The following is a 250,922-nucleotide window of genomic DNA, read 5'->3' as shown; positions in this document are numbered from 1 at the left end:
GAAACCGTGGGGAAGGGGCCCGGCAATGTGTGTTGCAAGCCCTTCGGGTGATTGATGGACACGGAAGGTTGAGAACCACAGGCCTGCAATCCCTGAGGTCGAAATGCCAGGTCTTCCCCAGCATAAGGTCATCAGGAAAAGAATTCCTAAGGCTCCAGGTAATGAGTATGTTGGAACCGGATCCAACTTGCTCAGCCTCCCCTACGTGGAGTCCCTGGGAGAGCTGAAAGACTCACGCTTTGTTAAGGTGTCAATTGGTGAGGCGAGGGCCAGCCCCCTCGAAGCACCCTGTGATGGCCACTGGAGGGGACAGCAGGTGCTGGGATCGGTTCCCTAATTTCAGCGGGAATAATGGAGACTCATTGGCAAAGGCCAGGTGCTTAACCATCAGAGACAAGGTAAGCCTCGTTACCACAGTGAGCCCCGGAGGAGCCGAGGTGGTGTGAGAGAGTCTCAGGCTGACCCAGAAGTGGAGGAGGGCTCTGTTCCAGGGCAAGATGGCGGCGACGCAGGAAGGCCCTGAACGCACCTCCTCCACGGACACACCAACTCTACACTTACTTGACAGCAGGTCCTCCCGAGGAAGAACTGAGGGCTGACGGAACACCTTCTGCTTAAAAAATGGTAGTGAGACCACACCGAGAAGGGCGAGAGAGCAGGAGGCAAGGAGGGAAGGGAAGCCCACTCCAAGCTGTGAACTGCAGCTGGGGGGGATAGGACTGAGGGACCTACCCCGGGGCACAGAAGAAAAGCTGCAGTTTAAAAGGGCAACAACCGGGGCGCCTGGGTGGCTCAGTCTGCTAAGTGTCTGACCTCAGCTCAGGTCATGATCTCACAGTTTGTGGGTTCGAGCCCCGCTTCGGGTTCTGTGCTGACAGCTCAGATCCCGGAGCCTGCTTCTGATTCTGTGTGTGTGTCTCTCTCTCTCTGTCCCTCCCTCGCTCGTGCTTGCTCGCTCTCTCTCTCCTTGCAAAAAATTAAAAAAAATAATGATAAAATAAAATGTCAAAAATGCTGATTCCTCACCGAGAACTATGAAATTAAAAGCTCCGGGGCGGCACCTGGTTGGTTCCCCCCAGTGGAGCGTGCGACTCTTGATCTCAGGGTCGTGAGTTCAAGCCCCACACTGGGGGTAGAGGTTACGGAAAAGAATAAAATCTTTAAAATAAATGAAACAAAAGCTCTGAGAGTAGGCATGAAAATCTGCCTTAAGTAACAAATTCTGTGTAACCTTATGCTTGCTAAAGTTTTTAAAGAGCGACCTGATATTAGACCAGCAGATTTTAAATTCCTTAAGGTTGCTCTGTGCATGTACCAATTTGTAATGAAGTGTGTGTGGTGGGGGTGGGGAGGGAGGGTTGGGGCAGCAGGAGTGCCGAAGGTTGATAGATCCCATAGTCTGGGCATTGGTTACGAAAACGAATTTTCTTTTTATTTTTTTATTTTTTTATTTTATTTTTTAGTGTTTATTTATTATTGACAGAGAGAGACAGAGCATGAGCGGGAGAGGAGCAGAGAGAGAGGGAGACACAGAATCCAAAGCAGGCTCCAGGCTCTGAACTGTCAGCACAGAGCCTGATGCAGGGCTCGAACTCATGGACAGCAAGATCGTGACCTGAGCCGAAGTTGGACACTCAACCGACTGAGCCACCCAGGCGCCCCCGAAAATGAATTTTCTTAACGGTGGAGAGTGTGGCGATCAGATGGGGCGATAGAGAGACCATAGACCACATAAAAATGAGTACGAGTGACCGAGGTGCTTGATGGCTGTGGTTTCACTGTCTAAGTCCCTCTGGGAAATGAACCCTGTTACGGTGGTAGTTTTCAGAAACTATTATGAGAAATAAACTAGGTAGACTGACACATATAATGTAAAACATGTATTTAAATTTGATCAACTTCTAAAAGATAAAAATTGGTATTTTTAGGAGTGCCGTATCTTTTTCAAGCTCAGGTATCTCAGGACTCGTGATTTTGGGTAATTTTTACCACCACCCGTCACTCTCAAACCAATATGTACCTTGAACTGAAGCCTGTAACCACGAGGTTAAACAATTTGAATAAACTAGCCATTTGTCTTTAAAACTAAAGAAAAATAAAATAAAATAGAACCGGAGGACATAATATAGACAATCCGATGTGCCGTCAGGAAGACAAAGCTTCGGGACTAAAAGGACTGGTTTCCAGTAAATGTCTGATTTGAAGAAAATAGATAGCGTTGGAATTTTCTTGGGTGATGACGGGCTGATGAGAGGATGTCTCCTATCGATCTCAGGAGCTTTTGCTAGAGGCGGGAAGAGGAGATGACCCAGGTTGGGCTGGTCTCACCAAGTGGGCTGAATTGAGGTTTGCTTGGGTGACTGATCTGATCTGCTTAGGAAAATGTCGAAGGCTCCTCTCCATTTGTTGTTTTATTTTAAGGGGCTCTAACTGAGTTCCCCCTCTCTGTAGTCCCTGCCCATGAGTACAGCCAAACCCTCAACAGACTCACCAGCAGCTTGCTGTTTGCTTGCCCTCAACTGCAATCCCTCTGCTATTCCCGAATACACTGTTGTCCTGGCTTACCTCAGATTACCTCTTTATTTAGGTCAACAATGATCATCGAGTGTTTCGAACCGTGTGGATCTGTGGTCGTGGGTAGATGACCACAGCGTCTCTACTAACACTACAACCTTCTCGAGTGCTGCCGAACGACACCTAATGCCTCGGGGTGTTCCTCCATGACCGGGTAACGGACGGAGGAGGACCGTGCCGTGAAGGTCAATTCCAGCAAGCCTGGAATTGGCCTCAGTTGTTGGTTTAGCTAAAGTATTTGCATGGCACCGATCCTTGGAAAGGCATGAAACATAACGATTAATGGCATTGCTTTACAACTATGGCTCTCGTGACTTTCAGGGAGGTTGGTACTGGTTGTTAGCACTGTTGACTGATTACAGGGAGATTAGCTTTTTGCGCCCAGTCTCACTGAGACCCCTGGGAGATTCTGGTTTCATGGGGTGGTGGAATTATTCCGCAAGGTTGGGGTGCTGTCGTACAAGACCCACTATATGCTTGAAACCAGTGGCCAATATATGTATGGTGCCATATGTGGCTCCAAGAACCAAGGAGTAGAGGTGAGAATGTCCTCTTTCACTACGATTCCTAATAACCCACTAGAAAAATGCTTGCTTCCTATCTCCCCGCCCCCCAACCTTCGGATTGGTGAGCTAGAGATTCTGGCGCCCAAAGAAGAAACGCTATTTCCAGGGTACACAGCCATGATTCTGATGAGTCAGAAGCTGAAATGGTCCTGGGGCTCCACTGGCCACTAAACCAACAGACAAAGAAAGGGGTTAACAGCCCCGGGTGGCATGATTGATCCTGGCTACCAGGGCAAAACGGGCTTGCTGCTACTGAATGGGGACAAGGAGGACAGTGTCTGAAGTGAGGGGCATCACTGGAGCACCCCTGTGCCTAACCGTCCAAGTCAGCGGAAAACTATGGGAACCCAAAAATTAAGGCAACCAAGGACTCAGATCCCGCCAACGTGAAGACTTGGGTCACCCTGCTTGGTCAAGAACCCTGTCCCAAAAAGTGCCAGCAGAGGTGAAAGGGAATCGAAGTGAGAAGAAGGCATCTAGGGTTACCTTGGCCTTGGGGCCAGCCATAGGAGTGGAGACTGTCGCGTCCCGATTTCGTGAGCTGTTCTTGTTTCTTTTTCTCCCTTTGGCCCGTTACTCTATTTGAGGAACACCGGTGATTTCAGCTGAGAGTATGACCAGCCCACATTACCCCACGGTGGTATGATAGCTGGTGAGAAATGGCGGGTCCGCTATGTAGGAGAGACAAGATGTTCACCTGGGAAAAGGCCTAGGGTGGATGCTGAGGGGCCAAAGAGGTAGCCTGTGCCGTTTGCATTTCTTTGTCCTTTAGAACCACGTCCGCCCCTGCCACCTTCTCCACTCAGCCCTCTGCCCCAGGAGGCCGCCCTTGTGGTCCACGTCCAGTATCTTCTGTGTCCTGGTGGAGCCCCACAGGAGGTCGGAGACAGAGGCAGAGGTCAGGTGGCTTACTTCCTCTTGTGATCAACCACGATCATGTCTTCTCTCACGGGCCTTGTGGTGCCTTTCTCTCCCTGCGGAGGCCAGTGGCCATTCCCTCCCTCGTCCCTTCCCGCATCATGGGGGCAATGCTTGGCTGCTACCGAACTTGGATTGCTGCCCTATCCTTTGTGGTTCCCTGACACCCACATCGTTTTTGTAAATAAACCCTCCTCAAATTATCCTATTTTGAATGTGCCATCTGTTTCCTGTTGGGAGACTGGCTGATGCAGTGGGTTTTATGCCAAAATTACCCTGCTAACGGTTTCGTTATTTGAACTTCCACTCGTGGTGTCCTGACATTTCCCCCCACGCCCTTATAGGGGAGCTGTTTTGAGCCCCCTGGGAGGGTCTGCTGCCCCATAGCAGGCAAAAGGGTGAAATAATACAATGCAAGCACCCAGCACGATGTCTGTACAGGCAGACTCAATAAATGCTAGAAGAATCCCCCCACCTCCCACCGCCCTACCCGGCTCCACACTGCAGACGAGGTTCGTGGGGTTTGGCCTCTTTCGTTCCGTCATGCACTGTTAGCAATTTGAGTAGGGGAGGGTTAAACGAGCCATTTTGCCAAAAATGACTATTTTATTGAATGACGATTTTATTGTTCAATTCGTAAATTTTAATGCAAATTTGCAAAAGGCAAGAAGGGAAAACATGTAATTTAAGTCATTTGGAAGCAAAACTGGGCTGTAGGCAGGGCAAACCCAGGCTCACCAGGCAAGCAGACTTCCTACCAAGTTAATGACACTTAAGCTCCAGGGCCCCTCGTGCACATGAGGCCCCTTGATGGTCCGAGCCCTCCAAATTGTTTCGGCTTCAGGCCCTACAAAACCTGGAGATCCCCCCCTGCAGGGAAGATACTACATTCTGTGTCCTCTCTGGGGCACACTGAAATTCTGTTTGGGGCACTGTCAGCTCACAGGAAGCCACATGCGTCCTGGATGAATCCAACCAGAATAGGGGCCTCTGGCAGATGTGTGCCATGCCGTGCGACAGGCACTCTTCCCCAGCTTCTACGGGGGCAGGGCCTGGGGCCGCAGGCACACAACTTCCAGAACACTGGCAGTTATCCGACTTCCCAGTGAGAACTCATACATCTCAACAACCATTCCCCACGACCTCTGACCACCGCTGCTTTACTTTATGGCACGAGAGTTGTCCTCAGCTACGCGACCCCCCCACCTCCCCCACCCCCTCCACCCCCCCACCCCCCACCCCCCCCCACCCCACCCCCCCCCCCCCCCCGGGGCCAAAGGCCTCAACTCTTTGTTATTCAAAAAGAATGTCACCGAGGGGCGCCTGGGTGGATCAGTGGATTAAGCGTCCTACTCTTGGTCTTGGCTCGCTCAGGTCATGATCTCACGCTTTGTGAGATCAAGCCCTGGGTCAGGCTCTGTGCTGACAGTGTGGAACCTGCTTGGGATTCTCTCTCTCCCTCAGTCTCTGCCCCTCCCCCACTCACTCTGTCTCTCTCAAAATAAATTTAAAAAAAATTTTAACTCTCTGTTTAAAAAAAGTTAGAGTATAATTATGGGAAACCGACGTATGCCTACCAACTAGCTGTGTCCTATTTCCTTCATATTTTGTTTTTAGAATGGAAACATCCCAGAGGCAACTGAAGCGTTCTTTCTACTCATGCCTGCTGGGATCCCTGCCCCCCTCAGTGTAACTGCTCTCCTCCTTTCGCAATTTACCATTCTCACGCATGTCTTTATGCTTTTGCTGTATACACCTACAAGCTATGTATAGTATTGCTTTGCATGTTATTTTTATTGTGGGAAAATATACATAACATACAGTTTACCGTTTCCACCCTTTTCAAGTGTATGTTTCAGTAGTATTAAGTTGCATTCGCAGTGTCGTGCAACCTATCACCATTCTCCGTCCGTAGACCTGTTTCATCTTTCCAAACGGAAAACCTGTGCCCATCGATCAAGAACTCCGATCCCCTTCCCCACAGCCCCTGGCAACCATCATTCGATTCTACTGTCTGTCCCTGGGAATTTATGGTTCTTTATGTAAGTGGGATTACACAACGTTTGCCTTTCTGTGTCTGGCTTATTTCACTTAGCATAATGCCCTCACTGTCCATCCAGGTTGTCGCAAGATTTCATTCTTTCTTACGGCTGAGTGAGATTCCCAGGCATTCTCAAGGTCAAAGGATTCACAGATGTTAGGCTTTTGATACAGATTAGATTACAGTCTTTTTTTTTTAATGTTTATTTATTATTTTGAGAGAGAGACGGGTCGGGGAGAGTGCACGCAGGAGAGGCGCAGCGAGAAGGGGAGAGAGAGAATCCCGAGCAGGCACCACCACACTGTCAACACAGAGCCTGACGTGGGACTTGAATTCACAAACGGTGAGATCATGACCTGAGCCGAAGTTGGACGCTTAACCGACTGAGCCACCCAGGCGCCCTCAGTCTGAGTCAGTCTTGAGGCTGGCCTTCCAGTCTGGACTCTCCATGTTTACGGATCACTAATGACCTGGAAGAAGTCCAGAGGATGATAGAGGTGGATACAGGCTCTGGAGTCTGTGGTAGGTTCAAATCCCAGCTCTGCCACTTGCTAAAGGTGCTACCTCTGCACAAGTTACTTAAACTCTCTGAACCTCAGTTTCCCCATGAACCGACCTGGGGCTCGAACCCATGAACCGTGAGATCGTGACCTGTGCTGAAACCAAGAGTCGGACACTTGACCGATGGAGCCACCCAGGGGCCCTATACTCTAAATCTTGTAATATGCTTTGAGTTTTTCATAATCTGAAGGAACAAGATATTATGTATGCCTGGTAAGTAGGAGTCATTCAGAGACCCGACCTTAAGAATAAGCTCCTACAGGGAGCTCAGCTCCAACTGGGTGGCTCAGTTGGTTGAGCGTCCAACTTTGGCTCAGGTCATGATCTCACAGTTCGTGGGTTCGAGCCCCACGTCGGGCTCTGTGCGGACAGCTCGGAGCCTGGAGCCTGCTTCGGATTCTGTGTCTCCCTCTCTCTCTTCCCCTCCCATGCTCATGCTCTGTCTCTCAATAATAAATAATAATAAAAATAAAAAAAGTTAAGAATAAGCGCCTACCCTCCTCACATGGCCTGAGCAGCCTCCACTTATTTGCCAAGTCTGGAGCAGAGCCTGGACGTTGTGACGTCAGAACATCCTTCCAGGCCCACCCTCTCCAGGCTGGCCAAAGCACATCCTTCTTGCAAGAACCCCGGGGAATTGGAGGGCAGAGAAACCACTGGAGGAATCCAAGCTACCGACAAGCTGTGAGCTAAAAGACGCCTTCTGTGGGGACATGCAGAAACGTTACTTCCCAGTGGGTGGCCTCACAGCATGCAAGCCTCACCTCACGAGAGCTTGTAGGGACTGGGTCAGGGGGTCTGGAGTCCATTTCCACACTGATGAGGCTGTGAGGAAGGTGGTCGATGTCAGGGCTCAGCCTTCCCCATGAGGAATGATGAGAACCTTCCCACATGAGCCTGAGCCTGAGACAGAGGTGTTGACTACGATGAATCCCCATGTTTCCGACAAGGGTTTCCACCTCGTGTGTCGAGCTGAAGGCCTCTGCAGGTGGGCTGGCTCTGAGGAGCCCCTCTTGTCCCTCCTCACTGCCATGCAGATGACTGTGCCAAGAGGCTCAGCTGGACTCCGGCCCAAGGACAGTCTGGCTTTGTTGCCGTGAGGCCTGCCTTGACGCTGGTCTTTGCCTCTCTGAGCACCAGTGGTCCTCGTCTGTGAGGCTCAGGTGGTTGCTGGCGCCCTACCTCAGGCCACAGATTTGTGTCCTACGAGGCTCAGAGCATGAAGGGTCCCGAAGGAGCATCCCTGCGGTGACTGGCTGACAAGGAGGTCCTCCAGTGGAGGCCTGGCCTTAAATGCACCTTCTCGGACGCCTGGGAAATGCTTGTGCAATGTCAGACCTGCCTGGTGGAGTGGAGAGCACGGTCTCTCCCCCGGCCTTGGGCTGCTGGGATGGAGTTAACTGGGGCGTCTCACCCATTACCAAATAGGCACTACCCTTGGCTGGCTCCCTGCGTGCCTGAAACACGTCCTCTCTAATTCTTACAACGACCTCTAGAAGAGATACCATCCGCACTTCACAAACAAAGATGCTGAGGCTCAAAGAGAGACCATCGGCTCGCCTGCACTCGTGCCACAAATGTGGCAGAACCAAGGTCAGTATCTCCGAGACCCCCACTCAGAGGCAGCCTCTGTCAGCGGTCAAAGGCGGCTGGTGGGGGGGCGAGGGCGGGGCTCAGGCGCAGGTGCCGGGAGCCCCCCCACCTCTCCCCAGGCCCAGCTCATGGCTAGCACAAAGCTTGCAGGGGGAGTGGGCGGGCCACCAAGGCGGCGGCAGTCACGCACAGCTGTCGCTTTAAAGGCGAACTTGTTCCTCGCCTGCCCTTTTGTTTTTTTAACGCCTCACCACAATAGAAACTGCTTACCTGCAGGTGTGCCGCTATTCTAAGAGCTCCAACCCGGTGGCTTCTTCGCGTTGGGGTGGATCAGTCAACCCAGCTGCCGTCTGCTCAGCCCGGAGCCTGCTACGCTCCCTGCTCCGGCCGCCACAGGCCCTTTGCCCTCCTGCCCAAGTGGGCCAGACCAAGCAGGCCGATGGACTCTCGCGTAAACGGCCAGCTGATTTTATTACGAACTAAAGCACCATACAGGAAAGTGCGTAAAACACGTTGGCCAGGGTACAGATGGTCGTAAAGCAAACAGCTGGCAATCGGGTCATGAAATGGAACTCACAGCACCCCGGAAGCTGGGCCTGTTACTTTCCAGCTGGCAGTCACTCCCCAGGTTGGCCTTCCTGCTCCTGGAGACTCCAGGAATTGTTTGCACGCGTGCTAGCGAGAAGTCCAGGGGCCTGGAGCTGATTGCCGTGAGACGGGGCTGTGAGGAAGGTGGTCCGTGCACCTGCTCGGCCTCACCTGATACATATGGATCCAGGTGGGTAGGTAGACAGACAGACTGACACACAGATGGATCGGTCTGCCCCTCACACCTGAGATTAGGCCAGGCAGGCAGGAGCCCCACGATATTGCTGGGACGTTAGAACATGGTTGGACGCGTGATGGGAATGAAGGAAACTATAGTGACCAAAAGGCCTCAGCAGAAGGACCTGTTAGAGACTTTATTCGGCCACAAGCGACCAAAAACTGAAAGCCGGTGGCTTAAACAACTGAGGGGTTGTTTTCCTCATATAATGGGGCCCAGGGCTCTCATGACTCAAAGGCGCCACGGACAACAGTCTCCAACTTTCTGCCCTGCCGTCTTCAGTGTGTGGTTTTCAGCCTCACGAAGGCTTTCAGCTTTCATCGTCTCGTGGTCGCAGGGTGGCCTCTGCCATTCCTAGGACTTCATCCGTGCTGAAGGCGGGCAGGAAGGGGAAGGGCAAAGGGCCAAGGCAGCTGAGTCTTTCCCCTTTCAAGAAGCCTCTTCCAGTGACCCCCACTTCTCATTTGTCAGAACTGCGTTCTTGGCCACCCCTAACTGCAGGGGAGCCTGGGAAATGAACTTTGAAAAGGGACTGGTCACGTTGCTACCCTGAGGATAGACATTGAGAAGGAAGCTGGGAGTTCTTCCTCAAAGAAATACTTTGGAGCCATGAGGCAGTAAGAACAAGCCCCCACCCCCACCCCCGCCAGCTGCTTCCCAGGTTCGGTGGGTCCAGGAAGTAGCAGAGGGACTTCTGATCGGTGAGGGTGCAAGTTTGGGCCCAGAGCTGAATTAGTGAGGATTTAGAAAAGGCTAAGCTGCCTCTCGGGTCCCTTTCTCGGTCCTTTTCCTACACAGCCTGCAGCCTCACTACAAAATCAAAGCTGAATAAATACTTTAAAGTGTTGTCTCCCCACCGATGAGGCTGCTTGTAAATGCGTTAAGCCGAACTAAGTGGTAAAGCTTGAGTGAGGGCATCCCAGAAGGTCAAAGCCAAGACACCCCGAGGGCAACCAGAGGCTGCATCCTTGTGGGCTGAGGCCCGATCCAGACCCAGAGAAGAACAATCAGAGCATTATGTTTATCGACTATCCATAGTTATTCTATAGATGTTTTCTTTTTTTTTATTATTTTTTTAATGCTTACTTATTTTTGAGAGAGAGAGAGCGAGCATGTGGGGGGGAGGGGCAGAGAGAGAGGCACAGAATCCGAAGCAGACTCCAGGCTCTGAGCTGTCAGCACAGAGCCCCACGTGCGGATGGAACTCGTGACCACAAGATCATGACCTGAGCCGAAGTCGAACGCTCAACCGACTGAGCCACCCAGGCGCCCATCTATAGATGTTTTCTAAGCGTGACAGTATTGGGGGTTTTTTTTGAAATTTTTATTTATTTATTTAATTTGAGAGAGAGAGAGAGAGAGGGAGGGAGGGAGGGAGGGAGAGAGAGAGAACGAGTGGGGAAGGGGCAGAGAGAGGGAAAGAGAATCCCAAGCAGGCTGTGTACTATCAGGGGCTCAATCTCACAAACTGTGAGATCATGGCCTGAGCCAAAATCAAGAGCCGGATGGTTAAATGACTGAGTCACCCAGGTGCCCCGTGATAGTATTATTCTTTTACTTTTTGATTTGTAAGAGATCTCTACATATTAAGGATCTCAATACATACAGAGTATCTCAATATAAAGGGGCACTGACAGTCAAGAGTCAACAATGCAGGCTGAGGTTTAACTGGACCAAAGGACCCTGAATGCTTCGGGGAGAAGGGGGTGCCGTAGTCGGGTCAAATCTCCTCCTTACCATTCCTGACACCCACAAGGAACCATCCCCAGTCAGAATTTGGGACATTGAGACATTTAAAAATTGGGATATTTTGCATCAAAATATCGGGTCCCACCCTACTTCAAAAAATCAGAAGTTCTAGGGGCGCCTGGGTGGCTCAGCCGGTTGAGTGTCCGGCTTCAGCTCAGGTCATGATCTCACAGTTCGTGAGTTCGAGCTCCGCATCGGGCTCTGTGCTGACGGCTGGGAGCCTGGAGCCTGCTTTGGATTCTGTGTCTCCCTCTCTCTCTGCTCCTCCCCTGCTCATGCTCTGTCTCTCTCTCTCTCCCCTTCAAAAATAAATAAAAACATCAAAAAAAAATTTTTTTTAAATCAGAATATCTAGCAAATAAGGAGCCCACATTCCCTTGTGTCAACCACCTTCTGAGGCGGAAACTTCTTTATAAAGGGCATTTTCTCACCCTAGTTCTCCTAACTCCCCAAGATGATGCTCTTGTACTGTTAGTTCCCTTGCCCTCACATATTTCTGCACATTTGTGTTACTAGAATTGGAGTTTGCAACCCCTAATGGAGAACAAAGCCTTCAATTTATGTAGCAATGGCCTAGGATGATGGAGTGAGGGGCCCAGGGCACAGGGCCTGTAATGGCATAGTCAGGTCTTCAGTCAGGGTCTCCTGGGACCCGGTTCTGACTTAAAGCATCTCTCATGGACACTTACAAACACTGCTGATCACATTGCTTACAGGGCCGTGAGTTGGGGTCACCTGGGAGCATCTGAATTTTGTGGACACTGAGCTGTGGTTGTGAGACTCCTGGCCGGGCAGGGAGATGCCCAGGAGTCTGGGTGCGGCAGGAGCCCCTGACCCTGTTCCCACGGGGAGAGGAAGTCACAGTGGTTGAGGTGAGAACAAGAGGTTGCCCTGGGTGGGCAGAGGCAGCCACAGGCAGCTGCAGCAGGCTGGTGCCTGGGCCCAGATGCGCCCTTTTCACTCTTTCTGCAAAAATTGCTGCCATGTGCAGAAATACAGAAACGTGCAATGTCTGAGAGCCAGTGCCCAGGAGTCGTCCCCCGCCCTCCCGTGTATGCAGGCGGCCCTTGTGACACAGGCCCAGCCCGACCACGCACATGTTTCAGGCAACTCGGGGTTAAAAAGAAAGAGAGAGAGGTGTTTTTGGTCCGCAGATGGCTGTGGTTTGAGCAGGAGTGCAGAGGGAGGGGCCGTGAGGCTCCTTGTCTTGCTCCAGGCCTTGGCGAGCAGATCGGTCTTGCCTTGGGAGGAGGGCAGGGGGACCCTGCAATGCAGGCTGGTGGCCATGCTACAGAGGAGAAAAGCCCCCACCGTGGTCTTCCTAGTCTGTCGTCCTGTCCTCCTTATCCTCACTCTGCCAGCTCTCCTTCTCCTCTGGCCTGGACAGAGCTCACCCACAGCCGTCCTCTCTTCGTGCCACTGCCCGCGATCCTGGTGATGCCCTGTCTGCTGTCTCTGTCCTCTGGGGCCTCTCCTTCCCCAGGGACGGCCCAGCAGAGGGGGACGCAGCCACTGCATGGCCAGTACCTTGGGGCAAGTTTCTTCTGCAGCCTTCATGTGGTCGCTACGCAGCCTGGCCAGGTAGGAAGGAGCTGGGAGAGAACTGCGCCAGTGGGGGGGGGGGGGGCACGCTGCTCCCCTGGCTCCCATTGGCACTACTTTTCTGACAACACAGGCACCCACCCGCTCAGCATCACCATCCGAGACGTGGGGCGAAGTCACTGGCCCTCACACCAGAGTGAACGATGAGAGACTGAGAGGCTAGCGGGGCAGCTCCTTACCTGGGTCCCCCATAAGGGACAGAATAGTGATTCAGGACGTAGCTCTTCCCCCCCCGAGCTCACAGAGACGTTCCTGTGCTCAGTCCAGAAGTCCAATTCCAAAGCTAGGGTCCCGAGGTTGTCCCTGGGGCGGAGCCAGATACCGCCTTAGCCCAGGCACGCCCCCTCAGTCCCGCCCTGGGAGGTCTCAGGGACGGGGGCCTGCAGGGCAGCAGGGGGCCGGGGTGCCCACCTCAGGAAGGCGGTATCGTTGGTGTGAGCCACCTAGGAGTGCATCATGAGAGTCAGCGGGGGGGCTGGCTCCGCTGCAGGGAGTACACGCGGGCCCCGTTGGGGACATGTCCATAGCTGCCGAGAAGGAGGCCTGCTGAGGGGCATCTGCCCAGCGGCCAAGGCCAAGGCCAATCCAGCGCCAAGCCCGTCCCCTCTTACAGTCGCACCAGGTCCAGGAAGTTCTGCAGCATGCCCTTCACGGTCTCGGGCATCTCAGAGAGGAGCAGCCCCCCCCATCACCCAGTAGGAGTCTCTGGGAAAGGGGCAGCTCAGGCACCCACCCTCCCGCCCCCCCCCCCGCCACCCCCTGCCCTGCACACCCAGGCCAGTCAGGGTGCCCTACCCTGCTCAGGACAGCCTGCCGGCCCCGGGCTCCCCCACTCCCGCCCTAAAGCCCCAGCTGCTCACCAGTAGTAGAATTCACCAAAGCGCCCACCAGGCACAACGAAGGGGTGTTCTGAGTAGAGCAGAGAGAACTGCTCGGGGTGGCTGAGGACCTCTGGCTTCACCTGCAGTCAGGAGAGAGGGCACAGGGAGCCCAGGACCCCCACGGTGTGGAGTCCAGAAGAGGCCGGGCGGGGGGGGGGGGGGCCCTGGCAGCTGCGGCTTTGGAGCCAGGGAGCCAGAGCACGAGTTCTGGCTCTGCTGCTGGTCAGCCGGGTACGGCTGAGGTCAAGGCCTGAGCTGCGGGAGCCTGGTCTGCTCGGCCCCACGTGGGGGCCTCTGGAGTCCTGGCTAACCCAGCCCGGCCCTGGCAGGTGCTCGCCAAACAACGGCCATTATCAGGACCGGCCAGGGGGACCACGTCCTCCACTCCCCTGGCCTCGTCTCTGGGGCCACCACCAAGCCAGGCCCAGAGACTCGGGGCCCGCATCCTCTGACCCAGGCGTGGAGTGTGAAAATGAATGAAAGGAAACCTCATTCACAACCTCCGGGAAGCTGGCAGGTGAAGCCCTCCTGCCCTAAGACTCTTTGTCAAGTGCAGATCCCAACTTGCAAGTGGATGCTGCCTTCCTTCCTCTCCCAGCTGAAGGGGTAGGTTTCTTCCTCCCCAGCAACAGCCCAGCCAATGAGAGGCCGTCACAACTCAGCCAATGAAAAGCCACCGTACTCAGAACGCCCCAGTTTACCGCAAAGGGCTTGTTGTTCGCAGCAGCCTTCCCAATGCCCCCCCTTCCTCCACAAAGCAGCGTTCCTGTTCTGCGTGCTGCTGACTTGCCCACGGTTTTCCTGTGGTTTACTCAGCCCAGATGGCCGTTCTCTGCTATTCCTAAACGAACCCCTTTTTGCTGGTGAAGTAACTGGCAGTTTTATTTGTAAGGAGAAAGGAAACCCCAAACTGCTTTCCCAATGAGACAGGCGTACATGAACGTGGCCTCGGGAGAGCAACTGTAGGACCAGAGTAGAGATGGCTGCCTCCTTCGGGTACTTTCTCTGTTCGTGGCCTCCCGGTTCTGTCCCAGTGAGTGTGGTTTCAGTGGGAGAGCGGTGGGCTGTCAGTTATTTTGAGGGGCGTCGTGGAACAGAGCTGGGTCTGCTCCTGTGGGGCTGGGTGGGGAAGGGCCCTGGAGCACCACTCTGTGCCAGCGGGTGCCAGGGCCCCGGGGGCCGGCTGGGAGGACAGATGCTGTGCAGCCTCGGGCAAACCTCTGCCCACTCTGAGCCTCAGACAAAGGAGAGAAAGTACATAACAGACAGTGCTGACCACAGGCCACAATCAGCAGTGGCAAATAGTCCTGAGCTGAGGACTAGCTGATTAGCTCAGGGAAGGTAGAGCCCAGCTGGGGAGTGAGCAATTATAGGTATAAGAAGCAGGTCTGCGTGAGTTTACCTGGGAGGAGGCTGGTAAGGGCTTCAGGGAGGCGATGAGGAGTTAGAAGTAAACTTTCCCCTTCTACCGCCTCCCCCCGTCAATTTCTTTCTAGAAAACTGCAGTAGAATACAAGGGTATGCACCTTCTATCTAAACTAGTTCCACCCAAGAATATGCCTCCAAAGCTATGAATTACTGAAATTTGCAGAAATAGCACTGGGCTGTTTTGAAGGCCATCCTATGAGATGAGGAAAAAGATACCTGGTTTGACTATGCCCTTGAACATGGAAAGACTTTGGACTTTTATCCATTCAGCCACACTTCTTTTTGAGACAGCTGCTTTTCTGTCCCAGGAGTCGTGGGCAAGGCTCTGAAATATCTAGAGGTGAGGAGGGGGCAGGGGCAGCAGGGCGGGCTGGTATACTGGGGGCAGAACCACCTGCTCTCTCCCTGCCTCTGAGCTAGTGACCTCCACTCCCTCCTGCTCCACCCCTGTGCCTGAGCCTGCAGGTCCCGCTGGAGCCACCAGGGGGCGGCAGTGAGCCAAGAAGAGAAAGTCCAGGAAGGGGACCATCTGGCTTTAGGAGGGCCCGGCCCCTTGGCTCCTCATCCAGTCCCCACCCACGGTCCGAGAAATGTCTGGAACCTTCTAGGACAGCCAGATCTTGACCTACCAGTACGGGATCCCGACCTCTCTCCAGAAGACAGGCCAGCAGTGGGACTTCCCCAATGCCTGGGCCCCCTTGCAGGACCTGGTCATCAGAGGTAGGGAGGCAGCAGTGGGGCACATCCCAGGGCCTGCCCTCCTTGCATCTAGAGGGTCAGCCCCCTGGTACTGGGGAGGTGTGAACAGAGGATGTGAGGGCTTTCTCTGGCTCTTCTGTTCTCATGGCTTCCCCCTCAGCAGACATTTGTGTCTGCCCCCACGTGTCCAGGGAACCAGCCTTCCTTTCTCTCTCCAAACCCAGGCCCTGGGGAAAGAGCACGTTGGCTTTTCACGTGGTTTCAAGATGGAGGTCTTGAGGCTCGGGCCTCTTTCCCTCCTTGAGGAGAGTAAGGCTCAGGCCCATGCTCCCTCTGGGTTGGGGACTCAGGTGGCTCAGGGTCCCGCCTGGGGCGGGGTGGGGTCTAGGTCTGGCCAAGTGTCCTTCACCTCGGGCCCAGGAAGTGGCTTTGCAGCTGGCTCAGAATTGGATCCTAACCAACTTTGAGGTCTACTCCAGAAAGTCAGCCATGTATGAGAAGGTGAGCTGCTCCTGAGCCCTGACCCTCCTGGGCCTCCTCCCCACGAGGAGATGGGGGAATTGCCAGGCTTTGCAAAGCCCGGGGACAGTGGTGACACCCAGTGGCCATTCTTGGGCACTGCAGGCCAGGGCAGCTTCTCCCACAGGGGCTCCCGTTTCTGGCTTTCCCTAGAGGGCTGAGGTGGGGGGCGCGGGGGTGGGGTGGGTAGTGCCTGACCTTAGAGCCTGTCCTTTTGTTCCCAGTAGGACATCAGCAACGGTGTGGTCAGCCAGGTGGTGGAGGGGAGTATGAAGTTCAGGTGAGTGGGCCCACATCCCATAGGAACTACAGGGCTCTGCTGTCCCCGCGACTGGCCATGACCTCCGCTGTCTGGGCCTGTTTCCTCCTGTGGATGTGGGTCCACAGGGAGGAGCCTGCCTGGAGCTCCTTTGTCCTCTTGGGGTTAGGCAGTTCTAGAGCCCCTGGGTGGAGATCTCACACCCCCTAAAATAGGGCTTGAGGGCCTTCCCCAGAGATCCTGCCCCACTAGCCATTCCTCTCTCCAGGAGGGCTTTGGCTGGACCAGTGGAGTGGTCCCGATGCTCCTGGACCACTACGGCAACCGACTGGCTACGGCAATGAACCAGAGAGACCAGGGCCCCATCTTCCTGGACCTCACGTAATTAGCAGGGAGAGTGCCGATCGAAGCACAACTAAAAGTAAAATGAGGTGAGGGGGCTGCTCGGGGCCAGCGGAGGGCACAGCAGTGCAGAGGGATGCAGAGGGAAGGCGTCTGTGAGGAGGAGAGGTTTGAACAGAATCGTAGATGGAACCGTCTCTGTGCAGATCTGGAAGACCGTCCAGGCACAGAAACGGCAGTGTGAAGGCTCTGAGGTCACGTTCAAGGGTCAGGAAGAAGGCTGGGTCAGGGGTGGGAACAGAGGAGGACCAGGGCTTGGGCGCCAGTGGTAGGACCAGAAAGGTGAGAAGTGGTTCAGTCTGGGATGTATTTTGAGGGTGGAGCCAATGATCGTGGAATATAAAGGGAAGGGGGTTACCTGGGATGATGCAGAGATTTTTGTTCTGAGCAATTATAATTGCTGTACCCTCCCAGCCAATCCTTGGCCACAGTGCAGTGGGGTCAAGGTAGCGACCTAGAAGTCATGGGATGGGTCCTTATCCCCCTGGAACATCAATGAGGAGGAAATCTTGTTTTGTGGCGACACCTAGCTCTCCTACCCTCATCCCCCCTCCCATAACCCACACAACCTGGCTTCACAAACACATATTCCAAATGCTGTATTGTTCCGTGGAGATGCTTACGAATACTGAAAATCACCCAGCCCCAGGGTCCCAGCTGCCATGGGCCCCAAGTGCTGTGAAGGAGGGCCCGGAGGTGGGATCCGAACAAACATCAAACACTGTTTTCCTGAACTGTCCTTTTCAAAGGAGTCCGAATTTGAATGTGTTAGTCTAGATCATTTTATGCCCCTGGGAACTTTGGAAAACAATACAGGCATAGTGACATTTCTTTTATCAGCTTTGTGTGCTCAGGGAAAGAGAGGAAGAGAGGCCTGCTAAGACCACTGTCATCCCAGGGTGAGAGTGTATGTAAAAGTTGAATTGAAGGGAGTAATAGTTCTGTTAATAGCCGGAGCCTTCAGTGCCCCTTTAATGGATAGAACACTAGACAGAAATCAATATGGAAATAGGAGACCAAAACTGTAAAATAGCTAGACCTAAGATATATAGAACTCTGTACCTAGCAATAGTAGAAAACATATTCTTCTCAAATGTACACAGAACATTCTCCAGGATAAGATCATATGTTAGGCCACAAAACAAGTCTCAGAAATTTTTATTTTATTAAAAAAATTTTTTTAATGTTTATGGGGCGCCTGGGTGGCTCAGTCGGTTGAGTGTCCAACTTCAGCTCAGGTCATGATCTCACAGTTCGTGAGTTTCAAGCCCTGCATCGGGCTCTGTGTTGACAGCTTGGAGCCTGGAGCCTGCTTCGGATTCTGTGTCTCCCTGTCTCTCTGCCCCTCCCATGCTCATGCTCTGTCTCTCAATAATAAATAAACGTTTATTTTTGAGAGAGAGAGACAGAGCGTGAGCTGAGAAGGGGCAGAGAGAGGGGGAGACACAGAATCCAAAGTAGACTCCTGGCTCTGAGCTGTCAGCACAGAGCCTGATGCAGTGATCAAACTCAGGAACTGTGAGATCATGACCTGAGCTGAAATCAAGAGGGGGATACTTAACCAGCTGAGCCGCCCAAGCGCCCCCTGACTATATTTGACATGAGAGTTTCCTTTATTCATTTCATACCCTCACCATTGTGAGTCGATGCCATCTCTTCAGTTGAAGGCCTTAATAGAAAAACACTGACCTCCCCAAAAGAAGAGGGAATTCTGCCTAGAGACTGCCTTTAGACTTCTCTGGGCCTCCAGCCTGAGGATCTAACTTGCAGCCTTTGGACTTGCCAGCCTCCATAGTCACGTAAGCAAATTTTTTATTTTATTTTATTTTTTTTATATAAGCATATTTAAAAAAAAATTTTAACATTCATTTTTGAGAGTGAGAGAGACAGAGCATGAGTCGGGGGGGGGGGGCGGTGCAGAGAGAGAGGGAGACACAGAATCCGAAGGAGGCTCCAGGCTCCAAGCTGTCAGCACAGAGCTCTCAGCACAGAGCCCGACGTGGGGCTCGAACTCATGGACTGCAAGATCATGACCTGAGCTGAAGTTGGACACTTAACCGACTGAGCCACCCAGGTGCCCCATAAGCAAATTTTTAAAGATAAGTCTCTCTCTCTCTCTCTCTCTCTCTCTCTCTCACACACATACACACACACACACACACACACACACACACACATTCTATTGTTTGTTTCTCTGGAGAACCCTAATACAGTCCAAGACCAATGTCTTCCTTGGCTGACTCTACCACATATCGAAAGAATTAACGCCAACCCTTCTCAAGATCTTCCAAAATGCAAGAGGAGGAAACATTCCTAACTCCTCCTAGAGACCAGCAATGCCTAACGCGTATACCGTGTAAGGATATCACATGAAAAGAAAATTACAGTCCAATATCTTTTATGCATGTGATGGAAAATCCTCAACAATCACCTCTGCTATTCAACGTTGTACCAGAAGTTCTAGCAGAACAACAGAACAAGAACAAGAAAAAAAAAAAAAGCATGCAAATTGGAAAGGAAGAGCATATCTATTCCCAGATGACATGATTCTGTATATAGAAAATCCCAAGGATCCACAGGAAGGCTGCTGGGTCTAATAAAACAGATTCAGCAGAGCTGCAGACGCAAATCACCAGTCAAAAAAATCAGTTGTGTCTCCACACATCTGCCAAGAACAACCTGAAAAGGAAATTTGAGAAGCAATCCCATGTGCAAAAACAGCTAAAAAATAAAATACCTAGGAATAAATTCCATTTACATTAAGTGTCTGGAATAGGTAAATTTATAGACACAGAAAGTTGAATAGTGGCTTCCAGGGGCCATGGGAAGAGAGGACTGAGGGCTTACTGCCTGATGGTTATAGAATGTATCTTTGGGATGATAATTTTTTTAATGTTTTATTTATTTTTGAGAGAGAGACAGAGACAGAGACAGAGTGCAAGCAGGGGAGGAGCAGAGAGAGAGGGAGACACAGAATCCAAAGCAGGCTCCAGGCTCCAAGCTGTCAGCACAGAGCGTGACGTGGGGCTTGAACCCACGAACCCCGAGATCATGACCTGGGCTGAAGTCGGACGCTTAACCAACCAAGCCACCCAGGCACCCCTCTTTGGGATGATAAAAAAAAATAGTTTTGAAAATAAAGAGTGGCAATAGTTTCAAAATATTGTGAATGTAATATAAATTGAATTATACACTTTAAAATGGCTGAAATGGCAGATTTTATGTGATATCTGTTTTAACCACAAGAAAAACACTTATAAAAAGGAAGGAAGGAAGCATGTAGCATCTGGAGGCAGGATGGAAGGGGGCACGCTACCAGGGCAGCGGAGAGGGACAGGGCCATTTTGTCGTGTGACGGATACTGTTCTCAGGCACCACAACTGACGACCTGGACAGTGAGGCTGAGTCCTAAAGGGAGGGTCACGCAGTCACTAATCTCAAATGGTGACAGGTTTCCAGAGTATATCTTCCCATGCGCCCTTCCCACCCCACCCTCACCCCAACGTCATTTCAGGCCCAAGCCATCGATCCACACGTGGGACGGAACCTTGAGCCATTCTGTTTGAGATGTTAAAGGAAAAGGTAACTCTCTGCCGTGGTGATCTTGGAGCCACCAGAGCGATTGGCATCTGGGTCACAGATGTGGGACCAACTTGTGCCCCAGACACCGGGGCACCCCAGTCACCCACCACCACCCCACCACATGAGGGAAGGGCTTGAGCAGGTGGCACCCGATGAGACTAAGAAACGAAGAGAAAAAGTGCACAGTGGGGAGCAGGGGTCGGCTTCTGCAAGCTGAGCCGGGACAGCAAGGCCGCGCAGACCTGACATACAGTGCCCAGGGTGGCCACGCCTCAGTTGTGGACTTTGGCAGCCCGCGTAGGCAGGTGATCAGCCTGCGCCCCTGCAAGCAAGAGGTACCTGGGCTTACTCCTTGGCTGAGGCCACAGCCACCATGCCTGGGAGGGCCTTCACGCTGTGCCAGCTGCTTCTGCTGGGGCTGGGGTCCCAGGGTGCCCTGCCCCCGCCCTGTGACAGGTAGGAGTGGGGAAGCAGCTGGGGAAGGAGGTTGGGGTGGGATCTCAGGCGCTGAGGGTCAGTCCTTCTGAGGGAAGGGGAGGGAAGGATGTCAGCTTTCCTTGTGTAGCAGGCTGGGGGAAGAGGGTGCTGCCTCCTGACCCAGGCACCTGCTGGCCAGTGTCCTCCCTCCCCTCAACCAAACCATGCTCTTCTCAGGGTTGTTCTGGGAAACTCTCTGCCCAGCTTCCCTAGCCTGGAGGTGAGCAGCAGTGTAAGGACCTGAAAAGTGCTCCTAAGTTTGGCCTCTGTGACCTAGAGCAGGTCAGAGCTCTTTGTAGAGCCATAGCTCCCATTTCCCAAATAAGAGACCTAAGTGGCCCTGTCCTGCCTCCTAGACTCACAGGGCATCATCCTTTTCTCGTTTCAATGGCTCTCTTGCGCTCTCATGATGTCTCAGGCTGTGGCAGCAAACGAGAGAATCGAGATCCCCATCTTCCTGGACCTTACGTAATTAGCAGGGAGAGTGCCGATCGAAGCACAACTAAAAGTAAAATGAAGTGAGGGGGCTGCTCGGGGCCAGCGGAGGGCACAGCGGTGCAGAGGGATGCAGGGAGAAGGCATCTGTGAGGAGGAGAGGTTTGAACAGAATCGTAGATGGAACCGTCTCTGTGCAGATCTGGAAGACCGTCCAGGCCCAGAAACGGCAGTGCGAAGGCTCTGAGGTCGTTGTTCAAGGGTCAGGAAGAAGGCTGGGTCAGGGGTGGGAACAGAGGAGGACCAGGGCTTGGGCACCAGTGGTAGGACCAGAAAGGTGAGAAGTGGTTCACTCTGGGATGTATTTTGAAGGTGGAGCCGGATGATCGCGGAGTATAAAGGGAAGGGGGTTACCTGGGATGATGCAGAGATTTTTGTCCTGAGCAATTGTAATAAGGATTTCAGAGAGGCTGTGTGATCAAGAGTTTTGTCAAGTGCGAGGCTGGTTGCCAAAAGTATGGAAAGAAGACTGTGTCAGGGGTCAGTAAGACCACCCACAGCTTCGGCGATTTGCTAGTACTCACCACACAGTTACATCTGTGGTTACAGTCTATTCCAGTGAAAGGATGCGGATTAAAATTGGGAAAGGCAACAGGCACATAGGGCAGAGTCCCGGAGAGAAGAGACATGAGATCCAGTTGTCCTCTGCCGGTGGACTTGTATGAACAGCATTTACTTTTTCCAGCAGCACGTGTGACAACCTGCGTGAAGTATGGCCAACCAGGAAGCTCCCCTGGGTCTTGTGTTCAGGGCTTTCACTGGGGTTCAGTTATAGAGGCTTGGAGTGTCTGTATGCCTGACCTTAATTACTCAGTCTCCAGGCCTCTAAGTCAGAGGGATACTGGGTGGCTCTCAGTCCCCACCATAAATCACATTATTAGTATAAAATATCTGGTGTGGCCCAAGGTCCCACGTAAAGATTTATCAGACAGAAATCCAGTAGGTTATGGCTTATTTCTCAGGAGCTGGGCACACGCTGTGCTGTCTTTGAAATGTGTAGGGTGGGAACACAGCAAACCCATTAAGTCAACTTTTTGCTGCACAAGCTACTTGTTCTACAATGAATAATGTATTTAGTCTTTGTCTTGGGGTCCTGGGATATAACCTCTAAGCTCTTGGGATTTCCCAAGGGATAGGAGAGTCTTTGGTATTCGTGGTGGGTGCTGATAGTTTACATTAATGGGGTAACTCGTGGTGAGCCCCTGGGTGGTCATGCTGATGAGATGTCTCAGGCCATGCCAGAGAGATGGGCCATGTGATTGGAGGATTGGGGCTGTGGGTCACAGGATATCAACTTGACCTCCTGACCTCTGAGGGCAGAGGGGGCTGAAGATTGAGTTCAGTCACATGACCAGTGATTGAACCAATGGTGTGTATGAGACACGCCAATAAAAACTCTAGACACCAAAGCTCGGGGGAGTGTCCTGTTGGGTGAACACTTTGATGTGCCAGGAGGGTGGTATGTCTGGATTCTTTGAGGTGAAGACAGGGAAGGTCTGCATTCAGGACAATCCCGGACCTCTTTCTCTGTGTGTCTTTATTTGGCTGATCCTGATTTGTATCTTTAGAATAAAACTGTAATAATAAGGATAGTGCTTTCCTGGGCTCTGTGAGTCATTCTAGCACATTATTGAACCTGATGGGTTTGGGGAACCTCCAAATTTGTAGCCAGTTGGTCAGAAGTAGTGGAAGCCTGGGAAGCCCTGAACTTGGAGCCCCAGCTGAGGGCAGTCTTGTTGGGGACTGTGCCCATGGCCTGAGCTAGTTGGTTAGTACTGAGATTAGATTGCAATACTGTCGTCAATGTGACAAAACGTGTCATTTACTAGAATGACCTCAGTTCACTGGAACAGGTGGCTCGGGAAAAGCAAGACGAAAGGACAGGGGATGAGGACCCTTTGATTCCTGGGTGGCTGCCAGGTCACCCGTGGTTTGGAACAGCAGCTGTATTGGGATCAGTTCCTGGAGGTGAAAGTTGTCAGTGGAATTTAGAAATGATGGGTCCAGGGCCCAGGGTGTTGTCTCACTGGATGCCTAAGGAAATGCAGAAAAATAGGGGGGAAAAATGCGATCCTTTTGTTATTATTATCCTCTAATGGCAAACATGAGAGTGAGAGATGGGCCAGGCTTTGCTTCTGGCCAGTCCAAACCATAGCCTCTCTCGTCTCAGGGCCCCCGCCTAAGGAATGTGTTGGGGAAGATCCTGATTCTGGCTGGCCTAGGGGTGGCCCTGGACTCAGAGTCATTTCCAAAGGGGAAAAAAATAATTCTAAAATGACAAAGAATGAAGAAGGTTAGACTGATTCCCAAGAGAGTAGGATAGATAGAGGGGAGAGAGCCAGTGGACCCATCCCAGCAGGGCAGAGTCTTTAAACAGTTATTAAGAAGTGGGGCGTGGGACACCTGGGCTGCTCAGTCAGTTAAGCATCTAACTCTTGGTTTTGGCTCAGGTTTTTATCACGTGGTTCGTGGGATCGAGCCCCGCATCGGGCTCTGTGCTGACAGTGTGGAGCCTGCCTGGGATTCTCTCTCTCCCTTTGCCCCTCTTCCTTCCTCCCTTCCTCCCTCTCTCTCTCTCTCTCTCCCTCTCCCTCCCTCTCTCCCTCTCTCTCAAATAAATAAACTTTAAAAAAGATGGGGTGAATAAAGCAGCTGTGGCTACAGTCCAAAGAAAGTTGTTAATGCAGCACTTAGAAATTGAGTGGACCGATTGGACCCGCTGCACCCCCCCCCTCCCACCCAAGATGCGAGGGACCTAAACCCATCTCCATTTACCCTACTCTGGAGGAATTCAGAAAACTGCAAGGCAAAGCAGGTAATGAGAAAGCTGACCTCCAATCCACTGAGGCAGTGGCCACACAAGTTAAGATAAAGATTGGTGATGGGGTCAGGGTCCCTTAGCTCTGTCCCCTGCCTGGGAGTGGGCAAAATGTCAGAGGGTATGGAAGGTCCTGGAGTCTGTGACGTGGGGTCCCATGCGCCGCGGTAGCAGGAACACTGGTGAGTGCTATTCAGAGGACGTGAAAATGCAAGCCTTGGCGATCAAGGTGAATGCTTGGATGGAAAGTGCAATGTTCAGACAGACTTTACGTTGAGGGGTTGTTTCTCCTTCCCCTGAATGTTGTCTCGCAATGGCTTCCACATCTGGCCGGGGAACACTTACCCCGAGCAGTATCGTAAAATGAAAACCTGTTGGCAAAGCCACGGTTAGGAACACAAGGGTGGAAGGGACTATGGGGAAAGTGCCGTTGGTGTGTTTGAATAGTTTTCATGCGAAGTGGTTGCATCTGTTTTGCCTGAATGTGTTACAGGGGTGGATGTTGTGTCTGAGTGGGGAGTGTTTCCACTCTCTAGGATTATAAAGCAAAAGGCATATACATCTGCCATCGTGCTCCCGCTTGCTGTCTTCATTGGACATTCTCAATGGGCGCCGGGATGACTGCCTGAGGTCACACAGATCACATCCTTCTATGGAGCATAGGCTGCCGTTATAGTGGAAGTCTTGGGGCCCCTCCCAGCCGGCCAGACTTTGGGCTAGAGAATGTCCATTTGAGAGGCAATCACCAACTTGCTATCAGACGTTAATTCAGACCTCCTCTCTTAAAGGACGGAAGATAATCTTAAAACCTGACCTGCCCGTAACATCTTGGGTGGTGTTGGAAACATGACGTAAGAGGGAGGGCGGTGCCCAGCAGGGTTCCGTAACGCAATGGAAGTGGTTCATGCAGGAGCGTGCTGCTAGGGGAATGTGAGGTTAACTCCATGTGCTCGAGAGCAGATCGATCCCCTTCTCCCAGAACTGACTCTGGAACCACCTGAGGAGCTCTGGATTTTTTTTTTAAGTTTATTTATTTATTTTGAGAGAAAGCATGTGTGCATGCGAGTGGGGGAGGGGCAGAGAGAGAGAGAGAGAGAGAGAGAGAGAGAGAGAATCCCAAGCAGGCTCCACGCTGTCAATGCAGAGCCTGATGCGAGGCTCTCGATCTTACAGACCATGAGATCATGACGTGAGCCGAAATCAAGAGTTGGATGCTTAACCGCCTGCCACCCAGGTGCCCCGAGGGGCTCTGGATACTATTGCCACTGGGAAAGTGCCCTATAAACAGCTCTTGATTGACCAACAGAGAGCTGCTTGGTTCATGGACGGTCGTTCCGAGGTGAACAAACCGCAGTGAAAGGCTGCCGTTCTGACCAGAGACGACAAAACCAGATCAGCTTGGTGGGCTGAACTGCATGCTGTTTGCCACTGTGTTTGGGCCTTTACCTGTGCTTAGTCAGTGACCCCCGTCCTGGCCGCACGGTCAGGCAGAAGGGCAATGGGAACGTGGTCTGTAGAAACAGTGCCCTGTGTGGCACGGTCCTACGGAAGTCACTATGGGAATTTGCGGGGTTCCCGGAGGTAGAACCGCCGATGCCCATCAGAAAACCCCCTTCCTATGGGGCTCCTGGGTGGCTCAGTCGGTTAAGGGTTCGACTTCAGCTCAGGCCATGATCTCACGGCTTGCGAGTTTGAGCCCCTCATCGGGCTCTGTGCTGACAGCTCGGAGCCTGGAGCCTGCTTCGGATTCCGTGCCTCCCTCTCTCTCTGCCCCTCTCCTGCTCGTGCTCTGTCTCTCTCTGTCTTTCAAAAATGAATAAAAACGTCAAGGAAAAAAAAAAAAAAACCTCCCTTCCTAGACTGGAAAGTGACTAGAGCCAGCAAGCAGGTGTCCCAGTGCGTTCCCATGAGGTGGCCATTTGGGTTCACGAACCGATGGGACGTCGGGCGTTTGCAGCAATGCAGAGGTGGCCCAAATCTAGACACCTTGCACTCGCACCCCCTGAGGCACAAGATGCCGATAAGAGCTGTTCTGTCAACCAGAGAGACGGGCTCCACGTGGCTGCGGGGCAGATTCCCCGGAGGGAAGGACACACATGGAGCCGGCCAGTGAGACTGATGCTGGCAGACCCGGCACGATCAGACAGTGACCCTGAACTGGGTGTAGCTGTAAATGCTCAAAATACTGTAAAAGGACCAGAACAGAAGAGAATGCAGCAGTTTGGACCACGGAGTTACATTTTTTCGGACAGGGAACACACTTTCATCCTCCGAGTGAGGGTCTGATAGAGAGCTGGGATGGACGGTTACAACGTTGGTTGTCGGAAACGGGGAGACACAGACAGGAAGGGCCGGCCGACGCGGCTTCACCAGTGTGTGCTCAACACTCACCGTGAGGGGGTCCCGGGAGGGTGGCTACCAGCCGGACTGCTCTGCTTTTCGGGGGACTCTAGGGAAGAGGGGTGCAGAGGAGGCTGGTATGCCCATGCGATTCTTCCACAGGAGGGAGACGATGGTATGACGACGCTTTTTTCTTTCTTCCCCACATTTCTTCATCCTTCTTTTCTCCACCCGATGCAGAGATCCCAGGACCAAGGCAGCAGCTCCACACGTCCGAAGTAGGGATGATTCCTAAGCAAGAAAATGTAACTATACCCTTCGACTGTTATGTCCTAATTTCTAAGGGCCTGATGGGGGGGGGGGTGTTGTGCCTTCCCATCTGGCTAAATGGGGGTCGTCTCTGACTGTATTCGGGAACAGGGTAGGAATGGTCCAGCCAAAGCGCACCTGTGTGGCACCTGTGCGTGGGAGAGGACTGCGGGGAGGCACTTGCTGCACTAACGTTGCTCTGCAACCTGGCCCAGCACCGCAGCTGAACGTAGTGTCCTTTCCAAAGGTTGAAAAGTTTGGATAGAAATGGAGAGAAGGAGAAACAGTAGCCGCAGGTAAAGAAATGAGTGAGTGGATTGATAATAATGCAATGAAGGAAATCCACTATTACATGAACACTTTAATTTTTTTAAGTGTATTTATTTTGAGAGAGAGAAAGCCCTTTTCGGCGGGGTGGGGGGTGGGGGTGGTGGGAGAGAGAGGGAGAGACAGAATCCCAAGCAGGCTCTGCGCTGCCGGCACAGAACGCGGTGCAGGACTCGAACTCACGAACCGCGGGATCATGACCTGAGCCAAAGCCAAAATCAAGTTGGGCACTGAACTGACTGAGCCACCCAGGCGCCCCTACGTTAACACTTTAAAAGAGGCTCAGAGCAAGAAGCGATGCTGTTCTCAGTTCAAAAGGGTGAACGTGGGGCACCTGGGTGGCTCAGTCGGTCGGGCATCTGACTTTGGCTCAGGTCATGATCTCGCAGTTCGTGGTGGGTTTGAGCCCCACACCGGGCTCTGTGCTGACAGCTCGGAGCCTGGAGCCTGCTTCGGATTCTGTCTCCCTCTCTCTCTGCCCCTCCCCTGCTCACGCTCTGTCTCTGTCTCTGTCTCTCAAAAATAAACATTTTAAAAATTAAAAAATTTTTTTTAAAAAGGGTGAATGTACATATTGCTGAAATCACTCCTGCCCTGGAACCTGACAAGATCAAACGGAAGCCTGCAAACCTGAGTGGCCTCGCCAGGAAACATTTTGGCCATAAGATATGATGATGGAGTAGACTAATTATTCATGACTATATGAGACTATAATAGTATGCCAACATCTTCGACCTTCTTTTCAGCTTATATCTACCATAGTACGATATGGTGAAACACTAACGTTGTTGGTTAGATTATAATATTAATCTTGATGGTCGAATGTATTGGGAAGTTGAGTTAAAAGCCTCCTATCCCTACCCTCGCTCTAAATGTTAGGTATATTCGTGCTGATACTATTGCTTTATTACATAAATGCTACACCAAATGTAGATGCTCAAACAGGTAGGAATATTTTGCTAAAACGGACCCTTTGCCAAAGATCAGAGGGTAGTCTGCTGTATAAGAAAGAACGTGGCAGTCCTTCGACCCATTTTCCTGCAATGTAACCTCTGAGCTCTTGGAATTTCCCAAGTGATGGGAGAGTCTTGGGCATTCGGGTGGGCTCTGATAGTTTACATTAATGAGGTGACTCATGGTGAGCCCTTAGATGGTCACACTAATGAGATGTCTCAGGATGGGGGCAGACTGTGCCAGAAAGACTGACCGTATGATTAGAGGGTTGGAACTTTGGGTCATGTGATATCAGCCCAACCTCTGGGGAGGAGAGGGTGGCCGGGGATTGAGTTCAATCGCGTGGCCAGTGATTCAATCAATCATGCCCATGTGATGGAAACCTAATAAAAACTCTGGACACCAAGGCTCAATGGAGTTTCCTATTTGGTGAACACACTGAAGCGCCAGGAGGGTGATCAATCCTGATTCCACGGAGAGAGGACACAGAAGCTCCATGTTGAGGACCCTCCCTATATGTCTTGTGAAAGTGAACTGAGCGAGGACAGTTTTATTAGAGACTCTGCTCTTAAGCATCCAGAGTCTGCACTAACTCGAGATGGTCAGCATCAGAAGTTAAATCTGTCCACCACCCCTCTGCCCCTCGGCCTGGGCTTTCTTATAGCATAATTGTCATATTTGAGCATCTGCATTTATTTTTTTATATTTTTTAATGTTTATTATTTTTGAGACAGCATGAGTGAGGAGGGGCAGGAGGAGAGGGAGACAGAATCCAAAGCAGGCTCCAGGCTCTGAGCTGTCAGCACAGAGCCCAATGTGGGGCTTGACCCGTGAGCCACAAGGTCATGACCTAAGCCAAAGTTGGACACTGAACCGACTGAGCCACCCAGGCATCCTCAAGCATCTGCATTTAGTATAGCAATTATGTAACAGGTATAGCAGTATATTGGCATGAGTGTGCCTAACCTTTGGAGGAGTCAGTGCAGACTAGGGACAGACTGAAAGAAACAACTATTTTAACAACCAGCCTATAACGCCTTTACGTACGTTTTCGTATATTTGTACTGATTTGATTGCTCATTTCCTTCCTTGATCTGCCACTATTTGTATCTTAGGTAAACTTGTGCAGAACTACTTAGCATAGAAATTAGCTCAATCCAGTTCTTCCTCAGGCCAGGCATTTCCCACTGGTCTCCCATTCTGAGAAGGTTTTAACTCAATGTCCCAACATACTCAGTCATCAGTATCAGTGTGATTATGTGGCTAATTTACATAAGGTGGTTGAATCCTACCGATAATACCAGTATTATACCATATCCTGGTATGGTCACAGTACAATTTGGTTTCATTACAGAACAAATCTGGAAGAATTACAGAGGTATTCTCTGTTCCTTCTCGTTGGACTCAAACCTTGCCCTTATAGCAGATATTATTATGGACAGGCATCATTACAAATAGCCATGATTTTATTATTTATTATAACAAATTATTATGTGTTATTTCTGGGTTCCAAGTCCATTGGAGGCAAAGCCAGTCACCCTGTCTCTGTTCATAGGCATCTCAGGACAGGACCCGTCTCCTTCCTATGGGAGGACCTGGGTGGTATTCAGAATAGTTCCTATCCCTGATGATTGTACTACAGGGTATGTCTTCTTCTGATCTATTCTTGGAGCAAGGGCAGTCATAGTGCATCGAGTGTCCAGAGAACGAGGTTGTCAGGCCTCTAAATTCCCAGAGACGTGGCCCTTGAGCCTCAGTAGATACAATGGAAGGCCACTGATGCATGTGTACATTGGGTCCCATCAGCATTAAAATAGTCCAGAGGCCCTGTTGGGTGAGGGTACAGGCCCTTTCCCAGTGCTGGATCCTGGCATCATCCAGCATTATGTGTTGCCTTGCCCTGACCCATTTCACTAAAGCCTCATCATCTACCTGGTCTGACTCCCATCCTTCGCTTCCCTCCTGGAAGAGAGAACTCCTTCTCATCTGCTTATTCTAGTTAATAAGTATTTTTCCTCTGCCTCTCCTCATTAAAAGCAAATTCAGTTTGTTCAACAGTGGGGGACCTATATCCCCCAACGCTCTTTTATGCCTCATGGTCCAAAGTTGTTTAATCTACCGTGCATGTTGTTGCCATTAGATACTAAAAGCCTGAGTGCAGCTCAGATAAGGTGGGTTAGATAAGTGGTAGTCACGCCTAGATGCAATTTATTTTGAGTATGCCATAAGGCCTCCCATAGCCTTTCTCATCCCTGATGGGGCTATTCCCCAGGGGAATTTAGACACACTGTATGATGCCTACTGCTTTAATCCCACAAGAAACCCATTTATTCTCTCCTGTTTAATAGCTTTCTGTTCACAAAAACAAGGGTGATCTGCATTTGTGCTTATAGCACACTGCACGTGCTACTCTGTTTTGTCCGTTGACATCAGGGGCCTTTCCAAGTATTTGATTATCAAGGTTTATGTTACACAGCAATTAATCTGCCAAGAGTTGTAAACCACACAGTCCAAAGGCCCAGTGGGGAGCTGTTCTGGGAAATTCCTCCCCAACTGATATCCTTCGTAGTAAGTGTAATCTAAAAACTTGAAGTCAGAAGATGTTAGCACGTCACTAGAGTTCCCTTCAGTCATCAGCAGCCCAGCTCATTATCGTGTCCTAAAACCAGAATGCCTCCCAGAGAGATTCCAGTCATGTCTGCAGGCTTCCATTCAACTTCGTCGGGTTCCAAAGGCAGAGTGGTCATGGCAGACTCATGGCCTCACCCTCCCAGGCATCTGATACAACTGTGCTAAGGACAGTGTTAACCTCTTGCTCTCTCCAGGCACTAATGTCATGCTAGATTTCCCATTTTCATTGAATATCCATTTACTCGCCTCTCTGCCCTCATCTGCCATGTCTCCTTCTTTCCAGTTGTCTTCTTATCCATTCTGTTACCCTTTTGATTGAAGTGTTTAGTCCATTGACATTTAGAATGAGTACTGAAATATATGAATTTATTGCCATCATGTTGCCTGTAGAGTTGGAGATTCTGGTGGATCTTCTCTGGTCCTTTCTAGTCTTTGTTGCTTTTGGTCTTTTTTTTTTTTTTTTTGTCTTTGCTCCCCTCAGAGAGTCCCCCTTAAAGTTTCGTGCAGGGCTGGTTTAGTGGTCATGAACTCCTTTAGTTTTTGTCTGGGGAAACTTTTTATCTCTCCTTCTATGTTGAATGACACCCTTGCTGGATAAAGAATTCTTGGTTGCATGTTTTTCTGATTCAGCACGTTGAATATATCCTGCCTCTCCTTTCTGGCCTGCCAAGTTTCTGTGCATAGGTCTGCTGCAAACGTGATCTGTCTTCCCTTGTAGGTTAAGGACTCTTCTTCCCTTGCTGCTTTCATGATTCTTTTCTTGCCTGCGTATTTTGTGAATTTGACTATGATATGCCTTGTTGATGCGTTGATTTTTGTTGAATCTAATGGGAGTTCTCTGTGCTTCCTGGATGTTGATGTCTGTGTCTTTCCCCAGGTTAGGAAAGTTCTCCACTATGATTTGCTCACATAAACTTTCTGCCCCTTTTTCTCTCTCATCATCTGGGACTCCTGTGATTCGGATGTTATCCCTTTTTAATGAGTCACTGAGTTCTCTAAGTCTTATATCGTACTCTTTTGCCTTAGTTTCCCTCTTTCTTTTTCTGCTTCATTGTTCTCCAGAAGTTTGTCCTCTATGTCACTGATTTGCTGCCCTGCTTCATCCATCCTTGCCACCCTGGCATCCATTTGAGATTACATCTCAGTTATAGCATTTTTCATTTCATCCTGACTAGATTTTACTTATTTTATCTCTACAGAAAGGGAGTCTATGCTTTTTTTCAACCCCAGCTAGTACTCTTATTATTGTGATTCTAAATTCTGGTTCAGACATCTTGTTTGTATCTGTGTTAAGTCCCTGGCTGTCATTTACCTTCTTTCCATTTGTCATTGATTTTCACTAAACTTTTCAACCTTTGAAGAGACATTAGGTTTGGCCAGTGTACTTATCCAGATTGCCAACAGCAATACCAGTCTTGCTAGTGCCTTCCCTAGTTTCCTCTCATCTGTTCAGGATAGAGTTACAAGGCCCAGAATGCGTGGCTATTCCCACCACTAGAGAGTATAGCTGCATTCATTGTTAGCCCCCAGTTAGCCAGATGAGCTATGGCACAAGTCGCCCCACCAGGCCCTTGGGAATTCTGACATAAATATTTGAAAAGATGGACACCTGGGTGGCTCAGTTGGTTAAGCGTCCAACTCTTGATTTCAGCTCAGGTCGTGATATCACGAATCGTGAGTTCAAGCCCTGCGTCAGGCTCTGTGCTGACAACTCGGGCTTGGGATTCTCTGTCTCCCTCACTCTCTGTCCCTCTCCCCCCTGCTCAAAATAAAGAAATAAACATTTTTTAAAAAAGATTTGAAAAGATAGCTACAGTTTCTTGCTCAGGGATCATTCATGCTTCTGGCACCACATGGCAGTCTGGTCCACTGTGTAGGCAAAAGGTAAGTGGAGATGGTGTGGGAAAGAATTGTATAGTCCCACCAGCAACCTATCCACCCATCCCCCAGAAAACCAGAGGAATATATCCAGTGGGGACCCTCCTCTGGCCCTCATCCCATGCTGAGTGTGAGCACACACTTGTGAAGCTATGTAAGCCAGCCCCTCATGCTTTTATTTCTCTCCATTTTAATTTTTAATGTTTTATTTATTTTTGAGAGAGACAGTATGAGAGGGAAAGGGAGACACAGAAACCGAAGAAGGCTCCAGGCTCTGAGCTGTCAGCACAGAGCCCGATGCGGGGCTCAAACTCATAAACTGTGAGTCATGACCTGAGCTAAAGTCAGATGCTTATCCAACTGAGCCACCCAGGTGCCCCGATTTCTCCCTGTTTTATTATTATTTTTTTAATTTTTTAATGTTTATTTTTGAAGGAGAGAGACAACGTGAGTGGGAGAGGGGCAGAGAGAGAGGGAGACACAGAATCCGAAGCAGGCTCCAGGATCTGAGCTATCAGCACAGAGCCCGACATGGGGCTTGAACTCAAAATCTGTGAGATCATGACCTGAGTGAAGTCAGTCGCCCAACCGACTGAGCAACCCAGGAACCCCTTCCCATTTTAAACAAGAAAAGTTTCATTTGCCTGTTCCGATTCTGTATGGAGCCAGCACTCCGAAGGTGATAAGCCACGTTATGTGTCCGTTTGACGTGATCTCTCGGTCCATTGTTGGGACTGTGGGCCGACCAAATTGGCACAGTATCTTCTGTTCCAATGTAGTATTTTAAGCATATTCCTCTATAATCAGGTATGTAAAGCCTACTTTATCATGCCCCTTGAATTTCCAGAGTGATTTCCCGAGGGTTATGCCCCATACGGGCATCCCCTTGACGAGTCCAGTTTTTCCCTGCCTGTGAGTCAGTAAAAACCCCAACCTAGGGACTTTTTGCACTCACCTCTTCCATCACTGCAAGGGAAACAGCATGCAGTTCAGCCCACTGAGCTGATTCGTTCTTTCATGCTTTAAAGATTTCCATCATTTGGTCGGAGTGCATTGGCCTTCCAAACAAGATACTGTCTGTCTGCCTTGGAGCTGCCATCGGTAACCAAGCAGCTCTTTGTTGGTCACAGAGAGCTGTCCACAGGGCACCTCCCCATGGCTCCTCAGTGCTTCCCATGGTCCTGCGGGAAAGGAGGTGACTTGCCCACGAAGCCCCACGTAGCACATCCCTGCATAAAACGTTTCCACTGTATTGAGGAGCCCTTTGGGGGCACTGCCACTTTTTTTTTAATACTTATTTATTTAGAGAGAGAGTAAGCCAGGAAGGGGCAGAGAGAGAGAGCCAGAGATTGAATCCCAAGCAGACTCTATGCTATCAACACAGAGCCCATGTGGGGCTCGAACTCACAAATCGTGAAGTCACAGGGTGCCTGGGTGGCTCATCGGTTAAGCGTCCGACTCCTCATGTTGGGTCAGGTCGTGATCTCACTCTGTCTCTCAAAATAAACTTCAAAAAAAATCATGAGCCACCAGGGCACCCACGGGCACTGCCTTCTTTCTCAGAGTGTTTCTCTGACAGGACATTAGGGCTAGTTCAGGCCTTAGGAATGACTTCCATCCTTCATTCAGAGAGCTGGTTTCCACAAACACCCAACAGCAGGCCCGTAGTTGTCTTCCAAGGGGCATACATCCTGCCCCACACCTGCAGGTTTTCTGGTCCAAGGTCTCAGCAATTGCCACTGGGTGTAACTTACGGGATTTGGCCTTAAGCCCTTTTGATCCCTTTCACACAGGCCCCGCTGTACAGAGAATCCATCCAGCCCATTCTGTCGAGTCACTGATGACAGTGGTAGTCTCCTTGTTCCCGCTGGGTATTCCGCACTGTTCCAAATGACCACCCGGTGTGGGCTTGGGTACCTGTTTACATCCTGTACTGCAGAGTGTCCTCATTGTCTCAGCCTGGTTTGTCACCACCACCCGCACACGCCTACCACACATGCACACACACGTGCATAGGTGCCTACACACACAGCCCTGGTCCGGTCCAGGGAACATGCCCACATTCCAGCCTTTTCTCTCCCCTCCCGGGGGTGGCCTGACCTGCTCCCCTCCCCAACACTCTCGGCAGCCGGATTTACTGCTACGGGGAGCTCCTGCACCAGGTTCAGATGGCGAAGCTCTTCCAGGACGACAAGCAGTTTGTGGACATGCCACTGTCCTCGACTCCAGGTAAGGCAACTGGGGGCCCCACCTTCTGAACCTTCTGTACGAACGATAGTGGGACGCAGGGCCGGGCAGGGAGGGGCTCCTGGGCGCCAGCTGATCCCTCCTGGCCACCCGCACCCCAGACCGAGTTCTGCAGCACTTCCGGGAGCTGGCCGCCCGCCACAACCACAGCATTCCCACGCCACTGCTTCGCGCCTTCATCCAGGAACACTTCCAGGCCGCGGGGCAGGAGCTGCAGCCCTGGACCCCCGAGGACTGGAAGGACAGGTACAGCCTGGACAGAAAACGAGAGAGGGCCCTTCGGGGAGGGCTGTCTCCCTGAGCCCTGGGGTTCGGTTGGTGTTCTTCCAGCCCCCGGTTCCTGGGGAAGATCTCGGACCCCAAGCCACGGATCTGGGGGGAGCAGCTGCACCAGCTCTGGAAGAAACTGGGAAAGAAGGTGTGACTGCCCTGGGTGTTGGCAGGGGGGCCGAGCTGGGGGACAGTTTCGCCGGCTTGGGGCCCACCTTGCCTGTAGAGCACAGAGAGGGAGACGTTTCCTAAAAGTCTGTACCCTATCCACTGGGTCCTTGAAAAGAGTTCTCTAGAAGGAATTTCTGGAGGGGTAGAAGGGAACATCTACTTCAAACTTCTCACCTCCTCACCATCCTCCCCCCAGGCAAATTCAGCCTGTCCTGTCACCTCCAGGCTGCCCAACTGGGCTCTCCCTTCCCTGATCTCCTCGGGCCAGGTCTCGGCTCAGGACTATTTGCCACTGCTGATTGTGGCCTGTGGTCAGCACTGTCTGTTATGTACTTTCTCTCCTTTGAGGCTCAGAGAGGGCAGAGGTTTGCCCGAGGCTGCACAGCATCTGTCCTCGCAGCCGGCCCCCGGGGCCCTGGCACCCGCTGGCACAGAGTGGTGCTCCAGGGCCCTTCCCCACCCAGCCCCACAGGAGCAGACCCAGCTCTGTTCCACGACGCCCCTCAAAATAACTGACAGCCCACCGCTCTCCCACTGAAACCACACTCACTGGGACAGAACCAGGAGGCCACGAACAGAGAAAGTACCCGAAGGAGGCAGCCATCTCTACTCTGGTCCTACAGTTGCTCTCCCGAGGCCACGTTCATGTACGTCTGTCTCATTGGGAAAGCAGTTTGGGGTTTCCTTTCTCCTTACAAATAAAACTGCCAGTTACTTCACCAGCAAAAAGGGGTTCGTTTAGGAATAGCAGAGAACGGCCATCTAGGCTGAGTAAACCACAGGAAAACCGTGGGCAAGTCAGCAGCATGCAGAACAGGAACGCTGCTTTGTGGAGGAAGGGGGGCATTGGGAAGGCTGCTGCGAACAAGCCCTTTGCGGTAAACTGGGGCGTTCTGAGTACGGTGGCTTTTCATTGGCTGAGTTGTGACGGCCTCTCATTGGCTGGGCTGTTGCTGGGGAGGAAGAAACCTACCCCTTCAGCTGGGAGAGGAAGGAAGGCAGCATCCACTTGCAAGTTGGGATCTGCACTTGACAAAGAGTCTTAGGGCAGGAGGGCTTCACCTGCCAGCCTCCCGGAGGTTGTGAATGAGGTTTCCTTTCATTCAGTTTCACACTCCACGCCTGGGTCAGAGGATGCGGGCCCCGAGTCTCTGGGCCTGGCTTGGTGGTGGCCCCAGAGACGAGGCCAGGGGAGTGGAGGACGTGGTCCCCCTGGCCGGTCCTGATAATGGCCGTTGTTTGGCAAGCACCTGCCAGGGCCGGGCTGGGTTAGCCAGGACTCCAGAGGCCCCCACGTGGGGCCGAGCAGACCAGGCTCCCGCAGCTCAGGCCTTGACCTCAGCCGTACCCGGCTGACCAGCAGCAGAGCCAGAACTCGTGCTCTGGCTCCCTGGCTCCAAAGCCGCAGCTGCCAGGGCCCCCCCCCCCCCCGCCCGGCCTCTTCTGGACTCCACACCGTGGGGGTCCTGGGCTCCCTGTGCCCTCTCTCCTGACTGCAGGTGAAGCCAGAGGTCCTCAGCCACCCCGAGCAGTTCTCTCTGCTCTACTCAGAACACCCCTTCGTTGTGCCTGGTGGGTGCTTTGTCGAATTCTACTACTGGTGAGCGGCTGGGGCTTTAGGGCGGGAGTGGGGGAGCCCGGGGCCGGCAGGCTGTCCTGAGCAGGGTAGGGCATCCTGACTGGCCTGGGTGTGCAGGGCAGGGGGTGGCGGGGGGGGGGGCGGGAGGGTGGGTGCCTGAGCTGCCCCTTTCCCCAGGGACTCCTACTGGGTGATGGGGGGGGGCTGCTCCTCTCTGAGATGCCCGAGACCGTGAAGGGCATGCTGCAGAACTTCCTGGACCTGGTGCGACTGTAAGAGGGGACGGGCTTGGCGCTGGATTGGCCTTGGCCTTGGCCGCTGGGCAGATGCCCCTCAGCAGGCCTCCTTCTCGGCAGCTGTGGACATGTCCCCAACGGGGCCCGCGTGTACTCCCTGCAGCGGAGCCAGCCCCCCCTGCTGACTCTCATGTTGCACTCCTACGTGGCTCACACCAACGATACCGCCTTCCTGAGGTGGGCACCCCGGCCCCCTGCTGCCCTGCAGGCCCCCGTCCCTGAGACCTCCCAGGGCGGGACTGAGGGGGCGTGCCTGGGCTAAGGCGGTATCTGGCTCCGCCCCAGGGACAACCTCGGGACCCTAGCTTTGGAATTGGACTTCTGGACTGAGCACAGGAACGTCTCTGTGAGCTCGGGGGGGAAGAACTACGTCCTGAATCACTATTCTGTCCCTTATGGGGGACCCAGGTAAGGAGCTGCCCCGCTAGCCTCTCAGTCTCTCATCGTTCACTCTGGTGTGAGGGCCAGTGACTTCGCCCCACGCCTCCGATGGGTGATGCTAAAAGTCCAGGACAATGCAGGGCTGTTGAAAGACAAGCCAAGGGCAGGTGAGGCAACATGGCGCAGCCTCCGGCTTGGGCTTAGAGCTTCCTGGTGCCAGGACGCTCGCTTTCCTCCTCCAGGCCCGAGTCTTACAGCAGAGACGGGGAGGTCAGGCATCTGGGTGGGGCTGGGACCCTGATGTGTGTCAGGCCCCGGTCCCCGGTCTGCTGCTGCCTCATCATCACAGGGGACCGGGAAGCTCTGTGGGCCGAGCTCAAGGCTGGGGCCGAGTCTGGCTGGGACTTCTCCTCACGTTGGCTCGTCAAAGGCGGGAGCCCCAACTTGCTGAGCAGCATCCGGACCAGCAAACTCGTGCCTGTTGATCTCAATGCCTTCCTGTGCCAAGCAGAGGAGCTGATGAGCGACTTCTACTCCAGACCGGGTGAGCTCGCCAGCAGGAGGAGAGGGAGAACGGTGCTCGGCCGGCTTTGGTCCTGCCTCAGCCTTGGCCATGGAGCTGGAAGTAGGACCCTGGGTGAAGGGTCTGTACCCCACCCCTGGTACTGCTAGAGCAAGAGTACAAATGGAGCCCACTCTCCACTCACGGTCCCTTTCTCACCAGGAGGGAGTTATAGGTTCTGTGGGAGGGCACCTCAGTCCACACATTCAAACTCCCTCCATTCCCTTTGTCCTGCCAGAACTAGGGGAATACACACGGCCAGTGCCCTCCTAGGAGAGACCTGGTAACAGGCCAGTGCAGGTCCTGAGAGCTATACAGGGCCGTCTGCTCAGGAAATTCCAGGTCCTAGAGGCCTGAAATGTGGCCCCCAGGTATGCATGTCCCCTTGGTGCTCAGGATTTCTAGCCCTTGGGAAGGACAACAGGAGGAGGCCAAAGTAGATCTCTTGAAGGTATGGGACCCAGGTTGCTCAGTCTAAAGACAGTGTCACCCCAGGGAACGACCTCCAAGACACAAAATACAGAAATACGCGGGAACAGCGCTTGGCTGCCATGAAAGCCATCCTGTGGAATGAGGAGAACGGTGCCTGGTTTGACTATGACCTTGAGAACAGAAGGAAGAACCTCGAGTTTTACCCATCCAACCTTAGTCCTCTCTAGTCTGGCTGTTTCTCTGACCCGGGAGTCATGGACAAGGCTCTGAAATATCTGGAGGTGAGGAAGGGGCAGGGGCAGCAGGGCGGGCTGGTATACTGGGGGCGGAACCACCTGCTCTCTCCCTGCCCCTGAGCTAGTGACCTCCACTCCCTCCTGCTCCACCCCTGTGCCTGAGCCTGCAGGTCCCGCTGGAGCCACCAGGGGGCGGCAGTGAGCCAAGAAGAGAAAGTCCAGGAAGGGGACCATCTGGCTTTAGGAGGGCCCGGCCCCTTGGCTCCTCATCCAGTCCCCACCCACGGTCCGAGAAATGTCTGGAACCTTCTAGGACAGCCAGATCTTGACCTACCAGTACGGGATCCCGACCTCTCTCCAGAAGACAGGCCAGCAGTGGGACTTCCCCAATGCCTGGGCCCCCTTGCAGGACCTGGTCATCAGAGGTAGGGAGGCAGCAGTGGGGCACATCCCAGGGCCTGCCCTCCTTGCATCTAGAGGGTCAGCCCCTGGTACTGGGGAGGTGTGAACAGAGGATGTGAGGGCTTTCTCTGGCTCTTCTGTTCTCATGGCTTCCCCCTCAGCAGACATTTGTGTCTGCCCCCACGTGTCCAGGGAACCAGCCTTCCTTTCTCTCTCCAAACCCAGGCCCTGGGGAAAGAGCACGTTGGCTTTTCACGTGGTTTCAAGATGGAGGTCTTGAGGCTCGGGCCTCTTTCCCTCCTTGAGGAGAGTAAGGCTCAGGCCCATGCTCCCTCTGGGTTGGGGACTCAGGTGGCTCAGGGTCCCGCCTGGGGCGGGGTGGGGTCTAGGTCTGGCCAAGTGTCCTTCCCCTCGGGCCCAGGAAGTGGCTTTCCAGCTGGCTCAGAATTGGATCCGAACCAACTTTGAGGTCTACTCCAGAAAGTCAGCCATGTATGAGAAGGTGAGCTGCTCCTGAGCCCTGACCCTCCTGGGCCTCCTCCCCACGAGGAGATGGGGGAATTGCCAGGCTTTGCAAAGCCCGGGGACAGTGGTGACACCCAGTGGCCATTCTTGGGCACTGCAGGCCAGGGCAGCTTCTCCCACAGGGGCTCCCGTTTCTGGCTTTCCCTAGAGGGCTGAGGTGAGGGGGCGCAGGGGTGGGGTGGGTAGTGCCTGACCTTAGAGCCTGTCCTTTTGTTCCCAGTAGGACATCAGCAACGGTGTGGTCAGCCAGGTGGTGGAGGGGAGTATGAAGTTCAGGTGAGTGGGCCCACATCCCATAGGAACTACAGGGCTCTGCTGTCCCCGCGACTGGCCATGACCTCCGCTGTCTGGGCCTGTTTCCTCCTGTGGATGTGGGTCCACAGGGAGGAGCCTGCCTGGAGCTCCTTTGTCCTCCTGGGGTTAGGCAGTTCTAGAGCCCCTGGGTGGAGATCTCACACCCCCTAAAATAGGGCTTGAGGGCCTTCCCCAGAGATCCTGCCCCACTAGCCATTCCTCTCTCCAGGAGGGCTTTGGCTGGACCAGTGGAGTGGTCCCGATGCTCCTGGACTGCTACGGCGACCGACTGAGCTCGGGGACCCAGACCGCTTTCCTGGTGCCCCAGTGCCTCACAACTGCCCTTCTGCTCAGCCTCCTGCCACAGTGATGGGCCTCCCTGCCCCATCTGCCTCATTAAACCTCTGCGTGAGTCCTCATGTTTTCTTACTTCTAGAGACCCCATACCCCACCCAGAGCCAGTCCTTGGAGTGGTCAGGATAGGGACGTGGAAGTCATGGGCTGTGTGCCCTTATCCCTCCTAGAACCCCAGTAAGGAGGAAATCCTATTTTGCGGGGAACACCTGGCCCCATATCCCATACAACCTGGCTTCCCAAACACATACTCCAAATGCTTTATTGTTCTGTTGAGATGCTTACAAATACTGAAAATCGCCCAGCCCAGGCCGGGCAACCATGGCCCAGTGTTGGGCAGAGGAGCAGGGTTGTGGGCTTAGTGTTAAGGCGTGAAGGGCTGAGGCCAGACAGCTGGGGGCCTGGTCCTCTGCTCTCCATTTCTGTCATCCTTCTGAGGCAGAAGGGAGGGCAGCCAGCCCCCAGGGTCCTCCCCCTCTGCTCAGGTTTCCCCCGGCGGGCATCTGAGCGGCCCTCCATCCCTGTTAGAAACCCAGCCAGTTCTGTAGAACCCAGTCTAGCTGCCTCTCCCATCTGCTTCCTTCCTCCAGTCTCTGGATGTCCAAGCTTCGTCCCTTCTGGCTCTAAGCAAGGCACGAGTGCAAGGGAGAGGTCTGGACTAGGGGGCGGCCGGCTGTGCACCAGGGCCTGGAGACCTAGGGGGCAGGGAGCAGGTGCTTGGTCCCTTCCCCCGGCATGAGATGCACAAGGTCCTGGGCTGGAGAGGTCGCAGTACGTACCCTCGGATGGGCCCACGGCTGCAGCATGGGCGGAGCCACGGCAACGAGTGTATGACCATGGCGACGAAGCAGTCACTGTGGAGATCGTGGTTGGGGGTCTGCAAAAAGGGGATGGGGTTAGGACCTCAAGGATGGCACTGGAGGTCTCTGGCCCTTGAACAAAGGGGAGAACAGGGTAGAGCGGGGTTGGAGAAGTACACCGCCTGAGCTGTTACCCCACTCTTGATGTGGTTCTCCTCAGCCCCCAAGGCCCCCGCAAAGGGGGCTGAGGCAAGAAGGGATCTTTGGCAGATTCTGGTACCATAATTTGTCCTTTTGCAAAAGAGAACACAGGCTGGGGAGTGCAGGTGCCAGGTCAGAGCTTGAGGCCCCCTCTTGTGACAGCTCCTCAGGCCTGGGGCAGGGCCCTCCAAGGTTACTGCAGATTCTGGGCTCCCGGCAGCCTCCCCACTTTTCATCTGCTGGCTGGTTCTTCAGGGGGCCTGAGCCCAGAAATTCACAGGATGAGCTCCTTACACCGTAGAACAGTACAAAGTCACCTACAACAGCCCCAGGCACGCTCCGCCCTTCCAGGCCTCTGGGGGCACGCCTGTGTGGCCCGGTGTGCACCTCTGTCTCCAGGGCGGAGCAGCTGGTGGGCTGGCCCGAGGGTCCAGGAGGTCCACACCGGTCAGTTCATGAATTGAGTGTAGCCCTCAGCTCCGGTCACGATGACATCCATCCAGATGCGCATGGCCTCGGCAGATGGGGCCACCATGTAGTAGAGCCGGTCATGGGTCTTCACACAGAAGGTGAGGGCTGGGTTCGGGCTCTGCTCAGGGAGAGAGGAAGGTCTAAGCCAGGGCTCACCTCTGACCCCCCATCTGCCCTTTCCCCTCCCCGTCTCCAGGACACCCTAGAGCTCAGGACGGAGTCTGAAACAGGCCCCAAACCTAGTGCCCATCAGTCCAGCGGGCCCCCGCTGGAGACGGTCCCCTCCTCACACCCGGACCATCCTTGGGCCCTGGCAGGGCCGTACCCTGCCTCGTGGGGGCACTGTTCCTCAGCGAGCCCGGGGGCACAAAAGTATCACAGGAATCGGACACAAAGGGCCCTTCCCGTGAGGTCCAGAGTCTCCTCTCAGCCCAAGAGGGGCCGATGGAAAAAGCTGCAGGTGGGATGCTGGGCCGCAGAGGAGGGGAGGTCAGGGCTGAGGTGGGCACCCGAGGCTTGGGGGGAGGGAGGCTGATTACATGAGGGCAGACAGCCCAGGCCTCGGACACACCCCCTCTATCAGTCCCCCCGGCCAGAACCCTCCCGGAGAACCCCTTCCTCCCTTTAGCCATCCTTTCTGTGGTGCCCACCCCTCTCCCCACAGGGACACAGCCTGCTGTCACCTCAAGAGAGGGGGCCGCAAGCCGCCCCCCACTGCTCCTCCCTCAGGCCTGGGGAAGGGGGGCGGAGGGGAGAGTAAAGGGTCAGGGACAAGTAGGGGACAGGAGGCATTAATGCGCAGTTTTGGTTACACGTAGGTGGGGGAGGGGTACCTCGGTCACCACAGTGAAGCTGAAAAACCTCTTCTGGGAAGGGGAGAGGGAGAGAGGAAGAGAAAGTTTACAAAGAGACCAAGCCATGGGTCCAAGTCTCTGGAGGACGCAGGCTGGAGGCTGTCGTCCCACAACGCCACGGGGCCCGCCCTCACCTTGGCCGCACTGCGCAGGTGGTCATAGTAGACCTCCTCGATGGCCTGGAAGTAGATGACCCCCTTCAGCTTCGTCTCATGCTTGTCTGCAAAGGAAATAAGGCCGGGCTGAGGAGGCCTGTCGTCCCTCAGGTGACGTGCTGCTGAAGGAGCACCCCTGCCCCCAGTCTGAGAAATGGGGTGAGTCCCAGGACTCCAGAACAGAGCCCAACATGGAGCCCCGAAGATCTGGTCAGTGCTCAGCCTTGCTCAGAATTAGAGAACGCAAATTAGAACTCCACTGAGATACCACTTCTCACCTACCAGAATGGCAAAAATATGCCAACAATAAACAGCACCCCTTAGGTGGGGCTCTGGAGAAACAGGGGAGGTGGTCTGGTAAGTGACAGGTAAGTCCTACCAGGATTAGGTGTTTGCCCTTCGAGCCAATGACTGCACTTACGGACATTTATTTTACAAGTAACAAATTTACACGCGTATTCACCCCAACAGTATTGGTAGTCATGAAATACTGCAAACAACGCACGTGTCCCCGAGTAGAGATTGGTTAATAAATTATAGTTTAGCACATGAGGGGACACTACACCGCTCTTAAATGATTCAGAAATCTCTGACACATAGTTTCAGAAATACAGCTTAACTTAAAATGTATCAGATGTAGATCTATCTCACACAGATCTGATACGTTAGCAGTAAAACAAGGAATGCATTGTATGCCACCTTTTGTGTAAGAAAACGAGTAACAGTCTATGTTTGCATTTGCTTACATTCTAAAACTCTACAAGGATACACAAGAGATTTATAATAAAAACAGTCATCTGGAGTGAGCAGAGGCATAAGTCCCAATCTAAAGCTTTTTGGGCGTTTTGATATCAGAACTCTATGAATGCACTGGCCTATTCGCCTCTAATATTAAAAGACAGACGCGTAGCACCTAGAGGCAGGGGTGACAGGAAGAAGGTGGGCAAGCTAACAGCAGAGGGGACCGTTCCAGTGGGGAGGGAGGGGAACTGCCAAGGGAAAGCCCAGGGCCTGGGCCATCTTGTCTTGTGGCAAACTGCTTGGGCGCCACAACCGAAAGGTCACACACAGTCACTAAACTCAGACAGTGACAGCCGATGGCCTGCACCTTGCTCTGCACCCTTCCCCCACCCCTGTGTCCTATCCGGCCTGAGTCCTCCATCCGGGAGCACTGCTGTAGCCTCCTCGATGTGCCCCGGCCCCACCCTCTGCCCCTTCAACTCCTCTCCCCCAAGGACAAGGGAGCGATCTTCCTAAAGCAAACCTAATCCTGCTGCCTCAACCCGAGAGCCTCCCGGCCAGTTCCCTCCCCGGGAACCTGCCGCCATCTTGGCTTGCCAAAGGGTACTTACAGGCCGGTGCCAACACACCCCTCTGGTCTTATCTCACATCCTTGCCCTGCACCAACGCGTTCTATCTGGCCAGGTGGAGCTGCTGACCAGTCCCTTAAGAGTATGCTCTGCATACACTGGAGCGGTCTCCAGCCCATTCCCTTGGCAAATTCCTAAATGGTCGTCCAGACCTATTGCGAGTGTCACCGCTGTGGTGCCTGGCTGCACTCCCCTGTGTTCCCACAGCATGGATGTTCCTCTACAGAACTTACCATGCTAAATCTGAGCCCTTCTTTACCCGTCTGTAGGTCTACCTCCTCCAACACCAACAGCTATGTGCCTAGCACACAGCAGGTGCTCAGTGCTGAAGGAGCCCTAGGCGCTGGGATCACCAGCAATCACAGATCCTTCTCTTAGGAACCTACAATCCAGTGGGGAGGAAAGCACAGGCATACAGGCGTTCATTAGCTATGTGACCTCGACAGCACGGCTGGGAACCCCGAGAGAGCATCTACGCGTTGTAAGCGGTCGTGAGCACTAAGTGAGAGAACACGTTCGGAGGGTTCAGCACAGTGTCTGGGACACAACATGTGGCAGCTGCGATCGTTACGCCCCTGGGCCGATGGGCCCAGCTCCACCCGACGCTTCCTCTTGGGACGGGGACGCAGCCCCACCCTGGCCCCCAGGCCCGGCCACCCCTCCAGTAGCACCTCTCCCTTCACTGGAAATACTAACAGCTCCTGCCTCTGCTTCCTAACCAGCCACGTTTCCTCCTCGTGTGCAATGGCTCCCACCCCTGTACACAGCTCCGGTCTCTGAGTCCACATTATTCTCGGCCTTTCTGCAGCATCCCTCGTCCCCGGCGACACGACGCTCCCTGCCTGCAAACGTCTGCTCCTTGGGCTGGCTTCCCACCCTGTTTCCGCCTCTCATCTGAAAGTCGTCTTCCTTCGTTCCACAGACATTAAGGAAGGTCACAGAGGCCAAGGGCCAGCCCAGCACCTGGCATGTGGCTTCCTGCCCCTCATCCCTTTGCCCGTCCCTCTGCTTCCTCCTTCCCCAGGGCATGGACTTTCATCTCCCTCTGAGGTCCAGCTGCCCACGCTCAGCCTTAGCTCTGCTTCTTAGCAGCTGTGAGACCCTGGGGAGTTTACTTACTTAACCTCTTGGAGCCTATGTTCCTCATCTGTAAGATGGGCATGAAACAGTGCTTCCCTCCCAGGATGATGACGAAAAGTAGACGAGACGAGGCACGCAGAATGCTTAGCACGGCAGCCCGCTCAGGCGAGTGCTCGGTGAGGATGACCTGCTATCCCCATTACTCCAACCGATTCAACTCCAACCCTGACCTTTCTCCTCAACCTAGATGTCCCAGGGGCACTTCAACCTCGACAGGCCTAAAATGGAGCTCTTCTCCCCGGGCCTGTTTCTCTCAAATCCCCACGAAGTCCCTTCCCAGACGCATATGCCTCTGCCCGCACACCCAGGGCCCCAGGCAATCAGGGAAGGCTTCTTGGAGGGGGTGGAACTCAGGGAGCAGGTTAGAGGGGACGCAGGCACTCCAGGCCTGGATGTCCCTGGCACCAGACATTTAAGCCCTGACCTTTCAGGCTCCGAGCAGGATTGCTCTTCCTGGCTGGGGGCGGGGTGGCTGGACTGGCCGAGCAGCCCCGCTAATGACTTGCGGACAGACCCCAGCTGGGGCATTTCATGCCAGTGCAAGGCGCAGTTAAGCTTCTCTTTACCTTCCGCCACGGTGGCCAGCAGTGCTCTAAAAATGCATGCTCTCCAGCAAAGGGGGCGGTGACGCAGAGGGCCGCAGAGCCCCCAGCGACACGCCACGTACACGGATGCGTATCGGGTAAGAACGACCTTTGTGGTTCTGAGCCACTGGGGTCTCAGGACTGGCTGCCCCCGCGGCATGCCCTGGCCTCTGCTGACCAGCGTGTGACACGGCATCCTGCGCTCGAAGTGGGAACTGTCCAGAGAGAGGGAGGGGATTCTAGGGACCGGCAACCGAGCCGGAGGCCGGGCGGAGGAAGCTGTGGGAGGAGGCGCCTGTGGGCCCCCTCCAGGAATCCACAGGACTGCACACGCGCACAGCGTCCGGGGTCCCCTGCAGCATTCCCATCGTGTACCGCTTTCACTCCATTCAGTATCTGCCTCCCCGACAGCAAGCTCCGAGGGGCAGAGCTGTGGCCACCTGCCTGTCAGCAAGGACCAGGACAGTGCCCGGAACTTAGGATGCGCTCGGTTATGTTGCCAAATACACGAAGGTGGACCGTGCTCTGGATGCTGTCAGGGAGGGGACAAGTGCTCAGCTCAAGCCCCTGGCCCCTGGCTTGTAAGCCTGGCTTCCTTCCAGAAGCGTCCAGGCTCTGAGACAGTCTCACGGGAACTTACCCACATAATAGGAAAGGGTGCGCTTGAGCCGGTCGAAGACAAACCAGCGCTTCTTCCACGACTTAATCTTGCCCCCCATCTTGACCAAGTAGCCGCGGCAGACCTGGTGAGAAGCGGGAGTGAGGAGGGACCCGAATGCGCAGTCCCTAAACCTTCCTTCCCCGAGCAGCAACAGAAAGGCCATCCCCTCTGCCTGTATTTTGGGGGGCTGTCCCCAACATCTCTTTAAGCCAGCACACCAGATCCCGGGACAGAGACCTCTGGTGTTAGGGCAGGAACTAGGGCCACTATCCCAAGGGCCCGGGAAATGCCCAGAGCGGGGGGTCCTCCCCCCAGCACCCCGGGGGCCACGCACGCCTCGTACCTTGCTGCTGAGCACCACGTGCAGGCAGGTATCGACACCGTGGCCCGACGACTCAATGTGGGTCTTCAGATCAAAGTCCTCCTTCCGGATTGGCAGGTAGCGGGTCAGGGGTCGTGCCTGGGAGCAGAAGGCAGGCTCAGCAGAGTCTCTCTCTTCCCCCACTGTTCCCTTGTCAAGGTCTCTTGGCTTCAGCCCTGAACCCCCACCAATGCCAACCCTCCCTCCCACCCCCAGGGAAGTCACTCTGGTTTCACAGGGCTTGTGGCAAAAGCAGAGACCTAGCAGGCCCGCACTGCCGCAACCTAGGCCTGGGCAACTGTTGAGTGGCTCCGTGCCTCAGTTTCCCCACCTAGGACCAAGATACAACCTTTCCTGTCTTGTCCCTGCCCCTCATCTCCTTCCTGGGCTGAACGAAATAAGGCAAGAGGCCAGATGTGAACGTGCTCTGGAAAGCAAAGCCCAGTAGGAAATCCGGCCTCTGACTTCCTATTGGACCTTGTTTGGATCGCATGCCCTCTCTGGACCTCAGTTTCCTTATCAGTATTTTTTTTTTTAATTTTTAAATGTTTATTTATTTTTGAGAAACAGAGAGTGTGGGTGGGGGAGGAGCAGAGAGAGAGGGAGACACAGAATCCGAAACAGGCTCCAGGCTCTGAGCTGTCAGCACAGAGCCCAACACGGGGCTCGAACTCATGAACCATGAGATCATGACCTGAGCTGAAGTCAGACACTTAACCGACTGAGCCCCCCAGGCGCCCCAGTGTTTATTTTTGAGAGAGAACGAGAGAGCATGTGTGAGCAGGAGAGGGGAAGAGAGAGGGGGGACAGAGGATCCCTAGCAGGCTCTGTGCTGACAGCGGTGAGCCCCATGAAGGACTTGAACTCACAAACCGTGAGATCATGACCTGAGCCAAAGTCAGACGCTTAATTGACTGAGCCACCCAGGCACCCCCCTGATCGTTTCTTAATTCCCAAGCCCAATCCAGGTGGCCTGCCCCCTAGAGTTTATGCTGTTGCTTCCCAGGACCAGGGAGCTGTGGTCACTGGTCCCTGTCGGGGTAAATCCCACAGGACCAGACACGCAGGGGTGTTGGGGGACTAGAAGACCCAATGGGAAGGAACAGCCTGTGTGAGTCCCATGGGCTCTCACAGGGGGGCCAGGATTTGGGACCAGAGACACAGGCAGACCTCCCCACACAACCTAATTTCTTCTGCTCAAATCTTCTGCATAAGGCAAAAGCACAGGACTCCGGTGCCACGGAGAAACGAGTCCAAGTCTCTCTTGGAGATGTAAACCAAGAGTCAGAGTGACATCATCCGCCCACGGGGCTGGGGGTGGGGAGGGGGCCGGGGGGGCGGAGCTTCGAGTCTGGTGGAGTGAGGACCAGGACAGCCACAAGACACACGCACACCCAGGTGTCTGGTCCTTGGGGCCGAATGAGTCCCACGTAGAATTCTGCCTGGTGCTGAGCCAACAGCAACCTTTTCTGGAGGAGGGTAGCTTTCACACCCCAGGGTACCCCCACCCCTCCACAGCCCCGCCCAGCACACCCCAGCACCCACTCACCTGGGAGAACTGTTTCTCCCGCATCTTGACCTCCTTCTCCACCAGCTGCTGCCTCCTGGCGCTCTCGCTCTGCAGCCTCCGTTCCACCTGCTCCCGCCGCCTCCGCTCCTCCTCCAGGGCCTGCCTGCGGAGCTCCAACTCCCGCTCCTGCCCCCAAAGCCAGCAGTCAGGGCCCACGGCTGCCTTCTCCCTCCCCTTCCCCGGGTGCCCCTCCTCAGGCTGGGGCAGAGCTGCAGGAGGCGCCCACCTCCGAGAGCAGGCTGGCACGAGGAGGCATCAGCCCCAAAACCCACCTTCCCCAAGCACCTTGCTCGTAAGGGGCAAACGCTTTAAACCGAGACCAGGCTGGCTTCCAATCCTGGCTCTGTCACCGGTCTGAGCTCTGTGACCCTGACAAAATCGTGTAAACGCCCTAAGCCTCAGCTGCCTCGCCTGTAAAATGGGGCCAAGAGTGCCCACCTCCGGGGATTATAGTGAAAAGTAATGAGGTCGTGTATGTAAATGCCCATCACTGATTCCAGCATGAAGGAAGCACTGAATAAATAAGTAAACAGGGCTCTCACAATGTTTACTTCAATCCCTAAGACACCGATAATCTAAGCAACTGGGTTTTTGTGATACTGAATATATTCAGTAATCCTTCCCTAGTCCCTGAGGCCCTTTGAAGTCAAATTACAAACATTTGTAGTTGAACTTCAAATTTTACAGAGAAAAAAAGTGCACGTACAGAAGCCATTATTAGAAGATTTTAAAAGCCATTAAAACAAATCATCAGGGGTGCCTGGGTGGCTCGGTCGGTTAAGTGTCTGACTTCGGCTCAGGTCATTATCTCGCGGTCCATGGGTTTGAGCCCCCCTCATCGGGGTCTGTGCTGACATCTTAGAGCCAGGAGCCTGCTTTGGATTCTGTGTCTCCCTCTCTCTCTGACCCTCCCCCATTCATGCTATGTCTCTCTCTGTCTCAAAAATAAATAAACATTAAAAAAAAAATTAAAAAAAAAAATCATCAAACACAAAGCGTGTCAGAGATGCCCAATGTCCTCATCAACACAAACAACTTCCGTGCCATTGGCTCCTGCTTGCCGTTTCTTCCCGGCTCAAAATTTAGCAGGGTCTCCTTCCTCTCCGTTTGCCAAGAGCTGCTTGTAAATCTGGCCCCCGCGGATGTAAGGCTGAGAGGCCTTCCTTTCTGGCTGGTCTAGCTGCTGACCCCTGCCCCCTGCACCCCACTCTCATCTTGAGAGACGAAGAGCACCCCAAGAGTGGAGACAGAACAGACCCTTCACTCGCCCTCCTCCCCAGGCACCGACTCCTCAGCCTGGCTGTGCCCTGGGGACAAACCAGGGTCCCGACCTCGGGCCCACTTCCCTCTGCCAACCTCTGCTCTGGCCTGGACACCTGCCTTCTCTTCCGGCCCCACCCCCCCCCCATGCTGGGCCCCCATTCCCGCCTTTCTTCACCGTCCCCAAGGGGAAGGACCCGCCACTCGCGCAGACGCAAATCAGAACTCTCGTGGCGGCCAAAACACCCACAGAAGCAAACACTCAAAGGCTGCACGTTGCCGAAAGGGAAATTCCTGGCTGGACGAGGGTTCCTGTGCTGCCTCCTCTCATCCTAAGAGCCATGTCACCAGGCCTCCCCCATCTGACGAACACGACTTCTAAAACACTCTTCCTCAAGGGAAGGTCTCGGGGCGCCTGGGTGGCTCGGTCAGTTGAGCGGCTGACCTCGGCTCAGGTCATGATGTCGCGGCCCGTGAGTTCGAGACCCGCGTCGGGCGCTGTGCTGACCGCTCAGAGCCCGGAGCCTGTTTCGGATTGTGTCTCCCTCTCTCTCTGCCCCTCCCCCACTTGCGCTCTGTCTCTGTCTCTCGAAAATAAAAACTTTAAAAAAAAAAGGGGGGGGGGGGAGCGCTTGGGGGTGGGACACAGGCCCCGGGCAGCCGCGGGCCCGCCAGCGCAGGCCTGCCTCACCCTCGACTCCATGAGGCGGCTCTTCTCCGCGTGCGCTTCTTTCAGCATCTTCTCCATCTCCTCGATCTTCCCCACGTCCAGGCCGCTCACGCTGGGGGAGGGCGAGAGTGGGGGCATCAAGGGGCCGGGAGGCGGCTGGCGGGGGCGGGGGCAGGGGCGGGGCCGGCCCCCTCGGGCGGGTACCTGGACACGGTGTCCGGGGAGCAGGCCGAGGTGCCGCCCGTGGAGATGCTGGTCTCCATGCTGTCGGAGCTCTCCAGGCTCAGGGTGTCGTAGGCGTGCTCGCCGTCCTCCCCGCGCTCTCGGCCGGCCGGCAGGTGGTGCAGGATGGAGTGGTGCATGAGCGGGGGGAAGCCCGAGGGGCCGGGCGGGAAGGGGGCCGCCCCGTGCAGGGCATCCCACTGGCACTGCGCCTCGGCCGCAGCCTTCTGCTTCAGCTCGGCCAGGCGCCGCCGCTGCTCCTCGATCACCTGCTGCCCTGCGGGAGGGACGGGGCAGTCACGGTGGGCCCTGCGGGGGCCGCCGGCAGAACCACAGACAGAGGGAAGGGGCGAGCGGGGACAGGTCAGCACCGGGCCCACCCCTCGGCCCCCGCAGCTCCACGTCCGGCTGCCCTGCCAGGGTCTCTGTCGCCTGCACAGCTGGCCGCGGCCGTGCGGTCCGGCTTCAGCGCTCCTCCTGTTTCCTGAGCACCCGCCACCCCCCCCCCCCTCCGCCCCGGCCCAGAGCGGGGCAGGACTCATGCACTGCCCTGCCCGCTGGGGAAGGGGGAGAGGGAAGGGCGTGAGCAGGGCGTCCATGCAAAGCCAGCCGTGATGCAGAAGCAAGAGCCACGAGAGCGGGACAGAGGGGGAGACGACAAGGCAGGAGACAGCTCAGCGGGAGGCGTGAGGCCAGCCAGACACCCGGCCCCAGGTCGGCCCCGGGTCAGCCGGGGAGCCTGCCTGGGGGCAGCGAGGACCCGCGCAGAATACATCATGCGGACGCCCAGGCGGGGCTGCCTGACCAAAGCAATGCCCTCAGTGACCAACGCTCTACCTGCTGGGTCGTCGGTTGGGGGGGGCTCGGCAGGAAGCGACTCGCCTGGTGTGGGGGGCCCCGGGCAGAGAGACACAGAGGGGAGGAGACGAGAGAGAGGCACAGACATGGGCTTTCAAAACAACCAAAATGCACACAGGCAGCAAGGACTCCAGGGTCCCCAGAGCCAGTATCTTAGGGAACCATTTCCGGAGGTCATCACGTCCACCCTCTGCCTCCAGACAGGGCAACGTCCATCCCGACTCAGATCAACAAACATCTTCCTTGTTTGCTGTGCTCTCTGGGAAGACCGCACAGCCCCCAACCCCGAGTCTCTGGACAAATATCCAGGAAGCTCTCCTTTCAGTATCGAACCTAAATGCTTTCTGCCCTCACCTGGAACTCAAGTAAAGCAAAAACATCCCGCAAAACGTGAGGCACGGAGGGAGGGGGGCGGTGGCAGATATCCAGGCCCCCCGGGAGAGCGGGCGGGTGGGCACTGCGGCCACTCACCCTTCTGCTGCAGGGCCAGCTGGCGCTTGGTCTCAATGTCCTGCAGCGTGGCCGCCAGGTTGCGAGGAAGGCTGCTCGTGCCATTCTGGGCAAGGAGGACACTCTGCGGCGAGTGGGGGGGAGGGAAGTGGAGCATGGGGACCCGAGGCTCAGAAGACCCCCCCACCCCGAGGCTCCCCTGGGGCGGCCTCGCCCCCTCCCCGGTGTGGCAGTCTCCATCCCCCTACCACCACCTTGCCATACACTCAGCCCACCCGCTGTCCTCAGACCTTTGGGGAGGGGCTACGGCCCAGGGTAGCCACGCTGAGCTGGGAGGAGGAGGAAGAAGAGCCAGAGGAAGAGGGGAGAGGGCCGCTGCGGGTCCGGGGCAGGGGGCTGGTGGCCTCACCATCCATCTTGGAGCGGTAAACCTGGAGGGAAGAGATAGCACGGGGTCAACTCCGGCTCCCCACCGGCCACCACCCCCACCCCCCCACCCCACCCCCGTCACCTAGGCTGGCTGCGATCCAAGACACCGCCCTGGCACCGGGCCTCTGAGGCCGCTTCTAACTGACAACAGCATTGAGCTTCTCGGGCCAGACCAACGGACAGGTGTTACTGGCGGCTGCCAAGCCTCCTTTCCGGGCAGTTCCTCCCTCGGCCAATCCCCGGTCCCACCCCAGGTCTCAGAAAAGATCTCGTAAATCGACCCATGCGAGGCGCTAACATGGGCCGGGCAGAGCCGTACAGGAGACCGACTAGAAGCCAGGGTTCCCTCTGGTCCCAGCTCTGCCACTAACGGGCTGTGTGACCTTGGGCCCTGCGCCTCCCAGCTCTGGGCCCGGGCTTCCTTATCTGCAAGAGCAGGGAGCAGGGCTAGACCAAATAACCGCCAAGCTCCCTCACGGCCCTCGTGTTTGCGGGAACACCGGTGCCTGAAGTCAAGATCCCTGACTCTTGGCATCGGCTCTGCTACGTCCTAGTTGTGTGGCCTTGGCGGGACTGCTTATCCTCTCCGGGCCCCAGTGACTGAGCTGTAAAATCAGAGTTAACTGTGCTCACGATGAAAGGAATCAAAACATGGGAAAGTCTCTGACCAGCTGGACACAAAGTAGAGAGAGGGTGGCTCACAGGCTCCTCCCAAAGGGAGCACAGAATCTGAGCTGAGATCGGGGTCTTAGAGGTCCTGTGCCTTCACTCCAGGAGTGAATCTCGAAGGCAGGGGTCTCGGGCACAGCAGCAGGTCGGCGGCGTGCACCCTGGGGGAGGACGCTACCTGTGCCCCCCCCCCCCCGCCCCCACCACAGTCAGCAGCTTGCTCCAGGCTCAGCTCGGACTGCACCCTCCACGGAAACCGTGAGGAGGCCGGGCACGTCTCTGTCCCATCAGGACCGCCTCCAAGTGTCACCCCCGGGGAGACCAGGAGAGCAAAGTGCTGGCAGTTCTCCCAGGACACGAGTTCCAGCTGCCACGGGCCCAAGAGCGCGTCAGGCCCCCAGACCCAGGGAGAAACGCCGGGGTTGAAGGCTGCCAGGGACAGAGCAGGGCCACAGCCTACCGTAGCTCAAGGCACCAAGCCGATCTCAACCCGACCACTGCTCCTGGACCCCCCTCCACGGGACAGTCAATCCTGTACGTCATCCTTGGGACTCAGGGGCTGGCCCCAGCTGCCCGAAGTGCCAGGATGGCGCTAGGAGACCTACTGCCCTGACTCAACGGACCCCCACCCTCTAGGGAGGCACCGTGTGGCTGCTGCATTGGCAGGAGGTACCCGGCACAGAGAGCAGCAGGGCTTGGGGAGGAACGGGCAGGGAGAGAGGGGGTTACCTGCAGCTGCCGGGAAGCTTTGGCGGGCAGAGGCGGGGGAGAGGAGCGCGGGGAGGCTGTAGCGGGGCCGGGCCCCAGCCCGGCCATCAGCTCCTGGTACCACTGCTCTAAGTCTACAGCAGGGAGCAGCAGCTCCTCCATCTGGAGCGGGGCGTGGGGAGAGGGGCGTGGGGAAGGGGTGAGGAGAAGAGTCCGGAGAGCGGGGGAAGGAAGGGTAGGAGGACGGGAGAGAAGGCAGAAGAAAGGGGAAGGGTGCAGGAAGAGTAAAGGAAGACCGAGCAGGGAAACACGGAGGTGAGGGAGAAGGGAGGGAAGGAGGGGAGAGAGGACAGCATAAAGAGAAGGAGGAGAAAAACAGTGAGAAAACAGTTGCTGTGAACGCGCTAAGGGCAGAGAGGAACAGTCAGGACACAACTCCCAGACCAGAGACACGTGCCGTGCCCACCATGATGCCAGACAGCCAGCGTCCGCAGGCACCGAGCGCTCCCAGGGGGCCAGCCTGGAGCTCAGAAGCCAGGAAGCAGGGGCGGAACACACACACGCACGCACGCACGCACGCACGCACGCACACAGGCGCACACACACATACACAGAGCCACGCCAGCAGCGGGCTGGGGGTGGCAGGGACACACAGACCACCAACCTTGGGTGAAGGCGTGATGGAAGCGAAGGAGGAGGAAGAGGGCAGCACGGGAGGAAGGCAGGTGGTGGGAACCAGGTCCCGGGAGGCAGGGGCCCAGAGAGGCGGGCCTGGCACAGGGGCTGCGGGCATGGGCGAGGTGCCCCACATCGCCTTTAGCTGCTCAAGCGTCACGTACTTGGGGGAAAGGCCAGGACGCAGGAGGGAATACAAGAGGTTAATGGAACTGCAACCCAGGAGCTGGCCCTGCCCACAGGCGAGGGAAGGGTGAGCACAGGAAGCGCAGAGCAGCAGAGGCCTGCAGAGCCCAGGAAACAAGTCCTCTCTAGGCAGGACGACGCCCTCACGCCCAAGCAGAAGGCTGCCCGGCCTTGAGCCATCAGGAGCTGAAGCTCCCGAGGCCCCAGGCCATACAGGGAACCACTCCTCCCAACCCCCCTATGCCGGCTGCCCTTCTCCCTCACCGCTGGACACAGACCCATTGTCCCCCAAGCCCCACCCAGGACTGAGGGACAACCTGGGCATCCACAGGAGGCCCTTGGGCACAGGTGGGCTCACTCAGTGGCCGGTACCTCACTGTCAGGCAGGGGCTGGGCGAGCACGCTGGGGGAGGTGGCAGAAGCATGGGGGTCCAAGCGGAAGCACAGCTGGAGAACCTCTGCCAGGCTCACATACTCCTAGGGTGCCCGGTGGGAGGGGGAGGGATGGGCAGAGAAGAGGTCAACAGGGTACAACCAGGCACCTGACACCCACACTCCATGCCTTAGGGCCATCACTCCATTCAGTACAAGATCCAGAGCAAGGAGCGTGGCAGGGGGTGCAGGAGGGGGACTCAGCTGTCTACTGTGACCGGAGACAGCTGGGGGGAGGGAGGGGCCAGAAAAGGGCAGGCAGAACTGTCTGAAGGCACTTCTTGACCTGTACTTTTGAGGCTGCCTTGGCAGCCCGGCCCTGCCCAGGGCAGACTCTGAAGGCCTATCCCTGGGTTTGCTCTGGGCTAGGGACAGGAGAAGCCTAGGGAAGGCCTTCCGAGAGTCCACCGAGAATCAGGACCCAACTCCCAGAGAGTCCTTCCGTCTCCCCCATCTTGGGCCCCAGTGGGGCACACACACACTGCATCGAGCACCAGCCACCGTTCCCGAGGGTCTCCTCGCACCCATGTGCCGGGGCGGGAGCTGGGAGGGGTAGGCTCACTAAGTGGGTGAGCTAGATGGGCTTTGAGAAAGAGGCCTCAGCAGGGAGCAGCTAAGAGCCCAGGTGGAAAAACGGGCCCACCCCCCAAGGGTTAGTACGTAGGAAGAGACTAGCGCATCAGACTGCGGTGTGGGAGGACAGGGACTGTCACCCTCCCCGAGCATATCCTTAGTCCCCTGAGCTGATCGAGGCGGTGGGGGCACGGCAGGCCTCCAAAATGCACACTGAATGCGCAGGGTCCCAAGCCTGACCCATCCAGGGGGAGCCCCGGCCTGGCGGAGCCCCAGAGGGCAACTGTCCTCCGGGGGTCAGGGCAAGGGAAAAGGAGCGGGAGGATCCAGTGTGTTGTGAGCACTGATGAATGGCATGCAGATCACGTGCAAATTAACACGCAAGCCGGTGCTGATTTTGCATAGCCTGCCCGGGCCCTCTATGGAGCAGCAGGATGGCACGCTCGCTCACACTCTCACAAACTCTGGCCAGAGGATTATTGCCGCACGCCCCTGAGCCGGGCCCTTGGCAGGAGCTGGAGGCAGGAGCTCGGCAAGCAGGCAGACGGGCAGTGGGCAGAGCAGAGCAGGCAGTCAGCTGGGATTACCTCTTGTGCTTTGGGGCAGAGCTGAGTGGAAGCAGGTGGGATTAGGGGGACAGAGGAGGCCCCAGCCTGAGAAGACCCCGGGAAAGGGACCAGACTCGCAGTCCCTGAGGACTCGGAGATGAGCAGTTCGGCCTACAGAGAGGGGACATGGTGAGGGGCCGCCCACGCCAGGCCTCAGTGGCAGGGAGGTGGGGAGAAAAGGAAAGAGCTCGGGAACCTGGGCATGTCCTAGTTGGACCTCACGCCCCAAGCAGGCAAAGACTCAGGAAAGGACCGCCTAAGGGATGTCAGTGCCCACTACGCTGCCAAGAGCCTCGTTCTAGACTGAAGCCCGAGGAGCTCCGAGACCAGGGCCCCTGGATTCCTGTGCGAACCCTCGAAGTGAGGCTGCCCGGCCCCGGCCCTTCCCAAACCTCTGAGCTTCCCACCTTCCCCGCTCATGCCTCCTGAATCCCCCAGATGGATTTGATCGCCCAAAATGGTAACATCGGTAAGCTCCTAGGAGCCAGAAAGGTATCTGCAAAGCAGCAGCTGGTAGCCACAGAAGGTCACACCCCAGACTTCAGGGCCACTCGCACTCCAATCTCTCCAGGTCAGGAGAACGTCCCCAGTATTCAGCCTCAGCTACTGGGGAGAAGGTGCCACACGTCGCTCCAGGGCCTCCCAGGAAGCCCCTTGGGCCTGAAGCTAGGGCTGACCCAACCACGTTACCTCTTTGAGGGTCGACGTGGTCTTCGGGAAAGGCCTGCCTCCCGTGAGTGAGTGGTACCTTCTTTCCAGCATCGTGAGCTTCTCCTTCTCCTGCGAGCCCAGAGCGGCCGAGTCAGAACGGGGTGGGGGTGGCAGCACGGGGGGAGCCAAGTGAGGGGGGCCCTCCTGCAGCCGGCAGAGCTCCACCCCAGCCCCCCTGCACTCACCTCCCACTCCCCATCCTGCACCGACCCCGATCCCCCAGCCCAACCTGACCGAGGCTACCTTCTGCAGCAGCTGCAGGGAGGCGTTCTTGTCCCGCGCCAGGCGCTCGGACTCTTGCACGGCCTGGGCCCGGATCTGCCCGGCCTGACCGTCCAGGACTGCCAGGCGCTCCTGAAGGAGGGGGTGGGAGGTCGGTCAGGCCTGGGAGACAGGGCTGAGCCCACGGCGAGGCTTCCCTGTCTCTCCAGTCCAGAGACCCTTGGCTTGGGTGAAGGGAATCGACCGGCTCTTCTGCTTGGCCTTAACCCACCCCCCGGAATACCGGGGCAACTGTGGTCAGCTCCTCCCTTCACCCGTCCCTCCACCAGTGACTCCCGTGCCCCCCGGCACACCGGCTAGAACCCGAGTCCCCAGGTGTAACCTCCCCACCATCAACGAGTCCAGAATCCTGGAGCTACTGAAGAGTTCTCCACCTGCCCCACTCCCACGGCCACCCCCCAAGTCCAGGCCCGCTGCCTTCCCTGCCTGGACTTTGGCACCAGCCCTCTGCCTCCACTCCTGACCTTCCAAGTGTGCCCCACACTGCCACGAACACCTTCTCAAAATGGCCCTGGAGGTCTGTTTTTGTCTGCTTATCCGAATTTTCTAAGCCTTCCAAAAAGAATATGTACTACTTGAATAATGTTTTAAAACTCCACGAGTCAAGTTAGATCACTCCTCTCCTCAAAATCTTTTGACTCGCTACTCACAGGACAGAGCACAAACTGAAAATGGCGTCCGAGGGCTCCCGGGACTGGGCCTACGCTCTTCGACCCCCCGCCCCCGGCCTTCTGTGTCCCCCCCCCCCCCAGCCGTGGGGCACACTAAGCCACAGAGTTGCACACCCTCAGGCCTCACACTGCCCCCTTGCCCCAGGAGAGCTGTCCCTGTCTTTCTACCACCAAGAGCTCACTTTTCCTCCTAGACCAGTCCGAGTGAAACTTTTCTCCTACATCTTCCTCAATTACCACTCAATTCCTCGGCTCCCTCCTCTGTGCTCAGATTACTCTGTGTCACCATTTGCCTCGTATTACTGGTACTTGTGAACATGTGCCTCCATCACCACCCCACCCAGACTGTCAGATCCAAGGGCAAGGTCGGGGTCTTTTCTGTCTCCATATCCCCAGTAGGGCTGAGCACAGGGCCTGGCTCAACAGCCATGTGCTAAAAGGAAAAGAAAATCACGTGAGAGAGAAGAATGGGGTTAGGGGAAAACGGGCTGGGTTAATCCCAGGAGGGCTTCCTGAAAGAGGCAGCCTTAAAACCACCACCTTTAAGAGCAAGACATGAGCAAGGAGGGAGGGAAGAAGGGAGCTATCATAATCTGGGGTCAGCCCAAGCAGGAATTCCCACAGCAAGATCAGCTGTTTAACCAGAACCTGTGAACCTGTTAGAACGCAGTAACTGCTAAACGCTTTGCATTTGTGACCTCATTTAAACCTCTTTTGGGGCGCCTGGGTGGCGCAGTCGGTTAAGCGTCCGACTTCAGCCAGGTCACGATCTCGCGGTCCGTGAGTTCGAGCCCCGCGTCAGGCTCTGGGCTGATGGCTCGGAGCCTGGAGCCTGTTTCCGATTCTGTGTCTCCCTCTCTCTCTGCCCCTCCCCCGTTCATGCTCTGTCTCTCTCTGTCCCAAAAATAAATAAAAAACGTTGAAAAAAAAATTAAAAAAAAAAATAAATAAATAAATAAACCTCTTTTGACGCAGGTGCCTTTACACCCATTTTACTGATGAGAACACTGACATATTCAGGAGCTAGTAAGTGGTACAGCTGGGAATGGAACTAAATCTGTAGGACTCCAAAGCCAGGATTCTGAACCGTCCTGAATCACAGTGGAGAGGATAGGGGAACATTGGGCAGGAGGGCAGACAGAGCCTGGGATTGGGTGGGACACGGGGAGGGGAGGGGCGGGTGTGAGGGACAGAAGCTGAGCAGGGCTCACGAGAAGGCAAGGAGAAGGGGCACCTGGCTGGCTCGGTCAGTGAAGCATGCAACTCTTAATCTTGGGGCTGTAAGTTCAAGCCCCACGTTGTGTGTAGAGATTACTAAAAATAAAATCTTAAGAAGAAGAAGAAGAAAGCAACAGCAAGGGGAAGAATGTGACCCCTGGGGTCCTAGTGGCTGACCTCCTAGGAGCCAGGGTGGGTATGGGGAGGTGAGAACAGGAGTCTAATACTGTCGACCCCTCCCAAACTTCCTGGAGTTTACACCCACCAAGACCCCAGAGGAATGGGATTGGCTCATCTAGGGCTCCCTGCTGCTTTCTCTGCAGAGGAATGGGGAAGGTTCTTTGGGCCAGGCAGGCCTAGGGTCTCACGCTGACTCAAACTCATAAACTGAGAGGTCTGGAACAAATACGTAGCTTCCCTGAGCCCTCATTTCCTTGTCTGTGAAACGAGGATGAGAGCACCGGCCTTGTGAGACCATCCTAAGGTTGGCACAAGATAACCCAGGAAAGCCTCCTGGCTCACACCCACGCGCTTGGGAAATGCTAGCTTTCTTCCTTCCATCTGTCTCACAGCCAGAAGCAGACGCACTTGTAAGGCAGAGAAACTCAGGGAGAGAGGCAAGGGATCCGGACTCCGGGGGAGGTCCAGGAGCTTGCCACAAGCCACCAAACTCAGGCTAACCGTCGAGACGCCAGTCGCCACTTTTCGACACCCCTCCCCCTGATCTCGTGGCCGTCACCCCCCACCTACTCACTCCAAACTGCACACGCATGCGTGAGTGTGCACGGACACGGTAGTCTCAGCCAGAGTCACGTGAACTGCCCGGACCATCCTCCCCATTCTCTTTCCTGACCTCTTCCTAACACGTGCTCCACACAAACCTCCTCCCAAATTTACTACACACACGCACGCACCTCTGCCCCATCATCCTGTCCTGGTCTGGCTGAGATCAGGAGCAGGGGATCAGAGCATCTGGAGCTCCCGGACCGGTGAGGATATGACACGCAATGCCCTTATTTCGTGGCTCAGCTGAGCCACAGCTGGAAGCCAGGTGGTGCCCTTTCTAGGACCCCTGGTTGGCTCAAACGTCCGCACCTCAGGACCTTGCCCGCTTCCCAGCACGTCCACCAGACAGAACGCTCTGCAAGGGCGGCAGCGAGCCTCCTCTTCGGCCTCCTCCTCCTCCTCCTGTACCTCCACCCTTCGTTTCTTTGCCCGGCCGGAGCCCGGCTCTGGGTGTGAGCCCGGTCCACTCCCCACTGGGAGCCCACGCCTACTAACAACAGCTGTTGTCCGCTCCGCGCTTACTAGGATCGGAGCCCATGCTGTCCTCACGTACACCATCTTGCTTAGTTCTCTTGACAGCCTGTTCCTGTTTTGCGGTTAAGGAGACTGAGGCTCAGAGAGGTAAAGTTAACTTCTATGGGGTCATCAGCGGGGATCCAATTCACTGGCCTCCGCCCCGCCCCGCCCCGCCCGGCACCGAGGCCCCACAGGGGATGGGAGCAGGGCACACCTTCCTCTTGGTGATGCTCCGGAGCAGCTCGGCCTTGCTCCGGAGCAGCCCCTGGCCCGCCAGCTCACGCTCCTCCTCCACGCGGCTCTCCCGCTCCAGCTGCTGGAACTCCAAGTCCTCAAACAGCTTTGTCTCCGTCTCCAGGGCCTCGGCCTCCTTGAACGACAGTGACAAAGGGGGTTGAATGGTGCTCGCAGTACCGCTCCGGGCCTGGGAGGCCAGGCCGCAGAGGTGGGAGTTCTGAGGGCTGGCCCCAGGGAAATCGGGGAAGGGACCTGCCCCCAACCCATCCCCCTTTGCTCTGCTTGGCTTTTTGCCCCTTTCACGGGCATCGCTGCCTGGAGTAGCAGAAAGGTGGAAATCGATCCCCCCAATCCTTCCCTGTCCCTTCCAAGCCACAGCACCGACCCTGGTGTGTCCGGCAGGAAGTGCAGGGCCCAGGTGGTCCCGTCCCACCGCTCTCCTGTCTTCCGGGTGGGTGGCCCTCGGGGGCCAGGGAAGGGGGGCTGGTGAAACTGACCCTTCTCAGCTGCTCCTGTAACTGTTCCCGCACTGACTCGGGGCAGTTATCGAGCTGCGTCTGGAGCTCGGCGTAGAGCGCCTGGCGGGCCTCCAGGTGCCTCCGTCCCGCGGCCAGCTCCGCCCTCTCCTGGTCGGCGGGAGGGGTGGGGAGGGCGGGCACAAGGGAGAAACAGAACACACACTCCTCAACTCTGGCCCGTGGGCAGCAGCGGCCATGGGGGGGTGCAGGGCGGGAGAGAGAGAGCTGGGGAGCCGGCAGGGGGTGGGGTGAGGACTAACAGAGGAGAGTAAGCGGGAGAGGAGAAGGAAGAGAAAGGGAAAACACGGAAGAGAAGAGTGGAAAAGGCTAGGAGGCGAGGCTGAAGACAGGACGCTCGCAGGTGCAAGGGAAGCTGTCACACAGGCGCAGGTGTGGGTCTTGGGCAGAAATTTTGGTCTCCTGGAGTCCCCTGGGCTGGAAACACTGGGGTGGGTCCTAAGAAAAGCCTTCTGTTTTCTCTCCAAACCAGTCAAGGCCAAAGCTGGTCCCACATCACAAACACAGAGACTCTGGCTCCTATTTCCCCCTGACTCTGCCACTGCCTAGAGACCAAAATTTAACCCTGGGGGGTGGGGAGGGGTATAGACAGTGAGGGTTAAATCCAGGGGTCCGGCATGAATCGGAAGCTGAGGATGTTAAAGCTACGGCACTGTCGCAGAGGGGACCCCGGCCCGACTCCCTGGGCCTCCCTCCCTCCCGCCCTGGGTGGAGGTGGGTGCTGGCACTCCAGGCTGAACTCCAGCGGGATGAGGGCTGCAATTAGTTCGGCCGTTGCCATGGCAGTAGGAGCCCCAGGAGTGGGTACAGGGAGGAGGTGGATAGTTCTGTCTGGGGCGAGATGACACCTCCCAGGGCGGGAAGGGGGACGAGGGGAGGAGCTGGTGAGTCACCCCTCCGAAGGACAGGCAGAGGAGAAACTAGGATTACTGATTCCAAAACCAGAGCGGAGCCATGGGCTGGGGAGGAAAGCTGAGTGAGCCTGCCCCGCGGCCACTGCCTCCCCACCCCCCACCCTACCACCCCCTCAAATAACTAGGCCCAGAGAGAAGGCAAAGTCCAGGCCTCCAGGCCACGCCAGGTCAATGAGAAAGGAGGTTAGGCAGGTTCCTTCGGAAATGCTGAGCTTACTTCAAGTTCTTCTGCCGAATCCTGCCCCATCCCTCCGGCCCACTCTCGCATCAGGGAGAGGAGTCCTGGGTTCCAAGCACTTTGCCCTCTTAGGACTCAGGCTCTAGGATACCCCCTACATTCTGGATGGCTCAGGGGCGGGAGAAGAGGAGAGGCCTACTCATTCCCACCCTCCGGTTGGGGTATCTGGATTTTGGAAGCCCCAGAGGAAAGCTAGAAGGGCGGCCACTGTGTGGCAGAGGGAACTGGTCTAAACCCCCCAGGGCCATGCCGCCGCGGCCGGACCTCCTGACCCCTCCGCTCCGGAAGGAAGAGAGGGGCGGGAGGTGGACGGCTGGAGGGCAGCCTGCTTCTCCCAGCTGCACAGGAAAACCACCAACAATCTGTGGAGGCTGCACCTGGGCTCTTCCAAAGGGGGGACACTCCTCAGGCTGAGCAGCTCCTCAGCTACGCATTTCCCCCAACCTTTACCCTTCCTGCCAAGGCACCATTGAGTCAAGTTGAGCTGTGCCCCCTGCCCATTCCTTTCTGATCAAAACCCTGGAGTCCCGCACCAAGAAAGGAAGGAGGCAGAATTAGAGGGGAGAGGTCAAGGGCACAGTGGTGCCCCTGCAGTTAGTGCAAAAGCAGGCATGGCTCAGCCCTGCCTGGGTGGCACTGGCAGTTAGGGGCATGCGGAGAGCCCAGGACAGTGATTAGAGGGGGCGTTAGTGCAGGCCTGGTTGGTAAGCGTGGAGTTAATTTGGCACAGAATTTGGGAGTGTGGTTTTGGGGGCCAGAGCCAAAGCTCCAAAAACAAAAAAAGGAGTTGGGGGGTGGGGGGAGTTTGTTGAAGAATCTTTAAGAGTTTCAAAACTGGGACAGGAGGAAGACACTCTCAAAAAATTCAGAAAGAAAATTAAGTCTTGGAAAAATACTGTCAAGTCCAGAAATAGATGGCCCCTCTCCACACTTCAGAGCTTTTGGCACGTTGGTAGGCATCTTGGGCCTAGCTGGCACGGCCCCTGTGGGACGGAGTGACCCCTGCGGGCTGGCACGAAATCTGAAAGGGTCGGGGGCACGAGCTGGGACCACCTGGGACGGGAAGCTGCAGATCCTGAAAGGCTCAGGGGAAGCAGAGACCTGAAGGCCATCCCCCAAAGATCACATCCTGAGCACCCGAGGCATGCTGGGAGGGGCACGTTCTCTAGACAGAGGGACCCACACCCGAGTCACTCCCCAGCACCTGTCCCTCAGGCTGCGCTCACTGCCCAAGCAGCAGCTTCGGCACTTCCTAGGAGGGCCAGGAACGGGCAGGCACCCAGAGGCAGCACAGAGACCCAGACAGAGGAGATCCCAGAACCCAGTCCGGCCCCTGCCCGTGCCCTTCAAGCTGACACCTTCCGCAGAGGACAAGGTCCCCCCTCCCCCGAAGGGCACAGAGACCACCAGGCCTGTAGGAAGACTGAGGAGATGAGAAGTAAGGGGCCCAGAGAAGACGTTTGTCCTTCCCCGGGGGCCACTGGCAGCCAACACGGGGCCAGGCCAGCTGTGGGTTACCTTGTCCCTCTCCTTCTGGATGCCGGTTTCCAAGGTCACCAACTTTTCCTGCAGCTGGTCCACGGCCTTCTGCTCCTTCTGCAGCAACGCCCGCTCTGCCTCCCTCTCCCCCTGCAGCAATGCTCGTTCCATTTCAGCCTGGGGCCAACACCAAGGTCCACGTCAAGGCCAGTCAAGGCAGACGGACGCAGGCCCCTCCGGGGGCCTTGGCTCTGCCCGGGGAGGAACGTGGCCACAGCTGGCCTGGCTACGGGCCCTCCCAGCTCACCTCGCGGGCGGACTCCTGCAGCTGCTGCTCGAGCTCCTTCACACGGACCTTGAGCTGCTCCACTCGCCCCAACACCTGAGCCCGCTCCTCTTCCAGGGCCAGCACCTCCCCCTGGAGCTTGGCGCTGGGCGCATCTTCATGCTGGAGGGGAGGGAAGCCATCAGCTGGGGAAGCCTGGAGCCTTCCGTGACCAGACTAAAAGAGGGGATCCCCATTCCTCAGGGCGCTCGGAAGGGGTAGCCAGCCAGAGAGGAGGCGAACTCCCCTCCCTGCAAGGGGAGCAGTACAGCTCAGCTAAAGGGAATGAAGGTTTCCCACTCTGTGCCAGGCCCGGAGGCGGCCCTAAGGACAGGCAGGTCACAGAGTATAGGGAGAACCTGGGAAGCGCATCGACACCTCCCTCTTCCTTGCCTCCTCACATCTCAGCCTCTAATCCCCGATGTCTTCCCAAACACGATCCTTCAATTACCTCCCCCTCACTGAGCCATCCCTCCACCACCCCTGCCTCCTCTGCCCCCCAGCCCCTCACCAGGTGCTGCCCCCCACCACCACCACCCCACCTCCTGCTGGGTGCTCTCAGTGCTGCTGCACTCCTCCTTGAGATTCTCCTCATCTGAGCGGTCCACGCACTCCCACAGGCGCTGGGTGGCACCTCCGGGCTCCTCGGGGCCCCGCCCAGAGGCTCCGGTGGCCGCTGAAAGGCCTCGTGAGGGCCTCCGGCCCGCCAGCGCCAATGCTGCGGCGGCTTCCCCGATGCTGGGCAGCTCCCCAGCCTCGGGTGCCCCGTCGGCCCGGCTGTACTCAGCACACAGGTTCAGGATGGTCTCCAGGCGCTGGCGTTCCTGGGGAGGGCGGACAGAGCTGGGCGTGAGAGGGAAGGATGCTGGGTCCTGATGGAGGCACCGTGTGCAGTCAGGAGACAGAACTATGACACTAGGTGCCAGGGGCCCAGAACCAAGCCAGGAGAGCCCCAAACCCGGAGTCAGGAGAGGCAAAGGGCAGAAGGGCGCCCCAGAAGTAGGCAGGAGGAACCAGGCCATTGTGCTACCTGCCCACATGGCTAGCCCCTCCCAGCTTCCTGTTTCCTTTCCCTTTTCACTCTGCCCGGAATGGGCTTCCTCGGGGACACACAGCGACACAGACTGCTAAGCAGGCTGAAGACCACAATGGCACACAGATGAACACTCGGGTACTCGCGCTGACTCTCGTCCACCTAGATCTACAGACACGAGGGTACGGAGACACCCCAGCCACCAACACGGACACACAAGGACACAACATGTGCTCTGCACTCACACGGACAGGCAGGCACGCACACAGGTACCAGCCCTGGCACGCACGGATGCACCCTGGCGCACACTCACACAGATAAACACAGTCTAGCACACAGACAGGTGGGCACGGACACAGACGGCTGGAAAACAGACCCGTGGGCCGACAGGGATGTGACACAGGTTCGTACAAAGTTGTGCCCAGCGTGTATACGCCAGGCCAGACAGACGTGGGACACGGTCCTCCTCATCCCCTACCCCAGCTCCAGGTCACTCTCAGGCTGCCCTCCACTCCCTTCCAGCAAGGTGAGCTGCTGCCTCCGCTCTCCAATGCCCAGGCCCAGCTGGGAGCGCTCCAAGGCCCTGCCCCTGGCCCACCCCCTCCCCACAAAACCCCAGCCACACAGCTCTCAGGGGCCCAGGAGGAGGGACGGTACAATCACGCTCCCCAATCTGGGTCCCCCGCTCTCGTGTCCCAGCCTTGAAACCCCACCCCCAGCCCAGGCTCTCCAGGGTACCTCAACCTCAGGGGTCCCTCACTGCAGAGTTTGGCCACGACCCCCCTGGACACGTACCCCAGCTTCCCTCCTGCTGCTTGCCCAGTTCCACGTCAAAAAAAAAAAAAAAAAACAAAAACAAAAAAAAAACCAGGAACAGAGGAGCCTAGGCACCCAGGAGGCTGGGCCAGTGCCCCCGCCCCTGCCCCAGGACCCAGATAAGCAGCCTGCTGGAGATGGGAGGGGCAGGGCGGGCAGTCTCCAAGATTTAAAGTGGCAGGTGGGGCAGGTCAGGGCTGGCGGTGAGGTGTGCCCGTGTGCCCTCATGCCTGGGGGGTGGGGAGGCTGAATGGAGGAGCTGAGGGAGGCTGGGCCCGTCACTCTGCCTTTGCCAGACTCGGTGCTCCCTCTCCAGATTAAGACCCCAGGGTGGTCCGAGCACGCTCTAGGTCAAGGCAAAGACAGTGAAGGGAAGCTGTGGCAAAGGAGAAGACTGGTGATCCTTCCTCCTCTCTCCCCAACCCAGCCTGCACCTCACCTTGCCCAAAGCTGTCCCAACCTCTTCTGAAAAGCCCTCCAGACAAACCTCCCCATTTCTGGTTCTCCTCCTCAAACCAATCCCAGGGGCCCTGGGCCCCCCAGCAACCCCATTCTGCTCACAAGGGACAGAGGGCAGAATCCATTCTCCTGTACGTGTGCCCGACTGTCCACATTAGCCAGAGCCCCCTGAGCTCCCTGCGCTATCTGGGGAATCCTGGCCCCCACCCAGCTCAGAGGCCATCTCCAGGACAGCTGCCCGGAGCCACACCCGGCCCCCGAATGCACACATACGCACGCATGCTGATGCATACAATCACGATCACACAGTCGGCCCAGGATAAAGCCAGGGGCGACCTGTCCTGTTCTCTTTCTCTTCCCTGCCACCCACATTCCCAGATGATCCTCACTGGGCCAGGGTGAGCAGCTCCCACCCATTTGTAAAAGACCAAAAAGAGGGGTGCCTGGGTGGCTCAGTCAGTTGAGCATCCAACTTCGGCTCAGGTCATGAGCTCAAGGTTCGTGAGTTCAAGCCCCACATCAGGCTCACTGCTGTTAGCATGGAGCCCACTTTGGATCCTCTGTCCCGCCCCCCGCCCCCCCACCACCACTACTGTCCCTCCCCTGCTCGCACTCTCTCTCTCTTAAAATAAAAAAAAGTTTAAAAAAAAGAAGCAACTTTTCTAAAGAACAAGGTGCTTTTCTAAAAAACAAGCCTTAAGAAGACAGGCGTCTTGAATTCCAACACGGGCTCTGCCAGAACTTGCTGTGTGACCTTGCACAAACCCATTCCCCTCTCTGGGCCTCAGCTTCTCATCATTAAGACTTGCTCCTCAAACTGAGAGGTGCAAGACCTCACCGTAAAGGTGGTGTGTTTTCCTACAGCTTTGTTATCATCAGGTAAATAACGCAAAACTTAACTTACACGTTAAAACAAACGCTGTGTTACAGAATAAAAGCAAAGTTTACGTGCATCTGAAATAAAGCCTTAGAGACTTCAAAGAAAGTTCTTCCAGGCACCAGACCCCTGAGATATAGGTCACTAAGGTGCATCCCGGAAGGAGAAAAGCTTGAGAAGCCCAGGCCCTGTCCAAGGGCCCCTCCCGCTCTGCCAGCTGGCCTGCCTGCGCCCTGGCAGGGACCCCACCGTGGACGGCGGCACCCTCCGGGGCATCTGCTCACCAGCCTCTCCATCTCCTGCTCCCAGAGCCGTTCTTGGTGCTGCCGCCGGTGGTACTCCAGGAGGTCGTCCTCGTTGTCACTGATCTCCGTGATGCTATTTTTCCGCTCCCGAGTGACAGGCACCCGCAAGTCCCCACTGGACAGCTTCCTCTGGGCACGGGGGCTCTGGCGGGGCGAAGCCCCGGTCAGAGAGCCCAGACTATAGGCTGGGCTCAGCCTGCCACTGAAGCTGCCCTTGCGGGGTGCCAGTGACTCCCCGAGCGTGGGTGAGGGGCTCCGTGTCCTACGGCCCCGTGCCCCCAGCGTCAGGGAGAAGTCCTCCGGTGACGCCCCGTGGGCTGCCCAGCGCCGGGCCCGGGGACTCTCCACCACTTCCCTGCTTAGCTTGGGATCTGGCGTAGTCCTGGTGGGCATGGGGGAGAGAGCCCGTCGCGACAGAGACGGGCTCAACGGAGGGAGTTCCCGCATGCTGTCCAGGCCCCGCCGGCCCAGGCGGGGACTCTCAGGAGGCTGCAGGGTGCGGGTGGCTGACCCATCTGAAAATGTTCGGCCCACCAGCTGGCGGGAGGGGCTGGTTGTCAGCACCCGCTCGGTGCCTGGCAGCTCACGGAAAGGGCTGGGAGGGCGGTCCTGGAGGGTGCCGATCTTGTTTCGGGGAGCAGGGACCGGAGGCTGCAACTTGGGGCTTCCAGGAATGCTCGTGGGCTGGCTTCGGGCACCGGAAGCTGGGTATTCACTCAGGTTGATGGCCACCACGGGCAGCTGCCCACCCAGCCGGGGGCTCTCGGTGGCTCTGCGGGCCTCCGCCAAGACAGTGGCCGCGGGGCTGTCCGTCAGCAGACCTCGGAGACCGGGGCTGGGAGGCCTCTCGTGACCCCCTTTCCGGCCCAGCCGGGGGCTCTCGGAGGAGCGGGCGCCGCCCGGTCGGGACTGTGGGGGCTGCAGGGCCAGGTGGTAGCTCGAGGAACGGGCAGGCACCAGCGGCGGCACGGAAGGTGCTGGCTCCTGCCCGCTGGGTGAGTGGCTGGCACAGCTCCCACTGCTGGCTGGTGAGGAGAGCGGAGAGAAGGCTGGAGAGGTGTTCTCATAGCTGGAGCCCACAGACATGGCACCAGGGCTGGTTGGCGGGGACAGCAAGTAGCGCCCACCGTTAGCCATTGGCGACAGTGGGGAAGTCGCGGCAGGCTTCTTGCCGGCCGCTCCGGGCTCCTCTAGCACCAGCGAGTCCATGATCTCCTGCAGGTCCTTCTCAATAGAGCTCACCAGGGAACTGTGGCTGGCGCAGGCAGAGGGGCCCCGGGTCGCGGGCTGTGGCGCGTGGTTCCCATTCACCAGGCTTTCCGATTCTGCGGATGGGAAACACAAAGGTGCCTCAGGCCCTGGCCTCCAACCACCGGGGAGCTGTACGTGCCCAAGAACGAGGGAGGCGATCTGCCAGCTCTACCACTGACCTGCTGCACGACCGTCAATCAGCCGCCCTTGGTTTCCCTGTCCGGAAAGGAAGGGCACGGCTCTAACACCTCATGACTTAGGACAGAGCTGGTAACGACGCCAGGCACTTCTAGGCCCAGTTATCGCGGGCTCACCCCAAGACCGGGTTCCTCCCTGCCTTGGTTTCCCTCCCAGATCTCTCCTTCAGGAAGGGCAGATGGACATTCTATGGAGGGGATGCTGTGGAGCTGGCCAGAAGTTCGGGGTGGGGGGTCCAGTCTAATAGGACATTAGGACCTCCCAGCACAGCAGCTGAGACCCAGGAAAAACCACAGGCCAAACCTCCAGCGCTGGGCAAGAGGTGTGTGCCGTACTGCTCTGCCCAATCAGAGGCAGGGAGGGGCCTGGCACTGCTGGGTGGCTTCTGGAAGCCAGGCTGGCCAGCCACTAGGGGCGGCTCGGCGCCTCCGATCATGAGCCCATCAAGCCACGCCAGCAAGAGCCTGCCTTGGCCCTGCCCCAGGCCTCATCAACCAACCAGGAGTCCCAGGAACGAGTGCCCGGAACAGCTGAGGGAAGGAGTGGCATGACAAGGCTAAGGGAGAGCGGGTAAAGCTAGCCAGGGAGTGGGCTGGGAACCCGGGCTTCTGAGGGGCTCACCAGACACCCATGTCCACCTGTCCCAGTACCACACTGACACCTGTCATCCCACGGCCATCTGAACCCTCGTTGCAAAGCCTCGGACGGGAGGCTCACTGGCAGCCTCCTGGTCTACACCCCACCCCACCCCGCCCCCTAGGCAGCTGGGTTGAGGGGGGTGCTGTGCTGGTTCCCTGGAACAATCACCGACTCTCCTCTGGGGATCAATAATTCACACACAAACTGCAGCTGTTCCGCTGAGTAATCAGCTGGCATGGCCTGGGGGGAGGGGCAGGGCCCAAGGACCTAAGCGCCGGCAGGTGGGACCCGCCAGCAGGGGTTCGACCTAATGCTTCCTTCTGCCCCCTCGGGCCCCTCTCAAGGGTGAGGTTCCCCAGCGGCTGGCACATGAGGTTTAGGGTCCCAGACACCGAAGTGGCACCTTCCAGGGCAGTGGGGCTGGCAGAGCCCTCCGTCCCTTGGGCACATGATTCCCCAGTTCCAGCCAAGCGGCACTTCTTGGATCCCTCCCAGTAGCCAGACCGCCTGGCATTCTCCACCAATGGCCCATGGCAGGTGGCAGCAAGCCCAGATCATGGCCATTGTCCTGCCCTGACACTACGAGCATGGCCGGGATGGGCAAGGAGGAGGACTGTCCAGGAGAGCCACCAACCCGACCCCCCACCCCAAGTGGGCATCTACCTGAGCCAGGACTGTAGGGGGGCCCGGGGGCCCGGCCCCCTGCCGGAATCATACTCTTCATCCACTTGGCTTCAGCCGGGTGGTTAAAGCGGAGGAAGGTCGACTGACCCAGGCACAACATACAGCCTGCAGAGAAAACAAATGCTGAGAAGGGCAGAAAGGGCTGGGGTACGCCTCACCCCGCAGCACGAGCGGGCTCACCCCGGGCTCCAGACAGCCATCCCCACCTGCACTCACAGTGTCTACACGCACCACGCCTGACCTGACAAGCACCAGCAGGGCTCCACAGCACAGGGCAGAGCGGAAAGAGCTCTGGTTTGTGGGTCCCAAGATCTGAATATCCTGGTCCTAACTCTTGTTACTGGTTGTGAGACCTTCAGGTGAAGATCCTTCACCGCCGAGTCCCGTTCTGTCATTAGAAAAGTGAGGACAACACCACTGACCTTGCAGGGTTTAACGGGACAATGTCTGTGAAAGTGTTCTGTGAAGGGAGAAGGTTCTTCGGAGAACATGGACGCTCATGTCCCCCTTCCCCAAACTGTACCAATGATCCATCTATCTGCCCCTTGGGTGGAAAAGTCAGTTTCAGGGGCATCAATTTCCAGGATCAAAAAAAAAAGCTCTGAGAGAGGGGACAGGGAAAAACCGTGCGTCGGTCAGATGCCCCTCCGCAGGAACCAGAATTTGCTTCCTGGCTCCAAATCCTTACCATGACGTGGCCAGGGGAGAGCCACCACCTTCCTTCTCTCCGACAAAGCACCCTCTGGCCTGATATCTTCCTGCTCCTTGGTCTTCCGCGGAATCTAGCCAAGCCTAGGGCCAGTGGGCCCTGCCTCAGCCAAGCACATTCCCAGGCAGGAGACACAAGCCCAGTCCTGCCCAGTAAGGGTGACTACACGGAGAGGGGAGGCTATGTGGAAGCCAGAAATGTAGCCAGGGGCACCAAGAGCGTGCACGGCGGCAGGTGTGTGCAGAGGCTCCTGAGCCTGGCTAACGGGACTCCTCCTCCTCCTGGCCACACTGCAGGACTCCTGCGAAAGATGCTACGTTGGGAGAGCCCTGGTGCTCTCTCCAATCACCCTCCCGATCTGCCCACACCGCTGCGCCCAGCCTATCTACCCAATCTGGTGCCACTTGGCACCCCAAGCTTCATGCCAGTCTGCGCTGAGACTGGCAGGGAAGTCTACATTCCTGGACGCTGAGACAGTTCAGTTCAGGCAAGCCACAAGGGCAAGGGGCATCCAGGCCACGTGGATACCATGGCAGACCTCCCACTGAGCAGCTCGGGAGCCTGTTGCTGGGACCCTAGGCATTGCCGAGGCAGGCGGCGAAGGGGCCAGTAGGCTGAGAAGCCCACCACAGGTAACCATAGTGGACAAAGCCACCCACTTCTCTGGCACGCCCAGAGGCCCTCCCAAACAGGCAGGCACCAATAATTCCAAAGACTGACGGGTGGTTAGGAGAGAGGGGAGCCTTCCCAGACAAGCCGCCAATCAGGGATGCTGATCCCGGAGTAATCATAACCGGAATAAATAATAGCCAACCACACTTCCACCTAATTACAACCACAGCTGTTTCAGAAAGAGCCCTGCTGGCCCCTCCCGCTCCTCTCAGCCCTTTAACAAGCTAATTAATGATGAGTTCGCAGGGTCTAGACAGACCCACTCAATCCTAGATTGATGGGGGTGGGGTGGGGTGGGGGAGGATCTGGAGGCCGATTGCACAGCCCAGTCTGGGACGGAGGTGGGGAGTCTGAGTGGATTCCGGCCCATCAGAGCCAGGCCCACCCAAGAAGGCTATGGGCACCCAGGGACCCTCAGCCCTGGCTCCTGTGGCTGAGTTCCCTGCCCCCTCCTCTGCCCCTCACCCTCCTCCGCGCAGGGGGTGTGGCCTTGCTGCCTCTGGGCTATAAATAGGTGATGCCAGGCAGGAGAGCTGGATCTGTATTAATAGAGCAGGCAGGAGGGCAACAAGGACTGAGAGCAGCCCAGCTCCTGCCCAAATTAACTTTCTATTTGCACTCAGGGGCCCCAGGCATTGCCCCAACTGGGGTCCCTACTGCCCCCAGGAGCCTGGAGAGCCTATTTCTGGGAAGAAACCTCCTCTCTGTCCGCTCCTGCCCCGTCAGCCCACTCAGGAAACCCTAGAACCTCTTCTCATCCAGGCAAAGTTGTGGTCCGGCCAGGACCCAGTGGGGCCCAGGCCCAGCTGTGTGTGTGCAGGTGGGTGGGGAAGCTGCACATCTGGAGGGAAAACAAGGCAAAGAAGAGGGCGGATCCTACCTCTGAGAGACACCGAGGGGATGCACCACACACACTCTCTCCTACAAGCTCACACACAGACACACTCCCAGAAACACACACACAGGCATACGTGCTCACACACTCCCAGGGCCACAGTCACTGCTCAGCTGGCCACACCAATAGAACGGACCGGCCAAAGGGAGGCTGGGGTGAGGGGAAGACGGGAGGAAGGGCCCCCAGCCCCCCCCTCCCCCCCCCCTTCCTCTCAGCCCCCAGCACAGGCTTCCCCCATCCTCCTCGGGACCCCTCAGCCCCTTCCGGAGGCGGGTCCGTGGAGGGGGCTTCCAAGCGAGCGCCGAGGAAGATGAAGTCTGGCCGGCGGAGGAGTGGCCCCGAGCCCAGACCTCCCACTCGGAAACGTGCAGGGCACACACACAATCGTCTCACACCCCCGAGCTCGTAAAGGGGAGCCGAGGGCCCCGCTCCCCTAGTCGAGCCCCCCATCCCCCAGACGCCCCTCCCAGCCCGAGCCCCCGGGCTGCCCGCGGCCGGCCGGGCGGAGCACTCACCGCCGAACCCGGACCTCAGGAGCGCTGGCCCCCCGCTAGCTCGGGCCCTCGGGGCTCCCGGCCCGCCCCGGGCCTGCGAGGGGGCGGGCCGACCTCCCGCGCCGCGGGGCTCGGGGCTCGGAGCAGCTAGCCGCCAGGCAGCCAGCCGCCGCCAGGGCCCGGGGAGGGGCGGGCCGGCCACCGGCGGGGGAAGGGAGCCAGGGAGGGAGGGACAAAGGAGAGGAGGAGGGGAAGAGGAAGTGATGGAGGAGAGGAGAGGGGAGCGGGATGGAGAGGGCGGGGCGGGAGGATGCCGGCGACCGGCGCGGTGGGAGCTCCGCGGGGCGGGTGGGGGGTGAGGCAGGAGCAGAAGTGGGGACGGGGAGGAAAGGTAAGAGGTAAGTAGAGGTCAGAGGGTGAAGAGTCCGGAGGCAGGAGTGAGGCGAAGCAGGGTCGCCCTGAGAGCCCCCTGTGGTCGGCCTCCCGAGAGGCCCGGGAAGGGGCCGGCCCTGGACCCGGCCGGCAGGTCACACCCTCTGGCCTCAGATCCCTTATCTACAGAATGAGGTCGTCCTCAACGACAGCAAAGGTTAAGCTCTGACATTCCATGGCTCCCAGAGATCCAGCTAGGTCAGGAGGTCCAGCTCTGCCCCTCCACCTGCCACGGTGACAAGGTCACTCTTGGGCCGGGAGTTCAGGCCAAGGCAACCCTCTGTGCAGTGTGAGCAGCACTGAGCCCAGCTCCGGTCTGCAGCCGAAACACCTGCTCTTCTGCCCCTGCTCCCCACACTCCCAGCCCAGCCCAGCCCAGCCCAGCCCAGCTCACCCAGAGACCCAGGTTGGACCAAGGCACTGCCCCTTCCAAGCCAGCCCGCTCCCCTGGGGCTCCAGAAGCCAACCCCACCTCGTCCCCACCACCACCACCAGCTGTGCTAGTCTCAGCAAAGAGCTCTTCCACCCCAGCGAGGTACCTTCCCATCTGGAAAACACAGTGCCACCTGCCTCTGGAGTCCCAAGGGCAGGCTGAGCTTCTGCGCCAGGCAAGTACCCACCACCCAGCCTGGGCCCCAGCCAATTCCTCCTGTTCCAGGGACCTGCCCTCTGGACACCAGAACCCTAAGGGACACACTGTGTCTCTTAGCCACACGCCATGTGCTCAGAGCTCACACGGCCTCACACACATTCCCAGGACACTTGCTCAGTCTCGCAGACCCCACCTTGGCTGTGCACACTGAGTCGCACAAAGTCCCCAGGTAAACACACCCTGTCTCTCACACGCGCTTATTCTCACCCACTCAACACCCATCTTAGTTACACACTCATTCAGGCACAGATATCCTTCCACTCAGTCCCTGGAGAGACTCTGAAATCAAAGTCGGCCTCCGTAGAGAAATAATTGAATGATTTTTCCTCCCTCGCTAAACACCTACCCACACGGCCATACTGCACATACGCACACGTGTGTATCTTACTCCCCTTCTGAAGGGAAATGGAAGAACCGTATAGGGTCAAATGCAAAATAGGGGGAGGCTTAAAAAAAAAAAAATCTCAGGAAGAATGATTCATCGGTCTGGAAACTGTGACGGCCAGCTGGACAGACCCAGACAGACACGGAGGATGCCCGCCAGTGAGAAATAGGGCAGGAGGCAGGCACAAAGAAGTGAGGAGCTAGGAGCCTTTGCTTTTTCTCTCCCTCCTTTGAGCTTTATTAGGCAAGACCTTTATCTTACAACAGAGGACAGTTGGAAGCTTCAACTCCCATTTTACAGAAGGAATAACTGATAACTGGATGGGAGAGGAAGAGGCTCCGTGTCCCGGATCCCAGAGGGAGATAGCTGGATAGCCCAGGAATCCCAGACCCCAGTCACGTGGCAGGGAGCGCCCCCTGCTGGCCATCACGCAAGCCTCTACCCATCAATGAGGGGCTTAGGGAGGGAAAGGGACGTGGAGACAGGGCTGGCAGCGGAGGCTGGGAGCGGATGGGGACCTACTGTCTAGACAGCCTGGGCCCTGAGCTGTGTGGCTTTCTGGGTCCTCCCCTAGTTAGTCCCCTCCCGGATCTTTCATGTGGTCTGGCACTGTGGTCCCAGGGTGGGGCAGCCTAGACCCAGATTGAGATTCCTCCTTATTTCCTTGGTCGCATTCCCAGCCCCGCCTCTTGCTCTGTAGAGAAGCGGGCAACGTGAGATGGGCCAGAACACCGGGTATGGAGGTGGAATCAGGCTCTTGCCCGGCTCCCTCGCTTCATGCTCCCGTGTCCACAGCTTTAGCAAAAGGCCAGCATCTGCTCTCTGTGGGCCCCCCCACCCCGCCCCGTCCTCCCCTGGCCCAGGCATCGTCCTGCTGGAAGAGCCTGTCACTGCCATCTCTACTCATCATGACGTGTGCCTCTCCAAGTTGCCTATGGCTGGGCACAGTGCCCAGAATGATGCATCTAAGTAAAGCCTGGCCCAGCCAGAACAGGCTCCTTGTTTGTTACTTGCAGGGTAGCCCTCTGTTTTTCAAAGAGGAGGGTCCCCTCTACAAGGCTCTATCAGGGGAACAAGACAGGGAAAATGGTCCTCTTGCACATATGCCCACAGACAGGCACGGGGCCAACGAGTTCTCAAATACACCGAGGAGTGCGCACACGGACACTTCGGGACCATCAGTCCTGAGTTCACCCCTGTCCCCCACTTGAACACTCTGATCCATAAACACAAGGAAAGACACAAACAGAGATACACAAGCCCGGAGTCACAAACACATCCGGAGATATATAAACACACTCCAGTCACACAGACACACAGAGATAGCACATGCACCCCCCGAGCCACCCAGTTTCCAGGGAAACGCACTCCCAAGAATGTCCGGAGTGGGGCCAGGCAGGGCTGGGCTTGGTGCCTTGCTCCAGAGATGAGACAAGGAAACCCTCAGCTCCCGGAGCCCAGGGGAGGGGGAGTGCTAGGGAGAAGAACACCCGTTCCTTTGTGCCTCTGCCTACCCCTCCCCAGGCTGCCAAGCTCCTGAGACAGGCGAGCCCAGACAAGAAGCCTATGGGTGTGGGAGGGAGCGAGAGGGAAGGGGTTTAGGGTCAGAAGCGAGTGGGAGGGTGCATACTTGGCAGAGTGGGCTTTGGGCTGGGGAAGACTTAGGGGTCACCGGGGCCACAGGAAATGCCTAAGAATTCCATCTTGACCCAGGCCCTCCCTCTTCTCAGGGAGCGAAGTGATGCTCTGGGAAGACAGAGCAAGAGGGGCCTACAGGGCACCCGTTCCTCGACCCTGCTCACAACACGCGGGGATGGCTTTTCTTGCCCATGGATACGGGGGCTCTGGGGCTGAGGGAGTGAGGGCTGGGCTCTCTCTCTAGCTTTCTTTGAACCCTGCCCCTCCCTCTCCTTCCTGCTCTACTGTCTCACTTCCACACACCCACATCTTGGGGAAGATGTCCTCTTTGAGATTTAACGGGACTGTCGGGAGCCAGACGGCATCATAGCCAAAGCCCCAATTTATGCGGGTTCCTCCTCTCATCTGGAGTGAGACAACTTGAAGGCCTCGGAGGAGGCAAGGGCCTGCCGCTGGGGGACCTGCTTCCCTGAAGTCAGGTGTGCCCCTCAGACTCGCAAGGGCGGGAAGAGAGGAGTCGGGCAAGGTCAGGTCTCCTGGGTCAGCTGTGAAGGGAAGAGCATCTAAAGAGACCCTAAGGGATGTGAACACAAGGAGAGAGGGAAACAAAGGAACGAGTGGGATTCCCACTTCGAGGGAGCTGCCAGCCGGTAAGAGGCGAGAGTCCCCAGAAAACAATGCCAGGACCTAAGTGCTGCTCGGAGCGAGGCTGGGCCCAAAGCTCCCATCCTCACGGCCTCTACCCCCTACCCCAAATCTGCTTTCCTCATTCCCCTAAGGTGATGATTCATTGTATAAATTGATGCCCAGGGCAAACACACCTGGTCTGTCAAAGTGCCACCTGGGCCAACCCCTCAACCGCCCGGTCACCATGGTGACTGGGGGCCCGGTTTTCAGAGCTACCTAACAACAGAGTGGCCTGCTGCTTTGGGAAGCAGGGTGGTAACCATATTCATGACCCAAAAGCTACCGTCAACAGCATTTTAACAGGAGTGAGCACGTCCTCCGATTTTTGCCTTCACGTTCCACCTTTGCTCCATCCCCATCGGGGGGACTGTCCTCCTCTGCCCCCCCTCCCATCTTCTCAGAACACCTCCCTCTCGGCATCAGGAAACAATGCCATCGTTCAGCCCACTGCTGCACCCGCCGCAGTCCTCTAACAATCCCTACTGACCTCTGTATCGGGGAGTCCCCCTGCCCTTTGGAGGCAGTGATCAGAACCTCTGCTCCCCTCCCCCGACCGGGTGTGGAGAGGCAAGCTGGGGACGACCAGAGAAGAAAAGCAGGTTGAAGACGGATCTGGATGCTACAAGGGTTTGGGATGTTGTTTAGGCACATCCAGAGGCACCTAAGCACCCCACCCTCTGTGTGGCCACTCAGGCAGTTACCATGGCAACCACCACAGCAGGCTTCCCCGGGGCACCTCTCCTGCACCGGCTCTTAAACAGAGACCACCTCTGGTTGGGGGCGTCAAAGCTTACCCTGGGTGAGCCGGGTGGGCTGCCGGACAGGGAGCCCGTCGATACTGCAGGCATTGCCACACGGGTAGAGGGTGAGGGTGCCCCGCAGGTTCTCAATGTAGCAGTGCTCTGGAGCCAAGCCCGGACCCTGCAGGGAGATGTCCCTGGCCGCAGAGCCAATCACGGTCTTCCCTGAAGACAGAAGGCAAACTGAGTCAGAGGGCTTGTCCAGGTCGAGGAGGCAGGGATGGGGCAAGGAGGGTGACAAAGGAAATACAGTTGGACCTCCTACTTCACAAAGGATCGCCGCCTACCACTGGCCACCCCTCTTGGGCCCCTGAGCCCGGTGGACACAGCCAGTGGCAGGAGCTCTTGGTCAGGCAGAGGAAACTCTGGCTCAGAGACGGGAGGGCACAGAGGATCCAGGCTCCACAGAGAAGGGGAACTTCTTTTCTGCAGACGTTCCTTTAGTCCCTCCAAATCCTTCTCCCCAAGTCCTTTTCCTCCTTCACCAAGCTTCCCCTTCTTTTCCTCCAAATGTGCCATCTCTCCGTCTTCTCTCCCTCCTTTCTGCACCTGCAACCCTTGCCCCCACCCCCTACACTCCCCTCTCCCCTCCCTGCTGCAGCCTGAACAGCTCCCCCTGGCAGAGCCCCTGGGACCGGTATTTGGAGAATGTGGGGAATGTAGTATCACCCAGGCAACAAGTGCAGAGAGGACCGGCAGAAGCTGCAGCGAGGCGGTGAAGGGGGCTGTGCCAGGGCCTTATCTTGGGAGGTCTGCCCCCACTCCCATCCCTCCATTCTCCACAGGTAGCTTCTCCCATGCCAGGCACTGCCCTGGAACGGGGAGGGCGGGGGGGGGGGGGGCTCTCTTCCTGGCCACGCTGGTTGCTAAGAGCAACGTTCTCTCCTGTTTCAGTGCTCTCCTCCTTGTTTCTAAACTGATCTTTAAGCCCAATCATGGAGCCAGATTATCCACCAAAGGAGGCAGGCAGTCCGAGAAGGCCAAGACAAGGGACACACGCTGGTGGGGTTCGGTAGCATGGCCTCACATTTGGGAGAGGCAAACACTGAGGACACCCGGTGGAATGTCTGTAAGGATGTGGGGGGTGGCAGGTGGACCACCCCTCCAGACTCACCTTCCTCCAGCGGCAGAAGGGTGATAGCTGTGCTGAGCCGCCCACTGCCCAGGCTCACCAGATGGGGTTTGTCCGTTTGCACCTTCAGCCCTTTGCCTGTCTCGATCAGGTCCAAGGGCCCTTTCTGCAGGTAGTAGGGGTGGGGGATGAGCATCATTAGAGACTTCAGGCCTCAGACCCTGGTCCCAGTCACACTGACACTCTCTCCAGGACTGGCCCTCTCCAAAGGGCTCTGAGGGTGTCGAAAGGCTTAGCGCAAGATCTTGCACGGAGCATTATTACACTAAATTGCAATTAGATCTGAATCTAGGCCACTCACTCGTCCCACTGGATTTATCTCAAGTCTTGGCTTAACTGTCCCCTTTGTCTATTAAGACAGAAACAAGGAGAAAGTAAGGAGAGCAGGGTAGGAGAAGGGGGTGCTGCAGAGGAGGGCCAATGAAGACTTGTCCCTGTACGCTTGTCCGTGGCGATCTACTTGGCTAACGCTTGCCTCTTGAAACTAAGTCACAGTAGAGGGCAGGGGCATGGATCCAGGAGGGACACAGCCCAGGGTCAATCTGTAAAATGCTTCCTGACTTCCAAAGGGTATTTTCTGGGTGAACCAATTAACCTGATTCAGATAAAGACTTAGCTGTTAATAGGCTTGGCACCTGGGGAAGGGCAGAGAGGAGCTGCTGTCCTCATCCCTGGGCTGGGGCCGCGGGTGGGTAGAGAAGCGGAACCCATTCCCTCCAACAGCCCTCTTGCCCCTTGGCCCCGACCCCACTCACCTTGACCATTGCTTGGGTCCTGCATCCAGGGCCCACCTGGTTCCTATTAAGAGCGTCCATGGTCCTGGGGCTCCAGAGCTCCTGGGGACACAGTGGAGAACAGGTGTAGGTGGGGAGGCCAGGGGAAGAGAGGGAAAGGAGCAGGCTCTGTTGACCAGGTTCTTAGGGCGGGGCAGCACCTGCTACCATCGTTCGATGCAAGTTAGTGCCGAAGAAAAAGTGGAGGCAGCTCAGGAGCTTCCTGAGGGAAAGACAGTGCCACATCTTCAACCTCACCATGCCAGTCCTGACCCTTGACCATGAGCACAAGAACCCTAAGAGGGCCCAGCCTGTATTTCTATGCTTTCTAGCCTCTGACACCCAGAAGCCAGGCCTTGGCAGTAGAGGACCCTTAGATGTCTGGAGCCAGAGTGGGGAAAATCTACCTCAATGAGGGAAGCCAGGCCCAAGGAACTCACTCTCCCAGGGACACTGGTAGCCAGAGGACCCCCAGCAGGGCTGAGTAGGAGCACCGTCCCCCCCCCCACCACCTTCCCCACTTCTCCTCTCCCTTTGTCTCCTTCCCCCACCAGGAGTCCCCGCAGAGTATTTATTCTTTTCTTCCTTCCTTCCTTCCTTCCTTCCTTCCTTCCTTCCTTCCTTCCATGTTTATTTATTTCTGAGGGGGAGGGGACAGGCAGAGACAGAGGATCCAAAGCATGCTCCACAGTGCTTGAGAGCAGAGAGCCAGATGCGAGGCTTGAACTCGCGAACCATGAGATCATGACCTGAGCCAGAACCAAGAGTCCAAAGCTTCACCAACTGAGTCATCCAGGCACCCCTCAGCAGGGTGTTTTCTTAAAGGAGACACAACAGGAAAAACTCAACATTTCCTGTCACCTATATATTTCAACTCCTCTTCCCCAGAAAGCAATCTCACCCCCAGACATTCAGAAAAAACAAACAAACAAACAAAAACCCTCAGTGGTGACTAATGCCCAGAACACAGTTTTCTAAGGTTCTTAACTTGATCTGGTGTTGCAGGAGGCTTAGATCCTTAGAACCAAGGGTAAAGTAGATTCCAGGGCCAGAATGAGAACTCTTCCCACCCACCCACCCCTTTCTCCCTGGCTCACAATTTTGGTGCCAGAGAAATGTGTGGGACCTTTGGTTTCTAATGTGTGCCCCATGCCCACCCCCTGATCATCTGGCTAAGGTGCGAAAAAGGTCCCATTTGCTGCTGAAATGTTACTGGGGAAAACTGAGGCTGTGGCTGAAGGTAGGAGGGAGACCCAGGAAGGCAGGGTTTCCCTCCACTTTCTCTTCCGGCCCTTGACCAGGACCAGGTGACTTGGAGAGGAAGTGGGGGCAGAAGCCCAGCATTCCAAGGAGTGTCCGACCCTGCCCTGGCAGTGGGAACCAAGGGCCTCAGCCATAGGGTTACTAATTTTACCCTCCCAGCTTCCACCCTTCCGGACCTGGACGGCATCATGTCCGTCACCATTTCCACCCAAGCTGGCGGAAGAGAGACCGGAATAGTGCCTGGGGCCCACCCCAACTCTGCCTGGGAAGAGAGAAGGCAAAGGCCATTAACCTACACCAAGCACCGAGCTGGCCTGGCATCTCCTCAGGAGATCTGGCCACGGGGAAGAATTTCCAGGGTCAGGGTCAGTGGATTTCCTTCCACTTAGGGAAATCCCTCTGTGTTCTCTGCGGAAGAGAGGTGAGAGTGGGTTGGGAATGGAGAGTTTACATAAAAGCGTGGGGGGGGGGGCAGGGAGGGATGTAAGAAATAAAAAATAAATAATGGTGAAGGAAAGGCATCATCCTTTAGTGAAAAGAGGTTCAGACTGGGATGCAAGAGCCTTAAATTCTAACCCTGACTTTATTAGTTATTAGCTGTGAGATCTTGGACAAGTTACTTAAATTCTCTAAGTGTCAAGTCATTCTCTATAAAAAGTAGAATACTGATTTAAAAAAAAGATTGCCTGGATTAGTGCTTGCCTGTGGCTAAGGGTAGAATGGGGAGTGACTATAAATGGGCACAAGATTTCTTTTTGGGGTGATGGAACTGTTCTTAAACTAAATTGTGATGATGGCTGCCCAGCTCTGTAAATATACTCTGAAAGTCAATGAAAGGTACACTTACATTAAGGGATGTTATGAAATATACATTACACCTCGATAAAACTGCCTCAGTTTTTTCATCTTTCAAATTCGCCACTATCACCCCAGTTAGGCGGCTGGGGATGTGTTCATTTATTTACACCAAAGAATTTCAAGTAGAGATAAAGACTGTAAAGGAATAGGGTTGATGGCGAACAAGAGTGATTAGAGGAGAGAGCGGAATAATAAAGCGAAAGGAGAGGGAGAGATAAGGGGAGAAGTGTAGGGAGGGACCGAGAAGATAAGAAAAGATGTAGAGATCAGCAGGTTCGAGGCTGTGGCCCCAGCTCGGAAACCTAATCCAGGTGAAGTGGAAAGACACCAGACCAACGCGTCCCAGCGGCACCCAGGCGGCGCTTTGACAAAGGGGCTGGGCTGCGCCGCGGCGCGGGGAGCCGCCACCTGGGGGCGCCCTCTCCTCGGACCCCACCCCGGGCCGGGAAGGCGAAGCGGCGCTGCGTCCGGGGCGCCCCCACCGCTCAACCCGCTTCCGTGGACAGAGCTGCCCACTACCCCGGGCAGTAATTACCCACTCGGAGCGCCCCGCCCGGTCCCACTGCCAAAAAAAGGCCCCTGCGGCTCGAGGCCGGCTTCTGGGAAGGAGGGACTCGAAGAAGGCGCCGCGGTCAGCCCGGGCTCTCTACAGCTCTCCCGCACCTCCCGGGACGCAGGGTGGGGGGTAGAGGTCTGGGAGCCGGAAGCTGCCGTGCAACAAGGAGGACCCCGTGGCGGGCGAGGCCCGGGCTCCCGCAGGTGACCCTGCTCAGGCCCGGCCCCTCCGGCCTCCTTGCCCAGCGCGGACGCGCGGGCTCACGGGCCCTGAGGGATCAGCCAGTCCCCAGCCCTCTCCTCCGAGTGGGTGTCCAGAGTCACGGCTCGGGGGTCTCGGCACCCGAACTAGAGCGAAAGGAAGCCCGAGGAAGGGCCGAAAAGATCTGCAACCAACAGGCACTAGAGGAAGCCCAAGCTCCAAATCAGGCCCGCGGGCAAAAGGTCCCGGGCTACTCCCTGAGCGCTAGCCGGGCCCTCCGCGGCGCCCCTGCTCGGGAGCTCCCCGGGGTCCCGGGGGGCCGCTCCAGCCCTCACCTGTGGCCCGGGGGGCCAGCCGAGGCCTCGCCCCGGGCGTCGCATGGCCGCGTCCCGAGGCCTTCGGGGCCGAGCTGGGACCCTCTCCGCCCGCCGCCGCCTTCGCTTTCCCGACGCACATCCGCCTTCGAGAAAGGGCCGCCGGCAGGGGAAGGAGTCGGGACGGGAAGGAAACTGAGGCTGGGAGCCCGGTGGGTGGGGGCAGGGGTGGAGTGTGAAAAGACCGGGGCGGAGAGAACTTGAGGAGGGGGAAATGAGGGGTCTGAGGCGGGACTGGGTGGGGAAGGGGAGACGCAAGGATGGGGGGGGGGGGGAATGAAAGACGGAGACTGAGCGAGGAACAAAAATGAGAGCTGGGGAGATGGACAGGAAGGCAAGAAGTTGGGGGAACAACCCGGGGGACGCAGAGCTGGAGGGAGACGGAAGGACAGCGAGGTGGGGGGACTGGGGGACAAAGGAGATGAGACTGAGGACAGGGAGGTCGTCGAGTAAAGGGAACGACGGCCAGGGACAGCCCTAGAAGGTACAGAGGGCAGTGGAGGGGGAAACCGAGGGGGCGGGGAGACGGGGGAGGGGAAGGTAAAGGGGAGACTGAGGGCAGGCCGGGGCCCAAAAGTGGGGGCGGGATTGCAGGCGGTCACAGACGAGAGGCGGGAGTGTGGAGTGGGGCTCTGGTTCTCATGGAGGATGGGGGGTATGGGGGTGCTGGAAAGCGCCGCTCTGCGAGGTTGCGGGCGGGTGGGACGGCCGCCAGGGCGCGGCTCCTCGCTGGCCCTCGGCCTGCCCTGCCCGGGGCCGCCAGGTGGGACAAGGCCACAGTGTTGGGCCGCCCCGCCCGCCGCGGACGCCGGACAAGCGGCCTTTCTTTGGCCGGGCAGGGAGAAGGAGCCGCTTGTTTGCGCGGCCGGGGAAAGGGGCGGCCCCTCCGACACCGCCCGCTCCCCGCGGGGCAGCTGCGGGAAGTGGCGGGGGCGGGGGGGCGGTGCTGCGTGTGCACGGGAGGAGAGAGTGTGAGCGGCGGAATGTGCGTGCGCGAGGAGGTACTTGTGCAGGCGGGAACTGCGTGAGAGCGACGGGTTGCCGGAGTGAACGGCGGGCTCAGGAGTGCTGCGTGTGCAGCGCGTGTGGACTGCGGGCTGACGGCCAGGCGTGCGCCGGGCTGCCACACGTGCAACGGTGGCCGAGACCCGGGCTGCGCGCGCGGCGGGTGGGCGCGTGGGTGACGCGGGGTGGGGCGCGGTGCGGGTCTGCCGCGTGGGACGCCTGACGTGGTGGGCAGCGCGTGTTTGTGTGTGAGCGGTCCGATGAGTCAGCCCGGGAGCCTCCGGGACCGCTGAGCTAACGGGCCCAGAATGCAGCCCCGCCCCGGCGCCCTGGGTCCCCCGCCGGGCCGCGCGGTCCCCCGGCCGAGCCCCCCCCACTCGCGCCAGCCCCGGCGGAAGCGTCTGCGGGCGCCTCGGCAACCCCGCGCCGGGCGGCCCCTCCCAGGCCCCGCCGCCCCCGCCCGCCCGCACTTCCCCATCCCGGAGGAACCCGGATGACTGGCTCAGCCCCCCGCCTCGGGGAACTCCGTTAGGGATTCGAATCCGGACCGCGCGGGCGTGGCAAGAACCTGGAACTCACTGCCCTAGGGAGCCCCATCTGGCCTCTTGGACTCCTAAAGATGCGGGGCCTCGGAGGAGGGCTCGGGAGGCCCCGGACGTGCCTCCCGTCTGCTGAACACATCCCAGAGTCCCTCCCCGATACCCACCGCCTCCGGGTCGGACCCCGCACACACTCCTCATCCATCAGGGCGGGCCGGCCCGGGACAGGAGCGGAGGTGGCCCAGGGGAGCCCGCTCCCCGGTGCGGTGCTCTCAGTCCTGCCGTCGGCCGGAGAGTGGGCGGTGTGCGGCGCGGGCGGACGAGACCCCGCGAGTGTCCGCCCGGCCGTCTGGGAGCCCACGAGAGAGTTCGGAGGGGGCAGCGACCAGCGTCCCTACCGGGGAAGGGAGCGAGAGCCCCCTCTGGCGGCTGTGCGGACGGCGGCTGGCGAGGGCAAAAGCAAGCAGCTCGCAGAAAAACAGCGGAGCCGGCTCCCCACAAAGCCCCTTTAGGCCTCCCGCACTCACCTGGGGCGCCCCCACCTCCCCCACGGTTTCTTCTGAACTTCCCGGCCCGGAGCTGATCTGGGGGCTCCCGCCAGGCCCTGGGACTTCCCCTTATCCAGTCCCAGCCGCGCAGCCGGCGAGACCCACGGGCCTAGTGGGAGAGCGAGTCCTTACCTCGCGGGGGGAGAGTGGGACACCGGTTCCTTCGCCTGGCTGAGCCCGCCGCGGCCTCAGGCTCTGGAGGACACTGTTGCTTTTCCTTGGGAGCCCGCTGAGTGGGAGGAGAGCGAGCGGGTCCCGCCCCCCCAGTCCCCGCCCCCGTCCCCCGTCCCGTCCGCCTGGCCAGCCAGAGAAGACGCCCTTGTGGAGCTGGAGCCCAAGGTCCCCCCACCCACCCTTTCCCATAGCAGCACCTCCCCCCCTACTCCCCACCCCGCCTGCACAGCACCCGCTTTGTTCCTCTCTGCAGCTGGGCTCTCCACTACCATCAAACACACACACACACACACACACACACACACACACACACACACACACACACACACCTCCGCCTTCCTCCCCTCCCCTCCGGACTCCCCCAGACCCTCCACCCGTGGGCCTTAAGGCTCTTCTGAAAGGGTGTTTTTAACAATCTCTCACTCTCTGCCCCCGCCCGCTTTTATTTATTTTTTTAACCTTAGATGCCTGAGTCCTCCATGGCTCCCGTGAACCTCCTGGTCGCAGCCCCCCAGCCTAGTCAATATCTCCAGAAAACGTCTGCTGAGGGGACCCAGGTTTACCTCCGGTCACCCCTCCTCTTCACCCTATCCCCGGCCCTACCATGAAGAGTTGTAAATGGGGTTGATAACCCTGCACATCCGGCTTCACAGATTTTTCTAAGGCTAGGTATAAGACATGTTAAAGTGCCACGCAAACCATAAAGTACAAACCTGAACTGAATTATCATCCTGCCCCCATCCAGGTAGCTCCACCCTACCGCAACCTGCTGCTTTACGATGGCGAGGCAAGCTACAGGCAGACAATTGAGCCCACCGTCCTATAGCAGTTTGGGTCTCTCTAGGAGTAGGGGCTTAAGAAGGAGGAAAAGGAGGCACTAAAAACCTGAGTCTAGAAACTGAGCCTGGTTGAAGTCATTCGTCATCTCAACCCCCGCCCCGAAATTCAACGCTGACAGTGGATCCTTACCTTGCAAAGCCAGCTCTTGCCCCGGGGGACTGACTTGGGAGGCCCTAGGGAGCTGAACTCGGCTAGGCTGAGCGTCTTCTACCTTGCCCTAGAGGGATCCCTGAGACTCTTCCTCTCCCAACAAGGGAGTGAAAAGCCCCCAAGTCTTCCAGCGGGGGGCAGATAGCAGAAAATAATTCACCCTCTTTGGGATGAACATACCTTGTTCTGACTCAGTGGCTTTAGTTGGTGCCCTTTTTCGCTAACCGGGGAGCAGCAGGAGGCTGAAGTGCAGGAATCTTTGGTCACTCATTGACAGGACCAGCGTTAGCAGCCCCCCCCCCCTCCCCGCTGGAGGCTGGGGCTGACTGGAGCCAGGCAATGGATGAGAGGGGGGAGGGGAAAGACACTTTGCTGTTACCAGCTGTGGCTAACAGAGGTCAAACAAGCAAGGCTCCAGCATGCATCATGGTACCAGGAAGCCTCAGGATTTGGAGGGTAGAGGGTTGCTCCTTTTTTTTCCCCCCCTCTCTTCATACTGCTTGAAGCCGGGGAAAGTATTTTGACTCTGGCCACCTTTCAGGAAGCAGATCACAACAGTAATTTTCCGACTATCCTGGTAAAAGAAAAAGAAACAAACTGAAACTGTTGTATCGTATGTGCCAAATCCCAGCATTAGAGGGAAGGGGTTCTGACTGGGGTCTTTTCACATAGCTCCACAAGTCCTAGATCGTCTTCACCGCCTTGGCCAGGAGGAATTTCAGGGGATGACTGAGCCTGCCACGAGGCAGCTGATGCTGAGGCAGGGGGTTAAAACAGCACCCCACTCCGCTCTGCCCTCCCAGCCCGAGGACCAGCTGACCCCAGGACGAAGGCTCAGTGCAGTGTGTCCTCAGTCCTGCTGTGTTGAGGCCCTGTGTTCCCACAGTTAGAGCACTCAGGGGACTACAGACCTACCGCCCCCACCCTCCACCCCCACCCGCTGCACATCTGGAGCCCATCAAAAAACTCCGTGCTCGCTCACAATTACGCAAGAGGTCGAGCAGCTGGGAGCTCGGGAAAGGGGGAGGAAGAGAGGAGAAGAAAGCAGAAAACAGCTTTCCAAGCTTGCTTCAGACTTTCCGAAGTGGAAGCAGGGGGAGAGGGCAAAGGCTGGGTGTGGAAGGAAGAGCGGATTTGTGAAGGCCCTCTGCACTTGGCTTGGAGCGTCGGGGGTGGATTTCCACACCCCTCCCGCCTTTGCCTAGACGCATTTCCCACCTCTGTCACTTCAAATGTGCTCCCTCCAGCTCCAGAAGGAGGGGATTTTTGCTCATTATGGCAGGCAAACCCTGTAGATTCACACTTGCTCAAGCCATCCTTTCTGGTTGCCGTGGATCCTGAACTCAGGCATCGTTAGTGTAGGTGTGGCAGCAGTGATACCTCAAGCTAAGATGCATCAAAGCAGAGTGGGCAATGGGGCGGGGTGGGGGTGGGGTACTGGTCTTGTCCACATCCACAGCTCGGGACCTTCCCCTGAACTGAAAAGAACAAGCATTCATTTGGGCAGAAGAAGAAGAAACAAAACCTGTTTCCATTTCCCTCATCGCCTTGAAATTGGAATGCCTTTTTCAACTAGCCTGTTTGGCTATCAACCCGATCGCAGCGTACACACGCTTGTGGCAGCTTTCTAGAATTGGACTAAGCCCTAAATAACCACTTAGCCCCTGCCCTATGAACAGCAAGGCAAACAAACAAACAAACAAAAAAACCTGTTGGGGTGGGGGGAGCGCCAGGAGTGGGAAATGACCCAAACTTCTAACAATTGCCTGGTTGCTTGACCTTTTGTGTGGGAGAGTAGGCAGGAGCTCGGTTTGGAAAGGTAATATAATCTTCCTAAAGGTTTGCCTCCGTGTAAACCACTCAACTCCCAGGGGTTAAGATGGGAGACTGACACTTGTAGAAATGCTGTCAAAGTTCACGTAAGAGCGATGTACAGCAACCAATTACTGGTGGATCTTCTTGGAGTTTCAAAGCTCGATAGGTGCAATAGTCACCAAAGGGGCAAGGAGAGGAAACGGAGGGAGAGAGGGGTTGCAGTGAGATGTGCATGGTAAAGGAGAGTTAATTCTCAGTTTTTGCTTTGAGAGATTATTCTGAAGCCTACGCCAGGACCCTGTTCCCAACCCTCACTGAGACCCATGCTGAGTATCACTAGCTGTAGTTAGCACTTGTCTACCTGAGGACAAAAAGGCTTTGCAAGTAGGTACAGCCATTGCTTCTAGTTAGACTTTAATCTTGAGGTTGGGGGGAACTTTTTCCGTTCTTCTATTTTCCTCCGACGACGAGCCAGACCAGATGTGAACTTTTCTAAAAAGCCCAGTCTGTACCAACCCTGGAAATCTCTCAGATCCTACACAGTGTGAACAACTTCACATTAATTGGAGGGTAAAACTTCCTGTGTCTGAGATGCATGGGTTGATAGACTTGGAGGTTTGAAACGACTGAGTAGATGAATTACAGATCCTTCTTAAAAGGAATTCCTGACCACAGAGGTGTGTTCCCTACCTCCTCTATGTGGAATTAATTAATTCAAAGCAGGAACCACAAACCTCCTACATTAAACAGAATGCTCAGTCAGGTCTAATTAGTTTGTTAGTCTCCTTCACAAGAGGCCAACAAAAGAGTCCACTTGATGCCGCGGAGGGATTAGCTGCCAGTCAGGGGGTGTGACAGGGGTTTGGTGTGCTTCACCGGATTAAGGTTACAGGCTGAGAGCCAAGCCACACTTCAGCAACACAGACCAGATACTTGGGATTTCTCTTAAGGGGAAAAAAAAATCCAGAATCTTGCCTTTGACCGTGAAGATAAAAACTCTATCATTCCCAGACACTAATTACTCATTAGAGAATAATTTGTCTTCCAAAGAATCCGCTGACATTCGATAGTTTTCTAAGTTAAATAAAAAGAAAGGATGAAGACTTTTCTGAAGGAATTATCAAAACTCCCAAAGCATTCATCACTCACCCCTGGATCACTTACGTCTTACCACTATTTTTCTGATGGGGAAGAGATTACTCACCGATGATTGTTCTTTTTTTGTTTTAATTAGGAATGTTTAATATTTAAATTTTTTTAAATGTGAATTTACTTTTGAGAGGCACAGCACATGAGCGGGGGAGGGGCAGAGAGAGCCCGAGACAGAGAATCTAAAGCAGGCTCCACGCTGTCAGCACAAGGCCGCCGTGAACCCACGAACCATGAGATCACGACCTGAGCCAAAGTCTGACGCTCAACTGACTGAGCCACGCAGGTGCCCCCAACCATTGTTCTTCTTTAAAGATGGAGCCTCCCGTTTCTGACTCTACAACTGCCCCTGACAAAATTAAGACCGAAAGTCCGTAAGTAACATCAAATTCAAAAGCTCCACCATCAGGAGTGCACGCTCAAATGTAGAAAAATACACGAGGTGGCACGATACCTGTTAATATGCGGGAAGGCAATGAATACCCTCAGATAGAGATTATTTTCTCTTAAAAAAAACATATCATTAATTTTTAAACTTAGATCCTGTTACATCATCTCAAATCAGCAAGCAGACACCAAAGTACGAGAGAGTCGAGAGTCTAAGAAACATTCATTTTATAATACTCTTTATTTGATTAAAGAATCTTCCTTCTTTGTGTACACTGGAATGTTATATTCCCGATGTATTTTACAGGGTTACAAAACGTCTTTCATTTTAAATATTACCCCAAAAGTAATTTCAGAAAAAAAAAAAAAAGTTGTGAAACTAAACAGCTTTAAAAAAATCGTATGGACAAGCAACTTTTTCAAACAAAACTGGATTAATAAGATTTCTTGCCTATTTAACTACATGACAGATTTCTTGTCCCAGTCCCCTTCCTCAGAAAAACCTCGTGTGGAAACCAAGCCAGAGATAAGGATTCTTCCCTGATGCAGTTAAGGGAAAGGGAAAGGCCGGAAATTTCTTTGGCAATCAATTCCATCCATGGCCATCTGTGTGTGGCTGCTCTGCTTCGAGGACGGTACACTCTTTGCAGGGGAGGCCAGATGTTGTCCCCAGCGGGACTGGTACTCTCCAGCCAGCTGGAAGCGCAGCAGGTCACCTAGTCACCCACCTCGCCCCCTTCCTGGGGCTACAGCCCAGCAGCTCAGCCAGCACATTAAGTGCAATACTGGGTTAAAAAGCCACAGTGGGGCTGGCCGATGGGAGTCTTCTTCACTGCAAGAGTAATGGGTGAGATGGGGCATGAGGACACGCAAGAGAAAAGGCTCAAGGGAGGAAAAGGAAGGATTTCACAGACAGGGAGAGTCGGAAAGGACCGGGTAACGCACAGAACAGCCAAGAGGAAGGAGGTGGTGAAATCGAGGCAATGTGAGTAGATCACAAAGACCACGAGCTCTCACGTTTTAGCTGAAGTACTCAAAATGTAGAGAACTAGAAGCTTGGGTAGCACCAGCAGCAGACATGATTACCTGTGGATGTGAAATCCCTAACTGGACATAACCATTCTCCTCTCAGGCATCTTGAAGCGGGGCTATGCCATTTGAAAGGTGCTTCTCAGCTATCTTTAACAGTGACACAGGTAGGCTTCACAGTACTGTTCTAAACTGGAGGGACAGGACTGGAAGGAAAACAACTTGGCAGAGGAATGGAGGGATGAGTGGATATAGGAAAATGACAAAGGACGTCCTTATCTTTTAACTTCTAGACCTCATACCCCTTAAGCAGTTCGCCCGAATAGCCTGAAGATCGAGAATTGGTTAGCTCAACTGTTTCCAAGAGTGCCGAATATAATGCCTATATACAGATGATCCCAGCACTTGATTGAATGTACAGAAAGGAAAAAAATGAGGGTTAAAGAGTCTGAAAGATCAAAATGTGAAGAGAAAAAGAGGGAAAAAAATAAAAATAAAATGTGAAAGAAAACTTTTTAAACAAAGTACGAAATGTAACTATATTCAGGGATTAAAACAAAGGAGCAACCACTGAGGTGAAGGCAGAGAAGCTGTTTAACTGGGGGTATTCTCTGGAGAGCGTGCTTTCCTGCTGGCCAGTGAAATCTGCCAAAGAAATCAGCAGCCTTTCCCTTTATGTTTGTGTCTTTCTTTGCCAAAGAACGTCTCTGTGACACTTAAACACTGAGGGTGAGTTGAGGGTCCTTGCGCGCAGAGAATCGTGCATTGTACCAGGAAAAAAGGGTCTCCAATGGCTTGTAGATTTGGAAAAAACTCTTCAGCCACTGTTGGCTTCTTCTTTATTAATTTGAAATTTTTCCTTTCTGGTTCCCTCTCCTTGGTATTACAGGATTTCATACTTATCCACTAGGAAAGTGGTCTCTGTGGAAAACCTTACAGGGCTGTTTCCATCTACCTGGGTCACTTTGGTAACCTAGGGAAACAAACAAAGAATAAGGTAAAGCAGGAGGGCAAGTCTCCAAGGTGCCGACTAAATTCTCAGGACAGAATGGATCAAATTCCCTTAAAGCAGCGTTAAAAATAACTCAAAAATACTAACAAAGTTCAATTCACAATTGGATCTCACAGCGGCACCCTTCCCCACTGACATGATTAACCGGCTTCCCACACAGAAAAGACAACTGATGGGATGAGATTAGAGTGAGTGGTTATCAAGTAAAAGATCTGAATGAGTGGCCATTACCCAGGTCCTGCCCCGTAAAACCTATGAAGTTCACAGACATTTTATCAGGTTGATCAATTAATATTTTGACCCCAAATGCAAAATTCTAACTCTTCAACTTTATTTGCTTGACTTGCTCTCAAAGTCTAAGTGGCTCTATCACACGTATTTTCTAGACATGGCTGTGTCCTTCTGTGACATCTCGTCTTTTCCTTTTAATTATAAATGTCTAGTTTAACGAATTACCTGTAACAATAGTGCCTGTAATGGCATCAACATGATGCCTGAACCACTGATTCATATTTTCTAATGAAGTTTTTCAAAAGTTCCCAAACAGGAAAATGTATCCTTTTTTTTTTTTTTTTTTTTAAGTTGTTTTGTTGTTGTTGTTTTGTTTTAATTTAAGTATAATCTCTATACCCAGCGTGGAGCTCAAACTCACGACCCCAAAATCGAGAGTCGCATGCTCCTCCTCCGACTGAGCCAGTCAGGAGGCCTGAAAATGTACCATTTCTATTTAATGTCTTGGGTTCAACCACATGCTCCCAATATTGATAGCCTTATGCCTATAATTAAGAGTGGAGAGAGAAGAACTGCTTTTTAAAATGATCCAACACAGGAAGGAAACTTTAATCTCCCAAATACTTAGAGGACAGCCAGAGACCATCTGGGAAGATAAGATAGTGCCACAATAACAAGCAAATCACCAAGTCAGAAGGAACAATGACAATATGAACCGGGCCCTTGTAATGCAACTTCAAAAACTGGAGTAACAAGGAGTTAAAAATAACGATCTAAAGAAACAGCTCGCAAATTTCCTTTGCTTTGCCTATCTAAAGGGCAAACAAAGTTGGTAACAGAATTGGTTGATGATTATCTGTACTAATGAAGGGATGCAGTAACACAAAAAATCCAAATATTGTATCCATTTGTATTAGAATCACTTTTGAGAGGAAGTAATTTTGCCTTCCAAATAAACTTTCCTTCCTTGTGTTCAAACTGAGTGGCATATAAAAGGGATAAGAAAACCTTGGGTTGCATGTTTTGGTAAAAGGTTTTAAAAATATATGAGATTATTTAGAAAAGCAGAAAACTAAGAGATCTAAATCGTGCACAATCCATAAATACTTTTATTTATATTCATATTCAATTCCTTGACCTTGTCCAATCTAGAGAGGAAAGCTGAGTTAAAACAGGAGAAGAATTTGACCAAGACCATTCAATGAGAGTCAATAATGTAATCTGCAGTAATACCAGCTCTTCTGATTTTTTTTTTTTAACATAAGTTCTAGGTCCAATGTGAGACTTGAACTCACAACTCCAAGATCAACAGTCGCATGCTCTACTGACTAAGCCAGCCAGGCAGACGCCCAACTTTTCTGATTTTTGATCCCATGCTGCCTATCTGGCATCTGTCCCACCACTTTCCCCGTTACGTGCTATTAAAAGGTGGTACCTGTATGTTACAGTAGTTTCTTTTGGAGATGAAAGAGACTTGAACAGGGAAGAAATCATTGGGCTGCCCAGCAATGCTGAATTCGAGGCTGCCACTCTTATTTTTGGCATCAATCACTGGCAGGCACCACTCCAAGGTATTTCGTCGACTGTCATGTCGATACTCGCCATCAATCTCGCCAATCACCGGTGCGCCGACACCGGATCTGTCATGAGAAACACCTGTGTCACATTAGCTGTCCAGAGCTGGAAGAATTCTGCCAAGGAAAACCAGCCCCGAATTTGATTATGCTCCTCAAATTCTGCCCACTTTATATGATCCTTGAAAAAAAAAACGAGGTTCCCTAATAACCGTAAGGATCAAACAGTCTTAGCACCTTGGCCAAAGGGTCCCACTCACTGCCTCTTATAGATATGGATACATGCAACCATGGGTAACTGGCAGATATATGCGTGGGCTGCTCCAACTTGTGGATCAGATCTGAAGCTAGCAGGGGACTGAGACTGATGAACATGTGAAGGGGGATGTATTTCCAAAAGTCCTGCACCAAGGGTCTGTTGCCCTGTCAAGAAAGACTTTTAACATAATGCAGCTCTCTTTATAGGTGACAATGGGGGGAAAACAGGGTGATTGTAGTGGTGGGAAACCTTACACACCATTACGTGGTTATTTAGAATAAATTGTCTTTGAGAAGAGTTTTCAAAAGACCTTAGAACAAAAAAAAAAAAAAAAAAAAAAAAAAAAGACCTTAGAACATTTCAAAACTTGTAGTTGACGCCAACAGGTCTGATTTACAATCCAGTAAGCGGACTTTTATTTGATAAGTGAAAACACAATTTCCTCTGCCCAGAATGTGAACATGACGGGAGAAAAGACACACAGCTGTTCTTTAGTCTGCAAGAGAACCAGGGCTAGTTAGGATGTACTCTGTACCCCCAAATGTGGCTGATCGGCAGTGTCACCCCTCCTACACATTCTAAATTTACCATCTTTTAATTCGCCAATGACATTAAATGCTTGTATTAGGGACACAGTAGGAAGACAAACATTTTAAGGGCGATACAACATGATCAGCTCTTCCCTATCCATTTTATGGTCCCAGTTGTATATATGTTTCTTCCTCTGCTCTTGTTCCGATTCCGATTCTGATCTCTAAAATCGAAATCAGTTCTAGACAACAGAGTGAAATGTTGTGTAAGGGTCTTTTCTGGAGACTACTGCAAAACTGAACTAAGACACAGGAAACCACCATAACCACAATTATAGGGTAGATGGAGAGGCCTAAAAATTGTGGCATCCTAAAAATAGCGTAGTAAAACAAATCTTGACAAAACAAAACCCACACCTGTCACCAACGCCCAACCCCTACAATGGTTCAAGGTAGCCATCTATTGCTCTAAAAGAATAACCATGCTGTGAAGAATAAGATAGTTACTCCAATAAAGAAGAGACTGGTAATAAAGCATACTTTTTATTTTTTAAATTTTTAAAAAAATGTTTGAGAGAGAGAGGATGAGAAGGAGTGGGGGAAGGGCAGAGAGACAGGGAGACAGAGAATCCCAAGCAGTTTCCACATTGCTAGCAAAGAGCCCCATTCAGGGCTCGATCCCATGAACTGAGAGGTCATGACCTGAGCCAAAGTCAAGAGTTGGACACTTAACCTACTGAGCCACTCAGGTGCCCCAAGCATATTTTTTTTAATGGAAAAATAAGAATGACTAAAAACCAGGGGCGCCTGGATAGCTGAGTCAGTTGAGTGTCCAACTTTGGCTCAGGTCATGATCTCACAGTTCTTAGGTTTGAGCCCTGCATCAGGTTTGTGCTGACAGCTCAGAGCCTGGAGACTGCTTCAGATTCTGTGTCTCCCTCTCTCTCTGTCCCTCTACCACTTGTGCTCTGCCTCTCTCTCAAAAATAAATATTAAAAAAAAAATTTTTTTTAAATCCTTCCATTTAAAAAGAATGATTAAAAACCTGACCTGGCCACATAAATGTCTGAAGGACATCAAAAAGGAAACAAAACTACAAATTAAATTAGTACCATTTTCTCTGCAATAACAATATAACAATAAAAATACATTAAGAATATGCTTATTAGGTATAATGACACCCAATACTTAATCACGGGAGGTAGGTACTGAGAGGAAGAGGAGAGGGGCTAGGAATTCATCGGTGATATAATAGCGCACACTCAATGGAAGTGAGTGCTAGTGAGATTAACTTGAGGGAGAGAATATTTCCAGATGATCCTGGAAAGTAGGCCATTTAAGCACAGAACAAAAACTTATTGGAACTGATTTTCTAGGGGTGATGGATATTATCATTATCTTTATTGTGGTGATGGTTTCACAGGTGTCTATGTGTCAAAACTTATCAAATTGTACAATTTAAATATGTGTAGTTTGTGGTAGGTCAACTAAACCACAATAAAACTGTTAGAAAATTCACTAAAACTAATGTAGATGTGTATTCCAGCAAGAATAGTTCCCTGGAAAATGTACTCTCAGGGCACCTGAGTGGCTCAGTCGGTTAAGCGTCCGACTTCAGCTCAGGTCATGATCTCACAGCTCGTTGAGTTCAAGTCCCATGTCGGGCTCTGTGCTGACAGCTCAGAGCCTGAAGCCTCCTTCAGATTCTGTGTCTCCATCTCTCTCTGCCCTCCCCGCCCCCCCGGCCCATGCTCTGTCTCTCTCTCTCTCTCAAAAGTAAATAAACGTTAAAAAAAAAAAAGAAAGAAAGGAAGGAAGAAAGAAAGAAAGAAAAAATGTACTCTCATCTTTAGCTGAAAGTTTAGAGAGCAAAGTGAAAGATTCAGTCAGATTCAATTTCTTTGAGTAGCAAACAAAACTGAGAATGGTTTTTGACAGAGAACTGGCTCCTCCTTCTGGAAGTCTTCATTACTACAGGAACAAACAGGCCCAACATCTGAAAACACAGCTCTAGAACTACAACTGGCTGTTTGAGTTGGTTTTAAAACCGTACATCCACTCCTTTTAAAGTGTACAGCTCCGTGCACTTTGACTATGTAATCTCGTAAGCACTGTCACGATCAAGTCAGAGAACATTTCCATCATCCTCAGAAGTTCTCTTGTGCCCTGTTAGCCAACTGCCTTCCTCTCTATCTCCTGACTTCTGTTCTAGGAGTATGACACATTTTCACAATGTCCGATAAGTGGAACCGTATAGTATCGAAGCCTTTTGTATCTGGTTTCTTTTACAAGTGATCTTTTTAGGAAGCAGATTTTTATGATGGAGAGCCAACTGAGTGCTGCCTCCAAAACAAGTTCCGAAAGATTAGTTCTAGAAGCCCAGCACAGAAAAAACAGAGTATGTCGGGGACACCACTTACGGGAGTGGGATGGTGATAATCACATCATTCAGTTCTAAATGATCTTCTTGCAGCTCATATTCTATGTTGACATCACAGCCATTTCCACTCTCTGAGGGCCAGCAATTAACTGAGAAGAAAAGCAAAGCAGGAATACTCAAATACTAAAAGGAGAGTGGAGAAAAGTTAAGACGGCAAATCAAAACTGACAGCTGCAGGCCTTAAATATCCTAACATAAACTATTATAAATAACAGTTTCACAAGTAAAGCTATTAAAAATGAAAGCTCATATTAACATACACAAAACCCAGCACTAAGTCCATTTTGAAAGAAGGTCATTTTGTCAAAAAAGCATTCTGCTGTGGCAATGAATGTAGAGTGTACAAGCCGGGGCTATTTCTGGTTCTCAGTGTGGACTAGTTTAGTGGGACTGACCAGAAGCACTTACTTGTCAGTGGAATAAAAGATTCTTCTGTGGTTTGTAGCCTCCACTTTAGTACCCCTACGTCACTGTTGACTGGGAACGACTTCTCTGGATTCTTCAAGCCAATTAGAGATTCTGCAGTGAAAAGTTTTTTATCCACATTTGGATGGGTCTAAAATAAGAAGGAAAAGAAAACTTCTGAGTTTCAGGCATTATGAGACAGGAAATAGGGGTGCCTGGTGGTTTAGTCAGTTAAGCGTCCAACTCTCGATTTCAACTCAGGTCATGATCTCACAGTTCTTGAGATTGAGCTTTCAGCCAGAGCCTGTGTCTCTGCTTCCAGCCAGAGCCTGCTTGGGATCCTCTCTCTCCCTCTCTTTCTGCCTCTCCCCCACTCATGCTCATTCTTTCAAAATAATAAACATGAAAAAAAAAAACAACCAGAAATTTATGTTAAAAAAAAAAAAAAAGAAAAGAAATTCCTTCTGGTCTTACATGGCCCATAATCTAAATATCTAAGATAGAATACCATGGGGCACCTGGCCAGGCCAGTTGGTGGAGCATGCAACTCTTGATCTCAGGGTTGTGAGTTCAAGCCCATGTTGGGTATAGAAATTACTTAAAAATAAAATCTTATAAATAAATAAATAGAAGAGAAGAGAATAGGAGTGCCTAAAAAATGCCAATTCCTTTTGCTTTGAAGAAAAATTTCCCTTCTTTGAAGAATTTTAAAAAGATTTAAGACATTTTAAAAGTAATAATTAAAATAATTTCAAGTCTAAACTATTTTGTTTGTAATTGAACAAGTTAATAACTTTGTAATTGAAAAAAGTTAAATACATTCAACCAAGTCCTTTCTAAAAATACTTCACAGGAAGCAACATCATGGTAGAGCCAGGCAAGCCAAGTAGAAGACTAAGGTTAGATACTGATCAGTTGCCAGGGTCAGATATGAGTCCTGGCCTTAGAGTCAGCAGGCAGGAGAGGGAAAAGTTCTGTTGAAAGGTTAGCTGCAATCTTGCCAAGAGCACTCAGGTTGTTAAAATTCAGGCCATGTAAGATGGACTACAGAAATCATATTAATGGGGCGCCTGAATAGCGCAGTCAGTTAAACATCCAACTCTTGATTCTGGCTTAGGTCATGATCTCAGAGTTTGCAGAGTTTGATGCCCCGCATGGGCTCTGTGCTGACAGTGCCAGAGCCTGCTTGAGATTCTCCCTCTTTCTCTGCCCCTCCCCGGCTCACACTCTCAGTCTCTCTCTCAAAAAATAAATAAATAAACTTTAAAAAGAAATCAGGGGCACCTGGGTGGCTCAGTCGGTTAAGTGTCCGACATCAGCTCAGGTCACCATCTCAATTTGTGGGTTCGAGCCCCACGTCGGGCTCTGTGCTGACAGCTCAGAGCCTGGAGCCTGCTTCGGATTCTGTGTCTCCCTCTCTCTCTGCCCCTCCCCCCAAAATAAATAAATATATAATATAAAAAAAAGAAAAAAGAAATGTTTTCTGTGTTCTATGGTTCAAAGGAGAAACTCCAGTTGACTCCCTTATCCAAAACCTCTCCACACCTGTAGCTGCACCCCCTTCTTATCTTCATTCTCTACATGAAGACGAATTCGGCCAAACTTATCGTCTGAGATCCTAAGCATGATCATGCCATGCAATTCCATATTCTGCAATCCTCCATCTCGGCCACAGGTGAGTGTGATCTTTTCCTCAATCTTCATGTGCACACTGTAGGGAAAAAGTAACAAAATCTGTTCATAAAAGCAGGAACCAGAATTCCCTTTCTCCAGGGTTTAATGGTAATGAGCCATCAACAACTTATTTTAAGGTGCTACTGCTGTATGTACAAAATTTAAAGCACTAGGTTCAGCCCACAAAGTCTCAGCTGTGCAAACAATGTCATTCACTAAAGAAAGGGTTATAATAGCAGAAGTATGGAAATAACTCAAGTGTCTATCAGGAGGGAACTGCTTAAACACATAAAGGTACGTCCACAAAAATGAACACTGCTGTGAAGAAAGGGGGCAACAACTGAAAATGCTTTTCATTTGAAAATGATTTCAACAATGAAAAAAATTAAAATTATACCAGAAATACATTTATACACTTTTTAAATGCTGTTAACGTTTTGCCCCACCGTCTGTTTTATCATTTGCATACTCTCTAGAACTATTATTTGATTTCTTTTCCTGAACCATTTAGAGGCAGATTATACATACCATGGCCCTTTAGCCCTAAACACTTCAGAGTACTGCAAGAATAGGATATTCTCTCACATAACCAAAGTACATATTAACTTCGTAAAGGAACATTGGTACTTTGTTTCATCTACCAACCATATGCCAATTTTGTCAGCTGACCTAATAATGTCCTTTAAAGTTGTACAAGATCCAGTTTAGGATAAAGTCTTCCATTTAGATGTCACGTCTTTATAGCTTCAAATAAGGATATTCTCATCTCCAAAATAAGTAAGTGAAAAAAGCAACTGGAAAATGTACCTAGTATGTTATTACCACTTACATATAAAAAGAAAAAAAAAACACATATATTTGTATTCATCTACATATAGACTATACTCCTCAGAAGAATACAAGAAGAAACTAATTAATACTAGTTGCCTCCGAAAAGACAAACTTGCCTGGCTGGGTGGGAGACAGACTTTTAATTGTAACACTCTTTGAACCTTCTGAATTTTGAACTATATGAATGTATAACCTGACACAAAAAAATAAGTGAAACAAAAAGTGCTGCCTCTCTGGGCAATTACAAAGTACAAACTATCCATATCCTTTACTAAAACTATTTTTAACTGGGTGAACTGCAGAAGCTAAGAAGAATATTCTGGCATCCTATTTTGTTCTCTGTTCCACCACGGAAGTCTTCCCAGAAACAGAGGAATGAGACTCAAGACCACAAAGGAGCGCATCTTCAAACAGCGCGGGGGCCCGTGCGTCTTCACAAGAGTTTGCTCCGGGCTCAGCAAGTATTTCATCATTTAGCAAAGAACCTCGAGCCCTCTCTAATACATGACAGTTTCCAGCATCTTTTTAAAATAGTGCCACACACTAAGCAACCACCAGGAATAGCAAAGGAGCTTTAGTGATTTAAGACATTTATCCCAATGTATCCCTGTTCATTTCGTACAGAAAGGGATATACAAAACACCCCTCTTTCATGCACACCTCATGAAAGTATCCTCCCAGACTCATCTTTCACTTGACCCCAAAACCATCAGCAACAGTAGAAGGTCTGGGCTTCAAGACAAGAAATCTGAGTCATGAATATGTGAACTTGGTAACTAAAAATGTTACCAACCAATCCTTAGATCAGAAACAAATCAAAATATTCTATACTGAGTTTAAGTACTGAAAAGGCAAACGAAGTTAATTTGCCATTAAAGATATTTATACATTTCGTATTAAAGATTGGTTCTCCTGAAAGTTTAATTAGAAGAAGACACGCCAAAATACAGCGTAGGGCTGCTACACCTCTAGCTCTCTAATTCAAGTCCACTGTTTTTTTTAAATATGGAAGCTTCTCAAATTTGCGTGTCATCCTTGCACAGAGGCCATGCTCATCTTCTCTGTACCGTTCCTATTTTAGTTTATGTGCTGCCCAAGAGAGCACTAATTCAACTCCACTTTGAGAGACAAGGCACACACTAGGCATGAAGACAAGTTACTTATAAATTTAGCCAGCAGAGTTGATAAAAGGTAAGTTCTAAACTTCATAGGAAATAAATAGCTGAGAGCCACAGTTAAAATCACGGTTAAGAAAGAAGAAAAAAAAAAAAAAAAGACCCCGTGCTAAAATCTGGAATATATTCTAAGTCTTTTTTTTTTTTTAACACTTTGATTTTATCATTATTTTTTTAATGTTTACTTATCTTGAGAGAGAAGGAGAGAGAGAGCAAGTGAGCGTGAGCAAGGGAGGGGCAGAGAGAGAGGGAGAGAGAAAGAATCCCAAGCAGGGTCCACGCTGTCGTCACAGAACCCAACCCGGAGCTCAATCTCACGAACCATGAGATCAGGACCTGAGCCAAAATCAAGAGTCAGAAGTTTAACCAACTGAGCCAACCAGGTGTCCCTAAAATATATCCTAAGTCTTTTAAATTCTAGAAAAACTAAAAGTCACATAAAGAATTTGTAATGCGCTAAAATAAACATTTTTTTTTTTTTTTAACGTTTATTTATTTTTGAGACAGAGAGAGACAGAGCATGAACAGGGGAGGGGCAGAGAGAGAGGGAGACACAGAATCTGAAACAGGCTCCAGGCTCTGAGCGGTCAGCACAGAGCCCGATGCGGGGCTCGAACTCACGGACCGTGAGATCATGACCTGAGCCGAAGTCGGACGCTTAACCAACTGAGCCACCCAGGTGCCCCTAAAATAAACATTTTTAAATATATGGTCTGTTCTTACTGAAAAAGTTACTACTCACCTTTCCATATTAATGGGTGGAGCATGCACTTTGGTTGCATCAGAAGTACGCTTGCCCATATTGGAGGACATGATAGTTTCACCTTCAGATTTCAATTTGTCTACAAAATTATCTACTTCCTTCCCTTTGGCTCCAAGTTTCAAAGCCTTGCTGGGGCCTGAAGGCCTAAGTGGAAGAATAAGAAATAGCAAAGTAAGAAAAAACATACACATGATTTTTAAAAATTAGTGAATTTGTAACCCCATATCATTGAAGCTTTCCCTAAAGCTGTTCTTTAAGAGGCATGTGCAGATCTGAAGGGAAAAATCAAAGTATCCTAGGGTTTAGTGGAGGATTAGACTATTCCCTGCCCAAACTGGCAGCTGAGTCACTATCAATATGTAAGCTTCAAGTACCTAAAGAGCAAAGGTACATTTATGGAAGCATGCATGATCAGATGAAAACTTTGTACTTTTCGTCCGGATAAACACACCTGTGCATAAACTGTTGCACATAGTACTTTCAGGTAGTTCAGATTCTCCCTGAAAGCCATTCACACTTAGATTAAAAAATGCTCCATAAACAGTTAAATAGCCCCCTCTTTCCCAAAATAAGGCAACTCTCATGGTATAATTTGTAAAAGAACTCTTTAACACAAAAATTCTCTACCTTCAGATTTCTCCTTTATCCCTTTATTATGTAGCCAATGTAGCCAAATTTAGTATTACATCTTACTTCATCAAGTCATCCATAATTTCAACTTGCCAGAAATCAGTTACCACTCCGCAACACACACATACAGCCTTCACCTGCCATTCTAGGGTTGCTGGTGATACACTGGACTATACCTGGCTGGTGCAGGTGCCACTTTTGGTTTATCGGTTTCAATGATGGTCTCTGTGATCATGGCAGCTGTGCTGCCTCCAGATACTGCAGAGCTCCCAAATCCTCCAAATCCTGGTGCTTTCTTGCCCTGCCTCTCTGCATCTCTTCGGGCCTGTTGTAATTCCTTTGCTTTACGCCGCATCTCAGCCTTGGCTTCACGTTCTTGAGTCTACACAAAGAGACATCCGTGGATGTGGCTTTGAGTATAGGAAAATCAAAATACTAAAAGCCTAAAAGAAAGACACACGAACAAGAACTCCCAAAGAAGACCCTATTTACCTCTCTAACTGCTCTGAACACCTTCTCCTCGTGAGAATCCATTTCCGTGAAGGTTCTAATCTGTGCCAGGTTAACATTCTCCCGGTATCCCAGGGCAACGATTTCATCAAAAGCAAAGATTAAATCAAAACAGTGCTCAGATATTTCATTCTCCTCTAAGGCTCGGCAATACTCAGGTATCTAATAGTGGACAGCAATGGAAAAGAGATTTAAGATCTATCAGCATTTATGTTTCCCAAGTCTTATTCTTGAAAGTACACATATTAAAAAAAAGTAAAATAAAATACACAGATTTCAATAATCCTGAATCCCTCTGTTAGATCCTCTACCCTTTCTTTTAAGCAAGACTTTGGCATAAAGTGTGTGTGTGTGTGTGTGTGTGTGTGTGTGTGTGTGTGTGTGTGCGCGCGCACGCGCACGCGCGCGCGTGCATGTTGTGTTGTATTGTGTTATATCAATAAGTCTTATCTGGGGCACCTGGCTGGCTCCATAGATAGAGCATGCAACTCGATCTCAGGTTTAAGTTTGAGCCCCATGGTGGGTGTAGAGATAACTTAAAAATAAAATCTTAAAAAATAAATAGGGGTGCCTGGGTGGCTTAGGCGAATTAAGCAGCTAACTTTTTTTAATGTTTATTTTTATAGAGTGTGTGTGCACACTCTCTCTTAAAATAAATATTTAAATAGATAAATAAATCTTATCTGATAAACATGATCTAAAAATATGGACACACAAGTGTCAGAACCACAAAAACAGATCGAAGGAACCACTTAAGGTCTGCGAAAGGAAAGGTCAGTTTGCACATTCTCTTTTGGGATACTTAGTCTAGGAGGGCACAAAGTGCTGAATGAATAGGGAAGAAGCTGTAGCAATAAACTGCTGGGGTAGGGGTGGGAGGCATGCGGCATGCAAACTGATAGGTAGCAGCTGCTTTGGGGGATAAACAGTTTCATAGAGAAAATTTAAAGCAGAAAACTATAACCCACCATTACAAAAGGACTCTTACCACTCTTGAGAAAAGCCTTAGGGTCTCCAGATCTTCTAAGATGTTACTGTTTTTGGTAGTGATCAGCACCATATACAGTTTCTCCATAGGCTGGTAGACATATCTTACACTCTCCGTTTCAACAAATGTATGCTGTTTTCCAGTGTTCATGAGCTTTGGAAACGCTGCTAACAAGCCCTCAATACGAGTTCGGGTCATCTCCACAAACTGTCGAGAAACAATAGCCTTTCCTGCTTTCGTGCAGACCGCTGCTGCCAACAGCACCTGCCAGGAACATACGTGAAGTGAATACAAATTATTTCTTCAAATCTATTTTCTTAGCATCCTCAGATCTGACACAGAATGCCACACTCAGTTATTCAGTGACGTAACCTTCAAACTCTACTTCATTGTTCTTTTCATTCTAGTATGTAATTCATAAAGTAAAGCTACAATAGAGGAAAATGAAACTATCATTCCTATTTTTCAATACCGTAGCTTAAGAAAAACTTAGTTAAAAAAAACAAAACACCTTTTTCCAAGTCTACAAATAGGTTTGTTAACAGATTCCCTAGAACTCAGAAATGGACTGCTCTTTGCTTTGGCAGACCCATGAAGAATAGTTAAAAACTTTTTCTAAGGACAGAAATCTCCACAGCAAAACAGGTCTGACCAGGATTAAAGGTTTAAAGGAAGCCCCTTGACCTTTCCTTTCATTTTTACCTAGAACATGGATCCAATCTAGTGAGTCTAAGTTGATCTTTTGCTCTTTGATTAATAACGTTCCCATCCCACACTATCTTACCTCCAGATATGTAAACAATCTGTAAAATGAGAAACTGAATGACTCAATGTTTTACACAGGTTGTGACACCAATCAGTGATCAAGACCTACAGCCTTTTCTCACAGTCTGGCATTCATTAAACAAAACAAAGCACCAAAAGAAGACGAAGAGACCTCAAATGCCATTAGCAGGGGAGTAAGAAAATTAAGTGCAGTATTAACCGTCTCTACAGTGCAGGAACCCAAGAATTCACAAATACAAGTAACAAAAGGACTATTTACACATTTCAGAAGCCTCAACGCTGGGATACAACATCTGAAATAGCAGCATCCCACTAATCAGACTTCGCAGCTTTACAGAAACTGCCCTATAAGCGAGCAACTTGAAGAAAAAACAATTTAGTCAATTCAAATATTCCTATAGCCTCAGTACATCAATACAGTTCTATAACAATTAGATGAGAACACAATGTCCTTATCCACCAAGACTAGGTAATTAGGTTATTTGGGAGATAATTACCATCATGTTTATTTCCAAGCAGCTAGGTGAAAACAGTTTATATTAGAGAAGTGTTTGGTCTATAGAGGTTCAGGGGCTCCTGGGTGGCTCAGTCAGTTGAGCGATAAACTCTTGATTTCATCTCAGGTCATGAGATCGAGCCCTGTGCTGGGCTCAGGGCTGCTGAGCATGGAGCCTGCATGAGATTCTTTTCTCTCTCTGTCCCTCCCCTGCACACACATGAGCTCTCTCTCAAAATAAATAAGTAAACATTAAAAAAAAAAAGGTGGGGGGGGCTTCAAATCTTCATGTTCACTTTAAGAAACTGCCCGGGCCATCAGGGTATGCACTGGAAAAGCCACTAAGTATCTGAATGATGTCATTTACAGAAGCAATCTGTACCACTCTGTCACCACAAAGGTAGAGTTGGTAGGTGTGCCCAAGGCCAACCAGTGGGGCTGCACAAGGGTTGGTTGGTGGCCCAAAAAGAATACTGAATTTTTACTGTACATGCTTAAAAATGCACAGAGAAATGCTGAACTTAAGGGTTTAGACGTAGATTCTCTGATCACTGAGCACACCCAGGTGAACAAAGCCCCCAAGATGGGGAGAACTTACAGAGCTCATGGTCAGATCTACCCATACATGAGCTCTCTCTGCCACACTGAGATGATACTTACTGAAAAAGAGGAGACTGTTCCTAAACCAGAAGAGGAGATTGCACAGAAGGAAAAAAAAAAACCCAGAAGAAACTGAAGAAACAAAGACTGATGACCTGGGAGTCAATTCCGTATAAAATAAGTGCAAATATGGGGTGCCTGGGTGGCTCAGTCGGTTGAGCCTCCGACTTCGGCTCAGGTCATTATCTCACAATTTTTGAGTTCAAGCCCCACATCAGGCTCTGAGCTGACAGCTGGGAGCCTGGAGCCTGTTTTGGATTCTGTGTCTCCCTCTCTCTCTCTCTCTCTCTCTCTCTCTCTCTCTCTCTCTGCCCCTCCCCCACTCATGCTGTCTCTCTCTCTCTCTCTCTCTCTCTCTCTCTCTCCCCTTCAAAAATAAATAAACATTAAAAACATACACATATATTTTTAAATAAATGTAAATAAAATTTAAAGTAGGGAAAAAATGTTTTTTTAAAAAAATGTCCTAAATCATAAATACCCTCAGAAAAAAATCTTGTTTTGTAAATTACTTTTAAAAGGATCCAAAAAATATTTTATTTTTTTTCAGGGATTTTTATTTTTATTTATTTTTTTCAATATATGAAATTTATTGTCAAATTCGTTTCCATACAACACCCAGTGCTCATCCCAAAAGGTGCCCTCCTCAATACCCATCACCCACTTTCCCCTCTCTCCCACCCCCCATCAACCCTCAGTTTGTTCTCAGTTTTTAAGAGTCTCTTACGCTTTGGCTCTCTCCCATTCTAACCTCTTTTTTTTTTTTCTTCCCCTCCCCCATGGGTTTCTGTTAAGTTTCTCAGGATCCACATAAGAGTGAAAACATATGGTATCTGTCTTTTTCTGTATGGCTTATTTCACTTGGCATTAACACTCTCCAGTTCCATCCACGTTGCTACAAAGGGCCATATTTCATTCTTTCTCATTGCCACGCAGTACTCCATTGTGTATATAAACCACAATTTCTTTATCCATTCATCACTTGATGCATATTTAGGCTCTTTCCATAATTTGGCTATTGTTGAGAGTGCTGCTACAAACATTGGGGTACAAGCGCCCCTATGCATCAGTACTCCTGTATCCCTTGGGTCAATTCCTAGCAGTGCTACTGCTGGGTCATAGGGTAGATCTATTTTTAATTTTTTGAGGAACCTCCACACTGTTTTCCAGAGTGGCTGCACCAATTTGCATTCCCACCAACAGTGCAAGAGGGTTCCCATTTCTCCACATCCTCTCCAGCATCTATAGTCTCCTGATTTCTTCATTTTGGTCACTCTGACTGGTGTGAGGTGATATCTGAGTGTGGTTTTGATTTGTATTTCCCTGGTGAGGAGTGACGTTGAGCATCTTTTCATGTGCTTGTTGGCCATCCGGATGTCTTCTTTAGAGAAGTGTCTACTCATGTTTTCTGCCCATTTCAAGAAAATATTTTAGATAGAGAGTCACAGAGTATAAAAATTACCAGTTGATTACTTTAAGAATGGCAGGGGTGCCTGGCTGGCCCAGTCGGTTAAGCGTCCAACTTAGGCTCAGGCATGATCTCACGGTTCAAGAGTTCGAGCCCTGAGTCAAGGCTGACAGTCGGGTGCTGACAGCTCAGAGCCTGGAGCCTGCTTCGGATCCTGTGTCTCCCTCTCTCTCTCTGCTCCTCCCCCCCTCACCCCCCCTCTCTAAAATAAAACAAGCATTAAATTTTTTTTAAATGAAAATAATCTAGCTTAAAAGTCCAAAAACAGTTATTTTTCCCCAAATATTTACATATTTTAAAATAAATAGTTTTGCACTCAAAAAAATCTATCTATCACCAACACTGACCCCTTGGCCTTGGGAGGTTTTTGTCATCACCTACATATGAGGCAAAAAGATATACTGAAGACAGTAAAGGATACCAGAAAAAGAAAAAAAATGCAAAATGATTATGACACATTTCTCAAAGGAAATTATCCATGTCTTTAACTTTATTTATTTATTTTGGCTATAGATTTTTACTTTTTAATTTGGTTTTAGTAAGGTATGATTAACGTATAAAATTGTTAAGATATTTAAAGTGTATATCGTGGCAATTCCATGTCTTTACATTAATCGTGTGAAATAAAGATTTCTTTAAATAAACGGAAGGGTAATTTTTGGTACACAAATAATGCTAATATTTTAATCTCTTTGTAGATGAAACTGACCTAAAATTACTACCAGGTCAAGAGTTATATTTGTACAGAAGGCCAAAACTAAATGTACTCAAGAAATTTGATTTCACATTTTTTTTTAATTTTTTTAAATGTCTTATTTATTCTTGAGAGAAAGAGAGACAGAGCATGAATGAGGGAGGGGCACAGCAAGAGGGAGACACAGAATCTGAAGCAAACTCCAGGCTGTGAGCTGTCAGAGTGAGTGGCTATTAACTCCTTCCGTTCTCCATCTCCCCCCCCCCACCCGCCGCCACCGCCGCCGTAGTAGTGTTTATTGAGGACAGTAATGGTGAAAGCCATTTTTTTTTTTTTTCCAGCCATGAGATCATGACCTGAGCCAAAGTCAGTGGCTCAACCGACTGAGCCACCCAGGTGCCCCTGATTTCACATTAATTTTTATCATAGGTTCATATTTCAACCATCTACAGATTTCTGACAAAACAAAATTACTTTTTTCTTTTTCTTTTTTTTTTTTTTTTAATTTTAGAGGGAGAGAGAGAGAGAGCGCACACAAGTAGGGTAGAAGGGCAGAGGGAGAGAAAGAGAATCTTAAGCAGGTTCCATGCTGTGCACAGAGCCCAACCCAGGGCTCAATCCCATGAGTTACCTGGATCCTGACCTGAGCCGAAATCAAGAGATGGACACTTGGGGCACCTGGGTGACTCAGTCGGTTAAGCGTTTGACTTTTGATTTTGGCTCAAGTCATGATCTCACTGTTGGTAGGATTGAGTCTCGAGTTGGGTTCTGCATTGGCAGCTCGGAACCTGCTTGGGATTCATTTTCTTTCTTTCTTTCTTTCTTTCTTTCTTTCTTTCTTCTCTTTCTTTCTTTCTTTCCTCTCTCTCTCTCTCTCTCCCTCCCTCCCTCCCTCCCTCCTCATCCTACTCATGCTTTCTCTCTCTCAAAATAAAATAAACATTAAGGAAAAAAAAAAGAGTCCAACACTCTACCAACTGAGACACCCAGGTGCCCCTGGCAAAATAATTAAAAAGATAAAAATTTAGTCACTGTTTCAGCTTACTAATAAGGACAAGCAGGTAAATCTCTGTACTGGTTCACTATTGGTTTACATGCCACACATGTCCAAATAGTAATATTTTTGCTCCAAAATGTCCCTCAGAAAAGAGCTGTACTGCATAAAAAACTTGTACATCAATGTTCATAGCAGCATCATTCATAATGATGAAAATAAGCTAAAAAGCAAAAACCCAAAAGTCTATCAACTGATGAATGGATAAACAAAGTGTATATCCATACAATGGAATGTTAGTCATAAAAAGAAATGAAGAACATGCTACAACATGGATGAACTTTGAAAATATTGTGCTAAGTGAAAGAAACCAAACATAAAAGGCCACATCTTACATGCTTCCATTTATATGAAACATCCAGAATTGGCAAAACCAGAAACAGAAAGTTGATTAGTGGTTGCCAGGGGCTGGGAAAGGGGAAATGAGTGACTGCAAATGAGTACAGGGTTTCTCTTTGGGGTTATGAAAATGTTCTAAGTTTAGATAGTGGTGATGGTTGTACAACTTTGTGAATATACTAAAACATCTACTGAATGATATAAATTTAAAAGGCTAAATGTTATGGTATGTGATTTATATCTCAATTAAAAATAAAAAGAAGGGCAGGGGCGCCTGGTTGGCTCAGTAGATAGAGGATGCAGCTCTTGATCTCAGTGTCATGAGTTCAAGCCCCATGTTGGGTATGGAGCCTACTTAAATTAAAATTTAAAAATTAAAAAAAAATTTTTAAATTAATAAAACAAAAAGGAGAGCAAACCCACAGATTAAGAGAGACTGAAGAAACCTGTCAACCAATCATAATATATAAATCTTATGTGACTCCTGATTCAAACAACTGTTAAAAAATGTAAGACAACAGGAAAATTTGAACAGTAAAAGAATAGTGAATGATAATAAGGAATTATTGATAATTTTAAAGGTGTGATATATCAATTAAAATATTATACAGGGTGCCTGGTTGGCTCAGTCAGAAGAGTGTGTGACTCTTCATCTCAGAGTTGTGAGTTCGAGGCCACATCAGGTGTACAGCTTACTTAAATAAAATTAAAAAAAAAAATGCATCCATTCCACACAGATAGAACTTAGGTAAAAACTAACACCAAAGGCAACACAAAAGGGACAAAGAAACAAAGAAACAAAGGGCAACTTGTAACCAGAAAGGTATATGCTGTGAAGAGGAGCAAGTCACATCCTTTATTTTTTTTTAATGTTTATTTACTTTGAAAAAAGAGAGAAACAGGAGCAGGGGAGGAGCAGAGAAAGAGAGAGGGGGAGAGAGAATCCCAAGCAGGCTCCATGCTGTGAGCCCGGAGCCCAACACAGGGCTCTGTCTCACCACTGTGAGGTCTTGACCTGAGCATAAATCAAGAGTGGGCCATTTAACCAACAGAGCCCCCCAGGAACCCCCATCTACTTTGCTGTATTAATTGGGCTTGTCAAAGGCTATTTATAGATTGGTGGTCTCCATTTTAACATTATTATAAAAATAACTAAATGATTATTTATTGAACACCTACTATACACACCAGATGTTCTCCAGGAATACTAAGAGGAAACCGATTAGCATTCTTCCTTCCAAAAGCCTAGTAGGATCTTAAAAGGTCACAGCACAAGAAAATCCATTTTGTAAGTAAGTATGGTGAGGGATGTTAACTAGACTTATTGTAATGATCATTTCACAACATATACAAATATTGAATCATCATGCTGTACACCTGAAACTGATATAATGTTATATATCAATTATACCTCAATTTTATTTTATATTTTTAATGTTTATTTATTTTTGAGACACAGAGGGACAGAACATGAGTGGGGGAGGGGCAGGGAGAGAGGGAGACATAGAATCTAAAGCAGGCTCCATGCTCCAAGCTGTCAGCACAGAGCCTGACACAGGGCTCGACCCCATGAACCATGAAATCATGACCTGAACCAAAGTCGGACGCTCAGCTGACTGAGCCATCCAGGCACCCTATTATACCTCAATTTCAGAAAAAAGCCTACAAGGGATAAGACACAAATAAGTGTAATACTGGGCAGAATGTGTTAAGTAACATACTCTGGGATTTCAAAGAGATTACTTCTAGTTGGTAAGATCAGGGATGACTTGGTGAAAGAAACAGCGCTTAAATCTGCTTTGATTAACTGGGGAAAGTTGAGTGTGTAAATATGAACAAACAGTAGAGTAAAACAGTAGGTAGGACCTAAGCAGAAGAGCTCTACTCTGAGACTCTCTTTGAGTCATTCCATTATACAGATACAAGCAAAATAAGGCTTCTGAAGTAGTACCAAAGTGCCCCACACTAAGTATGGCTCTAAACCTTGAAATACCCAAGACACCACAATCAGAGGGACCATGAAGCTGACACAGGTTTCTATTCACTATGTTATTCATGTCACCTCTGGAAGGTATGGTCACCTCTAAACAAGATAAATTTAACCTATTCTAAATTAGCATTCGTCTTCTTAAGTGCCTTGACATAATAAAGCTTCCCCTTCATATCAGTGTTTACCAATGTCAAACATTTCCTTATTTTTTTTTCAATGTTTGTATATTTTTTGTGAAAGCAAGACAGAGAGAGCGGGGGAGGGGGGGGGGGGACAGACAGAATCCCAAGCAGGCTCCACGCCCGCAAGTGTAGACAGAGCTCAATACAGGGCTCAATCTCACAAACCATGAAATGATGACCTGGGCCAAAACCAACAGTCAAGACGCTTAAATGACTGGAGGCACCCAGGAGCCCCAACGTTTAACATTTATTAAAATACAGTATGCACAACAAGGTAAGTTAATTTTTCTGACTGTAATTTGATCTGATTTTCTTTGGGGAAGAATGAATAAGTATGATTCTCTATAAAGTTGCTTTATTTATTTATTACATTTTTGGAAAAGAACATTTAGACCTAAAAGGACCTTTCAAGAGCCCGTGGTGGTTTTATAGATGTAAAAACCGAGGGCCCAAAAGTTAGATGACATCTCCAGGACTGTTTAAAACAAAACAACAACAAAAAACCATTAAGTTGAGCTTCGTCAAACAACCTTTCTCTTAATAACACTTAAGATGGTTTGAGTATATCATCATTTGTGTTCGGATTAAATAACAACTCTCTTCTACCCAGATTTAACTACATGGATCAGAAAGTTCTTGGAGTAAAGAAACCTAAAGAATTAGTTTCTGTTCTGCCTCTGTCACTAATTATATATTGCATAAGTCACTTAATTGCTTCCCCAAAATAGAGGTTTATATGAAATCTACAGTGCCTTTGCATCTTTACAATTCTAAAGTTAAGCGTTTGAAAATTTTATAGCAACTAAAAGTGTACAATACCCCCACTTTACACCCACTACTCCAGTAGCAATTACTTTGGAACAGTATTTTACATTAATATTAAGCTGCTAAAAGGCAAACTGCCTCATCAAAACAAATCACGTGTGTGCAGACAGAGCTGTGTCTGAGATAAGCTGCCATACCATGTCTTCATCCCCACTAGTGATAAAGGTCTGAGAATAACAGGTAGTGATCCACCATAAACACGCACAATTCCCTAAAGAAAAAAAGCTGAAGATTTCCTCAAACCTCTACATGTTCCATATTCCTCACTCCCAGAACTAGGCAGTCACTTTTTCCTTTGTAAATGACTACAATGATGTCATATACACATATACGTGATTCATGATCATATTAAGGCTAGTTTCTACAACTGTCAGAGAGGATCACTTTGTCTTTCCTGTTTGCAGGAGGTAATTACAGAGAGAATCAGAGGGATGATTACAATAAAATCTACACCTCATACAAAACCTAAAACTTGAAAGTTACTCAGTGAGAGTTTTAAGCTCATCCCAAGTTTCTTGTAGAGAATGAAAATAAAAGGACATTGTTCTCACTTTCTGCTGTAAAAACTTTCTACTTGAAGAATAAACAGTTGGCAAATCAACAGAAACTCAAGAACTTTTTTCTTCTTTGCTGTGCTCTCAAACAACAATCAAAAAGAGACATAAAGAAAAGAAAAGCTGTGCAGCTGCTATGTTATATACGAAGGTAAATAAAAGCAATAATAACCCCCTAGTTGGGGACTGTTATTACTATGTAGGATTTCAGTTTCTCCCTCATTATGTGCAGATCATTCACAGGAACCCAAATCTAGCTTTCTAATAACTAATGACTTTTGGAACGGAATGTCATCATTTATATTCAATGTGTCCAGTCTAGTTTACTCATTGCTATCCTGAGTGAATAAAACAGCATTCTGTAAGTAACCAAAGATTTTACGGACTGTTGCCACCATGAGACTTCATATCAAGTTTATGCAATTCTAAATTTATTAAGACAAAGAACGGACCATACTATCTAACAAATGTTAAGAAAATAAGAACATGTTCTCATTAATTTGCAAAAAACTAGAAAGAAGATCTAATCAAAAGATGCCCTTTTTTGTACTTCACTTTATGACAAAGTCATCATAAGCCATTTGTTTCTGCATTTGTTCATTTATTTCCCCTACTAGGACTTCCTAATATGGGGCATTTTGCATTAACTTCTTTGCATTCACAAAGGAAATTTATTTTTCAAAAATCAACATTTATTATACCCAAAACTGTCAATACTGTGTGTCAACTTTAAAACTTTGAAAAAAAGAAAAACAGGAAAATGACATACCTACAACCCTCCCACCAACATTTATGTACTGATATCTTCAACTTACTCTGAAATGCATTTAAAAAATTAAAAATTAAAAAAAAAGGTGGAGAGAGGGATGAATGGATTAAATGAGCAATAAAATAAACATAGAGAAATGTTAATTATAGAATCTAGCTGCTGATGGGGCGCCTGGCTGGCTCAGTCAGTGAGTGGAGCATGAGACTCTTGATCTTGGGGTTGTAAGTTCAAGCCTGCACTGGCTGTAGAAATTACTTAAAAATAAAATCTTAAAAAAAAAAAAATGTGGGTGAAATAACTGTGAAGTTATTTCAACTTTCCTAGATGTTTGAAAGTTTTATAATAAAATGCTGAGGAAAAATCATCTTTCAGAAGTTCTGATACAACTTTTAGACAGAATAAATCTTACAAAACGTGACCTATTTGGACATTTCTACTATCTAGGAATCTTTTAGTAAAAGACTAAGACCCAAAAACATTATACAGAAATAATACTTAATAATTTCTTAACACTCAGCAGAGCAGAATACACTGAGATAAGTTTTTCTCCAGAGTACACCAATCTGTGGGTATCTGGCTCTCGCCAAGTCCCATATAATTTTTTAAAATATGCATATTTAAATATGACACAACTGTATGTATATGCACATATTCAAATAGCATGCAAAATTTATTTTTATGTTTATCATTCAATGCCTAAGGCTTTATCATCTCTCAGTTATCAATGAATTAAAAATATTAAGTTCCAGGGCGACTGGGTGTCTCAGTCGGTTGAGCATCCAACTCTTGGTATTGGCTCGGGTCACCATCTCACGATTCCTGAGTTTGAGCCGCACATCGGGCTCTTCGCTGATGGTGTGGTGCCTGCTTGGAATCTGGTCTCTCCTCCCCTTTGCCCCTCACCTGCTTGTGCTCTCTCATATATTAAGTTCCAAGAACTTTTCAACCAACACGGTTTTTGTAAAGACTATCTGTATTTGGTTTATGTACTACAAGACTTTAATTTTGCTATTAAAATTATAATATGCTCTAAAATGCACTAAATACACCCAGGATGTAAACAGCCAAGGAATTTAAGAATCCCTATCCCAATATTGAGCCTCCTAGTGGAAATGAAAAACGGGAGTTTTTGAAACATTTATGTCCAACAGTAAAGTTTATGAGGCAAACCTTCTGGGGGCGATTTATTTGCCTGAAGCTGAAAACAAAAATCCTTCAGTGGTGTAAAAACCAAGCATGAATCCTACCCCTCCACCATCCAAGTTCTCATCTAAAAACGCTGTCAACAGAACTTAATAGGATTGGCACCAAACTATACTGTCACCTCTCAAGTGTGTAGGAAGATGCTTTAAATCAATAATGAATTAACGGAATAAAAAAAAAATCCTTCAAAAGATTTCAGAGCATAAAGTACACTAAGTCACTAGCTCATCTGGAACCAAAGAATTTCTCCTACTTCATAAATATCCACAAACTGTAGTGATAAAGCGAGATTTCGTGCTGTCGGCACTGTTTTGTCCCATCCTCAAACACATTAATCTTCCCCGTCTCTACAATAGATGAGAACATGAAGATCACGCATCTGAAGGCAAGGAACATCTGAAGAAGGGTGCAACCCCTTCTTGTCGCACCCCCCCCCCCCCCGTGAGAGTTCCGATTACGATGTGCCACCTACACATTTTACTTCGGTAAGTTCCTTGAAAACAGAAAGCCTGTGTTCTCTATTACTCGCTCACATCTCCCTAACGGCCCCATACGCGGCATGTACTGGGTAACACTGACAAACGGACACACCTAAATTCTGTAGAAGTAGCGAAAGGTTTCAGGGACACCTGGGTCCTACAAATTAACGTCACAAGTTCCTCCTTCCTGTTCCATCTTCCTTTCGAACTTTCCTCTATTTCCCCCTTCCGAACAAACAAAAGAAGTCCTGAACACCAATGGGTTTGGATTTCGAGTATCAAGGGCCTACCAAACCCCGGGGATGAGAGGAGAGCCGATTACCGAAGAAAGGGAGCCCCCCGCCCCCCCCCCCAAGAGGAGACCAGCCTGCAGAGCCCGGGCCCCCAGGGAACCCTCTGGACACTAGCACCGAGGTCTGCAGCGAGACGCTCTAAGCCACTCCACTACGCGGTTCTCGAACAGCAACACCCCGGGCCCAGAAGAGGAGGGTGCCCAGCTGGGCAGGGAGAAGGGGTGTGGGCGCAACGGGAAAGGGACTGCAGGCAGGTCCGTCGGATCTCCTGGGAGGTCGGGCACGGGGCAGGGAAGTCCACACGGCTCCCCGAGCCCCGAGGGAAGTGTCCGGCTCCAGGCCCTCTGGGCGGGACTCCTCTGGCCCCAGCCAGCACCAGGCCGTCTGGCAGGGACAACGGGCAAGGGAAGCAGACCCCGGCGATTCGGACCGGCTCGGATCTTACCATGGTGAGGACGGTGATGGGGCTCACTCGCGCTTCCGGCTCCACTGGGGCTGGGGTCGGGGGAAGGGGAGCACCGGCCGCTCCGGACCTGCCGCCCCCCTGTCAGGAGCCGCTGCCGCTTCGCCTCTTGCCAAGATGGCGGCCTCGAGCCACGTCTCCAACCGGAAATGGCGCGGGTCAAAGGGCGGAGGGCGGGGCGCCGTGGGGTGGGGATGTGCAGTACCCGGCTGCTGGGCAGGTTTTGCCAAGGAGGTATAGGAGGCTCACGCTACGGCTCCGAAAGCTCCTGTTTCTGTGCTTTCCCAGATTGTCAGCGCGTTCGCTTGATTAGCAACACCTCTTACAGTTTATAAAGCTCTCGCAGCCACCGTATTATTTAATGTACAAACTAACCGGTGTGCATAAGGGACTAGTATTCAGAATATATAAAGAACTCTTAGAACTCAGTAATAAAAATATGAGCTCATTTAAAAATGGGGACAATCCGGGTACCTGACTGGCTCAGTGCAAAGAGCATGCGGTTCTTGATCCTGGGGTTGTGAGCAGGAGCCCCACACTGGGTGTAGAAATGACTTAAAAATAAATAAATAAGATAAATAAATAAAAATGGGCGAACTAGACAAGTCTCCACAGAAGACAAAAAGGGGTGCCTGGGTGGCTCAGTCAGTTGAGCTTCTGACTCTTGATTTCGGCTCAAGTCATGATCTCAGGATGGTGGGATCGAGCCCCATGTCAGGCTCTGTACTGACAGTACAGGGCCTGCTTAGGATTCTCTTCCTCCACCCCTCCCCTGTTTGTGTTCTCTTTCCTCCCCTCCCTCCCTCCCTCCCCCCCCCTCTGTCTCAAAAATAAATAAACTTAAAAAAAAAGTAAAAAAGATATACAAATGACCAATAAGCACACAAAAAGATGCTCAACATCCTTAGTTCTTAGGAAAATGCAAATCAAAATCACAATGAGATACCATTTCACACCCACTAAGATGGCTATAACAATAAGTGTTGGTGAGAATGTGAAGAAATTAAACCCCTCTCCCAATGCTGGTGGAAATGTAAAATAGTGCAGATGCTTTGGAAAAAGAGTTTGGCGGTTTCTCAAAAATTAAACAGAGTTACCATATGATCCATCAATTTCACTCCTTGGTACATACCCAAGAGAATTAAAAACATATGTTCATACAAAAATTTGTACACCGATGTTCCTAGAAGCATCATTCATAATAGCCAAAAAGTGGAAACAACGCAAATGTCCATCAATAGATGAATGAATAACAAAATGTGTCATATTAGTCATAAAAAGATAATGATACATGATACAACATGGATGAACCTGTTAAGTAAAGGAAACCAGTAACAAAACACAATAGCTTATATTGGAAGACTTGCTCTGAACCTGTTCATTCCATTTATAGGAAATGTCCAGCGTAGGCAAGTCCATAGAGGTAGAAAGTAGCGTTGCAAGGGATTAGGAGAGGGAAGAAATAGGGAGGGAGGTTTGTTCTGTAAAGTGATGAAAATGTTTTGGAATTAGAGATGGTGGTTACACAATCTTGTGACGATACTAAAAACTAGATTGTACACTTTAAAAGGGTGAATTTTTATGGTTTGTAAGTTGTATCTTTATTTTGTTTATTTTTATTTTTTAATGTTTATTTATTTTTGAGAGAGAGAGCACGAGCAGAGGAGGGGCAGAGACAGAGGGAGACAGAGCATCTGAGCACAGAGCCTGATGCAGGGCTCAAACTCATGAACTGTGAGATCATGACCTGAGCCGAAGTCAGATACTCAACTAACTGAGCCACCCAGGTCGCCCTGAGATTTTATTTTTAAATAAACATGGGGTTTGAACTTACAACCCCAAGACCAAGAGATCAAGAGACATATGCTTTACCGACTGAGCTAGCCATGTACCCCTAAATCATATCTTTTTAAAAACTGTTGTGTCGACTTTGGCTCAGGTCATGATCTCACAGTTCATGGGTTTGATCCCGCATATCGGGCTCTGTGCTGACATCTCAGAGCCTGGAGCCTGCTTCAGATTCTGTGTGTCTCTCTCTCCCTGCCCCTAACCTGTTCTCTCTCTCTCTCTCTCTCTCTCTCTCTCTCTCTCTCTCTCTCTCCCTCTCAAAAATAAAATAGACATTGAAAAAAAATTGTTAAGTGTGCAGGTGAAAAAAAGTGTGTGAGAAGCAGGGCTTATGCCCATTTTATAGATGAAGAAAATGACGACAAGTTTAGGAAATTTACACAAAGTTCTAAGCCAGTACGTAATGGAAATAAAACTCAAATCCAGTCTTCTGATTCTGTTGGCATTTCTCCCATGCCAAGGGTCAGACTCAGAGTATACCTGATTCAGCAGTTGTTCCCTGCGTCCTATATCATTTTGTCCCACACTACTAGCTCAACTCTGCAGCACTCATCCACGGCAGCCGTGGAAAAACAGCATTCTTTTATTGAGTGTTTATTTTGTGTCAGGTACTTTGCACATTATCTCTAGTCCTTTACAACAATCCAGATAAGGACACTGAGGATCAAAGAAGTTAAACACTTGCCCAAACTCAAACAGCCTGTAAATGATAGAGCCAGGATTGAAACCCCGGTTTCCTCATGATGCCACTGCCCCCTTTTTACCTCTTGTTTATTCCTTAATACTTACTGAACGCTTACAATGAGCCAGGTTTTACTCTAAATTCTTCACACAGATTATCTCGTTTCATCCTCAAGAGAGTCTCTTTCCCCCAGTCATCCAAGATGCCGAAAGGAAAGAAGGCTAAGAGGAAGAAGGTGGCCCCGGCCCCTGCTGTTGTGAAGAAACAGGAGGCCAAGAAGGCGGTCCCCTGTGTGAGAAAAGGTCCCGGGACTTTGGCACTGGACAGGACATCCAGCCCCAAAGGGACCTCACCTGCTTTGTCAAATGGTCCTCATACATCTGGCTGCAGTAGGGCTATTAAATATCGACATCTAGAGGCGCCTGGGTGGCTCAGTCGGTTAAGCGTCCGACTTCGGCTCAGGTCACGATCTCGCGGTCCGTGAGTTCGAGCCCCGCATCGGGCTCTGGGCTGACGGCTCGGAGCCTGGAGCCTGCTTCGGATTCTGTGTCTCCCTCTCTCTCTGCCCCTCCCCTAGTCACACTCTGCTCTCAAAAATGAATAAAAACACTGAAAAATTTAAAAAAAAATAACGTCACCACCTTGGTGGAAAACAAGCTGCTGGTGATAGCACATGATGTGGATTCCATTGAGCTGGTCTTCTTCCTGCCAGCCCTGTGATGTTAAGACAGGGGTTCCCTACTGCATTATCAAGGGCAAGGCCAGGCTGAGGCATTCGGTCTACAGGAAGGCCTGCACCACTGTCACCTTCACACCAGGTAACTTGGAAGACCAAGGAGCTCCGGCTAAGCTGGTGGAAGCCATCAGGACCCATTACAATAACAGATACGATGAGATCCACTGTCACTGGGGAGGTGACATCGTGGGTCCAAAGTCAGTGGCTCACATTGCCAAGTTGGAAAAGGCAAAGGCTAAAGAATTGGCCACCAAACTGGACTAAGTGGACGCTGTTGAACTTCCTGTACAGAAAAGTAATAACAAGTTCTCTTTCGGCCAGTGTCAAAAATAATAACAATAAGGGGCACCTGGGTGGGTAGGTATCTGACTCTTGATTTTGGCTTAGGTAGCGATCTCACGGTTTATGGGATCGAGCCCCATGTCAGGCTCTGTGCTGACAGCTCAGAGCCTGCTTGGGATTCTCTCTCTCCCTCTCTCTCTCTGCCCCTCCCCTGCTCATGCTCATGTGCTCACTCTCTTTCTCTCAAAATAAATGAGTAATCTCAAAAATAATAATAATAATCCTCACAAGAATTCTGTGAAAGAGGATCTCTAATAATCTCTTTTACAAGGTACAAAGAGGAAAACTATTCTACCACAGGTGTTGGGGCTAGAGAGTAGCAAAGCCAGGATTCGAACAAAGGCTGCTCAACTTCAGAACCCGTGCCCTTAAACCCTGCATTATAGAATACTCACTCTTACTGCAGTTTCATTGCTAGTGGCTTTCTGGCAGAATCTTTACAAAGCTCACATATTTCATTTTTTTTTAAAGTTTTTAAATTTATTTTTGAGACAGAGACAGAGTATGAACGGGGGAGGGTCAGAGAGAGGGGGACACAGAATCCGAAGCAGTCCCCAGGCTCTGAGCTGTCAGCCCAGAGCCCGACGCGGGGCTTGAACTCACAGACTGTGAGATCATGAGCTGAGCTGAAGTCGGATGCTTAACTGACTGAGCCACCCAGGCGCCCCAAAGCTCACATATTTTAAAACTTTTTTTTTTTAAGTTTTTTTTTAAAGTTTTTTTTAAAAAAAGTTTTTTTTTAAAGTTTTTTTTTTAAAAAAGTTTTTTTTTTAAGTTTTTTTTTTTTAAAGTTTTTTTTTAAGTTTTTTTTTTAAAAAAAGTTTTTTTAAAAAAAAGTTTTTTAGGGGCGCCTGGGTGGCGCAGTCGGTTAAGCGTCCGACTTCAGCCAGGTCACGATCTCGCGGTCCGTGAGTTCGAGCCCGGCGTCAGGCTCTGGGCTGATGGCTTGGAGCCTGGAGCCTGTTTCCGATTCTGTGTCTCCCTCTCTCTCTGCCCCTCCCCCGTTCATGCTCTGTCTCTCTCTGTCCCAAAAATAAATAAAAAACGTTGAAAAAAAAATTAAAAAAAAAAAAGTTTTTTAAAACTTATTTTACATCCCTGGAGGGATGTAAGTCAAACTGTATTTTTTAATTTTGGTTATAAAAACCATATTTTTTAAAAGGCAAATTCTTAATTTAAAAATAGTAAAAAATCTTGCCTGGAATTATTGTTTTCTTGTGGCCACTTTTGGGGATCTTCCATACGGACCACCGAAGTGCAGTGCAAAAGGGCAGTGCGGCAAAGACAAACTGACTCGTTCTTTGGAAATACAACATCAGCTAAATTAAACTGCATAAGAAAAGCACCCTTGCAAACACGCTTTCTGAGGAGTGCCTTAGGGGCAGTATGTCATAATGGTTCACAGCAGGGATTTAGAAGTCGGACTGACCCGCGTTTGACTCCCATTTTGACCACTTACTAGCTGGGTCTAGGCAAGTAATTTTAACTCTCCTAAACTTCGATGATCTAATCTCTCAATTGGCAGGAACATCTGTTTCAAAAGGTTGTGAAGTTAGATAATCCATTAATAAATAAGACTATATAATCTGAGTGCTCCTGCGTGGGGAGTGCTCAATAATACATATGCATTATTATTAGCAATAACAGAGGACACATTTTTAAGTATTTTGCAGTTCCATTTTTGGCCAGAAGTGTCTCTCATTTTCCTTTTTAAAGCCACTTTCCTGCTTTTGTCTGGCAGGTTTTCAGGGTCAGTTTCCAATATTCTTTTCTCTGTTTTTCTCACCCTCTCTCTGACTTCCCAAATTAATTTTTTTTAATGTTTATTTATTTTTCAGAGAGAGAGAGCGCGCACGCACGAGCAGGGGAGGGGCAGAGAGAGAGACACGGAATCTGAAGCAGGCTCTGAGCTGTCAGCACAGAGCCCTAAGGGGGCCTGGAACCCACTAACGGAGAGATGGTGACCTGAGCCGAAGTCCCACTTAACCGAAGTTACCGCTTAACCGACTGAGCCACCCAGGCACCCCACTGATTCCCCAGATTAACTATGTCCATGATTTTGAAATATTTATCCCTTACGTCTTCGTTCATCATTCCTCATTCACCCATCCAACGCTCATTTTAAAAGTGCCTAAGTGGGGCGCCTGGGTGGCTCAGTCGGTTAAGCGTCCGACTTCAACTCAGGTCACGATCTCGCGGTCTGTGAGTTTGAGCCCCGCGTCGGGCTCTGGGCTGATGGCTCGGAGCCTGGAGCCTGCTTCCGATTGTGTCTCCCTCTCTCTCTCTGCCCCTCCCCCGTTCATGCTCTGTCTCTCTGTCTCAAAAATAAATAAACGTTAAAATAAAAGTGCCTAAGTTATGCAATGCCCTAACGAAGCTCAGTCGTCAGCAAATAAAAATATAGGAAACTAGGTTCAATTTGAATCGCATATAAATAACGAACGATTTCTTGATATAAGCATGTCCCATGCAATGAGACACTGTGGAGGGGACGGACTCTAATGTAATACAAGTGCTATAAAAGCACATTCAAGGTGCTTCGAGGAATACTGCCTCGAGAGTCAGCCTCAATTCCGATTAGACCGATTTAGAACGAATTGCCTTGTTCTAGCGGGAGAAACGTACACAGCGTTTCCAGATTGGACGGCTAACTGTACGAACCGATACTCATCAGCCGGCTCTGCCAGCCGTGGTCGCTAGGTGCCGCCACAGACGCTTTTACTGAAACCATAGAAAAACAGGCGACTAGCCCGCCCAGAGAGGCTTCATGCAAAACCCTCCAGATCCTCCTCGGAACCTCCGCTGCCGGGAGAGATGCAAAGCGCGAGGGGAGTAGGTCTCACGAGAGCGGAAGCAAGTCTCGCGATTTTTTTTTTTTTTTTTTGCCTCCTAGCGACTGGCAACAAGGCAGGCAGCTCCAAGTCGAAGCCCGAAAGTGGCCTCGTCTGATATTGGAGTGAGACTCCGGCCGTAGGCTGGGGTTCTTTCCAGATAGAGGAGACGGATTCAGAGGGGCTACAGGTAATTCGTACTCACCTTAGCAGAAAGAGAAGTCCCTTTCTCCCTCCCGGGAGGAATCTAAGAGGACTCCCCTTCCCTCCATCCCCCCATCTCTTCCCATCTCCGTGACAACCGTTACTTCTCTTCCTTCACGCCACCAGCTATCATTCGGCTTCCTTTACTTCCCCAAGAAACTTCAGTGGGGTCCGACCTTCAAGACAGGGGGTAGAGATGGGGGTGATGCGCTTGGGATTATTGGATGGGACTGAGAAACTGGAGTTTACCCTCTCTGCAGGTAAACAAGGGGACCCCAGAGACAGAAGTCTTTTTAGAACCTCTACAGCCCCCTGGCTCCCTCCCCCCAGCCCCGACACCCCAACAGCCTTGGGGGAAACTGACCATAAGGAGAGAGCTGCCTCTTAAGACAAATACTGTTGTGCCCGTGTGCGTGCATCTTACAGCTTTGGGGAGCTGGTCCCCTCAGTTGGCTGTCGTTTCCCTCCACGATTCCCTCGATCCTCAGCCAGCCTGCCAGCAGTTCCTAAACAAGAGCTGCAGCAGAATGATTTAACTGCTTGACTTGGGCCAAGAAGCCAAGGAAAATTTGAATGGGGGTAAAGGTTTCATGTAAAACTGGTGTCTTGGGTGAGGAAGAGGAACCACTACTGGTTTGGAATCAGCTCGCATCCGGTGATGCGAGCTATGTAATTATGTCTCCTTTTACCTAGACCAAAATTGTAGAAAACCAGACCTACGATGAGCGTCTAGAGATTAACGACTCTGAAGAGGTTGCAAGTATTCATCCTCCAACCCCCAGACCCAAAGGTAAGAAAGGACGGGAGAGGAAGGAAATAGCTCTCAGAACAAAAGAGCAGGATGGATTCGTGAATGTCTCCAAGAAGTTCCTGTTTTACTGTAATAGCAAATGTTGGCTTTCAGAGTCCAGTTTGGCGAACAATTGGCCATATTTCCAACTAGTTAAGGGAGGAGAAAACCCAGCCCCCCAGATGCAGGGTCTTCCTCCAACCTGACCAGTGTTCCCTATCTCCAGTGGCTTGGTGCTGCGGCTCTGCTCACAGTCGGCCAGGGATTCACGTTTGTCTGTTTGCTTTAACTTCTCAAAACTGTTTTTGCACAGTTTTGAAGACGCTTCAGTAACCTGCCCTTAACTTGCGATCCCAGTCAAAATCTCAGTGGAACGTGTTAACAGGACTTGACCCCCTCATTTAGTCAACACACATGGTTTGAATGCCTCCTGTGTGTCAGCCTTCTGCCTGGCACTAGGTATACAGTATTAAAAGAGACACTGACCCTGCCATTCGATGCTCGTAATCACGGGAGACAGATGACAAATGGACAAAGAGACATAATGACAAATGTGGTGAGTGCACTGTTGGAGGCAAAGAGTGTGATGTTACAGAGGATAATGATGAGGAGTGGGATCTTCTTTTGATAGGGGGGTCAGGGAAGACCTGAGGGGGCGGTGACATTTGAGACTGAAAGATGAGAAAAATCCAGATATTGAGGAGAAGTGGGGCAGGAAAAGGAAGAAGCAAGTGAAACGTGAAAAGGAGTTTGGGTTCGTTTGAGGCCTTGAAGGAGACCAGCGTGTGGTAGGAAGGAGTGGTATCCAAGGCAGGCAGGCAGGAGGTAAGTAGGGAGCCAAGGCTCCCGTTGCAATGGCGAGCTGAGGCGATAGTGACCCGGATGTGGTGAGGAAGGGGAGCGTAGAGAGGAGAGGAAAACACAAGCTACTTGCTGATGGATTGGGTTTGGCTCTTGAGTTAGGAATCAAGGATGACCTCTGGGGTGGCGGTAAATATACCTAACATAAAATTTGCCATTTTAATCATTTTTGAGTGTACGATTCGGTGGCATTGAGTGCATTCATATTGTTGTGTAACTATCTCTACTGTCTATTTCTAGAGCTCCTTCATCATCCCGAACAGAAACTACTCGTTAAACAATAACTCACCATTCCCCTCTCCCTGGCAGCCCCTGGTAACCTCTGTTCCACTTGGTGTCTATGACTTCACTTATTCTGGGCTCCACAAAAGTGGAATCATACAATAGTTGTCCTTTTGTGTCTGGCTTATTTCACTTAGCATCGTGTTTTCGAGGTTCATTGATGCTATAGCACGTGTGAGTTTCCTTCCTTTTTATGGCTGAATAATATCCCATTGTAGGTATAACCACATTTTGTTTATCCACTCGTCTATCGATGAACACTTGGGTTTTTTCCCTCTTTTGGCTATTGTGACTCTGCTGTTGTGAACACGGGTGTCCAAGTATCTTTTTGAGTCCCTGCTTTCAATCTTTTGGGGATATATATATACCTAGACAAGGTCTTTGACTTGAGCATGCTTATAATCTTGCTGGCTGTTGACATTACAATTTGTTTTCAGTTTGGGCAAGGTAGCAGGCTGAAAAGTGGTGTTTAATTGGCATTAATTTGATTTACATTTTTTTAAGTGTTTATTTTTGAGAGAGAGAGAGAGACAGAGCACGAGCAGGGGAAGGGCAGAGAGAGGGAGACACAGAATCCGAAGCAGGCTCCAGGCTCAGAGCTGTCAGCACAGAGCCCGATGTGGGGCTCAAACTCACCAACGGTGAGATCGTGACCTGAGCCGAAGTCGGACACTTAGCCAACTGAGCCACCCAGGTGCTCCTGGCTTAATTTGATTTAGAAATCATTGAACATGGTTTCCATGCCAGTTACTATCTTATATCTGGTTATACTTTTAATTGTTCAGAATATTTTTATTGCTTTTCTGGACCCTGATTCAGTTCATATTTGTGACTATTACTTGCCAGGAGCTAGGTCAGTTCCTTTCACCTGAGTTTTGTCATTTGATCCTTGTAACGGTCTTGAGTGATGGATGTCACTGCCTTCCTTCAGATGTGGGAATACTGAGACTCAGGCTAAGAGTTTCAAGCCATAGAGTTGCTCTTCACTCCTGGCCTTCCCAGTGTGTAAACTAAGGGCAGATTGTGTATAATTTATGTAACAGCAGATAATCCACTAGTATAATGTCTAACCTAATGCCTTATGCACACTAATGCTTAGTATATATATCCTGAATTGAGTTGACAAAGCCATGACTAGAATTCAGACTTCTGTCCTTTAGCCATAAAGCAGAGCATAACATACTATAAACAAAAAATATTTGTCTTTAAAGATCATATTACTAACCTAAAAGGAAACTTTTCTTCTAAGGACTTCGTGGTTCTGCCCAGCTTCCTGACAAGACTATGGCTGACAACAGCAGTGATGAGTATGAAGAGGAAAATAACAAGGTATAGTATGACCCACAGTTTCTTGGGGACTTTGAGTTGTCAGTAGTCTGGCTGACAGTAGGTCAATAGTAAACATGTCTTTTTTTGTTGTTGTTTTAAGTTTTACTTATATTTGAGAGAGGGAGAGAGCACACAGGAATTGGTGGGAGGGGCAGAGAGAGGAAGACACAGAATCAGAAGCAGGCCCCAGGCTCTGAGCTGTCAGCGCAGAGCCTGACGCGGGGCTCAAACTCATGAACGGTGAGATCATGGCCTAAGCCAAAATCAAGAGTCAGGATGCTTAACCGACTGAGCCACTCAGACACCCCAGCAGTAAACATTTCTTGACTACTCACCTCCAGGGCTTGGGTTGGATACTTTTGAGCTCATGTAGGAAAATCAGCAAAGAGCCTTAAGATTTTGACTCCTTCGGAGTGCTTGGGTGGCTCAGTCATTAAGCATCTGACTTCAGCTCAGGTCATGATCTCATGGTTCGTGAGTTTCAGCCCTGCTTCAGGTAAAAACACAAGCCCCGCTGAGGGTGAGCCCCGCTTCTCTCTCTGTCTGCCCCTTGTGGGATTTTCTCTCTCTGCCCCTTGCTCACTTGCACCCTCTCTCTCAAAAAAAAAAAAAAAAAAAAAAAAAATTGTTTCCTTCTGGAGTCAAGCCTACTATTACAGCTGACCTTTTGGTGAGGAATATATATATTTCATATATTTCATATAATATAGGCATTGTTTTTGCAAACTTTACGGACAGTAAGAATCAACTAGAGTACTTACCCTTAACAATACAGATGTCCAGTCCCCACCCAGAACTACTGAATCAGGATCTTGAAGGTAAAAGCCTGAGAATTTATATTTTTAGCAAGCACTCCCAAGTAATTCTTATGATAAAGCGAGTTTGGAATTATTGGTCTAGGCATCTGTTCGTTGTCAACATTTGTGATACTGCCAATATTTTGTGAAAGAGACTTTAGTTTTGAAGTTTTAAGACCCAGATGTCACTTTGTTGTTGGTTCTGTGAACCTGGAAGATTGCTCTGTTTCCGAAAGAAAGATGGCAAGATGCCTCCAGCTCTAGGCAGGACCCTACAGGTGCACACGTGCTCCTACACAGCCATTGTGTTCAGCCTTAGCACATGATCCAATGGTTAGTTACCTTTTGATTATCCTTCAAGAACAGGAGCTTTGAAACAAGTGAAGAAGCATATTTGAAGTAATGCAAAAAGCTATAGTAATATAGACTGATTGTAGAAAGTGTAGCTTTTTATGCAAGGTCACATTTTAAAGTAGACCTGCTTTGGGGCACCTGGCTGGCTCGGTTGGAGGAGCACGCAACTCCTGACCTCGGGGTTGTGAGTTCGAGCCTCAAGTTGAGTGTAGAGATTACTAAAAAATATAATAAATAAATTATTAAGAAAAATAAAGCCGTTCCACTTGGTGACTAGTGTGCTGTTTTAACATCTTACCCACAAAGTAATTTTTTAGGCATCTGTCTGTGGCATAGGAAGCCCTCTGCCTTTAGATCAGAGATTTTGCAAAACATAGCTTTGAAGAAGCAGACAAAAGAAAAGTGAGCAGTTTTCCTAATTTGGCCTCCTAGTTTTACATGTTCACCCTAAATTTTTCTAGCCTTCATCATGCTGTGACCAACATTCAGGACTCAATTTATCTTTTTAATTTAGTGTGCACCTAGAATCAGAGATGTTATTTTTAATAACCTTTAAATTGGCCATCAGTGTTCTTAAAAAGCTGCCTTTGCCAAACTACTTCCTGTGTGATGAGGGATTGCTTTGGCAGATTTTGAGTTAAGAAAGAGCACTAGGGGCGCCTGGGTGGCTCAGTCGGTTAAGCGTCCAACTTCGGCTCAGGTCACGATCTCATGGTCCATGGGTTCGAGCCCTGCGTCGGGCTCTGTGCTGACAGCTCGGAGCCTGGAGCCTGTTTCGGATTCTGTGTCTCCCTCTCTCTCTGCCCCTCCCCCGTTCATGCTCTGTCTCTCTCTGTCTCAAAAATAAATAAATGTTAAAAAAAATAATAATAAAAATAAAAATAAAATAAATAGTGGGTTTTGAGGGGCACCTGGCTGATTCAGTCGGTAGAACATGAGACTCTTGATCTCGGGGTTGTGAGTTTAACCCCCTCTTGGGGCATACAGCTTACTTAAAAAAAAATAACAATAATTAATTAATTAAAAAAATAAAAGTAGGTTTTTAAAAAAAAAAAGTTTATTTCTTTTGTGAGAGAGGGAGAGGGAGAGGGTGAGGGAGCGCGACACGGGGCTCAGTCCCACGACCTTGAGATCATGACCTGAGCCAGTATCAAGAGTCTGATGCTCAACTGACTGAGCCACGTAGATGCCCCTAAAAGTAGGTTTCGAAAGCTTGGTTTCCATCCAGGCCACAGAGGCAAAGACATGGACCCTGTCCCAAATGCCCCTGCAAGTGCCAAAACTGGACTCCTCATACCCTTGAGAGTGTGGGATGATACTTAGAGAACCAGAAGCTCGGAAAGGTAGGTTGTAATGCCAAGGACAGAAGAGTCTCTTATCTTGAGATATAACATATAGTCGTTGCATTTGACTTCGGGGGGGAAGGGACGGGGACTGTGGGCAGGTCCAATACCCACTGAAGAGAAGTGTGACTGAGTGGAAGTGAAAAACCCATAGTCTCTGGAACCGCTGATTGGAATTTGGGGACGGAGTTGATCCTTCTGATAGTTATTAGCAGCTTACTCTGGGCAGTCTTGCAAATTAAACACTAGATTTCCTCCCCGTGAGCTTTGTGAGTATTAAGATTCCCCTAAAATTGTCTTCCAACTTCATCTGTCTTCATTTCCTTCCAAAATAACTAATCAGAGTTGCCTTCCTCTCCTTCAAGAGTCTCTAACTTTTAGAGTTGGAGCTGACTGGGGGTCTCCTAAGTAAAAGGTAAAATAGATATCTACTGGATAAAATCTATACCCAGGCCTCAAGGAGAAAAATCGAATGTGGTTATAGAAAGTGAGGCCCCAGGGTGCAGCCAAGCAGGAAAAGACGACAGTCCTTGGGGCCTTTCTGGGGAGAGCCACCCTCTCTTTCTGGTCATTTGGTGCCGGGCGGGAGGGTATGTGTGGGAGCACCAGGAGGGAATGGGGCATAGGCACACCGACCTTCCCTTTATGTAGCTCTTTCTATGCCCACCCTGCCCTACCTCAGGAGAAGAAGAAGCCCTCGCAGCTGACACCTCAACGGGGCTTCAGTGAAAATGATGATGATGACGACGACGACTCCTCTGAGACGGATACTGATGAAGATGATGATGATGAAGAGCACGGGGCCCCTCTGGAAGGGTGAGGAAAGCCCTGCCTCGCTGAGGACACTCAAGCCAGGGAGGAAGACACATCAGTTAGGAGTGAAATTCTAGCATCTCCCTTTGATCCTGCTTAGGATTTTCAGGTGTCTCAGAAGCCGGCATGATGCGTTTTCCTTCTCTTCCGGCCACACTGCCTCATTGAGTCCCATGACATCACTTGCATTATCTGAAATGTTTGCAGGTTCGGTGGTTTCATGAGGATTTGCTGAGTGAATATAAAAGGTGGTCCCTGCCTTCAAGGAGCTCTAATGTTGGGAACGAGAAAATAACATTTATATACATACACAAGCAATTCTGTTCAGCAAGGAAAACATACAGGCACAGGAGAGTTTCTAGTTTAGGCTCAGATCTTTGTTGGATGGATAGAGAATAAGTGCTTGGGAGCCCTACACTGAAGCACGTGTTCCTGGCTGGCGTTTCAGTAAAAACATCTCTTGGGACGCCTGGGTAGCTCATTTGGTTTGAGCGTCGGACTCTTGATTTTAGCTCAGGTCATGATCCCAGCATTGTGGGATCGAGCCCCGCCCACGTAGGACTCCACACTGAGTATAGAGCCTCTTTGGAATTCTCTGTATCCCTCCCTCTGCCTCTCTCTCTGACTCTCTCTCTCTCAAAAAAACAAAAAACAAAAACAAAAGAAAAACCTCACCCTGTTCCAGTCCTCGGGATAGATTATTCATGACCCACCCCTATAGGTTTTAATCAAAGTGGATTCTAAGGCCCATCCATTTCATATACCATTACTGGATAAAGTAATGATGGTGTAGCCAATCAGTGGAATTCTGTCTGGCCATTAAAAAGTATAAGGCAGCACTCTGTGCACCATAAAGAACAATCTCCAAGAGACAGTGTTAAATTTTAAAAAGGTATAGAAGAGTGTTTACGCTGTGCTACTAGGGTATAAAACGAATATTACGTAGACTATTTCTAGGAAACCCTAGAAAGTAATCCTAGTGATTACTTTGGGGAGGGGAACATGGTGGCAAGGGGACAAGGGTGGAAGTGAGCCATAACTTTTCACTTTGTACATTTTCTGCCTTTCCTTTTATATCATCTGTATGTATCACTTATTAAATCAAGCAGTTTAATAAAAAGTTACCTGTGGACTATCCACCCACAGGTAGACACTAAGCAAATGAGGCAAAAGTTTAATCCCAGACTGACTTTTCATGTTTCCCAGCTTACTTCATGATCATATCCTGCTTTCATAAATTATAGAATCTGGGGAAATGGAAACTTCAAGTCAATAATATATTTAGTTTTGGGCACCTGGGTGGCTCAGTCGGCTGAGCACCCAAGTCTTGATTTTGGCTCAGGTCGTGATCTCGTGGTTCGTGAGATGGAGCCCCGCATCAGCACGTGCTGTCAGCGTGGAGCCCGCTTGGGGTTCTCGCTCTCCTTCTCAAAGTAAATAAGTGAACATTAAAACAATAATGATATATTTCTGTTTTTTGCTAAGCTACCCTCAGACCTTTGTTAATAACTTTCCAAGTCACCTATGTACTTTGCCAATGTTTATTACATTTTACTTAATTATAATTAATGTGTTCTACTGGTTTTTGTTTTTGTTTTACTGTATACATTTCCTATATTCTGTATTTAATAACTATACAATATTTGGGGGCACCTGGCTGGCTCAGTCAGTAGAGCATGCGACTCAATCTCTGGGTTGTGAGTTCAGGCCCCGCATTGGGTGTAGAGCTTACTTAAAAATTAAAAATAATAATAACTACTAAACATTCAAATTGACATGCCTAACCATCTCTCAAGTATTGGGTATTTTGTTTCTAATTTTTTACCTGTATAAATAACACTGTTAAGGGGGACCTGGGTGGCTCAGTCGGTTAAGTGTCTGCCTTCGGCTCGAGTCATGATCTCATGGTTTGTGAATTCGAGCCCCACATTGGGCTCTGTACTGAAAGTGCAGAGCCTGCTTCGGATCCTCTGTCCCCCTCTCACAGCTCCTTTCGTGCTCACTCTCTCTCTCTCTCTCTCTCAAAAACAAACATTGAAAAAATTCTTAAATAAACACTGTTAAAAACATTTTTTTTTTTTTTTTAATTAAGTAGGCTCCAGGCCCAGCGTGGAATCCAAGGCTGGGCTTGAACTCATATTGAGATCAAGACCTGAGCTGAGATCAGGGGTCAGAAGATTAACTGACTGAGCCACCCAGGTGCCCACTGTTAAAAGCATCTTTGTAAAAATTCTTGTCTTTCTTGGGACAGATTATTTTCATGTCAGAAATTGAAGTCTCATGTTGTCAGTTATACTTGAATTTTAAAAAATTGCAATCTCATACCATATTTTCTCTCCATCCCTTTCATTCAAAAAAGGGAAACAAAATGTATGCTTCATTCTAAAATGTTTAGCAGTTGTTTTCCATTTTCTGCGACTCTTTCTTCTTCATTGGCAGAGATAACCAAGCTAATTATGATCCATTCTAAAGTTGTCTTGTGAACCACCCAGGAAGGGCAATTGTGGGCAGGGCAGAAACAAAGTTCAGAGTCAGGGAGTCTGTGGTCAGTGAGGAGGGGGCTGAACCAGGGCTCAGCCACGTCTGCTCTTCTCTGGCCACCTCGAACCATATTTTCCTTTTCACAGGGCCTATGATCCTACAGATTATGAACATTTGCCAGTTTCGGCTGAGATTAAGGAACTCTTCCAATATATCAGCAGGTGAGCACCAGGCCCTTCCCCCCATGACCTCCCCACCCGTTTCCTACCTCCAGTCTGAAATGGGGCTCTTCTCCTTAGATTTTTTAACCTGAACAGTAAAGTTCGTTTCTCTGACTTTCTCCACCTAACCTTGGCAATGTCTCCTAGATACACCCCTCAGATGATCGACCTGGACCACAAACTGAAACCTTTCATTCCTGATTTTATCCCTGCTGTTGGGGATATTGACGCATTCCTAAAGGTACAGTCGAAACATCCTAAAAATGACTCCTTAGGTGTTTCTTCTGACCCCTCTCTTACTCTTAACAATTCCACTAATTTCCTTGGCTAGCACTGGCTGCCTTCATATACATTCTTCATTTCATTGGCGTTCTTAATCTTGCTCTCCAAATTCTATTCATTGTATTAGGTAATAACTTCATTCTACCATTATATGTTAAAAATTTGTCATTTATTTGCCTCATTATCAGCTTTATATTTAAGATACTATAGATCATGTGTTTTGTAGTAGATCATATTTTATTTATTTTTTTTTTAAATTTTTTTTAACGTTTATTTATTTTTGAGACAGAGAGAGAGACAGAGCATGAATGGGGGAGGGTCAGAGAGAGGGAGACAGAGAATCCGAAACAGGCTCCAGGCTCTGAGCTGTCAGCACAGAGCCCGACGCGGGGCTCGAACTCACGGACCATGAGATCATGACCCGAGCCGAAGTCGGAAGCTTAACCGACTGGACCACCCAGGCGCCCCGTAGATCATATTTTAGTACAGCATGGTATGCAAACATGCTTTTTAATACTAGTAATAATGATGAACCGGAAAGAGTTCTTCCTCTTCAGCTGATTGGAAACAACAGATATGGCCTTTTTATGTATGCCCAACCCCATTTTTTCCTCTTTCTTCCTTTCTCTTAACCAGGTCCCACGTCCTGATGGAAAGCCGGACAACCTTGGCCTGTTGGTATTGGATGAGCCTTCTACAAAGCAGTCAGACCCTACAGTGCTCTCTCTCTGGTTGACTGAGAATTCCAAACAGCACAATGTCACAGTAAGATACTAGTCCAGTCCAGGCCCCAGCTGGAGATGGCCAGAGGCCCCACTGGTATCTGTGCAGTTGACTTACTATCAAAAGGGGTAGCTTGGTTTCAGGCCAGCCCTAGTTTTAAAAAGTTTTATTGTGATATAATTTACTTACCATGAAACTCGCCCTTTCAGATTGTACAGGTCAGTGAGTTTTAGTGTATTCACAGAGATGTACAAACATCACTGCTATCTCATTTAAAAACACACCTTTGGGGTGCCTGGGTGGCTCAGTCGGCTAAGTGTCCGACTTCGGCTCAAGTCATGATGTTGCGATTCATGAGTTCAAGCCCCACATCAGGCTCTGTGTTGACGGCTTAGAGCCTGGAGGCTGCTTCAGATTCTTTGTCTCCCATTTTCTCTCTCTGTCCCTCTCCTGCTTGTGCTCTCTCTCTCTCAAAGATAAACAAACTTAAAAAAACAAAAAAAAACAAAACACAAAGTGGCTGAGCCATTTTACTATTCCACCAGTAAGGAATGAGAGTTCCAGTTGCTCCACATCCTCACTCACACTTGTGATTGTCTGTCTTTTGAATTCTAGCCATCCTAGGGGCGCCCGGATGGTTCAGTTTCTTAGGCATCCAACTCGGGCTCAGGTCACGGTCTCACAGTTCATGGGTTTGAGCCCTGCATCCAGCTCCCTGCTGACAGTGTGGGGCCTGCTTGGGATTCTCTCTCCCTCTATCTGCCCCTCCCCCACATGCACGCTCACTCTAAATAAACACACAAACAAACAAACAAACTTAAAAAAAGGAATCGTAGCCATCCTAGTGGTATGAAATGCCATCTCAGTGTGGTCAGTCTTGTCCTATTCACCCACCCCCTTCCCATGGCTCCAGAAAATTTTATCAGGTGTTCCTCTAATCTTCACTTAGCTGCTGTTAGGCTACCCTATTCATCGGCTATCTGCTGTTTAAGAAACAACAGGGTATGATGAGCCATCCTGTTAAAATAAGAGAGCTATTTAATGTCATCAGCCAGGGTTTCCCCTTATTTTTCTAGCAACATATGAAAGTAAAGAGCCTAGAAGATGCAGAGAAGAATCCCAAAGCCATTGACACATGGATTGAGAGCATCTCAGAATTACACCGTTCTAAGCCCCCTGCGACTGTGCACTACACCAGGTAAGAAATACACACTCTTCACCAGAGGAACCCCTGGTGACCTTCCCCACTTGCGGATCCATTGCTTCTGAGAAGAGGGCCCACAGGCTGAGGACATACCAGATCAACCTGAGGTTCTGTGGATCCGGCCAGCCTGAAATCCTCATGTGGCTGACTGACCACCTTCCTTCATCCTAGAATCTCATGACCCAGAGGTTGCTGATGTTACCCGTTACCTGTCCTCGTTTCCTGTTCATATTTACCTCTGTGTTTGTAGGCCCATGCCTGATATTGACACGCTAATGCAGGAATGGTCCCCAGAGTTTGAAGAGCTTTTGGGCAAGGTAAGTGGAGGGAGCAGGGGCCATGAAAGTGTAGCATTTACTCAAGTGCCCAGTGTTTGCTCTCTTCCTGTATTTTTTAAATTTTTTTTCTTGAAATATATATATATATATATATATATACACATACATACGTATGTATATATACACACACACACACACACACACACACACACACACATACATGTTTTAGAGAGCGAGCATGAGAGTGCAAGTGCGGGAGGGGCAGAGGGAGAAGGAGAGAGAGAATCTCAAGCAGGCTCCATGCCCAGTGCAGAACCTGACATGGGGCTTGATCTCATAACTGTGAGATTATGACCTGAGCCAAAATCAAGAATTGGATGCTTAACCAACTGAGCCACCCAGGTGCCCCTAAAGATTTTTTTCTAAGTAATCTCTACACCTAATGTGAGGTTTAAAATTACAGCCACTTAGGGGTGCCTTGGGTGGCTCAGTTGATTAAGCATCCGACTTTGATTCAGGTCATGCTCTCATGGTTCCTGGGTTCCAGCTCCACGTCGGGCGGCTCTGTGCTGACAGCTCAGAGCCTGGAGCCTGCTTCAGATTCTGTGTCTCCTTCTCTCTCTCTGCCCCTCCCCCACTCACGTCTGTTTCTCTCTTTCACTCTTTCAAAAATAAACATTAAAAAACATTTTTTTTTCAAACTTACAACCCCAAGATCAAGAGTTGCATGCTTTACCAACTGAGCTACCCAGAAGCCCCTCACTGTCCTGATTTCTAACAGTATGGATCATGCTTGCCTATTTTGTGTGTGTCTAAATCTAATCACACTCTTTTGTGTCTTATTTCTTTTGCTTTTAAGAATCTTAAAAATCGGGGCACCTTTTTGTCTCAGTGTTTTAGTGTCCGACTTTGGCTTAGGTCATGATCTTGTGGTTTGTGGGTTCAAGCCCTGCATCAGGCTCTGTGCTGACAGCTCAGAGCCTGGAACCTGCTTTGGATTCTGTGTCTCCCTCTCTCTCTGCCACTCCCCTGCTCGCACTCTGTCTCTCTCAAAAATAAAAGAAAAACATAATGGGATAAAGAAAAACTAAGGGGCGCCTGGGTGGCTCAGACGGTTAAGCGTCTGACTCTTGGTTTGGGCTCAGGTCAGTATCTCACGGTTTGTGAGTTTGAGCCCTGCATCAGAGGCTGTCAGTGTGGAGCCTGCTAGGGATTCTCTCCCTCTCTGTCTCCCTTTCTCTCTCTCTATGCCTCCCTCTCTCTCTCTCTCTCTCTGCCACTCCCCTGCTCACACGCTGTCTCCCTCAAAAATAAATAAAGCGTTAAAAACATTTAAAAAAAACTTCAAAGTCATAATGGGGAAAATGTGACATTTTAGGTTTGGAAATAAAAAGTTCTCAGTACTGGTACTTACCATTAAACAAAGTTAAAGAGTGATGAACTGAAAAAAATTATATATTGGATTACTGTCCAAGCAAAGAGCTCTTCTATATCGAGAAAAGGAAACTGAGCAAACACAATTTACAAATTCCTTGGCTATCATATTTAAAATGGCCACACCAGCCATACAACGTTCGTCACCCCCTTGCCCTGCTTTTTCTCTAACACTCACCTTCTGACATACTGTATGCCTTACTTATTTCGGTTTTTGTTTCTCCCTATCAAAACTCCCTATAAGCTCTGTGACGACAGAGTTTTTAGGTAAATGTTTATTTTATTGAGGAACAGTGGTAAAAGCCAAGAATTTGAAAACAATCTCTTTCCTCAAAGCATTTTTTTTTTTTTAACGTTTATTTATTTTTGAGACAGAGAGAGACAGAGCATGAATGGGGGAGGGTCAGAGAGAGGGAGACACAGAATCTGAAACAGGCTCCGGGCTCCGAGCTGTCAGCACAGGGGCCCGATGTGGGGCTCGAACTCACGGACCGCGAGATCGTGACCTGAGCCGAAGTCGGCGCTCAACCGACTGAGCTACCCAGGCGCCCCCCTCAGAGCATTTTTAAGGCTGTAGCTGAGGAAAAATGTCTGATTAGGGAACTGAATAGACTGTAGTACATTTATTTGGTGAAATACTTACACAGTAGAATATTATTTGGTTTTATTTTACTCTGATAGGAGAAAATATCAATGACATGTTAAATGAAAACAGGAAATTGCAGACCTACCTACACTCTGATTTCTTGTAAAAAAAAGAACAAAAACTGTTTACAGAGCCAATGGTTTTTAAACTTACAGTATGACTTGTTTAGACCCAAAGCCTATCACCTCATCTGTCATATTCCATTTTTTCTGTTCCTATAGTGTTCCATGCCCATTAGGCATTATAACACCAAGTAGCCATAAATACTTGGCCGTGGCCTGGGATCAGCCCCTTCCTCACAAATACACACCGGAAGATAGCATGGCAGTGTATTTTTTTTTTGGTCCTGTTAGATCATCGACTATGGTTAACGAATGTCACCAATCTCATTTTATTGATCAGAGGGAAAAAAGCACATTGTATTGTTTGCCAGGGCTTTCATGACACAGATTGGGTGGCTTAAACAACAGAAATTTATTTTCTCCCACATCCGGATGCTAGAAGTGTGAGGTCAAGTTGTCAGCAGAGTTGACTTCTTCTGGCCTCTCTCCTGGCCTTCTTCCCTCTGTGTGTGCCTGTGTCCTGATTTGCTCTTCTTATAAGGACACCAGTTACTGGCTTAGGATTCACCCTGATGACCTCATTTTAGCTTCATTATGTCTCTTGAGACTGTGTCTCCAATGCAGTCCTATTCTGAGGTACTGGCTGTTAGAGCTTCAATATAGGAATTTGGGGGGAGCACAGTTCGGCCCATGACATGCCTTATGCTGGGAGCTCTCTTCCTTCAGAGAGAGGGAGGGGTGCTGGCCCCGCTGAAGCTTCAGCCTTCTGACTTTGGTCCGTCCCACGCTCCTCCTAGGTAAGCCTGCCCACGGCAGAGATCGACTGCAGCCTGGCAGAGTACATTGACATGATCTGTGGTAAGTTCCCCCATCCCTTCCCGGTTCCGTTTCTGGATGAATACATTGTGGGCTTTTGAAAAGGCTTGTTTACTCTCGGAAGACAGCATCTTGAGTTACGGCCCTCGCTTTAAGCCAGTTTACTATTTGGCAGCACTGAAGGTGGTATTTGGGCTTAGGTGACTCCCTGCCAGGTGTTTAACCCCCAGAGGCATAGTAACACGTCCCATCTGGGAGGGCCTTGGCTATTCTAAACAGATAATGCCCGGTTTTGTTTGGTTCTGCTCATGGGAGTTCTTGATTTCAGCCATCCTCGACATCCCTGTCTACAAGAGTCGGATTCAATCCCTACACCTGCTCTTTTCCCTCTACTCGGAATTCAAGAACTCACAGGTGAGGCTAGCATTAGAAAGTGCTTTAAGCTGTAGCGAGGATCACTGTAGTCTCCACTTCTCCGAGTTGGCTGTGATGTGTCCTTTGACAAGGATGTTTCTGCTGGAGTTACCATCACCCTTCTCTGTCATTAAAAGAGCAGCAAGCAGGAGGGTTGGGCTTTCACAGGAAGGCGGGCGGAATGGCTGTGGGCCTTTGGCGTGGCCAGGCTTGTGAGGGTCTACCAAGGACACTCCTTGTGGGACAACCATGTGGCCTAACGGATGGAAGCAGGACAGGAGAGGGGTTCATCTTTGAAGGAGGCGGGGCAGATTTCTAGCTGTTTTTCAAAAACAGCACCAAGGAGTTGTTCTGAAATGGAACCTAGAAAAAACTGGAGCATTACGGGTGGTAAAGAGGTTAGTTCTTGCTCAGATATAGCAGCCAACGTACCACAAACTCCGTGTACCCTCTCCTCTTTCCTCACAGCATTTCAAAGCTCTAGCTGAAGGCAAGAAGGCATTCACCCCTCCATCCAACTCCGCCTCCCAAGCTGGAGATGCAGAGACATTGATCTTCAGCTGAGACGCCCCCCCCAGGTCACGCTGTTGCAAGGCTGTGCTGGCTGAAGAGAGATGGCCGTCAGCCACGTGGCGTCCTTGCCTGACTCAGGGACGTGCGCTCCCTGCTGCCCTCTCTGCCAGAAAGTAACAGCGCGAGTTCCTTAAATGGCTTCTGCCTGTCTCAGGTTTCCTTCCCACGGGAATTATGCATCTATGCCATGGTGGGGATTTGAGTTAGAACAGAAGGATTGGAATGTCTGGGATTCCAGGGTGCTCAGGTTGGGAGGGAAGCTTAAAAGATGTTCTTTTTGAGATAGCGACGGAATTATTTTCTTTCATTCTTCAAGTTAGTTGGCAAAGATTTTGCAAATAAAATGCTGTATCTTTCAGGTTGTCCTGCTGTTCTGTAATGTGAAAGAGAAAAGACGGGCTCCTGGTGGCTCAGCCAAGCATCCAACTCCTGATTTTGGGTCCGATCATGATCTCATGGTTTGTGAGATAGAGCCCCATGTCAGGCTCTGCGCGGACGGTGTGGAGCCTGCTTGGGATTCTCTCTCTCCTTCTCTCTTGCCCTCCCTGACTTGCGAGTGCCCTCTCTCAAAATAAGTAAATACACATTTAAAGAGAAAAAGACAGGGCGCCTATGTGGCTTAGTTGGTTAAGCGTCCGACTTGGGCTCAGGTCATGATCTCGTGGTTTGTGAGTTTGAGCCCGTGTTGGGCTCTGTGCTGACAGCTCAGAGCCTGGAGTCTGCTTTGGATTCTGTGTCTCCCTCTCTCTCTCTGCCCCTCCCCCATTTGCATTCTGTCCTCTCTCTCTCTCTCTCTCTAAGTAAACCAAAATAAAGAAAAGAAAAGAAAAGAAAAGAAGAGAAAAGAAAAGAAAAGAAAAAGACAGACTGAGCACCAGGCAGAGGTAAGGAACCAGGCCTAGTAATGGCATTAAGTGAATAGCGGCTTCAGCAAATCAGCCTGTGAAATAAAATCAAATCCCAGTTCTCCAGGGTTGGCGGTAGAGGGCGGTTATTTTCTCCCGGAACTTCCTTTTTCTAGGGGTCTCTCACCAGTGGCTGCCGCCTGCCTTACCTGCCTGTCTGGCTCCAGACCTGTGTGGTTGTGGTCTCCAGAGAGCCTAGCTGGTGCACAGTGCAGGTGGGAGGTGATCGTGCCTTGGACCGGGGTGAAAGTAGTGGTGGTAAAGATGGAGCGATTCAGGAAATGATCTGGAAGCCACATCAGCCAAGCTCCAGTCGGGAAGTCAGAAGCCACACTAGTTACTTCTGACAGAGGGTGCTAAATGCGGGAAACCGGTCACAAAGTGTCGGAAGGCCCGCGGAGCAGAAGGGAGAGGGGAGAGCGTGCCGCAGGAAGAAGAGGTTCAGGGGGAGGCGTCCACTGCAGGTGCCGGAAGCAGAAGGGATCCTGCAGCGGTCCCGATGGGCTGCGAGGGGGCCACACTCAGGCACCGAAGCGTGCACACCGTCCCCTCACTACCACGGCAACCGTGAGCAACGGCCGCTCCTTCCTTTCTCCGCCTTCTGTCTTGCTGGTGCCTCCCATGGGCGGAGATCTGCAGCCGGCAAGGGGATGACCTCACAGAAGGGAGGGGTGGGGTGAGAGGCAACAGAGGGAGAAACAGCAGGGGTAGAACCGACAGAACTTGCTGATAGACTGGATGTGGGGGTGCAAGCAAAGGAATCAGGGATGACCCCCAGGCATTTTGGCTTGAGCAGCTGAAGGGATAAAGGAGCTACGGACTGATATGGGGGGAAGTGGGGCAGGAATTGATTGCGGGGAGAATTACAGTAAAATGCTACACTGTCAGGGGCACCTGGGTGGCTCAGTCGGATGACCGTCTGACTCCGGTCATGATCTCACGGTTTGTGGGATCAAGCCCCGTATTGGGCTCTGCATGACAGTGTGGAGCCTGCTTGGGATTCTCTCTCTCCCTCTCTCTGCCCCTCCCCCACTCGCATGTGCGCGCGCGCGCGCGCGCTCTCTCTCTCTCTTTCAAAATAAATAAACTTAAAAAAATGCTACACCGTCAGCCTAATACATATACAGTAAACACACAGGAGGGAAATTGTTTCTGACCGACTCTTAAACCAAGTGTGATGTTCACATCATGCTTCAATTTGAGGAGCAGGAACTTTTGTGCTCAGGCCTCGCTTTGACATCAAACTGGAACCCCAGGGGCTCTGCTCTCAACTGGATATCACCAATGCTCTCATTTAACTCATAGGGAAAAAAAAAACCAAAGTATGATAGTAACTCAAAAACCATAGCATGATGGTAACTCAAAGCTACGTTTTCAGGGAACATTCAGATTGCCTTCTTTGGCTAGAGCTAAGACTTAGCACTAATGAAAACGGTTGAATCTTGTTATCCACAGTAGTTATGTTCTATAAAGCCACCACAAACACCCAATTAGCAAATACTGAACCATCGCTCCTAGGGGAAATATGAGATTAGGCTTCTGTGTGCCCCGGTCATAACATTTTCATCAACCAGCCATTGATTCATTGACCTCACAGCCACGAGCACTGTAAATCATGCTGTACTGAAGTTCATCTAACACACTCTCTCCGTGAGCCACATGGTGGCCTTACTACACATAGGAACACTAGACAGCACCTCACTGCTATGCTTGGGGGTCATTTTAAATATTTGTATTTTTATTTTTGAGAGCGAGAGAAAGCACATGAGCAGGGGAGAGGCAGAGAGGGGCGGAGGACCCGAAGCAAGCTCTCTGCTGACAGCAGACAACAAGATGAGGGGCTTGAAATCACAAACCGTGAGCTCGTGACTCGAGCCGAAGTCAAACACTTAACTGACCGAGCCACCCAGGCGCCCCTGCTTGCAGGTCATTTTAAATAGCAAAATCACCAACAATAAGCAGAAAACATAGCAATACATAGAAAGTGCACAGAGCACTTGTTTCCAGTATGACGGCTGAAACCCGAAAGCAGAACGTCACCTTTCTCCGCCTCAGCATGGAAGGTAGGTGTCAGGTGACTTACATTTATCACTGCTCTGAGCATGTCTGCAAATAACCGTGAAAACACTACAAGTATTGATTGGGGATCGCAAACATATTTTAGTAAGCAAGTGGATTCACAAAGGCAGAATCTACAAATAACAGGGCTCGAGTGTACTTCCTGCCAAAGTCATTGTTCACGCATGGCCTTAGCTTACCTCGCCGCTCCAGCACAGCCCTCCCAGACATTGCTCAGGTGTGGGCTCCTCTCCTCCTCAACACCTGTTGTTACTCCCTTCTGGCTCCTTGCTCTGTGGACCTAGAAAAAAATCCGGTAACTTCTTTACCTCAGTTAACCTAGCTATGAAACAGTTATCATAGTGGCACCTGGGTGGCTCGGTCAGTTAAGCGTCCGACTCTTGATTTCAGCTCAGGTCATGATCTCGTGGTTCATGGGATCGAGCCCCGCATCAGTCTCTGCACTAACAGTGTGGAGCCTGCTGGGGATTCCCTCTCTCCTGCTCTCTGCCCCTTTCCCCCTCCCGCACGTGCTCTCTCTCTCAAAATAAACAAATAAACATTAAAAAAATAAGTAAAAGGAAACAGTTACAACAAACACTAATTAACTCTTAGGCTTTCCCTGTGGGTAAAACTATGTGAGAAGATGAAGTGCCACAAAATGTAAGATGTAGTAACTATGTTACTAAGTATAAATTTTCAACTAGGCCTCTTGAGACTGCGTTTGGCTGCTTTCTCCCTACCTCAAGATCCTCATTTTCCATAATCCCCCAAGGCAAAATACCAAACCAAACTCTGCTTGCTGTGCTCTACCCATATTCAGGAAGTCCCTCTTCTTCTTCTTCTTCTTTTGTTTTTTTTTTAATTTTTTAAATGTTTATTTATTTTTGAGAGACAGGGAGACACAGAATTCAAAGCAGACCCCAGGCTCTGAGCCATCAGCACAGAGCCTAATGCAGGACTCGAACCCATGAACCATGAGATCATGACCTGAGCCGAAGTGAGATGCTTAACTGACTGAGCCCTTTAATTTTTTTTTTTTAATTTTTTGATGTTTACTTTTGAGAGACAGAGACAGAGCGCAAGCAGGGGAGGGGCAGAGAGAGAGGGAGACACAGAATCCGAAGCAGGCTCCAGGCTCCGAGTTGTCAGCACAGAGCTGGATGTGGGGCTCGAACTCACAAGCTGTGAAATCATAACCTGAGCTGAAGGTGGACGCTCAACAGACTGAGCCCCCCAGGTGCCCCTGGAAGTCCCTCTTCTAACTAAACCTTTACACAGGCTATTTCCCCTGCTCGAAGTGTCCCTCACCTTCTCTGCTGACCCTAGGCTCTCAACACTTCGAAACAAACAAAATTGAACACAATATTTACATCTTCACTCTCTCCTTTCACCCTATACAATGATAGTATAAGAATAATAATTTTTAAAAAGACATAAACCAGCAAGGATAGATAATAGGAAAGAAAATGATGGGTGATTAGACAGCAACAGTTTTGGAATATGGGTAATGTATGGGGGTGTGAGGGGAGCCTGAAAGTTGCCTATAGAGACCGAGAAACTGATAAGCCATCTGACAGTGTAGAGCCCTGGAAAGGGTCAGGGGTTGAAATGCCAGATATTTCTGATGGCATGTGTACAGGGTGAGGCTGAAAACAGGAGAATTGGTTTAAGGTTTGTAGAAGGATTGGATCCCCAGAAATGTCCCCATCTGTGCTGCCCACCTCTTCATCCCAACAGAAGGCGGGGGCTCTGGACATGAGAGTACAAGCAATCTGAGCAGGACAGTAAGAGGGTGGCGGCGCCTGGGTGGCTCAGTCGGTTAAGCGTCCCACTTCAGCTCAGGTCATGATCTCGCAGTTCACAAGTTTGAGCCCCGCCATCAGTCTCTGTGCTGACAGCTGGAAGCCTGGAGCCTGCTTCGGATTCTGTGTCTCCCTCTCTCTCTGCCTCTCCCCAACTCATGCTCTGTCAAAAATAAATAAAACTTGAAAAAAATTTTTTAAATAAATAAAATAAAATAAATAAGTAAAAGAAGAGGGTAATACAGAAGAATGAGCCATGAGACCCTCAGCCCCCTTCCATGCTTATACCTCCAAAGCAGAATATTGCAAGAGTCCTCTCTTGGCAAGATGATCAGCCAAAGAGAAAAGACCTATAGATACTGTCAGGGAGTCTTGAAGCAAATAGCAAATATCTGTTTGCTCTCATTTCATGTGTGTGTGCACCTGTTTGCAACTCTCATGTTAAATATCCATGTACAGTCAGAGATTGCCAGACATTTGAAGAAAACCAGAAAAATAGAGACTAAAACTGGCAGAACAAAGGAAATCAGAGAAACAAAGCAGGTAAGCTAAGAAAATTAACAATAGTATTCATAGAGCAGTAGTTCTCAAACTTGGTTGCACATTAGAATCAACTGGAGATCTTTTATTATTTTTTTTTAAGTTTATTTATTTATTTTTGAGGGAGGGTGAGTTGGGGAGGGGCAGAGAGAGAGAATCCCAAGCTGGCTCTGCACCACCAGCCAGCGTGGAGTCCGCCGTAGGACTCTAACCCACGAACTGTGAGATCATGACCTGCGCCCAAATCAAGAGCCGGACGCTCAGCCGACTGAGCCGCCCAGGCATCCCCAACTGGAGATCTTTAAAAAAAATTTTTTTAATGTTTACTTTTTGAGAGAGAGAGACAGACAGACAGACAGACTGAGCAGGAGCAGGGGAGGGGCAGAGAAAGGGAGACACAGAATCTGAAGCAGGCTCCAGGCTCTGAGCTGTCAGCACAGAGCCCAATGCGGGGCTCAAACTCACGGACGGACCATGAGATCATGACCTTAGCCGAAACTGGACGCTTAACTGACTGAGCCACCCAGGCGCCCCTGGAGATCTTTTAAAGAAAAGTTGCCTCTCACAGACAACACACCAGACTAATTAAATCACAATCTCTGGAGGCAGGATGCAGGAATCCATATTTTTTCTAAGCTCCTCAGAGTATTTCAAGATGGAGACAAATTTGAGAATTGCTATTACAGAGAGATGAGCAGATTCTACATCTGTGAAGTCAGGAGACTTGACAAAAGGAACATGAAGCAAGAAGATAGAACCATTATAAACATTTATACACCTAATAACAGACCTCAGAACATATAAAGCACAAGTTGACAGAATTGAAGGGAGAAATAGTTGTACAATAAGAGCTGGAAACTTCAATACCTCACTATCAATAATGGATATAACAGTGAAACAGAAGATATATAAGGAAACAAAGGGCTTAACACAGTGAACTGACTAACTCTGTCAGACAAAGGCAGAACACCCTGTCCAGCAGCAAGAGCACACTTCTTAGGTGCACATGGGACAATTGCCAGGATAGGTGCTATGTTATGCCACAAATTAAGTCTCAATAGATTTCAAAAGGTAGATATCATACAAAGTATCCTCCCTGACCACGAGATGAAGTCACAAATCAATAACAGAAGCAAAACTGAAAAACCCATAATTTTGGGAAAATCAGAGAATATGCTCTGAACCAATGGGTCAAATAAGAAATCACGAGAGAAGGGCACCTGGGTAGCTCAATCGGTTAAGTGTCTGACTCTTGATTTTGGCTCAGGTCATGATCTCACAGATCAGGGGATCGAGGCCCGTGTTAGGCTCTGCACTCACAGCACAGAGCCTGCTTGGGATTCTCTCTCCTTCTGCTCCTCCACCATGCACACGTGTGCTCTCTCTCTCTCAAAATAAATAAATATTTTTAAAAAAGGGGGGGGGGCACCTGGGTGGCTCAGTTGGTCAAGTGTCCGACTTCAGCTCAGGCCATGATCTCGCGGTTTGTGAGGTCAAGCCCTGCGTCGGGCTCTGTGCTGACAGCTCAGAGCCTGGAGCCTGCTTCAGGTTCTGTGTCTCTCCCTCTCTCCACCGCTCCCATGCTCGTGCTCTGTTTCTCTGTCTCTCAATAATAAATAAACGTTAAAAAAAATTAAAAAAAAAAAGAGGTCTTAAAAAAAAAAGAAATCAGAAAAAAATTAGAAATCTAATTTCTAGGGAAATTAGAAAATACCTAGAGACAAATGGAAATGAAAACAGAACATACCAAAATTTACAGGACGTGGCAAAAGCAGTGCTCAGAGGATATTTACATTTAAAAAAGGTCACACATTAACAATCTAACTTTACAACCTGAGAAACTAGAAAAAAATAGAACTAAACCCAAAGCTAGCAAAAAGAAGGAAATGATAAAGATTACAGCAGAATTAATAGAGAATAGAAAAACAAAAAGAAAACCAATAAAACCCAAAATTGGTTCCTCAAAAAGATTAACAAAATTAAAAAGCCTTGGGGTGCCTGGCTGGCTCCACCGGTTCAGCATCTGACTCTTGATCTCTGGGGTCACGAATTCAAGCCCCATGTTGGGGTAGAGTTTACTTAAAAAAAAAAAAAAAAAAAGCAGGGTGCCTGGGTGGCTCAGTCAGTTTAAGCGTCCAACTCTTGATGTCAGCTCAGGTCATGATCTCATGGTTCGTGGGTTTGAGCCCCACTCAGGCTTCACACGGACAGTGTGGAACCTGCTTGGGATTCTCGCTCTCTCAAAAGAAATAAACTTAAAAAAAGTACCTAGGATCAGATCATGTAGGGCCTTCTAGGCAATAAAAGGGTTGAACAGATTAAATTACCGGTAATAATTCTTCACTCACCTATAGCATGCAGCCCCCTCTTACCATGGCTTCATGATAAGCACAGGATGGTTCCTTATCTTTTGATTTGGAGTTGGACCATATGACTTGCTCTGGGAGGTGAAAACCAACAACAACAAATTGGTTAACCTAATGAGGTGAACACATTTCTAGAAACATAAAACCTACCAAGACTGACAAAGTAGAAAGTCTGAGAGACCTGTAGCTAGGAAGGAGATTGAATCAGTAATCAAAATTTTAAAATCAAAGGAGAACAGATTGCTGGTTCCAAGAAGCAATGGGGGATGAGAGAAATGAGTGAACTTCTGTTTTTGAGTTTAAATAAATGGAATAAAATTTTCTAAAAAGTAAAATACACATCACATGAAACTTGTCATTGTAACCAGTTTTAAGTATACAACTCAGTGGCATTTAAGTACATTCACAGTGTTGTACCACCATCACCCCCATCTAGCTTTAGAACTTTTCCATCATCTCAAATTGAAACTTAGTTCCCATTAAACAGTAACTGCCACCTCCCCTTCCCCACAGCCCCTGGTACCTTCTCTATTTCTGGTTTCTATGGATTTGCCTATGTTAGGTACCACTTAAGTGGAATCATACAAAATGTGTCTTATTGCATCTGGTTCATTTCACTTAGCATAATGTTTTCAAGGTTCATCCACCTTGTAGCATGTATCAAAATTCCCTTCCTTTTTAAAAGGCTGAATAATATTCCATTGGGTATAGGTCACATTTTCTTTACCCATTCATCTGCTAAGGGACATTTGAGGTGTTCCCAATATCGGCGATTGCAAACGATGCTGTTAAAACTGGTATGTAAATGTTTGAGTCCCTGCTTTCATTTCTTTTGGGAATAAACCCAGAAATGGGATTGCTGGTTTAACTTTTTGAGGAACTGCCATACTGTCTTCCACGGTGGCTGCACCATTTTACCCACCCACCAGCAATGCACAAAGTTGAGCATTAATTTTTACAAGTCCTCATCAAACAGCTATTGTGTCGGGAGGAATTCAGTAAAACAAAGTCCAGGTGAGAGAATGCAACCTGAGCTATGCCTCCCCAAATGTTGGACTGCTGTACATTCAAGGTCAAGGTAACAAACAACATGCCTATTGTTGGAGGGTAAAGATCAAAGATTAGGTAGGGGTGCCTGGGTGGCTCAGTTGGTTGAGTGACCGACGTCGGCTCAGGTCATGATCTCACGGTTTGTGAGTTCGAGCCCCGCATCGGGCTCTGTGCTGATGGCTCAGAGCCTGGAGCCTGTTTCAGATTCAGTGTCTCCGTCTCTCTCTGCCCTAACCCACTCATGCTCTCTATCTCAGAAATAAATAAACATCAAAAAAAAATTAAAAAAAAAAAACCAGATCAAAGATTAGGTGACTGAGCTATATTAAAAACTTCCCAGGAAAGAGACAACTGTCATGTCAGGGACATATGTGGTGCTTGAAAACTTCATGATCCTTAGGTAAAAAAAGATCTGAGAAATATCAGAGAAGGAACTAGATCAGGAATCCCCTCCCAATATTTTATTATAAAAAATTATAAAAGAATTTTGGAAGAATTATATGTATATATCTACTACCCAAATCCTACAACTAACCTTTGGCTAAATTTGTTTTCTCAGATACCCATCCCTCTATCCATTCATCAGTCCATCTTGTTTCTTGATACATCTCAAAGGAAGTTACAGATATCAATACACTTCATCCTAAACACTTTATCATGCATATAATTAACTGGAGTTCAATATTTACTTATGGTTGTCAGGTGAAATTTATATATAGTGAAATGTACAAATCAAATTACCATTTGATGATCTTTAAAACTACAGCTTGGGGCGCCTGGGTGGCTTGGTCGGTTAAGCGTCCGACTTTGGCTCAGGTCATGATCTCAAGGTCCGTGAGTTCGAGCCCCGCGTCGGGCTCTGTGCTGACAGCTCAGAGCCTGGAGCCTGTTTCAGATTCTGTGTCTCCCTCTCTCTCTGCCACTCCCCTGTTCATGCTCTGTCTCTCTCTGTCTCAAAAATAAATAAACATTAAAAAAAAAAATTTTTTAACTACAGCTTTAGGGGCACCTGGGTGGCTCAGTCAGTTGGGTGTCCAACCTCAGCTCAGGTCATGATCTCACGGTTTGTCGGTTCGAGCCCCACGTTGGGCTCTGTGCTGACAGGTCAGAGTCTGAAGCCTGCTTCAGATTCTGTCTCCTTCTCTCTCTGCCCCTCCCCCACTTGTGCTCTGTATCTGTCAAAAATAAATAAATGTAAAAAAAATTTTTTTTTAATAAATAAAACTATAGCTTTATTGGGGTGCCTGGATGGCTCAGTCCATGGAGCATTCAACTCTTGATTTCAGGGTCGTGAGTTCGAGCCCCACATTGGGGGTAGAGTTTACTTAGAAAAAAAAAAAATACAGCTTTATTGAGATATAATCTGCATTCCATAAAGTTCACCCCTGTAAAGCATATAGTTCAGTGTTGGCCTATTCACAAAGTTGTGCATCAGTCACCACTAATTCCAGGACATTTTCATCACCCCAAAAAGAAACCCCTATTCATCAACAACTATTCCCCATCCTTCCCTCCCTCCAGTCTCTGGCAACCACTAGCCTGTTCCGTCTCTGCCCATCCTGGGCATTTCATATGAAAGGAGTCACACGTGGCCTTTGGGCTTAGCTTCTTTGTTCAGCATGTTTGCAAGGTTCACCCAAGTTGTCATCTGATGGGCTTTGACTTACATAACGAGCAGGCTTTTTCATCTGCATTTTCTCAGAAAAGAGTCTCATCAAATTCTCCAAGGGGTCTGGGACTCAACGAAGGAACAAGGAATCTCGGACGCTAGGGATACGTCTAGAGAACTGGAACACTAGTTTCAAAGTCCACCGCATCACAAATACTTGCAAGGATGGATTTGCCACGAAGAACCCACTTTTCTGACGAGGTAAGACCATGAGGGCAACCGAGGGGATGCACAGGGCTTGTAGCCTTGCCAAAGAACCACCATGGAAAGGGCTCCGGGACCTCCCAAAGGAAACGGCAGAGGACAGTCAACAGAATTGATAGCAAGGCACCCTGGCCTTTAGAATTTCTAGGCCCAAGCAGCTTGCATACAAAACCAGCAGAGGCTGGGGACACCTGGGTGGCTCAGTTGGTTAAGCATCTGACTCTTGATTTCGGCTCAGGTCATGATCTCACTGTTCATGAGTTCGAGTCCTGCATCAGGCCTGCTTGGGATTCTCCCTCTCTCTCTCTCTCTCTCTCTCTCAAAAATTCCTCTGGGGAGGCTGGGGCAGCCTTAGTCCCTCCCATGAAGGAAAATACCCTACAGAACAAGAGAGAAGGGAGGGAGGTAGCCGGAAAATTCAGAGCTACGCAAGCCAAGCCCATCTTTGTTCAAGAAAATAGGATATAAATCTGCCCTCAAAAACTTCATCCCATTTCTAGTCTTTTTTTCTCCCTTACGATCCTCCAGAAACAAATTCGGGAAATCAAAGCCTAGTCTGAGCCTTCCGTACCTCTAGTCAGGACAAAAGGGCTAGCATGGCTTAGCCACACTCCTGAGAGATGGAGAGTCTGGCAAGCGAGACTCAGTGGCTGGAGAGCTGGGGTCCCTGCGCCAGGACTCCCGAAATAGAAAACACGAGCCTTGCCGCTGAGAACAGTGTAATTACAGAAGTAACGTTATTTTTAAAAATAAAAGATCTGAAGCAAACAACGTAGAGTGATAAAATTTAACAGAGTTGAATAGTGGATACACAGGTGTTTCCCCTACTTAATGTGTGATTTAAAGGTTTCGTTTTAACACCATCTACGAAGAAATGAACAGACATGTCACATTCGTTGAGTCAAGTTTATTAAATTTACCATGTGCTCAGCACTGTCCTAGGCAGGAACATGAGAAAAATTACAAAACAAGGTTTCAACAAGGGAAAAATATACTCTGCACTGTATTAATTTGCAATCATTTCCATGTTGCTTTCCAAAGAGTTCTTAGATTGTTCTGTGGTGTGTGGTCCCCTCTTTCTCCATGTTCCCCTAAAGCTTCTAGCTCTGTCAAACAATGTGCCACTATGACCATCCCCTGAAGAAGAGGATGGACAGGAAGAGCGGCTTCCTGCCGATGAGGCAGTTAGGGAATGGTCATGGGGTCCCATGGTGGGGAGACATGCCAAGAGGGAAACTGTCAACCCCGAGGGCTCAGGGCGCTCACAGTGATTCACACGAAGGCCAGACTTAGGGAAGCCAAGGAGAGGGCCCGGAGGCCCTCACTTACCCCCTCCCCAGGGGATGTGCTTAAAGTGCTAACATAGTAAGAAGATGATGCATAGCTACATGCGGTCTTGGGTGCCCCTAGACTTCCCATCTCCCTCTTCTCCTCCTGACTTGTGCTAATACCAGGCACTGGCACCACTGGGGGCCAGGTCAAGGAAGAAGTTTAGTGCCCAGTGAAGAAATGGGAGAAGGTCCAACGTATAACCTATGATGCCCAAGAGGAGGCACAGACAGAGAAGGGCAGAGAGGTATGCGGCAAAAGGGACTGGATTGTGCTTGGCCCTTCCCTTTGGGCCAGGGGTTGGTTCCTGTGCAAAGGGCAGTTTGGTTCCCGATAGCTCTCCGGGTCCTAAATTTTCCCTGAGGGAACAAAGCTGTATAGCAGGGGAAGGAAACTGAAGACATGCTGGGCCCTCCCTCTCCCCCACCCGGGCATGCCCCCATGCCAGCCGTACAAAGCGCTAAGGGTACTGGCGTGTGACACAGGGCAGGCCCAGACCACACTCGGCAGGCGCGTGCCACAGTCAGATGCTGGATGACCTGCCAACACACCTGGATAAGAGCTCCACCCGCCTGCGCACAAGCATCAGTGAAAGCCCCCAACCTGAGTTAGAACAAGGGGCTAAGGTCCAGCTGGTGGCTCTGCCAAGGAGATCTGTGCCCTGAGGGCCAGATCCCAGTGAAAGGTGTCACGTGGATGACAGAGGGCACCCTAGCCAGAAGGGCGAGCAAAAGTGGTAGTGGCACGACCTGGCCACAGAGCCAGGCAGAGGCTGCCTTGGAGGAGGAGGAGGGGGCCCAGGAGCCAAGAGGGCACCCCCGCCCCCAATTTCGCCCGGCTCAGAGCCAGATCTCATCACTGCTCACACTGGACACTCGATAGATATAGCCCAGCATTGGGAGCCGGATGAAACCTGCAAGGTCAAAGATGCCGTGAGTCTCAGTAAGCCTCACCGCCTGGAAGCTTGGAGACCCAGAGGCCTCTGGCATAAGCACAAGGGCTGGGGAGGAGAGGAGGGGGGCCGTGGGCCCATGCCCCTGTACCTCGGCTGGTAAGGAGGCCACCAGGCTCCGGGTCCAGCAGCTCCGGCCGGCTGCTGTTCTGAGCCATCTGCCGGTCTGCTGGTTTCTCTGTTGGGTGACAAACGGGGTGGTGCCCACGATGAGGAGTGTGCCTGACAAGGCCTAGCCCCTCCTAGTACCACGGTCTCTCTTTTCCTCAGAAGCACCTCTGAAGATAAAGCGGGGACAAACAAAGGGTGTACCTCTGGAATCCGGAGTGAGGTCGTTGAGCTGAAGGTTGGACGGGAGGGACATGTTCTCCCGTGGCAGGCGCACGTTGTTGAGTTTTAAGTTGTTGGAGTCACTACAGGGTGGACAGAGCCCGGGATATGCCCTAGCTCCAGCAGGCACAGATTCCTGCCTGGGGGCCCATTCCAGAACTAGGGAGAACCCCGGGTTTCCAACCGTCCCCGTGCCGCATCTCAGTTCAGCTCAGCCAGCCAGCCCCAGGAAGAGTTACCTAGAGATCAGAGATGGGCGCCGGGAGGGGCCTGGGGAGAAAGAAACCACACACTTTCTCAGGGTGCCTACTCACTCTGGGCTCTTCCCCGATGCCCTTTCAGACCCAGGACCCCCAGGACCCCCAGGCAAGGATCTCGCCAATGCCCAGCCTCTGGGACAGACTGGGTTCCCAGTGCTCAGCCCTGAGTTGCATCTGGTTTTACACATGGCCATGCCCAGGGAGACCCTTTCTGCCGCTCGTCAGAGAGGACTTGCTCTGCCTAGCCCCACATGCTGCCCTCGCTGCTCCTCCTTCTCCCTGCCCCTCAGCCATCCTCTCTCTGCCCAGCCCCCTCCCCCTCCTGGCTCTGGACCTACCTTTGGTCTTCTTCTCTTTCCTGCAGACCAGGCAGGCCACCAAGGTGCTGAACCCCACCAGCGTGCCCAGGGCAAGCCCTCCCGCCACAACGATGCCCAGCAGCGGCACTTCCACTCGGGTGGCCAGGAGCCCTGCAAGTTGTCCTCTGGTTAGGTTCTAAGTGGGCGGGGTCCCCAACTCTGAGACGCTACAGGTGCCACTCAGTGCTCCTTGCCCAAGGTGGGCGGCACAGCTCGTTCACGAGACTCACCCAAAGGGCAACTAGTCGTCCCATTTATGTACCGTGATCCTGCACCCACCTGAGGCTTTGCCGGGCCAGTCGCTGGCAGTGCTCACCCGGGGCCGGAAGCGAGGCGCTGGTGACACCCACGTCGTTGGCGGCCACCACGGACAGGTTGTGCGCCAGGCTGCGGAGCTGCAGCTGCACTGTGTGGTTAGTGAGCCAAGGGTAGCTCTGGGCATCCAGCACCAGGAAGTCGGAGGCGTTGACAGTCACCGGCCCATCCTGGTCGATCCAGGTCACGTTGGCAGGTGGGTTGGCACGCACCAGGGCAAAAAGGACAACCAGGAGGCCTGGGCCCTGAGCTTCCTGGTACTTGGCCCCAACCTGGGCAATCTCTGGTTTAACTGGTACAAAGCAGAAGCCAACATATTCTCACCACACCTCTCGTACTCCTTGCCCACTCTTCCCAAACCCAGGAGCGAGCCGGGGGCCTCGACCTCTCCTTTAAAAGGCTCTGGGAAACAGGATGGTTGGGTGTCCCTGAGAGGCAGCATGTCATAGTGACCAGCAGTAGAAACACAAGAACCAAGCTGCCTGCATTCGAATCCTGGCTCTGCTTATGAGCCGTAGGACTTAACCAATCTGTGGCTCAGTTTTCTCACTGGTGAAACGGGGATAACAGTAACAATCACCTCATAGGATTACCCTGAGGATGATGTGAGTTCATATCTGCAAAGTACGTGTGTGTTAAATGCTCTATCAGACCACCTGCCTGGTGGCTGTTGGGGGTCCCAGGGCAGAGAACCTCTCTCCTTGCCCATCTCAGAGGCACTCACATTGCACATTGAGGATGACCGAGGCATTGGCTGACCGGCCACTGCCCGGGTCCTGCAAGGAGCAGTTGAGCTCATGCTGGGCCCTCTGGGCAGTAACAGTGAAGGTGCTGGTGCCTCCAGAGAAGGCCTCTCCGCCCACGCTCAGCAGTCTTGAGGTGCTGGCCTCCTGCAGTTGTCCATCCAGGTACCAGGCCAGTCGGGGGGTCCCAGGCCCCCCTGCCACCCGGCAGGTGAAGGCGTGGCGTTCGTTTTCTCGAAGTGCCCGCTCGGCCCAGGTCTGACCATCAATCTGTGGTGCCAATTCCCCCCAACCTGGAACACAGCAGGGAGTTGTGGGGAGAGCTGGGAGAAGGTCGGTACTGGGGTACTGGCCTGTGACCAGCACGACATCCGCTTACAGAGGGGCAGAGGACCAGGGGCCAGTGCACTTGGTTAGGTTCGCTCACCAGGAATTGGCTGGACCCTGGGGAGGTGGGTGAGGGGAAGCCAGCTCTGGTCCCTGTGGCCTGAAGCGGGTTCCCAAACCCAAAGTGCAGACAAAGAGGGGAAAGAGGGGGGTTGCCCCCAGAAGTGCTCGGCCAAGGGGTAAACGGGGGTGTGTACCTGAGCTCAGAAGGGCTGGCAGGAGCAGCAGTGTATGCGGGAGGGCAGCTGGGCCTGGGGGCAGCGCCATGGTGGCTCAGGCCTGGGCCCCAGGCTGCCGAGAGAAGGGGGCGGGCCTCGACGTTAGCCAGGTGACCGCACGCAGGCTCGGTAATTCCTCCGGGAATTTACTCTCCAGAAACAAAAATAAACCGTGCACCAACACACAAATAGAGCCTGACCCGCAGCGGCGAAGACGAGGACGCGAACAGCCCAGCGCCAAGGCCGGAGCCGACCCAGTGGCTACCAACCCACCTTGCGGGCTCAGAACCCGGCGCCGCCCCCAAGGCACCATCAAGCGCCGGCTCGCGGACGCAGAAACCGCGCGCCACCGCGCAGCCCGCACTGGGCGGCTCGCGCGCACGCGCACAGGCGGACACGCGGCGCAGTGCCCCTCCCCCAAGGGGACCGTCCTCCGGACCCCTCTCTCCCACTCCCCTTTACCCTCCCTTCCGTGGCCCCACGCCCCCTTTACCACCCTCCGGGGACCAGGCGGAAGCGGGCCGGCACGGCGGAGGTCCGGGCGGCGGGGGTCGCACGACAGCTCCGCCCCGCCGCCCCAGGCGGCTCACCTGGCGCCCTCCCCACGCTCCTGCCGAGCGACTGCTCCTGTCTGCGGGGCGCTGCAGTCCGCGGCGGGGCCGGGCGGGGCCGGGCGGGGCCAATCAACGCCCGAGCACGCCCACCCGCCCCCTCCCCTTCCCGCCCCGCCCCGCCCAGCTCCCCGGACCCCGGCCGACCACGAAGTGCCCTGCCGCTGCGGGGCCGGCGGCTGGACGCAGACACGGACGCGAGTGGGAGAGAGCCGGCAGCTTTATTGGGTCGTCTCAGCGGCCGTTGCGGGGCGCGCGCAGCTGCCGCATCATGTCGGCCAGCATGCGGTTGCACAGCGCGGCGTAGGGGTTGAGCAGCACCAGCTGGCGCCGCGCGAACGGGCTGCCCAGCCGCGCCGCCCGCTCGAAGTCCCTGCGGGCGTCGTCGTCCCGGCCCTGCAGCCGCGCCAGGAGCCCGCGCTGCACGAAGCCCTGGCGGGCGGCGCGACCCCGGCCGCCGCTCAGCGCCACAGCGCGTTCCAGGTCCTCCAGGGCGCCTGCGGGACGGAAGGCGGTCAGAACCGAGGCCCCGGGGCAGGGCCACCCAACACCCGCCTGCCCTTGCTCCTCGTCACACGTGCACACTGGAGGAGTTGGCCACACTATGCTTTAAAACAACTTTTTCCTGGGGCACTTGGGTGCTTCAGCAGGTTAAGCAGCCGGTTTGGGCTCAGGTCATGATCTCATGGTTCATGAGTTCGAGCCCAAGTGGGCTCTGTGCTGTCAGCCCCGAGTGCTTGAGGTCCAACTCTCTCTGCCCCTCTCGCGCTCTGTCAAAAGTAAATACACAGGGGTGCCTGGGTGGCTCAGTCGGTTAAGCGGCCGACTTCGGCTCAGGTCATGATCTCGCTGTCCGTGAGTTCGAGCCCCGCGTCGGGCTCTGTGCTGACAGCTCAGAGCCTGGAGCCTGTTTCAGATTCTGTGTCTCCCTCTCTCTGACCCTCCCCGTTCATGCTCTGTCTCTCTCTGTCTCAAAAATAAATAAACGTTAAAAAAAAATAAAAAAAAAAAAGTAAATACACATTAAAAAACGTATGTTTAAAACGGCTTCTCCCTCACCTGTTCTCCCTGCTGACTGCCTTTCCTCATTCTTTGTCTCCATGATCTTCCTTATTTTCTATCTATTTTCATTAAAGGAGGTCTTGGAGTCAGGGCTGGCCCCGCACATTGTCGTGTCTATCCTTCTCATGAAATACTCGGATTGGGCATTAAACTCTGAATTCAAACTCAGGCAGCTGTTGGTATTTTAGGGCCCAGCTGCAGTTTTTCTGGGCTCTGCCCAGGTCACTCATGCTCTCTAGTCTAAAGAGCTGTCAGGGCGCGTGAGAAGCTCCAGCATCACCCTACAGAGAGGCTGATCTCTGTCCAGTCTCTGTGTGTTTTGATCCCAGAACCCAGCGAGGGCTAGGCTGCCCAGGCCACCCAGATGGTTAAGAAGCTCTCTGATCGGGGCGCCTGGGTGGCTCAGTCGGTTAAGCATCCGACTTCGGCTCAGGTCATGATCTCACGGTCCGTGGGTTCGAGCCCCGCGTCGGGCTCTGTGCTGACAGCTCGGAGCCTGGAGCCTGCTTCGGATTCTGTGTCCCCCTCTCTCTGTGCCCCGTCCCCGCTCATGCTCTGTCTCTCTCTCTCTCCCTCAAGAATAAATAAAACATTAAAAAAAATAAAAAAATAAAAAAAAAGAAGCTCTCTGATCACAGAAACTCTCTGATCATAGCGTTTCTGGGTTTCCCTTGGAGGAGCCGGTCTGGAGGAGTGGAAAGCCTTTTCCAGGCAGCATCACCTCTGTTCCTCTCTGGGCTTTTTATCTACAGACTGTCCTCAGCTGCTTTTACAGCCCCACTCAGCCCCCTCCTGCCAAAGCCAGGCAACCAAGCCTGGAGAAGGGGTCCTTGGTTCCCCCCACTGTTCCCAGAATGTTCAAAACCCTTCAGGCTGGCGTTCCTGGCTGCAGGAGCACCTCAACCACCGTGACAGTTTCCTGTGGTTTACACCTTCAGTCTGCCCTCCGGTCTCCAGCACGGCCTTCTCTGTCCCATTGTCCCCCTTCCAGTCAGAGTTGCCCAAGGGCAGCAGGTTCAATCCGGTCACTCCCCAGTTAAAATCCTTTTAATGATTCCCCATGTGTTCAAGACACAGTCCAACCTGCCTAACGTTGCCATCAGGCCCCTGTTTACTTCTCCAGGCTCTACTCCACCCTCCCACCACTCCCCATTCCAGCCAGCCTGGAGTTCTGAAGTTCTCTGTACTTTTCCATGCCTTCTGGGTCTCTACCTGCCTGTACCTTCTCCCACTTCCTCTCCTCCATCCAGCTGCAGCCTCTTCACCCTTTCAAACTCGCCCCTGGCGGCAGGGGGTGGGGGGTGAGGGGTGGGGGGCAGACCCTGTGCTGAACCTTCTCAGCTTGTCTCTTGGTTGTGGGTCTGTCCCACCCCTCGGACCGTGAGCTTCTTGAGAAGCAGTAGCACAGGGGCATTAAGAGCACAGACCTTGGAGCCCCACCACCTGCTTCAAACCCCAATTCTGCTACAGTCTTCTTCTTCTTCTTCTATAAAAGGGAGGTGCCAATAGCACACAGCTTTGGGGGTTGTTGTGAAGTTACACGGAAAGTGCCAGACACCCGGCACGGAGTAGGAGTAGTTCCTGTGGGTGGTCTATCTCTCCTCTTTGTCGTAGCCCACCGCTACAACAGTAGACTCTCATTAAATGTTTGTTACATAAACGAATGGAATGCGATCTCTTTGACCTTCCCAATAGCCCCCAAGAGACTAGCAGGGCCCATGAGATAGCTCTTATAGGTAAGAACATAGGTTCCAGAACAGTCCCAGCCTCCAGGCCCCAGTCCCACAACCACTCCATCTCTGGTCTGTGGACCCCAGGGTCCCTTCTGTGGAAGTTCCAGGGCATCTCCCCTCACCTGCCACGTCTCCTTGGAGTCGGCGGGCCTGGGCTCGGTTGTTGTAGGCGGAGGCCCGCTCAGGCAGCAGGCTGATGGCTTGGCCAAACCTCTCCAGGGCCGTGCCGAGGTCGCCAGCCTCCGCTGCCATCACCCCTTGCAGCTCCAGGGCCTTGGATTGCTCCAACTGTGCTCGAGGGAAAACTCCATCTGTGTCAGGAAGGGAACAGGGAAGGGACAGGTGTGCAGCTGGGAGCAAGAAGCAAAAGCCAGCTCGAGCTTTGGAAAGCCGGGACCTGAGCCGGAGGGGTTGGCTGGGACGTAGGATTGGCTCAGGGCTTGGCTGGGAACGGTGTGGAACCCTGAATGCCTGCTGAGGCTGTGCATGTCGAGGTCAGAAACGTTGAGCAGAGCCCCTCCCCACCCCTTCCATCCTGTGGGGAGTGAAATGCCCCTGTTATGACAAAGATGTGAAAGTTTAGCACCTCCCCGCGGCCCCAGTACAGTTGAGCTTGGATTATGGGGTGGACTAAGTGGTGAGGGAAGGTCAGAGGCGTGAGGGCTGAAGGACAAATCCTGGCTTTCTCCTTTTGGCGGAGAAACTCTTGCCGAGCCCCCAGCCTGTGCACCAACGATCAGTAGACCTCGGATTCCAACCTCAACCGTCATTCAAGGGTCACGGAACAAGGGGCCTTGTGAGACTACCGTCCTCTGCCACCAGAGGAACACTGCCGTCCAAAGTCGAACTCACCTTCGTCTCCTTCTTCCTTCTCCACTTCCTCTCCCACGTCCAACCCAACAAGGTCTCCGAATGGGGTGTCAGGGTTGAAGATGGCCTGCAGCACTGCCTGATCATTGGGAGTCCCCATGGTGCTGGTGCCCCACTCCCAACTCCAAGGTGACTCAGGATGGAGGCAAGGGGGAAGGGGGCTGAGCCTCACAGCCAGCTCATCTGGAGGGCAGAGGTTCTGTTTGAGGTCCATCCCCCATGAGGAGTGTCTTGCAATCCTTGGCTGTAACGTAAACCCAACCTCATTTGGCCCGGGGTTAGCAACTCTGGCTTGGCAAAATATTTAAAAATGTTTCTTAACTCCCTACCCCGGTCCTAGGGGGAACGAACAGAGTAAATAAATCCAATTTCTGCCTTAAGGTGGAGTGAGAGGGGGTGCTTCCTGAAATGCCTTCATTTTATTACATTCATAGATTGGGAGGAAGTCATTAGAAGCCCTCTTGATCGCCCCGTGGCTTTACAAAAAAAAAAAAAGAAAAGGGGCTATGCAGGAGATAAAGCTCTTCCTTTGTCCTCTTTATGCCCTCGTCATACCCAGGATTAATTAGGTCCCGGACACACACCGTTGATGAGGGAGGGAAGAAAACACCGTTCAGGGTCAGTGTGGAGTGGGGCCCGGTGCCCGGAGGAAGGCGAGGCAGAGAGATTCAAGGATTCCACCTTAAAAGAAAGGACTGTGGAAGGTACTTTGCAGTCAGGTCCCAGGCCACTAGCTGCTCCGGTTCCTCCACCCCACCCAAAGCCAAAAGAAAGTTTGATCGTGTGCAGCAATAAACTTGACATGTTTATTAATTAAACTATCACTTAAATAAAAAAAAGTGCATAGAAAATAAACATGTTTAAAAACTCCTTTTTTTTTTTTTTTACAACTATGTACACTTTTTACTTTTACATTCAGTCTTTCGTAGAGAGCTTTCAGCATTATTATTTTTTGAACTATTAAAGTATTTTCCTTCATCCCTGTCACAGGGAGTTAACACTGATGGACTTTAGACACATTTTTTCCTTTTTTTTTTTTTTTTTTTTCTCTTTTTCTCTAACCAGAAGCTTGGAAGAACACAAGGAAAAAAACCAAAAGATCTGTTATACATGATAAAGTTGTCAAGAAATGTCTTATTTCTAGAAAAGAAGCTTGTCATCTGTTGAGCTTTTGAAACAATTATTCAACTACCTGTATTTACTAAAGAGACTGTTAAAAGTTCAATAAAAGAAACACCACAAGTCTATTTTCTTGGTTGAAAGACAGAACTAGAGTACCTCGGAACAAGATACCAGGAAAGCACAGAACACAATTTTCCCCTAAATGCAGGTGGTAACCCCAACATTCATAACCAAAAATAGAGAAACGAGGAGTACAGGTACTGACTGGCAACATTCACGGGCAGAAAAACTCCAGGTGACATCATTTCTGCATTCCTCTCTGATCCTAGGAATGGGTCGTTCCCCGGTCCCTTTATGGTTTGGGTCTCCCCCCAGGTTCGGAGGATCAGAGGAGCGCCAGACCGACACTTTCCTGCCACTACTATAGCAACTGTAACACAATCCTTATCTATAGTGTTAAGAGAATTAAAAGCCATGGACTGAACTAGGCTTTGTTACATGGTGCAATACTATATTAGTTCCTATATATATCATATTTATATTTATTTGAAAACCAAAACAAAACAAGTTGCAAGTTTTCAGAGTGTGAGACTTGACTGGTATTCGTGATTCGGCACAAAACCATCTGCTCGATAACCTTGTATTGCTTTAAAATGAAGGAAATGCAACATAAAATTACACCCAGCCCTTTGCAATGACCCGCTTTTCCTTTAAAAAGAAAAAGAAAAAAAACAAAACAAAAAAAAAACCAAAACCAAGAAAAACCCAAACTCGATTTCTAGTTTAAAAAAAAAAAAAAAAAAAATCCCAAATCAAACTTAAAAGTTAACATCTGACAAGGTTTTGACCTTTAGTATTTTCAGATATTTGATTGAACGTCAGTCCTTTAGAAAGATACATTCATTAAAAGATTTTTTTTGTTTTTTGTTTTTTGTGGTTTTTTTGTGTGTTTTTTATTTTGTTTTTATGTTGTTGTTGTTGTTGTATTTTTTAAATCAAGGGAGCTGCATGGTGCTCACTGCATTGGCCGGGGAGGGGTGGGGGGGGGTGGGGGGGGGCCGGGAGGGGGTTGACAGAGGCAAGTGGGGTGGCGGACCGTATCCCGGCAAAGGAGTCTGGTTGAAATCTTCCATCTAGCTGCCAGGGCTTCCCCCTGAATTCTGGTGATTGGTCTAAAACCAGGAGGGCTGTGCTGGAGGTGGTGGACGGTAACAGAGGGAGCCAGGGGACCAAGTTCCGGCCATAGGGTCAGCGCCATGCAGCTGTTCTGGTCACACAGTTGTCACTGGCCACCAGGAAATGCAGCCACAACAGGTTCTAGCAGCAAAGCTGTAAGGGAGCTGGCTCTCTCACTGAGAACTGACCAGGCTTGCAGCTGTGTTACTCCTTAGGGATTCGGGATGCCCCTTGGGGGGTTCCTGGGAATGACTCACCACAGTTCCTCGGTCTGCACTTTTGTGCGGAGATTCCCTTGGTCACTTTCAAAACAAACTCGGGTGTTTTTGGAGACAGATAGGCCGTGTTTTGTTTTTGTTTTTTTTTGCCTTCTTTCCCTCTTGTAGGGAAACCTTAGCTTATTCCCCAAGTTGCTGGCAGGTATGCTGAATTTTGGCAATGGACTCGAGGCTGAGCTAGAAGAGGAATTACTCGTTTCTATGGTTGACGGGGAGTGAAAAGGCAAGGCAAACCATCTGCAGCTGGCAAGAGAAGGAAAGATGTGGTCCCTCCTCTGGCCTCAGGGTTTGGGATTGGTAGAAAGAGAACGAGGAGGGGGCTCACAGTACAGCATGGCCTAGCAGGGCAGTGACTAGGTCTATTTAGCTGAGTCTCCCCCAACCCCTGACTGGCCTTTGGGTCTTTCTCAAGGTGAATTCACGACCCATCAGTGCATTAATCGTTTCAGTAACAAATGCAGCTTAAGGTTTTTTTTTTTTTTTTTCTTAAAAAAAAAAAAAAGAAAAAAGAAAAAAAAGGAGTAAAAGGATTTACAAAAAAACCTCACACAGTGCAATAATAAAGGAAACCAGACACTAGTGGGACCCCTAGGGCCACCGTATCTTGTTCACGGGCAAAGGAGGAAGGGAGGCGAGGTCTGGGTAGAGTGTTTTTTCCCCAGTCCCCTGCTGGCACTTCTCCACGATGACAAGGAAGTCTCTGCCATCCTGGCCACAGTGCTGGGCTCCCTGCATGACAGCGAACACAGTGACAATGTTCCAGCAAAGCCACCAGACACAGTTCTTAAGGTCACGGAAGAACAGGAAGCCCAGGGTGGAAGGCACAGCAGAGCCATGAGTCCTGGGGCAGAGAGCGCAGGGCTGGGTCGTATTGCTTTGCTAGACTTCCATAGGAATGGGCTTCTCGTGGGAGAAAAGGGCGCCCTGCCCTCTACTGGACCGCACTGCTCTGAAACCCAGTGGCCGACAGAGGCAGAGAAAAATCTGCTTTATCGTGAGTGGTCAGACTGTGCTTCAGTTTCAACGGGCTGCCCCGAAAGAGGGCACAGGGGGATCCGTGGGTTCTTTGCAGGTATGAGGACCTGGCGGGCAGACGGAAAGGGAACGAGGTGACCGATGAGGCAGATGGTGATGGGAAATGTCAGGTTGCCATTCAACTTGGTTGCTATCTCTGAAGTAGGGAAAGATGAGGGAAATGTAGATCACACCTCTCGCCGCTCTGAGCTGGTCCCAGAAAGGAGAGAGCGAGTGCAGGAAAGAAGGGGGGCACTGCTGTGTCAGGATACTCCCACAGCCTTTTGAGGAGCTTCAACACGGGAAGGAGGGGAGTGGCCCAATGGAGTTGGGTGACCTTCCTTTTCCATTTATTGTCAAAGAGCAAACCCAGGACACGTTTATGTCAACAGGGCACAAACAAGCTACACATTAAACAACAAAAGTACACCTTCCAGGGGGAAGTTGGGCAGGAAAAACCAGACTTTGTGTGTACAGCTGAATATTTTCTCTAACTTCATCCTATGAAAATAAAAAATTATTAAAAACCGATCTTCTTTTAAATTAGGATAATACCGCGGTTTAAAAAATAGCCTTGTCGTAAGTGCTTCTCCCTATGAAGTGCTTCTCATAGAAAAATATACAAAATATATTTACATTTATAAAACCTTAAATAGTAAACTGTAAACAGAACAGAGTAAAATCCAATGACTTAATTTAACAGGTTCAGGACACCGTCTTGGGGAAAGGAAGAGAAGAAACATTTGATGCTGTTTTGACCACATCCTAAGGAGTAATCAGGGCAGTAGTGTCATTTAATTTACTTAATCTGTGGATTTTGCGCAGGTGGCAGAGGTCCCTCGATACAAGGTGGTCTAGTCCCCAAGTTTTGGGCCTTGAAATCTGATTAGTGTTCTGCCTTCAACTGGACACCGACCGTTTAAAAATGAAGTCTTCCTATGTCTCAACAAGGGGAAAATAAAGTCACCATGTCCTAGGAAGGGGGCCCAGGGGTTTGTCCTGGTTGTGATACTCTGGTTGTTGCATGATTCAGATCCTATGTAAATAATCTTTTTCCTCTTCTAAAAAATCATGCTACATATATTTCTTTAAAACTCTCAGCGGAGCCTTATGTAAACTCCGAATTCTGTCTGGTTCCGGCCAATGGCTCCTGTCCACTTCCCCACTGGGAGTGCTTACAGGCTCAGGGATCGGTTCGTAGGCACGTACTATGCCCAACAGGGGGTGTCCTCGAGCAGGGAGTCACTCCTCTCTACCACCCAGAAAGATCGGGAAAGCGGTGGGATGAGACAGGGGAAACGAAGAAAGTGGAGTGAGGAGAAGGAATGAGAGGGAAGCCACTCCCATCGTCAAGAAAGGTCATTGGCTGAGATAAGGCTCATGGGGGGAACGCTCCCACTTAAAGCCCACAGGCTCAATGTTTGGTGATTAATTGGCACAACCCCAAGACAGCCTTTTGACACCAAAGGTGCTAAGAATCCTGTCTCCCAACCAGAAGTGAACTCTCAAGCGGGAGGGTAGGAGGGAAAACCACCAGACCTTCTCTGTTTGTTCAACAGATGGCTACAGGCTGGGCCCGGCTGGCACACTATCAGGCATCCGACCGACTCTATTATTTGGGGCCCTGCCTGACCCCTCGCGTATAGTGCTTGGGAAAGGGCCGAGGCGGGGGTGGCAACTTCTCTCTGAGGAGACACTCAGGCCCAATCTCCCAACGTAACTAACCCTCTACAGGCTCCTTCCAGGCAAGTCTGCTCGCGACCCCACTTCCACTCTTTAACGGCATACAATCAGAAGGGGCCCCAGAAGAAAGCCGGTCACGGAGCTTTGCTTTGAGACCTCGTCTCTCTCTCCAGGACCGCGATCACATGTGTAATGCGAACGTGGGACGTAAGTAGGGGAGCCCGGCCATCACGGAGGCCCCTCAAACCGTGCCCACTCAATCCTGGAACTCCTAGCTGCTGGCAAAGGCCTTCAGCATCGCTTTGGATGGCCCCGGGTCCTCGTACTCCACCACCGGGGGAGAGGAGCAGCCTTAGTTTAGGAACTTCCGGCATTTCTTGGCACCACAGTTACAGGGTAGCTTGTTGCTGGCATCCTCGATGGGGAACTTATAGTCGTAAGTGAGTTCCTCCCCGCGGTAGATCTTGCGCATGGCAAAGATGACAATGTGCTTCTGCCCATCGATGTTGATGACCCGAGAGTAGCAGTTGGGCTCACAGGAGTGGTTGATGAAGCGTGCAGCGTTTCCATGCATGGTGGCGTCCACCACCTCGGAGTCATCAATTCGGAACATGTAGCAACCGATGCCCTACGCGTGAAGGAGAAAGGACACCTTGTTACTTAGCACAGCTCGGGCCGGGGACCACCTCCCAACCTTCTTCTGCTGTGGCCGACAGCCGCTGCTGAGAAAAGTTCCTTCTAGGAAAGCGCCTCCCATCTCTCCAGATCCTTCCGTAACAACCTCCGATACTCCAGCCGCCGCGCTAGAGGTTTCTTAATGTCTCCACGGGAAGGAGAGGCCTAAAACGTCGCGTCGCCATGTGCTTTCGGTCCACTCAGACAAACCTACAAAGATTTTCTTTGGGTACCAATCCTTAAGGCAGATTCTGAGCTTTTCCTGGGGCCCACCATAGATTTTAAAGGTGTAAAAAAAAAAAAAAAGATGTTCAAAGTAATAAAATATCCTATTTCTTTTGGGCTGTAGGGATCGTATTTGTAGTTGATGGCCCCTTTCCACATGCAACACCAGAAGTGGGCCGGTGAAAGCGGGCCACTCACCTTGCTGTCGTAATACTTCTCTCGCTTGTCAGTCTGGATGGAACGGATGACATTGCCAGCATACTCAATCACCATCTCACCCGCATCGATGTTTCTCTTACAGAAAAGACCCCGGCCGTGAATGGGAGACCTAGGGCATAAAGACGGAAAAGAGATCAGCCATGGGTTTTGCAAATCTGGTTAACTGTGTGAACACATGAATAAATGACTAAAGCCTCCTGGTCTGTTAGTTCCCCAGGAAGGACAGACACTTGAAGAGAAAAAAAGAATCTGGACCCACTTGATTTGAGGAGTACATTCACTGTTTTACCAAACGGCCAAGGAAAGATTTCTTCCACTCTGTAACATACTAGAAGTAGCAGTATTTTAATGCTCACTATGTCAAGTTCCTTGTTCAACGCAAGGAAGTACAGGATCCCAGAACATCAGGTTCCATCAACAAGAGCGAGAAAAACCCCACTTACTGAAGGAGGGGGGGGATCATTCCAGCATTTGGTTCCCTTTGACTTTGGAAAATAGTAAGTTTCATATAATTCTTTCTACAATTTTAGCCATACCTGTAGACACCGACCGCCTCCTTAGAAGTCTTCTTTAAATGCCGGAAACGCATGGGCATTGGCAGGTCCATACTTGTTGCCCTCCTAAAGAGACAGGCATATTACTAATGAGTTCTCTTCAGGAGATAATCAGTTTTGAGTCTTGGATCAAAGGTTCCTAGAGAATATGACTGCACTGTTCTCTTTGTTCAGTGCCAAGCACAATAAGTGTCTTATAAAATTAGGCCTATAATTGGGGCGCCTGGGTGGCTCAGTCGGTTAAGCGGCCAACTTCAGCTCAGGTCACGATCTCACGGTCCGTGAGTCTGAGCCCCGCGTCGGGCTCTGTGCTGACAGCTCAGAGCCTGGAGCCTGTTTCAGATTCTGTGTCTCCCTCTCTCTGACCCTCCCCCGTTCATGCTCTGTCTCTCTCTGTCTCAAAAATAAATAAACGTTAAAAAAAATATAAAAAAAAAAAAAAATTAGGCCTATAATATACATAGTACTTGACCATGGGGACTATGGTGGTACGTCCAAAGCTGACAGGGTGTATACACTTTGGTTAAAGAAAATGAAAAACAGCCTCTTAGCGTTGTCTGGATTTCTCCTCTCCAACACATTTCTCTCTGTGCCAGCCCGCTTACTGCTACCTTACGCTTGATCTCAGCCAAAGGGCCAGGAAGCAATGCTGCTACCTTGACACAAACTGTATTTCATAGTCTTCTTAGATGTTATCTGGGAAACTGTGACGCGAGCAAACCCGCACAGTGCCCTCAACAGCCGGAGTAGAGGGGAGCAAAGAGTGTTCCTAATGACCCTTCAACTCCAGACTTACCGAGCGGACTTCAGCTGTACCTCCTCCTCCTCCTCATCATTAGGGTTGTATTCGGGAGGCTGCCGATGTTTAGAAGCCAGGAAGTTAAACATGTCAAATGCTGACTTCCTGGAGCCAAAAGATGAAAACGTGTTGTAACAGAAAGGCTTTCACAGAAGCAGTGGACAGCTTTGACGCTGGAAATCTCAAAGGTCGCGTGGGAAAATAATGCCATCATATGTAAAAATATAGGGACCCGAACCTGCTTCCGCAAGAGAATGGAACTTGCCTCAGGTGAACTTCGGCCCTGGCCGAGCCATGAGGGTTCAGGGGGGGTTCGTTGGCCTCCTCCGGTTTGTGGAAACGGAATTTGTAATTCCTGCAGTGCTTGGCACCAGAGAGCTGCTCAATCAGGAACACGACCGCATCGTGTAGAATCCCCAGCATCCTCAAGCCGTTAACACCTGTCGGACAGAAGGCACCAGGGTAGTGAGGGCGCAGTCAACAGGAGACTGCCTGGTATTAAAGAAACGCTTGAGGGGCGCCTGGGTGGCTCAGTCGGTTGAGCGTCCGACTTTGGCTCAGGTCAGGATCTCACAGTTTGTGGGTTCCAGCCCCGCGTCGGGCTCTGTGCTGACAGCTCGGAGCCTGGAGCCTGCTTCGGATTCCGTGTCTCCCTCTCTCTCTGCCCCGCCCCTGCTTATGCTCTCTCTCTCTCAAAACTAAACAAACATTTAAAAAAATCAAAAGAGGGGCGCCTGGGTGGCTCGGTCGGTTGGGCGTCCGACTTCCGCTCAGGTCATGATCTCGTGGTCCGTGAGTTCGAGCCCCGCGTCGGGCTCTGTGCTGACAGCTCAGAGCCTGGAGCCTGTTTCGGATTCTGTGTCTCCCTCTCTCTCTGCCCCTCCCCTGTTCATGCTCTGTCTCAAAAATAAATAAACGTTAAAAAAAAAAAAATCAAAAGAAAAATGCTTGAGCTAGAGAAGAGCTCTGCCAGAGGCTGCTCGGGGGTGAACTGCATTAAAGACTAGCCAAGAATTAGCATTAACTAGCCATTAGGATGACACAGGCTCAGATCTACCAATATGGGAAATGTTCACGATTGATAAAATTACATTTACTAGTTTAAAAAATTTTTTTTTAACGTTTATTTATTTTTGAGACAGAGAGAGACAGAGCATGAATGGGGGGAGGGTCAGAGAGAGAGGGAGACAGAATCAGCAGGCTCCAGGCTCTGAGCTGTCAGCACAGAGCCCGACGTGGGGCTCGAACTCACGGACCGCAAGATCACGACCTGAGCCGAAGTCAGATGCTCAACCGACTGAGCCACCCAGGTGCCCCTACACTTACTAGTTTTTTAATGTTTATTTTTGACAGAGAGAGAGAGAGACAGAGAGAGAGAGAGAGAGAGAGAGAGAGAGAGAATGAGTAGGGGAGGGGCACAGAGAATCCAAAGCGTGCTCTGTACTGAGAGCAGAGACCCTGATGCAGGGCTTGAACTCAGACTGTGAGATCATGACCTGAGCTGGTCAGACGCTTAACCGACGGAGCCATCCAGGTGCCATTATAAAAATAACATTTATATAAGTTGTGGGCATAGATGGTGAAAGTCCTTCTGAACTGTCTCCTTGCATTAAAGGGATGGGGCAATTCCACTACTTTGACACTAGAAATAGCTAATGTTGGGGGCGCCTGGCTGGCCCAGGCAGTAGAGCATGTGACTCTTGATCTCGGGGTTGTTAAGTATCATAACCGGCTGAGCCACCCAGGAGCCCCAAAATAGCCAATATTCTTTACATTTTTATAAAGTCAACAATATTCTTTCGTTGCAATATTGTTTTTGGTATTATTAACAGATATCAAGACAAGGGTGTCTGTTGTGCTAGGATCACACGCACAATTCCAACAGTCACACCCTGTGTGCTATGAAGCATATTTAGAGATGCAACCTCAGTGTAATTTGGGGACTGACAGTCATGCCTGGGAGGCTATCTGGGTTTATATGTTGACAAGGATTACTTCTGGGGGATGGGACCCTGTCTACCTTTTACTTTGTTCTTGCGGTTGCTTTTTCATATTTTAAAATTCTTCTATGTCCCTGATAATTTTTTGAGAAGCGTGGAAAGTTACTATTAGTTGCCTGATTCTTATTTCACTTAAGAGAATTTCTAAGGGAGATCATTTGGTTTCGATGCAAGTAGAAGGTTCAGTCTTCAGCCACATTCTTTGGACACAACTGTGTTCCAGTTAGAATTCAACCTAAGTATACAACTCAAGCCTCCAATAGAAGAGCTTATAAGCCAATTAAGATAATGGCAAACATCTTTTTTTTCCCCACACAACACTGATTTTCCCCAAGAATTTTTTCCTAGGAGTTTTAGATTGTTGTGGATTCCTAGGCAGAAAAAGACACTGGAAAAACATACTTATTTCCATAGAAAGTTCATTTTTATACTTAGACTGAGTGTTCAACTCTACTTTCACTGGAGGGCTTAAAGCGAGATTAAATACTGTGTCAGTAATGGGGAGAACAAAGATGAATTTGAACAAAGAATGGCCCCCATTCTCAAGCTCTTGGCAGAGAGAGGCCAACAGGTACCCAAGTCACACGCTGTGAAAGTATCCAAATAAAGGTACAGTATAAAACCCTGCGGGAGCAATCTCTTCTGTTGTGGACGATTCATTCACTCGTGCAACAAATATTTCGTGAGCACCTACTATATCCCACATTTTCTTTCCATCGTTCTGCTGTGCCAGACACAGCCTGGGAATACAGAGGTGAACGAGACAGGCAAACACCTGTATTTATGGAGCTCTTATTTCATGGAAGAGACAGACAATAAACACATCAAAGGAATTCCCACTTTAGGGCTTTTCTCTGTGCTGTTTCTTCTGCATCGAGGGCTTTTACTCTACTTGTCGCATGACTCGCTCCTTCTTGTCATCACTCAGGCCTCAGCTTTATTTAATGTCATCTCTTCAAGAAACTCCTCTCCTGACCACTCTATCTAGAGGAGGCTCCCTGCCACCAGCTACCCACCCTGTGCCCTTGATTTCATTCTTCAGAGTACTTATCTCTGCCACTAGATATAAAGTCGTGAGGCAAGGACCCCGTTGTGAAGGGGTCAATGGATTGGAAACCCTGGAGGGCAGGCCTGAGTCTGCTTCTACTCAGCACTTATATCCTAAGTGTCCCACATGAAGCCAGGCACATTCAAGTGTTCAGTAATATTTTTAAATAACCAGCATTGAAGGGCTGAACACTTTATTCTACAGTTAGTAGGCAACCAAAGAAGCTTCTGAGGTACTTCTGGGGACACTGAGGATTCACCACCAGGAGGAGACGGGAGACTCAGGGACCATTTCGAAGGCTTTTTGAGATTACTGGTGAGAGAATGACAAAGGCTATTCCTGAGGAAAGAAGGAGACAGAAGAAGGGAACATGACTCATACTTCTGGGGTAGAGTCAACGGCAGTGACCAACTGGATGTGAATGGTGAGGGAAAGGAAAAACGTCAAGATTTACTGGACTCTTTTGGCTTGAGATATGAGGGATGGTAGGAAGACTGGATGAATCACAGGAGTGTAATGTGAGAGGGTGAGAATGGCCGCACAAGCCTAGCACGAGGGTAGAGGGAGGGGCAGAGGCTGAGAACCTAGGAGAATCCGAACTCTTTTTGTCTTTGCTTTTTCTTTTTTTCTTATATACAGTATTACATTAGTTTCAAGCATGTCACGTAATGATTCGACAATTCTATACACTACTCAATGCTCAGAAGATCTTTGTAAAAGTTTATTTGCCATCTGCTTTTTTAACAACTGCACTTGAATTAACTCTTTGTTAAAGATTTAGAAAAGTGATATCCACTCATGGAAATAAAGTGAAACAGTACAGGAAGTCCAAGTTGCCCATTTGAATTCCCCAGGTGACACTCTGAGGCAACCATTCTATAGACTGAGACAGAGTACGCGTGTGTGGATATGTGGGTGCATAGCATGAACGTATCTAAAGGGAGTCATGATCATACCGGATACATACGGTTACAACCAGCCCCTTCCAATTAATTTACTTTGGACCTCTTTCTAAATTCTCCCGTTGAGGAGTATTTGGCTTGCTGCCTCTAGTTTTTTGCTAACACATGTTGGAATGAACACCCTCGTACATTTTTTCTTTTAAAGTCTCTTCCCAATCTCCCCTCTCCCAGTCCACCCTCGTACATATTTTTTAAGTTTATTTCTTTTGAGAGAAACAGAGACAGAGACAGAGACAGCGTGAACGGGGGAGGGGCAGAGAGGGAGAGAGAACCCCAAGCACTGTCAGTGCAGAGCCTCAGGCGGGGCTCAAACTCACCAGCCATGAGACCACGACCTGAGCAGAAACCAAGAGTCAGGCGCTTACCCCGCTGAGCCTAACTTAAGGATGCTTAACCTACCCTCATACATTTTTCATGACTTGGCTGAGACTACCTAGAGGATACTTTCCTAGAAGCGGAATTGTTGGATGGAGGGGCAAATGAGTCGAAAATTTTCATAGCCGTTGCTCAACCGCTCCTCCAATCAGCTGTATTCATAATTTATGTATCTGCCATTAATGTAAGAGAGAGCCTGTCTCCTCCGTCTTTATCTAGATCATCTCCAAGTTCTGACTCTTTGTTACTAAATCTGTGAATAAAATAGTTGGGGCTCCTGGTTAGCTCAGTTGGTTAAGCATCTGACTCTGGATTTCGGCTCGGGTCACGATCTCGTGGTTTGTGGGTTTGAGCCCCGCGCCGGGCTTTCGGCTAGCAGTGTGGAGCCTGCCTGTGATTCTCTCTCTCCCTCTCTCCCTGCCCCTCCCCTGCTCGTGCTCTCTCTCTCTCTCTCTCTCTCAAAATAAAAATGTAAAAGCCTGTTAAGAAAATAGTTAATCATTTTTTATTTATTTTTAATTTTTTTAAGTTTATGTGTTTATTTTTGAATAAATAATTCAGGAGGATATCTGTAACGAAAAGACAGCCAATAACAAGTGTTGACAAGGATATAGGTATTGGATCCATCAAACATTGCTGGTGTAAAATGGTGTAGCTACTCAAAAAACAATCTAGCAGTTCCTCAAAGTTTAATTTTTCTTTCTTTCTTTCTTTTCTTTTTAAAAAAATATTTATTTATTTTTATTTTTTTATTAAAAAAAAATTTTTTTTAACGCTTATTTATTTTTGAGACAGAGAGAGACAGAGCATGAACGGGGGAGGGTCAGAGAGAGGGACACACAGAATCTGAAACAGGCTCCAGGCTCTGAGCTGTCAGCACAGAGCCCGACGCGGGGCTTGAACTCACGGACCGCGAGATCATGACCTGAGCCGAAGTCGGCCGCTTAACCGACTGAGCCACCCAGGCGCCCCAAAAATATTTATTTTTGAAAGAGCGAGAGAGACAGAGTGTGAGTGGGGGAGGGGCAGAGAGAGGGGGAGACACAGAATCAGAAGCCGGCTCTGAGCTGTCAGCACAGAGCCTGACATGGGGCTCAAACTCACAAACCACGAGATCGTGACCTGAGCTGAAGTCAAGTCGCTCAACTGACTGAGCCGCCCAGGTGCCCCAGTTTCTCAAAATATAAACATAGAGTCACCACATGACCCAGCAATTCCACGCCTCGGTATATATCCAAGAGAAATAAAAACACGTCTATACATGGTGCACCTTGGTGGCTCAGTCAGTTAAGCGTCTGAAACTGATTTCAGCTTGGCTCATGATCTTACGGTTCAGGGGTTCAGAAGGTGGAAAAACACCCAATGTCCCTCAGCTGATGAATGGAGAAACGACATATGGTATATCCACAAAATGGAGTATTCGTTGGCAATATAAAGGAATGAAGAACTAATAAAAGGCACGTACTGACCAACCCACAGAGAATACTATATCCAATAGTGAAAGATTGAAAGCTTTCCCTCCAAGGTCATGAATGAAGCAAGGATGCCCACTTTCACCACTTCTATCAAGTAAAAAAAAGAAATAAAAGTCACCTAAATTGGAAAGGAAGAAGTAAGGTTATCTCTGTTTGCAGAGGATATGATCTTATATGTAGAAAACTCTAATGATACCGCAAAACACTTGTTAAAATAAGTGAATTCATCAAAGTAATAGGATAAAGTCAACACACAAAAATCAGTTGAGTTTCTATACACAAACCACGAACAGTCTGAAAAGGAAATTACAAAACGATTCTATTTACAATAGCATCACAAAGAAAAAAGGACGTACAAACTAACTTAATCAAGGAAGTGAAAGACTTGTACAATGAAAACTACAAAACACTGCTAAAAGAAATTAAAGACCTAAATAAAAGGAAACATATCTCGTGTTCATGGGTTAGAAGACTTAATACTGTTAAAATGTCAATACTACCAAAGTGATCTACAGATTCCGTGCAATTTCTATCAACATCCCAATAACATTTTTTTGCAAAAATAGAAAAGCTCATCTTAAAATTCATACGGAATCTGAGGGGATCCTGAGTAGCCAAAATAATCCTGAGAAAGAACAAAACCGGAGAACTCCAAATTTCCTGCTTTCAAAGTTTATCACAGATGTACAGTAATTAATCAAAACAGTGTGGTACTGGCATAAAGACAGACATACAGACTAATGGAATAGAACTGAGTCTAGTAATAAACCACTGCATATCTGGTCACATGCCTTTTTTTTTTTTTTAAAGATTTTATTTTTAAGTAATGTGCACACCCAACACGGGGCTCAAACTCACAACTCCGAGATCAAGAGTCACATGTTCCCCTGACTGAGCCAGCCGGGAGCCCCTGGTCACATGAGTTTTGACCACGGTGCCAAGACCATTTAATGGGGGAAAAGACAGTCTTTTCAACAAGTGATGCTAGGAAAACCAGGTATCCACATGCAATAGAATGCAGTTGACCCTCACTTCATACCATATATGAAAATATACTATTACCTCCCCCCCAAAGCTAGTCTTCGATGATTTCTCTGAATTGTCTCAAATCTTTTCCGTAAGGATAATGGTCTTTATTTGGCATATTCGGTAGATTAAGATGTATAAATAAATAACATTACTTGTATACATATAAATAACCGTATTTATCTACATACATATAAGTAGTCAATAATGTCAGGTCCCTTTTTTAAAAAATGTTTTGTTTGAGTATAGTTGACACAACACGTTAATCCTCGCTATAAATTTTGAAGGTCACATTAAAATTCCTTTTTCTTTTTTAAAAAATTTTTTAATGTTTATTTTTGAGAGAAAGAAAGAAAAAGAGTGTGAGAGGGGGAGGGGCAGAGAAAGAGAGGGAGACACAGAATCCAAAGCAGGCTCCAGGCTCCAAGCTGTCAGCACAGAGCCTAACATGGGGCTTGAACTCAAGAACTACAAGATCATGAACCGAGCCGAAGTTGGGACGCTTAACTGACTGAGCCACCCAAGCACCCCTCCTTTTTATTTTTCTTTCATGTTTTTATTTATTTTTAAGAGAGAGCGAGCGAGCATGAGTGGGGGAGAGGCAGGGAGAGGGAAGGCAGAGGATCTGAAGCACTCACAGCAGACAGCCCTATGTGGGGCTTGAACTCAGGAACTCGCGATCATGACCTGAGCGAAAGTCGAACTCTCAACTAAGTGAGCCACCCAGGTGTCCCAATATTCCCTTTTAGATAAGGATATTGAGACTCAGAGAAGTCAATTAGCTTGCGCTCAGTGGAATGTTGATAGCAAAAGGGCAGAAATGTGGCTTGTACTCAGTTTTTTCTCCCTCCAAAGCACATGGTTTCTTACCACCATTCCATGTGGCAGTAAAAGACTTGGATAAATCAAAGGAAATTCTGTCCTTTTGGCCAGAACAAAGGGCTGGCTACTCAGTTTGAGGCTGCGAACAAAGTTCAGAATGCTGGCTTACTCCAGGAGTAGGATTTTATACATATTATAAGTAATCAGTTCAAAATGACTACTGGGAGAGGCAAAGTACAAATTTAACTACAGTTCCACCCAAAGACCACCGCAGTTGGGCACGGGACCAACAAATCATATTTTCTTGCCCCCCAAATATCTCCCTCACAAATCTAAATATATATATGGTAAATTATCCCTCTCGTTAATATCTACACTGTGGAGACATATTTGCCCCCAAATATCTCCCTCACAAATATATCTATATCTAATCTATCTCTATACATAGATATGTATATTATAAATCATCTGTCTGATTAATATCTAGAATGTAGAGACAACTTTTAAAACTCAACCATAACAACAATAATAACAACAGGGGCACCTGGGTGGCTCAGTCGGTTGGGAGTCTGACCTCAGCTCAGGTCATGATCATGCAGTTCGCTGAGTTCGAGCTCTGTGCTGACAGCTCAGAGCCTGGAGCCTGCTTCAAATTCCGTGTCTCCCTCTCTCTCTGCCTCTCTCCCTCTCGCACTCTGTCCGTCTCCCTCTCTCTCTCAAAAATAAATAAACATTAAACAACAACAACAACAACAAAGCCTGATTAAGAAACAAGCAAAGGCCTTAAAGAGAAGCCTTCATTTTTTCCAAAGAAGACCTACAAATAGCCAATAAGCCCATGTAAAGATGCTCAACATCACGAATCGTTAGGGAAATGTAAATCGAAACTATAATGAGATACCATTTCACATCGCTTTAGCTGGCTTCTATCAAAAAAAAGAGGAGGTGAAGAGATTGGAACCCCCGGGCACTGCTCGTGGGCATGTAAAATGGTGCAGCCACTGGGGCAACTAGTATGGTGGTTCCTTAAAAAATTAAAAATGGGGGCGCCTGGGTGGCTCAGTCGGTTGGGCATCCGACTTCAGCTCAGGTCACGATCTCGCGGTCCGCGAGTTCGAGCCCCGCGGCGGGCTCTGGGCTGACCGCTCAGAGCCTGGAGCCTGCTTCCGATTCTGTGTCTCCCTCTCTCTCTGCCCCTCCCCCGTTCATGCTCTGTCTGTCTCTGTCTCAAAAATAAATAAATGTTAAAAAAAATTAAAAAAAAAAAAATTAAAAATGGAATTACCATTAAAAAAAACCCAAAAAACAATGATCCAGCAATTCAACTTCTGGGTATATGCCTCCCGGAAATGGAAAGCAAGGTCTTTTTTTTTTTTTTTTAAATAGGAACTATTTTATTTATTTGTTTATTGATTTTTTGAGAGAGGGCATGAGCAGGGGAGAGGGGCAGAGAGAGGAGAGAGAGAATCTTGAGCAGACTCTGCAACCAGGGTGGAGCCTGCTGCGGGGCTCAATCCCACGACCCTGGGATCATGACCTGAGCCAAAACCAAGAGTTGGACGCTTAACTGACTGAGCCCCGCAGGGGCCCTGGACAGTAGGGTCCTGAACAGATATCTATACACCCACATTCACAGCAGAACGACTCACAATGGCTAAAATGTGGAAGCAACAGGTATCCGTGGATGGGTGAATCAATCAGCAAACGGTGACATATAAATACAGTGAAATAGTATTCGGCCTTAAAAAGGAAGGAAATTTTGCACTCTGCTACAGCATGGATGAATCTTGAGGGCATAATGCTAAGTGAGATGAGCCAGTCCACTTATCGTATAATTCCATTTACATGAGGTACTGAAAGGAATCAAAATCCATACAGACAGAAAGGAGAATGGTGGTTGCCGGGGGCGGGAGACAATGGGGAAAGGGGAGTTTCAGTTTCACAAGAAAAGTTATGGGATGGATGGATGGTTGCGCAACGTGAATACATTTAACACCAGTGAATTGTACACTTAAAAATGGGTTACCCTGGAAAAAAACAAGGTTAAATTGGTAAATTTATGTTATGTGAATTTTAGCTCAATAAAAAAATTCATCTGTTTTAAAAAAAAAAAAAAAAAAAAGAAAGAAAACAATGGAGCTCCTGGGTGGCTCGGTCGGTTAAGCATCCAACTTTGGCTCAGGTCACCATCTTGTGGTTCCTGAGTTCAAGCCCTGTATTGGGCTTGTTGCCACCGTGGAGCCTGCTTCAGATCCTCTGTCCCTCTCTCTCTCTGCCCCTCCCCCGCTCACTTGTGTACACGCATGTGCTCTCTCAAAAATAAGCATAAGAAAAAAGAAAAAGAATACAATAAAGTACTGATGCAACATTACAGCAGAGAGAAAGCTTGAAAGCATTATGTTAAATCAAAGAATCCAGAGGCGTCTGGGTGGCTCAGTTGGTTGAGCGTCCGATTTCGACTCAGATCACGATCTCATGGTTTGTGAGTTCAAGCCCTGCAGCGGTCTCAGTGCTGACAGCTCGGAGCCTGGAGCCTGCTTTGGATTCTGTGTCTCCTTCTCTCTCTGCGCCCCTCCCCTGCTTGCACTCTGTCTCTCTCTCAAAAGTAAATAAATATTAAATAAATCAATCAAAGAATCCAGTCATAAAAGGCCATATAATTGTATGATTCCATACAAATACCTAGAGACAAAGTAGATCAATGGCGGTGGGTGTTGGAGCTGAGGAGTGACTGCTAATGAGTATGGAGTTTCCTGAAGGGATGATGAAAACGTTCTGGAATTATACCGTAGTGACGGTTGCACAACTCTGTGAATACACTGAGAGCCATTGAACCGTATGCTTTATTATTATTATTTTTTAATGTTTATTTTTGGGAGAGAGAGAGACAAGGTGTGAGCCGGGGAGGGGCAGAGAGAGACGGGGACACAGAATCCGAAGCAGGATCCAGGCTCTGAGATGTCAGCACAGAGCCTGATGAGGGGCCCAAACTCACAAATCACAAGATCATGACCTGAGCTGACGTCGGATGCTTAACCGACTGAGCCACCCAGGTGCCGTGAACAGTATGCTTTAAATGGGTGTGCTGTATACTATAAGAATTCCATTTTCTTTTTGAAAAAGTTTGACATTTTTGTAGAATCAACTCTATAGTTTTAGGCCAACAAGCTACCAGAATACCCTGAGACAGAGTATTCAGAATAAAATGACCACTGTGGCCGTTACCTGCAAATGAGAGCTGCTTTAGGCGGGCATTTGATCGAGCTTCCTGGACTTTATCTGTCAGTGACTTCCAGGCATCTGTGCAGAAATGAAATATTTGGTCAACTACTTCCAACACCAATGGCATGCACAAACGTTGAGCTTAGAATCCCTACAGGGTGAAAACACCCTTCTAAAATGGTTTTTTTGTTTTCTTAGTTTTAATGTTTTCCGTGCATAAGAGGCTGGGCAGGAGCACTACCCAGCAGTGCTTCCTCCTGTTAGAAAGGAGGTTCACACCTTCTGAAAATGACCCCCGAATCCCCAAAGCATTCACATCCCTTGATGGTAGTCCGGGTCCCAAACCTGAATGTATGGTATTACTTCTGTTCCCAATGCCCCTGAACAAAACAGTATTAGCATTAATGATTTAACCCAGACTCTGGGGAGATCTTTACCTCTGTTCCTTAAAACTATGAGGTATGATGAGAAAACCTCTTCAGTCCCTTCCAGCTCCAACTTAAGATTCTATGATCGCCTACTGTCTGTTGGACTTGTCACCAGCACATCACGCTCAATGTGTTGTATGTGGCACTCATACACTCAACGTAGTTTTTTTGTTCTCCTTACATATCTTTTTATTTATTCATTTATTATTTTTAGTGACCCAGGCCTGAATCTTCAGTCACCTTCTCTCTCTGCTCTCCATATCCAAACAGTCATGAAGTATGTCCATTCTTCTTTCCTCTCTCTGCCTGCTGGGAACGGGCTTTATTCCCGGACATCTCTACTGTAGCTATGCTCTCATCGGTGACCTCCTGCCACCTCCGTGTCTCTAATTGAGTCCACCTTACGCTTCTTGAAATTCTGCTTTTATTTCACTTTTCCAGATTTCCAAAGGCCTCATGGTTTGGCACTGAACGCCCTCCAAAACTTGTGCCCAATTAACCTTCGCAGTTTTCTATCTCACTACTACCCGATAAGGATTTCGAGGTCCTCTCCCACCTGAGGATGCTCTAAACCCACCACATGCAATCCTGTCTAACTGCGTGTGTCTCTTTTTAGAAAGCCTTTCCCATTTCTCTTTTCCTAACTCAAATCCTATTACCTCTTTTAATGGGATCTTCTATTCCACCATTTTTCCTGGGTTCAATAACCCTAACTGACCCACAGGGATCGCTCTTTCCTTCCAACTCCTCTAGTACTTCTTGCCTAGAGAAAGTTCACTAGTTCTTCAACAGCTAACGAACAAGAAAATAAAATGCCAGCCCTTCTAGGAAGTTCCCCGTTGAGTAAACTGTAAAAGCAAACAGACATTTACAAAACAAAGTTTAAGCTATACCGAGAAGCATTTAAGATTCCAAAAGGAGCAGAAAGGAAGGAGTGGGAGTGCTTATCTGCCTCAGAAGGTCAGGGAAGACTTTCCAAGCAGAACCCTGAAGGACAAGCTAGAGTTCACCAGGTATACTAGGGTAGAAAGATCATTCCAGGCAGAGGGAAGAAACGGAGAAGGCACAGGGGTGAGACAGAATGGCAGTTAAGGTACACAAAGAAATCACAGAAGACAAGGCTGGAGAGAGAAGAGGTCTCATGTGCTCAGCTAAGTTATGGATTATATCTCTCCAGGAACTTAAGGACAAGTTAGATGTATAATGCCTTCGAGTATCTTCCATAACACCTCGCACAAAACTACCCACATCAATGGTACTAATTAACGTACGTAAGGGCAGATCTGGCTGAGTCAGGGCCTGCGCTAGCGAGACAACCTGGTTTTTGTTTTTTTTTTTTTAAAGTAATCTCTACACCCAACGTGGGATTCGAGCTCACAACCCCGAGATCAAGAGTCACATGCTCCACAAAGCAGCCAGCCAGGTGCCCCCCAACCTTATTTAATCCACTCACCTTCGATACTTTCCGCACAGATCTGAAAGCCATCATCACTTGAAATTTCAAAAACAAGTCCTTTCTTGGGCTTTTTCTCAGCAATGCTTTCCTTTCTTTTCTGTTCTTGCTGGAGCCAAAGCATCAGTGGAGAGCTGAAATTGCTTTCTTCTTCTTCCACTGTTTTAGGTTCTACAGGGAGAAAACAGATAGGGGCCAAAGTGGTTGCATTAGCAAACAAACACTTACTGAGCACTGATACGTTATCTCCAAGCCTAACAACATTCCACTGTTGGTAGGATCACTCCCATTTACAGATAACAAAATCTGAGGCTCAAAGCCGTGGAGCAGCCTGCCCTAGGTCATAGCTAGAGAGCGACAGAAATGGATTTTTTTTTTTTTTTTACCTGAAGTCATGCTGTCTCTGTGGTATGACTTCCTGGTATGACAATTTGATAGTTTTTTTTTTTTTTTTCTTTTTAAAAAAAAAATTTTTTTTTAACGTTTATTTATTTTTGAGACAGAGAGAGACAGAGCATGAACGGGGGAGGGGCAGAGAGAGAGGGAGACACAGAATCTGAAACAGGCTCCAGGCTCTGAGCGTTCAGCACAGAGCCCGATGCAGGGCTCAAACTCATGGACCGCGAGATCATGACCTGAGCCGAAGTCGGCCGCTTAACCGACTGAGCCACCCAGGCGCCCCAATTTGATAGTTTTTCAATAAGCAACTGCCCCCAGTAGGGTCAAAGCTAAAAACTAATAATGATGGATATGAATGAAGCACTAGGCATCGAGGCACTCTTCTAGGAACTTCCTGTGTATTAACTCAGAGAAACCTCACAGCAATCCAGTGAGGGAAGTGTTATTATAATGTACGCTTCAAAGGCAAGAAACCTGAGGCAGAGAGTAAGTAGCCCAAGTTCATATAAGATGAGATTTCAACCCATATGGCTCCAAAGCCTGCCACCAACCCCCCCACACCCCCGCCTTCTTGCAGAAGGAGGTGTATCAGTTCTCCTGAGAAATCAGCCAATCAGCAGAATGGGATCACATCCCACATGTTACACTTGAGCATTTTCTCTAGCTGCCTCTCTTTTGAGAAGTTCCCTCGATGAAAACGGGCAAAGCTTTATACCCAGATCTAACTAATCTTGAAGTGACCGGTTCTTTACTGACCCAATTCATCAGCACAGATGACGGAAAGTGCTATGGAGATGCATCTGGGGTTGTGACCAGACATACGGCTTTCTTCGGTGACCACTGAGGGATGAAGTCAGGTAATCACGGGCTAGTAAAATCACACTGCTATAGAACAAGTAGAACAGAAGACCACTTGACAGCTGGTCATAGAAATGTAGTAGAAGGGCACTGGACCAGGAGACAGACGCTCTGAGGTTTAGTCTACACCTCTGGCCAATCACTGAACTTCTTTGGAGCTTAAGATTTTTTAATTTAGAAAACTAGTAGATAACGTAGGCAATTTTTATAGCACGTTTGGCTTTGGAATTCGAATTCTAACCTGTTACCTACCCACGTACCTGTACTTTCTTGTTCATTTGCTGAATTTTGTGTTGTCTGAATCTCAGGAAGAACTTGCCTAAATGAAAGGAAAACCAAATGTGAGATGTAACATCAGCTAGCTCTTTAATTCAAAGATAAAAACTGTCCATAGTCTGCCATACTGTTGTATGGGCTATATGAAACAACTGCTAGAAATGAACCACAGGATGATTTGTGTATTACCTGTTGAGTAAACACCATCACACTACTATAAGGTACATAACATAAAACTATCTCTTATGAGACTCTTTCCCAAATATTGACATTAAATTTCTGCTTTTGCAGTTTGTACATTATATCCTTGAAATTTTTCTCATACCCTCAGTATTCGAAAAAAAGCAGTTCTGGAATCACTTAAGTTAACTGCTTTAACCAGAAATAAAAGCCAGCTGCCCGAGCCAGAAAACCACCACGAGTTTCCCTTTTCTTAAATTAAATAACATTTGGAAACAACCCAAATGCATATCAATAAGGGGCGGTTTATCTTTTTTATTTTTTTATATTAATTCATTTATTTTGAGAGAGAGAAAGTGCAAGCAGGGGTGGGGCAGAGAGAGAGGGAGACAGCGAATGCCCAGGCTCTTCACTGTCAGAGCACAGCCCAATTCGGGGTTCAATCTCATGACCATGAGATCATGACTTGAGCCGAAATCCAGAGTCGGACGCTTAACCCACTGAGTCACCCAGGTACTCCGATAAGGGACTGTTTAAATAAATAACAAAACAAAACAAAACCAAGTACAGAACAGTATGTATAGCATTATTCATTTTATGTAAGAAAGGCATATACAGGGGCGCCTGGGTGGCTCAGTTGGGTTAAGCGTCCCACTCTTGATCTCGGCTCAGGTCACGATCACGTTGTTTGCGGGATCGAGCCCCACGTTGGGCTCCGTGTTGACAGCATGGAGCCTGCTTGGGATTCTCTCTCCGTCTCTCTCTGCCCCTCCCCCACCCCAATAGATAAATAGATAAATAAACAAACAAACTTAAAAAAAAAAAAAACTTTGGCAACAAAAATAATACAAATCAGGAAGAACTATTTTTTTTAAATGAGGTGGACAGAACTGAGGGCTTAACCTTAGAGAAATGATCTGCATATTTACCCTGTGGTCTGCCCACACTCCTTTTGGGACGACTGTTCCACATCAGCAGTCCCCTGCTGCTCAGCCTCTGCTCCTGGAGTCCTGGAACGGAACCATTTGTATCTTTTCAAGAAAAACCACCAGGAAACATGTGCCAAATGCGTAGCTCAGTCTAAAGAAATGCCTCTACCACGATGGATCTGATAACATTCACGAGCTGAGAAAACTAATCTGTGGTGATACAGGTTAGACAGTGGTTATCTTGAGGGCGTACTGACCAAGAGAAGGCACAAGGAGGCTTCTGGAACTCTAGGAATGTTCTAGATCTTGATCTGCATGGTGGCTACGCGGGTGCACACATATGTCAAACTTGTGTACTTTACATGCGTTACACCCCATGCTAGTGTTCTCAAAAGGGACTTCATGAGGATCTACAACAGGTGGCTTTGTCCTCTGGACGGGAATAATCGTCCTTCAGTATCCTAAGCCTCAGCAAAACAAAAACAAAAACACAAACACCAGCCCCCTCCCCCCCCCCCCCCCCCCCCCCCGTCCCCCAGAAAACCAAACGCCAAGAGCAAACAGCAGCACTGTTTTAAATCAAAGAGTAATTAGAGATGTGGTTCTATCCCAGAGACAAACTGCCCACGGATGGAACTAAATTTTGCTCTAGAAATCACTGCTGTGAGGGGAAAAAAAATAAAAAATAAAAAAGAAATCAAAGTCACAACCCAGAACACCCCCGAGCAATGCAACACGTCCCTCCCAGAAGACTGCCACTGCCCCAGCCTCTAGTCCCGAGCACAAGATCCCGCCCACCCAGCAGAGCGGATATTGGCATCTCTCACCCTGCGACTGAGGTCAGGGATGTCGCGCTGGCTTCCTGGTCTGGAATGTGTGCTTCAGAAGAACTGGTCCGCGAATGGGAAACTTTGTGCTTCTTGCCATTCCCTTTGTCCAAAGGCAGCTGAATCCGTTTGATTTTTGGTTTGGGTTTGGTGGGACCCGGCACGGAGGGGCTTGCTGACTGCTGCCCAGAGGACGGAGAGCCCCCAGGAGAGGCTGAGCGGGCTTGCATAGCTGAGGATAAAGCCTTGTTCTGCTCCAGCCCCACGCTGTTGGGGGCATCTACTGTCTGGGGAAAGCTGGCTCCCTGGGTCCCTGGAGCAGAATCAAGATCACGCTGGGAAGGGAGAATCCCAGTTTTGCTGGCAAGGAGCTGGTTCACGTGCTGAAGCTGATAGTGTTCTTCCGCTTCCCCCGGAGGCGAGGCGGCCGTTATGCCCGCGGTCTGAGCAGAGGGGAGCACGCAGATGCTAGATGCCGCTGTCATCGCGGCAGGAGGAGCCTGGGACGTCCCCAGTTGCGGAAACATTCCTGAACTTGGTGGCAAAGCCACAGGCTGGTCCTGCATCCCCAGGCTCTGCTGACTGGCTTTGATTAAAAGGTTGCTTATTGAGCCAATATCCGGGGTACCGAGCAGCCTGGGGTTGGTTAACGCGACATGTCCCGGAACTGACGCACTACTCGTGGGGGTTGTTGCGGTTTGCATGGATACAACGTTCAAGACGGAGGAGCCGGATGCCAAGCCAGACACAGGCCCCGCGGTGAGGTGGCCGGTGTCCTGGCTTATTGTTGATGCGCCCGCCGCCGCGGCGGCAGTGCCTCCCACACTCTGCGGTAACAGCGGAGCCTGTTCAAAATACATGATGCCAGATTTAGACCTTTTTATGATGTTGGGGACAGTTCGGTGAGATGAAGTGTTAAGTGAGCCCAAATCTAGCAGATTGGGATGATTTGGCAGCTGGGAGGGTGTGAAGTTAATCAGTGTCATGTTAGAAACCACATCGGAAGGGGCAATGTTTGAAGGGTTGCTAGAGGGAGCGAGTTTTTTATTCTTTCGGGTCTGCAGACGAGATATGGGTCTTTTCTTGAGTCCAGAGGATGGAGTGGCTACTGTGGTACTGAGGTCTGTCCTCTGGCTGGCTTCTGAAACCAAAAGTTGGGGATCTGGAGGAGGCTGAACCCCAATAAGTAGGCCTGAAGGAGGGCTGTTGATGTTGGGTGGGAAACTACTTTGAGTAGCTGCGGGGAAGGAATGTAAGTGCTGGCGATGAGACATGGGGAGCAATCCTTTGCTAGCAGGAGGGAAGAGAGATGGAGAAGTTGGCAAGCTTGGATTTAGTCCCGTGGCTAGGGTGAGACCACTTCCCATGGGCCCCAATACTGAAGTATTTGTCTCCATCACATTGGGTGTAGAACTAACAGAAGAGGTCAATTGGATTTTTTGGGTCACTCCATTTGGAAGAGTTTGGAGAACATAAAGTGGCTGCATGTTCTGGTTAACAACAATGAGTTTCTCAGTGGCTGGTTTCAGGTGGGGTGGAGTGGTCTGGACAGCTGCATTAGAAATCTGAGATGGGCCAGGACTCTCGGTAGAGTTGGGCACATATTTCTGGTTCTGGATAGGAACAGTAGGGGAAACAGGTACCTGAAGGCCGGGGGTGCTACTGTTTCTAGTTAAATCCTGATTGTTGCCATGACCCTGCTCCACTGAACCACAAGGAGGGCTGGAGATGTGGTCCGCGTCCATGTGTCCTTGGATAAAATGATCGGGAGTCATGTGGCCTTCGGGCGTCGGATCTACCCCGGGACTCAGCAGTGCCGAGTCCCCTTCAGAGGAGGCCACAGACTTCTCCGTGATGGTCACCCTCTTCTCTCCTGAGTCGGAGATCACAGCCAGTCTACCGGCATTCTGGCTGGGGACCGTGGGACTCCGGGTGGTCAGGACGGACAGATCAGACGGCAGCTCCAGGGGCAGCTCGAACTGCTCCTCTGCTGAGATAGAGGAGGAGACGCTACTGTCCACAGGTTCTGTCGTGGGCAGCTGCTGAGAAAACACTTCGAAAAGACCCATGTCCTTTTCCCGGTTACTGTCGAGACCCAAGCCTTCACCGAGATTTAGGAGTTCCGACGAAGAGGACTCTGGGCTCTCGCCCAAAGCCTGCATGGATGGGGTATTCTTTAGGACGAAGTCCATGATGTCCGAGGGCAGGATGTTCCCACAGTCGTCACTGTTGTTGTTATCCGAGTCCGATTTCAGGAGCTCGGTGTTGTAGGTGTCTAGTAGGTTCTTGTCCGACGGGGTGCTCGTGTGGACTCTGCGGCTTGACTCCAATGAGCTGAGCTGAGCCTCCAAGGAATCCTGCCCCTGTGTTTTAACTCTGCTCACAGAGTGGCAGTTATCCATCTTTGGCTCATTTTTGTGGCCCACGGAACTCTTAATGACGTGCTCTTTCTCGCCGGCGTCTTCAGGCCGCTCCATCTTTAAGTTCTCCGTTCCGTTTTCTTTGCCGTTTCTCTTTGGAATCTGGCTGCTCTTCCTCGCTGTGGCTGTGACGCTCGTATCGCTCTCTGTGCCGTCATCGACACCATCCAGCTGAGAAATCTTCGGGAGGTCACACTGTTCTTCCTCCCGAAATAGATTATGGGATGCCAGCCGTTCCTCTCCGCCTGAAGAAATCACTGTCCTAGTGAAATTGTAATAATATAAGTCATCTTCATCAGAAGTGCTTAGGTCATCGGCCCCATCCACCTGTCCCTCAGCTGATCTCTTGCCTCGTTTCTTCCCAGTTGAGCTGCTGTAGAATGGAATGTCTTCTTCACCGTAGGATCTTACCCCATAGAGTGGGGTGAGCCCGAAGAACATGTTAGAGCGTGCCCGGGCACTGCGACGGGGGTATCTCCTCTTGAAAGAGCCATCCTCCTGAGGTTTGGGACCATCTGGAAGCATCAGGTTTCTGTCCTGAACCGGAAGATTCTGATAATTGTTACTTTGAGAATCCTGGGATGAGGTATTATTGGGGCTTGGCTGGGCCACTGGACCATCTCCTGGACTTTCAGAGGCTGAGACTGGTTCTGTTGGAGATGCCGACTCTATTTGCAGAGGGGAAACGGGACTACTTTCTTTCAGGGTATTCTTGGACTGGCCCTCACTCTCCATTTTGAGAGGCGTCAGTGTCACTTTGACCGTGCGTTTCCGGGGTGTCTGTAATTCCTTGGCAGATCCTTCTACTTGCATGGATGGAGCTTTGGGGACTCCTGGAATAGACAGGACTTTGTCTCCAATCTTATCAGAAGAAACATTATTACATGGTCGTTGCCCCATAAATTCTGGAGTCAAAACTTCATCAACAAACTCCGGCTTTAGGTTTCCTTCCTCGCCGGTGGTCACCTGACCAGGTTCCAAAAAAGACTTACTGGAATGTTTTTCTTTGAAAGTTTCTTTACAAGACTTTTTCCCTTTCTGTCTCCTGTCCCTGGAACTAGATCCCACATGTTCATTGACAATGGATGACCTGTTGCTCACTCCAGATAGCTTCAAGGTTTTGACTTCCGCATCTTCCTCGGGAGAGGGGTTTACTGATTGGTTAGAGTCTGCGTGTTGGTCTCGATCGTTCCTTTGCCCTCTCAGATGGAGTGGGGGGAAGGAGAGGGCCTCTTTAGAAGAAAATGGCACCGAAGAGAGTTCAGCAAAAGTGCCGATCTTGCCAGCATTTAATTCTCCAGATGCTGTGTTATGAAGCTGCGGGGCCAGCTTGGGAATGCCAGGATAAGCCACAGCATGTGCAGATCCCTCTGAACCCTTGGAACCTGGCACTTTGGCCTTCTCTCCCTTCAAAGAGGAGTTCTTGGATGCCAAGTCGGAAGCACTGGAATGCTTCATTTCTGAAGATGAAGATCCGTCCAAGTGACTGGTTTTAGTGCCCATAGTAACCACTGTCCTTTGCAAATTTGAAGAGGTGGGAGTGTTTTGCCCTAAGTTACTGTTTGAGTTCAGCGGTCCTAAGACATGATCAACTGCTTTGGCACTTGACTCAAGATCTGTGGCAGTCCCGATGGCGGAGACTGAGGGAACACTATTCCTGGAGTAAGTACTCCCGGTTCTCACTGGAGACATTATCCGGAGTTTAGACCGCTGGGGTGACAGGGAAGAAGTGCTGTGTCGCCTGGAGCCAATGCTTCGGAGTCCAGAGGAGAGTAAAGGGTCACCCACTGTGACTATTTCATGAGTGGTTGGGGTAGGACTTCCTGAACAAGAGAGAGAAAATAATAGTCTATTACAGAGAGGGACAAACGTGCGGTAGCCACTGCTTTCAATGACTCGGCAATGACTTTTCACTGAAAACTGCAACGATCAAGATTTTCAACGAGCCAAAGTCACTGAGATAAAGTCGCCTGCAAGAACCACAGGCTAATCTTTGAGCTAACCTTTTCGGGTCAAGTTCGTCAACGAGGTAGGTCCTTTACCTGCAGAAGGCAATGGCCGACAGCCAGGGGATCTCTGTGTTGGAGAGTAACTAGGTGTCCGAATCCTAGGGACCTTCGAGATGACATGATAAAAACAGGAACCAGAGGTTTGCGAATGAGGTCGGTCTGGTGAGGGAGGACTTATAATTTCAGCTGTGCTCTGACTTTCTTTAGATGAAATTTCTGTGGTAGGAAAGAAACACTCGTTACTAAAAAAAAGTCCAATTAAAATATCCATCAAATGGGGGCGCCTGCCTGGCTCCGCGGGAGGAGCATGCACGCTTGAACTCGGGACTGTGGGTTCGAGCCCCACGTTGGGTGTATAAGGTTACTTAAAAATTAAATCTTAAAAGAAATAAAATAAAATAAAATAAAATAAAATAAAATAAAATAAAATAAAATAAAATAAAATAAAATAAACAAACCAATAAAAAGTAAGCAATTAAGGTAAAAATCAAAAATAGAAACAAATGACACCTCCCAGAGGGATGACGTTTTTCTGCCTTCAATCACGGTACTCCCAAAAATCAAACTCAAGTCCCATCTCGATGAAAGTCTCACCTGCAAAAGACGTGGGACTGTGAGCGATGGTCCTGTTTTCATCGTGCTCCACAGTGCTGTTGATATCTGGCTCTACAACCGGAGGACGGCACTCCACTATCTTGCACGTGTACACACAGCGCTTGCGAGCATCCGTGGTACTCCAGTACACCCTGGAACACCTGGCAAACAGATCCATCAAAATCACCACCAGCGAGAGTACAGAGGCGGAGACGAACACGTGCCCAAACCTCTCCTCATCCTCGGTTCCTTGGCCTCCTGGGTTGACAGAATTCAGCTTCACTTCATGGATTCTTATTATAGATCCCCCTGGCTAGGCCGTTCCAAGCTTTTTGAAATGCTTGGTTTTTCCTAGTCTCTCAGAAAATAGCATAACATCTTTTTTTATTGTAGCGTAAGCAGGAGACAAAAATAGTACAAGATCCTAAAATGCAGAGAAAGAAAAATACTAACTGCTACAAGAAATAGTTCTTGACCTGCGGGAAGGGATTACTGCCCCACCGGGTGTACAAAGTGAGGACAGAGCAAACCTGAAGTGTTTCCTTTGGGAGAAAAGCCCCACAAGACAAGGGAGATGTAACTGCTTCCAATCTGCGGGATGCTGATGGAGCCTGGTTTATACAAAGGGCTGCCGGCTAAATGCAGAGTATAGACTGTGCCGCCAGAATTGGAATGCAGAATAAATTGTGAGTATATATAGCAAAATGAGACTCCAAAATGGGAGAGCTAGAAAAGGAATTTTAAATTTACACTGTCAGCCTGCTAGAAGTTTCAAACATTTGCTTCACATAGGAAAGATGATAAATTCTCACTGGAGAATATGATTATTATTGTGGGGGGGGTTTATATTTTTGGACTGAGGACAGAGGCATGAGGGGTTTGTCTGATCCACTACAACAATCTGGACTTCTGAATCCAGATAAACGGAACTCTTAAGAGACTGACCTCACGTTTTCTATTTAGGTTTTGTTTGGAAATGATTCTGAAAGTATGTCAATAGTACTTTCCTTCTATACGTGGATTTAGCGGACATACACTGATACTTTAGTCCCAATCTACAAGAAGCAGCAAAAAACGGAGTTAATTTGCAGTAGCAGTTAAAAGTAGCTAACAAGTATGGCTCTCCATTCAACGATCTGCTCCTGGTTCGGGGTGCTCAAGCTGCGGGGGTTGGGGTCTTCTCTCTACAGTGCTACTTACTGATATCCAATAGGAAAAAGCTTATCTTCACAGTCAGAGAGATCATTCAGAATTCCTAAGCAGTCAATTGTCATGGAGCCTGACCAAGGAAAGAAGAACTAATTAGAGGAGATAATGAGAAGGCTCACTTTTAAACCAGAGACCAGAAAGTACCCCAGTGATACACGGAACCTTCCCCAACAATGGAGGCCCGTGTCATACCAATCATCATGTGGATATTTTCTGGTTCCAAGCCATTGAGAAACTTCCTTCTCAAGCTGATTCCTTCAAAGTCCACAAACACTCTTCTAAAAACTTCAAATCCATTCTCAGGAACCACCTAAAATGAAAATCCGGCTGTTAATAGGCTGCCCCTTTACACATTATATGCGTGATACCGATTCTCTCAGAGGGCAAAGTACAGAGCAGATCTCGAAATCACCCTGCTGTTTCACAGGAGGACTTCTGTATTTGCAAGAGAAGGTGATTCTAGGAACACACAGTTGGAAGGTAACACAAAGCTTACCATCTTGCTGTCCTCAGCCTGTTTTCCCTGAACTCCTACAGAATTCGAAAAGTAACGGGAGTTCTCACCTCGCCTTTGATCAAATCCCGATGTCGCTGGCAATATACTTTCTTATCATCCAGAAAGACACAGTTCTTGGCGCGAGAACACATGAAGTGATAGTTGCTGGTGCAGGATGTAAGGCAGCAACCCACAGTGGCTCCTGGCTTTTGGCAGAATTCACATCTCTAACCATCCAGAGAGAACAGAGGCCTAAGTCAGACTTTCAGATGTTTTAAGCCACTTTCCATCTCTAAAGAATTACCCCATTCTGCGTTTCCTACAATTCATTTCTTTTATTGGTAATTGAATTATAGAGAAATGATATGAGCCATAAATCCTCCTCTACAAATCCTCTCTCTCCCACTGCCCCTAGGCCCTAGAACTATTAAATATCACAATTTGATTTAGAACTTAAACCAAACAGTTTTGTTTTTTTTTTCTAGGATGCACGATTGCTTTAGAGAAGACCAAATTTCGAAGACTGATACTAAAAACATCATCTTGTTAGAAAGGTACTATATCCAAAAGAATTCAGTTCTGGAAAGAGTATACCAATCAGAAACATAAGGGTTCTCTAGTTACTAGGCTTATTAACAGATTAAATTTATCATATGATTCAAAGACTTCCTTCAACTAGCCTGTATGTCAGCACCTTATTCTGTCAGTCACAGCCTGGGCTCCTCCCCACAGAAGACTTCGTCCTCTCCATGCAATTGACATGTTTTCTTTGCATGTGCTTTTTGTTTGCTTGTCTCTCTCCCTTTTTCTTTCTTTCTTTCTTTCTTTCTTTCTTTCTTTCTTTCTTTCTGACAATCCTTCATCTTCGTCCCTCCTTCCAAATATAGTTGTTAAAAATTTTACTCCTTCGTGGCCTTTTTGGACTACTCTCAGCTTCTACTGATCATTTTCCACATCCCTCTTCCTGTGTGTATCTATGTGGGTTTATCCTATGGAACCACAGGGTGTCGATTCAGCTGGGACCTCTGAGGTCATTTTGTCTAAATCACTTAATAAAGTAACACCCTTCTTGCACAAATTATCTCCCAAACTAGACAGTACTTTGTTTTCTGTTTCTTTTGTACCATCCTCCAGGGGTCAGAATAGCAATCTGCCTATAGTCTACACCACTATTTGCTGCTGGCTAACCATTCTGAAGGCACTATGAAAAGCATCAGCGAGGCAGCATTTAGCCAAGAGAAAACACCTGGAAACAGAGAGAGGATCTTTTCTGTAACATTCACACAGGTCTTACCAGCTGTTTGCCCCTGATCACGGCCATGTGCACATTCTTTAGTGATCCATCATCGTCTTCAAACACTTCTGCTGACCACAAAGCGCAATTTACATGTGTCCACTCATTTTGGCCAATGTATAGCAAACGGCCAGCATCCTATGAAATCAAGAGATTTCTTTTTTCTTTAAAGAATATAATGCCAAAGAAGGTTTTCCTTGGTATTAGCTTTATCTCAGTCAAGGTAGCATCAACAGTAATTCTTTAACTTGGGGATGCACGCAAAGATCAAAAGTGATTTTTCGACGTTTCTGTTTCTACTTCTCACCTTTCTAGATTACCTCTTCCATGGACTGGAAATATTTTACAAACATAGGGAACACAAACATTAGCAGTACGTGCTAAGTTTATGAAAGTGCACACTGACTTCTTTAAAACCGTATTTCCAAGCCAGTTCTCTTAGCGTGCGTTTCTTTCTTATAAAACCTTTCGTATTGTAAGCTTACTATGGGCCAGGCACTAAATAAAGCTTTATGAACATTATTTCCTCTAATCCTTATAACCCGCAGTGGTTACGTATTATCATTATCCTCATTTTAAAGATGAAACTGAGAGTCAGGGAGGTTAAGCTCCTCGCCAAGGTCAATAAGTAGGCAGCAGAGTAGAGAAATGAATCCAGGCAGCCTGCCAGGGCTGGGGATCTTAACCACTCTGCTATCCTATGTTAAACACAAGCCTTTAAATATGCAACTTACATATTTTATGGACTCTCATAAAATCTTTTTGAGGAATTTCCTGTAGAAATTATGAGACATCAGCAGGTTAATTGAAGGCAAATCATCTTTTAAATGAAAGAAAAGAAAAAACCCCAAGTGCCACATGCCAGGTGACAAACATTCGTTAAATAAATGGCACCCAGTCATCAAATTTAGACACAAAGGACACACAGTTCATGTGAGCATCAGCTAAGTAGGACCCCTTACACCAAGGTACTTACATTAGCACTGTCATCACCATACATCAAACACAATGCACATTGTCTATTATCCTCGATGCCTGGGGGTGGATTCAGTTCTGGACTATCTTCTCGACTCCTATCAGTACCTTAGAACCCAAAAGACAACCAGTTAAAATTGGCAATACTACGTCTGATTTCCAGGAAGAAAAAAAAAAAAAACCCACTTAGGCTTCAATAGCCTGCAGCTTATAAAATAAACACTTTCAAAAAGTGTTCAAAGTCATGTTATCTCGCCATGTGTTACAGCGGTTCTATCGATTTCTTGTTATCGGTCCAAGCTAAGCGAAAACAATGATTGTATTACATTTGAGGATGACCTCGAAATTTCTTTCTAGTATTGAATTTAGATTCACGAAGTTGATCATTTGCATCTAGAGAGAAATGGATAATGACTCATTTGGTGCCTTACTCAGAATTGGCGGTGTAGGAGGATGGAGTGGTGTTGGAGAGTCTGGTTCTCCGGGCCCTTTAGGTTTGGGAGCCGGGATGATTTTCTTCATTAAAGGAGGCTGCTCAGTGTGGCTGTTTTCCTCTCGCTCCTGCCACTGAGCATAATTATGGTCAAGTGAAGGCGGAAGCACTGCGTTTGGTAACATCCCACTGCTGAAAATAATTGATTCAACAAGTATTTATTGACCTCCTACGACACACCTAGAACTACACAAAATTATCAAATTCTTGGCATCATCAGGTTACAGCCCCATGCACGAGCCATTCACAGAATGTAAGAACAAGCCACAGATTGTGAAAACGGCCTACACATACAGGACTTTATTATTTAAAAAAATATATTCTCGATACATGACTCATGGTGAAACTTCCAGAAACAAATGATAACTTTATCAAAGACTCAAAAGGATTTAGTAGAATAAAATTTTTAAGTTAAATATGGAGACTCAAGAGCAGGAGAGAGCACCATCTGAACCAAATTAAACAGAACCCGGTTATCACAAGTCCAAATACTGAGCTGCATATATAGCACGTGGATTGTACCTCTGCCACAAGTTAAGCCAAATTCCGGAAAACATAACATATAAAGAGAGAAAAAAAATGGGCAACAGACTATAATAAACATTAAGTATTATCTCTAAAGCAGCATCGAAAAGGCATTTCAAATGATTACTTGTTAATATTAAGACCTGGCCTAAAGAAACCTTAATCTAGAAATGTCAGAACTCTCAAATTTCTAGCTGATGAGGAGGAAAAAAAAGGAATACCAAGTTTACTTACTTGCTCGATACTTTATTTGGCTCCCAAAACCTAGACTTTTTGACACTGAACCATGGAAAAACACGTTCCATTTGCTAACAGAAAAATAAACAAACAAACAAATGTAAGCATGTGAACATCCATTTGGAAACCACACGAAAACTAACAACTTCACACCAGCTTCCCTGTCAATATGAGGATGATTTCAGGCCACTAAGGGAAGGATCCATCCACTCTGGCAACCTCGCCAATTTCCTCCCAAAGAATCAGAGGAATTAACTAAACCAAAAGATGTTTTGCACACATGGCAAAACAAATCGGAGAAGAGAACAAATCCGTGTTGCTCACAGAGTAATTACCCATAGATGCGCATTAAAAACATGAACTATTAATATCATTCACCCGAATAAAGAAGGACTTGACCATGCTGTTGGCTTTTTTAATTTCTGGCTGTCCTCCATCTGAATTAATGGCTGCTTGAATGATCTTCACGATATCATCACTGAACTCCAACTGTATACAAAAACAAAGTATTAATTATTCAAAAAGCAGTGTGATCTCAAAACCACTTCCTGTTCCCTCCTAAATCACCCGGCACAGAAATCCAACAGAAAATGGACACCCTACTTTAATGCAGTGTAATTTGTCTTTAGCGGAGGCTTTTTGAATTCAGTTCTCAATTAACTTGCGGCAGCCAAGAGAAGCCAGGCTAATAAAGCAAGTATGCAAATAAATTAGCTGTTATCATGGCAAGTTACCCAAATAGGACCATGATTTTTTACTCAGATTAAAATGAATAAAACAACTGAACAGCAAATGTGGACCATGAGATTACAGATGTTCCCATACGTTCTTTTTAGTTTAAATTCTGTAATTTTTTAAGTAATCTCTACATCCAACGTCGGGCTTGAACTCACAACCTCGGAGATAAGAGTCGAATGCTCCACTGACTGAGCCAGCTGGATGCCCCATCAACAAATGAAATGTCAAATATGGACCATGAGATAACAATCATCCCCATACATCCTTAAAACCATACATTTAAAAGACATCCGTCTATAATAAAGATCCTAGACTGAAAGACACGTTATTCAGACATGATTTCAAAAGGGGCAAACCAAGTAACTTCACGTTAGCATGTTCCCACAAAGTTTAAACATAAAAATAATTTTAAGGCAAAAATGATTTTCAGCGAACTCAGATGAAAGCCAAACCAGAGAACCGTTCTGAGACACTACCTCCCTGTCTTCGGAAACACAGAGCTAAGACAGCTCACATATTTTTAGGTATTTAAATCCACATGACGTTGCTAAATATAATACAAACCATCTTTTAATGCTTGCTCCCAAGCCTCATCCCCCAAAAGACCCAAAGAAGCTAAAATGGCACTTGGAATGTTGGTAGTTCGTTGGAGAGACGTACCACGGATGTGTAACTCCCTTGGTCCATTTTCCTCTTCACTCCTTCCAGATCTAAAGGCTGCTGCTCCTCCTGTTTGCTGACCTCGGTAAGCACCGGCGGGTCAGGCCCTTCCGGGGAGCTGCGGGAAGGTATGCTCTCCTCCGTCTCAGGATTTAAGTCTGGTGGCTTGGCAGCCTGTTGCCAGGAAAGACAGGTTTCTTTTACCTGACACTGAAAATGAGGCACCCGTGTAAATTCTATTAAAATTAATAAAGATAGCACGGAAGGATTCCTATTATTAAACCTAAAGAACGTGAAAATAATCAGAGATTTCTTAAATAACAGAAAAAGTAATCGGAACGAGCCAGTTCTCTAAGACTTTGACCATGCAAGTCTGTGACTCTGAACTTAGAAGCTTTGCCTGATAACTTCCAAACCTCGTATGAAAACACAGACACCCTCCAGTCCCTTCTGAGGAAGACAGAGATTGCAAATGTTCCTATCCAAAATGTGGAGTTCTATCAAGAGACAAAGCAACAGCCTATCTGAGTTCAAGTTATCCGTGCGGTTCTTTCAGCATTTTACCTTGAGTTTCTACTGACTACTCTACAGGTGTATATAGTTCACGACTAAAATAGACAAAAAGTAGTGATTTACAAATTGTGCCCCGAGGAGCCTAGGGATTTCCCAGAGGCAAAGGGTCTCTAGCCACATGACTATCATCTTAGATCAGGCCCTCAATCTCTCTCTTCCCCAGATTGATCTAACTGCCTCCCAACCACTCTCCCTGCTTCTAGCCTCAGTCCTCACCAATCCTTCCTCTCTCTTCTAGTCAGAATCACTTTTTCTCTAAAAAAGCAATTCTGATCAGGTTACTCTTGGGTGAAGCTCTTCATTGGTCCCTCTCAGACCCTTCAGAGTAGAAAGTCCAAATTTCTTATCATAACAGCAAAGAAGTTCCCTAGACAAGATCTTACTCTGGGCTCTAAAGATTTTCTTTAGAAAAAAAAAAACAAACTTTTTTTTTCCTAATGTTTATTCATTTTTGAGAGAGAGAGAGAGAGAGAGAGAGACAGAACAGGAGTGGGGAGGGGCAGAGAGAAAGGGAGAGGAAACACAGAATCCGAAGCAGGCTCCAGGCTCTGAGCTGTCAGCACAGACTCTGACGCGGGGTTTGAACCAGATCACGACCTGAGCTGAAGCTGACCGAGCCACCCAGGCACCCCGGCCCTGAAGATTTTCTTAATGGTTGAAAGCCACAACAAGTGACTCTACAAAACTGAACGAAGAATGACGCAAAATAAAACCAACAGTCCATCACCGGAGAAAACCCACTTCAGAACAAACTCTTAGGAACCGACATGAGACTCGGGCCTACCTGTCGGTAGCGGAGCAAGTGGCTGGTGGTCCGAGAGTTCAGCAAAGCTGTCAGGACTTGCTTCAGAGAGATCTGTAGCTCTTTCTCAAGGGCCAGTCGCCACTCTGCAGGGTGCCGCTCAGTACAGTTCACACAAGTATAGGCCACGCTTTCTGGCAGATTAGATAGAATCTCATACATCTCATCTGGAAAAACAAAAACCTACGATGCTGAGGTGCTCTGAAGGGTGGCAGACAGGGAGAAGAGGACATTACTCCACTGAGTTTAATATAAAGTTGTAGGTTAGGAACAGTAGCAAGACTCTAACGTCCCCGAGGAACTGATCCCCACATACTGAGCTCCAAAGGGACGCCAGCAACACTAACCCAGGATTTGGTTACTGGAGGATCGACCGGTTACGGGGCCCACCAAGAGCTAGCAAATGAATATTGTAAATGTTTATGTTCCCGATAAACGAGCACAACTTAACACGACAGTGTTAGAGACCGAAGTTATTTAAGCTATTCTAGAGACCAAGAAGGGAAATTTAAAACGACTCTAAGTAACAGCATGGCCGTCATGTTACGTTTACAGATTACTCTGGGGGCTGTAAATGTACCAAGAAAGAAGAAAACTGTAATAAAAAAAAAAGACTCCAACCTTCTGTACCTGAAAGATTCTCACATTTGGAGTGGACCCAGCGGTCGCACTTCCCACACTGCATCATCTTGCTCTCGTAGTCGTCGTCGTCATAGCACTTGTCACACAGAGGGCAGAAGTTCCCTGTGAGCAAAGCACGCGGTTCAGCGGGGCTCTGGGCCCCGTGCCGGCACCTCTGAGGCTGGGGCTTCTATGTGCCGGAACTTCTTAACAACGCCAGCATAGATCTCCGATGGGATGCTCACACATCTGTGCGGCGTCAAGATTATTCTGAGCTCTTAGAACATACCACTAATTCCATTTAGACTCCTTTTCTTTTGGAGTAGCCTCCACATCTAACGTGGAGCTTGAACTCACGACCCTGAGATCGAGAGTCACATGCTCTATGGACTGAGCCAGCCAGGCACCCTTACTTAGACTCATTTTTAAAGGTCGTGGGGTAGAGTCTACAGACGACACAATAAAAAAAGAATGAAAGAGAGAATTTTCTCTCTTGAACATCCCAAAGAAATGTCTATATTTTTTAAAAAAGGTGAGGATATGGGTGTAAAATAACACAGTTAATTTACACCTCCTTATTCCTAGTGATTTAAGTTAGAGCTTAGAGCAGCACTTCGAAAAGTTCAGCACAACATACAACCTTCGTCAATTTGTTTTATCCATAATATCCTCTATCATTCTTAATAGACTTAACATTGATTTGCTTATATTAGTAACTTGCTTATATTAGTATAACTTCCAATAGTAAACTTTGTATCATTATTATCCTAAATCAGCAAAACGAGTTTAATGTATTAGTTATTAATTTTTTTCTAGCATATCTATGAAAATAAAATGTTTGACTCAATACCACCTAAAATCACTTCTGAAACAATGAAACGTCTATGTACCTTACTTTTGGAAATAATGGCTTAGAGCCTTTCTTTGTGGTTAGTTATTACAACAAGTCCCCTTAATTCTTCCCATATAAGCTAACAAAATATTTCTAGTTGCTGTGATACTTCGCGTAAAGAAAAGAACAAGGCCGGGAACTTAGGAAATGCTCTAAATGGTACCCTTGACAAAACGCGCAAGACTTTCTACTTCACTTCCCTGGAGTGTTCGGTTCACCACCAGAGCAACCAAGTATAACCCCTGAGAGTTGATAAAACCGGCCTTTTTGATGTACCTTTAGCAAAGAGTTTGGCACAGTCATGGCACAGTGAGAAATCATGAGACCACTGTGCGTCCCATCCTTTGCCTGGAGTCGTGGATCCACAGCTCTTGCAGCGAACACACTTGGTGCAGATCTGGAAAAGAAAAGAAATTCAATAGGAAGTCACTTTTAGTATCTCATCTCATTTAAAAAGATCTCGGATGCAATCAGTTTCCAGAGTGGACTTCTTCCCTGGGACGCCTTTCCTTAATAACGAGACCAAAACATTGTTACAATGACATCCTCGAGCAAGGCTCTCCCTGTTACAAGGTGCACGAGCCCCAGAGCTCCATGCCAGTTCTCTCTGAAACAGCACGATGTGGGCACTCACCCAAACTTTCTTTTTCTTTGTGGGTTTGGTGGGGTAGTTTGGTCCCAGGCACTCAGGGTGATAGCTGTTTCGGCACTTATTACACTCCAGCAGCTGCTGTAGGAAATATAAAGGCAGAGGATGAATAGCTACCAACTTCCAGGTATAAAGTGAGTAGGTCACAGACGCGGAAAGTGCAGTGCAGAGAATATAGTCACTAGGACTGTAACGGTGTCGTGCGTTGGCAGATGCCGACGACACTTCTCACGGTGGGCACTGTGTAATGTACAGAAGTGCTGAATCACTAAGCTGCACGCCAAAAACTAACATAATATTGTGTGTCACTTGTAATAAAAAAGAAAATTTAAAGGCAAAGGTGGATATCACATCAATTCACTCGAAACACCTATGACTCAGTGTCCCTTTCATATTTATCTGCAAGTAAAGTATAGCACATCATGACAACAGTTTAAATTTTCTCACGAATTATTTATTCTCAGTGAAAGCATGCGGATTTAGGTCCTGCGAAAGGTCCTCGGTGATGAATGTTCTTATCGGGTAGATTTGATTTACTTTGGGGGATTTTACCTAATGACAATGTTTTCTCCTATATGCCCCAAATTAAAACACAAAAATAGGCAACGAATTATACCTAAATAGTCACGCTAGACTAAGCCAACAAAGAAAAAATATAGGTACAAAACCCAAAAACAAAAGGCAGAGACGGAGAGAGGGGATACTCCTCTAAAGAGTTCTATCACTTCGTTTTATACCTTTGTAGCCTGGTGCTGCCTTCCACAGACGTGACAGAACTTGCAGCGACGACAACACCAATTCTCCAGCTGGTCCTCCAGAGGGCGCTCGTTCTCCTCTAAACAAAACTTGTGGAAGGGCTCACAACAGACTTGGCAATACACAAACTAGGGTAGATGGGAACATAGAAGTTGTCAAATAACATGAAGAAATAGCAACCAAATCCTATCTATATACTTCAGGCTACAGGAGCCCAACATGTTTTATTCAACATATAATCATTCAGCAATGATTATGTAAAAAAAAAAAAAAAAAAAAAAAGTCCAATATTAGTCATTGCAGGTGATTCAGGGGACTAAAATAATAACAGTAGAATTAAAAAAAATAACTATATAGGGGCGCCTGGGTGGCTTGGTCAGTTAAGTGTCCGACTTTGGCTCAGGTCATGATCTCGCGGCTGGTTAAGTTCGAGCTCTGCCTCGGGCTCAGTGCTGACAGCATGGAACCTCGACCCTGCTTCAGATTCTGGGTCTCCCTTTCTCTCTGCCCCTCCCCCACTCATGGTCTGTCTCTCTGTCTCAAAAATAAATAAACATAAAAAATATTTTTAAAGTAACTATATAGATATGTATTTTTTAATATATAATAAATACATTCCCAGATTTAACAGAATGTGGCTAAGTGCCATAAGCAAGCTACAAGAGCTATGGGAAGGGGGAAATGGGGAGGTTTTGTGTGTTTGCAGGGGAGAGGCAGAAAGAGAGAGAATTCCGAGCAGGATCTGTGCGGTCAGTGCAGAGCCCAACGCAGGGCTCGAACCCATGAACCAGGACTTGAACCCATGAACTGTGACATCATGACCTGAGTCAAAAGGAAGAGTCAGACACTGAACTGACAGAGCCACCCAGGTACCCTGGGAAGGTTTTAAAGGTTTCCGACAATACACTAAAGACAGTTGTAAGCTCTGGTTTATCCTTTCCATCTGTAATTTTAAAATGATATTTTCATATGGGCATTTTTAAAAATTTTGAGTAAGAATTTTATTTTGCTGGGGCACCTGCATGGCTCAGTTGGTTAAGCATCCAACTCTTGATTTCGGCTCACGTCATGATCTCACGGTTCATGAGTTCAGGCCCTACATGGGGCCTGATGCTGACAGAGTGGAGTCTGCTTGGGATTCTCTTTGCCCCTCCCCGCTTGTGCTCCCCCCTGCCTCAAAATAAATAAATAAATAAACTTAAAAAAAAAAAAAAAAAGAATTTTATTTTGCCATAACAGAATTATTGGGGCAACTGGTCAAGTCTAAATGAGGTCTATAGATTAGGTTAACAGTAATATGCCAGTGTTAATTTCCTGATTTTGATAACTATACTGTGATTACATGAGAATGTCCTTGGTTTTAGGAAATACACACCAAATATTCAGACGTAAAAGGACACGTCTGCAACTTACTCCCAAAGTTTCAGAAAAAAATGTGTCTGCATATAAAATGTGTACACATATTTAACTTCTCACTTTGTAAAATACGGACACACAAAGAGAAAAGGATAAAGCAAATAAAAATATTGACATTTGAGGGGCACCTGGGTGGCTCAGTCAGTTAAGTTTCCAACTCTTGGTTTCGGCTTAGGTCATGATCTGGCAGTTGGTGAGTTTGAGCCCCACGTCCAGCTCTATGTTGGCGGTGCGGAGCCTGCTTTGGATTCTCTCCCTCTCTCTCTCTCTGCCCTTCCCCTGCTGGCTCTCTCTCTTTCTCAAAATAAATAAACTTAAACAATTAACATTTGGGAAATCTGGGTGAAGGATATATGGGAATTCTTTGTACTCTAACTTTTCTGCAAACCTGAAATAACATCACCATAAAAAGATTTTTAAAATTCAAATGCCAGAATTCATTAGGCACTGGTTATGTTTTAGGAGTGCAATGCAGGCAGTGGGCTATTCCTTTTCTAATTCAGTTTTTAGGAATCCTGTGGGATTGCTGTGCATAACTACACAATTTAAATTAAAGCAATTATAGTCTGAAAAAAATCGTTTTATCATAGAAGTTGAAGGACTGGTGCTACAAGTTATTCATGTGGATAGCATATGTATGGATGCAAAGTATAAAGATTACATACAAGAGATACAGCGGACCCTTGATGTTATAGACCGAATATTCTTCACTTGCTCTTAGCCAAAAGGCGGAGAATCAATTATAGACTGAATGCTTTTTTTTTTTTAATGTTTTAATGTTTTTTTTTTAATTTTTGAGAGAGAGGGACGGAGGAAGGGCAGAGAGAGATGGAGACACAGAATCTAAAGAAGGCTCCAGGCTCTGAGCTGTCAGCACAGAGCCTGACGTGGAGCTCGAACCCATGAGCTGTGAGATCATGACCTGAGCCAAAGTCAGACACTTAACCTGAGCCACCCAGGCGCCCCTACACTGAATATTCTTAATCTCAATGGTATCTAAAGCAACCCCACCACTTAGAACAATATTATAGTTCACGATAGGCACTAATAGATTTGCTTAATGAATGAACACCAGACAATAATGTATAATTTTGCTAATGTATAATTTAACATAGCAAGTGGGCAGGGCTGAATCTCTTAGCTAGTGAATGAGTCTCACGGACTGCTCAATATCCACATTACAATCTGGGTTTGGAATTTCGTTTTGATACTAAAATACATATGTGATAAAGTAATAAGCGAAGGAGGCATTCTGGAATTGAGGATTGTATGAATGACAAACTTCTGCTTTCTATTTAAATTGTGCTTTTTTTTCTCTCTTACTGTAAAGGTGGCAGATATTCACTGCAAAAGATTCAAAAGGATAAAGAAAAATAAAGAGAAAACAAGTCAACCATAACCCAACCACACTTTTAAGATTTTGATGTAAATCTTTCCACAACTCTTTCTGAATATATTTTTAAAACAATGTCCAAACCAAAATGGGATCACGCTTTACATACTACTTTGTAACCTGCTATTTTAACTCAGTGACGTGTCAAGGACACCTTTCCATGTCAATATCAATCTGTATTATTATGTAGGACTTCATACTTGCCCTTATATGCATGTCCTATGATTATTTTAAGCAAGCCCCCGCTCTTTACTGACAAACTTTCGGCTGTTTCCTATTTTTGATCACTCTAAAGAGTACTGAAATAAAGTCTTGTATTTATTACATATATAGAGAAAGGTTTATTATATACATGTACGTATACATGTATATATTATGTACATGTATGTTTATATACACGTGTATGTATTGTACACGCACATATGTATGTACACATATACCTATTTGCTGATCTAATTATAGCCTTAAGATAAATGCCTGGAGGACAACTGTTGGGTTAGACAGTATGCTCATTTTAAAGATAAATACGTATTTCCGAACAATCAGCTCAGAAAGAAAGACTGTAACATTTAGATTTCCACCAGCGGAAAGTCCCTATTTCCAAATCTTTTTTTCCCACGTGATTTTTTTTTTAAGATTTTATTTTTAAGTAATCTCTATACCCAACCTGGGGCTAACACCCAACACAAGCTCAAGAGTCACATGTTCCACCAACTGAGGCAATCAGGTGTCCCTTCCCACATGATCTTTTTAATGCTTAATGTCCAATTTTTGTTCATCAGAAGGCTCTAGGACACCTCCCACCATGTTTATTTCTCATTTTGTGAATTACATATTTCTGCCCTTAGCCTTTTCTTTTAGTGGGTGTTGTTCCTTTTTCTTATTAATTGCCAAGAGCTCTTTATAGACAAGGGGTTTTTGATATTCAATATAAGATAGCCATATCTTTCTCTAGAAGAGCACTGTAACAGTTTTTCCATGTTTGGACATGTAGCAGAAATATCAGAACTCTAATAAAAAGAGTGAATTTAAGAGATGAGACCATTCAACTTTTCACACTCAATACTTTTGCTACTCTACTAAGAGGCAGATTCCTTCCTAAAACCTCTACAAAATCTTCAAAAATACTTCGGTGGCTGGTTTCAAGAGGAGATACCAGGGCACCTAGAGGCCTCCTGTGGAGCATGCGACTCTTGATCTCGGGGTTGTGAGTTTGAGCCCCACGTTGGGCAGGGAGATTACTTTAAAAATTAAATAAAATTAAAGAGGGGGCAGCACCTGGTACACGCCAATGAAACAGAATAAATGATTCTTTCATTACAGCAAAACAATCTACCATTCAACTTTCTGGGGTACCAAGAAGCAGGATTTCTTACCTCTACATGCCCACTACTGGCACAGAGAAAGCAAACCACTCTGGGGGTTATAGGAACAGAGGTCAGGATTCCTAAGCCTCCCATCTCCCATACATTTTCTGCTTCACAATCCTCCTGCAGAGAGAGAGAGACACAGGTCATTTATGAAAGTGTTACAATGACACCGCTTTGGAACGAAAGTGAGGATGGAAAGCCTAGAACCAAAGTGACACCATAGTGTCCAGAATACTTCACTTCAGTGGGTTTGAAAAGAACTGCTGCTTTACAAAATTAGAATCTCAGACACACACACTGTTAAAAGATACCCTGGGACTGACTTTTCCTTAAAGTTTTGCTGATTCAAGCCATCATCGTGGTTCGATAATTCCTATGTGAATGAATTCTTTTCCTCAGACACTGTTCTCATCCAAATGCACTTTTATTGCTCACGATGGTCAGGAGTGCGTCAATGCCTGTGTTCTTTAGCCAGCCCACAAACAGTGGTGTCTCTCACCCCTGAACCCACCTTCTGATGGTAGTTCTTACTCCCTGACTTGGTGTCGAGTTGCCTTTCTTTCAATACCTTGGGTTAACATTGTTTTGTTTTGTTTTTTTAATGTTTACTCATTTTTGAGAGACAGAGAGAGACAGCGTGTGAGCGGGGGAGGGGCAGAGAGAGAGGGAGACACAGAATCCAAAGCAGGCTCCAGGCTCCGAGCTGTCAGCGCAGAGCCAGACGCGGGGCCCAAACCCACGAACTCAGATCACGACCCAAGCCGAAGTCGGACACTTAACCGACTGAGCCACCCAGGCACCCCTGGTTAACATCATTTTTCTGATTTAAAGTCCATGACGCTTGATACACTACATGGTCACGAAAACACCTTTACCTTAAAGTCCACTCTGATCCTGTGGACTCCATCTGCTGGGATTTTTTGCTTCGAACTATTGCCATTGGAGAGAGTGCTGAGGATGTTCAAAGTGCCTGTGTTCTCCTGCTTACTGACTGGAGGTGGCTTTTCCTACAGAGACAGAAGATGGATGAAGAACACCACCACACCCTATTTGCCTTTGCCTTTGTAACAGATAACGCAAACGACAAGTCTAACAGATCTAGAAAACACATCTCCACGGAAGTACCCTACAGACACAGAGAGTCAATCTGCAGATTCTTTTCTCCAGAAAGGCATTTTACATATGTATTACAACCCGAGAAGAAGAATTCCAGGACTCTCCCCTGTGGGTTCTTGGCTTGCTTCTTCATGGTCTGTGACGCCGGCCGAGGTTGTTGGCACAATGAAACGGAAGTGACAGCACGGGAGCAGTGTATTCTGCCATTTTTCTAGATCTTTCAGTTGCACATCAAATGTGGGGCCGATCGCTCCACTCCTGTTTAACCCGCCTGGGATGCTCACAGAAGCGTTCCCAGCTCTGTGATCGTCAATGATTTCAATTTGTCAGTATGACCATGCTTGATTATCACTACAGTCAGAAGCCAGACAATGACCTTGGAGTAAGGCCTCCTAAGACCCTGGCATCTGCCCCTCTTTGGCATTGCTGATACTCTTGAGAGTATCAACCAGGAAGTTCATACACACCATTACGGTGGCACAGAGAGACAGCAGAAAGAGCCAGAAGATTCTTGAAGACGCGTCTCTCTCCATATAATTATAACAGCGTGGACACAGGGAAGGGTGATATAGACAAATGTCACTAAAGGATGCTGAAGGCAGAAACAATTACCCTAAAGTGGCCTGCGACATAAGCCTAAGCATAGAGGACCACAAAGAAGGGGAAAGGAACAAGGGGAAAGAAACAAAAAAACAAAACGAGTGAAAGCCTAAACCTGAAGTTTGTCAATTTTAAGAAAGTCCACTGCCATCTTCCTAGAAGCAGATACGCGGTTTCATTCACGCAATCACGTAAATGCCAAGGGCAAGACTATTGCCCTACAGGATGGAACGCATCCCCGAGCAATGGCAGAGAAACGAATCTGTCCTCACCTTTTCTTTTGGTTTTTGTTTTACAGGAATACTTGGTCGAGGAGCCACTTTTTTCTGCTTGCTTTGCTCTGGACCTGAAGAATTCAACATAAATTACAGTCAGTGCTAAATAGCAATGACCACTTTTAGGACTTACTGGCCTGTGAGGAAAGGGGCATTAGAAAACACAGGAAACTATTGAAACTCCGGGCTTTAAATAGGAAACGAAGACAATACCTCCGACTTCACTGGGTTTTTTTGCTTCTATTTCTCTATTACTCTGTAAACAGGTTAAAAGAGAGCTAATTTTTCTGAATTAAAGGCTTCAAAACATACACGTCAGGTTTCCACACGCTGTTTAAGAAAGACAGAGGTGTTCTTCTGGTTCAGCTATTCCTCCTTGCCTTCCTCACTCACCTGATTCCGGTGGCGGAGGCTGCTTTTTCTTGGGCTCGCTAGGAGTGGTCTTGGGAACTTCTTTTCTTGGCGGTGCTGTGCTTGGTGGCTGTGGGGGGGTGACTGGAGGCGGCTGGGAGACCTGCTTGCTGGACTTCCTGGAAGTCGGGGTGGTAACTTGTTTGGATTCAGGTCCTGGGGCAGAGGCGTTCCCTTCTTCACTCTTTTCCTCGACGGGCTTTCGAGGGGGTGGTTCACTATTGCTTTTCTTGGGGGCAGGGTCCTCTCTTGCTGCCGGGGTAGGCTTCTGACTACAGTCCACCACATTCTTCACAACACTGCTCTCTTTGCTCTCTTTCTTTTCACTGGTCTTAGACTTTTTCTCTTTCTTTTTCACAGCTAGGAGGACACACAAGATTGTAAGTGAGAAGAATTTTACTTAAGACAGAAGTAGAGGAATGTAACATAACCTTATTCTCAGTTTCCTGCAGCTGAAGTTCACGCTGGAAGGCTCATGCTGGTCAGGTGAAATGGGGATACTTTTGTTGCTCTAGGAAATGGAATGCACTGTAATTTTTACAGGAATTAATTTTTTTTTTTTTTTATTATGGAAAATTTCAAGGTAAAGGAAATAATAAAATGAACCCTCATGTAACTACCATCCAGCTTCCACAAACACCAACTTGCTGGGAAAGAGCGGTACTTAAACAACAACAACAACAACAACAAATTAGCATTCTCTTTACGCTAGATGCACACGATTGTATGGCATTAAAGCAGGAAGCATTTGGGGAAGATCTTTCTACAACACTACCTTTTGCTTGCTTCTGAAGGTAGGCTTTGGAAGGCATCCACTGTAGATTCTGACATTTTCTCATCCTAGGATGACAAGGGATATCATAAAGTAAACTACATTTAGAAGAAGGCAGTTGAAACAAGTGTCAATTGGCCTGCGAGAATCAGTGAACCTTTATTCAGGTGCATTCTGAGAGTTGAAAAAAGGCACTGTTGATTGCTCAGATTCAATCTGAGCCTTTGAATGCTTCAATCAGCAATTTTACCTACCTGTAGGCTCTGAAAGGAGCCAGTATCAAATTATTTTTGAAACGGACTCAAATTTCTTATCACCTAGTACTGACCAGCACCACACACAAAATGATCAGCTGGTATTTCTTGTAGTCAGATCGGTTCTGCTCCCTTAGGAGATTAATATTCATATAGTAATCTAAATACAAATGGACTGAAATTAACCAACAAGGCCTCTGCGACTACAATGCTATAGGTCTATCTCAGGGCTTTGTATATATTCCACCCCTCAACTTAGTGAAACTGAAACTTAACTTGAAGTCTAAATCCATGTCAACCCCTAAATTATAGTGCAGGTTTATCTTGCAGTCAGGTACCTTTCTGCTGATCAGTGAATTATCTCACTTCTTTCTACTAACTGGACGGAGGCAAGATTCCTGCTTAAGGACAGACTAAACCAAAGCACAGAACTACTTACGGTCTCCTAGACACTGTCTCCCCTGAAGTACTTGCTCCCAACCACGTTTTCTATAAATCACTGTCGTGCTGCCATTCACTCAGCAAATACCTACTGCTAACATCTCCTCCTTGTCTGGGCACTGTGCTCCTTATGCTCAGTCACCAACATTTCTGTCTGTGCAAACGTCTCGATTCACTTCAAACAAATTATCCCAGAGAGCAGAAAGTGCATCCATAAGCTGACTAAAACAAGGGGAAAAGATCGAGTAATCAAAACTTTCAGATCAAAAATCCCATGTGCATGAAAATATTCCAGGAGTTAGAAAGCCAAGAGTTGGGGCGCCTGGGTGGCTCAGTCGGTTAAAGCGTCCGACTTCAGCTCAGGTCACGATCTCGCGGTCCGTGAGTTGGAGCCCCGCGTCGGGCTCTGGGCTGATGGCTCAGAGCCTGGAACCTGCTTCCGATTCTGTGTCTCCCTCTCTCTCTGCCCCTCCCCCGTTCATGCTCTGTCTCTCTCTGTCTCAAAAATAAATAAATGTTAAAAAAAAAAAAATTAAAAAAAAAAGAAAGAAAGCCAAGAGTTTTCTACTAACATATCACCACAATGTCCTGAATGCCATGATGTCAGTTGACTTGAAAATTTATACAGATAATATTATAATATATATGTAAATTATATATAAATGATAGATCGAGTATATGTAAATATTACATATATATGTGGCCTATATATAATTTATACAATATATAAAATATAAACATATAATTTATCAGGTTTTTTTTCTTTTCTCTTCTTTTTTTTAAGTAGGCTCCACACCCAGCGTGGAGCCCAATACAGGGCTTGAACTCACGGCCCTGAGATCAAGACCCAAGCTGAGATCAAAAGTCGGACGCTTAACCGACAGAGCGGCCCAGGTGCCCCACAGATTTGTCAGCCCGTGTGGCTATTTAAATTTAATTAACATGAAATGCAATTAAGTATGTGGTTCCTGAGTTATACTAACCACACTTCAAGTGTTTTACGTTTGGCTAATGGCTACCACACTGAACTAAGCCGAGAACATTCCTACTTGCAGCGGGACGTTCCCCTGGACAGCACTGCCCCAGACTATTTCTTACTGAAGGGCAGCCCAAACCTAGCCACGTCACAAAATCCAGCTGGGCAACTTAACCTTGCACCTCAAGGGGACTCATTACCACCACATTCAGTTTTCTGCTGCGTCCCTGCCACAAACCAGGCATAAACACACAACCTTCACGGCTGAGAGGCCACCGCCTCAGAGTAAGACCCCCACTCACTTGCAGCACTGCTTCTTTATATTTCGGCCACCAAACTTGGGCTTGTCTAAGCAATTAGTACAAACACCACAGTCCTCAGGCACCTGGCAGCCGGGACACTGCCCACACCGCCTGGACCGTCGTCCCTTCTTTACTGGAGGTTCCTGAGGCGCCTTGTTTCTGGTAACGGGTTTAATTGGTTTGATGGGTGGAGCAAGAGGTTCAGCATCTTCTGAGCCAGCAATTGATGACTTGTCTGTTAAAGAAACGGGGCGTTAGTTATCAGGGAGCATCTAGTTCCTTCTTGGGAGCAGAGGGGGGGGGGTCCTCAAAATCCACAGATGTTGTTATATACACGCGAGCCTCATTTTAATTGGGACTCCAAAAATGAAATGTGGCATAATAAAAATATCCCATCACAGATAATTCTTTAAATGTTTAAAAATGTCTATACCTTACAGCTTGATGAAAGCAGAAATCCAGACACTGAGAACACCACACAGTCTAACTTAAATATGAACTGAGTGCTTCCTAAGATTCTCTAAACCTCTACATTTTATATGAGCAGTCACCCAGCATCTAAATGCAACCATGAGAATGTACCTCAGACCTCCAACCACGGGGCATGTGACTAAGTGACCAAGGGCCCCAACTGCTGTGCTCTGAAATCCAGTGCATCACAGAGGCCACACTTACCATGAGGGTCTCTCTTAGGCAGTGACCGAGCATGGCAGGGACACTGAGGCGGGCTGGTCCTGGGAGACACATAACTACTCTGACAGTCCACTTCTGCCCAGGGACTCCTCGACAGCCTTGCCAAACTCTCTGGGAAAACAGTCTGGGAAGATTCTGTCCAACCCTCCTCCCCTTTCTCTTTCATAGGGATCAGACTTGCAAAGCGGTCTGATAGTTCCCCCAGCCTTCCCCAGCTCCCTCCCCATTTTTTCTCTCAGGCCATTTTCTCTAGTATAATCCTTACCCACTGAATGCACCCTTGCCATTTGTTTTTTGGAGAAACCCAGACTAACACATAATGCTACGAAGAGCCTACTAGGCGTCCCCAGAATGATCAGCAAACAAATCAAACGTCTGCTTAGACTCTGAGGCCGGCATTCCCTGACCTACCGTCATTCCCCATGGAAGACAAAATCTTTTCTCGTTCTTCCCATGGTAAGGCACTCAGGGTGGGCATGTCATCAGGAAACACAGCTCGTTTTCGGCCAAGGGCAACAGCAGCTCTTCTGCAGACATGTTTAATGCGGGGTCCTCGCACAGAGGTCTCTGATGAATCACTCTCTTGACCCTGAATAAGAGGCAAGTCAAAACAAACAACAGCAACCACACATGTTGAAAATGTAATTAACTGAAGCCAAGGTAGACTCGTTTTGCTTATTACAATCTAAAATCAACACATACAACCCTAGTTATTCCCAGCTGATAAGCCATGACAATCTGCAGAAACCGACTACTTCTGTATCCTAAAACTGGCAGCAAAAAAAGGGGGTGGGGCTTTAAAAAACAAAAAGCCAAAAAACCCCAGAAACTAGGCGATGCCTGGGTGGCTCAGTTGGTTAAGCGTCCGACTCTTGATTCCATCTCAGGTCATGATCTCAGTTTGTGAGATCGAGCCGAGTCAGGCTCTGAGCTGACAGCACAGAGTCTGCTTGGAAGTCCCTCTCTCTCCTCTCTCTCTGCCCCTCCCCTGCTCATGCTTTCTCTCTCTCTCAAAAATGAATAAATAAACTTAAAAAAAAAATGAACTAAGTTTTTATTCCCGATTATACTACTGCTTTAAAGTTCCCATCAAAATTCAAGCTGCCAATCTATATTATCAAAAAGTTTGGTCTGCAGTTAACAAGGCTTATCCAGTCACAGACTATTTCTTCTATTTCCCTGATCAACAGAGGGGTAGGGGGAACAGCTTACAAATGTACGGATACAAGGCCACAGCTCTAAACAGAAACGTCTCGCACTTTAAAGAGCCACTGCTCCTATCACTAGGAGGCTAACCAAAAACCACCCCACACGGTGTCAGAAACAAATCCCATCGTGTTCCCGCTAGAACTCTCAACTGATGAAACTGCTAAATGTCAATATGGCCCTTGGCTGAGTAACATGAATAAACCTAAGTGTGTGGCCGTCTAAATCTAACTTGGTGGGTTGGCATGAATATGGACCTACTACATGGCAATTTTAAAAAAGAACCTGAAGATCGGTGGGCTTTCTCTGAAAAGGCTGGTGCCTGAGCTCACTTTGTGAAAAAAATAGTAAGACGTAAAAAATTAATAATGCTGTTCTCTGTAAAATTTGTTTGTCATCATCTTAACTAACTGAATCCTACAGCGCTCAGGCTAAGCGCTTCTCATTTGTAGTCCACAAACGCCCTATTATCTGTGGCGCTAATCACTCAGTACTCAGAGGAAGAGAATCCCCCCACCCCCGTTTTCTGTAGTAAACAATAGCAAAACAATTTGAGTACAAAAACGCACCTTCAAAATTAAGTCACAGATTCCATTACACCAAACCCATTAAGCACAAACAAGTCAGCATTCTGTCAAGTGGCCCCAAACTGCCTTTCAGTCTTAATTCACCACCTTCCTGTGTGTCCCAGTCCAGCGATCCGCCGCTGTTGCCGTTCCTCTTCGTACTTCTGCCTCTCTACCCACACAGTGCCCTCTGTTTAGAATGTTCTCCCCTCTCATCTCCCACCTATCAAAATCCTACCAGTCCTTGAAGGACCGGTGCGAGTGCCCCCACCTCCTCTGCCCTTCTCCTGATTCCCGTAACTAGATGTCACGGAAACCCTTCGCCTAAAACTTGCTCACAGAAGGAGCTGTTGACTTTTAACAGGCAAGATGGAAAAGAGTACCTGTGCTTTGGGCTGGTCAGTTTGTTTAAGACTCTTACTCTTCTCAATCTTGCAGAGCTGGGCTTTGGCCTTTTTTAGGAGGCTGGCAACCCTCTTGTCCGTCATTGGAAGCTTGTCTGCCTGAGCCAACATGGAGCCTATGGAGGAAGTGGAATGTTTAACAGTGCTAGATGAAGGAGTGGAAAGGCAGAGGGTTTTCTCCTTCTCCAGGGATGGGGCAGTTGGGCCGAGGTCCAAGTTGTTTTTTTCCAGATTTCCTCTCCCCTTCTTTAGAAGTATTTTGGTTTTGACAGCTGTTGTGTCCCCAAGAGTCACGGAGGCCATATCAGTCCCAGAATCAAGCGACGAAGACTTCTTCCGCCCTGTTGCTTTTTTGGCGGAAGATGAAGTGGCAGCATCTTCACCAACGGCCTTCTCTTTGGAAACCCTACTCACAGGATACAATGCAGAACTACTCTGAATCTCTGATCCCTTTTTCCTTTTCTCTTTCCTCGACTCCCGCTTATTCTCTTTTTCTCTCTCCCGGTCTCGCTCTCTACTCTTGTCCTTCTCCACGCTCTTGTCAGCATCTCGATCTTTGGACAGCTCCTCAGGGGCCTTGTCTTTATTTCTCCCTCTCTCAGTCTGAGAGCCTGGGGTAAACCAAGGGAAGAGAGGAGAGGGGCTGCTGGATGAAAACGGCTCTGCCGGAGCACTAGCCTGCTTCCTTGGTCTCTGGCTTTTCTCCGCAGACTCCCCAGACTGAGTCAGGGAATGAGAAGGAAAAGTAAAAGTTGGGTTTAAGGCACTAGTGGCAAGAGGACTAACAGATATGCTTAACGAGGAAGAGACAGAAGACGGCGGGGTGAGAGGTGACAGCTCAGCAGTGCTAAGCCTTCCGCTTCTTGTCCTCATGGAGTGAGAAGGAGATCTTGGTTCAGATCGAATGGGACTAAAGACTTTCCTCTTCCTTTTTCTGTTGGACACTCCTGAAGAAGACGTTCCAGCAGAAGTCCGATTACTAGGCAAGGTTACAGACTCAAATATTCTAGAGTGAGCCTCGCTTGGAGTAAATCTGGGAGCTCTCAGAAGAGGGCTCCTTTTGTGCATATCGAACCTTGTTCCGGAGTGGAGCGGTGAAAACAATCGGGCTGAAGCAGCAGTACCAGATGGAGAGAAACCCGACGCGAAGCCAACGTCCTCAGGAGTCAGCGGAGGGGGTCGGAAATTATCAAATATGGGTTTGCGAATAAGACCTTCTTTGGCATACTTTGCTGAGGAAAAGTACTGTGGCTCTGACCTAGAATGCTTTAAAGAGGTCCACCTAAACGTCGGTTCTCGCAAGATCGACTTTCGCTTCCCTTGCATGGGAGCGGCAGAAGCAGGCAAAAATGGTGATGCTAAGGGGATGGTGGGAGGCATGAGCCAAGGTGTGTGGTCAGAGATGCTGGAGGCCGGCTGCAGCGGCGGGGGTGGGGTGAGCAGGGGCGGAGGCGGAGAGGAGGAGGGCTGCTGCTGGGGGGCACTTTGCAGGGTGGACAGTTTTTTTCGTTGCTCTCGACCCGAAACTCCTCTCGGACACGGAATACCTTCTGCTCCTCCTGTCGTTGCCGTCGTTTTCTGGGGACTGGGAAATAGGCAGTGGGGTGTGAACTTCGGGGGTATCGCTCCGCTCTTCAGGAAGTACCTGGATCTCCTCCGAGGCCTGAGAATCTGTGGAGGTATCGACGCTGGGGCTACTGGATCGGGAGGAGTCCGAAGACATTTGAGAGGAGTGCTGAGAAGCCGCGCTTGATTTTTCAGAAGACCCACAGGACGTGGCACTGAATCTGCTGTTCGGGGTAGACTCGAGTCGGGCAATTTTAATTGGAGGGTCATAATCCTCATCCTCTATGAACCGCCGAGGGGTTTTAATGATGCGCGAGGAGATGGCACTGACGACAGGCATAATGAACTGCCGGATGTTCTTGACCTGTGTCTTCACCTTTCTGCCTTGCAGCTGGGCCGCTTCTTTCTCGATTTTCTTCTGAGCCCCCTTTTTCGCCCTCTGCAAGAGCTGCTTAGCAATTGTCGCATCTGTCCTTTTAGAAGAAGGAATAATCCTAACCGGCTTAATCCTTCGAGGGCTTTGTCTGACTACTGTCTTATCTTCTTTTGTGAGTGGAGGTGTTCCTTCCTTGTCCTTCCGGACCTTCTGGGGCTTTTCCAGTTCAGAGTTAATGAGGAGGCCGGAAGGGGTCTTTATCCTTTCTGTGGATGGAGGCCTTCCTCGCCGTCGGACAATCTGTACCCCCTTCCTTCCTATTTGAAGCTTCCCTGTCTTAAACTTAGACTTGAGAGGAGAGAGTTTACCTGCTCTTAATTTTTTAATCTTTGTGGCTTGCTGAAACGTAGCAGAAGGTGTCCGTTTAATCTTTTTCAAGCTATCTTCTTTGCCTCCCTTTGGTAGCTCTGAAATGTCCTTTCCGTGTGTTATTTTGATTTTTACTCCAGGGAAGGTGGGGGGTCTTCCTCTCTTCTTTTCTATGCTTTTAGAATCTTTCTTCTTGATCTTATCTCCAGATTTGGTCTCCGATTTATTTAGAGGGGAAAACACAGACGGGTCTGAGAGGAGAGCCGAATTCCGGTCAGAGCCACTTCTGGGTCTCCCGCGAGGCTTTCGAGGGCTAGTTTTAACTGTGTATAAAAATTAAACAATGGAGAGCATATATTTAGCTTTGTAGTTCAGGTCGCTACTAAGCTGAATACACTTTTAGCACAAGTCATTTTGTACGGACCTCTAGCTGGGTCTAGTGAGTCAATAAAACACCTTAATTGGGTTTAGTTTCCTTCCAACAAAAACTTGCCTCAAAGAAACCAAGTCAATAACATTCCACCTAGAACATTTGACAGAAAAACTAAGATAATGATAAGAGATTTTGATTAATATGCGAAACGAATTTTCCTACAACTTCAGGTGAGCAAGGAGGTTTTTTTTTAATTAAAAAAAAAAAAAAAAAGGTTTAAAAAAAAAGCTGCCACCTTTTCCGTGTCCTAGCCTCTAAGATTAATATTTGAGAACATGTTTGTAGAAACATCCCATCTTTTCAGCGAAATTTTTTTTTTTATTTTCAGCGAAATAAATTTGAACAAGGAGCTCTTCAATCAATAGCGTAACTTCCGTAGGGAAAACACCTGGGCAGCTCGGCTTCCTACATTTGCAATCTGTTTTGTCAAAGTAAACTAAGAAAGCTTCACTAGATAGAAAAATATTCATTCTGGAGACATCAGAATAAGATCACTGAACTCAGCGGCATGTGAACTAATGAGTGAAGGAAGATGATGATGTGTCCATTAATCTATTCCCCTACTTACAGGTTCTTGAAGTAGTTAGTCCCAAGTGACAAAAAAGATTTAACTCTAGTTGATGTCAAAAACAAATCAACGAATTCATAAATCAGACTTCTTCTATTCTAACTAAAAGGAATTTGCCAATTTATAAATCAGCTCAATTTGCCACTTATCAAGAGATGTGAGAAAACAAGGCTGTTTTCGAAAATTCTTTGTTTATACCTATATTTTCTAAATGTATTAAGAGTTTCCTGGTCTATCACATCTTCTCCTCCCTCGTGACTTTCCAATGTTTTATATGACAACATTCTTCTGAAACGAAAATCTCCCCTAACAGGCAGCAAAAGAGATTCAGGCCAGTATGATGAGCATTTGAGACTACAGGACCCACTTTCTAACAGAACAGAAATCAACAAAGGTCTCACTGCTGGGCTTTCTAAATATAAATGCTTTTTCTCACCAATTAACTTGCAACTTCCTTTTTTAATACATTAAGAATTCACAAATCCATTCTCCATATATACTAATTACAACAAAAGTAATGGACTAGGAGACAACAACAAAAAGACGTTTTCATTTCTTAAATAATGAAGTATATTCAGATGGCTTAAAACAAAAACAAAAACAAGACAATATTCAGGGTAGACTGATAGCCAATGGGGGGGGGGGGGGACCATTAAGAAATGGTTGTGAATTCACAAAATAAACTTCTACCCAGAAGTTTATCACAAGATTCCTTATCATCATGGTAGACTTAAACCTGGCCACTCATAGGGCTTTGTTGATTCTGAAAACCTCTTCTAACCACTTTTAAAAAGAATTTTTTTAAATGAACACGTGAAAAACCAGAACAGAGAGAAGCTTGGCCCTGTTGCTGATTTCCACAAAACTCAACACACACGAAGGAGTCCTAAGTCGGTTATGAGCAACTGCGTCGTGTATTTTCTGGACCTCATTTTGTCATCTACAGAGGAAGGGTTCGACCAGATGGTCTCTAAAATCATGTTCCTATAGGAAGTTTTAAGATTTCATCGCAACTCAAGGAGAACGTGGCTATGGTGTAAGTAGCACAGATCTCATGATACTGCTGGGTAACTCCTCCCAGCTGGGATGGCAATACTACCACCATTTGGGAAAAAAGAAACTGTCAACTTACGTGTTTGAAACAAATTACGACACACATACGGTGAGTCTTAGGTGAAACTCAAATGCTAACTAACATACATGACAAACTAAGTCAGTGTCAAAGAGCAAAACCACCTAAGAACATCACATTTAACTAGACTGTCTACCCAAATCAGAGCAAAGAAAACCAAACGAGAAGTCAGAATGGCAGCACAGATGGGGAATGTTTTTTTCATCAAAAGACTCATAGCCTTCTCCTATACAGAATGGAATTCTGCAAGCCATTACATGTTATTTCCACCGAGGATTGTCTCTCAGGAAACTGCCATAAGTCTAGAATTTCAAGACATTCTAGATATTTTCTTGGCGAGAACAGTGACAAATATTGCTTATAAATGGAAACTTATTTATGGAAAAATAAAAATGATACCCCCATATCATTTTTATTTTATTTTAATACAGCCTTTGAAGGATCACATAAAATAGTTTCATACAGTGCTAATATTTTGTTTTTATTTCTTTGACAACAGTAGACCAAATTTCATCTGTAAAAAATAGCCAGATTATTCCCGCAGTTGCATCTACTACCGTTATCATTCAAAACACAAGAATCTGAGGATGCTCATTCAAGGTTACCTTCAATGCAACTCCCTGGTTTTTCAGTCATTCCATGGAAATCAACCCTCCCAGCCTCCCATGCCTCAAGTGGTTCCCACAGGGAAGCATAATAAAGAATAAGGCAGAAGCGGCCTGACAAAGAGCCCCGTAAAGAGGTCTAGTTCATAAGCCATCTCCTACTCAGTGTGAGGGAAAGGCAAGGATGCACAAAGAAAACCCCGGTATTTAAGATCATCCTTTAAATGCAAAGAAGGCAAGGGGAAGCCACGGTCTTTTTCATAAACAAAAGGCACCGAGCACTTAACTGGCCATACCTGAAGGAGACCTTGTGGGACTTCGTACTCGGACTTCTTCATCTGAGCCAAAACCTAAGAACTGCTCATCCTACAACAAAGGAAAATTATTTTAAAATCAGAAACAAAAACATGGGTGTGAACATATCCCAAAGAAATGCCCAGAGGAGACACAAATGAATTTGGAAAATCAGACTCTATATATTAATCATTATCATTTATATGGATAATATAAAATAACTGATATTGAAATAAATGGACCCAGTCATATAGCTTCATTACAGACAAATAGGAGCTGTGTAGTATTTGAACAATGCATTGAAATGTCATCTTTGGTGCATAGTACACAGGGGATAGTCCTAAATTTCAAACTGTAGATACAGCCCAAAACAATTAAAGAACGACTTTAATTCAAGTAAGCAAATCAGTTCAATGGCAGAAATACACAGCCCCAATAAAACAAACAAATCTTTTCAACAAGTAGTTAAGTCTACGCACACATAAAGAATAAAATAAACAATACCATAATCGCTTGTCTACTAAATATTAATAGAAGAGACTGAAATTGCCATAATTGTCAGTTCCTTAACTCAGGAATTGACATTTAGATGTGATTTCTATACATTTGAGATCCAAAGATTCTCAACATGCATTTTATGGCATCGTTTGAAAATGCCCTGTGATAAGAGACTTAATGGTGGGCAGCAGCATTTGTGAAAGGGATCATGAATTGACCGCATACAGGATGAAATGCATTCAAGAATAACTTAGGGAAGCATCTTATTCTCAGTTACTCCTGGGAAAGGCAAAAGGCAAAAACTTCCCTTACCTCTAATTTTCAACCTGCCCTTTCAAAAAAATCCTTAAGGATTTAACTTATTTCGGACGAGTTCTCAAGAAAGGTGGTCTATTTAAACAAACTGATGAACAGAAATTCACTGACTCAGAAACTGAGTTCTTTCCAGAGGAGAGACGAGAGAGAGAATTTCAGATTCCCGAAACAAAATCCACAAAAAACAAGAATAAAATAAAGATCGAAAGACAGATTTTCTTGAACCTCCAATGTATACTGATAAGCCAAGACCCAAGCTATGTTCCAACAATTAAAGCCCCCAGATTTTCCTCTCAAGAGCAAAGACCACATGCATATGGACAACATCTGGATTTTCTGCAAAGTTGCTTCCCCAGTTAGTTTAAGGCTACAGTCAGGTGCTAATCTGTTTAACCACTTATTCACCAGGAAGCTATGAAAAGATACATACAACCTTTTAGACAAATTAGCAGGTTCAGCTCTTAAATCTGAATGCTTTGAGTAGCACAATGTTTGGGTCCGAGGCTTTGCACACGACATAACTGAGAAACGGTTCTTAGAATCTAAGTTGCTTGTTCTGATGTTGTTAACATTATTCACGCCTTTAACTATTTAAGAAAAACCTGAAATTGTCCTCTTCAAAGAGATTTGTCTGAAAGGCACTGTAACTCCAAGAACGTGTAAAACCCAAATTTAAAAAGTACGAAGTAGGCCTGCTTTTTACAGTATCTTCTCTCATCATTAAAGTTTTCATCGTGAATATCATTTGTGAGTGAGAATAAATCTACCTCTTCATCTCTTTTTAAGATTTTATTTTTAAGTCATCTCTCCACCCAACGTGGGGCTCAAACTCACGACCCAGAAATCAAGAGTCTCACGCTCTACCTCTACCGACTACACCAGCCAGGGGCCCCCATACTGTTAATTTTTTTTTTTAAGTCTATTTATTTATTTTGAGAGAGACAGAGACAGAGCGAGCTAGGGAGGGGCAAAGAGAGGGAGAATTCCAAGGAGACCTGAACCTACAAAACTGTGAGAGCATGACCTGAGCCAAAAGTAAGAAAATTAAAAATTAAGAGTCAGACGCTCAACCGACTGGGCCACCCAAGTGCCCCCCGTTAATTTTTTAAGTGTACTTTTGGCTAGAAAAAGGACATTTAAAATAGTTAATCCTAAAATGTACCTTGAGGGGAAAAAAAAAAAAAAAAAAGCAGACAAATAAAACAGCCCAGGGTAAGTGGCCTCAAATGCTGTAAAAAATTTTTAAAAATAAAAAACAAAAAAATAAATGAACGACAGTACCTTAGAATTTTAGAAGGGGGCCATCCCAATCTCTCATGTGAGCACATGACACGACTGAGGAGCACGAAGGACTTGACCGAGGACTTGGTTCTCACACTTGCAGGCTATATATTAGACAAGTCTCTTACTACTTTTGTATTTCGATTTAATTTTACTGAAGTGTTGTAAGGAGTAAACGAAATAATTTATGTCAATTATGTAATTTATGTAAAAGCACTCAGAAAACTGTAAGGCGACATCCATACCCTACTTCTTCTTGATGTGGTTTCAGAAACTGAAGTTCTGAGGGGCCAAATGACTTGCCCAAGATCATGCATGTAGTTACAAAGACTTCCTACCAAAATAGTGACAATTTAAAATGATAAATATTTCAAGGAACCAAGTAAATCATCTCCAGCTATTCTTTCAACTACTATGAAAGTTAACTCTTTTCAGATCTTTAAAGTTTGATTTTACTCATTCTTTTCCTGCATCATCCTCATGGAACAAACACGTGGATCTAGACACGTCACAGACACCTGGAGATTTCCGAACACTTCGCCAGGGGACAACGATGCTAAATGCCTGAATTTTATGCTCCCAGTGTGGCCGTGAGAGAGTTCTAGCAACTGTGCACATAATAAACTATGGGGTGAAGTGCTCAACAGGTGAGGTAATGAAAGATTATGAATCTTGAAAATTAGAAGAGCTCCACACTGCTCTGTTCACCATCAGCGATCTTAGTGGGTCACTTTTCTCTATTTCAAACTTTTCACAAAACGTAACTACAAACTCCTAATCACAGTGGGCTCCAAAACAGAGTACTACTGAGCTAGCGAGTGGTAACTGAACTGCCAGTGTCTAAATTTCGCAAGTACTTTCCAACGTGACAGAAAGCGTTAACTCTTTCCTTGTGATCTTGTAGTTGGAATGAGAAAAGAATGAGTAGTCGAAAAAAGGCTACACTTCTACCCAAGAACTTTCTTTTCACTTGAAATCTAGGTTGACTTCTGCAAACCTGCTTAAAAAAAATAACTACCCATTGTTTAAATAATCCCGACAGTTAAGCCAAAAACAAAAGCCATCATTGTTATGTTAAAGAGCCCTAGCCTTCTGACTCTGAACTTCCAATTCCAAGAGCTCTAAAAAAAAAAAAAGGAGAGACGCCAAGCCGAGAAAGCGCTGGGAGAGAATTACTACAGGAGGGTGCTCAACGCAAGCCCTTCCTGCCTCCCTCTCATCTTGCTCCCATCACACCCTTTAACACGTGGGGTTCCTGGAAGATGTAGCCAGCAAGGTAACAGTGCTGGCTTCCCAAGGATTCAGACTTGTCCAAAAAACCAAAAGGCTAAGGCAAAATGACTACACACACACACAAAAGACGACAAAAGGAGCTGCAATTAACTCCACGTTTGGCACCGTGGCATCATAAGCCCGGACAGTCCTGAGACGGGCGACAGGAGACACCATGCTACACATGGTCAAGTATTCCTGGGAACGGGGCCCAAATGGCCATTCATCACACATACTTCTCCTTTCAATATGGCTTTCCCTGATGAGCACAGCCTTCCAAGACAGAGTCCAGGCAAGAGTCATCAAACCGATGCCTTCTGAACAGTGATGTCCTTGGGAGACCAGACTGCCAAGATTTTAACACTTTCTTTTCTCCAAACATAGAAACACACCTGCCAAGTAAAATACTGTGATATCATATTTAGCTTCCAGTGATTAAGAATGCAATGGGGCTGTCTAATGTCACTTCCTAAATGAAACCTAATGGCAAAAATAGTTAACGGTGTAGAATGTCTGTATTACCCATACCCCTAACTCGAAGGTAACCAGTTATTTGAGAACTTCCAGCGTACCTTTACCAGGTATACCTTTACTAAATTCCACTTAACTCATAAATGTCTTGACATTTGACGGTTTTTATTTTTTTATTTTTTATTATTTACAACATTTTTTTTTTTAATGTTTATTTATTTTTGAGAGAGAGACAGAGTGTGAGCCAGGGAGGGGCAGAGAGAGAGGGAGACACAGAATCGGAAGCGGGCTCCAGGCTCTGAGCTGTCAGCACAGAGCCTGACCCGGGGCTCGAACCCACGAACCGTGAGATCATGACCTGAGCCGAAGTCGGACGCTCAACCGACTGAGCCACCCAGGCGCCCCTGACGGCTTTTATTTTAATGAAAGAATTTTAAAGTTTTTGTGTCTGGTTTTATTTGTAAGCACTAGAGCAGTAAGAATATTTTTTCTCCATACGAGAACCTAAGTGAACCCAAAGTAAGTATTCAGATAACAATGTTTATATATAAAATATAATGAAGACATCTGAGAAACATACATGAAATTCTGTGTCTCAAGGAATTGTGTACTACCAAGCCAACTTTTCAAACAAAGTATTATTTCTTTTACCTGTTCATTCATTCAAAAACCGTCTATACGCCTGCCATTTTATATGCTATCTGCTCTAGATGCAAAGATAATTAAGACATGATTCCTGACCCCATGAAGTATCTAAAGGCAGACAGGCAGGTTCACAATGTCACTCTTGCTTTCAAAAACCAATGCCAGGGAAGGATAAAATACCATGAAAATCATATTCTGGAAGAAAAGTTGGCTTACATCTTGGAATAGTTCATTCTTCCTCTTATATATTAGTATTTGGTTCATAGAGAAATATTCAACAAATTTCAAAATCCTTCCAAAAGACAGCAATATATATCTCCATCCCTCAGTACTGTAACCAGGCACCACTCCAGCATTAGCGATCAGAGTTTAGGTAATCGACCTAAACCATCCGCAGTGATTAGATGTGACACAGTTCCCAGGAACACCAGTGATCTGATAAACTTTCAACTGGTCGACCTCAACGCCTTTCCTCCCCACCCTCAACTAAATAAAATACATCGATTTTTGGTTCCTCTCTTAGATTCTTCCCAATTTACCATTGTCAGGGCAAAATACTCACCTGGAGTTCACCTCCCCAGGCTAAGGTGGAGGTTCCAAAGCTACTTTGAAAACTTCTCCATTAAATAAACGAGCTCAACCTCTTCTAGCCTCAGATGACTAAGGTCTAGGATGAGTCTGCTCACACCCTTCTTTTCTAGCAAGAGACTCCTCCTCCCTTCAGATCACAATTTGAATTAAGTGGTAGATTTCTCAGACATGCCCCTTGGCAATAGTATCTTCTCATTGGGCCTTCAAAATTTTAGTCTCAAGAGTCTGAATAATCAAACTTTTTCAACTACAAAGGTTCATCATTGAATCAACTGAAGATTAACATCAATAACCACAGACAGCATCAAAAATCACCCCAATACCATAACTGTTCCAAATTCTTTGAAATTTGAAGCTTCTGACTGTTGATATCATCATATATTGGCTTCACCATATGAGGAGGCCACAGGAGGACTAAGACAATTAAGAAGAACAACTCAAGAAGGTGAAGACACATACAAGAAGCGTACGGTGTATTTCAGTTCTAGTTAAAAAAGAGTAACACTTGGGGCACCTGGGTGGCTCAGTTGGTTGAGAGTCCGACTTTGGCTCAGGTCATGATCTCGCTCGTGGGTTGGAGCCCCAAGTCGGGCTCTGTGCTGACGGCTCAGAGCCTGGAGCCTGCTTCAGATTCTGTGTCTCCCTCTCTCTCTGCCCCGCCCCTGCTCACACTCTCTCTCAAAATAAATAAACATTAAAAAAATTTAACGGTAACACTTAACACTGTTCCTTTAGGAGTTTATTCCAGAGAGCTGTCGCTTCTGCTGGGATATTTCCCTCTGTGTCTCCTGCTACAAGCTCTAAAACACCAAAGTCCTGATGTGGCATTTTAAAGACAGGTATACATAATCACTAGTATTTAATTAGCATAAGGGATTTTTAAAAAATGTTCCCTGTTTGTTTTCTTTTCTAGCGTGTTCACTCTTTGAGGATAAGGACAGTGTACTTATTCATTTTTGTATTTTTTCTGTATCTGGCACAAACTTGGCACTCCATAAATGTAAAATGAAAATAAAAGAAACACAATTGTTTATAAGACACTGAGTAGCTACTGTGGTAATAGCACTGTAATAGAACATACTGGTGGAATCCAAAGAATTAAACAATATGATTCTTCCTTTTAAAAATGCATAGGGAGAGGGGCACCAGGGTGGCTTAGTCGGTTAAGCATCTGACCTTGGCTCAGGCCATGATCTCAAGGTTCATGGAGTTCGAGCTCCCCAGTGGGCTCTCTGCTGTCAGGGTGGAGCCCGGATCCTCCCTCCCTCTCTCTCTCTGCCCCGCCCCCACTCATGCTTGCTCTCTTTTCAAAAATAAACTTAAAAAAAGAAAAAAAAGAATGCATAGGGAGGGATGCCTGGGTGGCTCAGTTGGTTAAGCATCCGACTCTTGGTTTCTGCTCAGGTTATGATCTCACAGTTCAGGAGTTCTGCCCTGCGTCAGGCTCTCTATTGACAGCTGTAGAGCCTCCTTGGGATTCTCTGCCCCTCCCCCGCTTTCTCTCTCAAAATAAATAAACATTAGAAAAACAAAGAAAGAATGCATAGGGAGAATGTCCTCAAGCTAGCAGGACAGAAAAGCAATTCATTCATCTATTCAACCATTCATTCATTTAAATATGTGAGCCCCTTTCTGGGTTAAGGGATGAAGACAGCTCATATATTTCCTTTTTTTTTTTTTTTTTTTAAGAATTTCTTAAAGTTTATTTATTTTGAGAGAGAGTGCAAATGAGGAAAGAGCAGAGAGAGATAGAGGTAGAGAGAGAGAATCCCAAGAAGGCTCTGCACCACCAGTGCAGAGCCTGACTTGGGGCTTGAACCCACGAACCGTGAGATTATGACCATGACCTGAGCCGAAGTCAGAGGCTTAACCAACTGAGCCACCCAGGTGCCCCCCTTATTTTTTTTTAATTTTATTGATTTTGAGACAGAGACAGTGTGAGTGGCAGAGGGATAGAAAGAGGGAGACAGAAAATCCCAAGCAGGCTCTGTGCTGCCAGCACAGAGCCGGATGCAGGGCTCGAACCCACAAAACCGTGAGATCATGACCTGAGCCAAAGCCAAGAAAGAGTTGGACACTTAACTGAGCCACTCAGGAACCCTGAAGACAGCTCATAAAGATAAAAAACAGCTTCTGCTTTCCAGGACCTGCTAGCCTGTTAAGAATAGATGATTAAATTAATGGAATACAAGTGTGTTGCCTGCTAATGGAAAGAATATGGAAGCACAAGAGAAAGACGAACCCAATCAAGGAGAAAGAGTCAGGAAAGGCATTACAGAAAGGATGAAAACTTTTGAAGGATGAGAAGTCAGGGTCAGGGAGAGATATTGCAGGCAGAGAGAAGAGTACATACAAAGCCACAGAAGTACAAAAGACCATGGCATGGAATGAAATTACAAACAGTTTAGAATGGCTGAGGGGGCCCTAGCTGATGTGCGAAAGGGGTGTCAGATATTGAACGGGAGAAAAAGGCATAGGCAGATCTCAAAAGGTGTTAAATGACTTCATGAGTTTGAAGTTTATCTTCAGGGAAGTGCAGACCTCATCCTGAAGGCTATAACTGATCAGTGATGCTTTCAGGCAGCAGAGAAGTATGAATCAGATTGATATTTTCAAAAGATCACTATGACAGCTGTGGGTACGTAGAGACTGCCTTTAAAACCATAGGCAGGAGAAACAGCTATAAAATGACCGCAGCAGCATTGGGGGTTGAAGGAAAAGGACAGATTCCGCAGACAGGAGGCAAAATGGACAAAGTTTTGATATGAAGGGTTAAGGAAAAGGAAAGAATCAGTAAAGACTGGCGAGTGTTTGGCTTGGGTTGATTAGTTTGTGGTGATATTTACCAAGATTGGGAATACAAGGAAGAAGAAAGGTTTACAGAGGTGGGAAGGGAGATCACTTCAGACATTTGAATTTGAAATGTCCATCCAAGTTGTAAGATAGGATAATGATCTGGAGAAAGCACAACTGAGTCCACGAATAAATATATTTATTTTCACAGAATATATTTATAAATTCTGAACCTTTATGTATAAATGGAATCACCCAAAGAGAGAACACCAAAGAGAAGAGGAGGGGCAAAGGCAGATGTCTACAGAATACCCACACTTAACACAAAGGTGAAAGGGAAGCCAAGGAAGGAGATGGAGATGGAAGGGCCAAGAGGAAGGTCATGCGTGGAAAGGTACACAACAGTCAAGGGAAGGAATACATAGCAAGGGATGGTCAAGTGGAAGTTGGGGAAGGACTGAAACTTGTACAGTAGGGTAACAAAACTGGGAGGGCATCTCTAACCTTAGCACAGCTGACTTGAATGCAGCGTTAGAGGTAGGAGGAAACGAACCGCAAAGGGCAGAGGTGTGATTAGAAAGTGACAAAATGGGGGGGGGGGGGGGGGGACATGGCTTGGCTCACAGTTCGTGAGTTCAAGCCCCGCATCGGGCTCTGTGCTGACAGCTCAGGGCCTGGAGCCTGCTTCAGACTCTGTCTCCCTCTCTCTCTCTGCCCTCCCCAGCTTGCACTCTGTCTCTCTCTCAAAAAGAAGTAAAACATTTAAAAAAAAAAAGTGACAAAATGGAAATGAGTACAGACTAGTTGAGAGATAGGGAAAGACTAGCTTGGGAGGAATTTTTTTTTTTTTAATTTTGTTTTTAATGTTTATTTTTGAGAGAAAGAGAGCATGAGGGGCAGAGAGAGAGAGGAAGACAGAATCTGAAGCAGGCTCCGCGCTGTCAGCACAGAGTCTGACGTGGGGCTCAAACCCACAAACAGTGAGGTCATGATCTGAGCTGAAGTCGGACACTCAACCCATTGGGCCACCCAGGAGCCCCTGGCGGATTAGTTCTTGAGTGGAATATGTTTAGATGCCAAAGGGGAACACAGCAGCAGAAAAGATGCTGAAAATCCTCAAAAGCAAAGCGGTAATAAACGGAAAAGGCACTGGGAGAAGGAGGCATCAGCACTGGGAGGGAACGAATACAAAGCACAAGGGATGGAAATTCTCTTCTTCTAGGAAAGGGGTTAAGCAAGGATTTAGCTGCAAAAAAGTTTATGGGCAGGAGTAAGGAGAGAAACTTCTCTGAGACGACAGGCAAAAATTGGTTTATATGGGGATCTGTCAGATGAGAAACACGACAGATTTCTCCAGCTTTCAAAGAGGCTCAGAACCTACAGCAGTTTTGAAGAACACAGCTCTGAGGCACATAAATCATGGACAATGGCTAATTAAGAATAAATGGGAGGGCAGAATAATGGAGAAAAAAACCAGATGCAGGAATTAGTAGAAACTGATTTGGTTGCAAAGGGGTAGCCACAGCAGGGCCAAGATAAAAGACAAATGAAGTAACAGAACCTTGTTAAATCTGGGATGGTATGGTCAAAGCTGGTCCAATAAGCAGCAGGGAGCTACCTACCATCGGTTCTCAAATGCAGAAAAGCCGGGGCTCTGTTTGAAGTTTACCCTGGAAGCGCACGCGCGCGCGCGCGCGCACACACACACACACACACACACACACACACACACACACAGAATAGGACAGAGACTGAATAAATAGAGACCAGATAGCAGTCTACAGCCACGATTTAACTATGCTTGGCATTCATTCACTCAGCAAGTATTTACTGAGAACTGCCAGGCACTGTATGAGACTCTAAAGATAAACTGACAAAATTCCTGCCCCATGAGGCTACGATCTGGTGGAGACAGAAAATAAACACACAACAAATAAATAAAGAGACAAAGGCAATAGGATGATGGGAGTTCACTGTGGGGGTTATTTTCTGGGGTCAGGAAAGGCTGCTCTAAAGTGATGCTTCACCAAGGGCTGGCAAACTATGGGTCACTTGCTAAATCTGGTCTGCCACCTGTTTTTGTTCAGTCCATGAGCTAAGAATGGTTTTTAATATTTTTAAATGGTTGAAAAGAAATCAAAGAAGAATATTTTGGGAGCACCTGGGTAGCTCAGTTGGTTAAGCCTATGACTCTTGATTTCGGCTCAGGTCATGATCTCGCTGTTCATGAGTTCAAGCCCTGCGTCGGGCTCTGGGCAGTCAGTGAGGAGCCTGCTTGGGATTCTCTTTCTCCCTTCCCCTTCCTGCTCTCGTTCTCCCTCCCTCAAAATAAATAAAAATAATCATTAAAAAATAAAAAAGGAATATTTTGTACACATGAAAATTATATGGAATTCAAATTTCAGTGTACATAAATAAAGTTTTATTGGAACACGGCCATGCTCATTCATTTTTTTATTTTTGCGCTACGGCAGCAGAAGTGAGTGTTAAACAACAGAGACCATCTGGCCCTTTGCAGAAGTAAACTTGCTGAACCCTGGTTTAGCCCTAAATGATGAGAAAAAGACAGACATACAAACTAGGTGGAGGGGCACCTGGGTGGCTCAGTCGGTTAAACGTCCTGCTTGGGCTCAGGTCATGATCTCATGGTTCATGAGTTCGAGCCCCACATTGGGCTCTCTGCTGTCAGCACAGAGCCTGCTATCTGGGTCCTCTGTCCCCCTCGCTCTCTCTCTCTCTCTGCCCCATCCCCGCTCACACCGTCTCTCTCTCTCAAAAATAAACGTAAAAAATGGTTTTTAATAAAATAAAAGATCTAGGCAGGGCAGTATTCTTGCTTTATAGGAAGTGCAAAGTCCCAGAGACAGCAATAAGCACGTATGTGTGGTAGACGAAAAAGCCAGCATGGCTCTGCAGCAGAATTAGTGAGAATGAGAAGAGATGGTACCAGAGAAGCAGAGTTGACAAGAGGCCAGAGCCTGTGTGGCTTGGATGGCCCCAACAGGGCACCTGGACTTATTCTAGCAGTGGGGGGGGATGGACGGTGAGGGGAGAGTCACTGGCAGGTTTAAAGACAGGGAATAATAAGACTTGACTAATTTACACTTGGAGCACATAGTTGCTGTGTGAAGAACGACCTTCAGTGAGATAAGCACACAAGCAAGGAGACTTGGCTGGCTCAGTACGTGGAGCCTGTGACTCTTAATTTCAGGGTCGTGAGTTCAAGCCCCACATTGTGTGTAGAGATTACTTAATAATGAAATCTTTTTTTAAAAAAAGGTTGGGGGGAGAAAAGGCAAGCAAGGAGACGACAGAGTAGTCCAGCCAAAAGATTATAAGAAGTCTGGGGTTTGGGTGGCAGAGTTGAGGAAAAGTGGGATTTAGGGCATTTTGGAGGTCATACAGAAAGAATGCGCTGATGGGTGATTTGGGATATGAATAAGAGAGAGAAATCCAAGGTACCTTTTTAGTTTTAGGCCTGAGTTATTCCAAAACACAGAAAAGGACAAAACTGAGACTTTTTGGCTGTGTTAAGTGTAAGATATCTATTACACCCCCAAGGGCTTCAATGCACACCTGTCTTCTTGCCTGGTAGTAATGGAGGCCACCTTGGAGGATGGTGGAGAAGATTAGGTAACATAATCCATGTCAAGTACTCAGAATACTGCCTGGCCCATAATAAACATTCAATAAATGCTAACTACTTCTATTATTATTATTATCCAAATGGAAATGCCAAATAACCCTGGGACTCCAAGAAGTAGTAAGAATAAGAGACAAAGATTTAATAGTCCTTGGGCATGTAGACGAGGCCTGGAAGAGAGGGTGTAGACAGAGAAGGTAGCCAAAGTTTGCCCCCTAGATGACCCCAACATTCAGGAAAGTTAAGCAGAGGAGGGAAGCCATACGGGATACTGTAAACAACCAGTGAGTTAAGAAAAGGGCAGGTGAGGGTGCCTGGGTGGCTAAGTCCGTTAAACGTCCGACTTCGGCTCAGGTCATGATCTGGAGGTTCACGAGTTCGAGCCTGGTGTCGGGCTCTGTGCTGACAGCTCCGAGCCTTGAACCTGCTTTGGATTCTGTGTCTCCCTCTCTCTCTCTCTCTGCCCGTCCCCTTGCTCATGCTCTGTCTCTCTCAAAAATAAATACACATTAAAAAAAAAAAAAAAAAGAGGTGAGTGCAGTGTTACAGAATCCAAGAAAAGTGTTTCAAGAAGGGAGTGGTCAGCCAATTCAATACCGCCCAGAGGTTTAACAGGATGAGGACCAAGAATTATCTATTCAATCTGGCAAGAGTGGGCTCCTTGAGGACTGGATAAGAGCTATTTCAGTAGAAGCATGGGGAGAAGAGCCCAGCTGCAGTGGCTGAGGAGGAGGGAGAGGCGAGGAAGTGCAGACTGCAATGACACACGGCACCTTCAAGGAGTTTTGCTGTAAGAGGGAACAGAGAATGGGGTAGTTGCTGGAGGAGGCATGTGGGGGTCAAGGGCTTGTTTGTTTGTTTTTTTAATAAGGATTATATTAAGACAGTTAGGGGCGCCGGGCTGGCTCAGTCACTAGAGCACACGACTCTCCATCTTGGCATCGTTAAGTTGGAGCCTCATGTTGGGCATAGAATTTACTTAAAACAAATAAATAAATAAGATCTTAAAAAAGAGAGAGAGAGAGAGAGTTTTATATGCTTTGAGACCAGTCCAGATAGAGGTGAGAAAAACCGCCAATGCGGACACAACCCTGAGTAGAAAAGAGGGATGGAATCCGGAGTGCAAGAACGGAGTGGTACTTTGTAGAAGGTGCCAGAGGATGTGGTAGTACTTAAGTTCCCTTTTACCAGGAAGGGAAAAACAATTAAAGACCTTGAGACTATGTAAAATACCTCAATCCATATATTACACTTGGCATAGCTGATTCAAGAATCAGTAGATCAGTAAACGAAGACTACTACTCAAACTGCTCCCACGAACAATTCTGTTAATATTAGTTTTGGGAGTTTCAACCTTCAAATGGCCAATTTCCAAAGTTAACCTTACAAAGTATTATAACTTTAGTACTTACACTCATGCGATATTTTAAGCAGAGCTCCATAAAAAGAGGTCAGATAACAAGTTCCATGGGAGAAGAGACTTGTTCAATGCTAATGCCAACACTTGGTCATCTGTCTGGTACATAAAAGAGGTTTTTTGAAAAATGAATTAGAGGGGCGCGTCTGGGTGGCTCAGTCAGTTAAGTGTCCAACTCCTGATTTCAGCTCAGGTCATGATCTCACAGTTTGTGAGTTCGAGCCCCACGTCGGGCTCCACACTGACCACTGACGGTTGGGAGCCTATTTGGGATCACCCTCCCCCCCCCCCACTCTCTCCTCTCTCAGCCTCTCCTTCTCTGCCCCACTTGTGCTCTCTCTCTCTCAAAAATAAACAAATAAGATTTTCCAATCTCTCCATTTCTTACTGTGTAGAGTGCTACATTTCATTTATGAATACCATTTAGGGGGAAGATGAGCCTCTTGGCGAGTACTTTTTCATCATTTATAATAGAAGAAAATATAGTGACATCTGTAACTCATTTCCAAAAACTGGAATGTGGCAATAATGCTGGTTGATTCTACAAGAAGGGAGAAGTATAGTATACTCAGGCATAGTCAAGACATTAACAGACAAACTTCCTAAGCCAAGATGGTTTCTGAAATCCAGCTAGTCAAGAAGTGTGCGCAGTTATTGAACTAGTATCATAGTCTTGACAACAGATTGGCAGAGGTATGGCCAAAGCCAAATTCTCTCTGGTTACTGGTACATTAAAGAGAAAAGTGGTTATTTTCATATACAACAGACAGGAAGAGACAAACTGTTTTAAGTATGATCTCTGCCTGATGTTGAGAAATGTTAACGTAAGAAAGTCACCTAGGATTGAAGAGTGTAAAGCCAACTCTTCTTCAATAACAGTAGTCGGTGAAATTTTCACCCACAGAAGAAGGAAATTCAGTTTTCAAATATTTAATCAATTCTACCTAGCAACTGTCACCTACGTAAGAAATATTACCCACTTTGTAATTAGAGAAAGAAGTAGCACCCCTGGGGTGCCTAGGTGGCTGTCAGTTGCTTAACTGTCCGACTCCTGATTTCAGCTCAGGTCATGGTCTCGCAGTTCTTGAGTCTGAGCCCTGCGTCAGGCTCCATGCTGACAGCGTGGATGGAGCCTGCTTGGGATTCTCCCTTTCTCTCTTTCTGCCCTTCCTTCCCCCTCGCGCACTCTCTCTCCAAATAAATAAACTTAAAACAAAAGAAGTGGCACCCTTCATCCTCATTCCATGTCAACAAGAGCAAGAAGCAAAGATGCTCAAAACAGCCAAGCAAATGAGCAGGTGAACTCCACCCATCCTGCTTCAGAAAGACGTACTCATAAAGTGGCTCACTGGTCTAAGGAAAGGAAAGGAAAGGAGAGGAGAGGAGAGGAGAGGGGTGGGGAGGGGAGAGGAGGGGAGGGGAGGGGAGGGGAGGGAAGGGAAGGGAAGGGAAGGGAAGGGAAGGGAAGGGAAGGGAAGGGAAGGAGAGGAGAAAAAGAGAAGAAAAGAAACACAGCAAATGAACACACTACATCAGATAGTAAGCTAGACAGATTCTTGGCAATGTCCCAAATGATTTTGCAGGATCTTAAAAAACCAAGCCAAAACTGATCAAGAAAGGTATACTTCCAGACTCCTAGGTTCCAAGTCTGAAGCAGAAGAAATAAATAAGCCTGATATACTGTAGAAATGAAGTTAATCATCATCATTCACAGGGTTTCTTCTTCTCTAAAAGGAAAGTACCACAACATGACCAGATCCCTCTGAATAGGCTAGAAAAATTAAGCAAACAAACACCAACATTGTTTTCAGAGATGGTTCTTTTTATTCCAAGAGGTTTGGGTCCCCCATATGCCAACTTTAAGTAGTTAACTTCATTCTGAGTTATACGCTCATTCAATTACAAGTTTCTACCATAAAACTGCAGCTTTTTTCTTCCAGCTTGTTGGTCATATCTTGGTACAAAAGTCAGGGTGCATCCTTCCTTCTGGGAAGATAGACGCACTGTTGAATGACCAATAGCAACTACAGTAACACGAGGTTTTCACTTCCTTCTCTCTGAAGGTAAACAGGGTTTATCATTCGGTAAAGTCAGTTTTCTGAAGGAGCAACATGAAGTTAGATGTCAAAAGTGTCAACATTCTCCTTGGCAAAACCACAAAGCCACCGAGTCAGCCAACATCATTTTGACCTAATATTTTTCAGGAATTAATGTTCCATATAGGAGCTGGGAAGTTTCGTGTTCTTCGTATCTTGAAAAACCAACTGACTCTCCTCTGACTACCACATCATATTTGGAAGTTTGCCATCACATTCTGAGAAGCCTACATTCTGTGGCATTAACCTATTCAAAAAAAAAAAAAAAAAAAGTCCCCGGTATTTTTTTTTATTATTACTCCACCTCTAGAGTCTCTCAAGTAGAATAAAGAATCATGAGAATTATTCTTTGCGTTCATAATCGCTTGCTTTCTGAATTTATACCTGTAGGACTAGCAATGAAAAGTTCCAGAAAAAGTAAGAATCTCTTATATTTCCAATTCCCAGAGTTTCTTAAGTGACACCCGATCTTACAGTTAGGGAGTCCAAAGTGCCCTCACTTTGCCACCTTGCAGAATTCCTGCAAGAAGCCAGCTACGTCTTTGACCTCCAGTCATCTACTGAGACTGTCTGGTTAAGAGTAGACAGCATTTACTATATGCAACTTAGAAACCTCATTATATGTATATGACCTTAAATAAATCTCGTGACCACTTCACCTAAAAGAAGGAATTTATATACAATTCCAGGACTAAATTCAAAGTCCTAAAGCTTCAGTAAAACAATGAACATTTTGGAACTAAGAATTGGGAGGAAAAAGAGCTGGCGTAAATATCGGCTCTGCCCAGACTCTTGTAATCTATATGAATAATCCCAATTCACAGTTTTCACTCTGACTGTACAGGAAATGCTTTCTGCAACCCAACATATCTAAAAAGGTTTCATTCTGAGTGATGCAAGCCCTCCACGCAGCCTCAAAAACCAAGGGTCAGAAGCCTTTGTAATCCTCATTCGCATGAAGCAAACTTGTATTAGACAGGGAAGGATTTACAAAGCACTCGTTAGAATAGGCCCACAAGCAGTGGAAACCTTACCAAGGGCTATTCTGCAGCACATCTCTTGAAACTACAACTGAAAACGGACATAAAAGCTACAAACACTTGTTTCCTATATTGAGACCGCACCTACTGTTTTCCCCAGTTTCTCTGGATGTTAAGATTTCTCTCTTAGCTCCATTTACTGAAGTCTTATTTGCCTATAAAACCACTATAACATCATTGCATAAAGACATTTCTCTGGAGCTGACTACTGAAAGTTAATTATTGCCACAAATTGACGATTCAAGCCAAATACTCAGGGAGCCAGTAGGGCCCCAGGACCCCTGGGGGAACATTAAGAAGTCTAAAACATGATCCATGCTTTATTTATTTATTTAGATCCTCTAAGATCTGAATAAAAATACACTTATTGATTCACAGAATGAGAAGGTAGCTTGAGAGGTCATCTTATACATATACAGGCAGGACCGTACTTTAAAAATTCACCTCCACAGAAGATCATAAAGCTATTCTGGTTATCTTTTTCATCGTCACTATAGTGACAAACGTCATTAGTAACGAGTTCTTTACGTATCTACCCTTTGCTTCAGTTTAAACCTATTTTTCTCTTACTCTAGTATCCACTGACTTGGAAAAGAACTGGTTACCATTCCTAATAATAGACCCTTTCAGTGACTTTTGAAGAGTTATTAAGTTGCCTCTTAACCTTTCATTCTCCCAACCTTTCCTCACAGGACTGACTTCCAATCATATAATCATCTTTTGAGTCTCCTCAGAACCGCCTCCAACGTCTCCTCATCCCCTTTAAGTTGAGGAACCTAGAAACGGAAACAACACTCAAGTGAGGGGATGGTCAGCACTGGCATTATCTGTACAAAAGATGACGGCATCATGTCAGGATAGCTCAACATCACTTGTAAAGCCCCACCTGGTACTTTTTTTTTTTTTTTAATTTTTTTTGATGTTTATTTTTGAAGGAGAGAGAGGGACAGAGCATGAGGGGGGAGGGGAAGAGAGAGGGAGACACAGAATCCGAAGCAGGCTCCAGGCTCTGAGCTGTCAGCACAGAGCCCGACGTGGGGCTCGAACCCATAAACCACGAGATCACGACCTGAGCCGAAGTCAGAGGCTCAACCGACTGAGCCACCCAGGCACCCCCCACCTGGTACTTTTACAGAAATGATCTTCGATGGCTCTTCAACGTTCCTCTGCCACACTTAAGTTAGCTTCCTATTTTGAAAAAATTACTCACAATTATCCTGCTTATTAATAAGTCTTGTACAATGTAATAGCTTATGTCATACTGTCCTGGCAAAGTATTCCTAAAAGTTGTGTGTGTACCAAATTTTCAATTCAACAGACATTCACTGACCACCTTCTATATGGAAAGTCACCACGATAAACAATACAAAACCTAATCGGTGACTTGGAAATGGTCAAGTCTTAAGCAAATCACAGTCTAGCGGGCGAAAGACGACACAATCAAAAGTATTTACAACATAAAGCAACCTGGAGTAAATTCTTTAAGGGTGGTATTAAGTACAGTAAGAAAAGAGGAAAGGAGAAGTTGACTTTCCACTAGTAGTGACATTTGTCAAAGCTTCTTGGAAGAGGTGGGATCCGGGGATCTGAGCCGTGAAAGAAAAATAAGCCAGAGGCAGGGCAAGATGGGAAAGACTTTAAGGCAAAAGAGAAGCGTTAGCAAAGGTATAAAGGCAAGTGCAGACTGACCACAGAGAACATCTCAAGATGGTCGAAGCATAGAAGTGAGAATGTGTGTTTCGGGAGATAATGTTGAAAAAGTAGAAATGTAGGCCATAAAGGACTGAGAATTTTAAATCTTATTTTATATTCTGCGAGGAGGCAAAGGGTTTTAGGAATAAAGTGACATAATCAGATGTATATTTAAGAAAACCACTGGCAACGCTGCCTATAGTGAAAAGGAAGGCAGGGAGACCAGCTACGAGATTATGGTAATAATCCACGCAAAGGTAATGGAAATGTAAAGTAGGATGGTAAAAACAGAACGGCGGGGACAGATTAAGGAAACGCCGCAACAGTATCACGGACAAGCCTCACGAAACTAACTGGACGGGGTACGGAGAGCAAAGAGGTGACGCCAGCAACAGAGGGAGCACGACTGAGCCTTCCGATGGACACAGGTTTAGATGTGAATTCTAGCTCTGTTGCTTCCTCGCCATATGATTTCGGGAAACCATTTAGCTTGTCTGTGCTTCAGTTTCTCCAGCTGTAGACGATGGGGTGTACTCGGTATTTCAGCAAACCTTTTTTTTTTGTTGTTAATTTTTTTTAATGTGTTTATTTATTTTTGAAGGGGAGAGAGAGAGAGACAGAGCATGAACGGGGGACGGGCAGAGAGAGAGGGAGACACAGAATTCCAAGCAGGCTCCAGGCTCCGCACTGTCGGCACAGAGCCCGACACGGGGCTCAAACCCACAACCGTGGGATCGTGACCTGAGCCGGAGGCGGAGGCTCAACCGACTGAGCCGCCCAGGCGCCCCCTCAGCAAACCTTTTTTTAAGAGGTAAGGAGTACTGTATGCTTCCTCCTTAAGCATACTACCCTCTACTAGTTATTCTTAAACTTTAATCTGGTTCTGATTATTCTACTCGTGATTATTTTGTATTTCTCAAGCTAAGTTCCAAGCCCCAGTATGGTAACCTACAACTCAGCATTTATTCTATAATTAAATTATTAATCGCGTTGATCTCTGTAGACCAACACTTAATTCTCCCCACGCTGAAACTTGAGAGCAAATGTCAACGAGTTACCAAGTATAGACGAATGGAGCTGAACCTGGGGACCCTGAAGAGCCTCAGAATCATGGCAGGGGATACCCAAGTACTCATAGTCATTCATAAAAAGGTAAAGAACACTAGTTACAGGGACAAAAAGTAGCAACTCCCACAAAGGTGCCTTGGCCTGATAACTATGCAACTCACCGAGGCACTGAATTCCTCAGTATCCTACCTGCCTATTTACTGTCTTGTTCTTTCTCCTCCCTTTTTTGCCTTATCTCTAATTATGTGCTACTTGGACACCGACGGTACCCACTGTTGCCAAGATGTGTGTGGCTGGCCTTCAATCTGGTTACACCTAGCTTGTTAATGAACTTGACACGGGGACCCAAATCAAGAACATTCTAAAATCAAGATTATACAGCCCTCAAATAGGTATGTATGTGCACACATATACACGCAGACATCAGAGTAATAAAACCCAGTTATCTCGGCAGAAAAAAAAAAAGATGACAGCCCTCATGGACTTTCGTGGACTTTGAGTCCTAATAATAATTAGGGATTTCTATGTGCCAGGCAAATTGCTGAGTACTTTGCATGCATAATTTCAATTAAGCCTCACAATAATTTTAAGAAGCTTGATTACTGCTAATTTACAAATGAAGACACTGAAGCATGGAGAGGTTAAGAAACTTTTCCAAGGTCATTCAGCCAATAGACCGGTGCAGCCAAGATTTGAACCCAGGCAGTCTAAATTCAGAGCCCATGGTCTTAACAGCTCTTAATTACTGTGCTATACTATCTCACACTATTACAGATTAGATAATGAGATTCTCCCCATCTTTATAAAGGTATTTATATACGCACAAATAAAAAATCCTAGCCGGAGAGATTACAAAAGGATTTCCTCATTAACCAAGCTTAAAGAGATGTTATCCACATGGTTTTACTGCTTATAATTAAAGGCAATCATCTAGGAACACTGTTGTATGTTTGCGTTTGATCTAAAAATTAGTCAATACTCATGGATGGACAGAAGTTGAATATACACATGTGTACGTATTTGTTCCTCTAGGTGTAGATATTTATTACAGAGACATTTGTGATTAACTTCCCCCAGTTTTTCAGAGCTGAGATAGTACAAAGGACGGCTTGGTGAAAAAACTGTACTCCAACCACACTCCTCAGCAGTAATATTACTCTCCTAATTCAAGACAGAAAGCCACAGTTACTTTGATGCTGTAAAAGGAGAATGAAACAATGGTGCTTCAGCAAAGCACAGATCGGAAGGGTTGGACCTCCCTAAAACAGTCCCCATGTTTGAAAGGTTCATCGCTCATACAGCTCAAAGACATCAAACCATCTATGCCCAAACATTCCAACCAAACAAAACCAAAAATGCAAGAAAACAGATAAAACATATGAGAGAGACTCCCAACTCTAGAGCTAAATGCCAGCGGGATAGATCCAACCCACTGGTAGGACACAGAGCACTGCTGCAGTGATAATTAAAGGTAAGTTTTCTGGGGGAAATCCCTTCGGTCTATTTGTCAAATAGAAAAACAACTACTCATTTCAAAGGAAGGGGAATTTTCATACCCAGTACAGAAAACTGCCAACTAACTCTTACATTTATGTCTTTATTTCCTTAAAACTAAGGCTCATTAAATATGTCCGGCATCTAAAAAGTTTAGCCAAGTGTGGCCTCTAAGAAGTTTCGTACTAATCCTACCAGAGGACTTCTATCGTCCCAAACAACTACAAATCACACGACCAAACCCGTCTTTCAAATATCTTAGTCTTTGAAAGCAAGCGTCTGGCAGTGTAGCCTCATGGTCGGCTTCCCCTGGTGTGTAACCTGACAAGGTACAAAGCTCATTGAAATATTTAACAGTGGTGGTATGGATTTCTCTGGATAGGTCAAGAAAAGCAGCTCATCCTTTTTAAAAACATAAAGAACCATTTTATGGGATGTCATTCCCTCTGTTCAAGTGTCTGTGTATTTCCTCGGGGCTTTCTCAGAGATCTTATTGAGGGGGAAAATGAAAAGGCTAACAAAAGGACCCCTTTTCTCTCCCTATTCCCAATATAATCCGCCTCGGCCACAGGGCCAGTAGCATCCACACCGTCATAAATGCCAGCAATTAGAGAATTAGGCCATAAAACCACCCACTCAGGTATAAGAGCGCAGGCCTCCAGCTTTATTTAATGCATGCCATAAAGATCCTGTACTTCCTTCTTTCAGGCCTTCTTCACAACCAATGAAATGACAATAACAACAAAAAAAGTAGCCCTTTGTCTGCCTGCCCCATACTGATGTGATCAATGAAACCATCTGGGTCCAGGTGAAGGATTTAAGATTCCTTTTTCCTAATAAAGACTCCATTTCCTCTCACATGCCACATTGAGATCCATTAAAGGCCAGGCTGCATTTAGAGCAGTGATATGATGATGGAAAGTGAAGTGAAATGACATTTTCCAATATTTGACTTTACTCTGAAACTACTCTAGAAGCCTAGCCAATTCCTGAACTTCTCAAGAAATACTGGAACCTACAAGAGTATTCTTCATTAACTCAATAATTTCTAGAACCTCCTGAAGTCTTTGCTAATGAAAAAAGTTCATTCAAACCTGAAAGTTAATGTTCATTCAGTCTGCGTTTTACAATCTGATACAGTTTAGGAGCAGATCAATAACTTCATATGATTATCTTCACAACCTACCGGTCCACACAAATCCCGAGTGTGTGTGATTTACTCCATGATAAAGTTGTATTTATCAAACTTTAGACCAAACTAGGTAAGACCCACACAAATACTTTTTTCTAACAGTGAGCTCTTCAGGCTTCCTCTTTCCGCTAGGGCCCATGGGGTTAAAAATAGGATTTAGAAAGTACAGGTATGTTATGTCAGACTCATTAGTAATGTAACCTTTCTTAATCCCTGGAAATAACATGTGCAAACAAAAGAAGTTCCCATCCCAGCAATCCTAGAGTAAATTCCTCCCCAAGTAGTGACAGTCACATAGCTTCCCCCTTTCTCAAAGGTCTATGCCACTGGGCTCTCCACCTTGGCAGAGGAAAAATGGAAAGACAAGATATTCACAAAAGGCCCTACCAAAGGCCTTCAAGTTAAGTGCTAGAAGGAAACTGAAGTTCTGTGCCAACACTAGTGGAATGTGGGCAGGCACAAAGAGATCTTAATTAGGAGACCTACAATTAAAACAGTGAGTCTCCAAAAGAGAGCGAAGAGTCTGTTCTGCCTCCGAGCAAGCAAGGCACCGTTGCCCCCCTCCCCCGCCCCCAGCTACGGGGCAAGGAAGGCAACTCGCGGAGTCGGAGTCTGCACAGATGCTCCACGGAGGGACAGCTCCAAGGTGAGCAAAGAGATGGAAAGTGAGTCAAGATGGGAGTATTTTCTCTTCTCCACTTCCAGTCAGGAGGCAAATCACTATTTTGTGAATGATGATTCACTAAAGGGGAAGAACTGTGCCTTCAGAATATTAAATGGAAGGAAAAGACTGGCACATGTCATATGCTTTTCAGTGAGAATGAGGAAAAGTTCTCAAGACTGCCTTTCTGATGCTCAGTATAAACCAAAGTCCTAGATTTCACAGCTTAGTAACAGCTACTCCGGGCAACGTAGGTACTGTCACTCTGGATGCATATATTCGTTAGCGCACAGAAGTTTTCTTCTCATTTAAAAGCTGTCCCACCTAAAGGAATACACCACCTGGACTGAAATACTTCCCTTTTGCAGTCCGGAATCCACAACACTGAAAACCTGAAACAAAAGTCAGCCAAACGAGAGGGCCTCTAAACACAAGACAATGACTTGTATTTAAAATCTGATCTCCAACTGTCTATAAATGAAATTGGTCAATTTCAGCAAAGAGCTTCTCCCATACAGGTAAGTCCTTCTATCTTCATACAATGAAAACTTTCCCACTAAGCTGGAATTTCTCTTCCCAATGATAACACAGGTTAACTGGGCAAACGGACTAACATTAAAAATTACCAAGTAGGCTCACCGACTCTTGACTCTTTAAATAAACTCAGAATACAAAGTTCTGACCCGGCCCCCCAAAAATAATAGAATAGAAACGAATCAGAATACTGGAGCAGAAAAGATTCATGAGCTAATATTTAGCCCAACCTTTTCATTGTACAGATCAGATATGTAAGGTTAAAAGTGAACTGCCCAAGGTCCCATCACTGGTCAATGAGAGATGAGGGCGGGGAGAGCCCTTGTCCGCTGACTTCCATGCTGAGGCTTCTTCTGCTCCGCTTGTGTTCTCTGCTTCACTTTCTTTCTGTCAAGCTCAGGATTAGCTGTGAAGGTGATGAAGGAACAACTCCCCCTCTTGGTACACATGCCCAGTGAACATCCAAAACAAAAAACAAAATCACTCTCCAACTGCCCTTGGCCTACAGGAACATCATCTTTTCTAGGCCCAACCCAAGAGCGTGCCTTGGTCCACCTCAACTAAACTGCCATTTCGAATGAAAACAAAGATCAACCAATGCTATCATTCAATTTCCACTTAGATCTACTTAAAATGTGCCATGTTACGATCGCAAGGGAAATTCTGCCTTTAACATTTTATGAGGTGGTTAAGGAAGAAGGTAAGTGGACTGTGAAAGTAATAACCGAAGACTAGCTGCTGATATATAAACCATTTCTGGGGTTTCTATTAAAAACAGCTCAAATTCGAGTCGACAGAGAAGATGCTGTGCCATGTTTATTGAGATGGCACCGTATGGTGGCATTAACAGGACCTGAGACAATCCTCAGAAAAGTGGGACAGTGTGGAGGGGAAAGGGAGACGAAGAAGCAGACCTCTGTGATTTCTTACTGTGCTCAGTTAAGTCAAACTTAAATTCGGCTTCCTGATTGTCAGACAAAAAGCCGAAACAGAGGAGACCAGCAACACCTAAATATTTGCTTAAAATAATCCCGTTCTGACAGAAGTTGGTCATGAAGAACTGTTACACGTAGTCGTTACCCAGAGATATTCAGTACAAGGGAAGTTACGGACCTGTGGCAGTGAAGGACAAGTCTCCATGGCTAAAGGAGTTTAAACAGGGAAGTGATCTGGAAGTTCTATCACCTTTCAACCACCTGAACTTACTAGCTGTGTAAGTATCAGCTTACATTTTGTTATAGACAAGTTATTGTCATCATTCACTTAAAGCAAACCAGAATTTCAAGAGGCTAGCCTCATTTTAGGTCACAAAACCATTTCTTCATGAATCCAGACAAGGCTTGATACAGATCTGTGAGTGAATTCTGAGAAACAATCTTTAGAATTCTATGTCAGCCCAGGGGAACCCTGAACTTCCCCTCTGGAATCTTATCATTGATTTGCGAGACTCTGTAACAAAACGCTTGGTTTCTACACTGAAAACTACCAGGTCAAAGGACCCAATCACTACGGTTTAGTACTGAACCGTACTATGGGTTAGTACTAATCAACACATACCATCAACCCGTATACATCTTAGATTGCCTCTAACTACCACATAAAAAGCCTACCAATGGAACAACAGCTCATTCAAACCCAATTCAGAAAAAATACTGAAATTTAATATAAGGAGTCAACCACTCTTCTCATTGTCAAGTAGCAACAACTGTTCAGGCAAAAGTTTTAAAGAAAAAAAAAAAACGTACTAATATGATCTTATTTGAAGTAACTGCAATTCCTTAACAGGCTTTACACTACACACTACTGCTAAGCAAAATAATGCCAGTGGATAAGGAAGTGTTAGCACCTGATTAAAACTTTAAAAGTGATTTGTCAAAGACCAACAGATAAAATATTCTGGTGCCCAGACATTAGGTCCCTGAATCCAGGTGGTTCTCTTTCTAACCAGTCTCTTGAAAAGCTACGATTGGAAGCTGTCAGCATAAAACTTTGCTTTTGAATAGGTGATAACATTTGGAATGTGAACACTTGGTCCCTCAATACAAAATACATAAGCATGCTACACAAGGAGAAAATACGTCTCAAGATCCCTTTAAAATAGACTAACTTCTCCTAATAGAGACTTTCTTATCATACTCAAATATACATGGGGCTAAAATTCTACATATAACCAGGCAAGTCTCAATTTTGAAAATAAGCAGGTAAATGAAATGTCAGTAAGTCTTTTTTTTTTTTTTTTTTTTTTTTTTTTTTTTTTGCTGCCGTATCTTTTAAAAAAGCAAAATCAACTCACATTTAAGCACCAACTCCATGCAAGTAACCTGAACGGTTCAGTCTTTTTGTCATGTATGAGGCCTTTGGTTCTCCAACTACATGGGATCTGTGTTGTTAGCTTAAAAAATACAGAATTGGCCTTTCAAAAAAAAATAATAATCTACAGCAACCAATAAATAGTCTCAAACAACCCTGCTGACTGCAGCTGCCTTCTGAAGGCTGGGAAAAGGAGGTGGAGACAGAGCGGAGAGAGGCAGGGAAAAGGGACGCTGCGGCTAGCTACATAGCAAGGAACACGCCCCCATCATGTCCTCCTTGCTCTGTCAGAAGGCGGGCTGTTGTCAGTCTCCTGATCAGGCTGCCTTAGAAACGATTTTTAAAAGGAGGCAGGAAGACTAACAACTAAAAAATGCCAGCTCCTTGAAAGGAGGGGCCAGGGTCTCTGGGATCTTCTCCCTCCCCTTCTTCCCAGGATCTTTCCGTATATCTAAAGGGGTGCAGGGCACAATAGGGGACAAGGGGTTTGCCCGGGACCAACGGCAGAGCACGCAGGAAACGGCTGGTTGTTATCTTTCCCTTTCTGTTTCAATCAAGAGCACTCCAGAGCAGCAACCCCCTACCCCCCCCCCTTCGCTTCAGCCCCTAGCAGCTGCTCTTCCTCCTCCTAGCATCCCCCATCTCATCCCCCCTCCCCTACAATTCAAACTCCCCCTTCTGCATCCAATGGAAAACAAATACGCAACGCCACTGGCTGAACCTGAACTCAACTTCCCTTCCCAGGGCAACTTTCCTTTTTGCTGAAGGGGGCTGAGTAACGCTGATCAAGGCATCCCCATTCCTGCCCCAGTACTAATGGGGAAGGGGCAAAACTCTTGAGCCTTCGTCCACCTTGGGTCCCCCTATAAGAATCAGAGAGATAACCCTAACTCCTCCTTCTAAGGAATAACTTTGCTTCATGGCCCCCCTCTTTCCCCCAACCAAAAGCAACCACCACCAGAAGCATAATAAAGTAAAACTGTCCCTTATCTACTCTCCTCACCCCAACCCTGCTTCCCCCACCCCTTCCAAGCCCCAGGATTGGCCTAGGAAAAGGTGGATCAATAGTGAAATGACGGAGAAAAGGAGAAGGGCGGGAGGGAGCTAGGGCTGGAGACTGCGTGCTCTCAGGCACAGTGGGTGGGGTAGGAGAGCAGCTGCTTCCCCTGGGAGGATGCTGCCCAAGTCCCCCCACAAACACCTCCCCTCACAGGGGCCCCCTTCCCCAGAGCTGGAGGGAAAGCCTGCCTCCTCTCCAGGGGGAACGGTGGAAAGCGGCTCCTCTCTGAGCCTAGGGGACAGTGGACTGTTTTCCTCTCAAAGATGCCACCAATCCTTCATTCTAAAGGAGGGAAAGGGTGGAGTGAAGGTAGAGTAATTCCCTGCTACCAATAGGCTAGAAACTGTAGCTCTGTAAGATGGGGGAAACAGACTGCTGGTCGAGGAGATCACCGTTATCTTCAGCGGGAAAGGAGGTGAAGGGAGGCAAGGTGAAGAGGCAAGTAGATTCTTCCTGGCGGGGTAGGGAAGGAGGAGGGAGGATCTCTCTGCACGGGGTGGGGGGTGGAGGGTGGAGGTGAAGGAAGGGGGAGTGGCTGGTAGTGCAGGGACCTGGCCCGGGGATGGGGCGAGGGTTCATCAGGTTTTCGGAAGCAAGGTGCTGCAAGAGACATCGGTCCCCAAGGGGTAGGAGAAGAACGTGGCCCTGGATGAGGCCATCACCCGAGAGATGCCCAAGAGGAAAACTGCCCCAAGAGTAAAACATCTGCCCAGAGAGGGAGGCGGGGATGTGGCGGGATCAGGTCTCTAGGAGGGAGGGAGGGAGGAATCTTGCTCGGATGAGGTAATCTGTGAAAGGGAGGAGGGGTTCAGTCCCGGGATGGGAAACCCCGGCGAGGGGTCTGTGCCAAGGGATTTGGGGAAGGGTCAGGGGAAGGAGGCGGGGGGCAAACGCCCTCAGCCGGATGGGTCCAAACCCCGGGGTGGGGGCGCCTAGGGGTCTGCACCCATGTATGGGGGGGGGGGGTCCCAAGATGGGAGGGCCGTTTGCCCCGGGTCAGGGACCCCAGGAGGGTCCCGGAATTGGGATGCTCCACAATCCCGGATGGGGGAGGGGAGGGGGCTCCGCAGAGGGTCGAGACCCCGGGCCTGGGGGTTCCTCGCCCCCTTACCTCTCCGCTGCCGCCTCCCCCGCCGCTCTCCCCAAACACGGCCCGGAACCGGCGCAGGTTGGTGCCGATGGCGGCCGAGACCTGCAGCGCCGCGTCGAAGCCCGGGCCCACCCGGAGCAGGGCCGGCCCAGAGGAGGCTGAGGACGATGACGAAGACGAAGACGAGGCGGACGACGAAGAGGCTGCTGAGGCGGCGGCCGCTCCCCCTGGAACCCCAGCCCCGCTGCTTCCCGCCGCCGCCGCCGCGGCCGCCACAGCCGGGGGGGAGGGGGGCGCCCCGGGGCCGCCGCCGCCGACCGGGGGCCCGGGGGGAAGCAGCAGGGCCGGGACGCGTTGCCGCGGGGCGCCCCCCAGGCCCCGGCGCCCCCCGCCGCCGCCGCCCCCGGTGGTCCCGGGTCGGGCGGGGAAGCGCCACCGACAGCTGTGCGCCATGTTCGCCCCGTGAAGTGAAGCAGCGAGAGGGAGAGGCGACAACACAGGGGGGCGGGGAGGCGGAGGGGGGGGCCGAGGGCCCCGGAACCTGCCTGAGCCGCTCGGCGCCGCCCGGCGGCCTGCACCCAGCCGGCCGCTATGCAGAGCGCCGGGCCGCGCCCGCCCGCCCCGCAATCTGTATAGCGGGCTCGGGCCTACGCTCCAGACGCCGGGCCGCGGCTACGCCAGGCCGAGGCCCGGGCCGCCGCCGCCCGCCCGCCCGTCCGCCCCGCAACCTGGATAAGTGCATGCCCCGCCCTCCGGGAGCGGCATTGCTGGGGAAAAGGAGGGGGGAAGGAAGCCCAGGAGCCCGACGCGGAGCGCGGGTTCCGGGGAGAGGGGGAGGGGGCGAGGACTACAGGGAGGATGGAGGCGGAGGGAGCCCGGCCGCCTGCAGCCTCGAGAGCCGAGAGGCCGCTTACACACGTTCCCGGGATGCGCTGGGAATCGAACCGCCCGGGAGAGCAGCTTCCAGTATAGCGCGGCTGCCGGGTCGGGGACGAGTGAGCCTCCTGCTCTGCCTCGAGGCACGGAGACAAGATGGGTTAGCCCTCATTTAACGCTTCTAGGATAAAAGAGCCCTTATTGTACCATATGCAAAACGGAAGCGTTGCCCAGTTTACTACATGCAGAATAGAAAGGCCCTCAATGAACGCGCTTTAAAAATTAAAAAAAAAAAAGAGAGAGAGAGAGAGGGCCCCTCCCATTTTCACGCTGGAGCTCTCTCCAAAATGCACACATCGAGGGGCAGGTCTCCCGCCACCTCCTCGCACTCGGGGCTTTGGAACCTCTGTCTCTCGTGCCCTTCTGCAGAGAGTTGGGTCGTGTTTCTCCAGCCCGGGCATTGGGGCCACGGCGTGCTCCGCTAACGAGGCGGTGTTACAACGAAGCTGAAGCTGGATGGCTAACGGGGCCTGGAGGGAAGAGGCGGGCAAAAGCGCCCCCGCCCCTTCTTCCTCAGTTCTCTGCCTGCCGCTGCATGCAAAGCAGACCCTAATGTATGCATGCAGAGGGAGGGGGGCTCGCGAGCACGTTTCTGATTAAGAGAGGGGGAGGAGAAGAGCGTTGGGCATTATGATACACTGGGTGGAAGGGGCCCGCCGGCGGCGAGCTCATTGCGCGGGGTTAGTAGGCTGAGGGGGGAGGGGGAAGGAAGGAGGGCGAGGGCGGGGGATGAATATCCACCCGGTTTACTTTATTGCGGGAAAGAGGGGAGGGCGCCTCAAGCTGGGCGTTAGAAGCCTCCAAGGCTGGGAGAGCGGAGAGGGGAGGGAGGGGTTTGTGCCGGGAGAACTTGTGTTGGCCGAGGCTGGGGGATCGATACACACAGCCTGCAGGCCCCGGGGTAGCCTCCATCCCCCCAGCCGAGGTGGAGTTCGCTGGAAGGTCACGCAGCCTTCCCGGACTCCCGCACGGGTACGGCGCACACTGCTTGTAATATTACAGCCCGGGGCGGCGAATTTGGGAAGGAGGGGGAGGGTCGTGGTGAGCAGGTTGCAATCAGCTCTGGCCCTCTGGAGGGTGCACTGCACGCCTCCAGAGAAGGTCCACGGCCTCCTGGTGCTGAAAACCTACGTCCCTCCGCCGCCGAAACGTTAGTGCTGAGCGAACGACCGGGTGGGGGCTGGAGGGGAGCAGAGAAAGGGAGGAGACACGGGCAAGCTCCAACTCCCCCAACTCGTCCGGGATCGATCGTCGTTCCAACCGCGCAGGATGGAGCCCAGATGGTTTGCAAAGCGCACACTCACAGGGCACACGCAGAACCAGATTCCGTTGTTACATCGCCTGGTTTACTGGGTGCAAAAAGGGTGGGAGTAGCGGGAGAGTCTCTTAAACGGCAGCCCCAGGACTCTGCTAAGGATATTAGACACCCCATTGTGGACGGTTTCTCCATTGCAATATATTTGGCGGTAGGAGCTGGGGGGTTTGCTTCAGTGTAGCTGCTCTGATCAGTTACAGATTGGCGACCACGTGGATTCCCTCATGCATCCTGATTTGTTCACTCTCTCACTCTTTCTCGCTTATTTTTCTTTTGTATTTGCCGCCCCCCTTCTTTAATATGCATAACGGTCTGCAGAGGTAATAGGCAGGGGACTGAGTGACAGGCTTTACATAACTATGTCAACAGGATTTCTTCCCGTCCTCCACCCCTGAGAAAACATAAACGGCCGGGTTCTGAGAAACCTCACTTCAAGCACACTTCATTTGGCACAGGTGGGAGGTCGGTAGGTTGGGTGGGGGCAGCAGGAAGGAAGAATGCCAGTGAAGATTGTCAGAAGTCCTCTAGACTCAAGCATCTGGGTAGAAAAACTCCTTGAGAAATCTAGCTTGTCTCTTTGCCTCCAGGCTAGTCCAAAAGGAGCCAGAGCAAAGCAGAATTTGGTTTATTGTTGGGGCTTTTAAGGCAGAAAGAATAATAACTTACATTTGTTGGGTGCTCTCTTTGACCTGGGTGCATTCGCATCTCACCAACCCTCTGAGATAAGTCTGATTTTACAAGGGGGGAAACTGAGGCCTAGGATAATGTCCAAGGTCGCACAGCTAGTAAGCGGCAGCACTCAAAGTCATGGGGGTCTGACGCCTATATCCGCCAATCATACTGCTGATCCCCAAAAGACATACTATGCCACCTCACACCCATTAGGATGGCTACTATAAAAAAGCAAATAGGGGCGCCTGGGTGGCTCAGTCAGTCGAGCGTGGGACTCTTGATTTCAGCTCAGGTCATCATCTCATGCTGGTGAGATCAAGCCCCACTTCAGGCTTTACTCACACGCGTTCTCTCTCTAAAAAACAAAAACAAAAAACTCAGAAGACAATAAGTGCTGGTGAGGATGCAGAGAAATTGGAACCCTTGTTGGTGGGAACGTAAAATGGTACAGCTGCTGTGGAAAGCAGTCACAGAAATCATGGGGGTTCCTCAAAAAATTAAAAATAGAATCACCGGGTGATCCATCCATTCCACTTATGGGTATATACCCAACAGGATTGAAAGCAGGGTCTCAAAGAGAGATTTGTGCACCCATGTCCGTCGCAACATTATTCATAATAGCTAAAACATGGAAGCAACTCACGTTGTCTGATGAATGGATTCAACATGTGGTACATTCATATGCTGGAATATTATTCAGCCTTAAAAAGGAAGGAAAACCTGTGCTATGCTACACTATGGATGAATCATGGGGACATCGTGCTAAGTGAAATAAGCCAGCCACAAAAAGACAAAAGACAAGTACTGTATGATTCCACTTATGTGAGGTACGTAGAGTATTCAAAATCATGGAGACAGAAAGTATGGTGGTTGCCAGGGGTAGGGTGGGGAAGAATGGTGATTTTCTGTTTAATAGGTATAAAGTCTCAGATTTACAATATGAAAAGAATTACGGGGTTGGATGATGGTAATGGCTGTACAACTATGAATGTACTAAAAAGACATGTGCTTTATCTGTTAATTTTAGTTCAGTTGTTTTAAATGTTTATTTTTGAGACAGAGAAAGAGAGAGAAGAGCGTGAGCAGGGGAGGGGCAGACAGAGAGGGAGACAGAGAATCCAAAGCAGGTTCCAGGCTCTGAGCTGTCGGCACAGAGCCGGATACAGGGCTTGAGCTCACGAACCGCAAGATCATGACCTGAGCCGAAGTCAGTCGCTTAATGAGCCACCCAGGCGCCCCCAGTTTCTTTTTCTTGAATAGCTAATATATTCATATGGTTAAATGTTTAAAGGAATTAAAGTCTTTCCTCCACTGTTGCTCTGAACTCCCCTCCTGCAGTCATAGCTTACCTCTTCTTAGGGGCAGCTAACGTTATCAGTGTCTCATATAATTCTTCCAGGGATAGTTTGTGCCTATACAAGCAAGTGCGTATAGAAGTTTTCTCATAAATGAAAGAATATCACCCCCGCTTCCTGGATCTTGCCTGGAAATCTATATCTTGGAAATAATTCCTATTAGTAGATGGCATTTCCTCATTCTCAGGGCTGCACGGAATAGATATAGCATAATTTACTTCACCAGTTCTCCGTCAGTGGGGACTTACGTTGTTTCTAAACTTTCGCTCTTTCGAACAATTTTACAGTGCATTGTTTTGACTATTTGTAATTTTGCCAGTGTGCAAATATATCTGTAGTACAGATTTCTAGAAGTGGGATTACTGAGTCAAAAGGTACGTATATTTGTAAATTTGAGAGATGTTGTCCCCAGTAAAGATTGTACTAATTCGTACCCCCACCAGCAATGTTTAAGAGAGCACCTTTCCCCCCCATCCTTCCAGAAAGGATTTTTAACTTCTTGATCTTTGACAACCTACTGGAAATGCACATATTTCACTTTTTTTTCCCCCAAACAACAAAAGGAAACATTTAAGACAAGAACCCCAAATCGTGCCCCTTTCTGCAAGCTCATGTTCTGGTTTGAATGGACCTCTAGATGTTTACTCCCTTTTCTCCTCCCTGGAAAGACTTTTCATAGCAAACCAGTATGCCACAAATCTGGGCTTGAACTGTAGGTCCGATAAAACTGTAGCCATGTGATCTCGAAGCAGGCCACCAGGCTCATTACGCCTGTTTCCTAATTTGCAAAAATAAGGATATTAGTAGCAACTTCATAAGAGTATTATGAAGGTTGAATGACATAATGTAAATAAAGTGTCTTCTCTCTCATTCAGGTAGACACATTTCCCCTCAGGGATTTCCTTAGGCATTAGTGAAGATACCCTCTCTCAAATCAGCAATTTCCTTTCTCCAAATAGGCCCCCACTGGAAAACATTGCAGTAGTGGTCCCAAAAGTCATCGAACTAAGAAAGAATGGTGGCTGATGGGGCTCCTGGGTGGCTCAGTCGGTTAAGCGTCCGACTTCGGCTCAGGTCATGATCTCCCTGTTCTCGCGTTTGAGCCCCACATCAGGCTCTCTGCTGACAGCTCAGAGCCTGAAGCCTGCTTTGAACTCTGTGTCTCCCTCTCTCTCTGCCCCTTCCCCAATCATGCTCTGTCTCTTTCTCTCTCAAAAATAAACATTTGAAAAACAAAAAAAAAGAACGGTGGCTGAGTCGTTTCAACTTGCCCATTGGAAGACTTGAGCATCACTGAACAGAAGACAGTTCAGAATCTTTAGATGCTACTGTCTTGTGGGGAAGAAAGGGTCAAGTCCATTACCCTTTGCACAGGCATCCTTCCTAAAGGAAGAAATGGTTACATTTTGCTACTGCCCTGAATCCATGAGTTCCCATTTCTGAGCTCCAAAAGAATTAGGTATGGCTACGTCTGTGACTAAAAGGACTTTAAGTACTGACCCCAGTGTGGACAGCTGGCTTTAAGTAAAGGATTAGTTATAGTCCCTGCCAAAGGTAAGGACTAGATGATTTGGGAGCCAGGAACTCTTTGAGAACAGGAATCGTGTTTTACTTCTCTTTTATTTTATTTTAGTATTTTTGAGAGAGCGTGAGCGGGGTTGGGGCAGAGAGAGAGGGGCTCTGCAGTGACAGCAGTGAGTCAAAGATGGGGCTTGAACTTACAAACCTTGAGATCGTGATCTGAGCCGAAGTTAGATGCTCAACCGACTGAGTCACCCAGGTGCCCCGTGTATTACCTGTCTTTGCATCCTCTGTGCTAAGCAGTGTCTGTACCAGTCCAATTAATGTTTGCAGAATAAGTGACCCTTCCCTGCTGAACTCTCAGTCGTTAGGATTCATGCCCAAAGACTCTTGTTTTATCAGAGGAATTCAGCAGTTGCATATACTTATTTGTTTTAAAAACACATTTTATTTAAGGGGTGCCTGGGCGGCTCGGTTGGTTAAGTACCCGACTTCAGCTCGGGTCACAATCTCCCCGTTCCCAAATTCAAGCCCCGCATCGGGCTCTGTGCTGACAGCTCGGAGCCTGGAGCCTGCTTCGGATTCTGTGTCTCCCTCTCTCTCTGCTCCTCCCCTTCTCACACACTCTCTCTCTCTCTCTCTCAAAAATAAACAAACATTAAAAAAAAAATGTTTTTTAAAGGTACATGTGGAAAAGCGTCAAAAGAGGGCTGCACAGATCATACCAAGGGTTTTGGATTTTATGCAAGCCAGGTTAGGAAACAATGGAAAGATTTCAGGGAGCGACCGGCATCATGAACTTTGTGCCACATCACTGTGACAACTGGGTGTAAGAAACAGGCTGATGGTGAAACCAGAAGCAGAGAATGCAGTTAGAATATCTCTGAGCTCTTCCAGGATTTAAGACTCATACATCCGTATGCGGTAGCCCAGATTATGTAGATTATGGGTGCAGTGGTAGTGGAGACGTAGGAATGAGATTCCAAAGATAGTTGGTAGAGGGAATGACTTTTGGTGTCCATTCAGATATGGAGGGTGAAGAAGAGAGGCTTTTCTCAGGTTGCCAGCTAGGGTCGATCAAGCAGATGCTGACACCACCCTCGAAGACAAGGACAAAAGGAGGAAGGTGATTTTGGAGGTGATGAGCTGCCTGCAGGTGTGGCTTTTAATAGGCAGCTGGATAGATCCGACTGGAGCTCGAGAACAGGCTAAAAAAATCTAGATCTGGGATTTGGAGGCATCGAGGTGGCCGCCAAGACCATGGGCCTGGATGAGACCACACAGAAAGAGTGTGGGTCGCGCTCAGAGACAAATGGGTCAAGAAGGGAACCACAGGAAACCCATATCTGCTGGGTGGGCTGACAAAAAGTAGCCGAGGAAAGGAAACTCAGAAAGAATGCTCAGTGAGGGAGAAAGGGGGCTAGAGAGAAGCCAAAGGAGAAAGCGTTTCAAACAGAAGAGCTGTAAACAATGTCAAATGTGGCAGCCAGATCAAGAGGCGAAAGGACTGAAGAGTGTCCCTCATAGTCCTAGGGAAGTCACAAGCGATCGTGGTGAGAGAAGTTGCAGGGAAAAAGCAAAGTCTGAAGTCAGGTCGCATTTGGTTGAGGAAGAAATGAAAAGGACGAGAAGCGAGTGGAGGCAACTCTTTGGAGGGGTTCGGCTGCAAAAGGAAAGAGAAAGACTTTCGCTGGAGCCCCTTCACATGTGGTTAAGAGTTTTTCGTTACTTTCTTTTAAGTTTATTTATTTTGATTTTTTTTAAGTTCACTTATTTTGAGAGAAAGAGACAGAGCGAGCAGGGAAGGGGCAGAATCAGAGAATCCCGAGCAGGCTCCTGGCTGCCAACACAGAGCCTGACATGGGGCTCGAACTCATGAACCGCGAGATCATGACCAGAGCCGAAAACAAGAGTCAGATGCTTAGCCTACTGAACCACCCAGGTGACCCATTGTTGTAGCTTTTTAAGCTAACTTTTGATTGTTATAAAAGTAATATATGCAAGGTGAAATTTTTCAAACAGCATGGAACAATTAAAAGTCTGAATATCCCTTCCTTCCCTCCAAAGGTAATCACTGTTAAGTTTGTGGTCTAATACTTCAGAATATAAATAAGCACATATACATATAAAATTCACCAATCTCTACGTATAGAAACATACACAGTCTGTATAGAGAGATACTCAATGTGATTATAACATACAAACTAGTATGCCTGATCCCCTCATTTTTTTCACTTAACAATACGACCTGGAAACCTTTCCAGATCTTTCCGACCTTATCACCTGCCTCTCTCTCCCCTAGTTCATTGTGCTCTCGCTGCACTGACCTCCTCGCAGTTCCTGGAACACACCGGGCACACTCACACCTTAAGGCTCCTGCACCTGCTGTTGCCTCTGCCTGGAATGTTCTTCCCCCAGATATCCTCTTGGCTCCCTCTCTCATTTCCTTCAGGTCGCTACTCAGTGTCACCTCCTCAGAGAGGCAACTCCCTATCACTTGTGGAACCTGACCCGACTTCATTTTTCTTCCCAGCACTTCTTGTCTATTACGCGTCTGTTGCCCTGTTGGGTCTCGTGTCCCCCACAAGGATATGAGCTCTGTGAAGAGAGGGACCTTGTCTACCTCACTGCTCTATGTCCAGGGCCTA

General features: G+C 48.7%; 7 protein-coding genes, 2 long non-coding RNA genes and 1 other non-coding gene across 29 annotated transcripts; 3 read left to right on the top strand and 7 right to left on the bottom strand.

Annotated features, from left to right (window-relative positions):
- The first annotated feature begins 20,573 nt into the window (after nucleotides 1-20,573).
- On the top strand, nucleotides 20,574-40,296 carry TREH (trehalase). Its single transcript, XM_042958960.1, is given in 17 exon segments — nucleotides 20,574-20,656; nucleotides 34,558-34,658; nucleotides 34,778-34,922; nucleotides 35,007-35,094; nucleotides 36,617-36,717; nucleotides 36,874-36,892; nucleotides 36,895-36,968; nucleotides 37,053-37,169; nucleotides 37,278-37,400; nucleotides 37,616-37,656; nucleotides 37,723-37,917; nucleotides 38,431-38,648; nucleotides 38,917-39,028; nucleotides 39,395-39,507; nucleotides 39,751-39,768; nucleotides 39,771-39,806; nucleotides 40,054-40,296. Coding segments are annotated over 17 exon segments (1,725 nt in total). The 3' UTR covers nucleotides 40,195-40,296.
- A 126-nt stretch (nucleotides 40,297-40,422) lies between these two features.
- Nucleotides 40,423-86,321, bottom strand: PHLDB1 (pleckstrin homology like domain family B member 1). Of its 14 annotated transcripts, none has more exons than XM_042957871.1 (26): nucleotides 86,218-86,321; nucleotides 79,512-79,592; nucleotides 78,739-78,862; nucleotides 77,619-77,789; nucleotides 70,240-70,365; nucleotides 67,468-68,813; nucleotides 64,541-64,822; nucleotides 63,981-64,121; nucleotides 63,713-63,850; nucleotides 61,004-61,132; nucleotides 60,484-60,639; nucleotides 57,040-57,150; nucleotides 56,776-56,865; nucleotides 54,845-54,949; nucleotides 54,276-54,449; nucleotides 53,633-53,773; nucleotides 52,096-52,236; nucleotides 51,827-51,929; nucleotides 51,335-51,379; nucleotides 50,480-50,774; nucleotides 50,297-50,387; nucleotides 48,325-48,471; nucleotides 46,758-46,874; nucleotides 46,394-46,496; nucleotides 42,639-42,724; nucleotides 40,423-41,768 (listed from the first exon to the last, which is right to left on the bottom strand). In XM_042957871.1, the coding sequence occupies exons 2-26, from the start codon at nucleotides 79,569-79,571 to the stop codon at nucleotides 41,628-41,630; spliced, it is 4,563 nt and encodes a 1,520-aa protein (XP_042813805.1). In that variant the 5' UTR covers nucleotides 79,572-79,592; nucleotides 86,218-86,321; the 3' UTR covers nucleotides 40,423-41,627. The 14 variants fall into 14 exon arrangements, with proteins under 14 accessions (XP_042813805.1, XP_042813803.1, XP_042813804.1 ...); XM_042957869.1 differs by lacking the exon at nucleotides 86,218-86,321 and adding an exon at nucleotides 85,006-85,085; XM_042957870.1 differs by lacking the exon at nucleotides 86,218-86,321 and adding an exon at nucleotides 84,493-84,738.
- A 3,289-nt stretch (nucleotides 86,322-89,610) lies between these two features.
- Nucleotides 89,611-115,824, bottom strand: ARCN1 (archain 1). The gene is made up of 10 exons (XM_015536769.2): nucleotides 115,677-115,824; nucleotides 103,440-103,703; nucleotides 102,434-102,613; nucleotides 102,118-102,323; nucleotides 101,291-101,455; nucleotides 98,414-98,579; nucleotides 96,872-97,019; nucleotides 96,444-96,552; nucleotides 93,096-93,300; nucleotides 89,611-91,390 (listed from the first exon to the last, which is right to left on the bottom strand). Exons 1-10 carry the CDS (start codon nucleotides 115,677-115,679, stop codon nucleotides 91,301-91,303), a joined length of 1,536 nt encoding a protein of 511 aa, XP_015392255.1. The 5' UTR covers nucleotides 115,680-115,824; the 3' UTR covers nucleotides 89,611-91,300.
- LOC122231668 lies at nucleotides 100,372-100,478 on the bottom strand. The gene has a single exon (XR_006208912.1). It is a non-coding gene; the product is annotated as a U6 spliceosomal RNA (small nuclear RNA).
- On the top strand, nucleotides 115,203-138,398 carry IFT46 (intraflagellar transport 46). 2 transcript variants are annotated; one of them, XM_042957736.1, is made up of 12 exons: nucleotides 115,203-115,680; nucleotides 123,031-123,127; nucleotides 125,520-125,599; nucleotides 128,776-128,909; nucleotides 131,534-131,608; nucleotides 131,756-131,849; nucleotides 132,527-132,655; nucleotides 133,690-133,811; nucleotides 134,068-134,134; nucleotides 137,035-137,095; nucleotides 137,382-137,467; nucleotides 137,936-138,398. In XM_042957736.1, the coding sequence occupies exons 1-12, from the start codon at nucleotides 115,678-115,680 to the stop codon at nucleotides 138,029-138,031; spliced, it is 1,044 nt and encodes a 347-aa protein (XP_042813670.1). In that variant the 5' UTR covers nucleotides 115,203-115,677; the 3' UTR covers nucleotides 138,032-138,398. The 2 variants fall into 2 exon arrangements, with proteins under 2 accessions (XP_042813670.1, XP_007080441.1); XM_007080379.3 differs by lacking the exon at nucleotides 115,203-115,680 and adding an exon at nucleotides 122,177-122,323.
- A 2,701-nt stretch (nucleotides 138,399-141,099) lies between these two features.
- On the bottom strand, nucleotides 141,100-147,533 carry LOC122231447. Its single transcript, XR_006208698.1, has 3 exons — nucleotides 147,506-147,533; nucleotides 145,697-145,788; nucleotides 141,100-141,304 (listed from the first exon to the last, which is right to left on the bottom strand). It is a non-coding gene; the product is annotated as an uncharacterized LOC122231447 (long non-coding RNA).
- Nucleotides 147,534-149,529: 1,996 nt separating this feature from the next.
- TMEM25 (transmembrane protein 25) lies at nucleotides 149,530-154,224 on the bottom strand. 6 transcript variants are annotated; one of them, XM_007080382.3, is made up of 8 exons: nucleotides 153,510-153,958; nucleotides 152,907-153,218; nucleotides 152,184-152,474; nucleotides 151,847-151,978; nucleotides 151,488-151,518; nucleotides 151,231-151,331; nucleotides 151,010-151,096; nucleotides 149,530-150,879 (listed from the first exon to the last, which is right to left on the bottom strand). In XM_007080382.3, exons 1-8 carry the CDS (start codon nucleotides 153,577-153,579, stop codon nucleotides 150,806-150,808), a joined length of 1,098 nt encoding a protein of 365 aa, XP_007080444.1. In that variant the 5' UTR covers nucleotides 153,580-153,958; the 3' UTR covers nucleotides 149,530-150,805. The 6 variants fall into 6 exon arrangements, with proteins under 6 accessions (XP_007080444.1, XP_042815186.1, XP_042815188.1 ...); XM_042959252.1 differs by adding an exon at nucleotides 154,121-154,224 and having other exon boundaries at nucleotides 150,790-151,096; nucleotides 153,510-153,681; XM_042959254.1 differs by adding an exon at nucleotides 154,121-154,224 and having other exon boundaries at nucleotides 150,790-151,096; nucleotides 153,510-153,603.
- A 124-nt stretch (nucleotides 154,225-154,348) lies between these two features.
- TTC36 (tetratricopeptide repeat domain 36) lies at nucleotides 154,349-158,062 on the bottom strand. The gene is made up of 3 exons (XM_007080432.3): nucleotides 157,789-158,062; nucleotides 157,059-157,247; nucleotides 154,349-154,638 (listed from the first exon to the last, which is right to left on the bottom strand). Exons 1-3 carry the CDS (start codon nucleotides 158,018-158,020, stop codon nucleotides 154,376-154,378), a joined length of 684 nt encoding a protein of 227 aa, XP_007080494.2. The 5' UTR covers nucleotides 158,021-158,062; the 3' UTR covers nucleotides 154,349-154,375.
- A 1,653-nt stretch (nucleotides 158,063-159,715) lies between these two features.
- KMT2A (lysine methyltransferase 2A) lies at nucleotides 159,716-242,947 on the bottom strand. Its single transcript, XM_042959470.1, is given in 37 exon segments — nucleotides 159,716-163,707; nucleotides 164,178-164,307; nucleotides 164,735-164,818; nucleotides 165,549-165,656; nucleotides 165,817-165,991; nucleotides 176,485-176,559; nucleotides 178,363-178,533; nucleotides 179,880-179,938; nucleotides 181,005-181,085; nucleotides 181,832-186,074; nucleotides 186,294-186,476; nucleotides 186,855-187,015; nucleotides 188,055-188,133; nucleotides 188,256-188,373; nucleotides 188,628-188,786; nucleotides 189,854-189,991; nucleotides 190,830-190,936; nucleotides 191,260-191,453; nucleotides 192,081-192,154; nucleotides 192,462-192,572; nucleotides 193,482-193,655; nucleotides 194,839-195,023; nucleotides 195,487-195,600; nucleotides 196,646-196,766; nucleotides 197,004-197,099; nucleotides 197,756-197,902; nucleotides 201,960-202,073; nucleotides 202,829-202,960; nucleotides 203,942-204,015; nucleotides 204,338-204,715; nucleotides 205,131-205,195; nucleotides 207,101-207,335; nucleotides 208,205-208,382; nucleotides 209,949-211,475; nucleotides 211,477-212,603; nucleotides 215,315-215,384; nucleotides 242,497-242,947. Coding segments are annotated over 37 exon segments (11,895 nt in total). The 5' UTR covers nucleotides 242,929-242,947; the 3' UTR covers nucleotides 159,716-163,431.
- Nucleotides 182,504-200,915, top strand: LOC122231434. Its single transcript, XR_006208678.1, has 3 exons — nucleotides 182,504-182,590; nucleotides 189,045-189,113; nucleotides 200,521-200,915. It is a non-coding gene; the product is annotated as an uncharacterized LOC122231434 (long non-coding RNA).
- Nucleotides 242,948-250,922: the final 7,975 nt, after the last annotated feature.

Source organism: Panthera tigris, chromosome D1 (assembly GCF_018350195.1).
Source record: "Panthera tigris isolate Pti1 chromosome D1, P.tigris_Pti1_mat1.1, whole genome shotgun sequence".
NCBI classification, from domain to species: domain Eukaryota; kingdom Metazoa; phylum Chordata; class Mammalia; order Carnivora; family Felidae; genus Panthera; species Panthera tigris.
The sequence above is the reverse complement of the archived record's forward strand: the minus strand, read 5'-3'. Positions and strand labels throughout refer to the sequence as shown.

Bases quoted from the DNA above. Each gene is read 5' to 3' on its own strand.
- TTC36 (XM_007080432.3), bottom strand. From the start codon at position 158,020: ATGGACCTCAAACAGAACCTCTGCCCTCCAGATGAGCTGGCTGTGAGG. The intron at 157,248-157,788 runs GTGAGTTCGACT...TTCCTGACACAG, and splicing joins GAAGGAAGAAGGAGACGAAG to ATGGAGTTTTCCCTCGAGCA. The intron at 154,639-157,058 runs GTGAGGGGAGAT...TCCGTCCCGCAG, and splicing joins ACTCCAAGGAGACGTGGCAG to GCGCCCTGGAGGACCTGGAA.
- TMEM25 (XM_042959252.1), bottom strand. From the start codon at position 153,579: ATGGCGCTGCCCCCAGGCCCAGCTGCCCTCCCGCATACACTGCTGCTC. The intron at 152,475-152,906 runs GTGAGTGCCTCT...GCTTTGTACCAG, and splicing joins GGTCATCCTCAATGTGCAAT to TTAAACCAGAGATTGCCCAG. The intron at 151,979-152,183 runs GTGAGCACTGCC...GACAACTTGCAG, and splicing joins CGCCTCGCTTCCGGCCCCGG to GGCTCCTGGCCACCCGAGTG.
- PHLDB1 (XM_042957867.1), bottom strand. From the start codon at position 82,787: ATGCGACGCCCGGGGCGAGGCCTCGGCTGGCCCCCCGGGCCACAG. The intron at 51,930-52,095 runs GTCTGAGGACAG...CACTCGCCGCAG, and splicing joins GCCGTAGCCCCTCCCCAAAG to AGTGTCCTCCTTGCCCAGAA. The intron at 42,725-46,393 runs GTAAGTTCCCGT...TTTCCTTTGCAG, and splicing joins CACCCTTTCCTATTATGTGG to ACAAGCATGAGACGAAGCTG.
- IFT46 (XM_042957736.1), top strand. The intron at 134,135-137,034 runs GTAAGTGGAGGG...CGCTCCTCCTAG, and splicing joins TTGAAGAGCTTTTGGGCAAG to GTAAGCCTGCCCACGGCAGA. The intron at 137,096-137,381 runs GTAAGTTCCCCC...TCTTGATTTCAG, and splicing joins GTACATTGACATGATCTGTG to CCATCCTCGACATCCCTGTC.
- ARCN1 (XM_015536769.2), bottom strand. The intron at 101,456-102,117 runs GTATAGTCCAGT...TCTTCCACTTAG, and splicing joins GTGGCACCTGCACCAGCCAG to GCCTTCAGGCCCCAGCAAGG. The intron at 97,020-98,413 runs GTGTGGAGAGGT...TTCTTATTTTAG, and splicing joins AGAAGGGGGTGCAGCTACAG to ACCCATCCAAATGTGGATAA.